General features: G+C 48.6%; 10 protein-coding genes and 1 long non-coding RNA gene across 28 annotated transcripts; 6 read left to right on the top strand and 5 right to left on the bottom strand.

Annotated features, from left to right (window-relative positions):
- Positions 1 to 10,685: 10,685 nt before the first annotated feature.
- ZNF84 (zinc finger protein 84) lies at positions 10,686 to 22,683 on the bottom strand. 2 transcript variants are annotated; one of them, XM_036276486.1, is made up of 4 exons: positions 22,574 to 22,683; positions 18,277 to 18,403; positions 17,508 to 17,657; positions 10,686 to 13,319 (listed from the first exon to the last, which is right to left on the bottom strand). In XM_036276486.1, the coding sequence occupies exons 1-4, from the start codon at positions 22,586 to 22,588 to the stop codon at positions 11,335 to 11,337; spliced, it is 2,277 nt and encodes a 758-aa protein (XP_036132379.1). In that variant the 5' UTR covers positions 22,589 to 22,683; the 3' UTR covers positions 10,686 to 11,334. The 2 variants fall into 2 exon arrangements, with proteins under 2 accessions (XP_036132379.1, XP_036132380.1); XM_036276487.1 differs by having other exon boundaries at positions 17,508 to 17,603.
- LOC118639884 (zinc finger protein 26) lies at positions 22,669 to 43,224 on the bottom strand. Of its 3 annotated transcripts, XM_036276493.1 has the most exons (8): positions 43,138 to 43,215; positions 42,802 to 42,854; positions 38,743 to 38,869; positions 38,386 to 38,481; positions 34,620 to 34,749; positions 30,636 to 30,735; positions 23,837 to 23,945; positions 22,669 to 22,777 (listed from the first exon to the last, which is right to left on the bottom strand). In XM_036276493.1, exons 1-8 carry the CDS (start codon positions 43,166 to 43,168, stop codon positions 22,692 to 22,694), a joined length of 732 nt encoding a protein of 243 aa, XP_036132386.1. In that variant the 5' UTR covers positions 43,169 to 43,215; the 3' UTR covers positions 22,669 to 22,691. The 3 variants fall into 3 exon arrangements, with proteins under 3 accessions (XP_036132386.1, XP_036132384.1, XP_036132385.1); XM_036276491.1 differs by lacking the exons at positions 22,669 to 22,777; positions 23,837 to 23,945; positions 30,636 to 30,735 and having other exon boundaries at positions 32,841 to 34,749; positions 43,138 to 43,224; XM_036276492.1 differs by lacking the exons at positions 22,669 to 22,777; positions 23,837 to 23,945; positions 30,636 to 30,735 and having other exon boundaries at positions 32,841 to 34,749; positions 42,802 to 43,224.
- A 9,682-nt stretch (positions 43,225 to 52,906) lies between these two features.
- Positions 52,907 to 66,385, top strand: LOC118639885 (zinc finger protein 605-like). The gene is made up of 5 exons (XM_036276494.1): positions 52,907 to 53,108; positions 55,382 to 55,502; positions 55,933 to 56,025; positions 63,278 to 63,970; positions 66,239 to 66,385. The coding sequence occupies exons 1-5, from the start codon at positions 53,094 to 53,096 to the stop codon at positions 66,316 to 66,318; spliced, it is 1,002 nt and encodes a 333-aa protein (XP_036132387.1). The 5' UTR covers positions 52,907 to 53,093; the 3' UTR covers positions 66,319 to 66,385.
- Positions 66,386 to 69,716: 3,331 nt separating this feature from the next.
- Positions 69,717 to 97,892, top strand: CHFR (checkpoint with forkhead and ring finger domains). Of its 2 annotated transcripts, XM_036276488.1 has the most exons (19): positions 69,717 to 69,887; positions 73,338 to 73,437; positions 76,327 to 76,436; positions 77,625 to 77,684; positions 77,807 to 78,013; positions 81,285 to 81,452; positions 82,776 to 82,796; positions 82,870 to 82,941; positions 83,894 to 84,053; positions 84,893 to 85,047; positions 85,135 to 85,297; positions 88,163 to 88,305; positions 89,420 to 89,536; positions 90,648 to 90,731; positions 91,252 to 91,322; positions 92,262 to 92,349; positions 94,228 to 94,335; positions 94,733 to 94,805; positions 96,591 to 97,892. In XM_036276488.1, exons 1-19 carry the CDS (start codon positions 69,755 to 69,757, stop codon positions 96,631 to 96,633), a joined length of 2,076 nt encoding a protein of 691 aa, XP_036132381.1. In that variant the 5' UTR covers positions 69,717 to 69,754; the 3' UTR covers positions 96,634 to 97,892. The 2 variants fall into 2 exon arrangements, with proteins under 2 accessions (XP_036132381.1, XP_036132382.1); XM_036276489.1 differs by lacking the exons at positions 82,776 to 82,796; positions 82,870 to 82,941 and having other exon boundaries at positions 96,591 to 97,878.
- A 1,166-nt stretch (positions 97,893 to 99,058) lies between these two features.
- GOLGA3 (golgin A3) lies at positions 99,059 to 134,780 on the top strand. 5 transcript variants are annotated; one of them, XM_036276682.1, is made up of 24 exons: positions 99,059 to 99,097; positions 104,740 to 105,052; positions 107,337 to 107,615; positions 111,790 to 111,902; positions 112,901 to 113,556; positions 113,967 to 114,078; positions 115,033 to 115,339; positions 116,444 to 116,646; positions 119,192 to 119,329; positions 119,908 to 120,069; positions 120,323 to 120,691; positions 121,988 to 122,065; positions 123,490 to 123,753; positions 124,628 to 124,722; positions 125,049 to 125,265; positions 127,340 to 127,483; positions 128,597 to 128,794; positions 129,443 to 129,559; positions 129,826 to 129,965; positions 130,472 to 130,604; positions 130,805 to 130,927; positions 131,654 to 131,818; positions 132,613 to 132,776; positions 133,357 to 134,780. In XM_036276682.1, the coding sequence occupies exons 2-24, from the start codon at positions 104,920 to 104,922 to the stop codon at positions 133,574 to 133,576; spliced, it is 4,530 nt and encodes a 1,509-aa protein (XP_036132575.1). In that variant the 5' UTR covers positions 99,059 to 99,097; positions 104,740 to 104,919; the 3' UTR covers positions 133,577 to 134,780. The 5 variants fall into 5 exon arrangements, with proteins under 5 accessions (XP_036132575.1, XP_036132578.1, XP_036132577.1 ...); XM_036276685.1 differs by having other exon boundaries at positions 99,061 to 99,121; positions 107,337 to 107,495; positions 131,654 to 131,815; XM_036276684.1 differs by having other exon boundaries at positions 99,061 to 99,121; positions 107,337 to 107,495.
- A 5,280-nt stretch (positions 134,781 to 140,060) lies between these two features.
- On the top strand, positions 140,061 to 160,502 carry ANKLE2 (ankyrin repeat and LEM domain containing 2). 3 transcript variants are annotated; one of them, XM_036276357.1, is made up of 13 exons: positions 140,061 to 140,247; positions 143,555 to 144,028; positions 145,218 to 145,406; positions 146,813 to 147,006; positions 147,084 to 147,272; positions 149,192 to 149,314; positions 151,845 to 151,911; positions 153,817 to 153,989; positions 154,860 to 154,966; positions 156,791 to 156,981; positions 157,337 to 157,973; positions 158,518 to 158,649; positions 159,058 to 160,502. In XM_036276357.1, exons 1-13 carry the CDS (start codon positions 140,061 to 140,063, stop codon positions 159,278 to 159,280), a joined length of 2,886 nt encoding a protein of 961 aa, XP_036132250.1. In that variant the 3' UTR covers positions 159,281 to 160,502. The 3 variants fall into 3 exon arrangements, with proteins under 3 accessions (XP_036132250.1, XP_036132249.1, XP_036132251.1); XM_036276356.1 differs by having other exon boundaries at positions 145,218 to 145,418; positions 159,058 to 160,499; XM_036276358.1 differs by lacking the exon at positions 140,061 to 140,247 and having other exon boundaries at positions 143,730 to 143,823; positions 143,922 to 144,028; positions 145,218 to 145,418; positions 159,058 to 160,496.
- Positions 160,503 to 162,789: 2,287 nt separating this feature from the next.
- PGAM5 (PGAM family member 5, mitochondrial serine/threonine protein phosphatase) lies at positions 162,790 to 169,760 on the bottom strand. 2 transcript variants are annotated; one of them, XM_036276359.1, is made up of 6 exons: positions 169,528 to 169,760; positions 167,177 to 167,355; positions 165,833 to 165,958; positions 165,663 to 165,751; positions 165,407 to 165,540; positions 162,790 to 163,821 (listed from the first exon to the last, which is right to left on the bottom strand). In XM_036276359.1, the coding sequence occupies exons 1-6, from the start codon at positions 169,716 to 169,718 to the stop codon at positions 163,671 to 163,673; spliced, it is 870 nt and encodes a 289-aa protein (XP_036132252.1). In that variant the 5' UTR covers positions 169,719 to 169,760; the 3' UTR covers positions 162,790 to 163,670. The 2 variants fall into 2 exon arrangements, with proteins under 2 accessions (XP_036132252.1, XP_036132253.1); XM_036276360.1 differs by having other exon boundaries at positions 165,407 to 165,537; positions 169,528 to 169,718.
- A 134-nt stretch (positions 169,761 to 169,894) lies between these two features.
- LOC118640219 lies at positions 169,895 to 178,762 on the top strand. 2 transcript variants are annotated; one of them, XR_004961339.1, is made up of 3 exons: positions 169,895 to 169,997; positions 170,599 to 171,069; positions 178,579 to 178,762. It is a non-coding gene; the product is annotated as an uncharacterized LOC118640219 (long non-coding RNA). The 2 variants fall into 2 exon arrangements; XR_004961340.1 differs by lacking the exon at positions 178,579 to 178,762 and adding an exon at positions 172,186 to 172,222.
- On the bottom strand, positions 172,432 to 182,085 carry PXMP2 (peroxisomal membrane protein 2). The gene is made up of 5 exons (XM_036277119.1): positions 181,916 to 182,085; positions 180,419 to 180,532; positions 178,757 to 178,919; positions 174,695 to 174,814; positions 172,432 to 172,736 (listed from the first exon to the last, which is right to left on the bottom strand). The coding sequence occupies exons 1-5, from the start codon at positions 182,035 to 182,037 to the stop codon at positions 172,668 to 172,670; spliced, it is 588 nt and encodes a 195-aa protein (XP_036133012.1). The 5' UTR covers positions 182,038 to 182,085; the 3' UTR covers positions 172,432 to 172,667.
- A 338-nt stretch (positions 182,086 to 182,423) lies between these two features.
- POLE (DNA polymerase epsilon, catalytic subunit) lies at positions 182,424 to 227,131 on the top strand. Of its 2 annotated transcripts, none has more exons than XM_036276267.1 (49): positions 182,424 to 182,485; positions 184,741 to 184,882; positions 185,761 to 185,841; positions 186,250 to 186,294; positions 186,449 to 186,541; positions 186,828 to 186,982; positions 188,717 to 188,858; positions 188,971 to 189,051; positions 190,370 to 190,477; positions 191,027 to 191,137; positions 191,395 to 191,480; positions 191,748 to 191,867; positions 193,161 to 193,293; positions 193,385 to 193,498; positions 193,586 to 193,798; positions 194,008 to 194,115; positions 195,663 to 195,791; positions 195,867 to 195,969; positions 196,059 to 196,205; positions 196,543 to 196,688; positions 198,276 to 198,424; positions 199,879 to 199,971; positions 200,128 to 200,272; positions 202,079 to 202,236; positions 202,579 to 202,774; positions 203,579 to 203,793; positions 206,016 to 206,118; positions 206,496 to 206,576; positions 206,682 to 206,804; positions 208,091 to 208,306; positions 208,556 to 208,762; positions 209,017 to 209,160; positions 211,727 to 211,867; positions 212,082 to 212,235; positions 212,310 to 212,416; positions 212,592 to 212,768; positions 212,848 to 213,071; positions 213,234 to 213,454; positions 213,715 to 213,919; positions 214,943 to 215,116; positions 215,874 to 215,999; positions 217,773 to 217,905; positions 219,345 to 219,525; positions 220,882 to 221,013; positions 221,172 to 221,365; positions 224,624 to 224,824; positions 225,120 to 225,245; positions 225,792 to 225,881; positions 226,019 to 227,131. In XM_036276267.1, the coding sequence occupies exons 1-49, from the start codon at positions 182,424 to 182,426 to the stop codon at positions 226,130 to 226,132; spliced, it is 6,849 nt and encodes a 2,282-aa protein (XP_036132160.1). In that variant the 3' UTR covers positions 226,133 to 227,131. The 2 variants fall into 2 exon arrangements, with proteins under 2 accessions (XP_036132160.1, XP_036132159.1); XM_036276266.1 differs by having other exon boundaries at positions 219,315 to 219,525; positions 226,019 to 227,125.
- A 1,495-nt stretch (positions 227,132 to 228,626) lies between these two features.
- On the bottom strand, positions 228,627 to 231,598 carry P2RX2 (purinergic receptor P2X 2). 5 transcript variants are annotated; one of them, XM_036276913.1, is made up of 12 exons: positions 231,417 to 231,598; positions 231,155 to 231,290; positions 230,998 to 231,069; positions 230,830 to 230,905; positions 230,654 to 230,750; positions 230,424 to 230,504; positions 230,193 to 230,331; positions 229,762 to 229,892; positions 229,443 to 229,533; positions 229,278 to 229,343; positions 229,110 to 229,187; positions 228,627 to 228,926 (listed from the first exon to the last, which is right to left on the bottom strand). In XM_036276913.1, the coding sequence occupies exons 1-12, from the start codon at positions 231,596 to 231,598 to the stop codon at positions 228,822 to 228,824; spliced, it is 1,254 nt and encodes a 417-aa protein (XP_036132806.1). In that variant the 3' UTR covers positions 228,627 to 228,821. The 5 variants fall into 5 exon arrangements, with proteins under 5 accessions (XP_036132806.1, XP_036132804.1, XP_036132805.1 ...); XM_036276911.1 differs by having other exon boundaries at positions 228,627 to 229,187; XM_036276912.1 differs by lacking the exon at positions 230,998 to 231,069 and having other exon boundaries at positions 228,627 to 229,187.
- Between the last annotated feature and the right edge of the window lie 2,410 nt (positions 231,599 to 234,008).

Raw genomic sequence — 234,008 nt, 5'->3', positions numbered from 1 at the left:
GACAGATAAATCGAGTCGGGAATGAGGAGGGCATGGTGACCAAGACTCAGGAATGAGAGTCCGGGCCAATCACTTACTTTCCAATCACTTCACAGCCACTGATCCTCTATAAATATCCTGCTCCCCAAACTTCATCTCAATATCTGCTTCCAGAGAACCCAACTCCTGTCTTCTATTATCAATGTTTGGGTTGTAAGTAACAGACACGACTTGAACCAGCTGAAGCAAACAAGGGGATTTATTAGAAATGTATTTGTGAGAGAAGGGGACTCTAGTACACTACTGGTGGGAATGCAGACTGGTGCAGTCACACAATTTTTTTGGTATTTCCTCAAAAAATTTAAAATTGAACTGCCATTTGACCCAGTGATCCCACTTCTAGGAATATACCCTAAGAAGCCTGAAACACCAATCAAAGAATATATGTACCCCCATGTTCATAGCAGCACTATTTACAATTGCTAAGATCTGGAAACAGCCCAAGTGTCCATCAGTAGATGAGTAGATAAAAAAGCTGTGGTACATATACACAATGGAATACTATACAGCTGTAAGAAAGAAAGATCTCTTATCCTTTGAGATGGCATGGAAGGACCTGGAGAGTATTATGCTAAGCGAAACAAGCCAAGCAGAGAAAGACAAATATCACATGATCTCACTTATTTGTGGAATATAATGAACATAACAGTCTGAGGAACAGGGTACTCCCAGAGACGTAGGGTACAGACTGACAACCCTTAGAAGATGGGGGGGGGGAGGGAAGAGATAAACCACAGAACTTATATGCATGTATGCATAACTGATGGACATGGACAACAAAGCTGGGGATGGGGTGGGGGGGTAGGGAGGAGGGTGTCAATGGGGAAAAAAAGGAGAAACATCTGTAACAAAAATAAATTTAAAAAAGAAACATTTGTGATATTTCACAGAAGAATCCATTGATCAAGGCATGAAAAGGACGGAGATGAATATGCATATCCAGACCAAAAGAACCAGATTCTCTCCTTGACTTTGCTTCCACAATGGCTTCGTTTTTCTCTCACTGCAGATTATGTTTCTCCATGCAGTAGAAAACATAGCTACTGGTAAGCTATCACCATTTATATATAAAGCTTCAGTTGCTAAAATTATATAGACACGATTGTCCCAGCTTTCTAATGGAAAAGATAAAACATACAATGATTATAGTATCACAGTGACAAGTACATGTACAGGTTCATATAGTTTGGATAGGAATTAACAAGAAACGAGGGCATAACAGGAGCAGTATATTTGCAAAAAGCATCTAAGAATGTAGACATTTCAAGGAATTGCAAGTAGTTCAAGGAGGCCAAAAAATAGTGTGATAGAGGAAAGGAAAGTATTGAGAAATAATGCATAGGAATGTTAGTGGTCTCATGAGGACATGTATGAGCATATTACACTTTAGGTCCACAATTAGCCACAAAACATTTCAACAAAAGAGTGTATGATCAGAATTGCATCTTAAAATAACTACTATGTATGAGTATGAAAATGGACTAAAAAATAGTGAAAGCAAGGTACAAAAAATGCACAGTTACAAGGGTCAGGGTTGAGTTAATCAGCCCTTAAGCCAGGACTAGGTAATGAACACATGAAAGCTTGGTACCATATTTATAGACTGAAAAGCCCACTGAAATTGCCACACTAGGTATATATTGCTAGAATGAAAAAAATAAATTACTGTGGTCTCAAGTGTAGATATCAAGTGACTATTGATTTATATTCTGCTTTTTGTTAATCCTCACTCAATGATAATTTCTCCCATCCATTTTTAGAGAGAGTGGAAGGGAGGGAGGGAGAAACATCAATGTAAGAGAGACACATGGATTAGTTTCCTCCTGATTGTGCCCAAACTGGGCCAGGGATTAAAACTACAACCCATGCCCTGGCCAGTTTGGCTCAGCAGTTAAAGCATTGGCCTGTGGTCCAGAGAGACCCGGGTTCAGTTCTCGCTAAGGGCACATACCTTGGTTGCAGTTTGTCCCCGGCCCTGGTTGGGTCGTGCGAACAGGCAGCCACTCGATGTGTCCCTTTCACGTCGATGTTTCTCTCTCTCTTCCTCTCTTTCCCTCCCACACTATCTAAACAAAAAAAAGTGGAAAAATGTCCTCGGATGAGGATAAAACAAAACTGCAACCCAGGTATGTGCCCTTGCCTGGGAATTGAACCTGGGACACTTTTGTGTGCGGGGCCCATGCTCTGACCAATGACCCACACTGACCAGGGCAATTCTTTAAAAAAAATTTTTTTTCTTTATTGATTTTAGAGGAAGGGAGAGATAGAAACATCAATGAGAGAACATCAATTGGCTGCCTCCTCCATGCCCCACACTGGGGATTTGGACCACAACCTGAGCATGTCTCCTGACTGGGAATCAAACTGTTGACCTCTTGGTGCATGGGTCGATGCCTCAACCACTGAGCTGCACCAGCCGGGCCAATTCCTTTTTTTTTTTCCCCCTTCATCTGAGAATATTTTTTCTTTCTTTTTTTCTTGGTACATGCCCCTAGCGGGAACCGAACCTGGGACTCTCTGGTCCATAGGCCGATGCTCCAACTGCTGAGCCAAACTGGCCAGGGCAAGAATATTTTTTCCATTTATCTTTTAGATAAAGTGGAAGGGAGGGAGAGTGGGACGAGGGGGAGAGGGAGAAACATGGACATGAGAGAGACACATTGACTGGTGGCCTCCCGCATGACCAGGGCCAGGGCCAAACCGCAACTGAGGTGTGTGCCCTTGGCCAGAATTGAACCAGCAACTCCTTAGTCCGTAGGCCTACGCTCTAATCACTGAGCCAAACCAGCCAGGGCCAATTCTGCTTTTTAATACAGATAAATCTAGCATTGTTTGGGTCCACCTCGGGGTTCTAAAAGTGATGTTCTTTTTTTTTTTTCTATTCTTTTATTTTTATTTTTAAAATCTTTATTGTTGAATGTAGAATGTATTACAGATGTTCCACATTTTTCCCACATTGACCCCCACCTCCCCACTCCCGCCTTTTCCCACACTACTGCCTGTGTCCATTGGTTATGCATGTAAGTTCTTTGGTTTATATCCCCCCCCCCCCAACCCCTTTCCCTTTGAGGTTTGTCATTCTAGCAGTGAATTTGTACTTCTTAATCCCTTCACATTTTTCACCCATTGCCCCAACCCCCCCTCCCATCTGGCAACCAACAAAATGTTCTCTGTATCTATGAAAGTGTTTCTGTTCTACCTGTTCATTTTGTTTGTAGATTCCATTGTTGATAGATATGTATTCATTGCCATTTTGTTTGTTCATATATTTTATCTTTTTCTTCGAAAAGACCCTTCATCATTTCATATAATAACGGTTTGGTGGTGATGAACTCCTTTAACTTTTTCTTGTCTGGGAAAGTCTTTATATGGCCATCGATTCTAAATGATAGCTTTGCAGGATAGAGTAATCTTGGTTGTAGGTTCTTGCTTTTCATCACTCTGAGTATTTCTTGCCACTCCCTTCTGGCCTGCAAAGTTTCTTTTGAGAAATCAGCTGACAGCCTTATGGGAACTCCCTTGTAGGTAACTAGCTACCTTCGTCTTGCTACTTTTAAGATTCTCTCTTTGTCTTGAACCTTTTGCATTTTGATGATGATGTGTCTTGGTGTGAGCCTCTTTGGGGTTCATCTTATTTGGGACTCTCTGTGCTTCTTGGACTTATATGTCTGTTTCCTTCACCAAGTTAGGGAAGTTTTCTGCCATTATTGTTTCAAACAGGTTTTCGATTTGCGAATGTTGGCACGCTTGAAGTTGTCACAGAGGCTCCTTACACTATCCTCATTTTTTTGGATTCTTTTTTCTTTTTGCTGTTCTGATTGGGTGTTTTTTGCTTCCTTATATTCCAAATCGATGGTTTGCTTCTTGGATTTACATACTCTACTATTGAATCTGTGTAAATTATTCTTTATTTCAGTTAATGCCTCCTTCAATTCTGACTGTGCATTGATAATTTCTGACTGGTCCTTTTTTATGCTCTTGAGGCCCTCACTGACTTCATTGAGTATCCTTATAAGCAGTATTTTGAACTCAGCATCTGTTAGGTTGCTTATCTCCATTTCGCTTAGTTCTTTTCTTGGGGTTTTGTTCTGTTCTTTCATTTGGGACCTGTTTCTTTGTCTCCTCATTTTGGCTGCCTCCCTGTGTTTGTTTCTGTGTATTACTTAACGAGCGATATGGGGCTAGCTGAAACCAGATGCTTCTCGTTTCAAAGAATTTAGGAAATACCTGAAGCAGGATCCAAGATAGGCCAATCCTATGGTTAAGCAAGTGGCAACAGCTTGGGTGGGCCTGAAAGTTTGGTGGGGCAGGGCCTCAGGGAGTCACCAGGGCGGGGCTATCAGTGTGAGCCAGGTTGCTGGAGTCCCAGGTATGGCGGCTGTCTGCCACCCCAGGGAAGGGCTCACCAAAGGAACAAAGGCCTCTGACAGCACGTTTGTCCCGGAGAAAGCCCCCTCTCCAGCCCTCGCTCCAGTGCCAAACAGCTCAATTCTTCCCTGTATGTCTGTGGTGCCCTTGGAGCTGCCTCCCCTCCAAGCTTAGAGGGAAAGTCCGATAAGTTCATGCGCGGGCCCTTTAAGGAGCTGCCTGGGGCTCCAGCCGTGTCAGCTTCCCTGAGCCTCAGTTCCTGCTGGTTTTTCCAGCCAGAAGTTATGGGGACTTCTCTTCCTGGCACTAGAACCCTGAGCGGAGCACCTGGTGTGGGGCAGGGACCGCTCAGTCCTCAGGAAGGACCTTCCCAGCCGAGGTCTCCTTATTTTTATCTGCCTTGTGGGTGCGGGACCAGCCCGTCTCACCACGCCCCTCGCGCCTCCGCCCCCTCGCGCCTCCGCCCCCTCGCGCCTCCGCCCCCTCGCGCCTCCGCCCCCTCGCGCCTCCGCCCCCTCGCGCCTCCGCCCCCTCCTACCAGTCTGGATGTGGCTGCTGCTTTAATTCTGTAGTTGTAGGACTTCCATTCAGCTTGATTTAAGGCGGTTTTGAATGATGGTTGTTCTGTAGTTTAGTTGTAACTTTGATGTGGTTGTGGGAGGACGCGATACCACGTTTACATACGCCGCCATCTTGACCGGACTCTAAAAGTGATGTTCTTGAAACCAAAATATCAGGAACTTATGGATCCCTTCTGAGACAACAGTGTCAGAAGATATCACCACCCAGAAAGAAAAGCTGAATAGAAAGCATTCCTGCACATTCCTCAAAATTCATAGACTGGACTTCCAAACGATCCTTTGTTTACTAAAAGAAATACGGGAGGAATTGTCCTCTGTATAACTGTCTCCAGGTCAGTGGAACAAACCGGGTGGTAAAAGAGGAAAGATGATGCTTCCTATTTTGTCTCCCTAAGTATTCTATCTCAATGTAATGTATTGTGCTCCATGAATCTAAGTAAATCAACTCTAACTATAAAACTTCCTTTCTACTTGGCCCTGGATGGGTATCAGTTGGTTAGAGCATTGATCCTATAGGCTAAGGCTACAGCTTTGATCCCTGGTCAGGGCACATACAAGCACCCAATGAACACATAAAGAGGAACAGCAAATGGACATTTCTCTCTCCCTTCCCCTCACTTTAAACTCTATAAATGAAATTAAAAACAAACTAAGAAAATAAAGATTCAAAGTAGTGGTCATTATCAAAAATAACAATAAAACTGCCTTTCTTCTTGAGGGGGGTTTGTGTGGGAACCAATGAGGGGAAATGTAGGGAGAAATGCTTCTTTTATATATATATAATTTACCAAGGTTATTTATAAAACTGAAAATCTCTCATTTCAGAAGCAGAGTCCTCTTGTGAAACCTCAGAGCTATAGACAGCTCTCATTCAGTTCTAAACAACGTGCCTGGGCCTCTGCATCTGATATTTTGATAATCTACACCTTTGTTGTCAGGGTGAGTCCTTGCTATTACCAAGACCTGACCCTTAACCAAAAAAAAAAAAAGTGGCCCGGCCAGTGTGGCTCAGTGGATTGAGCGTTGTCTGTGGACTGAGAGGTCCTGGTTCAATTCCCCGTCAGTGCACATGCCTGGTTTCGGGCTCGATCCCCAGAATGGGGTGTGCAGAAGGCAGCCGATCCATGTTTCTCTCTCTCCTTTCCTCTCTTAAAAAAAGAAAATCTATCAAAACATATTAAATTTTTTTTCCCTGGGTATTCAACCAATAGGCCAGTGCTAAAGTTCCATTATATAGTGAAGAAAGTACTAGGTTTAACTGATTAATATTTAATTAAATCTAGAATTGGAATAAACAACATTGGGAAGTTTTTATACTACAGACTCCTCAGCTCAATCCAAGACCTACTAAATCAATTTCTAAAAGTAGGGAAGAGAATCATGATAAATGAAAAGGAGAAAATGGGGAAAACTACAACATAAAACATAATCCTGCAACTGTTTGTTCATTTACAAAGGGCTGTTTTCCCCTCAAATACCAGGGAGAAAAGTTGGAAGTCAGTAAATTGGATAATGGTAAAAAATTTTGGAAAATGAATGTATTTTTGTTTTTGCTAAAAAAGAATTAGTGGTCTGGCCAGTGTGGCTCACTGGTTCAGCATCGACTCATGTACTAAGAGGTCACCAGTTCAATTCCTGGTTAAGCAAGGCACATACCCAGGTTGTGGGCCCGATCCCCTGTGGGGGGCATGGAAGAGGCAGCCAATCAATGTTCTGTCATCAATGTTTCTCTCCCTTTCCCTTCTTCTCTCTCAAACATCAATAAAGAAAAAAAATTTTTTAAAAAAGAGCGAGAGAATTAGTGCCCTGGCCTGTGGGGCTCAGTGGTTAAAGCACTGACCCACAGACGAAAGGGTCTTAGGTTCAATTCCCAGTCAAGGGCACATGCTTGGGTTGCAGGTTCACAGGTTCAATCCCCCTCCCTGGTTGAGGCATGTATGGGAGGCAACCTATCTATGTGTCTCCCTCATGGAAATGTTTCTCTCTCTCCCTCCCACTCTCTTTAAAAATCAATGGAAAGCCCTGGCCAGTTTGGCTCAGCGGTTAGAGCGTCGGCCTGCGGTCCGGAGAGACCCGGGTTCGGTTCCCGCTAAGGGCACGTACTTCGGTTGCAGTTTGTCCCCGGCCCTGGTTGGTCGTGCGGGTGGCAGCCACTCGATGTGGCCCTTCACATCGATGTTTCTCTCTCTCTCCCCCTCCCACTCTATCTGTACGAAAAATGGAAAAATATCCTCGAGTGAGGATAAAAATAAATAAAAAAAAATCAATGGAAAAAGTATCCTCGGATAAGGATTAAAATAATAATTACTTTTGTTTTATTTATTTATTTTTTAACAATGAGAAAGGGAAAGAGAAACACAGATGGAGAGAAATATCAATTGGTTACTTCCTGAGCATACCCCAACTAGGGATCAAACGCACAACCTGGGTATGTGCCCTGACAGGAATTGAATTTGCAACATTTTGATGTATGGGACACTCCAACCCATCCACACCAGCCAGGGCAACCTGGACATTTTAAAAATTACCAAGTGTAGCCCTGGCCGGTTTGGCTCAGCAGATGGCACATCAGCCTGTGGACCAGAGAGTCACGGGTTCGGTTTCTGCTAGGCCATAGCGGTCAGGGACACATACCAAAAAAAAAAAAAAAGTAAAATTACCAAGTGGGAAGACATGATTATCTGGCTGATGAAAATTCTGATACAATGGTTTAGAAAATTACTTTCTTTTTTTATCCTCACCGGAGAACATTTTTTTGTTCAGACAGAGTGGGAGGAAGAGAGAGAAACATCGTGAAAGGGACACATCGAGTGGCTGCCACCCGCATGACCCAACTAGGACCAGGGACAAACTGCAACCGAGGTATGTGCCTAGTGGGAACTGAACCCGGGTCCCTCTGGATTGCAGGCCGACTCTCTAACCGCTGAGGCAAATTGACCAGGGCATTACTCTCAGTTTTCAACAACAATGTAAAACTGGAAGTTAAAAATGTACTTTTAGAGTAAAAGGTAAAATACACCACGCTGACAAAACAACTTGTGCATAAGAGAAGTCTTGATTTTTCCAGGTTTGAAAACAAGGTCAGTGTTAGACTTTTCTGAATTTTACACCCCCCCAAAAAAAGTTCTCTTGACTTTTTAAAGCAGTATTATACAGATTACTACAAAATTCTAACTGAGCTGAAGAATGGTTCAAACATTTTTCAAAGGGTAGCACACTTATATAGTGGTAAATTCAAAATGGAAAGTTTCCCATGGGGATGATGCAACTCATAAAGGAAAGTGAAACAAATACTTCAGGTGATGATGAAATTCTTGCTTCCTAAGATGACATATCCAGTAATCACAACAATTTATAGGAAAGCAAGTCTTCCTTGGCCCTGGCCGGTTTTGCTTAGCGGTTAAAGCAACAGCCTGCAATCCAGAGGGACCCGGGTTGGGTTCCCGCTAAGGGCACATACCTCGGTTACAGTTGGGCCCCGGCCCTGGTTGGTCGTGCAGCCCGCAGCCACTCGATGTGTCCCTTTCACATCGATGTCTCTCTCCCTCCCACTCTATCGGAACAAAAAATGGAAAATGTCCGTGGGTGAGGGAAAAAAAATAGTCTTCCTTGAATACTTCATGTATATCATTCTCACCACAAAATTCTTTACATTTTCTGAGTCTCTGAAGTAACTCGTTTCTCCACCTAGTTTTTTTTTTTTTTTTTTTTACAGATAGAGTGGGAGGGAGGGAGAGGGGGAGGGAGGGAGAGAGAGAGAGAGAGAGAAACATTGACGTGAAAGGGACACATCGAGTGGCTGCCACCCGCACGACCAACCAGGGCCGGGGACAAACTGCAACCGAAGCACGCGCCCTTAGCGGGAACTGAACCCGGGTCTCTCCGGACCGCAGGCCAACGCTCTAACCGCTGAGCCAAACTGGCCAGGGCTCCACCTAGTTTTTTAAAGAGATATTTCATGGCCCTGGAGGGGCAGCTCAGATGGTTCGAGCATCGTTCCAATATGCCTAGGTTGCGGGTCCAATCTCTGAACAAGGCACATGAAAGAAAGCAATGAATACATAAATAAAATAGGAAAACAGCCCTGGCCGGTTTGGCTCAGCGGTTAGAGCGCCAGCCTGCAGACCAGAGAGTCCCGGGTTCGGTTCCCGCTAAGGGTACATACCTCGGTTGCAGTTTGTCCCCACCCTGGTGGGGTCATATAGGGGGCAACCAGTTGACATGTCTCTCACATCGATGTTTCTCCCTGTCTCTTCCCCCCTCTCCATGTCGCTCTATCTGAAAATAAATGCAATAAAATAAAATGGGACAATAAATCGATCTCTCTCTCTCACTTCTCTCTAAAAATCAATACATTTTAGCCCGGCCGGTGTGGCTCAGTGGATTTAGCATGATCCCATGGACTGAGAAGTTCCAGTTCAATTCCAAGTCCAGACACATGCCTGGGCTGTGGGCTTGATCCTTAGTAGCGGGCATGCAGGAGGCAGCCAATTGATGTCTCTCTCATATCGATGTTATTGTCTGTCTCTAAAAAAATGAATAAAGCCCTGGCCAGTTTGGCTCAGCGGTTATGAGCATCGGCCTGCGGTCCAGAGAGACCCGGGTTTGGTTCCCGCTAAGGGCATGTGCCTTGTTTGCAGTTTGTCCCGGCCCTGGTTGGGTTGTGCGGGAGGCGGCCACTCGATGTGTTCCCTTTCACGTTGATGTTTCTCTCTCTCTTCTTCTCTTTCCCTCCCACTCTATCTGACCAAAAAATGGAAAAATGTCCTCAGGTGAGGATAAAAAAAAAAAAAAAAGGCCCTGGCCGGTTTGGCTTAGCGGTTGGAGCGTCAGCCCGCGGTCCTGAGAGACCCGGGTTCGGTTCCTGCTAAGGGCACATACCTCGGTTGCAGTTTGTCCCCGGCCCTGGTTGGTTGTGCAGGTGGCAGCCACTCGATGTGTTCCTTTCGCATCGATGTTTCTCTCTCTCTCTCTCTGTTCCTCTCTCTCCCTCCCACTCTACCTGAACAAAATATGGAAAGGTGTCCTCGGGTGAGGATAAAAAAAAAAAAGAATTAAAACATATTAAAAATAAGTAAATTTAAAAAATATAATAGCAGCATACAGAATCCACATTTCATCACAGTAAATTAAAATACAACCTTTACTTGGGTTACAAAGCATCTCGGTAAATGAGAAAAAGACTTTGCACAGCTCTACTTCCACTTTGTTTGAATGCTGAGTAATGCAGTCATACACCTTACTTTTGCTCACTCAGTACATTGTGAGTCACTACTACAATTCTTTGGTTCCTGCCTTTGAATACCTATTAACTGGGTTTTATATGAACTGCGTCTCAGATTCTGAGGACACAGAGGACATTATATAAAATGTTGGCTTCTGATACCGAAGAGAAACTTCAGTAACAATAGACCCCCTTTACAGGACAACAAAGCACAGGAAAAACAGATGTGGTGTGATTGCTATTTAGCAGTAAGACATGTTATGTTAGTCTCCATTTTTATAGTGCCACAAAGATAGAAAGCTGGTGGCATGTGATGTCTTGAAGGACATCAGTGGCACCACAAGATGTGCACCTCGTGCTCCAAATTACATTACCATGCCGTTCCAAGATAACAAACATATTAGGTGACAAGAAAGTGAGGTATAAATACCATTAAGAAATGCCATACTTAGATTTTTCAATGATTCCGTTTATTCACATATATTTAAAACTTCACACTTCTAAGTGAAAATCTGTCAAACATTTAGAATTGTGTATTTTTGGTACCCATATCCATAAAGTTATGGCTTCCCTTTATAGCATTACTTCAAGGGGCACATGTTTCAAATGTCTTTAAATTGTTAGGTTTATTCACAAGAGAAATTCTACAAAATACAATATGGTTGCATTACTTGCTAAAGGCTGTCCCGTATTTAATATTTTCATAAAATTTCATTCCTGAGGGCATTTTATTATGTACAATGAGCTATTAATTTCTTTATGAAATCATTACCTCAAGTGCCACATTTATGGGGGTTTCCTTCACTCACTGGACTAGGATTTATGACCGTGGGAATATTTCTAACAGCTAATGAGAAGGCCTCCAGAAGGCTTTCTGATATTCACAGTATTCCTCCTTGCTATATTTTCTACTGTACAAGGCCTGACTACAATATGAAAGGTTTTTAAAACACTCTGCATTTCATAGGCCCATTCCACTCATGAATTATGATACATAAAACTGTTAATCTGATGAAAGTTTCCCCACATAACTTCAATTACAGTTCCTACCCCCAAAGAGCACTCAAACATATAATGTGATATGTGAATATTAACTGTCAAAGAAGAATATTAATTCCATGTCTATGATTTCTTTACTGTGTGAGTTCTCTGATGATTAATGAGCTGTGACTTTTGGGAGAAAGCTTTCCCACATTCATTGCATTGATAAGGCTTTTCTCCAGTATGAATTCTCTGATGATTAACAAGCTGTGACTTCTGAGAGAATGCCTTCCTACATTCAGTACATCCATAGGGTTTCTCTCCTGTGTGTGTCCTCTGATGTGGTATCAGGTGTGACTTCCGAGAGAAGGCTTTGCCACATTCGTTGCATTCAAATGGTTTCTCTCCTGTATGTATTCTGTGATGATTGATGAGACTGGATTTCTCCCTGAAGGTTTTTCTACATTCACTACATTCATAAGGTTTTTCGCCTGTATGAGTTCTCTGATGTCTAATTAGCTCCGACTTCTCAAAGAAAGCTTTCCTACAGAGACTGCATTCATAGGGTTTCTCCCCCGTGTGAATTCTCTGGTGAGTATTGAGCTGTGATTTCTGGGCGAAGGCTTTTTCACAATCCCTGCATTCATACGGTTTTTCTCCTGTATGAGTTCTCTGATGAGTTGCAAGACTTGACTTCTCTCCAAAGGCTTTCCCACATTCAGTGCATTCATAGGGTTTCTCTCCTGTATGTGTCCTTTGATGTGAGATGAGATGGGACTTCTGACAAAAGGCTTTCCCACATTCACTGCACACGTAAGGTTTTTCTCCTGTATGAATTCTCTGGTGATTAGTGAGGCTTAATTTTTCACTGAAAGCTTTCCCACATTCACTGCATTCATACGGTTTTTCTCCTGTGTGTGTTCTCTGGTGTCTAACAAGCTGGGATTTCCTGCTGAAGGCCCTCCCACATTTATTGCATACAAAGGGTTTCTCTCCTGTGTGTGTCATTTGATGTGATATCAAGTGTGACTTCTGGGAGAAGGCTTTTCCACACTGAATGCATCCATGAGGTTTCTCTCCTGTATGGGTTCTCTGATGATTGATGAGACTTGACCTCTCTCTGAATGCTTTCTGACATTCACTGCATTCATAGGGCTTCTCTCCAGTATGAATTGTCTGATGTCTTATGAGCTCTGATTTCTCAAAGAAGGCTTTTCTACAATCGCTACACCCATAAGGTTTTGTTCCTGTGTGTGTTCTGTGATGTGTAACAAGTTGTGACTTCCTGCTAAAAGCTTTCCTACATTCTCTGCATTCAAACGGTTTCTCTCCTGTATGAATTCTCTGATGATTAATGAGATTTGACTTTTCACTAAAGGCCCTCCCACATTCATTGCATACATACGGCTTTTCTCCTGTGTGTGTCCTCCAATGTGATATGAGATGTGACTTCCGGGAGAAGGCTTTCCTACATTCACCACACTCATATGGTTTCTCTCCTGTATGTGTCCTCTGATGGGATCTGAGTTGTGACTTTTGGGAGAAACCTTTCCCACACTGGCTACAATGATAAGGTTTCTCTCCTGTATGAATTCTGTGATGTGTAATAAACTGCGACTTCTGGGGAAAGGTTTTGCCACACTTACCACAGCCATAGGCTATCTCTCTTATATGTCTGGTCTGGAGCTTAATGAGGCTTGATTTTTTACTGAACTGTTTCCTACATTCACTGCATTCATAAAGTTTCTCTCCTAAATGAGTTCTGTGATATATGATAATCTGTGATTTCTTATAGCTAACATTGTCATATTTTTCACAATCATAGTAGTTTAACCTAGTATCAGGTTCCTCAGGCTTGGTATGGAGAAACAATTTATCAAATACATTTAAGTCATCTGGTTCCATTTTTCCACAATCAGCTTTTGGAAGAAGTAAATCTAAATGATGTTTTAAAATTAATCCATATACATCACCTTCATTGTTTGATTTCCTTAAAGGAGCAAAATTTATGCTCAGATTCAAATGTTTTCCAAATGCATCACATTCATGATCTAGTTTTATATTTTTAGGCTTCTCTTGGTTATCCTGGTGCCACATCATGTGACCATTTACTTGCGAGACTTGTTCTGTAAAGCAAAAAAAAAGTCCTATGAATCCTTACATGGTTGTGCTGAATAAAAAAAATTAAAATGCTATTTAAGGGAATTAATGCTTAAAAAAATTTTTTTTTCTTTATTTATTTTAGAGAGATAGGAAGGGGGAGAGAGAGGGAGAAATATCAGTGAGAGAAAACATCAATTGTCCACCTCCTGCACACCGTCCAGGGGAATCTGGCCCACAACCCGGGTACCTGCCCTGACTAGGAATTGAACCGGTGAATGGGACGACGCTCAACCACTAAGCCACACTGGCCAGGGTGATAAATGCTTTTTAAGACTTAGTTTCCTAGTCTGAAATAAGCCCCAAGAATAATGTCTGTACAATAAAAGAAATGTAAACAAGAAACAGATCGTAGATTAAGATATCTTTGGTTGTTATTAAATTTAACTTTATAAAATGGGGAGAGAATGTGAAAAATACATGAAGAACAATGAGGAATAAAGAAAGACGTTGAAAGAAGCATTAATCCCATGTTCTGAAGAATTAATTTACTCAGTACCTGCTTAGTATACACTATGTTCCACGTGGCACTGGAGACACACAAGAACAATCCCCAGCCAAAATGAAACTTACCTTCTGGTGAAAAAGATAATAGTATCTTTTAAAAACACAACTGTAGCCCGGATGGTGTGGCTCAGTGATTGAGCACTGACCCATGTACCAAAAGGTCGCTAGTTTGATTCCCGGTCAGGGCACATACCCAGGTTCTGGGCCCAATCCCCAATTGGGGTCATGTAGAAAGCAGCCAATCGATATTCTCTCTCATCAATGTTTCTCTCTCTCTCTCTCTCTCATTAATAAAGAAAAAAAACTTTAAAAAATGTGTTAAATAAAATAAAAAATAAAAACACACTGTTCAATGTGATAAACACTGCAAAGAAAACTAACAGTTTTGGCCCTGGCCAGTTTTGCTCAGCGGTAAGAGCATAGGCCTATGGAGCAGAGTGCCAGGTTCGATTCTGGTCAAGGGCACGTACCTCGGTTTCAGTTTGTCCCTGGCTCCAGTTGGGGTGGTGCGGGTGGCAACCAATCGATGTGTCTCTCTCTCTTCCTCCCTCCCTCCCTCCCTCCCATTCTGTCTGAAGATAAATGGAAAAATATTCTTGAGGATTAAAAAATAAATAAAATAAAATCTAACAGTTTTGACAGAGTAATGGCCTAGCCATTTCAAACTTCAAGAATGAAAAATATATTATGTACTTTTCCCATTCTCAAATTGTGTGAAATTTTATTATAATTTTTTATCCTCACCCGAGGACATTTTTCCATTTTTTGTTCAGATAGAGTGGGAGGGAGAGAGAGAGAGAAACATCGACGTGAAAGGGACACATCGAGTAGTTGCCAACTGCATGACCCAACCAAGGTCAGGGACAAACTGCAACCGAGGTACGTGCCCTTAGTGGGAACCGAACCCAGGTCTCTCTGGACCGCAGGCTGACGCTCTAACCGCTGAGCCAAACCAGCCAGGGCAAATTGTGTGAAATTTTAATTTAAACTTACCATATACAGTCTTCCCTCATATTTGTGGGTTCCACCTCTGCAGATTCAACAAATCGCAAATTGAAAATATTTGCAAAAAAATATTACGTTGTTGCTGAAGTGTAATATGTAATTAGGCCAAATTGGTTGCATTTATACTGAACATTTACAGACTTTTCCCAATGTCATAATTCCCTAAACAATACAATGACTAATTACGTAGCATTTACAACGCATTAGGTACTATAAATGATTTAGAGATGATTTAAAGTTTATAAGAGGATGTGTGTAGGTTATATGAAAATACTGTGCCATTTTACATAAGGGGCTTGAGCATCCTTGAATTTTGTTATTCAGAGGAGGTCCTAAAACCAATCCCCCACAGATATTGAGGAATGACTGTACCTTTTCAACATTATTACCAAGAAAGCCACCTCATATAACACATTACAAAACATATCTTTCATGTAAACTATTCAAGTGCAAAAGGTTAAAAATCTGCACTGGCCAGTTTGGCTCAGCGGTTGAGCGTCAGCCTGCGGACCAGAGAGAACCAGGTTCGGTTCCTGCTAGGGGCATGTACCACAAAAAAAAAAGGCTAAAATCTATGTGTTCTTTCACTAAAAGTGTCCCAAGACACAAGTTCCCCTACATAAAATATTCTGACAGCCCTGGCTGGTTTGGTTCAGCGGTCGGCCCGCGGACCAGAGTCCCAGGTTTGGTTCCCACTAAGGTCACGTAACTCGGTTGCAGTTTGTCCCTGGCCCTGGTTGGGTCATGTGGGTGGCAATCAATCGATGTGTCCCTATCACATTGATGTTTCTCTCTCTCTCTCTCTCTCTCTCTCTCCCTCCCACTTATCTGAACAAAATATCAAAAAAATAAAAAATAAATAAAAATATGATTATAATGTGTCACATAACTGAAGAACTGAAGATATTAAATTATAAGCCCTTGTGTCTAAGTGTGCAAACAAGGCTCAGGAACCAACCAACTAAAACGTATTACATACAATGTGGTCAAGTCAGGGATGGGAATTCAGAAAAAATAAGAAAACTAGGCTGGAGCAGTCAAGGAACATTTCATGCACTGAAAACAGCTTGCGCAGAAAGGATTGAGAGTTTCTGGATAAAGAAAGCATAGCACAATCGAAAGCTCAGATGCAGAGAAGAAAACACTGAGAAACATTTGAACACAGTTGGAGCTGCCTGAGAGTTTGAAGGAAGGGGGAGCAGTAAACAGACAGCACAGGCTCACACCCAGGAGCTGGACAAAGAGACTACATGCTGTAGCTGTTCTTGTTGCCTCATCTACACCCCTCAGCTACATCCAGCAGACACCTGCAGCTTGGGTGGATGGTGGCACCAACCCAGGCACCCATATCTCTCCACTTGAGAACTTTCCTAGGCTACAAGTGCACACACGGTCTGCAGGCAGGGATGCTGGACTTCCTGAAGACAATGTTCCCTGGAGCAATGCTCAACCAGAGATGGGAGGTGGAGGATGATGGCCAGCTTCTTGGTTCCTCAGAGGGTGCTCAGCAGCACCAAGTGCCCAATGCACACCCTTCACTGATATCCCTCCCACTCCCATCTCACTTCACTTTTTCCCACTACACCACAGGGATCACACCCCCAATGAATTCTTGCCCTCAGATACATATCTCGGGGTCTGCTTCTGAGGGAACCTGAAGTTGGTCAATGTCACGTAGCAGCTAATGAAACAGAAAGGTGTAACCGATCAAAGTAGTGTTGCCTGCTTTAGGAACTTAGAATATAGTGGTATTGTTTAACTTATAATAGAAAATTAGAATCTGGATCTCTCTAGCAATTTGGGAAATTCAGGAATGAGATATCATGGGCCTAGTTTTCAATGGAAGTTGAAGAGGGAAGGCTTCACAAAGATAGTATTTCCAAAGGGGAAAAAACTTAAGAAAGAATGCTTGAGATAATTCAATGTACTCGTTGATATCTGATTTACAGAAAAAGCACAGCAGAACCTGGTCAAAAAGGGAGGAAGAGAACAAACTCTTTGGGAGGAAATGATGACTCCATTCTGTAACATAAAACTGAACAGAGTGGGCTTTCACAGGGTATTTCTGGGCATCAGACACACCCAAAATGAAGAAAAAGATAAAGGCCCGGCTGTTGTGGCTCAGTGGTTAAGCGTTGACCCTGCATCAAGAGGTCGCCAGTTCGATTCCTGGTCAGGGGACACGCCCAAGTCGTGGGCCCAATCTCCATTGGGGGGCATGCAGGAGGCGGCCAATCAATGATCTCTCTCATCGATGTTTCTATCTCTAATCAGTAAAGAAAAAAAAATTGTTTTAATAATAAAAATAAAAAGATAAAAGTTCTTAAATTTACAAGCACAGGTGTCTTTGACCAGAGGGTAAGCGAGGACAGAAGGTGAGTAAATACATCAGAGGCAGAAACCCAAACAAAAAGTCAAAGCCCAAGAGGAGACAGATGGAAGAAGACATCACGGCCCAAACAAGTTGAAACATTTCCCTTTAAGCTGCCACATGTGATGGGATTTACCTGAGTAGCTCATGTCCAAGGTTTGGAGATTGGAAAGAACTTTTCCGTAGCACATTTTAGGGACCCCACCCACTGCCCGCCCAGTTGAGACTGCACTTCCTCCTTCTCCTGCCAGTGTGGTTCTCATTCACTCACCTTCACAGTCTGAACTTGGAATGTGTCCATCTCCTATCCATGGCTCTTCTCCTCGTTCCAACTTGAAGATGACATCAGGTTTCATAAATTCATACCCTGATTTGAGGGAAATCACAAAGGCTTTGGCCCTGAATGCTTGGGCTTTAGGGCCTGAGAAATGGGCAATGTCTGGCATCAGAGTTCATACAGTTAAAAGCTAACCACCTTTATATCAACAAGAGTAAATAATTCTCAAATGATAATGGTCTCCGTGGTGGCTAATAGGGTCTAATAATCTTTGACTTTTATGATTCACATCCAAAACCATCAAACACCTCAGAGGCTTTGGAGCCAAGCTGCCTGGGTTCAAATCCAGGCTCTTCTATTTACTAGCTGTCAGTCCCTGGGGAAATTACTTAAGTTTTCTTCGCTCCAATTTCATTAGAAAACAAAGGAGAATAATCGCACCTGTCACACAGGATCACTCTGATGATCAACGGAGTCCACACTTGAAGAGCATATAGAATACACTGAGTTATCTGCACTAGGTGCTACCACTGCCACCATGACTATGATTCTAACTTTCAGAGTCTGCACAATGAAATTAAGACTTCATCACTGGAAAATGAGATCCAAAAAGTTTCCCTGGTGTCACAGTCTAAAAAAGTTTGATCTCCTATATTTATGTCCAAAATCATTAACAATTTCTGGAGGCCCACAGCTCTCAGCAACTAACACAGAAAAAGCAATGTATTGGGCAAAAATAGGTCCTCCGGGGAGTTCTTCTTACCCAGTGCCACTAGGCTGCTATAGTTCTCCAACATGACATCCTTGTATATGTCCTTCTGACAGGAATCCAGCAGTTGCCATTCCTTTTGGGTGAAGTCCACAAATAAATCCTCAAATGAGACGGACTCCTGTAAAAGCACAGCCGCAATGAATCTGAGCAGTTACCACCATGAAGCAGAAAAGCGGCGTTGGAGTGCAAGCACGTTGTTCTTGCCAGTGATGACGGAGACTGCCTACGGGGCCCTGCCTTTGTGTCACACTGTGGGGTACATGCCATTCTGCCTTCTTCCATCCTTCCGTTTATATAATTCACAGGAACTGAACCACACAACTTAAAATTTTCTGAACCACCAACAAAATACTCTCAAATTTGGCACCAGAAGAGGTGCTGGCAAAATTAAAAAAATAAAACTTCACATATTCTGTTACATTAAAATCTATTGTTTTATCTTGTTCTTTGAATGAATCAGTATTCCATTAATGATTTTACAGCATATGCATTGGGCATGTGGAAAATACTGGTTTCCTGAGTTAAAAATCTCTCTCTCTCTCTCTCACACACACACACACAAACAAAATGGTTTTACCTGTTAATTCTGTAAACATTTAATGCAGAAGTAATTCCAATTTTACTGAACTCTTCCAGAGTATGGAAGAATATAACCCTAAATAATCCCCAATCTCCTGAAACCAGCATAACCCTGGTAACAAGACCCAGTAGGGATACTACAGGAATGAAAAAGCAAAAACCAACTCACACAAAAACTCTCATGGAAATCCTAAACACAGTAGTACCAAACTGTACTGAGCAACAGATAAAGAAGAAAATACATTACAATCAGGTTGATTTACCATTTAAAAAAAAAAAATCAATGACATTCACTACCTTAATAGAGTAAGAAAAAATATATAATCACCTCAATAGACACAGTCACAGGAACTGCAAATAGAGAAAAATCTAAGAGTTTTAAAAAGCACATTTATGTCCGGCCAGTGTGGCTCAGTGGTTGAGCGTGAACCCATGCGCCAAGAGGTGGCCAGTTCGATTCCCAGTCAGGACACATGCCCAGGTTGTGGGCCTGACCCCTGGTGGGGGGCATGCAGGAGGGGGCCAATCGATGTTCTCTCTCGTCAATGTTTCTATCTCTCCCTCCCCTCCCTTCCTCTCTCTCTAAAAATCAATAAAGAAAAATTTTTTTTAAAAAAGCACATTTAAAATTTTCAAAAATAAAGACCAGATTTCATAAAGAAAAAATAGTGTGGAAAAAGAACAAGCAGATAAAAAAAATTAATAAAATAATTAACATTTATGTTATAAAAAATCTTGGCAGCCTGGTATGGCTCAGTGGATTGAGCGTTGTCCCGTGGGACTGAGAGGTCCCAGTTTGATTCTTGGTCAGGGCACATGCCGGGGTTGTGGGCTCGATCCCCTGTGGGAGCCATGCAGGAGGTGGCTGATCGATGTCTCTCTTTCCCTTCCTATTTTTTTTTTTTATTATTATTTAAATGTCTTTTTCTTTATTGATTTTATTTTATTTTTTATCCTCACCTGAGGATATTTTTCCATTTTTTTGTTCCGGTAGAGTGGGAGGGAGAAAGAGGGAGAGAGAGAGAAAAACATCAACATGAAAGGGACACATCATGTGGCTGCCACACGCACGACAAACCAGGGCCGGGGACAAACTGCAACCAAGGTATGTGCCCTTAGCGGAAACCGAACCCGGGTCTCTCTGGACCACAGGCCAACGCTCTAAGCGCTGAGCCAAACCGGCCAGGACTCTTTATTGATTTGAGAGAGGAAGGAAAAGAGAGAGAGACAGAAACATCGATGAGAGAGAGAACATCGATTGGCTGCCTCCTGCATGCCCTCAACTAGGAATTAGGCCCACAACCTGGGCATGTGCCCTGACCAGGAATCAAACCAGCAACCTCTTGGTGCATGGGCTGATGCTCAACCACTGAGCCACACCTGTCAGGTGCTTCCTCTCTCTCTAAGAAATCAATAAAAACATATAAAAGTCTTGCCAAACTAGAAATTCAGTGGAATTTTGTTTCACTAAAAAAAAAAAAAAAAAAAAAAATTATTGCCCTGGCCCATGTGGCTCAGTTGGTTAGAGTGCCATCGTCCCATACACTGGAAGACTGTGGGTTCGATTCCCAGTCAGGACACATACCTACGTTAAGGGTTTGATCCCTGGATGTGGTGCATATGGGAGACAACCAATCAATGTATCTCTCACATCTCTGTGTTTCTCTCCCCGCCCACCTCCCTTCCTCTCCCCCTAAAATCAATTAAAAAAATATATATATATATTGTTGATATTTTTGTGAACAGGGAAAATCTAATAAAGTATAAAAAAAATTATTAGAATTAATAAGTAGACTTAAAAAGTTCCTGGATATTGCCCTGGCGTGTTTGGCTCAGTGGTTAGAGCGTCGGCCTATGGACCAAAGGGTCTTGGGTTCAATCCCAGTCAAAGGCACATACCTGGGTTGCAGATTCAATCCCCAGCCCTGGATGGGGAGGCAACCAATTGATGTGTGTCTCTCACATCAACGTCTCGCTCGCTCTCTCCCTCCCTCCTTCCCTTCTACTCTCTCTAAAAATCAATGGAAAAATATCTTTGGGAGAGGCTTAACAACAAAAACAAAAAGAGAAGTTCCTGAATATAAAGTTAATATGCAAAAATCTGCAATATGACCATGTTTGGCAACAAAAACTTTAAAAAATAGATGAATTTTAAGATGCTACTTACTATAGAAATGGGTAATTGCAGGTCTGGGACACAAAAGTGTACAAACTGAGCCTTGATATACCTTGCCAAGCTAAAAAGCAGTGTTCTAGTTAATAAAAAAGAAATGAGAAAAGTTGGACGTTATCACTTTGCAACTGCTAATGAAAGGCTCCATCCTAAATAATGAAGATCTAAAGCTGGGAGCGTGACAAAAAGAGACAAGCAGACATGATGAGCCTCATGAAGGGACATACCACCACCTCTGTACCAGTCATGCCAAAAACGAATACTTGGATGATCAAGTCTCTATGTCAGATCTGTCCAACTTTCTAAGGTGCTGGAAATATTCTTTATCTGTGCTATCCAATTCCTGGCTCTCTAATTTATGTCTACTGAAAACAAGGCTAGTGTGACTGAGGAATGTAATTAACTTACATTTAAACTATCCACACATAGCCAGCAGCTTTTCTGTACAAGACAGCACAGCTCTAAATGTGCCCACATACAGGAAACACACTCTGGGGATGCAATGAGCAAAATCCAGACAGTGGGAAACTACAGAATAAAGGACATGGCTTCTTAAACAAATAATATGGCTAGAAAATGTAAAAACACCCAACAGATTAAAAGACTTAAGCCCTGGCCAGTTTAGGTCAACGGTTAGAGTGTCATCCTGTGGGCTGAAGAGTTGCAGCTTCAATTTCCAGTCAAGGGCATGTACTTAGGTTGCAGGTTCAATCCCTGATGGTTGTTTGGGAGGCAATCAATCGGAAGGGGTGGGTGGGTGGGTGGGTATGTGTATGTGTATGTGTCTCTCTCTCTCCTTCCCTCTCTTCCATTCCATCTAAAAATCAATGGAAAAATATCTTTGAGTTAGGATTAACAACAACAAAAAAGAGACTTAAGAGATAAATTAACTGATTGCATTGTATAAATTCTATTGCACTGTATAGATTCTAGTTCTAACAAACTAGAAACAGTTTATGAATTTTGAAACCACTGGAAATTTAAACACTGACTGAATTTGGTGACAGATATTAACAAGCTGCCTTATTCTATTTTACATCCTCACCCCAGGATATTTTTTCCATGGATTTTTAGAGAGAGTGGAAGGGAGGAGGGAGGGAGACACAGACAGACAGACATCGACTGCCTTCCGCATGCACCCAGACTGGGGCCAAGGATTGAACCTGCAACCCACGTATGCACCCTTGACCCACAATCGAACGCGAGACCCTTCAGAGCGCAGGCCGACGCTCTAACCACTGAGCCACACTGACCAGTCCCTATTTGTAACAAATGCCAAAATTTGAAAACCAACAGTACAGCGCACATTCAGTAATTATGAATATTATATTCAGTAATTATGGCTTATAAAAATTAAAACCTTAAGATGTCTCAAAGCCCTGTAATTAATGTATTCCTGCTCTAATTTTGTCCCAATCCAGATCTCTTCTGAGGCTATTTTCCAGACTGGTTAGCTATTTATATTTTTCATTTTGCTGGAAGACTTACACACTTCTAATCTCTGGAAAAATAATGAGGAATAAACAATCCACTCACCTGTAACAGGGTCATTTTCTGTTCCCTGCATGAAATGATCAGCAGGTCTGAGATCTTTCTATCCCGTATTTCTTCTGCTTGTGCCCCAGAACGCGGTGTGTGAGGTCCTGGCTAGGTCTTACACTGGGAATGAATTCTTGGCTCCAGGAACTCCCTTTTTATCTTCAAGAGCAGGCTCATTTGTGGGGAAGCAGAACCTGTGGGCTTAGGGACAAACGTACTTCAACTGGTATATTCACACTGCAGCTAAAATCTTTCCCTCTAGCTAAGAACTAGGAATTCATGACAATCTAAGGCTAGAGTATGTTTTCGATATAACTGAAACATCTATTGGGAAGGAATGGGATAGATAAAGTGTAACTGAGCAACAGAAGACTGTCTCTGCAAACAGATAAAGAAATATCAGAAATTAAGTAAGTCTGAGATGCATTTAATGTTCACTGTGGACAGTGAAATATGTCACTTTAAGAAATGCTGTGGCCCCGGCCAGTGTGGCTCAGTCGGTTGGAGCGTTGTCCTGTATACCAAGTGGTGCTGGGTTCAATTCCCAGTCAGGGCACATACCCAGGTTATGGGTTTGATCCCTGGTTGGGCATGTAAAAACCTGTTTGGTTAAAAAATGTCAATCCTAAATCACACATACACACACACACACCTGGTTGGGCATGTAAAAACCTGTTTGGTTAAAAAATGTCAATCCTAAATCTCACACACACACACACACACACACACACCCAAGCCAGGAAAATATTCCCACAACAAATTTGTCATTTCCTTTGAATTATGCTTTTACTTCTCATTTCATGTAATAAAAATCTGGCATTGTAATGAATAAACCTGTGCTTATCATGAAAGCCATTTCATTAAGCATGGAGCCAAATTCATAATGCTGTTTTAAACTTTCCTTTGTAATTCTGTCAGAGTCCTGGTGAAGTTTAGTTTGTTTTCAGTGAGAACTTCTAAAGAGTAGAGAGACTTACATCGAAAGAAGGTAAATGTGCTGCAGATAATATACAGAATTGAGAATTTCAGGTGAACAGATGTGATAAGCCATTAGTATGGCAGTTTGAAAATATTTCTGATGAAATTGAAGATTCTTACTCAGAACAATGAAGACTCACCCTTATTTTACTTTAATTTAAAAAATGTTTTTGGAAGTTGGCCCCTGAGGGAGAGGTTCCGCCCTGAACTATTCTATTTGGCTCTCACATATCTCTCATCAAATGGAAACCTAAGCCCTTCGTTGTTTTGTTTGGTTTTTACCTTGGCAGTTTCCTGCACAACATTGCAGCTTTCCGTGATGGCTCTCAGTTATCCTCAGAAGGAAACGCCAGCCTTCATCATCATTTGTGGTTCCACTCAGCATCAAGTTCTGAAGGAATTTTAGGAGAAAAGTACAGAATAATTAAAAGTAACATTTAGACTTACTACATGTCGATGTCTTATACACCACACTGCTCTTACTGCATTCAGCACACCGGCTCAGCAACTTGCCCATCAATGACACACCTCTGAAGTAGCAGATCTGGGCCACTGCTCACATGCAGTCTACCCCAGAGCCAGTGACTGCAGCACCTCAGCAACAGTGGAAGGAAGGGAGGAAAAGGGCCCAGACTCCCTGTTTATACTGTCAGTGCAGGGGTGCTACAGGACCCGTTCAGAAAAGATGTCTCGGGGCAGACTAAGCATAAGCAAGACGAAGAGCAGGCCGTGTCTCTTTTTTCCAGAGCATGCCCTCCCTCTCCTTCTTTCATTCCTCGAGGTGCATCTCTCTCCCTCTTTTTCTTAAGCTCCAAGGACCCTTCTACTACCTCTATAACTTTCCATAAACTTTCCTTTATTAAAAAAAAGAGAGCCCTGCCGGTTTGGCTCAGCGGTTAGAGCGTCGACCTGCGGTCCTGAGAGACCCGGGTTCGGTTCCCGCTAAGGGCGCATACCTCGGTTGCAGTTTGTCCCTGGCCCTGGTCGGTTGTGCGGGTGGCAGCTACTCGATGTGTTCCTTTCACATCGATGTTTCTCTCTCTCTCTCTCTGTTCCTCTCTCTCCCTCCCGCTCTATCTGAACAAAAAAGGGAAAAATGTCCTCTGGTGAGGATAAAAAAACAAAAAAGAGAAAGAGAGAGAGAAAGAGATGCTCCCACGGGCTAATTGAAAAACTCCTTAGGTAAATTTAAACTCACCACTTGGAACAAAATATTCCAAATTACGAAAAGACATTCATAATATATTGCAATGGTTTTAAGAGGCATATACAGCTATTTTGGTTTTTTAACGTAAATATAAATAAGATGTACTAAAAACATATACACATTTACTGGCTAAAAGAAATGGACCAAATGTTAGTAGTGACTATCTCCTGTTGACGAGATAATAATTTGCATTTGAATCTAATTCTCAAGATGTTCCAAATTGAACACAGTGAACATATTTTTAATTTATAATAGGTGAAAGTATAAATATATATATATATTTTTAATCCTCATCCGAGGATATTTTTCCATTTTTTGTACAGATAGAGTGGGAGGGAGAGAGAGGAAGGGAGAGAGAGTGAGAAACATCGACGTGAAGGGACACATCAAGTGGCTGCCACCCGCACGACCAACCAGGGCCGGGGACAAACTGCAACCGAAGTACGTGCCCTTAGCGGGAACCGAACCCGTGTCTCTCCGGACCGCAGGCCGACGCTCTAACCGCTGAGCCAAACTGGCCAGGGCAAAAGTATAAATGTTTTTAATGTTAGTCCTTCAACCAAGAAAACAACAGGCAAGCTGAGCAGTTTCAGTTTAGCACTACTAAAGTAAGCAATAAATAATAAGTAAAATAAAAAATATGTTTTAATGACAGCAAAAAGGCATGAAAACTAGAGTTGAAAAACGATCATTTCTTTCCACTCCCTCATCTTCATATGAAAACCGTTAAACCCAGAAATCGTGAGGTAAAGACTTCGGGTCAATGGCAAGGTTCCAGCAGCTGTCAAAAGGTTTCTTTCCAGGAATGGGGATGTTTGTTTCCTTTTTTTTCTCTTTCTTTCTTTTTTTTTTTTAAGGAGAGAGGCCCTTTAAAAACCGCTGTTGTCAAATGTAAAGCTGAGCTGGCTGAAGTCAGGTTGGAGGGGGTGAACAGGCCCAACAACCAAGTCACCGCGCACTACACCTGGGCTTGCACACTCACACAGTAAACTCCTGCTGGGCCACGGGGGCCCAGCCCTTGTACGGGACCTGACCAGCGCTCGCAGCTGAACACAACCAGGGATGCACGTGCGGGAGGCAGCGCTTTAAAAATCGACCTGAAAGATAGTATCAAACAAATTAACTTCCCAGGGTCCCAAGGGGGTAAGGCCTCGGGGGAAAGGGATTTCGGGCTTCCCGGAGGCGGCGTGCGGACTCCTCCCGCCCGGCTCGCCGCACGCGCCCTGCGGGCTCCTTCTCTCCCACTCGGAGCCCCGTCAGGACGCGACAGGGTCCCCTACACCTCCGCTATTGGTACCAGTAGGCGCGGGCCCGGGTCCTCACCCCAGCTCCCCACGCCCTCCAGCCAGGCCCATCGGCTCCCGCCGCACCCCACCCGTGCACCCTGGACTCCCCGCCGGCCTAAGCGCGACGCCTACGGCCTCGGGGCCTGCAGCCCGGAGACCCTCGAGTCCCCCATACGTGGACACACCCCACCCAGGGGCCCCACACGCCCCAGCCTCCGGCCCCACACGCACCCCAAGCTCAAACCCGCAACAACGCCGGCACCGACTCCCCAAGTCTCCGACCTCGGACGCGCAGGACCCGGAACCACGTGACCCGATCACCCCCACCCCCAGACTCGCCGCCACCCAGCCCCCGACCAGCACAACGCCCCCGACCCGTCCGCTGGATCCCGACCGGCTGCCCCAGAGTGGGTGGCCGCGCGCTCACCTATCACGCGGCGGCGAAGGACAAAGGAAAGGGGCGCTCCCCGCAAGCGTCGGTGGCCATGCGAGTGCGCGCGCTCGTACGCGAGAGGAAGGCTCCTTCGGACTACATTTCCCAGAAGACTCCGCGGCTCCGGTGCGGCGTCCTGGGAGCGCCGGTGGCCTGCGGACGCGAGAGGGCCGCCAGCGCGGAAGCGAGTTGCGTGAGTACGCTTTGGGGAGACACGCAAAGGCTAGGGTTTTAAGCGATTAGGAATCCAAACTCAAAAGTAGGTTAAAAGAAAAAGCCAAATTAGCTTAAGAATTCAACGGAGGGAAACAGAAAAACATTTGTAATACATTTATGGAAAGTAGATAGGAGTTAATCAGTAGAGAAAGGTAAAGCTGATACGTAATTCCAGTAAGTAATTTTATGAAAGAGAGAGAAAAGGGTAGGAGGAAAAAGGGGAGATAACTATAGACACACAGTAAATTGAATGAGGATCCTTTCAGTGCTGATAAATTCGAAATTTTTATGACACAGATGTATCATATTTGACCCAAGAAACGAGAAAGCGTAATCACGAAGACAATTTCAGAGATTCTCTGCTGAAAAGCATCAGTCATTGAGCCTGGGCCCAGTAGCTCAGGTTGGTTAAAGCACAGTCCCCATGTGCCAGGGTTGTGGCTTTTATCCCTGGTCAGGTGATCAGTGCATCAATATGCAAAATAACAATGAGATATTTCTCTCTATCCCGTTCTCTCTAAAGATCAATCAATCAATGAAAATCGGGGGGGGGGGGGTAAGAGAAAGCATTAATCATTGAGTTTCTGGTGAATTCTTTCAGACATCCAGCAGAGAATTATTATATTTAAATAGTTCCCTGAGGAATTAGAAGAAACCTTTTCTATTTATTAAATAGCGTAGGACACCAAAATCAACAAATGTTATGATGCATAAATAGATGGAACAAATCGGTGTCCCTCTTTCAAATCAATAAATAAAAAGTTTCTAAAACTCTGTGGTGTGTGTATATACTTATACTATCTTCAGCTTGCAGTTAGTTTCTCTACTTTTTGCTGTGAACCCTCCAGTTAGCCATAATTCTACCATCATTTTGTCATTTTTCTTTCTAGTTAAACACTTTCCTATTTCACTGTTTTTGTTAGACACTCATGTTCACTAATTAGCACATCTCCAATCTCAAGTAGTGGAAAATAATCTTGGAAACAGAAGTTGTAATAAAATTTTCTTCAAACTGATTTCCCCCCATATCTGCAACTGGGCTCTTACTGAAAGGCAAACTCCATGCTGACCTCCTTTGGCTACAAGCAGTCATCCACCAGCAAAACTTTCAGTGGGAGAAGTGGCAGTCACATTGCAGAAAGGATGTGAGGTGGGGCATTTGTTAAAGTCATCTTTGGAAAATCAAATCTGCCATGTGTGTCAAAAATGGTTGATTATTGGCAATTTCATACAGGTCAACCTAATACAGAAATTTATAAATATGGAAATAAGAAACTGGGTTCTGTTTCACTCAGAAAATTTTCATCTATTACTCTGACCTAAAATTATTTTTTCTACCATCTCCAGATTTGGTATGAAGGTTATAATGGGATTGAAAAATGAATTTGGGAGTAATCTATCCTTTAAATTTTTTTCTAAGATCTCCCCATTTTTACTTACACTCATTTGTATGTGTGTTGTTATGTGTATGTTGAGTTCTATTCAATTTATCACCTTGTAGGTTTCATGAATCAACAGTCAAGATACTGAATAGTTCTAACACCACAGGATATATATATTTTTATAAGTAGATATATTCTTTATATTTTTATACCTTTGAAAATAGATTCCATTTATTAAACACCACTTAATAAAGTTTTTGTGATGTGTAAAAACAGAATTGATTGGGATATACTGACATGACATCCTAAATTCATTTTTTTCTTTTAACTATTTAGAAATGATTTCATACTACTGAAAATAATAAAAAATAGTACAGAGTTACAGGAGTTACAAAATAGTAAAGAATGCATGTCTTTTACTTATATTCCCCAAATGAGAACATTTTACCACGTCTGCTCTCTTTATAAAAGTACGTATTTTTCTTGTATGATAGGAGCATAAGTTGCAGACATAATTCCTCTACACATTCCTAAACATTTCAGTGCATAGCTCCAACAAGGTCATTCTATAATTTAATCACATCACAGAAAGATAAACTGAGGAAATTAACCTAAATGCAGTGTTATTTATCTAGTACATAGAACTTACTCAAATTCCATCAATTATCCTGATGTTCCCCCAAAACATTGGGGGGTCAGTATCCAATGTCATGTATCTTTAGTTACCATTACACTGGAGAAGTCTTTCAGACTTTGTCTTGTGACCTCAACTTTTTTTTTTAAGTGCATGCCATTTTCATGCTGAATGGCCTCAATTTGGGTTTGTTAGATATTTCCCCATGATTTAAATTTAGGTTATGCATTTTTGGCAGGAATACTACAGAAGTGATGTGTTCTCAGAGAATATCAAATTTCATAATATTTGTACCAATAATGGCAATATTAATTGTGATACCTTTAGGTGGTAAATGCCAGGTTTCTCTTTTGTAAAGTTATTTTTCCAATTTTAGTAAGTATTCTGTGGGCAAATGTTTTGAGACTAATGAAATACTCTCTTATAAAACTTTCACCCACCTAGTTTTAGCATTCACTATTTTTGCTTTTCCTTTTTTATTTATTAAGTGATATTCCATTGTAAGGAATAATTTTCCTTTCTTCCTTACTTGTTTATACATTTATATCAAAAAATGGATGCATGGATTCTTACCTTATTGAGTTATACCTGTTAACATGATTTAGATGTTCAAACTATGTCAGATTTGGTTTGTTTTCAAGCTGGTTTCAGTTTTTTTGACAAGGCCCCAGTACTAAATTTTGAGGCTTTTTCTATGGCCTAGCCTTTGGTCTATACTATGTAACAGTCCATGTGTACTTGAGAATGTACATTCTGGGATAGTTGGATGGAGTACTCATACATATGTTAGGTCTAGTTGGTTCATAATGTTGTTCAAGTTGTCTGTTCCCTTTTATTGCTTATAGGTTGAATTGTATCCCCCAAAAGACATGTTAGAGTCCTGACCCCTACACCTCAGAATGTGACCCTATTTATGCATAGAGTCTTTACAGAGATTATCATGTTAAAATGAGGTCATTGGATGGACCCCAATATGGCTGATATCCTTATAAAAAGGAGAAATTTGGATGGAAAAATAGACACACACAGACGATTGATGTAAAGACACAAAGGGAGAAGATGGATATCTACAAGCCAAAGAGAGGCCTGGAACAGACTCTTCCCTCACAAGCCTCAGAAGAAAACCCTACTGGCACCTTGATTTCAGACCTCAGCCTCCAGAAATGAGACTTTGAGCAAACACTCATTTTGTGGTTCTTTGTACAGAAGCCCTAGCAAAGAGTTTGGTACTGGAAACGGTGCTGCTACAGCAAATGCCTCAAAGTATGGAAGTGGCTTGGAACTGGTAGTAGATGGCAGATTTCTGAGTTACTTGATAGTAAAAGCCTAGAATGCCTTGAGAAGAGTTGGCAGAAATACATGTTAAAGACACCTTTGGTAAGGTGTCAGATAAAAATGAATAATGTTGTCATTAGAAATTGGAGAAAAAGGAGATCTTTGTAATAAAGTGGGAGAGAACTGTGCTGAATTGTGTTGTTTTGCGGAAATTAGAACTTAAAATGAACTGGAATATTTAACTAAATGCTCTGTCCACTTAGCCCATTGGGGTGGTAGACCAGCTCTCTGGAATTGAAATAGCTTCACTTTCTGGAACCCTGGAACTGAGGTGGTCATGCCCTCAGGGTCATCCTCCCGTTTTTTAAAAGGTTAACCCATGTATATAGCTAGATAGCTCTATCAGCTTGTTTCCTGCCTGTAGAATCTCAGAAGTCCAACAACATTCCTTCACTTCAACCCTTCTGTCTCAAGTTGGTAGCATTCCTACTGAGATAACTGGATTCACAAGTCACACACTTAATATCTTTAACAAAGTTGTCCAGCCACATCCTGGGTGTTCTCTCCACAGAATGCTCTCTCATTTTTAGCAATATGAATAAACTGAGACTCTCCGAAATCTTTAAGATCTAATTCCTTTATGCTTACCAATTCATTCTTCAATTTATTTGTCCTCTTGCATCTTACTATTACCCGCAAGCTGCAGTTGGCCTGTGGGCTGTAGCTTGCCAACATGTAGTCGATGTCCCTGAGTGAAGAGCATACAGTGCAAAGTATCAGAGCTTGCTAAGCTGTTCTCAGATATCTCTACTTGAATTATCAGGAGACTTTTTCTAGACCAATGGATGCATGTTTACATAAAGGATTCGTGAACATTTGAGGTGGATGACTTTCTAAATTCAGCAAGCAACTAATGTATGACTTCTACCATCTCAACCCTACAGCTGTAAGTAAGCAATTATTTCAGCAATGTCACAGAGTTGCTGAGTTAATACTCTGCTTTGAGATATTTCAGGGCTTCACGTCTGTTGCAGTTGAATTTAAGAGCTGACATGACCAGAAGGCATTTCATCCCGTCCCAGATTTCCTCATAAATAGGAAATTCTTATACGACAATAGTTCCTCAGAGTTCTCAGAATCTTATCATGGGCCACAAGGTTTTTGGTGTACACAAACACCATTTCACACCAGGGCTAAAAGTTCCCATCTTGGAATATAAACAAGAATCTGAAAGATTATCTTAATTTTAGGAAAAAAATCTAAACCACACACCCCTTTTCTCTGCCCTGGACTAACAACTTAACAAAGCCTTGCAGTTATTGCCTGGATGGTGTGGCTCAGTGGATTGAGCATCATCCCATGGATCAAAAGGTACAAGTTTGATTTGCAGTCAGGATCCATGCCCCCCAAGTTGCAGGATCGATCCCTGGTGAGGGCTGTGCAGGAGGCAGGCGATCGATGTTTCTATCCTTTCTTCTCTAAAAAAATCAATAAAAACATATTTTATAAAGCCCTGCGGTTACAAAAACTCATTCTTCTTAACGTAAACAGAAAAAAAAAATACTTTTATTAAAAATATATGAGGAAGCACCCATAAAGCCAGAAAACCAGGTTAAAAATGGGACAGTATCCAGTTATTCTAGGAAATCAATAAAGCAGGAAGGAATTATCTCAATAGAATTCTGGGATGAGAACATACAAGTTTCCACATTTCCCTTCTGATTCATGTGAAAATGGATTAACTCAAAATCCTGGAAAAGAGGCTACCATTATCCAACTATGAGTATAATACTCACCTGTAGCTAGTGGAAAGGACACCCTGAAAAACACAACCACAAGGATTCCCACTACAGAGAGGGACTTCTCCAGAGAAAACTAGGGTGTACTTATCAGTCAATGGGAATGGACACTGAACTGCTAAAATATACTCACAGTTCATTACAAGTTCTCTTGAGTCACCCTGTAGTAACTGCCAGACCCACTTATGTAGGCTCCTGAATAAGTGAACTCATTTGGAGTGAGAACCATATCCTTTCATTTATTAAAAGCCACATTATATTAGTTATATTGCTAAGAAATAAAAAGACAATACTGATATTTAGCATTTAATGTGGATATATTAGGGGATGTTACTCCACAAACTATTAAATATTTGTGTAACAGGTTACATTAAAAAGTAAAATACCAAAATCTTAAAAAATGCTATTCAGGCCCGGCCAAGGTGGCTCAGTGGACTGAGCATCATCCCATGGACTGAGAGGTCCCGGTTCAATTCCTGGTCAGGGTGCATGCCCGGGGTTGCAGGCTCAATCCCCACTAGGGGGCGTGCGCAGGAGGCAGCTGATCAATGTCTCTCACATCAATGTTTCTATCTCTCTCTCCCTTCCTCTCTCTCTAAAAAAATAAATAAAAACATGTTTTTAAAAAATGCTATTCAGGCCCTGGCCAGTGTGGCTCAGATGGTTGGTCATCATCCCGTGCACTGAAAGGCTGCTGGTTCCATTCCCATTCAGGACACATGCCCAGGAGCACCAGTAGGGAGCCTGCAGGAGGCAGCTGATTGATGTTAAGCTCTCACATCTCTGTTTCTGTCTCTCTCCCTTCCTCTTTCTAAAAATTAATAAAAACAAGCTCTGGCCGGTTTGGCTCAGCGGTTGGAGCGTTGGCCTGCGGTACAGAGAGACCTGGGTTCGGTTCCCGCTAAGGGCACGTACCTTGGTTGCAGTTTGTCCCCGGCCCTGGTTGGTTGTGTGGGTGGCAGCCACTCGATGTGTCCCTTCCCATCAATGTTTCTCTCTCTCTTTCTCCCCCCTGCTCTATCTGAACAAAAAATGGAAAAATGTCCTCGGGTGAGGATAAAAAAAAAAATTAATAAAAACAAAATGCTATTCAGTGTTGTTCAGAAAAGTCACCCTAAATACCCCTTAACCTGCAGAATATGTCCCATTTTCCTGACATTTCATTTACATACTAAAATAAAAACCTTTATACTCCACCATGAAAAAGTCTACCATTTATAATTTTCTTCACTCTAAAACACAGGTTCAAATCTGGAATGTGACTCTTCATGTAACACATTTTCTATGGGAAAATGCTTTCCCAATTTATTAAATTTATAGTATTCTCAGTATGAATTCTCCAAATTAAATCTTCATAATGATGCCACCACATTTGATACAGTTACTGCTCAATTCCTTCAAGTATTCTCTTCTATAAAGTCTGTATACAACTGTTTTCTAAAAATTTTGCACATTCATCCAAAATGATTGGTTTTTCTCCTATATGACTTATTTGATGAGTATATTTTTAGAACTTCCTGCTTATATATCCTGTCTATATTATCACCTGAAGTGTCCTAAGGATCAAGTTTTATTTGAATGCTAACATCAAGAAATTACTTGATTCTAATTTCACTTGTGAGTTTTTCGATGGATACGGAGCCCTGAATTCCAACAGAAGGATTTCCCACATTCAGAACATTTCCATGGTTTCTCTCCTGTATGAACTCTTTGATGTTCACTGAGAGATGACTTCTGAGTGAAGGCTTTTCCACACTCACTGCATTTAAAAGGCTTCTCTCCTGAATGAGTTTTCTGGTGTATCTGGAGAGATGCCTTCCTAGGATAGGCTTTCTCACATTCACTGCACTCATAGGGCTTCTCTGATGAGTGAGTTCTCTGATGTATAATTAGCTGTGACTTCCCACAAAAGGCTCGCTCACAGAAACTGCATTCATAGGGCCTCTCTCCTGTGTGTGTTCTCCTGTGTATAACGAGGTATGATTTGCTGCTGAAAGCCTTCCCACAGTCACTGCATCCATAGGGTTTCTCTCCTGCGTGAGCTCTGAGATGTGCAGTGAGCTGCTCCTTCCTCCCGAAGGCCTTCCCACACTCACTGCATTGGTAAGGATTGTTTCCTGTGTGAATTCCCTGGTGTACAACAAGCTGTGTCTTCATATTGAAGGCTTTCCCACAATCACTGCATTGATAGGGTTTCTCTCCTGTATGCATTCTGATGTGAACAAGGAGGTATGACTTACTCCTAAAGGCTTTCCCACATTCGTTGCATTTATGGGGTTTCACTCCTGTGTGAGTTCTCTGGTGTACAACAAATGGTGACTTCAAACTAAAGGCTTTCCCACATTCACTGCATTCATAGGGTTTCACTCCTGTATGACTTCTCTGGTGTAAAATAAGCTGTGACTTCCAGCTGTAGGCTTTCCCACATTCACTGCAACCATAAGGTTTCCCTCCTGTGTGAATTTCCTGATGGACAATGAGCTGTGACCGGAAAGAGAAGACTTTCCCACATTCACTACATGAGTAGGGTTTTTCTCCTGTATGAACTCTCTGATGAGCATTAAGGTTTGACTTGGCACTGAAGGCTCTTTCACACTTAGTGCATTCATAAGGTCTCTCTCCTGTATGAATTCTGAGATGTACAATGAGCTGCGATTTGCAACGAAAAGCTTTCCCACATTCACCACATACACAATTCTTTTCTATACTGTGAGCTCTTTGATATTTAAGAAAATATGATTGTTCATATCCATGAAACTTATCAGGATTCTTTCTTAGATAGTTTCTGCTTAAACCTGAGTTTTGTGTCAAGCTTTTTCCAAGCGTATTATACTTATGGAGTCTTTGTCTTGAAGAAACATGGGTTTTGCTCAGATGAAGTTTTCCAAATACGTTACAAGCATAGTTTTTCTCAACACTTTCAAGCTCGTCTTGATTCTTCTGGTACCATTCTTTCCAACCTTCTAGAAAGGAAAATAATTTTAATCATAACATGAACCTCATGTGGAATGAAAGCTTTAGAACTGCCACGTAATGAGCCTTTTTCTCTTGATAACAGGACCCTGACAATGATTCAAAACAATACTGGCCAAGGGCACCTGCACCAGAGATCTAAGCACGGGCTTGAAGGGAACTGAATCAAACCAAGCCAAGTCCCATTATGGAAATGGGTAGCGAATTAACAGTGATCAAAAATGGCACTTAAAACTGATAGTAGTTTTGATAACTCCTAGATTTTAGACTTGAGAAACAGGTGGTCCTGCTCTTTGAGATGGAATACACTGAGAGAGAATCATGTTTGGAGGAAAATTAAAGGACTTTGTTTTGGATCTTATTACATTTGAGATCTCGGTTAAGTATCAAAGTGAAGACAGCAAATTGGCAATTAGACCTAAGTGCTCAGTAAAAAAACAGGAGTCAAGAGCATATAAAAGGTATTAAATGACATAAACGATGAGATCCCCTGGAGAATATGTGCAAATTGAGAGATGCCTGAACAGCCCTGGAGCAGACAACATTTAGGGTTGGACAGGAGACACACAGAGAATAGGAAAGCCCATCTGTGAGGCCCAAATAGTAACATGACAATGAGAGTGACTGATGAGTGGACAGAGGCTACAGGAAGTGGCAGCAGGTCTGGGTCTGGACATCTCTCTCACCACAGTATTACTGCAGCGGATCTTTAGCAGCCTCCTGCCCTCAGGACTTCTTGCTAAATACCTTCTTCCCAACAGTGATGGAACAACTGAGGTTACAGTTTGTGCCTGAAAGTGGGGCCACTAAACTCAAGGTTGAAGGGTGAGAACAGTGAGACCAATAGCTAGAAGAAAGGATTTCTCAGGCTAAAGGACTATGTCTAGACAACTTTGGGTTGCTGTTACTGGCTTAACAGAATTAGTCAGAAAAAAAGAAAACCAACTTGAAGCCTGTCAAGTTATGAAGGGAACCCTAAGTCTGGTTTGAAAACAGCCTATGGCCCTGGCCAGTTTGGCTCAGCGGTTAGAGCGTCGACCTGCGGTCCCCAGGGGCCCGGGTTCAGTTCCCACTAAGGATGCGTACCTCAGTTGCAGTTTGTCCCCGGCCCTGGTTGGTCGTGCGGGTGGCAGCCACTCGATGTGTCCCTTTCACATCGATGTTTCTCTCTCTCTTTCTCTTTCTCTCTCTCTGTTCCTGTCTCTCCCTCCCACTCTACCTGAACAAAAAAGGAAAAATATCCTCGGGTGAGGATAAAAAAAAAAAAAAAAAGAAAACAGCCTATGATTCTTTAACCCTATATGCCCCAAAACTTGCACCAATAGAAGTGGGCTATAAGTAACTATAAGTAACCCCCAGAAAGTACATTCTCCCCAAACCTCATCTCATCTGTGGCCTAGGAGGAGAGTAGGAAGACCCTCTCAGAGTGAAGTGCCAGGAGCTGTGAAACTGGTAACAAGGGAATCACACCCATCACACCGAATAGCCCGCCTTCATCTTTTTCTAAACGACAGAAAGTGAGCAGTGGATCAGTGGTGACTGTTTTCTCCTCGCCTCCCCTTCCAGAAGGAGGGGCTATTATTACAGTGCTCTGGTTCCCTCCCCACCTTGTGTTTACCTGCCTGGGACAGATGAACTGTCTACATGTACATGTCATTTTAGATCATGAGGCCAGTGTAACCTGCCTTGATGGTACTGCACACATCCCGAGAGAGCCTAGACTTGTAACTGGATTCGGGTCCAGAAAGAGAACACGTACAGGAAAGACGGATGACCTCTCATGTAAACATTAGCACTTCTGAAGACGTGCAGTGGAGGAGAAGTGTGCTGTGCTGAATGCCTGAAGGTGGAACTGACGCGCACCCTTCAGTGTGTGCCCAGGCACCTCCCTCCTTCTGAGCAGCAGCCCTGATTGGAGAGGGAGAGGTCCAGATGGTCTGGCTGGCGGAGGCAGGGCCCGTCCCCCACACCATGACTGGTTTAGGCTCTGGCATGTCAGTTGTGAGATGTTGTAAGTTGTTTAGACTTCTGGGAAAGATTCTGAGCACCAGTGAAAGGAACATTTTGGCAAAAAATAGTTCTTATTCAGTGGTTCCTGCTGTCTCTGCATGAGATGCCTGGCACCGAGACACCTACCTGACACGCTGGAGAGAAAAGCTAACGTTCAAGGATGAGAAAGGGGAGACAGCTGGAACCTTGGCCCCTATCATCATCAAGCTTCTGAATCAAGACACTGTGGAGCTGTTGCCTAGAGCAGACAACTTGTCAATTGAGACTAAATTCCTGATTGTTTACTTTGGTTGAACCAGGAGTTTAAGTTACTTGTTTATATTCTCAGATGACTGATAGGATGCTTACAAAAATAAATCCAGTAGGAATAGCTAAGGAGAAGATTCAAGTTCTCAAATACAGGTAAGAAGTTGAGTTATCCAAATATGAGAGAATACTGATCTAGTCTGGGTGATAATCAAGGAGACAGGAATTATAAAGCTATTTCAAAGGATTAAATACGAACAGAAACAAAAGCAGTACCAAGATTAGCAAAGGAGACAGGAGTACCTACCCAAGGTGTGCCCCAGAACCAGGACACAAAACTAGAAGTGCAATAACAGTAATCATAACAACAGGAAAACTGAAGGAGAAGAACAATTTGGAAGAAACTACTTCTCACTATGATACAGAGAATGAAGAGTAGAAAGCACAGGGCAGCAATCTTGCAAGCATATCAGACCTGTGACTAGACTGCAGAAGAAAAAGAGGATGAAAATGTGAATTCTGATGTTACAACGCTGAGGATAAAAAGCTTACATTTTCAGAAGAGAAGAGCAGTTTGGGAAATAAAACTCCTCTGGACAACTCAAAAGGGAAAAGGAACCAGACATGTAAGGTGATAAAATCACTTAATAACACAGAGGAGACCAGGATAGGTTACAGAATTCTTTTAAGAAAAGTACCTGCTGGGTCAGTGTGGCTCAGTTGGTTGAGCATCATCCTGTACACTGAAAGGTTGCTGGTTCAATTCCCGGTCAGGGCACGTATGGAAGGCAAATGACCAATGTTTTTCCCTCTCTTTCTCCCCTTCCTTTCTCTACACATTTCCTTGGGTGAGGATTTAAAAAAAAAGTGACCAAGAAAGGAACAGTTATAATTTCAAAGTGATCAGTGTGAAGAAAAGAGACAATAAAATCTCCAAAGACAGTCAAGGTGAGAGAAGGAAGAAAAAGACAGAGGGTAACGTCTGATGTAGTCAACTGTGACAGCAAAGGAGAAGAGATGTCAGGGCAGTGCAGGCATGAGTGACACCAAGTGAGAGGCCTGCAAGCCTGATGTGGTCCATGACCATGGGAAGAAAGGCAGAGAAAGAAGGTGCCAGAAGGAAGGAAACTACCCCAGAAAACAACATTTGAGCAGAGTGCACAGGAAAAGGCCATGCCTACCTCTCAGAGCCAGGGAGGAAAGCCCAAACATGAGCAGAACACAGCCATTTCCTTATCTAAGGAGCTCGAGGGCTCTCCGACCCTCCAAAAAGACCCGGGGACTTCATACAAGTTTCTACACACAATGCTGCCTGAGTGCCACCCCATATACTCCCACGCCTCCTGGCATCCTGGTTCCAAGTCACCCACCTGGACAGCTCTTACGAGAAATTTTGGCATTTATTATCCATGGCTCTTCTCCTTGCTCCAACTTGAAGATTAAATCAGGTTTAGTACCTCGATACCCTGTTAATGGAAAATCACAAAGGATGTGGGCCAAACTGCTAGGGACTGAGGGATCAAGAGCTACAACACAAAACTACTCATTTACACTTGGGGAGAGATTACAACTGGGAGGTGATGGCAAAACAAGAATGAAGAACACTTGGGCTCTAATATTCGAGCCCATGATCATTAACAACTTCAGAGGCCCGAGAGTAGAGCAGGAAAACAACAGGGATGGCAACTAGGACTCACAGTCCGAGTTAACAGAGAAGCTGTACTTACCCACAGACACCAGGTTGTGGTAGTTTTCCAGTATCACGTCCCTGTACAGGTACTTCTGCGCAGAATCCAGTAACTGCCATTCTTCCAAGGTGAAGTCCATAGATATATCCTTGAATGACAATAATCCCTGTAATAATACACACCCTGTTCAATTGAACACAGTTACACGAGGTGATCTGGGAAAGATGCAGAGGAACTGGGGCAGAAGGCATGTTCCTTCACAGACTGCCTCTTCCATGCCAGCATTCATTTTGTGAGAGAATTGTAAAAAAAAAATCATTTCCTTGTACCAGATGATGTTGGGGTCCTGAAGATTTCAGGATGAATAAAACCCACTGCTGCCCTCGAGAGGCTTTCAGTCTTATAAACAGAAACAAACATCTACACATACAAATGAAAGAAGGTGTTTCAAGTCTTTGATAAAAACAAATCCAGTGTATATTTTGCTTGATATAAACAAAAACAAAATACAGCCCTGGCTGGTTTGGCTCAGCAGTTAGAGCGTCGGCCTGCGGTCCGGAGAGACCCGGGTTCGGTTCCCGCTAAGGGCACCTTGGTTGCAGTTTGTCCCCGGCCCTGGTTGGGTCGTGCGGGTGGCAGCCACTTGATGTGTCCCTTCACGTCGATGTTTCTCTCTCTCTCTCTCCCTCTCACTCTATCTGAACAAAATATCGAAAAATGTCCTTGGGTGAGGGAAAACAAAAAACAAAAAACAAAATACAAAGTAACTATTTAAAATTTAATTGGCCAAGCATTATTTGGCTGTCACTATTATGATCAAGATAGGGTCCATAATAAAAATGTATAGAACATTTTGACACACTGGCAGTGCTGCTGTAATGTAACATATGCACCAAAAAATCAGTACCATGCATTCTCTCACAGTGAAAACCACAGGGCTCATGGGAAGAAACCTTTGCAACAACACATAAAAATAAATAAAAGCAGGACCCTAATAAAAATAGTAGCAGTTTTTACACACATTTTATGGTTAAAAAATATATAAATTATACAATAAATATGGCACTTTTCCTTGAAAAAGACCTAATGATCGAGTGTCAGAGGGGCTGAACCTTATTATAGAGTAGTAGAAAGAAGATTGTTTGAAATCAGTTCCCATTGTTCCCTAAGACACCAATTACGTTTAAACAATTCACTTTTAAAAAAATTTGTTTTTCTTTATTGATTTTTAGAGAGAGAGGAAGGAAGAGGTAGAGAGAGATAGAAACATCGATGATAGAGAACATCGACTGGCCGCCTCCTGCATGCCCCCCACTGGAGATTGGGCCCACAACCCAGGCATGAGCCATGACGGGGTATCGAACTGGCGACCTCTTGGTGCATGAGTCGATGCTCAATCTCTGAGCCACACCAGCCAGGCCAAATTCACATTTTTAAAGCAAACATGAGCCCTGGCTGGTGTGGCTCGATTGAGTGTTGACCTGTACACCGAAAGGTCCAGTTTAATTCCTGGTCAGGGCACATTCCTGGGTTGTGGCTTTGTTGCCAAGTGGAGTTGCATACAAGAGGCAACCAACAGAAGTTCCCCGCTCTCTCTCTCTTTCTCATATCAATTTTAATATTTTTTTAAATAAAGCAAACATGGTAGCAGAACTGACCGTATTTATAAATTTATTCCAATGAATTTGAAAACTTAGAAGAAATGGAAAATTTTCTAGTAAAATAAAACTAACCAAAATTGGCCCAGAAAGAATTTAGAAAGGCCAGACTGACTAGTCAATGATCATAAAACAAACTGAAATAGTAATCAAAGGCACTGCAACTCCAGAAAGGTAATGGTCTCACATTATATTTATTTATTTATTTTTATTTAATTTATTTATTTTTGTTATGGATGTTTCTCCTTTTTCCCCCAGATTCCCCTTGTCCCCAGCTTTGTTGTCCACGTACGTTGTTCATGTATACATGCATATAAATTCTGTGGTTTATCTCTCCCCATCACCCCCTCTTCTGGGGATAGTCAGTCTGTACCCCATTTCCACATCTCTGGGCCTACCCCAATTCCTCAGACTGTTATGTTCATTATATTCCACAAATAAGTAAGATCATATGATACTTGTCTTCCTCTGTTTGGCTTGTTTCGCTTAGGATGACACTTTCCAGGTCCCTCCATGTCGTCTCAAAGGGTAAGAGAGCTTTCTTTCTTACAGCTGCTACTCCATTGTGTATATGTACCACAGTTTTTTTATCCATTCGTCTACTGATAGACATTTTGGCTGTTTCCAGATCTTAGCTATTGTAAATAGTGCTGCTACAAACATGGGAGTACATATGTTCTTTCTGATTGGTGTTTCAGGCTTCTTAGGGTATATTCCTAGAAGTGGGATCACTGGGTCAAATGGAAGTTCAATTTTTAATTTTTTGAGGTAACACCATATTGTTTTCCATAGTAGCTGCACCAGTCTGCATTCCCACCAGCAGTGTATTAGAGTCCCCTTTTCTCCACACCCTCGCCAACACTCGTTTGACTCACATTATATTTAAAAGTAAGTTCTATCAATATCCAAGGGACAGAAAGTTCCCATATCTAATCTAATGTAGAGCCAAGAAATGATGTCTATAGCACATCATACAGACTTGCATAACCCCACAGACAATACCAGGCAAGTACAGCACAAACTGTAGTCTAATCTCACTTATTATTAACTCTGATCAATATTCCTAGAGAAAAATACTAGAAAGTAAAATAAATCCTTTGATTCATAGTAAACTGAGACAAGAAAAGTTTTTTTTAATTAGTTTTCTTTGTATTTTTTTAATTTCTTTTTTCCTTTATTGATTTTTAGAGAGAGGAAGAGAGAGAGAGAGAGAGAGAGAGAGAGAGAGAAACAGTGATAAGAGAGAACATCAATTGGCTGCCTCCTGCATGCCCCCAACTGGGGATTTGGTCCACAACCTGGGCATGTGTCCTGACCAGGAATTGAACCGGTAACCTCTTGGTGCATAGGTCGATGCTCAACCACTGAGCCACAACAGCAGGACTGAGACATGGAAAGTTTATCCATAAAATTAAAGGACAGTCCATTATATTAAGTACTCTTTTCTCAAATTTGCAGGGGGAAAAAACACACATTCTCCAAACTTCCACATCTTTTGCCCTCACTCCAGTCCTCCTTCACAGCAACCCTTTCCTTGTCACTGCCCTGAGTTCTCCACTTGGTCCTTTTCAGCACTCTGTTCGGTAATACCCTGAGCTAACACTATCACAGACGACTTCATCGGTTTATTTCCAGTTGAGAATTCCCACTGAACTACAGACTCTACGACAGGCAGTGCCTATTAAACACCTACACCAGTGCCTGGATATTCTTCTAATAATGCTCCCAAGGCTGGAACACACCATGGTGCTGTCCTTGTTTGGTACTGTCTGTGGGGTTATGCAAGCTTGTTTGATGCGCTGTCCCCATCATTCCTGCTCTACATCAGCTCAGCAGTCGCTCTGAGGTCGCCACTCGTGCTCACGTCGTCAGTCCAGGTGGTCCACTGGTCCTTCCCTCCTCCAAAACTGTTCCTTTCTGCTTTATACCCCAACTCCTCTCCCTACCCATTAGCCGCCCACTGTGCCCAACGTTCACTTGATTACCCTCCCTGCTAGACCACAGCTCCTCTAAAACAAGAACCGTACATAATTTCTCTTTGCCAGCATCAACCCCAGGGTCCAGCACACAAAAAAGCAGTAAATAAACATTTGAACAAACAATGAACAAAGAGAAGGTAACTTCCTCGAGGCCCTAAAGGTCTGGATATGAAAACAAGTCAGTACTTGTGAGTGAATAACTTGAAACGACAGAGGGTCCTTATAGAAAGGACCCTCATTTCCCTCGGAGTTCAGGGTCCGCAGCTGGCAAGAAAGTTAACTGATGACGGAGAGGGCCCGGGCACGAAATGCTGGACGACCACGTTTCCGGAGAGCCAGAGCCAGGACCGGGTGGGGTGGGGAGCAGCCCTCGGGTTCGGGCCCTGGATGTGACCGCGCAGGGGCGGATGTGTCCACGCCTGGCGCCGTCAGCTTCAGAAAGTGAGAAAGTCCCTACTTACCCAACACGAAGCTGTCCGGATCCTGGTGGCCATCCCGCGCTGTTCCGTGCAGGCTGCAGGGGAGAGAACCGAGCTGTCAGGGTCTCTCTGCTGCTTCAACTTGCGCCCACCCAGGAGAAGCCCCGCGCCCCACAGAAGGAGGGTCCGGGGCTTGGTCCCTCGCAGGGAGCGGCCTCCGAGCCTGGGCAGAGGGACCCGGGGAGAGGGTTCCTATCGTTCCGCAGCTCTGACGCGGGAGGACCGAGGCCGGGCAGGTTCCGTCCACGCCCCGGACCGACCGCTGAGGGCTCGGATGAACAAGCTTATGGTCTGCAACGGACGCTCCGAGCCGCTCACCTCCGCGCCTCCGCCGGGTCCACGGCCACATAAAACTCAGTACTACCCCCGCCCCCTCGCGTCCACTGACAACAAGCCCGAAACAGCTCCGCCGGCGCGTACCGACAACGGCCTCGGTGCGGCGCACGCGGAAGTACGTCATATGTCCAAGAGCCGGACGGGACGACCCGAGAAAACTACAACTCCCAGAAACCTCTGCGAAGGGCACGCATACCGGCCGGCTTCCAGAGGAGGCGGGAATGGAGAGGGGGCGGGGCCAGGCGGAAAGGCAAGCAGGCGGGGCCAGCGGTCCAGGGCACCTCCACGCACGCCCAGCCGCCGCGCAACCCACGCGGCCCCGGGACTGCTCTGGCCCCAGGCGTGCTCAGGTGTTGATGTCAAACAAGGTCGAGTTCAGACCACGAGGCATAGCGGAGAGGGACACTTGATGAGTCTACAAGCTGCAGCTCAGGGTTGTAAAACAGTTTGATTATCAGTGCGCCAAAGAATACGGTCACCAACTTCATAAAGGAGAACACGAGGAGACGAACAAATAGAAGGACAGTGCCAGGAGACATTAACAAACTTCTCGGTCCCACACAGATCAAGAGACCCACTCTCATAACAATGCTATAAAACTATATATTAGTAGCATAGTTTTAACGGGACTCTCCGAAAACCTTTTTAAAAAGATTTCTATTCAACAAATAGTGGATGAAACGGGAAAATACAAACACAACTGTAAACAACACTATAAAGAATTTATGGGAGAAACTTAAAGCAGTGGTGACAGGAAATTTTATAATCTTGAGTAATTATATCAGTAAAAACAAAGGAAGTGTAGCATGGCTGATGTGGCTCCGTGGTTAAGGGTTGACCCATTCAACACCAACAGGTGGTAGGTTTGATTCCGGTCAGGGCACATGCCCAGGTTTCAGGCCTGGTCCCCAGTAAGGGGCTTGCAGGAGGCGCCCAATCCATTTTTCTCTCTCACATGGATGTTTCTCTCTGTCTAAATATCAATAAAAACATATTTTTTAAAAGTGTATTTAATTATCAAAAAGTTATTAAAGGCCCTAGCCGGTTTGGCTCATCCATAAAGCATCGGCTGCGAACCAATGAGTCGCGGGTTCGAGTTCACGAAGGGCACGAACTTCGATTGCTGTTGGTCCCCGCCCTGGTCAGGGGAGGCAACTAGTCCATGTGTCCCTCTCAGTTCAATGTTTTTCTCTCTCTCCCTTTCTCTCCCCCTCTCTCCCTCTCTATCTAAAGATAAATAGAAAAAATATCCTCAGGTGAGGATTTAAAAAAAAAGTTATTAAAGAACAACAAAGTAAGCCAAAGGAAAGGAATTTTTGTTGCTAATTCTCATCCGAGGATCCTTTTCCACTGAATTTTAGACATAGTGGAAGGGAGGGAGGAGCAAGAAACATCCATGTGCCATCCACTGGTTGCCTACCACATGACCTTGACCAAGTGGGGATCAAACCTACAACCCAGGTTCCTTCCCTTGACCCAAAATCGAACCCGTGACTCTTTGGTCCTCAGGCTGACGCTCTAACCACTGAGCAAAAGTGGCCAGGGCAAGAAAGGCAATTTAAGGATAAAAGCAAACAACTAGACAAAATTAGCAAGAACAGAAAAGACTCAAATAATACTATGAATCCACTCAAAGCAACTGAGAGAGAACATTCTACTAAGAGGCTGTTGAATACGCATAATTTTCATGTGCGCATGGAACATTCTCCAGGATAGGTTCTATAGTGGACCACAATAAATTTAAAAGGATTGAAATCATGTTTTCTGACTACAGTGGGATTAAAATAGAAATAAACCCCAGGAATAAATGTGAATCTCCAGATTTTTGGAAAATAAAAAACACACGTTTAAGTAAGCCCTGACTCTAAGAAAAAAAATCACAAGTAAAATTAGAAAATACTTTTTTTGTTGTTGATATTTTGTTCAGATAGAGTGGGAGGGAGAGAGAGAGAAACATCAATGTGAAAGGAACACATCGAGTGGCTGCCACCCGCACGACCAACCAGGGCCGGGGACAAACTGCAACCGAAGTACTTGCCCTTAGCGGGAACCGAACCCAGGTCTCTCCGGACCGCAGGCCAACGCTCTAACCGCTGAGCCAAACCGTCTAGGGCAGTGTGTGAACTGAATTAAAATGAAAATGTATATATGAGGTCGTACACTATTTGTCTTTCTCTGCCTGACTCATTTCACATAGCATGTCGTGTTCCCATGTTTTGATAAAAATTTAGTTATTTAATATTTTATTTTTAAAAACTGGATTTACCAAGGTTAGTTTTTCCTACTTCAATTCCTTAATATCTGCTTTTATATTGTTTTCTCTTCCCATAATTGCATTTAATTTCTCCCTAAATTGCTCATTTTAGTTATTTTTATTCCATTTGTTAGTACTGTTGGATTGGATATATTGAAACTTAATTACACTACTTTCACTTTGTAAATTAATCTAAGATGAACAAAACGTAAAGGATAGGGGAGTTCCCTTCTGGGGACACATCTATTTGGCTCATACTTTTTTTTAAATGTTTTATTTATTATTATTTTAATTTATTTTTTAGAGAGAGGAAGGGAGAGAGGGAGAGAGCAACACTGACGTGACGGAGAAACATCAATCAGTCGCAGCCCCACCGGGACGGAACCAGAAACCTGGGAATGCGCAGCCACCGAACCGAGTTGACTATCCTTCTTCCACCGCCCGGTACCGCGCAGTCGCGGCAGACAAGCGCTGAGGCGCTTCAAACCTCCAACCCGCAACCCCGCGAGGCACGGCGGAGTGCCCTCTGGGAAGTGTAGTTTTGAAGCGAGCGGAACTCCGGGAAATGTAGTTCTGCGCAGACACTTCCGCCCTCGGGTGGTGTCAGCGCCGTGCTGCGGCCCCAGGGGTAAGGCTCTGTGGGGCGGCGGCGGGACCGTGAGGTTGCGGCGTGGGGCGGCCCCGGTGACCGCCCAGTCCCACGGCGACCCTGGCGCGCACACGAACCAGCCGCAGAGCGGGTGCCAAGCAGGCCCCGAGGACCGCCCCGCAGCTCGGCGGTTCCGGCCCAGGTCGGTGGGGGCCGCGGGGAGGGAGGGAGCAGGGTGCGGCCGCGCTGGGGACCGGCGTCTGTGGGAGTGGGTGCGGTACGGCAGGATCGAGACCTGGGGGTCAGTGACGGTCCATGAGGGACTGAGAGGAGACCGGGAGCTGATTAATCTGGGGACACTTGAGGGTGTAATCTGTGAGCATCAGTAACTTGGGGCTTGGCAGAGATGCATGGTTGTGAAGCCACTGCAGGGAATTCATTGGGTGATGGGGCCCTCGGGATGAATTTCTGGGAGGGGCCGTAAGGGGTCCGTGGACGGAGAGGCAGTTGTGAGGGCGCCGAGGCAGCGGGGTTGGCGGTGCAGTGAGGGGACACCGCGGTGTGTTTGCAGGAGCCGCAGGACCTCATCAATGACTGGGCTGCCTCTAGGGAAGAACGACAAGGCGTTGCGGGGCATTTAGAGGGCTCAGAGTGGTTGGAGGGAGGTTTTCATGGACTGGACGGCCTATTGGTTGTGCAGCTTGGATTTTACTCGAGCCCTGTGCTCCTGGCAAACAGGAAGGTTTAGAAATAAGACCCCCCTTCCCCATGTGGCTGGATAACACTCACACATGCCCCTTTGACCTGTGACAAGGCCAGACACCGAGCCTCCAAATGCTCATTTTTTGCCGACTTATCAGTGATTAGCTGAGCGGTTCATCCCCACTGATCAATGGCAACAAAACGCTTGTTAACCCAACTTTAGTAAAGCTTCTCTCCTTCCCCCAGTTCCCTGAACTTTCGTCCACGCTCAGGGAACATGTCCTGATCACCTGCCCTCCCATCTCCTTTCCCCACATCTGGTTCCTCTAATCTATTTACCCCTTTCTATTAAAAAAAAACAAAAAACTCTCCTTGCTTCCCAAAGATGCTTGCACCTCTAAGGGCCAGCGTGTTCTCTCTATTGCAGTAGGCCTCACCCCAGTAGTTCTTTGGAATAAAGTATCTCTTTACCAAGTTTGCATTTGTTTTTATTTGACCGTTCAATGTTTGTTTTCTGGGTGTAGAGGAATGTCAGGTGGCCTATGTGGTGAATGATCAAGGCCTATATTTGGTGTCTTGTCATTGAGGCATCAGAGATTGGGGCACTGTGTCACTACGAATTGTGTCACTACGAATAGATGGCTGGCCTGGCCGGGGTTGTGAGTGAGCTGACCATGGGGCTAGTGATTAGAGTCCTTGGAATTGGGACTTGTGCAGAGCTGGAGGCCCTTTCAGGGTGGTGATTAGGAGTACCTGTGGGGGTGTCACTGAATGGTGGGTGAGTGTGGGGTGGATTAGAGAATTGTGGATATGATAAGGGATTGGGGACCCTGTGGGGTTTAGTGATGGGAGATAGCAAATTCTGTGAGAGCAATGATTGGGGCACCTGTCAAGGTGAGTGAATATGTACCTGTAACAGGAAATGACTGGAATTCCGAGGGTTTCTCTGGGGCCCAGTGTTTGGGATTTCACTAACTCACTTTCTAGCTAATGAATAGACTCTGTGGAGATTATTGAACTGGGTTAGGGGAGCCTGTGGTAATCAGTGATTAGGGGTTGTGGGGTCATAATCAAACAACGGGCCTGACTGGTAAGACTGGGAATCAAAGGTCCTGTGAGTATCTGATTTGGGGCGGGGCTGTGGAGAGATTTTGATTTCATTGATCCATACACTGTGGATTGGTTTTGTCACTTGGGGTTTGCAGTTGAGGGCTTTTCTAGAGGAGTCATTGGGAACCCACAGTGTGTGTAATTGAAGGTCTTGGAGGGGAGGCCTGTGAAATCAATAGTCAGAGTCCAAGGGGTGGGTGATGGGCTTGTAGGGTAAGTGACAGTGGATATAAGTGGGTATATTATGATTTCCAATATATATTTGGTCATTCAGATGACCAAAATGTATTTCTTTTTTTTTTTCCTCACCCGAGGACTTTTCCATTTTTTATTCAGATAGAGTGGGAGGGAGAGAGAGGAAGAGACAGAGAGAGAGACAGAAACATCGACGTGAAAGGGACACATCGAGGGGTTGCCACCGGCACGACCAACCAGGGCCGGGGATAAACCGCAACCAAGGCACATGCCCTTAGCGGGAACCGAACCTGGGTCTCTCTGTACCGCAGGCCGACGCTCCAACCGCTGAGCCAAACCTGCCAGGACCAAAATGTATTTCTTAGATATATTTGGTCTTCATCCACAGTTTCTGGTTCACAGCTCCCGAAACCCTTGGAATTTCAGGAGCAATAAGAGCATCGGGGGCATCTTTTGTTATAATATTTGGTCTCTCGTTATCAGTTATTGAAAGCATTTTAGAGCCATAAAGATGAAATGGGTGTCTAGCACAGGAATTGAACCCAAGGAGAGGGTCATGGGAATCCCTGATTTATAGCCAGTTGATCAGAAGCCCCAATAACAACCTGGGCTTGAGACTGGTGTCTAAGTAGAAGGCAGTCTTGTGGGGCTGAGCTCTTTACTGGTGGAATCTGATTCTGTCTCGGAGTAGATAGTGCCAGAATTGAGTTGAGTTCTGGAAGAGACTTTGAAGCCAAAAGATAACAAACCTTTATTCACATGCAAATGAAGCACCCAATACATTTGGGTGGGCCAGCCCCCTCCCCCCCCCTATTCCGAGAATGCATGAACACAAGGTTGAGAGTGCTTAACACAAGGTTAAAAAACATCCATCTTCCAACCCCCCAACCCCACAATGGACTGGGTAGCAGTGGGATACATCATGGTCTGTAGGGGTTGGTGTATGATTGAAGCTGTCTTCAGTACCAGTGTTTGAGGGGCCTTTTGGGTGTTGGTGATTGTGGGGCCTCTGAGGGTGAATATTTTGGGCTTTAGTACAATCAGACATTACCTTTTCCCGAGGAGACAGCTGAAGATCTCCTGGAGCTCCAAACTAAATAAAAGTTTCTGGGGCAGGTGGCCCTTGGTCTCAGGGACCCCAGGTTTGGATAGCAGTAAGTCTGGTCTCTTTTTTCACTCAAGGCTCCTCTCGGGGCCTCAAAGACTGTTGAGATCCCCTACCTGGACCCAGGAGCTTCAAGGAGCTCCCTGGGCATTTTGGGAAGAGGGACTTTTCTTTTGCATATTGCTCTCAGCTCTCCCAGGACATTTTTCCTGGAGAGATCCGCCTTCAAGCCCCATACCCTTCACACTGGACTAAAAAGAGCCCAGCCTCACTCAAGGAATCTGCCTTTTTTTTTGTGTGTGGTACGTGTCCCTAGCGGGAACCAAACCCAGGACTCTCTGGTCCGCAGGCTGAGGAATCTGCCTTTTATGTCTACAACCCATAAGTGGGCAAAAACCTGTCAATCTTTCCTTTTCCTGCCTCTGGGAACTCTGCCCTGGATGTCTTTGCTGTCCCCTCTGCCACTATTTCAGGTCAAAGTTCAACATGCAGTCTGTCTTTCTAGACTGACTGTGGTTCTCACCTGCCCCACAAGATCCTCGTTACCTTGTTGACATTGGTACTTGTCCCCCTCTCTGACCTCAATTCTCTTACAGCCCTCAGGAAACGGACCAAGAGTTGGTCCCGTGGTCGGGTGTTTCCTTTCCATTTCTTGCTGTCTGCATGAGTATAGGGTTCCTGAGTGTGTGGTGATGAAGCAGGCCTGTCTAGTCCATATCCAGCCCTTGCCCAACTTCAGGATGGATGGTAACTGCCTCGAAGGAACAGTGTTCTGACTCCACTCTTGGTAGCTGCCCTGGGGCAAAACCTAAAAGTTTGCTAACACCCAGGTGTAACTTTCTCCCCTCATTTACAGCAAATGAGTGGACACTGCCATCTACCTGTCTCTGTACCCACTTATATCTACAGAACATTGAAGACACCTTCCCCATTCTTTAGTAAAACAGTGCCTCAGACAAAGCTCTTGCTGTAAGTCTTCTGCAGGTATAACAGTCTCTCCTTGCTCTGTTTATTTTCTGGAAAGATGCTCACTGACCTGTCCATCATGTTCAGTCTGCCTGGTGAGCTGTCAGGCTGTGGCAAGATACGAAGAATTTGTCTTGTCTGTCCCCAAATTTACCGGGTACTGAGTTTATTGGACATTTCCTTTCAGGTGTATTCTTATGAAGGAAATATCCCTCTGCTACCCATGCCCATGAAGTCCTTCTCTGATCCCAGATCTGGCTGAGTGTAAGTGACTTGGTCCATGAGCAGTGAAGAAAGTTAAAGTGTAAGTATTTTTATGCATCAAATTGTAGTAGCTTTTGTTTATTATGCTTATCTTAAATATTGATTTATCTGCCCCAATATTTCTGCCTAAAGTGATATCTGTTATGTAGTTTGTGATCTTTCAAAAGTGTTAAAAATAGTTATTGTATTCAGTTATGTGGTTATTTGGCTTTTTAGGGAAATAACTAAAACCGTAATCTGGAAACCCAGAAGACTTCTCCACAAAAGAAGAGAAAGAAAAACAGTTTCATTATTGACTAACAATGAAACCAGAATGTGATGAGCACTGCAAGCAGGTCTGCTAAAGATATTGCAGAGATGGGGAGAAAGCTCACCCTTTTCTATAGCCAGGTAGCTACAACCCATCACACACATGGTCTCAGATAAATGATCATTTGTCACACGAAGTCCATCCTAAATTTACCTGGTGAGTGGGGTGGCCATCTGTGTTAGCTAATTGCCTTTATCCAAAGAAAAAAAATCAACCTTTCATATCTTCATGACTGGAGGTAGTTTTACCGCTTGGAGCCTGGTGCCAAAGTCAGGCTGATTAGGCTCCTGTCCTCCCGGAGACTGGGAGATGGCGGAGCCTCCTGGAGGATTTCAAGGAGATGGCTTCCAGGTCTTTAAGAAAGATGTTCTTGTGTTGTTGAACTGGACAAGGCTTATTTCACTTTAGAAAAGATTAACATACATCTCCAAGTGCCAGAGAAAGAATTTACAATTACAGGTTTTCTAAAGTAAATGCTCTTTGTTTTTTATCCTCACCCGAGGACATTTTTCCATTTTTTGTTCAGATAGAGCGGGAGGGAGAGAGAGGAAGAGAGAGAGAGAGAAACATCGATGTGAAGGGACACATCGAGTGGCTGCCACCCGCACGACCAACCAGGGCCGGGGACAAACTGCAACCGAGATACGCGCCCTTAGCGGGAACCGAACCCGGGTCTCTCTGTACCGCAGGCCGACGCTCCAACCGCTGAGCCAAACCGGCCAGGGCAGTAAATGCTCTTTGAATAGGGCTCCAGAAGTCTCTTTCCCTTTTTTTGCATGAGGGAAGATTAGTTTTTCTTGTTTTGTTTTATCCTCACCCAAGGACATTTTTTGCATTTATCTTCAGATATAGCAGGAGGGAGAGAGGGAGGAATAGAGAGAGAGAGAGAGAGAGACATCGAGTGGTTGCCACCCATATGACTCCAACCGGGCCCGGAGACAAACTGCCACTGAGGTATGTGCCCTTAGTGGGAACCCAACCCAGGACTCTCCCGTGGCCAACACTCCAAACTGGCCAGGGCTTGTTTTGTTTTGTTTTTAATTTACATCTGCTCTTACAGGCCTCTGAACTCATGTTACCCTAGAGGTATTAGCTGCTCTCAGTACGAGGTCTGGTAATTTGGCAGCAGGGAAGGGCTGAGGCCAGGCCGTTGAAGGGAGGGGTAGGACCTGTAGAACCACTGGACAGCCTAGTCCCCCACCTCTTCAAGCAGCTCCTCGGGTCAGCAGTCAGGTGCCCTTAGAACGAAGCCCTGGTGGAACATTTTCCCTGGGGAATGGAGGGGAGGTAAGAGATGAGTAAATGCCCAAAGGCAGCTGAGCAGCTCTTGCCATTTCCATGGCTCCTTAATTCAGCAGGGGTTTGATCGGCCTCGATTATCCCTTGAAACCTTTGTCGGGGCTTTTCCTGCTGGTTCCTGAGGGAACAGGCAGGATCTGCCCCAGGATGAGCCCAGAAAGAAGCACCATTACATGTTTCCTTTGGCCCCTGCTGCCTTCTGCTCTAGCTGTCACACATGCAGTGTGCAGTCAACTTCACCACAGTCTGTCTCCCCCTTGGTCTCTCTTCTTGTTGCTATTTCTGTTGGTTCCTCTGATCTATGCTTTCCTTTGGCTCCAGGGCTGAATTTGGAGTAGAGAGCCAGCACCCCAGGCTTCATCACTATCTTTTTTTAAAGCATTAAAAAAATTTTTGTTTCTTTATTGATGTTAGAAAGAGAGGAAGGGAGAGGGAGATAGAAACACCAGTGAGAGAGAACATTGATTGGCCACCTCCTGCATGCCCCCCAGTAGGGATCGGGCCCACAACCTGGGCATGTGCCCTGACCAGGACTCGAACCGGCGGTCATGCTTAACCACTGAGCCACACTGGCTGGGCTTGCCATCTTGATCTAAAAGCCAGTTCTGTTGACCATCCTGCCCAGAAATGAATTGTATTTTACACTGTTGCACCTATGCAAGTAGTTTGATTTAAGTGCCCCCAGGAAATGTTGCTGCAGAATGAGTGAGCCAAGATTGTATGTTCAGACTTTGCTGAGGTCTCTGGAGAGTATTCTGATGTGCTTGGTTGAACCAGGCGAGTGGCTTCAATCTGGCATTTCCAGGTGGGAGTCAGCGCTGCCAAGGGCAGTGTCAGGCTCGGCTGAGACTTGCCGGTGGCTTACATTCCATCCTGTTTCTGATTGGAGTGCAGCAAACAGCTCGTCTGAGTTCCCAGTAAGAGAGAACTGAGATTCAGGTTCCCAGATTAACCGCACCATCTAAACTAAAATTCCCACTGCATCTCTAGGCCATGACTTTCAGAAACAAAGTGACCCAGGTGAGGCAAGGAAGGAGAGGCCTCGGGACTGGAGGTGCAGTTTACAGCTCTTGACCAGAAGCTGTTCCTAGAGCGTCAGGACAGAGAAGGCCCAGAACAGCACAGTCCCCCAAAGCAGCAGAAAATGATCATGTCACAGGTGAGTTATCTGTTTTTTCTCTAGAAGTTTTTTGTGTGGATGTGATGAGGCTTACAGGAGTCTCTACAAGCAGTAGGAGAGGTATGTATACGTTTAGACTATAACCACAGAAAACAGTGTAAACTCGGGAAGGATGTAGTTATGCAAAGAGCTGAAGTTTGAGACGGCCTCCACATATTGCTTACCAGTTTCAAAGAAGTAACCTGGAGGACTGGCTGCGAAAGACCTGAGTTTATTGGAGCTTAAGTGTGCACTGGGGGCAGCCTGCAGGTGAAGTGTCTGCAACACAGGCTTTCAGGGTACGGGGTTATGTAAGGCACAGGAGGCAAGGAAACAGGGCAGCAAATCCCACGTGCAGGCTGGGTGTGCTCACAGGCACAGGACGGCGCCCGGCCCAGTGCCAGGTGTGCCGCCTGCCAGGGTGTTTTCCCAGTTTTTAATGATGGTGTTTTTTAATTTTTGAGTTTTGTGTTCTTTATAGATTCTGAATAGAGATGCTTTCTCATATAAGTGACTTGCAGATGTTTTCTCCTAGTTTGTGCCATGATTTTTGTTTTAAAAAGTCTTTCACAGAGAAAATAATTTTTTAATTTGAAAAAATCCAACTTAGTAATTTTTTTCCTAAATTCACCATGTGTTCAGTGTTGTGCATAGAAACTCATTGCCAAACCCAAGCAGGTTTTCTCCTGCTTTTTCCTAGAAGCTTTATAGTTTTAGGTTTCACCTTTAGGTCTGCGATCCATTTTGAGTTAATCTCTACATAAGGCATGAGGTATGTGTTGAGGTTTATTCTTGTGCTTATGGGTACACAGTTGTTCTAACATTGTTGAAAAGACACCTTTCTCTGTGGAATTGCTTTTGTACCTTTGTCAAAAATTGACTGAAAACAATTAGGTACAAACTCCACAATTTAATTAAAAGGATGATCGTCCCAGCATTATTAATAACAGCAAAAAAATACCACAGAAATAAACTAAATATCCAACAGAAAAAGTCAATTGAGCATATTTGTGGGTATCTATTTCTAGTCTTTCTATTCTGTTCCATTCATCTATGTATTTACTCCTTCAGCAATACCACCTTGTTTGAAGTACTGTGGCTTTATAGGAAGTCTTGAAATCAGGTTTATGTGAATCCTCAACATTTTCTTTTTCCAAATCATTTTTGCTGCTCTAGTTCCTTTGCCTTTTGTCCCCATGCCCTGTACGTCCTTTTTTCATGGCCTCTGTAACATTTTATTGTCTGTGGCCCAAAAAGACGGAAGTATTTGAAAATATGATTTTTTTTTTTTACTCTTTATATTTCTGGCACCTGTTACAGTTTCAGGAACCTTAAGAGTTCAACATCTGTGTTCTGGGAGACATCTAAAGGAGCTAGCAAGTTCCTGCTTGGGAGCAAGACCACCCGTGGGGAGGAGAGTGCTTTAGAAATGCAGATAGGATTTGGGCTTGAAGGTGACTGAGAAATGGTACCAAATGCTACCGTCATTTAGCAGGTAGAGAGGCCAGGCTTGCTGACTGTCTCCCACTACGTGGGGCAGTTGCACTCAGCTAAATTGTTCCCAAATACCCAGTAGCACCTTCCTTGAGTACCACTGCACTTATTTAAAGACAACCTATTTCAGTTTCTTATTCAGTTGATAGATGGGTGGATAGGTGAATTCATGATGATAAATATTTTAATAACATTTTTAAAAATCTCTCTCAAGGTATAATGCAAGATTAGGATGTCATATAAGTTAACCAACCACTGCTGTATAACAAGTTACCCAAAAACTTCGTGGCTGAAACCACAAAACATTTATCTCACACTAGCTGTGGGTTAGGGATCTGCCAGCAGTTTACCCACTTGGTTCTGCATTTGAGCTGTTGAGAAGGTCTGCAGTCATCTCAAGGCATAAGAGGAGCATGATCCCCTTCCAAGCTCACCCGTAGGGGTGTGGTCAGGCCTCAGCCCCTTGCCTCATGGGCTTCTGCATGGGGCTGCCTCTCAGCATGGCAGCTGGATTCCCCAGAGAGAGCAAGAGAGGGTCCCCAGGATGGAAGTGCATTCTTCCATAAGCCAATCTTGGAGGTGACATCCCATCGCTTCTGCCCTATTCTTTTCATTGGCAGTGAGTCAGTAAGTCCAGCCCGTAAGGGTTACACAAAACATGAATACCAGGAGTTAGAGGGCACTGGGGCCAACCTAGAGGCTGCTTACCTCTATAGAGAAGAAAGCCAGTGTTCTACATGAGAATCACTTCAGATTTAACAGGGATTATGCTTTTCTAGATATCATTTGAGGATGTGGCTGTGGATTTCACATTGGAGGAGTGGCGGTTACTAAACCCTACCCAAAAGAACTTGTACAGAGACGTGATGTTGGAGAACTATAGCAATCTAGTGTTTTTGGGTAAGAACATTCTTATGTAAAACTGTGGGGCTGCTAAGATTTTACTGATTTTGTTTTTTTCTTTTTCTTTATTGATTTTTAGAGAGAGGAAGGGAGAGAGAGATAAAAACATCTATGAGAGAGAACACCGATGGGCACCTCCTGCGTACCCCCCACTGGGGATCAGGCCCAAAACTTGTGTATGTGTCCTGACTGGGAATCAAACTGGTGACCTCTTGGTGCATGGGTCGACGCTCAACCACTGAGCCACACCGGCCATACCTGATTTTGGATTTAAGTTTCAGACGTCAACAATTCTTTGATTTATATACCCAATTGAAAGATTTTTATTCACTTTATTTTGTAGCCTTTGTAGTAAAATAGTCTTCACATTTAAGAGTCCCTCAGCCCAAGCAACTGTGTCCAAGTCCTCTGTGTTTCCAACTAACAGGTTATCAAATTATCAAACCTGATGCAGTTTTCAAGCTGGAGCAAGAAGAGCCCTGGAAAATAAAGAAAGAAATGCTAAGTCACAGCTTCTCAGGTGAGAGATGATCCAGTGTATGGTGTACAGTTAAGGTTAAATCTCAGGGTTTTTTTTCTTTATTGATTTTTAGAGAGAGTGGGAGAGGGAGAGCGAGATAGAAACACTAATGAGAGAGAACATCAGTTGGTCACCTCCTGCATGCCCCCCACTGGGGATCAGGCCCACAGCCTGGGCATGTGCCCTGATCGGGAATCAAACCGGCGACCTCTTGGTGCATGGGTCGACGTTCAACCACTGATCCACACCGCCAGGCAAATCTCAGGTTTTTGATGATATGTTGGCACTCTTGAAATGTTATGTACAAAACTGTTTGGAGTCTCTAATTCTTTATTTAGAGTTGACTCGGGACTGGTGACATAGTTCTGCATGACTTTTAAAGTGCTCTAGATCCTGGTCTCCACATCAAGATGTCTTCTTTTCGTGGAGTTGATGAATGCACTCCCACCTCACCCACATCGGTGGCCAGTCAGCTAGGCCCTGGCTCCCTGGATAAGGCTCTTCTTCCAGCTTCCTCCGTCTCCGTTTTCTTCTCTCCTGCCCCAGAGGCAGCTTCTCTCCTCCCCTTTAAGAATTCATAGGTTTTCCTCATTTTATTTATTTATTGTTGCTACTCCTCACCCGAGGATCTTTATTCCATTGATGTTTTAGAGAGTGGTAGGGAGGAAGGGAGGGGGGGATAGAGAAACCTCAATGTGAGAGAGATATATCTGTTGGTTGCCTCCCACATATGCCCTGACGGACTGGGCATCACACCTGCAACCCAGGTCATGTACTAGCCCTTGCCTAGGAATCGAACCTGTGACCCTTCGATGCTCTGACCACTGAGCCACAACGGCCAGGGTGGTTTTCCTCATTTTAGGTGAGACTGATTACCTTTGAGTTTCCTTTAGTATTTCTCTTTTCTCCATCTAGTTTGTCAGATTTCCTTTTATTTACTATTTTTTATCCTCACCCGAGGACATTTTTCCATTTTTTTGGTCAGATAGAGTGGGAGGGAGAGAGAGGAAGAGAAAGACAGAGAAACATTGACGTGAAAGGGACACATCTAGTGGCTGCCTCCCGCACGAACCAACCAGGGCTGGGGACAAACTGCAACCGAGGTACGTGCCCTTAGTGGGAACTGAACCCAGGTTGCTCTGGACCTTAGGCCGACGCTCTAACCGCTGAGCCAAACTAGCCAGGGCTGTCAGATTTCCTTTTAAAAAATGTTTACTTGATTTTTTTGGGGGGAAAGAGAGAGAGAAATAGAAACATCGATGTGAGAAACATCCATTGGCTGCCTCCTGCATGCCCCCTACTGGGAATGGAGCCCACAACTCGGGCATGTGCCCTGACTAGGAATCAAACTGCCGGGACCTCTCAGTCTATGGGACAGTGCTCAATCCACTGAGCCACACCAACTGGACTCAGATTTCCTTTTAAATCCACAGAGGGTAGGTGAATCCTGACTATAGGACAAAATCTGAATACCTAAAACAGTGAGGTTTGACCTTCCTGGCCTCCATGCAGACTCGGACGTGACAGTCAGCTTCTAGGGCATCTGTTTGGTGTATTTGATGTTTATCTTCCCTAAAGCTTCTCATTCATCCTATCAAATAGTCTGCTGGGTGTAAGAACCCATTACCTGTTGTGATATTGTTTTTTTTTATTGATTTTTAGAGAGAGATGAAGGGATGGGGAGAGAAAAACATTGCCTACTGGGGATTGAGCCCACAACCCTGGCATATGCCCTGCCTGGTAATTGAACTGGCAGCCAACTGAGCCACACTGGCCTGGGCTACACACTGTGATATTTTAATTTCATTTATGTTGAAGAACCTCATGATATGGCAACATCTTATCTATCCAGTGTATTTTCTGTGCCCAGAAGTCATGGTTTCCCTCAGTGCCTTTCATACATTTATTCTGCATATGGGCCTTTGATTATAGTGTGTTTTCCCCACTCAGCACCTTTCTCTTCAGTTTGAGCTATTTTTCACCTCCAGTGAATGTTCCTTGTCTCCCAGCCTTTCTGAAATCTCTGCCCATTTAGCATTGTTTTATAGGAACCCAGGCCCGATCACACGTTACTGGGAATTCCTTAACCAATTAGGCCTTACTATGTTTTCCCAAATAGAAAGATGGCAAGTAACGTCTCTGTTCTCTGTGGAATTTATGGAATGTAATTACTCTGTATTTCATTACTTGGGGGTTGTGGGACCAGATAAGGCAGCACATTTTTTATTCATTGAATATTTCTTTAGTACAAAGGTTTTCATCTAAGCAAGTGTTTATCAATACAGAAATGAATGCTTTAGAAGTTCAGTGTTCAGTGCACTGTATTATCCTGCAAGTATTGAGGGTTGTTATGTGACATGTGATGGGGGTACATCAGTGAAAAATACAAACCTGTCCCTTCCCTTAGGGTTTACATTCTAGCAGGAGATACATAAATAAGTAAAGCGATTACCTGTTTGTTAAGTACTATGGAGAAAATAAACAGGATATTTGTTAGTGTACCCTTAAATGATGTTAAGACTTAAATGAGTCAGGCATGTTGGAAGCTGGGAAGACCATGTCAAATAGAAGGAACAGCAAATGCAAAGGTCTTGAGGCAGAAAAGGGATCAAAGGAAAGGGAAGGGATTCAGAATGGCCCAAAAATAGGGAGGCAAATGTGAGGGGAAGTCCGAGAGGTTGGAAGAAGCCAGGTCATGCAAAGGGCGAGGAAGTGATAACATAAAGGTTTGAATTTATCAAAGGTTTTTTGTTTTGTTTTTAACCGAGAGGGTAAAAGACCTGATTACATTTTCTGAAGATCACCGGCTGCTATGTGGAGACTATCATGGGAAGGAGTAAGATTGGAAGTAGGAAAATCAATGTGAAAAATAGGATGAGCCTTGACCATATTTGGTTAGCACGTGTCCCAGTACATCAAGGTTGTGGGTTTGGTCCCTGGTCAGGGCACATAATGAATGAATGCATAAATAAGCAGAACGACAAATCAATGTTTCTCTCTGTCTCTCAAATCAATCAATAAAATTTTTTTAAAAAAGGAAAAATAGGCCCAGCTGGTGTGGCTCAGTGGTTGAGCGTTGACCCATGCACCAAGAGGTTGCTGGTTCGATTCCCGGTCAGGGCACATGCCCAGGTTGTGGGACCGATTCCCAGTGGGGGGCATGCAGGAGGCGGCCAATTGATGTTTCAATCTCTCTCTCTAAAGTCAATAAAGAAAAAATAGGATGGCCTTGGCAGGTTTTCTCAGCAGTTAGAGCATTGGCCCATGGACTGAAGGGTTGTGGGTTTGATTCCAGTCAAGGGCATGAGGCCTGGGTTACAGGTTTCCCCAGCTCGACCGGGGCGATGCAGGAGGGAACCAATCAATGTGTCTCTCTCACATTGATGTTTTTTTCTCTCTCCCTCCCTTCCTTTCACTGTCTCTAAAACATCAATGGGAAAGTATCCTTGGGTGAGGCTTAACACAAAAAGAAGAAAATTAGGATGAAATAAGGACAGTATGTACTACAGGTTGACAGACAGAGAGCACTGGGAAACTACAGCTGTGCCCGCACCTGAGATAACACAGAAAGATAGTCCACGTGTTTCCCAAAATGATAATATTTTATTTTTTAAAGATCTTTTGATACAGTTGAACTACTTCAATATTGTCTGTATCATTTACTTTATCAATTTGGATATACATCTTAATCTTATTTCTTGATTTGATTTTAATTTAAAATTTCTATTTTTCTTTACTCACATTTGATGAAGCAATTTTGTGTAAACTATTCTAGGGGATCTCACACTCAAATATCTACATATGACTCTTTCTTTTAATCTTCATACATTTTTCCACAATCTTTTTCATCTCAGTAAATAGTATTATCATCTCCACTTACTTAAGCTCAAAACATTGAATCCTTTTAGTCTCTTCCATATTAGCAGCTCTGGTTAGTTCTTCCTCTGAAATTCTGATGTCTGAGAAATAGATGAGGCTCCCTCACCCCCCAAAACTCCTCCATAAAAGGGTTAGTTGCCTTTGAGATCTGTTTTTTTCCCAAGCAGCTTTTTAGAAATTATAATTATGAAGACTGATATAGTATAGGAAATTTTTATAATATGAAGTAAAACAATACAAAGTTATACTACAATCAGAACTATGCAAAATTACATGTATACAGTACAGTGAAAATATAGGAAGGTGACAGAAAGACATGATTTGAATGGGGTAGCTGGACCATGATTAAATTTTGTATCTGGTTTTTGTTACAATGTCTGTTCAGTAATATTATTAATATTTTTGAAAAGAAAAATTTAGCACCTCCCTATTCAAAAACCACTCACAGTCAACACCTTATTCATGTAGCAGTTTGCATGTTGAATGTTGACTTTCTTATTCCTTTTTCTCTGCCTACATGTCCGTCCAAGTTTCTTTGCCCAAGTAACTTAAAACTCCCAGAGCCTGAATGTTCTTATCTTTAAATGGGGTATTAACACCTACTCAGAAACCCCTTGGGATCTCAAAGCATAATGATCTTTGCAAACTGAAAGTGAAGGTCCAGTCAACCTCTCCTCAGTGCTGCCTTCCTTCCAACCTGACCCGTGTTCCCCTTCTTTGCATCTTTGTTCTTTACTTTTCTATGTTCAACTCAGTTCCTTTGCCTTCTCTTCCACCTCCTTGTTTTTCCCTTCCTTTCTGGAGGTTGGAATGGGTTTCCTAGGCTTCACACCAAGGTGTGGGTAGGCTGCAGTCCTTTCCAGAGGCTTCAGGGGAAAAATCGTTTTCTTGTCTTTTCCAGATCCAGAGGCGCACTTTTGAGATCTAACCAAATCTTCCATCTTACAGAGTGCTTCCTGGGCATGTGACCTCAACTGCTAATGATGAATGTTACCCTAAAGTAAACACATCTTTAAAAGATCACTTCAGACCTCTCCCTCTGGTCGAGACCACACCTTCTCCCCAGGCACGTTACCTTGCCTTTCCCTTTCTGTCTCCCAAGCTCCAAGGGCCCTTCTTTTGCCTCTGTAACTTGTTTCCTTAGTCTGTTTCCTCTACAGCTTACTTTTACTACCTCTGTAACTTTCTATATAAACCTTCTCTTTGAACTTTGATGTCTAATTAACTTTGATTTCTTAAAGAAGGTTTCTTCACAATCACTGCACTGATAGTTCTTTTAAATCACTTAAAATTATTCAGTACACAGTCTTATTGTGGAAATTACAAACAATGGTACTTATTCTGTTTTAAAGTTATGCAAAGAATTATTGTACTTTGGAATAATTTCCATTGATAGCATTATATAGATTCAATATATAGGTTATAGAGTCAGTTAAAATGTCAAAAAAATCCAAAAAAATGTTGATGCTGAGCTCTGGAGAACTCTTGGATAATTCCATGAAGTAGCTCCAAGGGTGGTGCAGTTAATGAAGTCAGTGATTCAGGTGATGATCTTTAATTAGAATTTTTTTTAAAGGTAACAATAGCCATGGTCAGTTTGGCTCAGCAGTTAGAGTGTTGGCCTGAGGACTAAAGAGTCGTGGGTTCAATTCCGATCAAGGTCACCTAGGTTGCAGTTGGTCCCTGGCCCTGGTATGGGTCCTGAGGGAGGCAACCAATCGATGTTTCTGTCTCACATTGATGTCTCTCTCTCTATCCCCACCCTCCCACCCCCCACTCTCTCTGAAGGTAAATGGAAAAATAACCTCGGGTGAAGATTTTTTTTTAAAAAAAGTAACAGTAATACATATATAATCTTGCTCTTTTGTGGACTTGTCATTCTCAGTCTTCCTGTATGTTGTAAGCCCTCTGATGGTGGAGAGCTTAGCTGTCTTCTTCCTGGATCTTCTGCTACTAACAAGTTTAAGTAGTTAACCACTCTCGTATTTGGTTAGAAATTGCTCCAGTCTTTATCTTATGATCACTATTCCTTGAGTATATTTCTTCTTTGCTTATTTAAAAGTTTGTTTGGTATAAACATTTGTAATTTTTAAAATCTGTTTTCATTTTTGCTAAAAATGTTAATGCCTAGTAAGTAGACATTGTATTTGGAAGAAAGTTTATTTTTGGACTGGGATCCTAGGCTCCATTTCAGAAATTGTATTTAATAAGTATAATCATTGGGGGATTTACACAGTGTGGTTCATTTTTTTCTTTTTAGAAGAACTCTGGCTAGATAATAATCTCAAAATGTGGCACCATGATAATCAAGACAAGCTTAAAAGTATGGAGAGAGGCCATCAATATGTTTTTGGGAAAATATTTCATTCAAGCATTAACTTTGTTCATTTAGGAATGAGACTCCATAAATATGGCACAAGGGGAAAAAATCTGAATCATCCTTTTGATTTTCTTATTCCAAAAAATAACTGTGGAAGAAAGAAACTTGAACTCAGTAAGAAATTGTTGTTCTGTATCAGAACTGACAGAACCTGTGATGGAATAAAATACTGTGATTGTAATAAATGTAGAAAGGCCAGCAGTAAAGAGTCATGGTTCATTACAAACCATATAACACACAGAGGAGTGTATTTATGCATGGAATGTGGCAAAGTTTTTAACAAAAAGTCCCAGCTTGTTATTCACCAGAGGACTCATACAGGAGAGAAGCCCTATGGATGCAGCGAATGTGGGAAAGCCTTCTCCCAGAAGTCACTGCTCACTATTCACCAACGGACTCACTCAGGAGAAAAACCGTATGGATGTTGTGAATGTCCTAAAGCTTTCAGTAGGAAGTCACTGCTCATTTTACATCAGAGAACCCATACAGGAGAGAAGCCTTATGGTTGCAGTGAATGTGGAAAAGCCTTTAGCAGGAAGTCACAGCTTAAAAGACATCAGATAACCCATACAGTAGAGAAACCCTATGGTTGCAGTGACTGTGGGAAATCTTTCTCCCAGAAAGTAAAGCTCATTACACATCAGAGAACACATACAGGAGAGAAACCCTATAAATGCAGTGACTGTGGAAAAGCTTTCTTTTGGAAGTCACAGCTCGTTACTCATCAGAGGACTCATACAGGGAAGAAACCTTATGCATGTAGCGAGTGTAAGAAAGCCTTCAGCAGGAACTCACTTCTCATTAGGCATCAAAGGATTCACACCGGAGAGAAGCCCTATGGGTGCAGCGAATGTGGTGAAGCCTTCATCAGAAAACCACAACTTATTAGACATCAAGTAACTCATACAGGAGAAAAGAACTATCAGTGCAGTGATTGTGAAGAAGCCTTCTTTAAGAAGTCAGAGTTAATTAGACATCAAAAACTTCATTTAGGAGAAAAACCCTATGGATGTATTGAATGTGGAAAAACCTTCTTTGGGAAGTCACAGCTCCTTACACATCAGCGAACTCACACTGGCGAGAAACCTTTTGAATGCAGTGAATGTGGGAAAGCCTTCACCCAGAAGTCAAGCCTAATATCCCATCAGAGAACTCATACAGGTGAGAAACCCTATGAATGCAGTGAATGTGGGAAAACCTTCAGTGAGAAATCAAGTCTCATTCATCATCAGAGAACCCATACTGGAGAAAAACCATTTGAATGTACTGAATGCAATAAAGCTTTTGCCTGGAAGCCACAGCTTCTTAGGCATCAGAGAATTCATACAGGGGAGAAACCCTATGCATGCAATGAATGTGGGAAAGCCTTTGTTCAGAAAGTGCAGCTCATTAAACATCAGAGAAATCATACAGGAGAGAAAACCTATGGATGCAATGATTGTGCAAAAGCTTTTTTTGAGAAGGCACAGCTGATTATACACCAGAGAATTCATACAGGAGAGAGGCCTTACAAATGTGGTGACTGTGGGAAGTCTTTCACTAGGAAGTCACACCTTATGAGGCATCAGAGAATTCACACAGGAGATAAATACTATGGGTGCAACAAATGCGGGACTACCTTCAACAGGAAGTCACAGCTTGTGATCCATCAGAGAAATCATGTAACACAGAAACCACATGAGAGCGGTGAGTATGGAAAGCCTGCTAACAGATGTCATACCTCTTGATACTTCTGAGGACACATACAGGAGAGAAACCCTATCATTGCACTGACTGTTGGAAAAATTTTATTGGAAAGGCAAGTGTCACTAAACAGAATTCAGAAAATTTTTTTCAGTAGACAATATAAGAAAGCCTTCTTCCACAACACACAACTTATTACACACTGATAACTCATCTATCAGTACTGTGACAATATAGAACCTTTTAAAAGTGAAAGCTTGTTAAATATTTGAAAGACCTAAATGGGTCATAGCAAGTAAAAGAGTTAATTAAGTAAGGGTAATATACAGTACACTAAAGAGTGTATACATAAGGGAGATACTGAATATTAGAAATTTCACATGGGATTGTCCTAATAATTCAAAAAAATTGATAAGCATGATCCTATTTAAAGAATTCTATAATAAAGTTATGTTTGTTGTATATAAATTATAAAGGATGGTCATTTTAAAATGGTAGATGTGTTTTAATTGTGAAGACTTCTGTTTTCTGCCCTAGTGGCAGAACAAGGACCAGATTGACTCTCCTGCTTTGAACAGCTAAAAACTGCAATACATATGAAGTAATGGTTGTTAGACACATGACCAGCACAGGTTTGTCATCCCTGCCCAAAGGTGGACAAAATGGTGGCAGCTTCCATTGAGTTCCCTTCCAGGTTTAGGGAAGGGAACACACGTAATCTTGCTGAATTGAACAGAATTGCTGAATTGGCATTTGTGGAGGCCACAGCAGCTAGAACTTGCTAGGAAAAGTACTGGAGAGGAGGAAGCTTCTCAAAGAGCAGACTGCAGAAATCTACAAGTTGCCCCCTGGTGTCTTTTGGCCTAGTACAAATTTGCATACCTGTGAAGAGAAACTGTCTGCCTGAACAATCCTTGGAACTCAGTGCAGGATTAAGAACAGTTCCCACCAGCAACAGTGGAAACTTTTTTCTCTTTTAATCCTCACGGGAGGGAGAGAGGAAGAAACATCTATGTGAAAGAGACACATCAACTGCTTACCTCCCACATGACACCCCCCCCCCCCAGGGCCAGGGACCCACCTGCAGCTGAGGTACATGCCCTTGACCGGAATCAACCCACAAATCTATGGTCGGTGGGCCAACACTCTAACTGCTGAACCAAACCAGCCAGGGCTGTAGTGGAAACAACTTTTTTTAAAAATGTTTCATTGATTTTTTTTTTTTTTTTGAGAGAGACATGGAGAGAAAGAGAGAAATATCTATGGAGAGAGAAACATCGATGGGCTGCCTCTACACCCCCCCTCCCCACTGGGGATTAAGCCCTCAATCTGGGCATGTGCCCTGACCAGGAATCAAACTGGGGCCTCTCCGCCCATGGGATGATGCTCAGTCCACTGAGCCACACCGGCCAGGCAACAGTGGAAACAACTTTTAACACCTGGGGCATCAGGTAGAAGTCCCAGAAGACTTGCCTTAGTAGTGATGGTAATTAACCCTAGATTAAACGTAGTCTGGACCCACAGTGTCTGGCATCCAAAACCTTACAGGCATGCATAAAGCAGGAAAATGTGACTTGTAGCCAGTAGGTAGATAATTAGTGGACAGAGACCTTGAAAAGACTGAAGTGTGGTTAGAACTAGTAGACAAGGATGTTCATATAGCTATTATAAAGTAGAGGAGAACATGAATTGCATTAAATTTAAAGTGGAAGATATATTTTTTAAAGCCCAAATAAACCTTTCAGGATGAGAACATCTTAAAATTGAAACATATGTGAATGGAATGAAGAACAGAGTAGACAGAAGGAAAAATGATGAACCTGAGTAAGAATAGAAACTATCCAAATGATGTACACAGAAAAAAGATGGAGGGAAGAGAATGGGGTACATTACAGGGGTGCAATACACACATGACTGGATTCTAGAAGAGAAGAGGAAAAAGAAAGTATCTGAATAAGTAATGGCTGAAAATTTCCACAAATGCTGAGAAAGTATAACTCCACATATTCAAGAAGTTAAAAGAACCCCAAACAGAAGAAACAAAAACCAATCATGCCAATGGACATCATGTCAAATTGAGGGAAACCAATGAGAGCAACAGTAAAATAACTGAAGAAAAAAAGACACAAAGGAGACAGCAAACTTCTGGTCAGAAACTGTGCAAGCTAGAGACAATGGATACCACCTGTAAGTTCCTGAAAGGGGGCAAAAACCCTGTAACCTAGAGTGTACCCATCAAAACCATCTTTCAAAAATGAAAGCAAAACACAGTTTTTTTCAGAAACAATCAGAATTTATCACCTATCGATCTGCCTTCAAGAAAAAGAAGTTTTTCGGCAGCAGGAAAATAACAGTAGAAATTTGGATCTGCAGGAGGAAAGGAAGAGTACTAGAAATACTGAACATGTGGGTAAATATAAAAGGTATTTTCCTCGTTTTAAAATCTTTTTATAGGTAACAGTCCTGCTCACAGCCAAAGCAATGACAATGTATTTTGGATTATGAGTTAATTAGAAGTAAAGCATATGACAATAGTAGTACGTAAGCATTTAAAGATAGTTCAGTAGACTGCATTCTCTGAGACAGAAACCTGTTTCCCTGGGGCTCAGAATGACTTGTGTTTCTTGCAGCTGCACAGGAGGAGCTGTATGTGTTATGGATCTGTTCATGTGCTGGCTGTTCTGTACGCCTCCACGTCCATTTTCCTTTCTCTGCTCTGTGTCCCCGGGGCTGTCCTCTGTGGACTGCTTGGCTAGGGTTTCTGCTTAGCATGAGCGTGGGAGGTACTTGTGAGAGATGAGCTGGTGGGAGGAGAGGTGGAGTACTCACTTGTTCCTCCTGCAGGACTGAGGTGTGGCAGCGTCTGCCGTGTCACTGCAGCTCCCAGTGGGCAGCCCCAGCTTTAGGTTGACATCCTTCTCTATGCTCTTCATAGTTAAGTGTGATCGCTGCTTCACCTGGTTAGTTTCCTTAATTCTGACCACACATTTGCAAATAGTCCCTTTATGAAATGTTCTTGAGCTAGTATTTTGAGTGGGCCATGTGCTAAATGATGACCATAGTTACTGGGCCTCTGTCACGATTTCACACATTAAACATCAATATCTCTTTTCTGTGTTTTAACAGTGCAGTAGAAATTACAACAGATATAAAGTGTTTTTTGTTTTGTTTTACTGCAAATGTAAATGCCCTGAAGGTTGTTGCCATCTGCTACACATGCCAGTGGTCTTGCAGCTATTACTCACCCTCCTTCAGTAGTGACACCAAAACATTTAGGAAGTCTCATGCTACCTCTGGGCTGGCCAAACAACTTACAAGAAAGCAGTGTCACTATGTTAATTAAGTGGAGGAGAAAAAAAGTGGTAACTCAGTACTAAGTGAAGACAGAAAGGAGTGATGGACCATACATCCCAGTACTCTCATTTTAAAAAATACTGCTGTGCAGTTAAAACGTTCTCATTCCATGTTCTGTTTTTTTAATTATGTATAATTCATGTAATCTGTAACCACAGACAAGAGTTTTCATTTCTGTAATCAGTTACTAGAGAGAACTCTCCAAAGGCTCCACACCAGTTCCCACCACAAACTAAGCCAAAAGATAATCAGCTTTTCTAAGGCCAAACCAGAGATGCTCCACTCACAATCCCACGAAGCAGTGAGTCAGGTTGAAACAGGCCAGATGCAGACAGCACCGTCTCCCCCTTCATAAAAGACCTCGGCAATCTCACCTTCCAGTGCCCTCTCTCACGGGCATGTGGGCCTCACTTGAAGGGAGATTTGCCATCCGGCTCCATCGGTTGCAGTATCTCCTCTTCCACTTGGTTCTGCACGTTGAAGGAGCTGTTCATGCAGGTTTCCCACTCTGTGTAACTCCAAGAGGCACCACTCACAATGTAGTCTGTGCTAATACACTTGTGTATCACTCTGTCTTGACCTGAGGGAATTAGCAAGTGAATGAAATAAGTATTTTGAGACTTTGGCATACTGGAATACGCATGGTGACAGTTCTCTGTAATGGTTTCTCTGTAGCAGTACTGTGTGACCTGAATAATATAATAAAGTGGTTTCTACCATCAGGATTCTCCCTTTACTTGCCACATGGTGAAGAGAAAGGCCATTCTTGGGCGTAAGCGAGTTCTACACATTTATCCTATTGTGTATAATGTTTGTATGAAGCAGAGTGTGTCAAGTGATGATGCCTGAGATCTGGGACCAGCCGTGTTTCCCATATGAGAACGTGGTAAACAGCTAAAAACAAAGGTCAGGCTGCTGCTCTTTGGTGAGACACAATCTCTGTCAGCTGCTGACCTTTGCTCCCACTGCCAGTGCCTTTAGGGGTCCCAGGGCTGTGCCAGCTCAGACCTGTGGCTGACACTTGCCTCTGTGCTGTTTGAAAAGAAAACTTCTGTGCCCATGTTTACTGCGTAAACTTTGATGAGTGGATACGTGTGTGTGAGAGATCATTAGGAACAATAAACTCTGGCTTCCATTCCAGCTTGCTTTCCCAAACCTAATCTGAACTCCCACCAGTTCCCAGAATGTTATGATCAGCTACACCTAAAACAAGTGAAGAGCACCCTACAATGCAGTTGGTGGTGTTGAGGTAATTCACCACCAAGCCTTTCACTCCCCTGGCCGGGGTCTGGTGTCTGCGCAGAGGGAAAACAACTGCTTTTTTGCAAACCAAACTTGGGGACTCACCTAATCCTTTGAGGCTTAACAGAGTAGAATACTGGTAGCTTAGCCATACCAAGAACATAATTTCCAAGAAAAGTACAGATGAGGCATGTTGTGTGAGGGTTGCCCACATCTGCTCTGTGCCTCCTGAAGACAGTCTGGGTAGGGCTGTAGACAGTTGAAAGCTGGATATGCCACTGATGTCACCAAACCAAATCCCGGTTAAACAGGGGCAGTGTCTTGCCAAAGGTCATGTGGTGGCAGTGCCAGGCCTGATTACACAACCCCTTGACCAGTGCTCTGTCTGGGGGGGAACACAGTCGCCCTTGGTTCCTTTCTTGTCTTGCTGTCTTCCACCCCACTATCGTAAGTACAGCCAGGTCCCTGCTTTGATTGGTGCCTGAGTGTGGGTGTTAAACTGCACACTTTTTTTTTTTTTTAATGAGTGAACCATAGGGGTTTCTCTTTTTTTATTTTTTCTTCATTGATTTTAGGAAGGGAGAAGGAGAGAGTAGACAGTACATAGCTATTACTCACAGTAATGGGGTGGAAATGTATCTCAAGTTCTAACACGACTCCTCTTGGGAATCAGGCCCGACCACTGAACCTCTCTGCACTCCCAGCACGGCTTTGGGAAAGTGAGTCGGCCCAGTCCCCAAGGTACCGCGTTCCTTTGCCCGGACTTAGAATGCCGCAGGCGGCAGCGCCTTCCCACCTCTGCGCAGACGCAGTCCTCCGGGCCAGCATCAAAGATGGTGTCCAGGCCCTCAGTCTCCCGTCTGCGCACGCTCCGCTAGCCCTTCACGCCCACTCTCGGTGGCCGCTCCGGGGTCCACTCTAGCCGGGCGCTTGGTGGGCGCCACGGCCAGCCAATCGCAGGGCGCGGGCGTCGCGGACCCCGCCTAGCTGATCAGCTGAGGGATCCGCGATGTCTGTTGACAGCGGCGGCGGCGCGGCCGGTTCCGGGTTCGGCACGGGGCGGGGGCTAAGCCGGGCGGGCGGCACGCGGGAGGCGGTGCGGCGCGGGGCGCTGAGGCCCGGAGGCCGCGGGGAGGAGCCGCGGGCCGCATCCTGTCCCGACGTTTCCGGGTCTCGGCAGATGTGAGTCCGATGGAGCCGTCAGGGGAAGGCGAGCAGCCGCCTCAGCAGCAGCCGTGGGGGAGGCTCCTCCGCCTGGGTGCCGAGGAGGGCGAGCCGCACGTCCTCCTGAGGAAACGCGAGTGGACCATCGGGCGGAGGAGAGGTGCTGGCCGGGGTGGGGACGGAGGGCGGGGACCGGGTGGGGATGGGAGCCGGGGCCGGGGTGAGGGCCCGAGGGCGGGGGCTGGGGTGGGGACGGAGAACGGGGACCCGGGTGGGGACGGGAGCCGAGGACGGGGTGAGGGACCGAGGGCGGGGGCCGGGGTGGAGACGGAGAACGGGAACCCGGGTCCGGGGTGGGGACGGAGGGCGGGGGCCGGAGCCGGGAGGCCCTGGGCGGGGCGCCCTGCGGACCAGTTTTTCCCGTCAGAGCGGCCATTTACTCCCTGGGGTGCGCCCCGCCACTTCCAGTGCCTCCTGCAGATTGTTTAATCCTCGGGACAACTTCCTGCAGGAGGTGCAGGACTTTGTCTCCGGTGCGCAGTCTCCTCAGCTTCATTACTGCACAAAGCATCTCCTCTGACCTCAGTGGAAAGAAATTAGGAGTCAGAAGAGTATAGCCGGGAAATTCAGCCACGTGGACATTTAAAAAACGCGCTCTTAGCCAGTGAGTGGGTCAGAGAAGTCAAAAGGAAATTAGAAAATTAACCCAAGAGGCATAAAATGAAAATATACTAAAATGTATGGGTCGCAGCTAAAGCAGTGCTTACAGGGAAAGTTATAGCTGCAGGCTGTTTATTTGAAAAGATCTCGAGTCCCAGCTCCTACAACCACGAAATATTTGTTAGTCTGGTGAACTGGGAAGCCAAAGTCGGGCAGCTGCTGAGAAGGTCCCCCCTCCCTCCACCTTCTGCCTTCTAGGCCTTAGCCACCATCTGGTAATGGACCTCCCCTGCAGCCTTCCTACAGGGAGAGAAATGCACTGGTCAGGCCAAAAAATACTTGGTTTGTCTGAAAAGAAATGGTCACTCTGTGTATTTTAGAAAATAGAATGAGAAAGATTACTATTTAAAAGCATATGTTTTTGGTTTTATTTTACCCCTTGTGATAGACCTAAAGCTGTTTTTGTTTTGTTTTGTTTTGTTTATTTTTTGATCATCTTAAATCCCAATATCGAGTTAATTTTTTTTTTTACAACTTTGGAAGTGCTTCCATATCATTAGAAAGTTTTGAAAAACTAATTGTAAGTGATGTCATTTGGAAGTTTGGTGAAGAGAGTAGCCCTGGAGACAATCTGCTGGGTTTCCACCTGGCATCACCAAATTATTTGCTTTTTGCTAACAACTTACTGTTTTGTGCTCTGTACTTATTTCATAGTTGCTGGAAAGGTTAAATGAGATCACCCGTGTGAAGTGCTTAGTGGAGGCCTGACTTAGAGTTACCACTTAACATTACCCATTCTTATTATATCACAATATTACAATAATGTCATTTTACATGTCAATACAAGGAGCAAAAACATGTCATTCAGTTAATTTACTTCTTAATAGAAGTCCTTCCCGTGAATACATTAACCTTTCCAGTAAAACCTAAACTTGCCTTATTAGTAATTCTGCCCAGGCTGCTGTAACAAAGCTCCACAGACTAGGAAGCTTAAACAGAAACTTCTCACAGTCAAGTCTGGGAAGTCCAAGGTTAAGTGGCCTGTAGGTTTGTTTCTGGTGAGAGGCTTGTGAGGGGGCACCCTCACCTCCTCACAGGCCCTGTCTCCAATATGAGCACATTGGGATTAGGGCTTCAACACATGAATATTAGGGTTATACAAATATTCCATAAGGGTTGTAGAACTTATTGTATTTTCTGTAAAGCAATGACACACCTGCTATATACAAGGCATTATTTGGGGGAAAAGGGAGACCCAAGTTGATGTGTTGGAAGGGAGATGAAGACTTCGCCCTCCCAAAGAGATCCCCATTCTTGGGGAGTGGTAGAAATGTGCACCAACCATGTGAGACATTTAACCAGCTGAATGACCAGCAGGGGCACATACCAAGAATAGAACTTTAGCACAAGCATTGCAGTTCCAAATTAGAAGGCTGATGTCACTTCTGGTGTGCAGAAGCCTGTTCGAAATCCATTCCAGTGACAGTGTGACCAGTGCTGGGTCTGGGGCTTGAGGAGGTGGTCCTTGAGGCTGTAATACAGTGGGAAGGCCCGGAGCACAGGTGAAATTCACCTGGATAAATGTAATAGCACTTTCCATACTATAGATTATTGCTGCAAATAACATTTCTAATACCTGACATTTATAGAGGCCTAGTCCACATATTGGTAAAATTCACCCTTTTGGTGTTCAGTCAGTTTTGAGAAATGGAACCACTCCTGCAGTCGCGCCAAAAAGTTCCTCGTGTGCTTTGGAGTCACTTCCCTCTCCTCAACCCCAGCTACTGGCAACCACTGATCTGATTTCTGTCCCCACAGTGCTGCTTTTCAGAACGTCATCTACACGAAATCGCACAGTGTTCCACCAGTCTTTTGTGTCTGGCTTCTTTCTCACATAATGCTTTTGAGATTTATCCTTTGCTGTTGTGTGTATCCATTGTTTAGATGTACGGCCATTTGTCTATTAATTCATCACCAGTTGATGGACACTGTATTGCTCCTCACTTTAAATTACTAAAAATAAAGCTTAGTAGCTTAATAGCCATAATATGTACACCTATTACAAGTAGGTTAGTGATTATATATTAAAAACCTCCTGAAAGCGTTTATTCTTTAGATTTAAGGACAGAACAAAATATTTGCAGATTTTCTCCTTGCAATTAATGATAGAAGGATTGTATTTAGCTCTAGTTACATCTCCCTTCTGTTTTAAATTTTCTTAAACATGTATATATGCCTGTGATAATTTTCTAAGTCATATTCTGTGACTCTTTGTCATCACTTCACTTTTGTATGTTTTATGAAATTTAGGTTACACAACAAAGAAATTAAAGACTAAGTTAAGCTCAGACTTTGTGGCTCAGTGGATTGAGCGTTGTCCCGTGGACTGAGAGGTCCTGGTTCGATTCCTGGTCAGGGCACATGCCTGGGTTTTGGGCTCTATCCCCAGGAGGCAGCTAACCAATGTTTCTCTCTCACATCAATGTTTCTCTCTCTCTCTCTCTCCCTAGAAAATCAATAAAAATGTATAAATTTTTAAAAAAACAAACAAAAAACTAAGTTAAGGTAGTGAAGAATTATATAGCTAAACCCCTTAGTATTTTCTTAAGTTTTATAATGTTTATCAGGCTAGCTGAATATGTGTGCATATTGTAAAATTGTCACCCAGGAGCTGTTGCTATTTAGCTGGAGGTGTTGATGAGGTATCCTATACTCTAATGGACAGTCAGGAAGGTTCAAGACATAGTCGTGTCCCTTTACATTGGATTAACACTTAAATCCTTTAAAGATTTTTCTTTGTACTTTCTTGGTTAGGTGTTGGCTCCTTAAGTGTGTACAGCATGGGCCCTGATTTCTAGTCACGTGCAAACATGGTTTCTCTGGTTCAGCAAAGGGCAATATTGTGCAAGGTACCCACAGTCATATTCAGGTGTCCCTCTCTGTGTTTTAGGTTGTGACCTTTCATTTCCTGGCAATAAATTGGTCTCTGGAGATCACTGTAAAATTATAGTGGATGAAAAATCTGGTCAGGTATTGCTGGAAGATACCAGGTAAGCTCTTTCTGAACTTCTTTTCCATTTCCTTTTACAGCTTCAGGAACCTGACTTGAAGCCAGTAACTGTAGAGAAGAAATGAGGGTTGGTTTTCTGTAATGTGGTAGTTAGCCAGGCCCTCTAGGTATCAGGAGGTATAATTCCTGCTCTCCAGGATGGGATGTGCAGAGACCCAGGGTGTCTATGACCCTTCTTGAATGTAGTCAGATTAAAGCAAAAATATCTCAGAAATAAGACTTAAAAGACAGTGATAAGTTTTTGGTTCTTGCAAAAACCTACTTAAGTTAGACTTCTTTTCCCCAAATTAAAAAAATAAAACCTTTCTTTTTTTTTTGTTCTTATACAACATAAATATATGTAAAAGAGGAAAGCTTTTCAGAATTCCACTCACCCATGAAAAATACATATATATTTTTCATTAATGACATTTCACCATGTGTACCGATGTGTCTGCTTTTCTCACTTGTGACGTCTGAGTGCTTGACATGTCTAAGTCCATCTCCTCTTTCTCATTATTAGTATATGACAACTGATGGACATTATGGCAATGATTCTTCAAGACACTTTGCATCCCTCCCGATTATTTTCTTGAGATAAATTTTAGGACGGAATACTGTGTCAGAATGCGCCTGTTTTAACTGGTGCCAGTGGCAGATGGCCTTCAGCAATAATCAGAGAGTATCTTTCCCCCAGATGAGTTTTTTATTTATGCAAAGGTCGGGCACTGTAAGATTCCTTTCTAAGTAACAGATCTATACACAGAAGAGTAGGAATTGGTTTTCATTTGGAAGCACTGGCACTCTTGTCCCTCTTGTCACAGGTGGCAGGTGAGGCTCTGCATCTTGTCACAGGAACCATGCTGCTTCCGTAGCCACTCTCCTATGTCAGGCCCTGGCTCTCCTGCACGGGCTGTGTGATGGCATTAGCCTCCTGTGGCGGCTCTAACAAATGACTAAAGCTCAGTGGCTTAGAGCAACACAAAGTTGTGATCTTATCGTTCTGGAGATTCAAGTCCAACTCAGGTCTCATTGAACTAAAGTCAAGATGTAGGAAGGGCTGGCTCCTGCAGTCTTGACTTTTCCTGTCTTTTCCAGCTCGTAGGGGTCACTGCCATCCTTGGTGAGGTGCTGGTGGGGAAGGAAGGGGGTTTCCAGGCAAATGGAACCACAGTGCTCTGCACGGTCCGAGTGAGTGTCCAGTAGACCAGAGCAGGAAGACCTGATGGCCATGGTCAAGCCTGAGCGATGTGATGCCATCAGAGGGTTAAGCATTAGAGTGAAATCAGATGGTTACCTTGGGAAGAGCATGAGAATGGGTCATGAGGGGAAGCCCAGCAGCTGAAGCCTTGGCAGTATTGTGGCTGTGCCGCCAGCTTTTGTCAGCGAAACTCCTGCAACGCAGCCACGCCCTTCGATGACGTGCTGTTAGTGGTGGTTTTCACTGGACAGTGGCAGAGCTGAGTGGTTGGAATGGAGACTGTGACCACATAGCCTGCACTGTCTGCTGTCTGGCCTGTCAGATCTGCATTCAAGAGCCCTCCTCAAGGAAGCACTTGCTATCAAGTCTGACTCATGTCCCTGTCTGTCCCTGCCATCCTGGCACCCCCCCTCCCCACCCAGCAGTGTGTCCCTGATTGAATGGAGTGACCTAGCTGCCGCTGTCTCTAGTAGATAGCCTGATTTTAGGAGGGATCAGGACTCATATGAGGAATGAACTGACCTGGATCGTGGCTGCTGGAGGGAGGGACAGATCTGTGGACTAAGTGCAGAGGCAGGAAAGAAGCTGGAAATCAAAGCCCAGAGGTGCTGACGCAAGTCCAGGGGTCCACCAGGAGGCAAGTGGAGGAAAACATGGCCCTAGAATATCAGAGATGTTAAAACACTTGACCAGACTGGCTGGTTGCTGGTTTGGCTGCCAGTAGGGACCACACTTTTCCTCAAGAGAATTCTAAGGTGGCACTTATATCTCTGCCTCATTAAATGTTTACATCATTTCTCTGAGTATTTTATCATTTTCAAGGTGCTAATTTTTATTGACATGCAATTGATGTACACTATTTTATTAGTTTCAGGTGTATGTCATAGTGATTCAGTATTTATGTACATTATGAAATGATCTCCGTGATGAGTCTGGTTTGCCATCTGTCACCATACAAAGCTATTAAAATATTATTGACTATATGCCCTATGCTGTACATTATATCACATGACTCATTTATTTTATAACTGGAAGTTTATACTTCTTAATCCCCCTTCACCTATTTCAACCAGCCCCTCAGCCCCTCCCCACACTAGTAACTGTTCTGTTTGTTTTGTTTCTTATTTTTATCTTTATTGATTTTTACAGAGAGAAGTAGAAGGGAGAGAGAGAGATAGAAACATCGATGAGAGAGAACATCGATTGTCCACCACCTGGGCATGTACCCTGACCAGGATTTGAACCAGTGACCTCTTAGTGTATTGGTCAATGCTCAACCACTGAGCCACACCAGCTGGGCTGTTTTATTTTTTTAGATTCTACATATAAGTTAAATTTGGTAGTATTCCAATTTGGTAGAAATGTGGTATTTGTCTTTCTGTCTGACTTGTTTCGCACAGCGCAATACCATGTAGGTCCATCCACATTGTCGCAAATGGCAATATTTTGTTCATTTTTATGGCCAAGTCACATTCCATTATGTATATACACCACTTTTCCTTTATCCAATCATCTATCGATGGGTACTTAGGTTGCTTCCACATATTGGCTATTGTGAATGATGCTGCAATGAACATAGGGTGCATATATCAAAGTGGTGGTATTGAACTGCTTTCCTGGTTGTGGTAGAAAAAAATTTTTAACAAGTGATCTTAAGTAGGATAAATTGCATTTTTGTTGTCTCTGCAGCACCAATGGAACAGTAATTAACAAGCTGAAGGTTGTTAAGAAGCAGACTTGTCCTTTGCAGACAGGGGATGTCATCTACTTGGTGTACAGGAAGAATGAGCCAGAGCACAGTAAGAGGGAGACCCACTGGGTGGACACATGCATACTGTAAGGTGGGAACGTCCTATTGTAACTGGGATGCTTTGTGGAAAGAACGTGTTGAGCCCTGGCTGGTTTGGCTCAGTGGTTGGAGCATCGGCCTGTGGACCAGAGAGTCCTGGGTTCGGTTCCCGCTAGGGGCACGTACCAAAAAAAAAAAAAAAAAACGTGTTGAAGCAGTTTTTTCCTGTAGGAACATCTGTGTTAGCGACATTCTCTTTACTGTTTATGTAGATGCACGGTGTGAGTAGTGTCTAAGAATGGGAGAGTTGTCCTGGCTGTTTTGGCTCAGCAATTAGAGCATTGGCCTGTGGACTAAAGGGTTGCACGTTTGATCCCTGGCCCCTGGTCAGGGTTGTGCAAGAGGCAACCCATTGATGTGTCACTCTCACATCAATGTTTCTTTCTCTCTCATCCTCCCTTCCTCCCATTCTATCTAAAAATCAAGGGGAAAAATACCCTTGGGTGAGGATTAACAAAAAAAAGAATGGGAGAGTTAACCTTACAGTCTGAGCCCCAGCCCTTCTTCAAAATTACCACCGTGGTCATGAGCCGTGAACCTCAAAACAGCAGCTACGAAAAAGTGAATAGGGATGGGTTAGGTATACAGAAGAAATCTGTGTTGTGATGAATAAGACCTAGAATAAAGGACTGGAGGTCACAGATGGTCCTGCCTTAGAGACTTTACAAGAGACAGCAAAGCTTAGACTGGGCTCCATTAGGGCCCTTCCAGCTCCAAATGTCTGCATCCGTGGAAGAAGAATGGTATTGGGCAAGGAGAGTCAGGACAAAACAGGAGAAGGTGCGGTATTTCTTACATTGTCTGCAGCATAATTGCAGCTCCTGGCCACACAGAAGGGGCTTGTGTCCGCACCTTCCGTGAAATGACAGGAAGGCGCAGATTCTTCACCTCGTTGGTGCCTTGCCTCCCCTTCATGTGCCTCCTGATCCCAGACATGTTTTCCTGATGCTTATTTTAAAGTTGATTAAGAGGTTTTGGATCATTTGTTTTAAAATCCTTGAAACTGGTGAATGTTGGTAGTGGCTGATAAGTCAAAATAGTCAACAAAGACACAGGGACTAGAGGTAAGAGAAGAGAAAAATGAGTACTGGCTTGGTGCATAGGCCAGGACTGCTCTGACTGGGTTAATTCCTTCTAGATGTGGCATACCTCTACGAATCGTTAAACAGAAAGCACGGCGTGGCACAGGATCCCTTTGGTAAGTGAGATCACAGCAGAGGACTGTCGATTGTCACAGGCAGCCTCTCCGTCTGCTGGTATGGAGAGCAGTGGTGCTGTGAGCCCTGACTGCTGCTGCTGCTGCTGCTTTTGTGCCTACAGAAGCCAATAAAGAAAACGTGTTCCACGTGACCAAAGATACCTCAGGTGCAGGGCAAGGTGATGAGCCCCAGGTCCTGCCGTCATTGCCCGCCACTCAGGTGTGCTTTGAGGAACCACAGCCATCCACATCGACGTCAGACCTCTTTCCCTCAGCCTCTACCTCTTCTATGGAGTCCCCTGCAGGGCGAGTGCCACCCTTCAGCTCTGGTGAGATGGGGTCTTGGGTGGTAGCTCCATTACTTTCTGTTCACTAATTGTGACCTATGTTGTTCTGAGACAAATAAGCCACTAAGGAATTCAGAGGAGACATCAGGCATCAGGCTCACAGTAGTAAGAGTTCTGTGTAGTTAATATTCTTGTTCCAGCCCCAGGAGAAATGCTGAAGGTCAAAGACTATGGTGCCATAGACTTTTTATAGTTTTATTGGGATATAATTCACATACTATAAAATCACCTGGCAACTACTAGTCTGCTTTCTATCTCTGGATTTGCCTCTTTGGACATGTCATATAAAAGGAATCCTACATTATGTGGCCTTTTGTGTCTGGCTTCTTTCACTGAGCATCATGTTTCGAAGACTTAAGTAGCATATTATTTCAAAACAGCTAATTTTAGTCTTTATAGCATGAATTCTTTGCCTTCCTCCCTGGTTTCTAGAAAAAATTCAGACTATCTCGGTTCAGTATGATGTGAATGTTCCCTGTACTGTTTTTATAACATAGAATATATATGTACACTTATTTCCTAAGTTGGATCACACTATACATATTAATATTTTTAGCTATTCTTTTTCTACATTACCTTTAGAATTACCTTTTCAAGTTTACAAAAAAGTCTTTTTGAGATTTTGATTTGGGGAGAATTGATATTTGTACTATACCCAAGAGAAGTAGTATTTTTCCCTGTTTATTAAGCTCTCTGATATTCTTCAGAAAAGTTTTATATCCTTCTTCATCTAGTTTTGAGATAATTATCCCTGGAATACTTGTTCTCTCATTCTTACATTATAGACCATTTTGCAGATTTTTTATGGATAAAGACTCTCTTAATCTCAATGAGGGTGGTGGGTGTGAGAAACACAAAACCTGGCTTCCAGAACAAAGTCCAGGGATACACAGCCCACCACAGGCTCATCAGCTCAAGATGTCACCACACATTTTCTGTCTGCCACATGTTGCCTTATTGTTCTCTTGCTTTTCATCTTGTGGTTGCAGAGGTGGTTGCAAGATGGCTGCCAGAGCTCCAGTCATTACAACCATATTCCAAGACAGAAACCAGCAGAGCCTCCACATCACTAATAGAGAAATACAAACCAAAACCACAGTGAGATATCACCTCACACTTGTTAGGATGGCCATCATCAAAAAGATGAGATAACAAATGCTGGTGAGGATTTGGAAAAAGAGAACCCTTGTGGGATTGTAAACCGGGACAGCCACTATGGAAAATAGTATGAGGTTCCTCAAAATATTTAAAAATAGATCTACCACATGCCCCAGCAATCCTACTTAATATATGTCTGAAGGAAATGAAATCATATCTTGAAAGATATCTGCACTCCCATGTTCTTTGCAGCATTATTTTCAATAGCCAAGGTATGGAAACAGCCTAAATGTCCATTGATGGATGATTGGATAAAGAAAATGTGGCATTTGTACATATAGACACACACACATACACATGTGGTATATGTATACATGCACACAATAGAATATTATTCTTCAGTAAAAGGGCAATGTATTCATATATCACTTGTGTCATTTTAAAAAATATGTGGGCCCGGCCAGTGTGGCTCAGTGTTTGATTCCTAGTCAGGGCACATGCTCAGGTGGTGGGCCCGATCCCCAGTGAGGGGGATGCAGGAGTTGGCCAGTCTATGTTCTCTATCATTGATGTTTCTCTCTCTCTCTCCCTCTCCCTTCTTCTCTCTCTAAAATCAATAAAGAAAAATGATTTAAATATATATACACATATATATATGCACACACAGATATATACACACACACATAGATAGATACATAGATAGATAGATAGCCAGCCAGCCAGCCCTGGCTGGTTTGGGTCAACGGTTAGCACATCGGCCCGCAGACCAAATTGTCCCAGGTTGGATTCCTGGTCAAGGGCACGTACCTCGGTTGCAGGTTCAATCTCTAGCCATGGTAGGGGTCATGCGGGAGGCAACCATTTGATGTGTCTCTCTCCCCCTCTGCCCAGCTCACCCTATCCCTTTCCTTCCCTCCCTCCCACTGTATCTGAACATCAATGGAAAAATATCCTCAGGTGAAGATTAATAGCAACTATATGTATTGTTATATATTATATTATATTATTATTTTTTTTAATCCTCACCCGAGAACATTTTTTGATATTTTGTTCAGATAGAGTGGGAGGGAGGGAGAGAGAGAGAAACATTGACGTGAAAGGGACACATCAAGTGGTTGCCACCCACACGACCCAACCAGGGCCGGGGACAAACTGCAACCGAGGTACGTGCCCTTAGCGGGAACCAAACCCGGGTCTCTCCAGACCGCAGGCCAACGCTCTACTGCTGAGCCAAACCGGCCAGGGCTATATTATATTATTATTATATATTATTGTAAGATATTATTGTAAGCAGATTGTTCAGATGGAAACTTAGCTCCGTGAGCATCATTGTAATCTTTATTCTGGAGGGAGAAGCCTGACTGAGCATAGAAGGCCCTTGAGACCATAGCGGGACTGAGAATCACAGCCAGAACCCAGCCAGGAAGCTGCCTCTTTTTTTCCCCTTAATATGCAAGATAATTTGTTTCCAAAACAATTCCAACTTTTTTCTTTCGGCTGCAGTAGGCCAATTTTTTTTCAAAATAGCAACATTTAACCATTTGAATATTACATACTAGATATGTATTATAGAATAAACAAGGTCTTTATTAAATAAAGGTTATTGGGAAGTTTTTTTTTAACCTTCCTGTCAAATTCATTTCAATCTATGACTCTGCTTCTTGCTTATGAGGACCAGTACTTTCCCCAGGAGTTACTCTTTCTCCTGCTTCACTTTCTCACCCTTGGAAAACAGTTCACACTTTCAATCCCCACCTGTCTGGTTTTCCTCTTGCAATGAGGCCTTCTACAGCCTCTTCCAAAAGGTCTCTACATAAACTTCTGTGTCAGCAGTGTGTGTTATGTGGTAAATAGCATGTGGATTGGTTAGACTCTGGTTAGACTAAACATTCAAGACTGATCCCCATCACAGATGTCCGTGCATTTCTCCCTGTGCATGTGCTACATGCCCGCAGCTCCTCCGAGCACAGCGATGGGCACAACACATGCAACATATCTCAGAAATGAATGGAGTAGATGAGTGTCTCTAGGAAGCATATGTTCTTCGACATGGCATCTTGGACTACCTGCATCCTGTCTGAATGAGTGGTGCTTCACTCCCACACTCTCTCCTGAGGGGATGGATCAGAACTTCTCTTATATGTCTCTCTCACAGCTGCCAGAGGTGCCGGCATATCCCCGAAAGGGTGTGGTCCACCCGTGACAAACGATGAAACCTCCAGCATCCCTTTAGCTGTCCCCAACAGAGAGGGAGCATCCCTTCCTCCATCGGAACCACAGGATCGAGAGGGTCTGGAGCCTGTTAAGAAGAGAATGAGAGAAGGTCAGAGTCTCACAGTTCCCTGTGCCCTGGACCCCTGTGGTACCTCAGCATTTTCTGAATGGAATTTGAGGCCTTTTCTTTCCTGTTTACGATCAAGAGATGCTCTTGGTCTGGAAACAGTGCATCCAGATTTGTATCTCTGTCCTGATACAGCCAGTTCTTAAGAGTATGTTATCTCTAAGGTAGTCTGAACCTTCACGTCAAAGATGATTTAGAGCTTTTGGAGCGGTTAGAGCATTGGCCTGTGAACCAGAGAGTCCGGGTTCGGTTCCCGCTAAAGACACGTACCTTGGTTGCGGTTTGTCCCGGCCCGTGTAGGTGTCAATGTGTCTCTCACATCTATGTTTCTCTTTCTTCCTCCTCTCTCTCCCTCCCTCTCTATCTGAAGATAAAAATGCAAAAATGTCCTTGGGTGAGGATTTACAAAAAAAGATGATTTAGAGAAAAATCTGTACTTTAAAATACAAAGTTAAGAGTGTAGCCCTGGCCGGTTTGGCTCAGTTGTAGAGCATTAGCCCACAGATCAGTGAGTCTTGGATTGGATTCCGGCCTAGGGCACCAACCTAGGTTGCAGTTTGTCCCCAGCCCTGGTCGAGGTTGTGCAGGAGGCAACCAGTCAATGTGTCCCTCTCACTTTGATGTTTTTCTCTCTCTCCCTCCCACTCTATCTGAAGATAAATAGAAAAACATCCTTGGACGAGGATTCGAAAAATAAAGTGTAGAAAATATCTGGGCACTTGTAGGACAGCTGTGCCTCAGGCCTGGGAGCAGCCCTGGGATTAGAGGGCAGGGCAGGAAGGTTTTGGGTGGGATTAGTTGATATAGATAATCAGTTTAAGGAAGAGATTAACTGATCGGCTTGAGGAGGAATCAGCAACAGGTACATAAAAAAATAAGTAATTGTGAAAATGAAGCCCTTTTTAACCCCAGCAAAGATGAAAAGTTATAGAACGAAGAAAACTGAACGGTAGTTTACTGTTTAGCTCAGCAGTAAATACTTAGGCAAATAACCTGCATACAATATACCAAGCCAACAGCTCTGTTAAAGGAAATTGGGAAAGGTGCCCAGGGGACAGACTCCTTCGATACATTAGTAGGTGCTGAGGTGACGTCTAAATTGACCTCAAGCCCTGGCCAGTTTGGTTCAGCGGTTAGAGCATGGGCCTGTAGACCGGAGAGTCCCAGGTTTGGTTCCCACTAAGGACACGTACCTTGGTTGCAGTTTTTCCCCGGCCCTGGTTGGGTCCTGTGGGTGGTAACCACTCGATGGGTCTCTCTCACATCGATGTCTTTCTCTCTCTCTCCCTCATGCTCTATCTGAAGATAAATGCAAAAATGCCTTGGGTGAGGATTTAAAAAATTATTTTTTTAATTAATAAAAAAATCAAATCAACTTCAACATGGCACCACATTTCAGAAACACAGGGTTCATACCAGGAGAAACAGCTAAACACACGGAAGCAGTTTCTGTGGAGAAGAGAGGCTAAAGGTGAGGAGAGGCTGGGTGGAGGTTGCTGCTTTGTTTTCTTTTAAATGCTTGTAGACTTTTTAACAGCGTGCAAGTATTTATCTAATTAAAAATAAAAATCTATTGGCAACATCCGAGTGTTAGAGGAAAAAACCAGTAGAAGAAAAGAAAAAACTTTAATTTTTATTATTATTATTCTTTTTATCCTCACCCGAGGGCACTTTTTATATTCATCTTCAGATAGAGCAAGAGGGAGAGAGGGAGGAAGAGAGAGAGAGAAACATCAGTGTGAGAGAGACATGTCGACTTGCTGCCACCCACACAACCCCAACCAGGACTGGAGGACAAACTGCAACTGAGATATGTGCCCTTATCAGGAACCGAACCTGGGTCTCTCTGGACTGTAGCCCGACGCTCTTAACTGCTGAGCCAAACCTGCCAGGGCAAAGAAAAAACTTTTAAAGCTCCTGGAAATGTGTGAGGGTCTGTACTTTCTAGCAGTCTTCTGTGTTTATAAGTCAGGTTTTTGTTTGTTTAAAGAAAAACAATAGTAGATACAGTGTCTGTTTTGACAGCCGAACCTTATCTCATAACCATGTCTCCTGAACGTCTTTTTTGTATCATGAACTAATCTTCTGAAACCAAACTTGATGCCCAGCTGGTGTGGCCGAGTGGCTGATCCTCGATTCATACACCAAGAGGTCACTGATTCGATTCCTGGTCAGGGCACATGCCCAGGTTGTGGGCCAAATCCCCAGTGGGGGGCATGCAGGAGGCAGCCAGTCGGTGTTCTCTCTCATCAGTGTTTCTGTCTCTCTCTACCTCTCTCTTCCTCTCTCTCTAAAATCAGTAAAGGAAAAAAATAAAAACACTGGCGAGGACTGTGTTCTATCTGCAGGTTCAAGGTTCAAAAGAGTAAGTGTCTGTTTCCTTCTTGGTTGTGATGGTCACAACATGTCCCTTTCTTTTACAGATGGGGAGCCCAACCTGAATATGCATTTGTTGGTCACAGACCAGTGTAGGGACACCCACAGCACCCTTGAGGAAGTCAGAGCTGTGGCCGAGAAGCCTGACAAGATGGAGGAGACACTGACGTGCATCATTTGCCAGGACCTGCTGCACGACTGTGTGAGGTGTGTGCTCATGGAGGCTGAGGGGCCAGGGATGAAGCAACCCTATGGGTCACATCTGGGGTTGAGTCCACTGATGTTACTACCATTGTCATTTTACTTGAATGGCCAACAAGCCGAAAACCTGGCCTCAGTAATCGAGGCTATGGAAGACCCATGAGACTAATGTGGTGTTGGCTTTGGTTGACTCAGCCACGTGTAACCTAAGTGCTTGGTCCACCTAAGATGTCGACCAAATGAACTGTACCTAGTTAAGGAAATATAATAGTTAACACAGAATGAATGTCTCAGAACCCTCTGTCCTTGCCTTTCTATGGGAAGAGTCAGAGCCTGTTTGAGTTTCAGCTTAAAGGCAGACCTTTTGTGCTTAGTGTGTCCATTCCTCATATTCCTGAAGTCACTGTGCCAGCTTACCGTCCTGGAACACATGGCCTCGGTAATTAACAAGAACTGAGTTAAAGTAGCTTAGGTTGAACGCTGTGTTTTCACATGGGGACATTTCTCAGGTGGGATGTGGGAGTCTGGCAACATTCCCCGTCATTAGCTGAGGATCCAGTTGCTGACAGCTGTGAGCAGCACACAAAAGTACAGGCTCCAGGCCCTGCTTAGGCGAGAGCTTGGGGGCTGGTGGTTTGCTCGCTTTTCTGTTTTGTTACCAACCCTCAGCCTGGGCAAGGCCATGTCCTCCTCTGGGGAAAGAGGCAGCGTGACCCGGAATCCCGGCTTCTAACGCTCCAGGCAGGCCGTGTCCTAGGGACTGGGGGCTGCTGTGGCTTGGTGGGCAGACGCTCCACCTGCAAGTGCTCTGCGGGGGTGTCTGAAGACCAGTCCTCGTGCCTCAGCCTGCAGCCCTGCATGCATACCTTCTGCGCGGCCTGCTACTCGGGCTGGATGGAACGCTCCACGCTGTGCCCCACGTGCCGCTGCCCGGTCGAGCGGATCTGTAAAAACCACATCCTCAACAACCTGGTGGAGGCCTACCTTCTCCAGCACCCAGGCAAGTGGGTGGCTGCCCAGCTCCCGGAGACCACAGTGTGTCCCCAGGGGCCTCCCCACCAGCAGAACTGTGTCCTTTGAATTCCAGACAAGAGTCGCAGTGAGGAAGATGTGCGGAGCATGGCCGCCAGGAACAAGATCACTCAGGACATGCTGCAGCCCAAAGTCAGGAGGTCTTTCTCAGACGAGGAGGGCAGTTCGGAGGACCTGCTGGACCTGTCTGATGTGGACAGCGAATCCTCGGATATTAGGTGAGCCTGCACCTGGCAGGAAATGGGGCTATTCTGCACTGAGCAGTCATCTCCCTGGTGTTCTGGGCTCTCTTCTGATGTGTGACTTTGGATAGTGATGTCCCCTGTGTTGAGTGTTGCAAGGAAGTGTGGGCACCAGCTCCCGTGACTGTGAGGGGTATTGGCTGCCCTGCCTCCTTCAGTATCTTTTTTTTCCCCAAGTATACATGGAGCATTCTATTTTTTGTTGCTCATCTGTATTTGTTTTCAGTCTATTGAAAAGTAATTAACATGCAGCAAGCACTGTGTGAGTCGAAGGTATACAGCATGATGTGACATGTTGTGAGATGGTTGCCACAGTAACTGGTGCCCTTTCACTTGCTGATTTCTCATCACACACCTTGCTTGACTCACTGGTTGTGACAACTGATTTAACATGTTCCTTATCCCACATAAACCCACGTATTCTGTAGGTTATCTAGTGACCATGAAATGCTGAAGCGTAAGTTCCAATATCTATCATTTGTCAGTATGTTAATGCAGGAAAACCATGGTCCCTTGTTGAGAGGATGCAATTCTTTTGTTTTAAAAAAAGTTTATTGATTTTTACAGAGAGAAGAGGGGAGAGGGGGAAAGAAACATCAGTGCCACACCAGCCAGGGCCAGAGGATGCAGTTTTGGAAGACTGTGTTTTTTTTGTTGTTGTTTTTTATCCTCACCCGAGGACATTTTTCCTTTTTTTGTTCAGGTAGAGTGGGAGGGAGAGAGAGGAACAGAGAGAGAGAGAGAAACATCGACGTGAAAGGAACACATCGAGTGGTTGCCACCCGCACGACCGACCAGGGCCGGGGACAAACTGCAAACGAGGCATGCGCCCTTAGCGGGAACCGAACCCGGGTCTCTCAGGACCGCAGGCCGACGCTCTAACCGCTGAGCCAAACCGGCCAGGGCATGGAAGACTGTGTTTTAATGCTGAGGCTCCTGACTCAGAAGTCCAGGGTCTGAATTTTGATTCCATGCCATGATATTATTTATTTATTTTTGTCCTCACTAGAGGACATTTTTACACTTATCCTCAGATAGAGCGGAAGGGGGAGAGGGAGGGAAAGAGAGAGAGAAACGTCGATGTGAGAGACACATCAACTGGCTGCCACCCACACGACCCCAACTGGGGCTGGGGACAAACTGCAACCAGGGTATGTGTCCTTAGCGGGAACCGAGCCTGGGTCTGTCTGGTCCACGGGCCGACACTCTAACCGCTGAGCCAAACCGACCAGGGCCACGATATATTTTTTTTTTTTCCTATTTATCTTCAGACAGAGTGGGAGGGAGAGAGAGAGAAACATGAACGGAAAGGGACACATCAACTGGCTGCCTCCTGCATGGCCCCGCCCAGGGCCGGGGACAAACCGCAACTGAGGTATGTGCCCTTGGTCTGAATCGAACCCGCGATTCATTGGTCTGCTCTACCACTGAGCCAAACCAGCCAGGGCATGCCATGATATTTCAAAACACAACAAAACCCCTAAATTCACCTTTATTTCTTTCATAAAACTTTTTTTTTTCCTTTATTGGTTTTAGAGAGAGAGGAAGGGAGAGGGAGAGAGATAGAAATATCGATGAGAGAGAACATCAATTGGCTGCCTCCTGCATGCCTCCCACTGGGGCTTGGGCCCACAACCTGGGCACGTGCCCTGACCGGGAATTGGACTGGTGACCTCTTGGTGCATGAGTCAACGCTCCACCACTCAGCCACACCAGCCGGGCTCTTTCACAAAACTTTACTGATAACGGTCAAGCAAAACAAAAAATAAAAGTGGCTTCCATGCGAATATCTTGCTGATCCATCCATCATGCACACTTCTTTTTTAACTAAGTAGGATGGACCATACTTGGAAATTATTACAAGCACGTGATTTTGCAGTTTTCTGATGTTTTGGACTCAGAAGCAGTTACAGTGGTTCCTGCATTAGTACTTTCATGCACGTGTCTAGTCATTTCCCATCCAGGAGCAGGAGGAAGGGTCCAGTTAGGTTAGAGAGTCTGAGTGGGAGGAGGTCTCACCAGGCTCTGTGTCCTCAAATGCCCGGCACAAAGGTCCTGGTGATGGCGCTCCCTGTGAATGAGGTTGAGACTCTTCTCACGATTTTTGTTTTTTGCAGTCAGGTCTTATCTGTTGTTCCCTCACTGGTTCTCACCGCTGGTGCAGGCTCAGAAAGGTGTTCTCTGACTGAGATGAGTGGAATCCCTGTACATCTTTCTGTGGGGTTGTTTTCACTGCCTACAGTGTGGGAAAGCTTAGCTGTACTGCAGGAAGCTGGGTGGTACAGGCCTCCTGCTGGGCCCTCGGATAGCTCCTGAGGACAGCAGTGTTCAACCATGGTGCATGTTGCTCTGATTTTAACGACATGCAGACACTTCCTGTGTGGCCAGGGTGATGGTCCTGAGTACTCTGGGTGGCCCGAGTGCACCTTTGGATATAGTACACAGCTTGCCCAGCATCGAACCTTTGATAACGTGTTCTGTTCTGCATGGGAACTGAGTAGCCGTGCCCCAGGGGATATCATGCAAAGTGAGGGGTGAGCAAAAGACACCTCAGGACCCCAGGAGTAGCTGAGCGGCAAGGGCTCTGGAAACTGTACAGGAAAGGGGAGCCTTCTGACTGTTACTGTTCTGGCGTGAGCAAGGATGGATGGAGTGCTCACCCCAGAACACTCACTGGGTGACAGCAGGTGCAGGGCTGAGGCCTGATGTGGAGACGAGGTCCACGAGTAGAGAAGGCATTGCCAGGCTTGGGGATCTGGCCCTTGTCTTGTCACCACCCACATCCCTGAGAGCAGCTGTCACCCACCCCTCTGAATTCAGGTCTGTGTGCTTCCCTTGCAGCCAGCCATACATCGTGTGCAGACAGTGCCCCGAGTACCGGAGGCAGGTGGGGCAGCCCCTTCCCTGCTCAGGGCTTGGCAGCGAGCAGGGGACACCACAGGCTTCAGGGGACACACCATCCACGTCCTCCAGTGTCACAACAGGTGAGACAGCTGTGCCTCTGCTGTGACCACTAGGGATGTGGCTAGCGTTTCTGCTGGCTCCTCTCTGCACTCCTGTCCCCTGCCTCTAGGTCCCACCAGCTTTCATACCGTGTTCCTTCTCATATCTGTTTTGGGATAAGAAACCAGATAATTATGTTCACGGTGGGCCTCTGCTCCTGTACACTCCTGGGGATTCAGTCTTAATTCTTACATTTGGCCCCCATAGCCCAGTACTTCGGGGCAGCTGGTGTTCCCAGCAATGCTTGCCAAAGCCAAAATGACCTTTGCACATAGGCCACTCCAGTGAGAGAGTGGCCTCTTTCCAGCAATGGGCATGGTACTCCCAGAGCCACCCTGAATTCTCTGCCCACTGCCTGCTTCCAGTGGCCAGGTCCTCAGGTGCCATCAAGAAAAGGCGAGTAGACACATGGAATCTGATTTGTGGCCTCACAAGGACTCAGCCTCTTAGCCACAGCCTAAAGCCATCATGAGGTCACTGACCCAGGGTTGCCACCCAGAATCACATTCTTAACCATCTGCCACAACACTGTGCCATGGCTCTGTTGGTGACTTTCTGTAGGTCACGTGGACAGAGATAGGCAGTATAGTGCTTGGTCACCTGCTGACTGCCCCTCACCAGGTGGGCTCTGTCATTTGCAAAGTGTAGACGAATATCCCTGTTGGGATGGGGCCTGAAACAAGTGTGCGTGCTCAGAGCCCTGTGTGGATGGTGAGTGTCCGGGACATGTGTACACAGCACCTGGTTTGGGTCAGCCAGTCTTGCCTGAACTTCATTTATAGTTTCATGGTGTATGCTTTGTAGCCATCCTTTCTTTATAGAAATGGCAGAAAACCTTCATGATTTTTGAAATGGTGGTACAACCACTGAACCAAAAGATAACTTTGGTTGTTTTCAATCTACTTAAACGCCTTCATTTCAATGGTAGATTGTCAGGTGGCTATGGAGGAGAACAGGTCTGAATTCTCCCTAGGTGTTCGTGTAGGTCTGTCTCTCCTCGTGTACTTTGTAGCCATCCCTCCACACGTTTTCTAAGGTTCTGCTTCTGCCAGTGTCTCAACACACACTGGCCTAAACACCCTGTCTGTTCTGCAGCCCAGGATTACGTGTGCACCCTGCAAGGCAGCCATGCCATATGTACCTGCTGCTTCCAGCCCATGCCCGACCGGAGAGCAGAACGTGAGCAGGACCCCCGCATCGCACCCCAGCAGTGTGAGTGAGGGTGTGTGTGCTGTTTGCCTGAGGGACTTCCTGCCACAGAGCTCGCCTGTGTGTCCTTCAGGCTCAGGATTGAAAGTGCGGTCCACACTTGTATGTGGTGGGAAGCAGAGATGCAGTTCTGTCTCCATCGCATGGTCTTTGGTCTCACGTGGCCATGTTAGTTGTCTAGTGTTTTTTAATCCTCACCCGAGGATATTTATTTGTTTATCTTCAGATAGAGTGGGAGGAAGGGAGAGAGAGAGAAACATCCATGTGAGGGAGAAACATCAACTGGTTGCCTCCCACAGAACCCTCACCAGGGCCAGGGATGAACTGCAACCGAGATACATGTTCTTGACCGGAACCGAACCCATTACTCTTTGGTCCTTAGGCCAACGCTCTAAGCGCTAAACCATACCGGCCAGGGCAAGTTGTCCAGCTTTTCCCACCAATTGGTGAGGCCATCCTGGACACAGACCAAGTTTCCATATTTGATTCTCTTTCTGGAGTTTGCATTTCACATCTGTCCCCATGTTGGGGCCACAGTCATTCTATTATGTGTTACTTTTATTTATTTTTTAATTATTTTTTATTGTTGAAAGTATTACAGGTGTCTCCCCATTTTCCCCAATGATCCCCTCCTTCCCACTCCCATCCCCCCACCCATTTTCCCCAAACTAATTCTCTGTCCATTGATTGTGCATAATGTGTCACTTTTAAATCAGGTAGATAGCCCTGGCCGGTTTGGCTCAGCGGTTGGAGCGTCGGCCTGTGGTCCTGAGAGACCCGGATTCGGTTCCCGCTAAGGGCACGTATCTCAGTTGCAGTTTGTCCCCGGCCCTGGTTGGGTCGTGTGGGTGGCAACCACTCGATGTGTCCCTTTCACGTCGATGTTTCTCTCTCTCTCTCTCTCTCTCCCCTCTCTGTCTGAACAAAATATCAAAAAATGTCCTCGGGTGAGGATAAAAATCAATCAATCAATCAATCAATCAGGTAGATAAATGTGATGCTTTAATTTAGAGTTTGGGGGTTTCTATTAAAATCAAGCTTGTCATTTATTTTACTGCCCTTTGACCTGACTCCTTCTGAGGTGTTCCGCCTGGCAATTGTGCTGTTTCCACAGGTGCTGTCTGCCTGCAGCCTTTCTGTCACCTGTACTGGGGCTGCGCCCGGACCGGCTGCCTTGGCTGCCTGGCCCCCTTCTGTGGTAATGCTGCTGTCCAGCCAGTCCCTTCAGCCTCTGCATTTTCTCTTGGTGCACTTGAGGGTGGGATGGGGTGGTGTGGCCTGTTGTGTGCCTGATGAAGGGGATGCCACTGTTGGTCACCACAAATTAACTAACTTTTCCTGGCACACTGCATGGATTTGCGATTTTGTAGTGTTAGCTCAGAACCAAGCAATACAGGATAATTTGGGAGATCCTGAGTTCAAAGTCAGGAGTTTGTTTATGCACAAGGATTATCACCCCTAAAAAAGCGCTGTCTGGCTACAGTCCTCAGACTTGTGGTGACAGACCAGGAGCTGAGGAGACTTGGAGAGCTGGCCATTACAGGAAGGAGGGAACGAAAGTAATTTTGCTTGTTTTCAGTGTAAAGGTTATTTTGTCAAATTTTTTATTCGTTGTAGACTCTGTGGTGAAGGAAATGTGGTTATCTTAGCTGTCGAGTGAACAATGCTTTCATGAAATGCCTATAAAGTGGATAACATTGCTTCTCTCCACCCGACAGAACTCAACCTGGGTGACAGGTGTCTGGACGGAGTGCTGAGCAACAACAACTACGAGTCCGACATCCTGAAGGTACCCGTGTTAGGTCAGGGCTGAGAGAAGGCCTCCCAGAATAACTGCATGTTTTTGATTCATGCCACCACTGATTGTCAGCACCCTGTTGGTATATACCAGGGTTTCCCCATATTCCAAAAACCAGGTGTTTGCTTTATGCCCGTCATGCCATGAATCCACAGGAACTGCTTCCATGGCTCAGCTCTGCTTGCCCAATGCAGAGGGTTTGTGGCTGCGCCAGGACCTTCTCTCTGGCTCTTTTCCTTTCTGACCATTTTCTTCCCATGTCAGGAAGTGAGCCTGGCTCTTAAAGTTTTAGTGTGTTTATTGTGCTCATCAGCCCCTTGCCAAGGACTTTGCCTTCACCTCATTTACGTGTAGCATCACACATAGGATTGAGAGCCTTCTCACCTGCATGGCACGCTCCTGAGCACCCCTGCCCCTGATTGATGTGCACGTGGCACTTTCTTGTAGTTTTGCACTAAAGGAGCCAAGCAGCTGTGTGTGTGAAGGGAAGAGTGCAGATCCAGGCCCTCAGCTTCCTTGTCACATGGTCATGGGCCTGTTGCTGCACTGCGGCTGCTCCGGCCACGGTCGGGTGTCTCATACTCCTGTGCTAGGAATGTCCTTGTAGAGTTTTAGAGCGTTTGTGTGACTTTACACTAAGGTGGTCTGGAGTCAGCCCGCCTGTTGAGGCTTCCAAGAAGCATCTGGACAAGGATCCCTGTGCACTGATTTGTGGACACATTGCCACGTTGGGCTGGGTGGCTTGGTGCATGGGCTCTTCTGGTCGTACTAACCGTAGTCTTGGAAGCAGGTCCCCATAAAGGTGAGTGGCTGCTCTCTGCAAAGACCCACCATGTTTTCTTTGGCTTTACCTACTTTTGAGGGCCTTTCATGAACCGTTTACCCTCTTGTCCAAGCTCAAGTTTTTTCTGTTGCCCTGTACCACGACAGAATTACCTGGCGGCCAGGGGTTTGACATGGAAGAACATGCTGACTGAAAGCCTGGTGGCGCTGCAGAGGGGAGTGTTCCTGCTGTCTGGTGAGCTCATTGCACTTGCTATCATCTGAAGAACAGTGGTGCTGTCCATGGTCTCTTGGCCTCCTGTGAATCAGTCACACCTGCCAGGCCACCTTGGCAGTGCTACCTGTCTACTTTCTCACATCCACAGCTTTGACCTCTGCTCATCCTGACAGAAACAGAAAGAAAGGATTTTTAATTTTTTTTTCTTGATTGATGTTAGAGAGAGAGGGAAAGGGAGTGGGCGAGAGAGATAAAAACATCGATGAGAGAGAACATCGATAGGGCACCTCCTGCATGCCTCCCTTTGGGGATCAGGCCCACACCTGATGGGGAATCGAACCAGCAACCTCTTGGTTCATGGGTTGGCGCTCAACCACTGAGCCACACCAGCTGGATGGGTTTTTTAATTTATTTAAGTGGGGTTTGAGTCCACATGACACATTCCAGGATCTTTTCTCCATGACAGGAGGGAGGGGCACAGCCCAAGATATGTTGGCTCCACTGGTAGTCAGCGTTGAGATACTGGGGCCTGTTATTCCCAAACCCTCAGGTCCTCGTTGGTCTGTTGTTTGGTTTGTTGGTGACTGAAGACCTGCCTCTTCTCCCAGGGCTGTAGGAAATACAACTGATTTTTATGAAAGATGTGAGAGGTTTGCTGGGAATCCTTCTAAGCTATTTTTGTGTCATGGACACACTCCAGGGAGTGTCTAGTGTTTTCTGCTGGGCAGCTCTGTGTGCTTGCCCAAATCTATCAACTGGGGCTTAACTTCTTTCACTTTTTGATAAGAATCACAAGTCTCCCCCCAAAAATCTTAAGTGCACAGGGAAGTAGGAAGTATAAAGTAATAACCATTGGAAATCCCACCACCTAAAAACATACCCAGTGATAAGTTTCTCATGACCACATACGCCCATGTGCACATAACTTTCATAAATAAAATCCTGCTCTGTATGCTGTTTTGTAACCTATTCATTCAGCAGTATATCTTGGACCCTTTCTATGTCAATAGAGAAAGATTTGTACCTTGAATTTTCATTATTACATGTTTTAATATAGTTTATTTACCCAATTCATTAATAAAGGATGTTTAGGTTATTTCCCATTTTTCATTATCAGAAACTACACTGCAGCTGCTGAGTGTGCAGCATGCAGATTTGAAAATGGTCCCCTTGGATAAGTACACAGGGTTGTTGGACGATGGCGGGTGAGATTGTCATGAGAGCTGTGCTCCCCAGAGCTGAGCCTCGGGAAGGGGGCCAGCATCCCCAGAGCTGGCAGCCACATTTGTCTTTCAGGTCTTGTAAATAAGAAAGCGAACAGTGGTTCATCGTTGTTTTATCTGCCCATGTTTGATTACTAACAGAATTGAGGATGTTTTTGTTTTATGGGTCATTTGCTGTCTCTGACATCAGCCCATATTTGTGTTAGAGTCTTTGGATTTGGGGGGTGGATCTGTGTGATGGCTTGTCAGCACGTGTCCTCAGTGTTGCCAGTGTTTCCCACTGTTTCCTTGGCTCTCACCTTCCTTGTACGGTTTCCATTGTCATGTTTACTGTGGGCATTCAGAGTCACAGACCCTTTCTTATGTGCTTTTGGTCTTCATGGCATACTTGGAAGTAGCTCAAGAGAAAAATCATATTCCTTCTTCTCAGTACTTTTTTGGATTTTTAAAAGTATTAAAATATTTTACTTCAGTGGACTTGTTTAGCGGTAAGGAAATTAGTCGGCATCTGGATTGTTTTGTTCTCCTTTCCCAAACATCTAGCCCACTGTCTCCCCCATTTTGGATCAACATTTTAGTTCCCCACCACTTTGCATGGCCACATCTTCTTGCTGTTCTGCACACTGATGTTCCTGATGTCTGGCCATACCCTCATGAGCCTGTGTTATTCCAGATTACAGAGTCACAGGGAGCACCGTGCTGTGTTACTGCTGCGGCCTGCGAAGCTTCAGAGAGCTGACCTACCAGTATCGGCAGAACATTCCCGCCTCTGAGTTGCCAGGTAAGAGAGACCCTCCCCCCCCCTCCCATCTCACTTGTTTGCTGTGGCTTCTATGCTCCTGCATAATAGGTAGACACTCTGTCTTGGCCTTTGTTTCGTGTTCCTAGCAGAGGGCTGCCTCAGGCCCTGGTTGTCAGCTGTGATGTGGGTTTCTGAAACAAGATGCACAAAACATCCTAGAGACAGCTGGAGTAATCTCATTTCCTGAATTGGGTTTTCAGTAAGCAAAGCATTTTATTCCTTTCTTGGAACAGTGGAAGGAAACTAGTTGTAAAGTGTAACAAAGTGCTGTGCGTTTCAGCTGCAGTTTCTCTTTGGGTCCCAAGGCGAAGTCCCTGAGCTGAATTTGGTGAGTATGGGGTACATACTACACATTGTGATCTTTTTTTCTTCCTAGTGGCTGTAACTTCCCGTCCTGACTGCTATTGGGGTCGCAACTGCCGCACTCAGGTGAAGGCCCACCATGCAATGTGAGTGATGCTGTGCTCTGCTGGGCAGGGGCAGAGTGTCAGCCCAGGTCCTCAAGGCTAGGAGGGGGCTAACACAATCCTATGGAAAGGCAGACCCTTGTTCTTCTAAGAGGATTTTTCAAGTGTTTCAGCCAAGTTAATAGCTCAGCTTTTTTTTTTTAAATCCTCACCCGAGGATATTTTTCCATTTATCTTCAGATAGAGTGGGAGGGCGGGAGGGAAAGAGAGAAAGAGAGAGACAGAAACAATGTGAGAGAGACACATCGATTGGTTGCCTCCCACACAACCCCAACCAGGGCCGGACACCGAAGCGCAACCGATGTACGTGCTCCCTGACCAGAATTGAACCCAAGACTCTTTGGTCCGAGGGCCGATGATCTAACTACTGAGCCAAACCGGCCAGGGCAGATATCTCAGCTTTTAAGGAAGTTTATGAACTAGCCAACTAGTATCTACTTACAAATATACTACTTTAGTCATGTAGTATACAAAGTAGCAGTCATTTAGGAACTCTGCTCTCCTGTTACCTCATTTCGTGAAACACTTGCATGGAAATGTTTGCCTTCATCTATCACCTCCATAAACACAGCCATCATTCCCAACTGACTCATTCGAGGATTAGCACTTTCCAGTCAGTGGCCATGGTCCTTCCCGAGCCATGGGCTCATGTGTTTGCCACTGCCTACCTGGGGCTGTCGCTAATGCTGTTGTAAGGTATCTGTGATTGTTCTAAACTGGTCATTCACCAGGTGTTTCCCATAAGATCCTTAAAGGTGTACGCTCACCTGCACTTGTATGCTATAGGTGAGGTGGTCATGTGATCAGTCATATGGAATGATGCTCTGTGGGGCTATTTTGATCCCCAGTCATTCACGGTGCAAATTACAGTACAGTTGAACCTTGAACTGTGTGTTTAAACTGCGTTGGTCAGTTGAAAACCTAAATGTAAATAGATCACACAGTTCTCAATTCTGCGTTGCTCAAGGGTCACCTGTAATTGAGAGTCTCAGTGCAAAGACACGGTGAGAACTCTGGTAAGGGCAGCTCCCTCTGAGGAATGACTGGAATAAAACTCTTGCTTTGTGTTTGAGCAAAAATAGTGTGTGGGGCAGACATTTTATTACAAGAGAATGAATTTCACTAGTAACTGGCTAACCTTTCTTGATAAAAACCTGGGTAAGGATAGCAAAGGTATAACCATCTTCCTCCGGGGATGCCCTGCTCTTCCTGGAGAGGCAAGTGTCCATACTGTCACCAGCAGGCCTGCCCATCAGGGGCCATGGGGTCTGAGGATGCGCAATTTTGAGTCTCTTCTCCAAGAAAAGTAACCTAAAATGTTCAATTTCTATTTTAAAATTTAAAAAGGCGAAAAGAAGGTTGCCTTTGGTTTCTTTGATGGTGTTAAAAGTATGCTGCTGTGAGCCCTGGCCTGTTTGGCTCAGCGGTTAGAGTGTTGGCCTCTGGTCCAGGGAGACCCGGGTTCGGTTCCTGCTAAGGGTGCGTGCCTCGGTTGCAGTTTGTCCCCGGCCCTGGTCGTGCGGGTGGCGGCCACTCAATGTGTCCCTTTCACGTCGATGTTTCTCTCTCTCTTGCTCTTTCTCCCTCCCACTCTATCTGAACAAAAAATGAAGAAATGTCCTCAGATGAGGGGGAAAAAAAAACTTGCTGCTGTAAGTCCCCATACATAGTTTCTCTTGTGATCGTCCAGTGGGCAATTTCAGAATTGGCTTATTTGAATACTTCTCTGGTGTTCTTATGTATAATTTGACTGCTTTCTCCTTGCAGGAAATTCAATCATATCTGTGAACAGACTAGGTTCAAGAACTAAGCATCTGAGGAGGCACCAAGATGGCTTGAGAATATAGGAGTCAATGACGGCGTGTTTCAGGAAATACTAAATATGAACAGTTTAAGGGCATTTTACACTCCCCCTCAGGGCATGCATCTAGCTCTCTGGTGTGAATTTTTCTTCTGTGGAGGAGACAGTCTCAGTGAGGCCCAGCAGCGGCCTAGGTGGCCTGGGGTGCATGACTGACCTCTGAGCTTGGGGTGCCCGAAGCACTTCAGCCAGAACAGCCATCAGCTATCCCCTCCTCCTGAGCAGGTTTGCTCTCTGCACCTTTCACACAGCTATGGTTTTAAAACGCATGTCTCTCTTCAAGAAAAGTTTCATGGAAGAAAAAGGAAAGTTTGTCAGAAACATTCTGTTTAAGGAAAAGATTTACAGCCCACAGGCTGTGCAGTGCCCCCTGGGGAAAGCCACAGCTCTTACATGCTTTTTATTTTAATAGGGTTGGTGCTTATCTTCTAGTAAGATTTAAATACCACAAACTGTAGCACAAATAATATAAATTATAATTTACAAATTGACTAAAATTGAGGATAGTATGGTATTTGAAAGAATAAAGTATGTTTCTCTTTATTAATAAAAACATCAGGTGTCCAGAACTGCTAACCCTGGACACCGACATTGGGTGCAAGGCCCCCTCCCAGGTATGGGTAAGTTGGGTCTCCACCATGCTGAGCCTGCAAGGAAGCAAAACAATGGTCCCTGCTGCTCCTCTGTCAGCATAGCTGCAGCCCCCACCCACTGTCCCCATGTTCTGTATTCCTTCCTGTGGGCGGCCAAGGTGCCAGGTGCAGGTCAGCCCTGGTGGCACCACAACCTTACTGTACCAGCCCCTTCCCACCAGGGGCATAAGGGGCCTTTGCTTCCACTAGTCCTTGACCTTTCCTCCTGCATTGGGTTTGCTGTCATCTGGAATAATACTTGAAATTTTGTTCTTTGTAAAAGAAAAAAATGTTTTTTATCTTTTGTTAAAATCACCTGTTAAGTTTGTTTGCAAAACTGTAACTTTTTGCTTCTTCTCAGGAATACAATTTTCAACTGTTGTCTTGCTCTTGATACAGACTGAGAAGCAGCACCTGTGTGTGAGAGAAGGCCTCCTTCCTGCATCTAATAAACAAGCCGTGTCTGTTTCTCTCTCATGTTTGTTTGTGTGTGGGTTATGGTGTGCCCCTTTCCATCATGGGGACAGGCAGCCGTAGATGTCACTAGTTACTATTTACTACTAAGGAGATTCCACTGAGCTGGCTATTGGGCACAAGTGAGCACCCCAAAGTCACAGGGTTTCCACCAACCCAAAGGAGCCACAACCTATTGGTCCACATTGAAGTGGGTTGTTATGTCTCTGTTGCAAGTGTGTGCTCTTTGCTTGTTTCCCGCCTCTCTGTCCTGTCCCTTGGGAAGTCAGCAAAAGTGAGTGCAGCAGAGATAAGTCCTTTTGGTATCATGCCTAAGAAACCAAAGAAGAGCCAGTATGGAGAGGCGTACCATGTTCATGGATTGAAAGACAAACAGGAAAGTTGCCAATTTTCCCCAAATCAATCTATAGTTCTAATTCCAATGGAAAACCCAGGAAGGATTTTTACAGACAAGTTTATTCTAAAATGTAGATGGATGGGCATGAGTCCTAGAATACCTAGAAGAACAATGAGTAAAATCACCTGGGAGGAATGCCCTTCTGGATGTTAACAGCTTTCTGCAAAGCTCCCAGGATAGGTTGGGAGATCACAACAGAGCCAAGAACCGAGAAACAGACCCACACAAGCAGCCAACTGGTTTCTGACAAATGTGCCAAAGCGAGAATGGGGGAAGGACAGTCTTTAATGAAGTGTGCTTGAACAATTTGATGTCCATAGGCAAAAGAAAAAAACCTAAACCTCATGCTGTATGCCAACGAAGTGTTTTCGTGCTTTTTAGGAAAGGTAAGTCTTTGGTAGGCTCCAGAGCAGGGTTCACTTACGTATGGGCGCGCTGGGAGGCTTGGGGTTCCTAAGGGCTCGAGGATCCTGCCTCCGCGTTTTCTAGCCACTGTCCCCACCGCAGGGGTTGGCCACGCCCATAACCTGGCAGATTGGGCAGGGCCTGAGGCCTGGACACGCCACTTCCGCCGGAAGCTCAAGGGTCCCGCTTCCTGTAGGAGTTAATCCTGCAACTCAGGAAGACGCGTTTCTACACAGAGAAGAGCTGTAAATTCATTTTCTGAAATCTGCCTCTGGCCAGTTGTGAGTGGCCTCGATGCCGGCCCTGCAGCTGGAGAAGCCCCGGCCCGAGGGCGGCTGCTGACGAGAAGAGATCGCTCTCTATCCCGGAACGAAGGCAGCACCCACGGGCTGTTTCCGGAGGGACCGAAGCCGTTGCCGCGCCCCGCTCCGCCCCGCCCCTGGCGCGGCCACGTCTCCGTTGGAGTATCCGGGCCGGGCCGCCGCCGCGGTTCCTCCGCGCCGGGGTGAGGGTCGCGGGAAGCTTCCAGGTCGGGACTCGCCCGGGGTGGGGGCGCAGGGCCGCCGGAGGTCACGGGGAGGCGGGCGGGCGGGCGAGGGGCGGCGGGGCCTGGGCGGGCCCGGAGGGCCGGCCTTGTCTCCTCCTGGAGCGGCGACGCCCCGCTCCACACCGTTGCTCGCCCCGGGGCCCGGAAGCCGGCTTGTGCAGGTGTCAGCGGAACTGGCTTCGTGAACGTCCCTGCCTTCGAGCTCCGGAACGCTGTCTGCGCGTGACGGGGCGGGAGCCGGGCAACGGCGCCGCTGCGGCGGTGGGAGCTGCCCAGGGACCTCGGGCAGCGCATGAGCCCTTTTGCGGACGTGCTGTCAGGATGACAGGCGTGACATGGTGTCGCGCGGTTAGTGTGAGGCCGTGTTTAAAGCATTCGTGTGTCTGCCTCGCGCTCCACTGGGTTCCCTCTCGTTTCCCGGCGCCTAGAGCCGTTTCTCCGGGGCGGTGACACTTTCCAGAGCGAGTGGGCCAGGCGTTGTCACCAGTATGGAGCAGGTGAACAGCTCAGACTTCCTTCAACAGGTATTTGTTGAGAGTCGGCGTGGGCCGGGCGCTGTTCCTTGTAGGTCCTGGGACACGGGTCCCTGCCCTCACCAAGCTCACGTTGTGCTGGAGGGATAGGGACCGTCAGTGAGGGGGTTGCTGAGAGTATTGGCTGGTGCCTGGGTGGGTCTGGGAGGCCTGTGTGGGGAGGTGACTTTGGGGCCCACGTCTCTGTGACAGGAAGCTAGCTGTGCAGAGCGCTGGAATGAGTGTTTCAGGCAGAGTGAGCCTTAAGTGTGAGGACTATGAGAGGAGTCAGTTTGGTGTCCTTAGGTGAAGTGTGGCAAAGGTGTCATGAGAAAGCAAGGAAGTGACAGGGACAGGGATGCAATGGAGGGAGGAGCCAGATGGGGTGCCCTAGTTTATGGTGGGAGGCTTGGATTTTATCGTCAGGGTAACTGAAAGCCACTGGGACATTATTGTAAGCCATATATAGGTGACTCATGGATTTTTAAAAATCTCTTGAATTGTTGCCCTGGCCAGGTGGCTCAGTTGCTTGGAGCATCATCCCATACACCAGAAGTTTTCAGGTTCGATTCCAAGTCAGGGCACATACTTGGGTGTAGATTCAATCTCTGGTTGGGGTGGGTGTGGGAGGCGACCCATCAGTGTTTGTCTCTCTCTCCCTTCCTGTCTCTCAAAAGATGTTTCTGTTTGAATTGTCCCTTTAAACAGGAGTGAGAGCTCTGTCTACCTTGAATAGTGAGAAAAGGAAATAAAAACTATCCAACATAACTAAGATTCAAAGTGGCGCTCTTCCCCCCTTTTTCTCTTGGCTGGTTGCCTTAAGTGGCATTATACTTGAAGTGAGAATATATTCAATTGCCTTGTGCCTATCAATTTTGACAAGCAACAATTGAAAGAGAATAATATAATGATAATAGCAACCATTTTTTGAGGACATTGGAGAGACCCTGTGCCTTGTTGCACTTAATCCTGAAAAATATTTTGTATTATTTTCTTATGCTTTTACTGGTGAGAGTGGTTTAACAGTGTGCCCATGTTCGCAGCTTAGGTGGTAGGGTTGGGGTTTGAAGTCCAGATGTCTCTGCCAGAGCCTGTCCAGCAGGCTTCCTAGGGTTTCACTCTGTGTATTGGTCTCTGTATGTTTTTTGTTTGTTTGTTTGTTTTTTCCTCATCTGAGATTATTTTCCCATTTATCTTCAGATAGAATGGGAGGAAGGGAGGTGGGGAGAGAGAAAGAGAAACATTGATGTGATAGAGCACATTGACTTGTTGCCTCTCGCATGACCCGACCAGGGCCGGGGAAGAATCACAACCGAAGTACGTGCCCTTGACCTTCGGAATCGAACCTGCAACTCATTAGTCCGAGGGCCGACGCTCGAACTGCTGAGCAAAACCGGCCAGGGAGGTTCTGTGCTTTTGTTCATTAGTGTGGCCTCAGCTAGACATTATCTTCTAGGGAAATTCTGTTTTATCTTTGGCTGTGTTCTCTTGTTTCTAATTGCCAACAGGAAAAACTTAAATGAGATGGGATAGAGGGAGCTGTAGCGTGTATATACCAAATTCATGTAGTCTGCTGTGTGGGGGAAGCTGGGAGTCACACAGGTGCTTGAGACTGGTTTTCAGCATGAGGTCCCTTGATGTCAGGCAGGGTTGAACCTGGAGTTAAGAACACTTTTCAAAGTTCTAAGTGATAGCTTTGTCCTGTGTCTTCCCTCTAGGAAACACACAGAATGCAGGTTGCCAGAAATGGTACTGTGAAAAGACCGATCTCTTTATTTTCTTGAAATCACATAATGGAGTGCATGTTACTAATAACAGCTTCCCAGCTGTCTGACCCTACTCCTTCTCCTGGTTTTGTCAGTAGTCTGAGGTCATGAGGCCCTGAATGATTGAGTCACAATAAGTAAAATTCCCACAAGCCTGAGGGTAGACAGAGACTGCCAGTTCACCACCTGCAGGGACTGCTGTGGCAGTCAGCGAACTCTGTCTCTTGTCCGGCTTCAGGAGGAGCTGTGCGTGAACAGGAACCATCTTCATGAGTCACCACAACAAGTCACTGTCGCGGCGTCTCGCATTCTGGAGGGGGTAGAACTGCTTGGGAATCAAAAGGTTTCTTGTTTAGCAAGAAATCCAAATAAAGGGAACTAAAGGATTGGAGTATGTGATGGCATCGGGCTCAGACAGCTGACACATTTGTTTCCATGTTTTTCTAGTAGAAGTAGACTTTTCTTGTATTTGAAAAGGCAGTGATAATGCTCATGGATGCATACACTGTATAATTTTGTTTTGAACCACTGTTGGTCTCGAAGGGGTGGAACTTGGTGGAGCCAGAGATTTAAGTCAGTAGCCTGCCTTGGTCACCAACTCTAGGTAGGGATGTCAAGGCAGACTTGGAGTAGTGGTTTCTACTTCCAAGGATCTAACAGCATGACGGAGGTGACGGGCACACGCGCAGTTGTAGTGTATGTGCACACAGGGGTGTCGTGATGGCGAGGCAGTGGCCAGGCCAGGTGCTGTACCTGAGGCCCAGGAAAGACTTCAGAGCAGCACCTGATGGTACATGGGAGGAATTTGGGAGTTTGCCTGGTGGTCCAGGGGAGAGGGCATCCCAGCAGAGAGACCAGCTTCTGCCTCAAAAGCACTCAGCTGTCGCCATCACTCTTTCTTGTGTCATGGAGAGCACAGAGGTGATGGAATTGTCTTCACCCACATTTCAAAGCAAAGTACAAACGCTTCCTCTTGGTAGAAAACTTGTCGGGATGACCAGCACATAGAATATGCTGCATGCTGTTGAGTGTTGATTCCATATTGGTTCTTACACATCATCTGGAATCATCTGTCCCTGTGATGAAGGGGCCAGTCTGGCCGTCCTGTGCTTGTGTGCCTCACCTGGCTCTGGTTTCTTCTCGGCAGCGTCTCATCATGGCCTGGCCGGCGTACCAGCAGCCACCCCAGGGAGTCCCTGGGATTGAGTCTGTGGGGCAGGCTTGATGGGCATTGGTGAGGTTTTCTGTGGAGCCTGACCATGTGGATTGGTGATTTTCAGAGGGGCCCGTGGGACTTGCAAGTTCCCTGGTGCCTCCAAGGGCCTGTTTGTCTGTCCCACCCACCACTGGAAAGTCTGGGGATGAAAGAGGTTACTGGTTACTGTAGACACAAGAATGAGATGGACAACATACTGCACTCAGGGTCACGTTTTCTCCACCCTCTGCACCTCCCTTTCTCTGATTCAGATGCTGTTTCATTCTGGTACCAGTGCTTTTTGATGAGCTCCAGCGGATTGTAGTCGTGTTCACACATTTCTGTCAATTGTCCTTTCTAGTACAAACCCTTAGTGCAGTGGTTCTCAACCTTCCTAATGCTGCAACCCTTTAATACAGTTCCTCATGTTGTATGTGGGCGGAGAGAGATGGAGGAGCAGTGTCTCAGTTCCTCAGACTATCAGAAAATTTCCAATGGTCTTAGGCGACCCCTGTGAAAGGGTCCTTTGACCCCCAAAGGGGTCGTGACCCACAGGTTGAGAACTGCTGCCTTAGTGCTAGTGTTACGCTTAGTAGTACATAGAACCTTTCATATTGGGTGGGGCAAAAGTAGCTTTGCAGTTGTTCGTATGGAAAATAATACAAGTAATAGATAGTAATACAAAAATAAACTGTGTTTCCAGTACTCACCAGTATAGACCTACTCTGGCCCCACCCTGTGTTGTGAACACCACTTTTGTTTTCTTTTTGGTGGTGTGGTGGTGGTGACCATCACTGCTCTTAACCCACAATGTCTTTGGCCTGTACGGTGCCAGATAGCAGGAAGGAACGTGTAGGTTATTAGAGCTTCGAGCCAACTGCAGAGAGACACTCCCATCACTAGTCATTGGTTGCATGGGTGCCATTCACGGGACAGATAAGAAGATGTTCAGAGTAGATGTCCCTGGAAGAGTGGGCACAGCTCTGTCAGCCCTCCTGGTGAGGACCACTGCCCAGCTCCTGCCCAAATGTCTGGGATTTGTGAGCTGGAGAGGAAGGTCTTGTAAAGTTTTGTCCCGAAACATGAAACACAGAATAGTACACACAATAACGTGAAACATATTTTAAAGGAAGTAAGTGCCAATGTTGCCACAGAGTGAGTAACAGCTAACACAGCGGTTCTCAACCTGTGGGTCGCGACCCCTTTGGGGGTTGAACGACCCTTTCACAGGGGTCGCCTAAGACCATTGGAAAACACATATTTCCGATGGCAATTCATAACATTAGCAAAATTACAGTTATGAAGTAGTAACGAAAATAATTTTATGATTGAGGGTCACCACAACATGAAGAACTGTATTAAAGGGTCGCAGCATTAGGAAGGTTGAGAACCACTGAGCTAACACCTTGTCTGTTGTCAAGGAAATGAGGTGATAATATTCTCAGCCACTTTACAAGCCATAACCAGTTGCCAAACTGGGCAAAGTTTTGTTTCCTTAAACTTAGCCTCGTAGAATGGGCTAAACGACACTGGTCACCTCCTGTGAGATGCTCTCTCTGCTCCCTTTCCATAGGGGTTGCTTTTCTGTGTCCTCGATTCCTGTGCTTTCCCATCACAGTGGACAGTGACCATGTTCCCACAGCTGGTTCTGAGCAGTGGCCTCGGCACCTTCACTTCTGGAAGGGAGCCCTGTGAGGCCTCTGAGTGCTTAGGCCTGTGTGTCCTACATGGAAGTCCCTGGCCACAGGTGGCTATTTACCCCCAAGTTTAGTTAATAAGTAAAAACTCAGTTCCTCAGTTGCCCAAACCCCCACCCTGAGCTCAGTGGCCACCTGTGACAGTTACAGTGCCGGTTGCAGGGCTGCTTTGTCCTGGCAGGATGGTCTTTGGCCAGCAGCGATAACAGCAGTAAGCACCTTCAGGAACAGGCCTCGGTGTGGCTGGTTCAGCACTTTATCCTCAAAACCAAGGATATTGTAGGTGCTCAAGGATTTTTGTTGAATGAAAAGGCTGTATTTGTTTCTTAGACCCATGCAAATTGGGAAGCAAATGCTAATCATGGAGCTGTTACTTAAAATCTGACAATGAAGTTTCAGAATATTTTCTTCTTATTTTCCATTTTATCAGGTATCATGATATTACTTGGTTTGAGTTCAAGCCATTTATGAGACCTTAAATCTCTCGAAAATGGAAAACCTAGTGCCGCCCTTCCTGGAGGATCCTGCCTGCTGGTGATGGCAGAACTGAGCCTGCCAGCAGCCGAGCAGCCCCCGGGTGTCAGTCGGCCCAGTCCAAGTCGTCCTGGCCATGGACGGAGCGCCAGCCATGCAGGGCAGCCTCTTGGAGGATGGGTCCTGCAGTGACACTTCAGCCTGTCTTGACACTCTCCCAAAGCCCCCGGGCCCACGGACACCACCTGACCAGTGGGAGGAAGCCCAGCGTAAGTCACCAGGTGCTCTGTGTGCTGCTGACACTTTGCCTTCAAACAGGAGGACATGAATCAGCTGCATTTTGGGGGAAGACTGTGGTATTTAAGATGATAATGAACTTTCATTCAAAGTGTGTTCCTAATAATCAGATGTGTGTCTTTTCTTAGTTGATGCCAACTTCAAATCAAGTGCCATGTGTGTGAAACATTAGGAACTGCCCCACTTTCTGCCTCCTAAGGTGTCTATGGACTGTTCTTACACACTGTTGTTCCTGGGCTAATATTCTACCTTTCTGGTGGGTTGGCTGCCAGAATTTTACCACCTGGTATCCAGAATGGCCCAGTAGTGATCTAAGGATTATCGGATCACAATTGCATGTTAGCTTATGGGTCATGTGTTCATGAGAAGTACAGAGTGAACTACTCACAGACTCTTTATGCCCCACTCCGCGCTCAGTGCCGTGAGTGCTTGGAAATCGCAGTGCGAACATACCGACTCACCAGGGGATCACGTTCTGGTTCTTAGAAACGATGTTCAGGCACCTAAAATGGCTCTGCTGTTCACTGCTCCCACATCAGGTGAAGCTGGCGACAGCATGGGTGGGCCTGAGACCACAGATCCACAGGGGCGGATGGGAGCCAGCCCATAGATCCTCCCCACAGTGCTGGGAGTCCTTCAGAGGGTTCGTAATTCATCTCGGCCTCACCGTCCTATTGTGTGAAATGAAAGATTAATGGAACCTGCCTCTCAGGGTCATCGTGGAGGCTGGAGGAAATAGCCCACATAAAACATAGCCCGGCCAGTATGGCTCAGGGCTTGAGCGTCAACCCTTGCATCAGGAGGTTGCCGGTTCGATTCCCAGTCAGGGCACATGCCAGGTTGTGGGCCCAATTCCCAGTGGGGGACATGCAAGAAGTGGCCAGTCAATGTTCTCTCATTGATGTTTCTCTCTCTCTTCCTCTCTCTGTCTAAAATCAATAAAGAAAAAAAAATTTTTTTTTTTAAACCCACAAATACAAGCATGTGGGAAGCATTGTCATCATTGTTATTTGTTTATCCATTATTAGGCCTGTGTTTGGAAACAAAGTCTTGTTTATTGGGCTTTCTCATTTTTAGATACTTTTAAAGTATAATATGATGCTCCGTGATTACTTTGTTATATAAACAGTAAGGTTTTTGAGACTCTCCCAGATCTATAAACTCATCAGAAAGTGGTATTCATCTGATTGACTTGTATCTGAAATGCAGAACTGTCCCCTCCCACAGACAGAGACACACACACACACACACACACACACACACACACAGAGTGGAGCTGATGGGGTCTTTTGTGTGGGAGCAGACATTGGTCTTTTGTTGTCAGGGCCATGGGTGGGTCCCCTTGCTCTGGTTTGTGTCTGTGACGCTCGTTTGTATTCTGGTTTTTCTTTTAGGGAGGCTAGAGTGGAAGTAGCTGTATTAGTTGGGACTCACATTTAAAGTCCCACTTTAAATTTACTTGAGCAGAAGGGTACGTCACGGGCCCCTCCCTTCCACACACTATGTTGATTCTTCAACCTTTGACGGGCTGGCCCACCAACATGAAGGGCAGGGAAAAGACTAACAGTCATTTAATTGTAGGAAGTCTCTTCCCTTTTCCCTTTGGACAAGGAAATAGGTTTAAGTTAATATGTAAGGAAGTGTACATGTGACACTATTTGTGGGTGAAACTGAGCTTGATACATTGGTGTATTGTCATCTTTATATAAACTTGGGCTTCTACCTGACAGGTGTTCCTCGAAAAGCACAGACTTGGGGCTCAACTGTGCCGAAATCATTCTGATCAGCTAATCCACCTCTTTGCCTTTGATTTCTCACTTTGGAGGATGACTCTATACTTTGAAATGACTGAGGCCATGGCTCTGATTAGCACTGTGGTTCCCGGCGCCCATTGGAAACATGGTCACCTCTGTTTTAAGCATTTGTTTTCTTTTGCTGTCTTGTTAACGCAGACTTTCACAGGATTTCTCATGGGTCCTGTTTAAATAAAAAGGACGCGATACTTAAATTCTTTAACCAGAGGGTGAGGGCATTCTGCAGATGAGGATGGGGGGCTCGGGGTGGCGCAGCATCCTGTCCCACATCCCGCCCACGGCAGGGCAGCCAGGGCCTGCTCTCCTTCTAGAATGAGCAGATACAGAGATTGCTCATGCTTACATTACTAGCTTCTCTTTCCCCCTGTTTTAGCTGCATATCTGCAAAATGACATGATTGGGTTATTGTCATTGTGATGGCCCAGCATGCCCTCTCTTCCAGGTGCCAGCGTTGGGGTGAACAGAGCTATGGATGAAGGAGAAAGCCCAGATGTGCCCAACGAGGGAGACACCTATCAGAACGGACCAGTGCCACAGCTCCCAGGCCCGCTGTCAGCTCTTGGTCCCACCAAGAGCCCTGTGGGTCCTGATGCCCCTCCAGGTGTGGCTGGTTTCCATGACAACCTAAGGAAGTCTCAGGGGACTAGTGCTGAGGGCAGTGTTAGAAAAGAAGCTTTGCAGTCTCTCAGACTCAGTCTTCCTATGCAAGAAACGCAACTGTGTAAGCATCTGCCCCCACCCTGACTTCCCTGACCCCCCCCCCCCTTTCCTGTGTCCCATCCGTCACCACCTTCAGAGGCATTCTTTTTGGTCAGCATGGTGGACTGTGCATTTATCAGACAGCTCCATTTTAGAGAGAGAGCCAATGGTTCAATATTAATGGCGGTGCACCAGGTCCAGGTGTGTGTATGTTGTCATCCTGGACTGTGAACAGGCAGCCCATGGGAGATTAGTCTCAACAGTTACACTTTGAAAGCTTTCTTTTATGATTTATTTATTTATTTATCCGAACCCGAGGACACTTTTCCATTTTTTTATTCAGATAGAGCAGGAGGAAGAGAGAGAAACATCGTGTGGCCACCACCCGCACGACCCAACCAGGGCCAGGGACAAACTGCAGCCAAGGTACATGCCCTTAGCGGGAACCGAACCCGGGTCTCTGTGGACCGCAGGCCGACGCTCTAACTGCTGAGCCAAACTGGCCAGGGCTCTTTTATGAATTCTTTTAATCAGCGTTGATTTGTGCTGATCCCTGGGATTCAGGGATGAACAAGTCACAAACTGGCAGCCGCTGAGCCCAAGAAGCCTCCAGGCCATTGCCAAGCACTTCTTTCTCATACCCACACATATACTTTTACTCAGTGGGGTCATATCGTCCCTCCTGGTCCGCCACATTCTCACATGACCTTACATAGGCCTCTGTAAACAGAAAGGGTTGGGGTCATTGTTTCTTTGTTTTTGTTAATCCTCACCCAAGGTTATTTTTTCATTGATTTTAGATAGAGTGGAAGGGAAGAAGGGAGAGAGAGACATGATGTGAGAAAGACGCATTGATTGGTTGCCTCCTGCACCACCCCAAGGCCAGGATCAAACCCTTCGGTCCACGTGCTGACCCTCTAACCACTGAGAAAACTGTCTAGGGCATCATTGCTTGTTTGTTTATTTGTTTATTTATTTTTAAATATGTTTTTATTGATTGTTTAGAGAGGGGAAGGGAGATAGAGATAGAAACATCAATGTGAGAGAGAAACATCCATCGGCTGCCTCCTGCAGGCCCCCAACTGGGGATTGAGCCCACAACCCAGGCACATGCCCTGACCAGAAATCAAACTGGGACCTCTCAGTCCATGGGACAATGCTCCATCCACTGAGCCACACTGCCAGGTGCATCATTGCTGTTTTAATTAATATCTGCTATGACGAAGTAACCGCTTGAGCTAAAGCCAACCCCATCATTGCTGTTTTAAATGTGACTGTGGCCCTGGCCGGTTTGGCTCAGCGGTTGGAGCATCGGCCTACGGACCAGAGAGTCCCTGGTTTGGTTCCTGCTAGGGGCACATACCAAAAAAAAAAAATTTTTTTTAAATAAATAAATAAATGTGACTCTGCTGTTCCCATTATCACATTTGCTCCCTCAGCAGTCACGTGGACTGCCCCAGGTCGTCTGCTGCAGTGCACAGCTCGTGCTCACGCCGAAACATCTCCACTTCAGCTCCTAGGGATGCATCCCAGGAGCAGGCTTCTTGGTCCAAAGCAACCAGCAGTTTTGTTTATTTCCATCTCACGTGGTCATGTGGCTGCACCACTGATGACCCGTGCAGACATGCTGCCGCCTACCCCTGCTGTGCCCAGACACTTCCTCTCCAGCTCCCACAAGCCTGCTGGGTTCGCCCCGACATCGCGCTTCAGAGGCTTCAGTGTGCAGCTTGCACTTCCCTGATCCCTGGGGTGTCTGTCAGCCCTCTGGTTGTGTGTCTCTGAGAACAGTCTTTTGTTTAGCCCATCTTTCTTTCTTTTTTCTTTCTTTATTGATGTTAGAGAGAGAGAGGAAGGGAGAGGGAGAGAGATAGAAACATTGATGAGAGAACATCGACTGGCCACCTCCTGCACGCCCCTCACTGGGGATTTGGCCCACAACCTGGGCATGTGCCCTGACCGGGAATCAAACCGGTCCACGTGCCAACCCAACACCAGAGACACAGCTTGAGAGCCAGGGCCATGAGAAAACACTGCCCAGAGAGCAGAAGGCAGCACAGTGCATAGGTTGACACTCAACCACTGAGTCACACCAGCCAGTTAGCCTGGTATTTCTTTTGGATTGTTTGCCTTTTTCTTCACAGGCATTATTTTGTTAAGGTGGTGGTATGTTTCAAAGATTTCCGGAAACTGCCCTGGCCGGTTTGGCTCAGCGGTTAAGAGCCTCGGCCTGTGGTCCAGAGAGACCAAGGTTCAGTTTCCGCTAAGGGCATGTGCTTCGGTTGCAGTTTGTCCCCGGCCCTGGTTGGGTCGTGCGGGTGGCAGCCACTTGGTGTGTCCCTTTCACACTGATGTTTCTCTCTTCCTCTCTCTCCCTTCCGCTCTGTCTGAATAAAAATATGGAAAAATGTCCTCAGGTGAGGATAAAAAAAAAAGAATTAAAAAAAAAAGATTTCTGGAAACGCAGTGTCAATGTTGAAGCCAAGAGGCACCGTGTACAAGCCTGCGTCCCTGCTCTGAGAGCCATGTGAGCTGCGGCCTCAGATGCCGGGTGCCGTGGCCTGTGCTGCCTTCTGCTCTCCGGGCAGTGTTTTCTCATGGCCCTGGCTCTCAAGCTGTGTCTCTGGTGTTGGGTTGGCAGATTTAGGTTCCCTACCTGCAGCCACAGGCCTCTGGGTTTCTGCCATCTGGACCACTTAGCCTTGAGAAAAGTACTAGAGGTCTGATAGCACAAATCAGTAATGATGTTGGTGAATTTCTAGTGAAATTAATGGAATTCCAGTGCTCAGGTCTTAGGGTTATTTAAAACAACAGCTGCTTGCCCTGGCCAGTTTGGCTCCACGATTAGAGTGTCGACCCTCGGACCAATGAGTCACGGGTTCAGTTCACATCAAGGGCACGGCATGTACCTCGGTTGCAGTTTGTCCTGGGCCCTAGTCAGGGTTGTACGGGAGGCAACCAATGTGTCTCTCTCACATCAATGTTTCTCTCCCTCCCTCCCAACTCTATCTGAAGATAAATAGAAAAATGTCCTCGGGTGAGGATTAAAAATAATAATAAAATAAAACAACAGCTGCTTGCCCAGGCTGCTTTGACTCAGTGGTTAGAGTGTTGGCCACAGGGTCTCAGGTTCAGTCCCTGGTCAAGGGCGCGTGCCTAGGTTTCAGGTTTGGTCTCAGCCCTAGTCAAAGATGTGCAGGAGGCAACCAGTCGATGTGTCTCTCTCACATTGATATTTCTCTTTCCCTCCCTCTGTCTCTATCTAAAATAATCAATGGAAAAATATTCTCAGGTGAGGATTAACTAACTAAATAAACAAAACAGCTGCTTATCTTCTCAGAAGCCACATCTGAATGTGGTTTTGTCTGTGAAGTGGTTAAATTAGGACATTGATCTGTTCTTGTCAGCGTATTTTCCTCAGCGGCATCCAACACGCACGTTTGCTGTATAAGGCAGAACTCACAACTTGTACCATTGCGGGCACTGTTCCCCTTCAGTTACCCAAAGTAAAGCACGTTGGGTGTGACATGCTTACGTGACTGGGCGTCATTCCATTAAGGCTGCTTTTCACTGGTCCCTCCGACCTCAGAGGTTGGACACGGTGAGGGCTCACCACAGGCACCACTTGAATTCAGTTCTTTTGTTACCAAGGGGCAAGTTGCCCTTGTCCTGTTATACCCACTGAATGCTGTAGAGAGCCCGAGCCCTGGGCATGACCAGGGTTTCTTTGACCAGATTGGTCCTGTCAGTGGCTAGTGTCGTGGGCCCACAGTCTTTCTCCACCTGGAAGTAGGCCTTGCAAACTAGCCACACCTATTGTTTATTTTTTATTATTTTTTTTTTATCCTTACCCGAGGATATTTTTCCATTTTTGTACAGATAGAGTGGGAGGGAGAGAGAGGAAGGGAGAAAGAGAGAGAAACATCGACGTGAAGGGACACATCGAGTGGCTGCCACCCGCACGACCAACCAGGTCCGGGGACAAACTGCAACCGAAGTACGTGCCCTTAGCGGGAACCGAACCCGGGTCTCTCCAGACCGCAGGCCGACGCTCTAACCGCTGAGCCAAACTGGCCAGGGCATGTTTAGAAGCTAAGTCATTTTGGTAATTAGATGCAGAACAGCCGAGCTGCAGTTCTGGTTTGTCTTTTGTGTCCTGATGCTTTCTGAGCTTCTAAGTGGCCACTTCCCCACTGCAGGCTCAACGGAGGCTTCCCTGCCCCTGGAGAAGGAGGAACAGATCCGACTTCAGGCTCGGAGGCGGCTGGAGGAGCAGCTCAAACAGTACAGGGTGAAGCGCCAGCAGGAACGAGTGAGTTGCTCTCAACAAACTGATGGCGAGCTTGCCTGTAACAAGCCGTGGTTAGTCAGACGTCATCCTAGGACCTGCTGTTCACTTCTCTGTGCTTCTCTGGAAAGGTCGCTTCTCTCATTTGGTTCCCACCATTTGTGGAATTTCCAGCAGAGCTCTGGTCCTGCCCTCTCCAGTTCTTCCCTTGAAACAAACACATTTCGGCCTTAAATCTGCCATTTGGAAAGCAGAGACAGACAGTGCTTGGGTATCGTTGCTGTCTGTGCTTGAGCAGCTAGCAGTCCTAGTCTTCAGAGGAGAAATGGTATTATTTACACGTGTTGGTGATGCCTCGGAAAACTCTAGAGACTCAACTAAAAGTGATTATACATTTATAAAAATATAAAATTAGTAAAATAATTAGAACTCAGAAATTTGGTTTAAAAATATAAATATTATAAGTCAAGTTATCTTAATAAGACAAATTACAATATTAGTGGGAAAAGATAGTACTTATAATTAAAAAGAAAAACTGTCTACGCATTAGATTAAAATGGCAGTAAAATCATTAGATTAGAATCTAGATGAACACTGTGACTTCCTTTGCAAGCACTTATGAATAAGTGAAGGGAAAACTTGTTCATTATCCTCTAATTATAGACTTAAAATATTACTCATTCAACAGGACCTTTTTTTATAATTTGAAAATTTCAAAGTGCATCTAAAAGTACAAACATGGGAATGCAGCAGGAAAATGTAAAGGAGGTGTGAGGAGGCAGGACTTGCTGACAGCTGTTTTTCATTATAATCTAGTCACGTCGTTGACGTGTGCTTGGATGGTCCCTGGGTGGGACTCGGGGCAGTGAGACCACAGAGCCCAGTGGGCCAGGTGGCGGGGCCCACGCAGGGGGTGCTTGCTTGTCCAGGGAGGGAAATGTCACCTGTGCAGCCTTGCTGGGCGGCACATCTTGAATGCTGCTGTCACGTCCAACATAATCGTGCTTCTCTTTCCTGCTCAGTCCAGCCAACCTGCAGCTAAAACGAGACCTTTCAGCACACTTGATCCTGAACTCATGTTGAACCCAGAAGCCTTACCAAGGGCCAGCACCGTGGCTATGACAAAGGAATATTCCTTCCTGCGTACCAGTGTGCCTCGGGGGCCAAAGGTGGGCAGCTTAGGGCTCCTGGCACATTCTAAGGAGAAAAAAAGTTCCAAATCAAGCAAAATTCGGTCCCTGGCTGATTATAGAACTGAAGACTCAGACACTGGGAATTTGGGTGGAAATGTTCTGGCCACAGACTCCACCAGGGGCTCCTTGAAACAGAACCAAAGCAGTGTGACGTCAGTGGTGTCTGAGGTCAGCCTGTGCCCTGAGGCCGATGACCTGGAGAACTCATCCCTGACTGGAGACAATGTATCTGAGGCCGATGGGAATGAGAGCGACAGCTCTTCCTACAGCAGCAGCTCCCTCCGGGGGATGCGCAGCCTCGTGGTGAACAGTGCAGGCACGCGTGAAGCCTCCTACGTGGTCAACGGCCAGGAGATTGCTGCCAGTTCCCTGGGCCAGTTCCCATCCATCAAGGATGTCCTCCAGGCCGCTGCAGCTGAGCACCGAGACCGGGGCCCAGAGGTCAATGGGGAGACGCGGAGCCGGACAGACAGCATCTGCAGCAGGTGGGCACTGCATGCGGGACCCGCTCACCAGTGCGGTGGCCAAAACACCTTAGTCCTTAACGTTTCATCTGCACACGAATCTGTTGCTTTGTAAAAATGGAATTCGAGTCGCTCAGCTCGTCTACAATAACAGAACGCCTGCCTTTCAGCATTTATGCAGACCTGTCTCTGAAAGGGCACAGTGCTCTCCTTGGCTCCCATCTCCATTCGGCATCTAACCACATGCGCTGACATGCCGACCGTGGGTGGCAGTGTTTCCTGGCAGTTCTGTCCTGGCATCTTCTTACTTATTTATTTTAAACCCTTAGGGGAGAGGAGCAGGGGTGTGTGAGGTTTGGAGAGTATGGGCAAATGTAAAGGGAACGATCACACGTGTTCCTATTGACTGACCATTGTGCCTTTTCCTCCAGCGTGTCCATGGAAGGTTCTGTGGCTGAAACTCACGATGAGATGTTGCAGGTTCTTAAAGAAAAAATGAGACTTGAAGGACAGCTGGAAGCCTTATCCCAGGAGGCTGGTCAGGTGAGGGCTGTGGAGGGCAGCTCCTGTGCTGCGAGCTTCCTGGTCACTGGGTGGAGTTTCTTGTTGTCGTGAAGAAGCTGCAGCGGCAGTGCTGGCAGCAGCCGCCTCTGCCTGCGTCCTGTCGGCCTGGTTTGTCTGCTCAGACGAGGCCTGTGAGCTCCCCCTGCCGTTCCCCTCGGCCTCTGCTTGCTCTGTGCGGGTCCGCCTACAGAACTGGCTCGCTCTGATGTCAGATACTCAGTCATGCTTCAGAATCAGATTGTTTTGGTGGATCTCATCTTTTCCTGCAGTAGTAAAATTGTCAACTTTGCCCTTTAATGCTTTTTGCTGTGGGTTCTGGTTTTTCTGATATGAACTTTGCTTCATGTGCTTAGCATATTCCTGAAAAATTATTTTCCATTTCTTAATTTCCAGCTTTCCTATCAGCAGCTAGAGTAAATCAGTTCAGTTGAATTTGACTCCATATACTTGGCGTGGGGAGCGGGAGACACGGGCACTGGGTACCATCACAACACAAGGTTGTCTCGGATGGCTCTCTGGTGGGTCCTTGTGTTCCAGGAATGGGTGCCCAGCCAGTGCCCTGCTCAGGACAGACCCACCACTTTGGGTACATAAACTGCCCACTGAAGAGGTGGCTGCCAGAATCTCGGTTAATTTTGTGCTACACAGTTTCCGCTTTCTGTCCTACTTAGAGTGTAGCTCCTCGAGTATGTTTCCACTTCTGCGCAGCCAACATGTCTGCCCCTGCCCCCTGGGTCTGTCTGGAGAATCTGCCTTCTTGGGGGGTAATTGTCATGTTAGGCAACCGGATAGTTTGGAAAACCTAGTGCATCCTGGAAAACTCACCTGTCAACACCTTTCTTTGTCTCGCGGGTTGGTGTGGAAGACTTCGTAGTGCACAGGGTGGAAGTGACTTAATTTCTTGACAGTGTGGCTGTTTGCCGATCTTTCCAGGCACTTAAGGAAAAGGCGGAGCTGCAGGCACAGCTGGCCGCCCTGAACACACGGCTGCAAGCACAGGAGGAACACAGCCACAGCAGCCAGCGGAAGCAGGACGCGCTCACTTCGGAGGTGGACACCTTGAAGCAGTCCTGTTGGGACCTGGAGCGGGCAATGAGCGACCTGCAGAACACGCTGGAGGCCAAGAATGCCAGCCTGGCGTCCTCCCACCATGACCTGCAGGTGGCAGAGGAGCAGTACCAGCGACTCCTGGCCAAAGTGGGGGAGATGCAGAGCAGCATGCTCAGCAAGGACAGCACAGGTACATGCACCACTGGTCTGTGGTCTGGCCCAGTTGTGTTCCCTTCTGGTGTGTGCACTAGGTGGCCTGAGTCCTAGAAGTGGCTCTGACCCAGTCAGTCGTCATTTCCACTCTCTCCACCCGCAGAGTCCATCAGTGGTGGGGCTAGAGCTGCTGCTTGTTCCACAGAGTTGCAGGTCCATTTGAAAATATGTAAACACTCACTTTAAGATCAGCTGTGGTCTAGGTGGATGCCTGTGGGATCACCTGTGGAATGACATGGGAATAGTGGAGTCCAGGGAACTGGGCAGCAGGCCATGCACAGAGCACCTGGGGGTGTGCCACATCCAGCCAGGTGCTGAGAAGACTGGCTGCCAGTCTGGGGCATCTCGGCTGTTGGCCCAGTGTCAGACCCTCCAGTGGATGAGCGTCTGCTAGCCGAGCGGCCATCTCAGAGCTGGGTTAGCTAGTGGTCCTGCTATGAAGGACCACGTCTCAGCATGGAGTCTTGGCCATAAGACTTGTGACACTAGGTATTAGGTCTGGTAACATGGAAGGAAAAGTGACAGACTGCCATCACAAAGGCTTTATCCTGATGCTTGAAAAAAGAGCAGGCCAATTGAGAAACAACACCGTAGACTGGTTTAGTGTGTGAGCTCTGTGACACTTAGTCCCTTCCAGAAAGTTCTGCACACAGAAGTAATTTTATAATTCTGAGTTGCAAGGCCTGACCTGCTGGAGCTCATTGGGCAGCAAACAGACCTGTACTCACATGAGCCTCTGTGACATGTTTCTTGCATTTTTGTATTTTTTTGGGTGGTTTGCTATTTAAAAAGAACCTGGAACACTGTGGTGTTCCTTAGTGCGAAGAGACTGTGATGTGTTTTGTGGAGAAAATACATGTTGTGATTCATTCCATATGAGTCGTGGTGCTAATGGACCATGTAGGTGACGGAATGTTGTGACCAGAACCTGACCCTGTGCCCCCAGGAGCCGTGGCTCCGCACCAAGTCTTGGACAGGCTGGGTCCCTGCTGTGCAGAGAGATGGCCTGACCTGGATGTCTGAGCGGAACTGCGGGCTCTTGCTGTGGGCTGGTCTGAGCACTGTGCTTTCTTGCTTCCAGTGCACGACCTGCGACAGCAGATGGCAGCCTTGCAGAGCCAGCTGCGGCAGGTGCAGCTGGAGCGCACAACGCTCACCAGCAGGCTGAAGGCGTCCCAGGCGGAAATCGCGTCTTTGCAGAGCGTCAGGCAGTGGTACCAACAGCAGCTTGCCCTGGCCCAGGAGGCCCGGGTCAGGCTGCAGGGTGAGATGGCCCACATCCAGGTATGGCCCCAACAGTGCTGGGCAGCTTATGCTTCATGTCCCATGTGGAGTAACTGAAAAGACTTCTGCTTTTTGAGTTCACAGATGCACTTTTTAAAAATCTGCTAACCACTCACGTATCCCACATCCACCCTATGACTGGGGGTCTCACAACCCCTAAAAATGCCCTTCTCTGGAACATCCTGTGTTCCTAGTCTGACTGCTAAGACTCATTGCCCTATGAGTACCCCTTCCCTCCTGTGACTCCAGCTCTCAGCTCCACGTAAGCCTGGTCTCTGCCCTCCTGTGATGTTGTTTCTGAGGCACAGAGCATGGCACTCGGTCTCCCTTCCCAGGTGTAGCTCTTCCCTTCTTTAGCTGCTTGATCACCAGATCCCCCTCCCTTCCGTTTGGTAGGGAGCTGGCACAGGTGCACAGACATGCTGTGGCTGCTCCCTCTGGGCTGCGCTTTCTCTGGAGGACTCTCAAGTGGCTAAAATGTGCTTTGCTGAGAACCTCAGTGCTTTGGACTGATTGGGTTGATTATAAGTTGCCAAGTTGCGCCTCCATCAGCCTCGGGTTTCTTTTTTAATTTAGCTGTGGGTTTTGTCCCTCTTTTTTTGTCCAGATAAAATACCGTACATTAATTAAAACTTTACATCTGATCTTCTTAATAGAGGATATTTGGCCCACAACCTGGGCATGTGTCCTGACCGGGAATTGAACCGGTGACCTCTTGGTGCATGGGTCGACACTCAACCACTGAGCAACACTGGCCGGGTACTCCTTTTTTAAAAACACTAACATCTACACATGTACAAATAGAAATTTTCTTAAGTTTATAGCACATCTTTTTTTTATTTTTTTTGGTGGAACATGCCCCTAGCAGGAACTGAACCCGGGACTCTCTGGTCCACAGGTCGACACTCAACTGCTGAGCCAAAATGGCCAGAGCTATAGCATACCTTTAAGCTAAAGGATCACACAGACAAGCCTTGGTTCTGTTTACAGCATACTTAGATAATTTTATAAGTTAATGTAATTTTGAAGCTATGGTGTATTTATGTGAAGCATAAAGTATTTAAAGAAGCCAGACTTATGTAAATGACAAAAGTCAACAGGAAGAGTCCAGGGAGTGGCAGTTTGAGAAATGTAACTGGCCCTGGCTGGTTTGGCTCAGCGGTTAGAGCGTCGGCCTGCGGTCCGGAGAAATGTAACTGCTTTTTTCCAAACACACCCCATTCCCCAGGACCCAGGTTCAGCATTCCTTAATTAGGGTGTTCACTGCATTTCCCCCTTGTCCCAGTAGCAGACGTGTTTTCAGGGCCGCCCAGCAGGGAGGAGACTGTCAGGGTGGTCTTTATTCTGCCGTTGCCTCAAGACACAGTCCCAGCAAGTGGTGTCTCCCTGCTCCAACGCTTCCATTGAGACCCTGGAATTCGTGTCCTTTTAGGGGTGTTCCCATCGGATCTTGAAGGGATGTGCTCGAAGGTCCAGTTGCAGACCCATGTGTCCTCTAGACTTCCTTTTTTTTTTAAATCCTAGCCCAAGGACATTTTGTGCATTTATCTTCAGATAGAGCGGGAGGGAGAGAGAGAGAAACATCAAAGTGAGAGAGACACATCAAGTGGTTGCCACCCACAGGACCCCAACTGGGGCCGGGGATAACTGCAACCGAGGTACGTGCCCTTACCAGGAACCGAACCCGGGACTCTCCGATCCCTGGGCTGACACTCTAACCGCTGAGCCAAACCGGTCAGGGCTAGACTTCTCTTTACTGACCCCTCTGGGCACAAGTGTGTTTAAAGCTGGGCTCCTTTTTCTCTAGGAGACAGTGGTCAGAGGCCTGACTGATGGCCTGTGTCAGACCCTGGGCAGGACTGCCAGTGTTATTCCCTGGGAATGGCTGGGATCAGCCTGGTGTGTCCAGGACAGCCAGGCATGAAATGTGTCTGGTCATAGCTGGTCAGTTCACCTGAGGGGCAGAGCTCCAGCTCCAGCTGCACCTGCCATCCATATGAGGCCGCTCACCTTGGGGGCTCACATATACACCTTCATGGGAATTTCTGTGTTGGTCTCACCACAAACTATGCATTGTCAGGGGGATGATCACTGGCTTCTGGGCTTCCAGCCTGCTCCTCTTAGGTACACAGAACCCACTGGCCCTAGTGTCAAGGAAGCTGGCAGGAGGGTGGGCAGTGAGGCCCTATGTGGTGGTCTCCTAGGGAGTAGCCCCTTGGGGGCCATTGCTGGGCAGACACCCTCACCTTGGCGGCCTCAGGGACAGGTTGATCTGCACTTGCACTTGAAATCGAGCAACTTGTCCAGCCCGTGTGGCTCACTGAGCGTTGATCCTGCACCAAGAGGTCGCCAGTTTAGTTCCCGATCAGGACACATACCCAGGTTGTGGGCCCGATCACAGTGGGGAGCATGCAGGAGGCGACCAATCGATGTTCTCTCTCATTGATGTTTCTGTCGCTCTCTCCCTGTCACTTCCTCTCTCTCTAAAATGTCAATAAAGAAAAAAAAATCGAGCAACTTTCCACCCCTTTTTTTCTTTTTGCAGGTGGGACAGATGACCCAGACGGGCCTCCTGGAGCACCTGAAACTTGAGAACGTGTCCCTATCACAGCAGCTGACGGAAACGCAGCATAGATCCATCAAGGAGAAGGAACGCATCGCCCTGCAGCTCCAGGGCATCGAGGTGAGGGCCGCATCATTGCGCTGGCGGGTGTTTGTTTTCGGTGTTTTTTTTTATTGGGCTTTTTTTTTTGGCTACTGGTCAAGGATAGGAAAAAGACACGAATACATGTATGTACGTAAACGTTAACACTGTACGCGTACATTTGTGCAGTGGCAAGGTGTGGGGATTCAGTTCCTTGTGCTTTCTCTCACTGAGTGGTCATCAATAACTCGTCTCCTCTGACCCTCAGTGGGCCTGTGTCCCAGCACTCAGCTTAGTGGTGGGTGGTGCTGGGCAGAGAATGGGCAGGGAGGAAGGAATTTAGTGCTGTGCATGTCTGACAGCATTTTAGAGTCTAGCAGTGATAAGCGTTTTCTTGTCTCCGAACACTCAGCTTACGCTGCTTTGTAGTCCTCCAGCATGTGCAGAGGTTCGGGTTAGGGCCGCCTTCCACCCCAGTGGCCTTGGCTCCTCTGTTTGCAGGTCACGGAGACGGCAATGTAGTTGAGGGTTCCTTACACCTGGCGGGTTTTCTTGCTCAGTCTGCTGCAGTCATCAGGTTATCTTGCTTTTTAAAATATACTCTCTTCCGGGCCTAGGCTGACATGCTGGACCAAGAAGCTGCCTTTGTGCAGATTCAAGAGGCAAAGACGATGGTGGAGGAGGACCTGCAGAGGAGGCTGGAAGAGTTCGAGGAAGAGAAGGAGCAGCTGCAGAAAATGGCAGCCTCAGCAGCAGCCCTCGAGCAGCAGCTAGAGCAGGCAAGCACCCGCATGGCCGTCCTCATCGTGTGCACTGTGCTGGCTGTGTGTCAAGTCCACTTCAGTGTCACGTCATCAGGCCTGGCGGCCTTCACAGACCAGCTGCACACCTGCTTCCACAAGTGTTCTTGTACACCAGGCCTTCACACACAGGAGGCTGCCGCAGTGTCTGCGCACGTATTCCAAAACCTGAACAGGGAAGCAGTGTACTTTCTGGGACGGGAGGCCATACTGAGTCTAGTCCCTTTTCCAGGTGAAGTTAACGCTACACCAGCGAGACCAGCAGCTTGAGGCCTTGCAGCAGGAGCACCTAGACGTGCTAAAGCAGTTCACCACGACACAGGAGACGTTGCAGAGCCGGGAGCAGGCGCTCGGCGACCTGCAGGTGCGCTACGATGAGCTGCAGGCCCGGCTGGAGGAGCTGCAGGGCGAGGCCACCTCCAGGGACGACACCATCCGCTTCCTGCAGAACGAGAAGATTGTCTTGGAGGTGGCTCTGCAGGCAGCCCGGAGCTGTGAGGAGGAACTTGACAGAGGAGCCAGACGCTTGGAAGAAGGTGCAGAGGAAACATCAGAAATGTTGGAGCAGTTGAGACAGGAACTAGCCGTCAAGTCCAGCCAGGTAATGCCGTTTGCTCTCATTTTGTACAAGTCGCAGTCACCCATGTGAGTATCGATGCTGATGGTTTGGTTCTTTCTTTGAACCCCTTGTTTAGTAAACATGAAAGTATGTCTAGGACTGGGCACAGGGCTCAGCTGTGGAAGGACTCACTCTTGCTGGTATGTGGGCTTCCAGCCCACTTTATTAATTTATTTTTTGGTAAGTGCCCCTAGCGGGAACCGAACCCAGGACTCTCTGGTCCATAGGCTGACGCTTCAACCGCTGAGCCAAACCGGCAAGGGCCTTCCAGCCCGCTTTAGCCACGGGTCACGTCTACAGGCAGAGAGCCGGGAAACAGTTCTGTTTGGACTTTGAAACTAATCTGCCAAGAAACACAGTTTCTGTCCACAGATGACGTGGAGCTCAGATGGGGAAAGCTGTGTGAAACTTTTGTCTTTTCCTTGTTGTGTGCTTGAGTGGTGGGACCCACGGGACACAGCAGCAGGACAGACTGGTGTCAGCAGGCAAGGCGGGCAGACAGCCTGAGTGTATGGGTTTGTGGGTGTGACCACACCCACACCTGGGAGCCGTTATGCTGACAGCTGATGTGACTCGACTCAGGGGCACGTCAAAGACAGAACAGGGAAGCTGCAGGGTGTGCAGGAGGTAGAATTGGTGTCAGGGAATCATCTTGTCTCTGGATCCCACCCATAAGCAACAGGATGAGAGAAAAATCAATGACTTTCCCATTAGGAAGTAAAACCGAGGGGGGGCTGTGTTTTCACTGCAGACGTCAGCTGAGCTCAGTTACTTTCTAGGACAGACACAGAGCAGCTTGTCGAACCAGAGAGGGCATAGTTACAGGAACTGTGCAAATTCTTTTGACAGATTTGAACTTGATTTACTGACAGTAGGAGGAGCAAAAGCTCATACTTGGAAAGCTCCAGAAGAGACATTTGCTCGGTACTAGGCATTACTGATCACGTTTAAGGTTTACCTGTGTTGTCATTATTGACCACGTCATTGGTAGTTACACCTTGGATCAAAGTCATTATCCTAAAAATAGTGGATACAAAGTGGTGGTGGTGTTACTGCCTCACTGGGAGGCTATCTTTCCAACCCCAACTCAGGGGCTAGAGTGCACACATGTCCCTGCAGGCCCTGGGCCCCCTGGAGCCATGAGTAAGGTCTGTGCACACGTGTCCCTGCAGGCCCTGGGCCCCCTGGAGCCATGAGTAAGGTCTGTGCACACGTGTCCCTGCAGGCCCTGGGCCCCCTGGAGCCATGAGTAAGGTCTGTGCACACGTGTCCCTGCAGGTGGAGCACCTGGAGGAAGACGCTACCTCTCTGAAAAAACAGATGCAGAAAATAAAGGAACAGTTTCTTCAACAGAAGGTAAAGTTGAGTTGTTGGTGTTCTTTGTATGAAACGAGTGTGTGGAAAGAGTCTTGTAATCACTTCATTAGCACAAGTTGATCAAGATCAAGGTGATGTCTAAATGCCTTTGTGGTTGTTGTTTTTTAATCCTCACTGGAGGATACACTTACTAATTTTAGAGAGAAGAGAAGGGGGAGAGAGAGACAGAGACAGAGAGAGAAACATTAATCAGCTGCCTCTTGTACGTGTCCCAACTGGGGATTGAACCCATGACCTTATGGTGCATGGGACAACTCTCTAACCAACTGAGCCATACCAGCCAGGGCTAGACGCCTTCAGTTTTTTGTTTTTTGGTTGTTGTTTTTTTTATCCTCACTCAAGGGTATTTTTTCCATTGATTAAAAAAAAATTTTTTTTTTCTTTATTGATTTTAGAGAAAGAGGAAAAGAGAGGGAGAGAGAGATGGAAACATCAATGAGAGAGAACATCGATTGGCCGCCTCCTGCATGCCCCCCACTGGGGATTTAGCCCACAGCCTGGGCATGTGCCTTGACCAGGAATCGAACCGGTGACCTCTTGGTGCATGCGTCGATGCTCAATCACTGAGCCACACAGGCTATTCATTCATTGATATTTTAGAGAGGGTAGGGACAGAAACATCAACTTGAGAGAGACACATCAATTGGTTGCCTCCTGCATGACCCCAATTAGAGCCTGGGATCAAACCTGCAACCCAAGTACATGCACTTAACCAGGAATCAAATCCCAAGACCCTTTGGTGCTCGGGCTGATACTCTAATCACTGAGCCACACCAGCCAGAGTGACACCTTCAGTTACTAAAGGTACTTGTTTGACTTCAACACATGCCCCTCGCCCTTCCATTTTACTGTCTCCAGAGTCAGGTGGGTCCACAGTGGGCTTGGTGTCTGACTGCGAGCATCATGCCCTGTGGTCACAGCAGAGAGTGTGCATCACCACCACACAGGCTAAGTCTCTATTTAACACGCTTGAAAAAATGATACCATGATCTAGCATTGACATAGGTCATGGTGCACGTGTGGTGTGTGTTTATGTTTGTGAAGCCCATTTGTGTGGGAGGAAGGAGAATGTCGCCAGCCCAGGGTCTCAGGAGGGATGGCCCCTGAGGGAGCGTGCTAAGTGGTGTGGGCTTTATTACAAGGGGACAGCCTGTCAGCCAGGAGTGCAGCTCAGAGAAGGAATTGCCAGAATCCCAGCGAAGACAGACGATTGAGGTGCATGACAGTTCATGCTTTGCCCAGACTTGTTCAGGAGCGAAATAACAGGGTGTCTCAGTTGGTGGTGTCTTGGGTTTGGTGAATTCTGTTATCTTTAGCCCCAGGTAAGTGGTGAGCATTTGTATGTAAGCCGAGTGTGCCCTGTGCGGCCCTGCCCGCACTGGCTGCAGCTTCTGTCTTGGCAGGTGATGGTGGAGGCCTACCGACGGGACACCGCCTCCAAAGACCAGCTCATCAGCGAGCTCAAGGCCACGAAGAAGAGGCTGGACTCGGAGGTGAAGGAGCTGAGGCAAGAGCTGATTCAGCTTCAAGGGGACAAGAAATCCGTGGAGGTGGAGCAGTCGCGCTTGCAGAAGGAGGTGTCCAGGGTCCAGCAGCAGATGGCGGCTCTCGAAGGGCATCTGGAGTCGGTGCAGAAGGAGCGCGATGAGATGGAGACGCACCTGCAGGTCTGGGGATGTGCTGATGGTGTGGGGCTCCTGTGGTGGGTGGGGCACCTGGAGTTTATACAGATGGCTGCAGCAGGTGGACACAGAGCAGTGAGGGTGACAGGCACCTGCGGGGGTGGCGTTGATCTGAGCGCCGGAGGAGGGCGTCAGCACCATGTGGAGAGCAGGGACAGCGTGGGGTCCCAGGCTGCAACAGCTGTTTCAAGCTCTGGGTAGTGGGAGCTGGCGAGCGATGTGGATCAGGGCTGGGACTGAGGCTGGGGGGAGGCTGGCATGAGGTGGGAGCCTGGTGGAGATGGCAGTGACAGCAAGGCTGAGGAGGCCTGAGGGGACAGGGAGAGCGAGACCTCCGTCCACAGGCCTGTTGGGTCTGAGGGGTATTTCCTGAGATGAGAAATGAGGGGACATGTCAGACCAAGGCTGTTTGACATGTGAGGTCTTTGAAGTGCAGGAGAGGGCCAGGCAGGATGCAGGAGGCAGATTGGCTGGAGGCTGCAAGCTAAGAGGTTTGAAAACAGTGTTGGAGCATGTGGTGCAGGTGGAGCTGCAGGAGCTGGGGCTCTGTGGGACACCTGCAGCCACTAGAGTGTGTGTTCTCATGGACGTGCTCAGGGCAGCGAGTGGGGCCAGGAGGAGGCTGAGGCCCCTGAACTGGTTCACAGTCACTCCTGTGGGTGCTGGGGCACCCAGGAAGAGGGTGGTCCTTTCCAGTGTTCCTCCATTGCTCTGACACAGGCAGCTCAGGACACTGGAGCCCTCTGAAGTGGTCATTTGTAAGAGGGCAAAGCTTTCTGTTAGGACCTTCAAAACCCATGTGCAGGCAGCCCTGAAACTACCTGGGTGTGTGCTCACTGGTCTTCTACCTCCTGTGCAGTCTCTGCAGTTTGACAAACAGCAGGTGGCCGCATTGACAGAGGCCAACGAGGCGCTGCAGGCACAGGTGGAGGAGCTGCGGCAGGGAGCTGCCAGGTGAGCACTGGCTTTCCCTTCCCCTGCGTTTTCCCTTGGACCGTTTCCTATGCTTGTTGGACCCCCACCCCCACCTCAGCATGCTGCATGTGCACACGCTGTGCTCGTGTCAGCCCGTGACCCACTCGTGAGCTCTTGTTGTGAGTAGGAGCACATGAGCAGCTCCAGGAGTGTGGGGCAGGTTTGAGCACAGTGCTGGGCGCTGTAGTGCCACCGATACTGGCCACGTCCAGGGGTCTTGAATCTGGGGTCACAGAACCAGGAGAGGTGGAGCTGGGGGCCAGTAAGGGGACTCGAGATGTCCTGTTTCCTCCACCATACCCCAGAGCCCTCACTGAACAGAAGCAGAGGATGACGCGGCTGGGCTCGGACCTGAGCACCGCGCAGAAGGAGATGAAGAGCAAGCACAAGGCCTATGAGAGCGCCGTGAGCATCCTGAGCCGCCGCTTGCAGGAGGCCCTCACAGCCAAGGAGGCGGCCGAGGCTGAGCTGAGCCAGCTGAGGGCCCAGGCAGCCGATGGTGCCAGCAACCTCACGCTGAATGTGCGTACCTCGTCTGCTCTGGCCCGTCGCAGCTTCCAGTGGGAACATGAGGGCTACGAGCATGTCCCCAACACCCTCATAGGATGCCAGGAAAGGGGCCGAATGAGCGTGTGCAGCATTTCTGTAAAATTCTGCATGGTGTCAACATGACAAGGGACATGAACCGCACGCAGGTCCTCTTGATGAGTCCCTGTGAACCTGTGGGGTATGTGAGTTGGCTCGGACACTCGGTCCTCAGGCAGGGTTCATGGTGCCCTCGCTGTGCTAGCTCCTTCTCCACACCCCTTCAGTGTCTGAGGGGAATTTCTGTGAGCAGCGTGAATGGGGACGGCGAGGGTTCCAGTGAGTGTGGGACAATTCAGAAAAGCTTTTAGAGGAGGCAGCATTTGACTGGTCTTGAATAAATGAGGCATTGGGGTGGACAGGTTGAGCATCTCAGCTGAGGGTCCTGGAAGGGCCTTCGAGAGGTAGGTGGGGGTCAGGGCATGTATCAGATGCAGACTGACAGCTCAGGTGGGGTGACACCTGCAGCTTACCTGTTGAAGGACAGGGAGACCAGGAGAGGCTGTGTTGGGGAGAGGACTGGATGCACGCAGGTGGCAGGATAGAAGAGGGTGTGGCTCGGGTTCACGCGGCTGTGTGCGAGCACAGAAGGGCCCAGCGTCCAGGTTCAGGTGGTGGCAGGTGGCTCTGCTGACAGGTTGCTTCATCCTGGAGGAATCGCAGAAGGAGGTTAGTGTCAAAAGCCCAAAGCCTTTTGCTTGTGGGTTATTTTTAAGGCAACAGGAGTCTGGCGTCCCTGAGCAGCATGGAGGATGGGCAGCAGGAGGGAGCTCCTGGCTGGGGGGTGGGTAGTTCATGACACGAGACTCTTGGACTTGCTCAGGGCCCTGCCGGCTTTGGGGCTGACCGTTTCCTTTCACTTTTGATACTCAGAGTAAAATTCTACCTAAGCCAGTTAATCTTCATTTTTATTTATTACTCTCCAATTTGAATTGTTTCACTTATGTCTAGTAATTGTGTTTCTTGTGAAGTTTGTTTCTGTCCCCTGCATTTATTATAGCATGGTGTTTTCTTGCCAAATTAAATTAAATGCTTTTTCTCACCTGCTTACTTTATAAAACGTTAGGAGGGGAAAATTTATTCAATTACAATTTCCCTTCTGTAAAATACTTGTTTTGTTTTTTTAGTCCCTTGGCTTATGTGGTAGGTAAGAGGGTATAAAGCCTGTAGAGTCTGCCCTCCACTTGCTGCAGTAGCCCAGCCACAAGCTGCTTAGTCTGCTCGTAGCAGGTGCAGGGTGGACCTCGGGCACATCACTCACCTTCCTGATCCGCAGTGTTAGATGGGGTGAGGCAGGTAGTCAGACCCTTCATCAGGAGCTCAGTGGAGAGACAGGTATGAAGTGCTCAGAACAGTACCACACCCCGATGGCAGCAAGAGTGTGTTCACATTCATAGGTGCACACCTGTGGTGCTGGTTACATCATACCTGCTATGGGTATGGGGCTTACTTGCCCCAGATGGTTATTTATTTATTTATTTATTTTATCCTCACCTGAGGACATTTTTTCGTTTTTTGTTCAGATAGAGTGGGAGGGGGAGAGAGGAAGAGAGAGAGAGAGAGAGAGAGAAACATCAACGTGAAAGGGACACATGGGGTGGTTACCACCCGCACGACCCAACCAGGGCTGGTGACAAACTCCAACCGAGATACATGCCCTTAGTGGGAACCAAACCTGGGTCTCTCTGGACTGCAGGCCAATGCTCTAACTGCTGAGCCATACCGGCCAGGGCCAGAGAGTAATTCATAATGCTTACCTGCAAGTCAGAATTTTCTGCATTTTTAGAGCATTTAACTGAAGATTATTTTGTTCGTGAGTCACCACTGTGTACATACAGTGTTAATTAAGTCCACTTAAGGGAAGAGAAGTGCTGTGAGCAGCATTCACCTATCGGTGTGGTCAGCAGCCTCTCAGGGTCAGGTGACCTGGGGCCACACGGGAGGAAGGTCAGCACCTGACATGGCCGTATTGAAGCCTGTGACTCAGTTTACCTTTCTGTTCTGCTGTTAGGAGAGAATCCAGGCTCTGGAGTTGGAGCTGAAGACTGTGGGTCACAGCAAGGTGATGCTGGAGAAAGAGCTGCAGGAGGTCATCGCACTGACCAGCCAGGAGCTGGAGGAGTACCGGGAGAAGGTGCTGGAGCTGGAGGATGAGGTAGGCAAGCTCCTGGTCGCATGGCAAAGTGGACAGGCCATGCCACTCCAGGGGTAGCTCTGGAGCAGAGAGAAGGGCCTTGGGGCATTAGAGCCTGACCACACTGCACACTGTCCTGTCTACACTGCACACTGTCCTGACCTGATCACACTGCACACTGTCCTGACCACACTGCACACTGTCCTGACCTGACCACACTGCACACTGTCCTGACCACACTGCACACTGCCCTGTCCTGACCACACTTCACACTGTCCTGACCTGACCACACTGCACACTGTCCTGACCTGACCACACTATACACTGTCCTGACCTGACCACACTGCACTCTGTCCTGACCACACTGCACACTGTCCTGTCCTGACCACACTGCACACTGTCCTGACCTGACCACACTGCCCTGACCTGACCACACTGCACACTGCCCTGTCCTGACCACACTACACACTGTCCTGACCTGACCACACTGCACACTGTCCTGACCACACTGCTCACTGTCCTTACCTGACCACACTACACACTGTCCTTACCTGACCACACTGCACACTGTCCTGACCACACTGCACACTGCCCTGACCTGACCACACTGCCCTTACCTGACCACACTACACACTGTCCTGTCCTGACCACACTGCACACTGTCCTGACCTGACCACACTGCACACTGTCCTGACCTGACCACACTGCACACTGTCCTGTCCTGACCACACTGCACACTGTCCTGACCTGACCACACTGCACACTGTCCTGACCACACTGCACTCCGCGCACTGCCCTGACCTGACCATGATCACCCAAGGGCTAGACTCCCCCCATGCAAGGTAACACCAGCCTCTGTCAAGGATGCGTGTCCACTGCCTCCTGTGTGGTGGACGTCGGAGGTCTTGTGGCAGCTATTCTCCTGACTAGCGTTGCAAATACCAAGAAACCTATTTCAGATGGGCTGGACCTTTAAAGATCCCACGTGACTGTCAGGCTCTGAGACAGGTGCTGCCTCCGCCCGGTGTGGTACAAGGGTGTCTGTCTCTGTGTGCTATGTTGCTGTTCCCATTTTTAGTGGGCGGTGGTTCCTCTGACCAAACATGTTACTGACTTCCCTGGGATTTGTTTCAGCTTCAGGAATCCAGAGGCTTTAGGAAGAAGATAAAGCGTCTTGAGGAGTCAAATAAGAAGTTGGCTCTAGAGTTGGAACATGAGCGAGGGAAGCTCACTGGCCTTGGGCAGTCCAGCGCAGCTCTGCGGGAGCACAACAGTGTGTTGGAGACGGCGTTAGCCAAGAGGGAGGCCGACCTCGTGGAGCTGAACCTTCAGGTACTCAGATTTAATGCGCTGTGCGGAACAGGCCAGGTGGCGCTCCGGTCTTGCTTTGTGTGTCGTCATCACAGCTCCTGCAGGAAACTGCACACCCAGTCGGCCCACAGCTGAGTCCCAGAGAGCTTGGGATGGCAACTCTGCTGGGCCAGATGGGCCCTCCCCAGCTCAAGGCAGTCACCCTGTATGTAAGGGACTATTCTCAGCCAGGGTCTCAGTCCAGACCCTGTTCTCAGCTCAGGCTCTGCAGCCTCTGGTGACTCGGGGTATTGGGCATTTTAGGATGTCCTCCTATGGCCATCGAAGGCCTTGGATTTTTCAGCCATCAGCTCACAGACCCATTCCTGCTGCCTCACCATGTGCATCACTTGCCTCACCATGGGGGTGTTGCGTTTATAACCCTGATTCATGTGCATGTTGGTGTCACATGCTTGAGTATGATCGTATGATTACACTCCTTCAGTTTCAGTTGTGTTTGTTACCGCATCTCCAGAAATGAAGTCTCTCTACTTCCTGTCTCCTATGCTTGGTGGTCACATGTGAAGCCTGTGCCACCCGTGTGGTGCCAATCACAGTGGCCCGTGCTTTGTCCCGGGCTCTGCAGGCTGTGGCATCATTGTCCTTCCTGACTGGTCCCCTGCGCTGCAGGTTCAGGCCATTATGCAGCGCAAGCAGGAGGAGGACCGCCAGATGAGGCAGCTTGTGCAGACCTTACAGTCCGCTCTGGAGAGAGAGAAGCTGGAAGTGCACAGCCTCCGGGAACAGGTGTGTGGCCAGCGTGAGGACAAGTCCCCAGTGCGGCTGTGTGTGGGCTTTGCAGGGCACGTTTACAGGGTCTAGAACTGGGCTCGAGCACCTTGACACAGCCTTTTCCTCCAGGAACTCACTGTACAAATCCCAGGCACAGAGGTGTCACCAGGGCATGGGTGACCTTGGGGGCTGGAGAGCCCTGATGACCATCAGGACAAGAGAGGGCAAAGGGAACACTGCTTCTACCATGGCCCCTGCTGAGGCTGGTGTCCTCCTTCTAGGTGGCTGCAGCCAAAGCAGAAACAGGGCACAGTCGCCGCCACTTCAAGGCCGCCACCTTGGAGCTGAGCGAGGTGAAGAAGGAGCTGCAGGCCCAGGAGCTCCTGGTGCAGACGCTGCAGGCAGCAGCTGAGCATCTGCAGTGAGTGCCACGGCAGAGGGCTGGCTGCCAGGGGTCCTCGACAGGGCTCCCGAGGTCCAGGGAGCACACTGCTCGCTGTGGGGTCACGTGTGAGCAGGTCTGGGAAGAGGAAGACATCCAGCCCAGTCTCAAGAAGCTTGCATGTAACCCCACATTTCAGCCCTGATGCTGCTGTACTCTCCCGGTTTCCCACTGAGAACAGTGTCCAGTGGCCCCGAGGGCTATGCCCACCCCCAAGGCACACGTTGGCTCTGATGAGGGCAGCCTCAGTTGCATGTGTGCAGAGATGTGTGCATTGATCCCTGTGCATTGATACTGGCCCTCCCACTGTAATCCCAGGGGTTTTGTGAGGCCTAGTGCTTGGAACGCCCCTAGGCACTCCCCGCCCAGGGTGAGCAGCCTGTGAGTCTCACCCAGGACGGTCACGTCAAGCTGACACCATTTGGGCTGTGGGGTGTTAGAGAGGAAGAAAGCTGTTGGTGCATCTGCCTTATTTTTTGTGCCAGGCTTCAGGAGGGCAGACATGCCCAGGAAGTAGCACAGTTCCAGGCAGAGCTTGCGGAGACACGGATGCAGTTGCAGCTCCTGCAGAAGCAGCTGGACGAGCAGCTGAGCAAACAGCCCGTGGGAAACCAAGAGGTGATGTTGGGGGCGGCTTTGCGTCTCAGCTAACTGGACCTGCAGGGCTGGGCTCTGCTGCTTGTCGACTGAACCCGTTTACTCCCTGTCCGCTTGCACAGGGATAGTTACTTGTTCTAAGCATGACATTAAACAAGACACGGAGAGATAGAGCACTTTTTGTGACATTCTTTTGCTCATGTGACTTTTCCCTCCTGTAGATGGAAAACCTGAAGTGGGAGGTGGATCAGAAGGAGAGAGAAATCCAGTCGCTGAAGCAGCAGCTGGGCCTGACTGAGCAGCAGAGCAGGCGGGAGCTAGACGGGGTCGAGCGGTCTCTGCAGGTACTGGTGCACAGACTAGGGGCGTCGGGCAGATTTCACCTTAGATAAATGTGACTTGAGCCATTACTGCACCTGCTGTGTCAGAGGTAACAGTGAACTGGGAGCCATGTTACCCCATTTCACAAGGATGTCTGGAGTCTCTGTACTTCCTGTCTCCTACACTTGGTGGTAACATGTGAAGCCTGTGCCACCCGTGTGGTGCCGATCACAGTGGCCTGTGCTTTGTCCTGGGCTCACAGCAGCTGACGGAGGCCAAGGACACCAGAGCCTTTTGCCACACCTGGGCCGAGCTGAGCTGTGGCCGTGACTGTCACAGCACCTGTGACGGGTGGTGCAAGGCCACCCGTTGGTGACGCTATCTGCAAGCAGGCATCTGGGACAGTCCTGGCTGCTGAGGGAGGGTCAGGAGTGGGACCTATGCACAATGGTTTGACTGACCGCTGGACTCGACTCTTTCTCAGGCACTGACGTGGGGCTCACACGGGGTTTCTGGGGTTTGTTGTAGCTGAGGTCAGGGCAATGTCACTGACTTCTGACAGTAATACCTGGGGGACATGAGTTCAACTTCTAGCGTCATACAGTCTCGACTGCTGGAACTGTAGCCAGGAAGGGCCTCCACGGCCGTCAGTGCTTTACTGCATCCCCTTAGACTTGCGACACACAAATGGGGTCCTAACAGCGTGTTTGAGGTCTTTTAGCTAAACTCTGTGATTTGACTTCCCTTAGAATATCAAGTCTGAGCTGGAGATGGTACGGGAAGACCTGTCTGTGACCCAGAAAGACAAGTTTGTACTTCAGGCTAAAGTGTCGGAGCTGAAGAACAACATGAAAACTCTGCTCCAGCAGAACCAGCAGCTCAAGCTGGACCTGCGACGCAGCGCGGCTAAGGTGGTGAGCAGCTGCACCATCAGAGGAGCAGGGTCTGCAGGCCTGTGGGCGGGGCAGCGGGTTGTCAGACATAAGGTTCTGTTTGACCCACATTTAGCAACTGTGAAAATAAGTGGTGGAGAATTCTGCTTGGACAACAGGCCAAGTCATTTTATGTTGGTGCCTTTTCCAATAGATTGTTCACTTCTTTTCATGAGTTCAGGTACCATTTTATTGGTTTGGCTTTATAAATCCAGTGTAGCCCTGGTATGCTGTGTTAACAAGATCCCTGGCAAACCCGGCTGGGACAGAACTTGGTCCCAGGGACTCTGGAACCCGAGGCTGCGGTCGTCCGTCCAGCTCCGATGGTCTGCCTGCTGGCATGTGTCTCTCCTTAGTGCTTTTCCCGGTCAGGGAAATAGCACTGATTTGGAGCTTTATCAGCATCAATTGTCTATCTGTGCAAAAAGTTTGAAGTGATACCAAGGGGAGTTGTCTGAGTTGAAAAATTGACTTAATTTCTTAGGGAAACTTGTAGTCAGGGTAGTGGTCTCTCATGGAAAGTCCTGCGTGGAGCTTGAGTTTAGGGCTCAGCTCCGTCCTGAGGCAGGTCTGTGGTTTGTTCTGTCGTGTGCGGTAGGAAGGTTTTCTACTAGGCCAGCATTTCTTGAGCCCCAGTGGCTGCCAGCTCAGTGGGTACAGGTAGTCGGATGTGCCTTCCCAGGGCTGCATGGAGCTGAAGGCAGGTCTGCAAGCATCTGCGATGGCAGAACCATGGGGCAGGCAGCTGAGAGCTAACCACACTCTTTCATGAACAGAGAAAGGAACGGAGAGGAGAGGCCAGCCCTTCCAGCCCTGTGACGCCAGTGAAGGTCCCCGACTGCCCAGTCCCAGCCTCACTGCTGGAGGAGCTTCTGAGGCCCCCGCCAGCTGTGAGCAAGGAGCCCCTGAGGAATCTCAACAGCTGTCTCCAGCAACTGAAGTACGGCAGGCTCTGTCTCATGTCGTTTATTCTCTCAGTCCCATGTTTAACTTGGCAGAGTCTCTGCTGCAGCACTGCATGCCCAGCCAGGGCTGAGCAGGTCTCTCTTAAGTGGGTCACATTGTAAGGTGAGAACTGCCTGCAGTTAAATGACACTCTGAAACCCAAACCCTAAGTCACCAGGACCTGAGCCCCTAAACCTGTGAGCATCAGGCCATTGTTTGGAGGGTGTGGCCATGTGGGGACATATTTTTTGACCCTGTGAGGGTAACCACATCAGTTCCTCAACTCTGTCTTCCTCACATTGTCCCTGAGAAGCAGTCTGTGTATGCGGAGCCTTGCGGGCTATTGGCCTCCACGTGACACTGAGAAGTGTTGAGTCATTCAGTTCTGTGACCACCATCGGTGTTGCTGGTGCAAGTAGGCAGGTTCCTTTAGTCCCTGAAGGTGCCACAGATGTGGAGCGAATGGCCATTCAGGTGAAGCTTGCTGGGCTTCACATCCATCTTGGGGAAGCAGTGGCATCTGTCTTGGCTGTCCTCTGACTGGCCTTCCTACCTCTGCCCTCTTGTGTCCCCAGGCAGGAGATGGACAGCCTGCAGCGCCAGATGGAGGCACACACCATCACTGTGCATGAGTCGCTGACCTCATGGACTCAGGGGGACCCTGCCACCAGCCCCACTTCTGTAGGCAACCATGCCAACCCCGCAGGAGACACAGAGCCACCCAGGCCCAGCAGCGATTCCAGAGATGGGCTGGGAACAGCGACTGCTGAGCATCCCCAGCCTGAGTGTGTGTAGCTGCCTGGACGTCCCCTCAAAGGTCACATGTTTCCCTCAGCAGTGGAATTTAAGTTTTGTGTTTGCCTCTACCAGGAATAAAATAACACGGGAGCCACCTGCAGATCACGACCAGCTTCCCCGCAAAGTGACCAAATCTTAAAATCCTAGTTGAGCTCTCAGTGACAGTGTTGGAAGGTGTCTGATGGTCATTTGCAGGAGGCAGAGCCTCATGAGCCAGGCAGGCGCTGCTCTGTGGCTGCTGGTCCTGGGAACTGGGTCCAGGGCCCACTCCCTCACTTTCCTGTGGGCCCAGTGTGAGCTCCGCCTCCCCAAGGAAGTGAAGCTTTATTTGCACCTTCGGTTTTATTTTATTTTATTTTATTTTATGTTCATAGTCGTCCCACCACAGGGTGTGTGTGTAAATACTGAGACTCATAACCTAATCTTTAAAAAGTCTATCCTCGTGTTATTTAAAAATGACCTGAATTGTCTGCTTTTTGATTGCCTTTTGAAAATCTGCTGTCAGGAAATTATGTACATGTAGGATTAAGGGATGTCAGTCAGAAAATTATATTTTAAGAAATATAATTATTTTATTTACTCTACCTTCTAAAACCAAATACTCTTAGAGCGTTCTTTCTTATTTTTTTTCACCTTATTTTTGAGGGTCTTTTCCTTGTCTATGTGCACGATACCTACTGTCCAACCCGCATTGCTTGGCCTGCCCTGGACCACCCCAGGCAACATGGCTTCCCCAGGCCCCACCTTCTGTGCCTGAAGTGGCAGTGTCCACCAGACCTGTGGTCATCAGAGACATGCTGGGCTCAGTGGTGACGGGCGTCAGAGGTCGAGGTCCTGAACAACCAGGCACCTCAATGTGTGAGGTTTTCCTGTGCGTCTGTCCCCGAGTTTGCCAAGAAAACCTAAAATAATATTTATTGTAAAAGTTGGAGGACAGCGAGGTGGGTGCATGTGCACCCTGTGCAGACCTGCTGCTGGGGGAAGGGGTCCGCGCGCATCGCAAGCCCATGTGCTGTGACTGTCACGTTTGTGGAGAAAACTGGCATTTTTAAGCTATCTGTGTTCTCTTATGATGTCAGAAGGTTCATTGATAAAGTGGCGTTAACTACAAAGATGTTTAGTGTTTAAAAAGGTTCCCTAGCTCCCTGGCGGACCAGAGTCTCAGGTTTGATTCCAGTCAAGGGCACATACCTAGGTTCTGGTTGGGGTCATGTGGGAGGCAATCAATCGATGTGTCTCTCACGTCAGTGTTTCTCTTTTTCTCTCCCACTCTATCGAAGATAAATGGAAAAAACGTATCCTTGGGTGAGGATTTAAAAAAAAAGGTTCCCTAGCAAGTATTGGGACTTCTAAATATGTGTCTCATTTGTACAGGGTCAATCTTGAAACAGTACTTGAAAACTCATTATGTGTCCTACTTTTCATGATCGGTTGGAAACCATTTTTGACAAACTTATTTTTGTACCATTAGAAGAGAAAGATGACAGTTTATGTTCTTAGTTGTTTGGGCTGCATCATCCTTGTTTTAATTTTAAAACCAAGAAATGGCACTCAGCCCCATGCCTCGGCAGCTGTCAGGCTCCATGGAAGACCTGCCACTTGTCACCGTGTCCTCTCTGTTGGGAAAAATGAATTCTGATTGCACCCATCGAGGGGAGGCCAGCCTCTGCCTTCATTTGCCCACTCTCCACATGCTCAGATGCTGTCTTGCTTCCTGTCGTTGCCCTGTGCCACCTTCGCCTCCATCCCCATCCTTCCGCTCAACCAGTGGCCAACCCTCTTCGGTCTAGGCTTTGCGTATTCACGTGGTATTTTCTGTAGCTCCTGCTTTCTTATCTCCACGGGACATACTGTCACTGCTGCCTCCCAACCTGGGAAACGTACTTCTGTTGTGGGCAGAAGTGGGAATTAGGAATTTACACGTGAGAAACAGCTGTCAAGTATGGGGTATGTGTAATACCCGGTTCACCATTGCATTGTATGTGTGTATCTTTCATCCTGGGTGATGAATACTCTCGTCCTCAGACAATGTTGGTTTGGGCACCTTATGATGTCATTTCTTATTTTTCTCATGTTTCAAAAAAAAAAACTTATTGCAATGTGATTATCATTGATTTCTCCACAATGCACATCATGATGGTAGACGCCATGGATGTGATAGGTTTAGTTTTACAGGGTGGGGCAAAAGTAGGTTTTCAGTTGTTTATATGGAAAATAATACAATAAATAATATATAAGAATAAACTGTTTTGTAAGCTGTCACAAGAGAGTAAGAATACACATACTTTTGCCCCTCTCAATTTGGAGGGATAAGAGGCATTTTCGGTTAGGGTGTGAAACTGACTCTTGTCCCAGGGTCCAGGCAGCAGCAGAGAAGTCGGCTTGTGGCCAGAGTGTTAGGAAGTCACACTAAGCCCCTCACAGCTTAGACCTTTCTTGGTCTAGGTTACTGCAAGTCACCGAAACATACATTTCTACTTCATGAGTGTCTTTCTTAACAACAATTAAGTGTGGTGTGTAAAGATTTCTGGCCATGAGAGGGACCTGTGTGTCTGAAGAGAAATCTCCCTTCTTTAGGGACCCCCACGACATGACAACACTGTGACGTATGAGACACAGCCTTTATTCACATAATGACTACGTTCCAGGCGAGTCCCGTGTGTGGTGGTCTCAGGTTATAAGGTCCTTGGGGTAATGTTTTCGAGAGTCTAGAAAGCTTGGTGGTTTTAAGTTATTCAAATTTGTTAAAAATTTCCTCATAAAAGGGAGTCCTCAGGTTGGGGCTGTTCAGGGGAAAGGTGTTACTGTGTACAACAAATTGTAACTTTAAAAAGCATGTTGATTTTTTACAAATTTAAGCGTGCTTGGGAATTCCTTACATTTTGTGCAATAAACTATTTTTTGTTAAAGATTTTCCTATTTCATTGCAGGGGTGGGTTTCACATATTTATTTTATGTTGCTACTCTTCAAATGCTTGTCTTCAAAGAATTTTACTTTTTTGCCAAAGTTTCAGACAGGCTGTGAAATCCAGCTTCTCAAGGTACCTGGACCACAGCAGCACAGCAGTGCTCACCCACCCTGTTCCCTCTCTGTGTCTAGGGAACCACAGCACCACAGCAGTGCTCACCCACACTGTTCCCTCTGTGTCCATGCCACCTGCTGTTACGTGCACGTCAGTATCAGGAGAGGCCTTTAACAGGGAAGGGGGATGCTCCAAGTGATCCAGAGGAAAGGCTGGTAGCCACTTTGAGTTGCAGAGGGTTCACATGTGCGTCCTGTACTGGGGTGTTGTGAGCTGGCCCTTGGCCCTGATGACACTCATTCTGATGATAACAGGATCGTAACTCTGAATCTGTTTTTCTTTTCCCTTTTTTTTTTTTAGTATTTTTAATTGATTTTTTGAGAGAGAGGAAACATGGATGTGAGAGAGATACATGGATTAGCTGCCTCCTGCATGCCCCCTACTGGGGATTGAGCTCAAAACCCAGGCATGTGCCCTAACCTGGAATTGAACTGGGACCTGTCAGTGAATGACTTTGCTCAGTCCACTGAGCCACACCAGCGGGTCTGAGTCTCTGTTTGTTTGATTTTTTAGAGAGCAAGAGAGAGATAAACATCTACTGGTTGCCTCTTACGTGAGCCTCAACTGGGGATCAAACCTGAAACCTGGGTATGTGTAGACTTAGATTTGAACCCGCCACCTTTGGTGTACAGGATGACACTCCAACCCCTGAGCCACGCTGGCCAGGTCTGAGTCTCAGTTTTGAGGCCACCCGGTCTCACCTCTTTCATACTTTATTCTATTTATCATCAGATAGTGTGGGAGGGAGGGAGAGACATTGGTGGGAGAGAGGCACATCTCCTGGTTGCCTTCTGCACAACCCAACCAGGGCCTGGGATGAACCACAACCAAGATACGTGCCCTTGACCAGAATCGAACCCTCATTGGTCTGCAGGCCAACGCTCTAACCGCTGAGCAAAACCAGCCAGGGCTCATACTTTATTCTTGACCGAGAAGTGATCCAGATCCAGACGCAGAGTCTTGTGTGAAATATGCAGAGGAGAACCAGTGATCAGAGCATGATTGTGGGTGGGAGGCACTGGGTTTTTCCTGTGACTATTCCTCTTACCCTCTGTAACCAGGAGTCAGGTAACACACAGGTATGAGTGAGACTCCCCGACTACCTCCTTTGTGGCCTTAACTTAGTGAAACACTGAGGATGTTTCTTCTCCTACCATGACCATAAAGGGCATGGTCACATATCAGAACTTTTACTTATAAAATTTCTTAACCTGTGCAAACCCGGACCACCTTCCTTGACTCCTGCTCTGGCCATCAGCTGCCTCAGACATTCACAGCGCATTGAGCATCTTGTTCTCGATGCAGGATCTTTTCCGATTACCTTTTTTACACTTGGATGAATTCTGTGTCTTCTTCATCTAAATTGTGCTGATGCCATAAGACATTTATGCATGCTTCTGAGACAGAAAGCGCTGTTTTGAGAAATGGGCACCCTCTCCTTGGAACCTGTCACGGGAATGAGTGAAGTGTTTAAAAGCTTCACAAGACAGCCCTGGCCAGTTTGCTCACCGGTTAGAGCATTGGCCTGCGGTCCTGAGAGACCCGGGTTTGGTTTCCGCTAAGGGCACATACCTTGGTTGCAGTTTGTCTCCGGCCCTGGTTGGTCATGCGGGTGGCAGCCACTCGATGTGTCCCTTTCACATGGATGTTTCTCTCTCATCTTCCTCGCTCTCCCTCCCACTCTATCTGAACAAAAAATAAAAAAAAAGGAAAAATGTCCTCGGGTGAGGATAGAAAAAAAAAAGCTTCACAAGACAGTGAGACTCGTGTGGCAGCCACTAGGAGAGCACGTTCAAGGGGAGATGTCCCAACAGAATTACACCAAAGTATATTTTCAGGATGAAGTTCTTCTACCATCTTTTGGCATATGTCCTTTTCCTGCTTTCTGAAGCAACAGAAACAAAACCAAACCGCCATCCCTCATGCTAAAACCACAGGATATCTAGATGCAGGTTCAGCCACCCCAGAAACAGACTCATCATCAGCTCTCGGCAATTTTCGGTCCGGCCATGAGGTCATCCTCACCTAGGACCTCCCCACTCGCCCGGGCCCCAAGAAGAGCCCAAGCTGCATGATGAAACCCTTGCCCTTCCCCTCTCGCAAGGCAAGGTGCCTGGGCCCAGAATCATCCTTTTGTTCTTGTGTACGTAGCTCGCTGGCCCCGCCGTTCGTTCTTGTTTTGTTTTGTTTTTTATCCCCACCCGAGAACATTTTTCCATTTTTTGTTTAGATAGAGTGGGAGGGAGACAGAGGAAGAGACAGAGAGAGAAACACCGACGTGAAAGGGACACATCGAGTGGCCACCCGCACGACCAACCAGGGCCGGGGACAAACCGCAATCGAGGTACGTGCCCCTAGCGGGAACCGAACCGGGTCTCTCTGGACCGCAGCTCCAATCGCTGAGCCAAACCGGCCAGGGCGGCCCCTCCGTTCTTACAAAAACTTGACATTTTGTACAAACCCTCGGCGCTGCCTGACTCATGAATCACTTAACACAGCCAATCTTCACATTTACTCAGTTGAATTTATTATTTTTAACAGTTTGAGGCCCTAACGAATGCAAGTGCCGAACACCCCGCGGACGTGCGCTCACCCCGGGGCTGCACAGAGCGCTCGCATCCCGGCCTCGGACCCTCGGACCCGCGCCGGTCCGCTGTGGTCCCAGCCGGTCCGCCGGTTTTCCTTCCTTTTTTTAACCATAAATGGCAGTTATACTTCTTTAGGTTCTTTTCTGCATTTTAAAAAGGGCCGTCTAAGTCACACAGCCAAGTTCGGCCTTTTGTTGTTTGACCGGCGCCACCTCAGCACAGCTGTCCGCCTGGCCGCCCCCACAGCCTTCCCGCCTGCAGGGGAGCCGCCACCCGGGCGCGGAGGCGCACCGACGGGGGCAGAGAAGAGACCGATCCGGCCGCACGGAGCCGCTGCGCTGGGAACCGAAAGCGCGGTCCCGAAGACTCGCTGCAGCGGGAGGTCTCGGCCTCCTTCGCTCGGAGAAGCGGCTCCGCCGACGAAGCCGCAGAAAACGGCGCTGTCAGTAGGTCGTTTCCAGGGAAACCGGAGCCGCCCTACCCGCCTCTCCGCCGCGGGACACGCCCCCCGGCCCGGGACTCGGCCCCGGCCAGCGCCCACTTCAGGACCCCGTGTCCCGGGCTGCCCGCTCCATTGCCTGACAGCGCGCTCGCCCGCCCTGCGCTGTCAGATTTCGAGGCCAGGGCCGCGCTCCTTCCCTGGGCCGCCGGACGCGGGTTCGAGCGCTCTGGCCCACGCGTGTAGCCCGGGCCCCGCGCCGACCGACCCCGGGAGCGGCGCTGTCAGGCAGTGGCGCGGGCAGCGCAGGACGTGGGGTCCTGAGCGACGCGGTCTCAGCGGCGGCGGCGGCGGCCGGGAGGGCGGTGGCGATGCTGTGGCCGCGGCTGGTGGTTGCCGAGTGGGCAGCGCTGGCCTGGGAGCTGCTGGGCGCCTCGGTGCTGCTGTTCGCGGTGCGCTGGCTGGTGCGGTGGCTGGAGAAGCGGCCGCGGGGTCTGGGCCGGAGCGCGCCCCCCGCCGCGCCGCCCCGCGCGGCCGTGGACCCAGCCCCTGACCCAGGTAAGGCTCCTCCCGGCCCGGGCCCAGCCGGGCCTGAGGGTGCTGTTCCGGGAAAGGCCGCGAGGAACACCCCGGGGTCCTGCCGCGCCGAGGCCGGGGCCCGCGCCGCGTCTGTGGGCCGTGGTGTCTGTCTGTCCTGGCTGTCGGAGCCCCTCGCGTCTTGCCGCCTGCGCTCCCCTTCGCCCACCCGTGTCCCCGCGCGGCCTGCGCCCTGCCCGCCTCGCGCACCCACCTCGTTCCCTCGTTCTCCGCCCCTGTTTCCGCGGGACACGTTTCTGGGTGCCCCGCTGGGAGGGCGATGTTTTCTGAGTGGGAAGCGAGGTCGATGGTCCCGCCGGGAACCTCGGGGCTGAAGGGCTGGCGGGGGGAAGTGGCCCCGGAGGCCGGCTGCGCGCCGAGGTCCCCGCCGCGCGTCCTCCCCGCGCAGCGGTCGGAGGGCACCGGTCGGGCAGGCTCCGCCCGCTCTCGCCCCCCTGGCGACTCTCGAGGTGGCCCCGCCGGTGGCACCGGACAGCAGCGCCTGGAAACTCGGTGCCGACAGACCCGAGACACTTGTGTTTCGGCATTCGAGGTTCTTCTTAACTTTTAAGTTTGGGAGTCGTTTTAAACTTATAAGAAATGAGCAAAAACAGTACAAAGTCAGGAAACACATGCGGAAAGATGTCCGACACCACCAGCCACTAGCCAGATGGAAATGAAACGTCCCGGGCGGTAGCCACACTCCATCAGAAGGACTGACGTGAAAAGACCCACGTTCCAGGCCCAGAGAAACGGGGTCCCGTTTGCTGTGCGCGTGTTCAACGTGCAGGCGCAAAACAGGCGGTTTCTCCAGGAATTGAACCGGGGCATTTCTCCTAGAGAACTGATTCTCACTCACAATATAAACTCATATTTGACTTTATAACTTTATTCACGATTGCCAGAAACTGGAATCAGCCCAAATAGCTCAGGAGGGTGTGGTTAAACAGACCGGCAGGTTCATACTTGGGGTGCCACCCAGCAGTGAAGCAGTTGTGGGTCCCCACAGCAGCGTGCGTAGATCTCAGGGGCATTGTGCGCAGTGACAGAGCCATCCTCAGGAGGTTGGCAGCCTGTGAATCCTTCGATATAACATTTAAAAAATGACAGTGGCGCCCTGGCCGGTTTGCTCAGCGGTTAGAGCGTCGGTCGGCCTGCGGTCCGGAGAGACCCAGGTTTGATTCCCGCTAAGGGCATGTACTTCGGTTGCAGTTTGTCCCCGGCTCTGGTTGGTCGTGTGGGTGGCAGCCACTCGATGTGTCCCTTTCACGTCGATGTTTCGCTCTCCCTCTCTCTCTCCCCCTCTCTCTCCCTCCCACTCTATCTGTAAAAAAATGGAAAAATGTCCTCGGGTGAGGATAAAAAAAAAAAATGACAGTAGCAATGGAGAACAGATAATGTTGCCCAGGGTTAGGAACAGTGGAGAGGAGGTTGGATGTGACTAAAGGTGCAGCAGGAGGGAGGTCTTCGTGGTGATGGGGCAGTTCGGGAACCATTCTGGATCTACAGGGTGACAGACAGTGGGGAATTACATAGAGACACACAGAAGAGTGACCACAGACACTGGCGAGGCCCACTGGCTGTTCGTGAGTCATTTCCTGGTTTGGATTGCACACTACAGTGTGGAGGGTGTCACCGCTGAGGAAAGCAGGGTAATGGGCCCACCTGCCCTATATTATTTTTCAACTTCTTGTGTTTACAAAAAAGAGTCAAAGAAATCTGTAGACCATTCGCTTAGATTCCCTAATGTTAGTATCTTACATGATCACACTACAGATGGGGAGACCAGGGAAGTGTCATTCAGTCCTCATAACCACTAACCTGTACCACTGGAAACACCCTCCAGTTCGAGTCAGTGTTCCTGGCCCTTCATTTGTCTTTGTCCTTAGTTTTATTTATTTTTTTTAAAGAACAAGACAACACCTGGCTGGTTTTCTCAGTGGTTAGAGCGTCGGCCTGTGGTCCAGAGAGACCCGGGTTTGGTTCCCACTAAGGACATGTACCTCAGTTGCAGTTTGTCCCTGGCCCTGGTTGGGTCGTGTGGGTGGCAACAACTCCATGTGTCTCTTTCATGTCAATATTTCTCTCTCTCTCTCTCTCTCTCTCTCTCTCTCTCTCTCTCCCTTTCTCCCTCCCACTCTATCTGAACAAAAAATGGGAAAACATCCTTGAATGAGGATAAAAAAATTAAAAATAAATAAAATAAAAAAAACAAGACAACATTTATTTATTTATTTGTTTGTTTATTTATTTATTTTTGGTACGTGCCCCTAGCGGGAACCAAACCTGGGACTGTCTGGTCCGTAGGCTGATGCTCCAACCGCTAAGCCAAACTGGCCAGGGCAATCCTTAGTTTATAGTTACATGCAGCTGCTTTTCAGTTAATAGGTAGTTCTTCCTAATTACTGTTACTGCTTTGTAATACAGTTGAACTCATTTGTTTTGGTTTGTATTCCATTTGGGGGGGCCTCCCCCCATCTTTTTGTTTATTTACTTAATTTTTGAGCCCAGCCGGTGTGGCTCAGTGGTTGAGCATCAACCCTGCACCAAGAGGTCGCCAGTTCCATTCCCGGTCAGGGCACATGCCCAGGTTGTGGGCCTAATCCCCAGTTAGGGGCATGCGGGAGGTGGCCAGTCGTTGTTCTCTCAACAGTGTTTTTATCTCTCTCCCCCTCTACCTTCTTCTCTCTCTAAAAATCAATTAAAAAAAAATTTAGAAAAACTTTATTTTTTAGTATGAATCACAGACATGTTTCTATTTTTTTTTTTTTTTAATCCTCACCCGAGGACATTTTTTCCATTTTTTGTACAGACAGAGTGGGAGGGAGAGAGAGGAAGAGAGAGAGAGGGAAACATCGATGTGAAAGGGACACATTGAGTGGCTGCCACCCGCACGACCAACCAGGGCCGGGGACAAACTGCAACCGAGGTACATGCCCTTAGCGGGAACCGAACCCGGGTCTATCTGGACCGCAGGCGGACGCTCTAACCGCTGAGCCAAACTGGCCAGGGCACAGACATGTTTCTAGAAGTCAGAACATAAAATCATATTCTGAGGTGATACTCTTCCTGCCTGGGCTCAGTCTGCTCTTCTTGTCTAGTCCCACCTGCCCCACAAGTAACCAGTCCCATTAATTTCTGATTCATCTTCTGTTTCATTTGCACAGGTGAGCACGTATTTTTATGTTGTGTTAATATTAGTAACAGAGTATACTTTTTTGCTTTTTTTTTTTAATAAGAAAATACATACTTAGAGCCATCTAATTGATTTGTTTTGGTTTGGGTCCAGGTGTGATGACAATGGATGCCATCTTAGCTAGACTGAAACTCCTGGATCAAGATGACCTCAGAAAAGAAATTATCAAAGCCGGATTGAAATGTGGACCCATTACTTCAACCACAAGGTTCATTTTTGAGAAAAAATTGGCTCAGGCTTTGTTAGAGCACGGAAGAACCCTGTCTTCACACCCTCCTGAGCAGGCCGCCCCAGGCACCACAGCTCTCAGCCAGGACACACAGAGGATTTTGAAGTCTGCCGTAGGGAGCCTGCCTGAGCAGGTCTGCTTTTCTGAAGACAGAGATTTGGGTTATAGCATGGGCTTGACTCCTCTGAAGGAAGAAGACCTGAAGTCTAAGACCTGTTCTGTGCCTTTCAGTGCTATGGCTGGGGTTGATGGTCCCAAAACAGTGGTAAGGGCCTCCAGTGAGCAGCCTCTATACTACGGGGTGTGCCCAGCCTACGAGGATGCCCCAGCAAAAAACGGTAATGTGACAAGCATGATGTTTCTAACATAAAGAGGGGGTGCTTGAACAGCGGCAGTAAGGTGATCTTAAAAATCCCAACAGCAGAGAAGAAAAAAGAATAAGTTAGTCACCATAATCTCGTCAACCTAATTAACCACTCTTGGCATTTTGTTGTTGTTAATCCTTACCCGAGGATATTTGTCCATTGGTTATTTTAGATAGAATGGAACAGAAGGAGGGAGGGAGGGAGAAAGTGAAACATTGATGTGAGAGAGACACATTGATTGGTTGCCTCCCACACCACAGGGCCAGGGATCAAACCTGCAGTCCAGGTACGTGTCCTTGACTGGGAATCAAACCCGTGACCCTTTAGTCCTTGGTCTGATACACTAACCGCTGAGCCAAACCAGCCAGGGCTTTTGGCTTTTTTTTTTTTTTTAGTTCTCACTTGATATTTTTCCATTTATCTTCAGATAGAGTGGGAGGGGGAGAGAGAGGTGGGGGAACATCGATTGGTCGCCTCCTGTACAATCCCGACCAGGGCCAGGCTGCAACCAAGGTACGTGCCCTTGACTGGAATTGAACCCTCGTCTCTTTGGTCCATGGGCCAGTGTTCTAACCGCTGATCAGTGGGCAATACCATTCTTCTGTTATATTGGTTAAAACTTTCTCTTCCAATTTGTATTTGGATTTTATGTATTTTTGAGAATCTCATACGGAACTTGATTATGATAGTTCCCCTGCAGAACTTTAATATTTTTATATAATCAGAACTTTCTTTCCTTTAGGTAGTTTAGGTTTCTTGCCATGCTTAAAAAGGCATCCTCCACCTAAAATTATGTTTCAAATTCTCTTACGTTGTTTTGCTAATATATTTTATTTTATTATTATTTTACTTACGTGATTAACCTATGACTTTTATTTTTTAATATGAAGCGTATTCTTGGATATAGAGTTACATATATGCATAAAATACGTATCATGTTATTTATATCCACACACACACAGGTGATCAAGCTTATAGTGTTTTTTTGGCTAGCTAAGACCCTTTTTCTTCAGGATTAAAAATATGAAATGTTCATATAAAAGAAAAGTCTGCCAACTGGGTAATAACTGTTTACTTTTAAACACAGGGTCTTCAGGTGTGATTACATAACAGAGCTCTAGTTACTCATCTTCATTTTCTGTCTGTTACTTTTCCCACACAGAAAGGGTGCATGTTTATGAAGATAAAAAGGAAGCATTGCAAGCTGCCAAAATGATCAAAGGATCCCGATTTAAAGCATTTTCAAGCAGAGAAGACGCTGAGAAATTTGCTAGAGGAGTTTATTATTTCTCTTCTCCGAACAGAACGTCACGACTTTCTCCTATGAAAATAGTGTCACTCTCTAGCAACGGTGGGTTAAAAGGTAAATTGTATTGCAGTTCACAACTTGGCATTGCTATCACATTGGCCCACACGTACTTTGTGCTCTCTTTCCTTATAAACGGGATTCGCTTTCTCTGCCTTTGAGAGAAGTCTAGTTTGCCAGGATGTGGGAGCCCAGCTTTGGAGCAGCTGGAAGAGAATGGGTCTTTGGGCTTCTGGGGTCCAGGGACCATGAGAGGAGAGGCAGATGGGGGCTGAGTGGGCCGAGACTCTAATCTCCAAGGCTGACAAGCTGTTGGAGAAGCAGCAAAAGGACCACCATTGACCCTTTTGTCCTCTTCCCTCTGTTTTCCTCTCTTCCTGCTGCCTGTTGGATTCAGGTGCATTTTTTGATGCCGAGACCAGTCTATTTTCTACCTAAAGCTACACCTGCTTCTAGGACTGTGGGACCAGCTTTGACCAGATGATCTGTTCAGTCAGAAACCTGATCACACCCCTCCCAACTCAGAACCTGGTCTTGTGCGGAGGCCTTTGTCATTAGCATCGTGCAAAGATCGGCCTCAGTCTTGTCCCCTCTTAGAGCTCACAGTTGTCCTGCCACCTAGGCTGGCTGGGGTTTCAGAGGAAGGCCCTCCCCTAGCAGACACTGGGCCATTGGTCAAGAGTTCTATTTGCTTCCTTTCCTCTATTTCCTTTCTTGGCCTTACGCAAATGGAAACCAGACTGATATCAAACACTCACAGGTTTTCCTTTGCACAGTTTGTGAAAATGTCCCTCAAGAAGATCTCTTTCAGACTTCTTCAGGTGTTATAATTAAGCCAGTAAAAATTACTTTGGCTCACTGCCTTTATGGGAATGCTTCATGCGCTTCGAAGATCTGGGGGAAATGGTGGTGACCATGTGCCCCTATCCTCCTCCAGCTGCTAAGCTCGATGCCCCTTCACAGAGCTTTCCCTGCTGGAGTCCAGTGGGTTTTTGCTCCTCACTCGCATGCTGCTGCCATGTGTGTGTGTGCCCCTGCTGTCGACTAGGACATGTCCTTCTGCTGTGGACTGTCATTGTTTCTTACCTGTTGTTCCCAACTAGATCATAGGCCTATGTGGGACCTATTTTTATCATCCTCCACGTAACACATGGGGTGCTGAGGAAATGTTTGTGAAATTAAATGTTCTTTTTTTGTTTCTTTTTCTTTTAATTGTATTTACCAGGGGATTATATGTTATAGATCTCATCAACTAACTGGTGTTTGGGTTTCATTTACATGTTCTGTTTCATTGTTGCTGTTACTGTTTTCTGTTTAATTATTTTAACCTTTATCTTTAGTAATTTCTTCTATCTCTTTTAGTTTATTCTTAGTTCCTTTTCACATCTGCATTAATTGTATATGTAATTTATTGAAATTAAATGTTCTTAAATTCTGTCTCTTAACATCAGATGGCTTGTGCTTATCTGAGTCAGAAACTGTAAACAAAGAGCGAGCAAACAGCTATAAAAATCCCCGCACGCAAGACCTCACTTTCAATCTGCGCAAAGCTGTGGAGCTGGGAGACGAAGACACCTTCTCTAAGCTTATCTGGAGTAACCCCCGGTACCTGATTGGTTCAGGGGACAACCCCACCATCGTGCAGGTAAGCCTGGGTCCAGAATCGTTAGCTTCAAGACTGGGTGACAGAAATGAAGCTTATGGTCTGCACTTTTCCTTCAGGAGGGATGTAGGTACAATGTCATGCATGTTGCTGCCAGAGAGGATCGGGCTTCCATCTGCCAGATGACTCTCGAGACACTGGAGAACCCCGAGTTTATGCTGCTCATGTACCCAGACGATGCCCCGGACATGCTACAGAAGCGCATTTGTTACATCCTCGACCTGTACCTGAACACACCTGACAAGGGGGTAAGTGCGCCGCCTTCTCTTTCTTCAGAGACATCACAGCCAGGGAGCCTGAGGAAGGGACCAACGTCACATCGGGCTTGAGAAGCATTGTGGACTGGTGTGGAACGTTGTTTGAACTTTTTAAAAAAATATTTTCTTGCCCTGGCCGGTTTGGCTCAGCGGTTAGAGTGTCGGCCCACAGACCAGAGAGACCCGGGTTTGGTTCCCACTAACGGCACATACCTCAATTGCAGTTTGTCTCCGGCCCCAGTTAGGGTCGTGTGAGTGGCAACCACTCGATGTGTCTCTGTCACATCGATGTTTCTCTCTTTCTCCCTCTCTCCCCTTCTCTATCTGAAGATAAATGCAAAAATGTCCTCAGGTGAGGATTAAAATATATATTTTGTTCTCTTTAAAATAATTTTTGTCTTTTTTAATTTTATTTTTCAATAACAGTTTATATTTTGTTGTTTTTGTATCAGTTTAAGTTGTACAGCATAGTGATTAGGTGATCATATACTTTACAAAGTGGTCCCCCGATATTTCTAATTTTTTCATTTTTCAATTACAGTTGACATACAGTATTAATCAGTTTCAGGTGTACATAGTGACTAGACATTTATGTACCTTACAAAGTGATCCCCTGGTAAGTCTAGTGTCGTCATCTGACACTACACATCTGAGACAGTATTACTGACTATATTCCCTGTGCTATACTTTATATCCACATGACTATTTTATAACTGGTAGTTTGTACATCGTAATCCCTTCATTTTTTTCATCTAGCTCCCCAACCCACTTTCATTTGGCAACCTTAAGTTTGTTTTCCGTACCTATGAGTCTCTTTCTGTTTTCCTTGTTCACTTATTTTGTTTTTTAGATTCCACGTAAAAGTTAAAACACACAGCATTTATCTTTCTCTGACTTACTTCACTCAGCATAATACCCTCTCGATCCATCCATGTTGTCGTAAATGGCAAGGTTTTATTTTTTGTTTTTTATTGCTGAGTTATATTCCATAGTACACATGTACCACATCTTTTTATCCACTCCTCTATTGACGGACACTTAGATTGTTTCTGTGCCTTGGCTATTGTAAGTAATGCTGCAGTGAACATAGGGGTGCATGTATCTTTTCGAATTAGTGATTTGGGTTTCTTCAGATAAATACCCAGAATTGCTGAGTCACCGGTAGTTCTATTTTTACTTTTTTGAGGAACCGGGAGTGGGAAGTTTAGTTTACGATGATATTAGCTGTTAGAGAGTTTTCTTTGAGTACAGACCAATTTTATAGACTGTTTGTTCCGGATGTTACCTTCATCTGTTTATTTCATAGTTTGAGTATTGATTATAAGACATTGTACTGGGTCCTAAATTACTTTTTTTTTTTTATTCCTCACCTGAGGACATTTTTTTATTTTTTGTTCAGATAGAGCGGGAGGGAGAGCGAGGAAGAGAGAGAGAGAAAGAGAAACATCGACGTGAAAGGTACACATCGAGTGGCTGCCACCCGCATGACCCAACCAGGGCCAGGGACAAACTGCAACCGAGGCACATGCCCTTAGTGGGAACCAAACCCGGGTCTGTCTGGACCACAGGCTGACGCTCTAATCGCCGAGCCAAACCAGCCAGGGCTGGGTCCTAAATTATTAAAGGTTCTGTTTACTGGGCAGGTGTCACACCCCAGCTTCATTGTCAGCTCCCCACTGAACCTGGGCACCCAGGCTCTAGATACATAGTGGCTAGGGCACTGTGCTGAGCTCAAGCCTTGGCATAAAGTGGATATATGGTAGCTGCCAGTATTCTTCAGTTATGAAAACGATGTCGTTTGTTTTTGAGGATTTTGTTTCTTGTGCTGAATAGGTATTTTCATCATAAAGCAACCTTATGAAACAAAGAGTGTGAATAAATAAATACATGTTCTTCCTCTCACCTCTCAGGGCAACGACACACCGCTGCATTTTGCTTGTAAGTTTGGGAATGCAGATGTGGTCAACGTGCTGGCTTCACACCCTTTGACTGTAAAATGCCCACGGAATAAATATGGTAAAACACCTGAAGATGTAAGTACCTGTTAAAATGCTGTTACTGTGTAGCGTTAGAAATGAAAATACATAAAATCACTGTTTACGATCATAGCCACTGTGAAGCAGGAGTAACTCTGACTGTGTGCATGCCCCGGGCACACCGTGGAGCCTGACTGCCAGGGAGGGTACGTCTCCAGAGCCGGGAGGGCGTGGACAGCCCAGTGTGCCAACTTCACCTTCCTGGAACAGGTGGCCAGTTCTCAACAGCTCAGTCATTTTTGTTAATCCTCACCCAAGGATTTTTTTCTTTCTTTACTTTTAGAGAGAGAGGAATGGAGAGGGAAAGAGAGAGAGAAACATCAATGAGAGAGAACATAGATTGGCCGCCTCCTGCGTGCCCTGGGGATATGGCCCACAGCCTGAGCACGTGCCCTGAACAGGAATTGAACCAGCAATCTTTTGGTGCATGGGTCGATGCTCAACCATCGAGCCACACTGGTGGGGCTCCAAGGATATTTTTTCTATTGATTTTTATTGAGAGTGAAAGGGAATGAAGGAGGGAGAGAGGGAGAGAAACGTCAGTGAGAGAGACATCAGCTGCCTTCTGCATGCGCTTCACCCACTGCAGCCCAGGTACGTGCCCTGACTGGGGATCACCCAGGACTTTGCTGCAAGGCTGATACTAACCACTGAACCACACTGGCCAGGGTGTTCATGGTCTTTTATCAGATTCCCCCTGTAACTACCCCAGTTGACCAGGGTCAGAGAATAGAGGAGGTGGTAGTGCTAGTCATAATGATGGTGATAATGGTGATGATGACAGTGGTGGTGGTAGTGTTTGTGATGATGGTGATGAAGACTGGTGGTAGGGCTGAGAATGATGGGATGATGAGGATCTAGTAATGGTGATGATGACATTGACAGTATAGTAAGGATGATGGTGATGGTGATGGTAATTGGTGAGGATGATGCTGATGCAAACAGCTGATATGTACAGCTCAGGGTGCACCAGGCCTTGTCCTAAGCCCCCACTCATGTATTATTCCCACCTGACCCATATGAGCCTGACAAAGCAGGCCTTGTCATGATCAACATATTGGCAATTGAGCAAAATGTGTCTTAGAGGGGGTAGAGGTGGCCTGTGCCTGTGGAATGGAAAGGGAAGTGGACCTGACCGTGGATGAGAGCTGTTAACTGACTTGGACCTGCCAGCACTTGGGAAATAGAACCTGTAAAGACCCTGTTCTGGTAGTGAACAGCTTCTTTGTAATTGCTGTGGTTGCATAGTAGTGCCCAATTTCTGGAGAAAGTTTAGAATACACATAATAAAATTCAGACAATTCTACAACTCAGAAATTAACATAATTTTGCATAGATTTGATATTACATTTTGTGCATATATATGTATGTATGTTTTTTCAGTGTAAAATGCTGTTAACACATTTTAAAAGCATTTGACATCTCTCACAATTAGTTACAGACTTAAAAACATACTTAGTTGCACGAATCTCAGTGTACACTGTACAGTTAGTACTGTAGATTGATTCCCAAAGGCTGGCAGGAGATGGTAATTCTGTGGTTCCTTTCTCATGTGAAGGTTATTAGTTTTTTATGGTTTTCTAGCAAAAATGTTCTCGTCACTACAGTTCTCCAAGAACTGACAAATTTGATTCCTGTAGTTGCAAAAAACAAACATTTGTGTTCACGCTACGTAGGTTCCCAGGCAGCAGGACTCAAATAACTGAAGATCACGAGCCTGTCTGCGCGTCTCTGCTCTCACCTGATAGTGCACTTTAAGATTTCTTTTCCATGCAAAAAATTAGCAAATGTAGAGCAGCATGAAGAAGGGAAATAATAATACTTTAAAAAATAAAGATAAATTAAACCTAAAAAAAAAAACAGCAGGGGGGATAAAATTCAGATGTTGCCTGGCCGGTGTGGCTCAGTGGTTGAATGTCAACCCCTACACCAAGAGGTTGCCGATTGATTCCTGGTCAGGGTACATGCCCGGGTTGTGGGCCCAGTCCCCAGTGGGGGGCATGCAGGAGGCAGCCAGTTGATGTTCTCTCTCATTGATGTTTCTATCTCTGTCTCCTCCCTTCCTCTCTTTCTAAAATCAATTTTAAAAAAAATCAGCCCTGGTCGGTTTGGCTCAGCTGTTAGAGCATCGGCCTGCAGTCCAGAGAGACCCGGGTTCGGTTCCCGCTAAGGGCATGTATTCCGGTTGCAGTTTGTCCCCGGCCCTGCTTGGGTTGTGTGGGAGGCAGCCACTCGATGTGTCCCTTTCACGTCGATGTTTCTTTCTTTCTCTCCTGCTCTATCTGAACAAAAAAATGAAAAAATGTCCTCTGGTGAGGATTAAAAAAAAAATCAAGTCTTCTGAAAGTAAGATTGTACTGTTCAACATGTTTTTTTGGTTGCAGGCTTTATGAAATATTGAGCATAAGATACTATTATTTTGTTGATTTAAAAACTTGCTTTTATAAAACTAATTATAAGAAAACAAGATAAATTAAGATTTAAAGTGAATTTCACATAATTCTTTTTTTTTTTTTTTTTTTGATAGGTTATTTGTGAAAGAAGGAAAAATAAATCTGTGGGACTGGAAGAGCAGATTAGAGAATATTTAAAGGGTAAGGAGGGGCATTGGTGCTGGAGTGCAAGGCCCATTGTTGGGCAGGACCTGGACAGCATCTGAGCCTGGCTGTGTTTGGAGAGTGAAGCAGGAGTTGCACGTGAGCTCCACTTGGCAGCCCTCATCATGGTTACCCTGTTTCCTGAACTCCCCAGCTCGAGTTCACCTCTGTCTCCATGTAATCCTCCTTGGATGCCTTGAGCTGTTCTGAGAGATGAAGTTGTTGGTCATTTGCCTATTGTTCATGGCCTCACCCTTACCTTCTGCAGGCTGCTCAGATGTATATAACCTTTCTCAGGTAGATGCGAGCAGGATAGGCTGTGCCACAGCTCCCTGGTCCTTCAGTTATTTGTCAGGAGCTTCTTGTCATTCATTTCTGCACAGACCCTGCCCCTCCTTGGCAAAGCAGGGATGCTCTGCTCTTTGCTCTCCAGGCAGTCTCCACTCTTGTGGCAGAGCCGGCCTTGGATCTCATCACTGTGGACTGAGTGGCATTGCCTGCTCAGCTTCTGAAGGCATGACCTGTCGGGTCTGCGAAGCTCCAACTCCGCTCGGGAGCCTTGCTCCTCTGGTCAGGAGCTTGTGGGACTTGGCCTCTGTGCCTCCTAGCTTGCAGGCTTCCAGAGTGTGAAGATGTCTGGTTTCAGAAAGGAACCTTTCCCACTGTCTTCCTCTGTTGTTTCCAGTGAATTGCAGGCGACACAGCAGAAGTGCCTTTTCTTGTCATCTTTAGGCACAGGTCTTTGACCTCCACTGGTTGTGTCTCTCCTCCTCGCTGGTTTCAATTCTCATCCAAATCCCCATCCATTGTCTTCATTTAGCAGAGGCTGCTGCCACCTGCTGCTTTTTTTTTTTTTAATCAAGTTCCGCCCTGGCGGGTTTGGCTCAATGGTAGAGCATTGGCTCACAGACCAATGAATTGTGGGTTCGATTCTGGTCAAGGACACGAACCTTGGTTGCGGTTTCCCCGGCTCTGTTCCGGGCTGTGAGGAAGGCAACTAGTTGATGTGTCCCTCTCACGGCGATGTTTCTCTCTCTCTCTCTCTCTCTCTCCCCCCCTCCCAATCTATCTGAAGATAAACAGGAAAATATCCTCAGGTGAGAATTAAAAATAAATAAGTTCCAATTTCTTTTTTTTAACTTTATTGATTTTAGAGAAAGGGAAAGGGAGAGAGAGATGGAAACATCAATGAGAGAGAACATCGATTGGCTGCCTCCTGCACGCCCCCACTGGGGATTAGGCCCACACCCTGTGCATGTGCCCTGACCAGGAATCAAACCAGCAACCTCCTGGTGCATGGGTTGGCGCTCAACCACTGAGCCAACCAGCCAGGCACCTCTTGCTTTTTAAATAAGGTTCACTGGCACATGGCAGCCAGTTATCTGTGAATGTGTCTTTGGGAGCTTTCCTGCTGTACCTCACTCTGCTCTCCCTTTGCTCTTTTCAGATCTCACATTGAAGTGTCTTGTGATTCCATCTCTGTTCAGAAATGTGTAGTCAGTGATACAAAATTGTAACATACAAGAAGGATCGGGAATTGGAAGGGAGAGAGCAGAAAATGTACCTTCTTTTTAACTTTTCTCCACTGCGCACTTACGCTATGTTCTTCACACCGTCCCGCCTCTCAGTCCCTTTAATTACCTGGAGTGAGGGGTTGTTTGTGCTCCCCCTTTTTCCCTTTTTATTTCCCCAGCAGAGGAAGAATGTGGGGCTCATTAAGTGAGTCTGGCACAAACTGACCTCTTGCCCAGGTCCTTCAGCTCCAGAGATCTGCAGCCTTTTTATTGTTGTTATCATGGAATCACTTGCCTTGTTTCTCGGGCTGTTTCTTGGATGCTGCACATGTGCACTGAGTGAGGCGCCATCTGAGCAGATGTGATTAGCCCTGTTGTCTCCCCACAGGTCCCTACTACGTGCCACTCCTGAGAGCAGAGGATATGTCGTCTCCGGTGATTGGGGAGCTGTGGTCCCCAGACCAGACAGCTGAGGCTTCTCACTTTAGCCATGGTGGAGGCAGCCCCAGAGACCCTGTTCTGACCTTGAGAGCCTTCGCGGGGCCCATTAGTCCAGCCAAGGTGAGCTGCTATGGAAGCTTCTGGAACGAGCTCTTGGCTGTCCTCGCCTGAAGTGCTGGGTATCCCAGCCTCTTTCATTGTGGTTGGTCTTAGAGAGCAGGTCACGTGGAAACTCAGTGAATTAGTGACGAGGCTTCAGAAAATTTGCTGGAGAAACAAGAGTGTCTTGATCCTGTTCCTCACTGGCTGGCCAGGGTGGGTTTGGTGGAGAGCCTGCAAGTCAGAGAAGTGACATTTACCTGCGCCAACCCTTCCCGTGCCATTGTCACTGGATTCTCCCATCATTGTTGATGGCCCTTCTCGCAGGGCATTGCCAGTCTAGCTCGGCTGTCCTTTTCAACGTCCTTAGACTGGTATTGTCACAAGGACAGTTCCATTTGCAGACTTTCTATTTCACCTTCTGGACTGAGGTATTTTATACAGTGGCCTATGGAATCTTTCCTCTTGTTGAAGAAATTCTGAACAGTTACCTACAACTATAAAACATCTCCAGAAACAAGTCGTCAGTTGAGATTAGATTCAGCTGTATAACACATAAAACTGTAGTGGGTTAAAAACATAATCATTTATTTTTCTCTCATGTGGTGGAAAAATGGAAGGCTGGAGGCCTCTGGCTGGCAGCTCTGTGCTGTGGTCCTCGGGGCGAGGCTTCTCCCTCGGGCTTCCAGGTGCAGCTCCGACCCCACAGCCTCTCATTCCTCCTGACCTTGGTCTCTTAGCTACAAGACAGGAGGGCATGTTGCCCAGGGTGTGTTGGGAGGAGAGGGAGGGATGCTGAGAGTATACATTTGGTCTGCAATGCTGGTGGTTCTTTACATTTCCCTGGCAACCTAGACACATAGCACAGCTCCACACATTTTCTCTTCATAGGCAGAAGATTTTCGAAGACTCTGGAAAACCCCGCCTCGAGAGAAAGCAGACTTCTTTCACAATGTCAGGAAATCAGATCCAGAAAGAGGCATGGAGAGAACAGGAAGGTACTTAAAGGTGTCGCAGGAGTGACAGCAGAGGGGTGAGGTGGTTGCGTGCTGTGTGCTTGTGTGTTGGCGGCGGATGGAAACTCTCAGAGTCTTAGGAAGCATTTTTTCCAGAAGCTCTGATTTCTTGCAGACCCTAAACTTGCTGCAGTCTCTCCCCAAAGGGATGCAGCCTATTTGTGGGGGGGTTAGAATGTTTGGGATGAGTTCCCCTATGTTGGGTGCTTCCTTGGCAATGAAGGAGAAAATAGAACATAAGACTCAGGGTGGCTAGAAACTACCAGTAAGAATCAGGAAGCTAAATTACAGTGTAATCAGTTTGACTGGTGTGGCTCTGGTTGAGCGTCGACCTTGCACCAAAAGGTCACCAGTTTGATTTCGTCGGGACACATGCCCAGGTTGTGGGCCTGATTCCCAGAGGCGAGCATGCAGGAGGCGGCCAATCGTTGTTCTCTCTCATCAGTATTTCTGTCTCTCTCTCTTACGGCCTCTTTCTCTAAAATCAATAAAGGAAAAAGAATTTTTTCAATTACAATGTAATCAAAAAAAGTATCATTGAATCATAGAACTTTTTCTCAAAATATGAGGCCAGTTTTAGGTTTACAGCTTGCACCTGAAAAGGACTTCTTTCTTTTTCTTTCTTTCTTTCTTTCTTTCTTTCTTTCTTTCTTTCTTTATTTATTTATTTATTTATTTATTTATTTTAATCCTCACCCAAGGACATTTTTTTGTTCTTTGTTCAGACAGAGCAGGAGGGAGAGAGAGGGAGAGAGAGAGAGAGAAACAGTGACCTGAAAGGGACACATCGAGTGGCTACCACCCACACGACCCAACCAGGGCCAGGGACAAATTGCATCCGAGGTACACGCCCCTAGCGGGATCCAAACCCGGGTCTCTCTGGACCACAGGCCAACGCTTTAACCACTGAGCCAAACAGGCCAGGGCTAAAAAGGACTTCTACATTTTTACGTGCTTGGCCAAAACCAGCATCATATTCACCCCCCTCCCCCCCTCCCCTTTATTGATTCAAGAGAGAGTGGAAGTGAGAGAGAGAGAGAGAAACATCGATGAGAGAGAACATTGGCCACTCCTGCATGACACCCACTGGGTATCTGGCACACAACCTGGGCATGTGTCCACCAGGAATCTAACCAGCGACCTCCTGGTGCAGGGTCAACACTCAACCACTGAACCACACGGGCTGGACCCAACTTTTTTTTTTTTTTATCCTCACCCGAGGACATTTTTTGATATTTTGTTCAGATAGAGTGGGAGGGAGGGAGGGAGGGAGAGGGAGAGAGAGAGAGAGAGAGAGAGAAACATCGACGTGAAAGGGACACATCGAGTGGTTGCCGCCCACACGAACCAACCAGGGCCGGGGACAAACTGCAACTGAGGTACGTGCCCTTAGCAGGAACCGAACTCGGGTCTCTCCGGACTGCAGGCCGACGCTCTAACCACTGAGCAAAACCGGCCAGGGCCGGACCCAACTTGAATCTTTTACTAAAACTAAAGGCCTATCTGTTGGTGTTTTGCTGTTTCGCCTTTTACCTCTGCTGGTTGGAGAAGGTGTGTTTTGGTTGTGGTCTTCTTCCTTTCCCAGTGACTGGTTCATCATGCCACCACTCCAAGAGTGAAACTGCCCTGTCTCACCGTTAGGGGAGCACTGCTTTACAGGATGCCAAGTACTATCTTAGCCCCAAATTTAGGATAAAATAAAGTTGTAACCAAGAGTCTAGCTTTACCTGGCTGTTTACTGTGTAACCAGTTCTGGGAGTTTTTGTTCTGGTTTCACAACTGATCACTTGTGCTTTATTCTCACAGGGAGCTGGCTCACGAACTAGGGTATCCCTGGCTTGAGTACTGGGACTTTCTGGGCTGTTTTGTTGACCTGTCTTCCCAGGACGGCCTGCAGAAACTGGAGGAATATCTCACACAGCAGGAAGTAGGCCGAAAGGCCCCAAAAAACATGGGAGAAAATGAAGCTTGTCTTCAGGAGAACGCTTCTGCCTTTGGTAAGAACATGCAAGGCATTTCTGTGTTCTCAGAACCTGGACCCCATCCTGTGGCCATGTACCAAGAGTGTGTCCCAGCGAATGTGTGAATGCCTGTAGCTCCTCTCTGACCGTCATGTTCTCAGTGCCCTGGTGTCCTCATAGATTAGAGGGAGGCCCAGGCACTGGTCCACCCCTACCTGTCTCTGCCGTTGGCCTTGGCTTCCTTTTCCTGGAGCATGGCGGTGGCTTTGTCTTACGTCTTTGGAGAGGGTCTCAGTGAGGGAGTGGTGGGTCATTGGGTCTGTGCTGTGCTGAGTGCGCGTCGCGCAGACTCAGTTAACCACACCTGAGGGTCTGCTTTGTCTCCCTACAGTCTGTCGTGGGAATTGCAGCAGTTCTGTCTCTGTGAGGGACTTTCTGGACGAAGACAATGACATGAGCTTGGAAGAGATTAAAAATCGGCAGAACACAGCTCGAAACAACAGCCAGACCACAGTCGGGGCTTTCAGAGACTCGGGGTGCGACACCCTTCTCTTGGAGCAGAGGACAAACCTTATAGAAGACTCAGTGCAGACCTGTCCCCACAGCAGCAAGAATGGGTTCTCTAGCCCCCCGAGTGCCAGAAAGACCCAGGGTGGGAAGAGGACCAAGGCTGCGAGCCAAGAGGAAGCCCTCCCGTCACATGTCTCCGGCTTGGCTGTTGAGTTCAGTAAGCTCAATCTGCAGAATCTAGGAAGTGGGTTTTCTGAGACAAGTATGAAAACGAGAGATGAGAAGATCCTGACATCAAGAGTGGATGCAGTGGACGTTGACATGCTAGAGCCTCCTGCGGCCAACAGCCTCGGAAGCAGCCAAGCAAGGACAGAAAGCGAGATGTCAGCAGGGATTGCTAACATGTGCCTGGGTCCCCACAGTCCCAGACATGAGACCCAGCATGGCTTCCCTTTGTCCTCGGAGCCCTTGGAGGTCCATGCCACAAAGGAGCCTGTCCGGAGGCTCTTCCTTTTTGGGTGCGTGAGTACACAGATGATGCTACAGTCAGGTCTGAGTGCAAGGTGGTGTGGAGTAGGGGGTGTGAGCCTGTGTGACACTGACCGATTGTTGTAAAGCTTTCCTCTGCCCATGACCTCACTGCACGTGCCCCTCTAGTTCCCATGGGCCGTGTGTGTAGCTTCCTGAGACGTCCATCTGTCTCTGCTGGGTCAGTCGGTGGGAGATGCATCCTTTCCAGCCCATCCTCATGTGCTGTTCCTCCTGGGGAAGCAGTTACCCCAGACCAACTGGGACTGTCCTAGGAAGGTCATTTGTTTTAGGGAGAAACACCTTCTGGGGGTCATTCTTTGTCTCCCACGTAATGGCCCATGGTCCTCAGAAGTGCATTTCACAGTGGGGTGGGTCTTGGGGCTTCTCTTACCTGGATCAGCATGTCCTTTCTGCCAGCTTAGTCTCGGCTCCTCCGCAGCTCAGGTTGTGGCCTGACAGCTGGTGTCTTGGGGGCGGCAGTGGCCCAGGTTGGTGTGAGTCACATATGTTCTCTTCTCTGATGCCGTCCAGGGAGGAGCCGTCCAAACTGGATCGCGATGTCTTGACAGCCCTGGATGGTGCAGATGTGGACCCTCAGCGGTACCCCGCTGTGTGCAGGTGGAAGAGCGCTGTCCTGAGCTACCCGTCCTCCGATAGACAGAGGTACATGGGCCCCAGGAGTTGCTGGTACTAGCAGCTGGAACCTCTCGATTCTGACCCATGTGCACATGGTGGTTCCCTCAGGACACTGGCCAGGCTGGTATGTGGCTCTTAATGTGCGGCTGTGGCTGGGGCACCACAGAGGAGAGGTCTGCAGTGGCTGCAAAGCGGGTGCTGGTGAGGGATCGGGGAGGGGCACTTAGGGTTCCTGGTCATGGTCATGAGGGATTTGTGTGGACAATCAAATGAGCTTTTAATCTTCAGGGTCTGTATTCTGAGGTTCTAAGAGCCTCTTATCAGAGCCACAGTGGTCCCTCAGGCTCAGGTGCAGGAGCCCAGGTTCTGTCGTGGCCTCTGCTTTCCCCGCACCCCAGCCACCTGTGCTGACAGACCTTTTCTTGGTTTCCTCAGTTGGCCAAGCCCCGCGATAAAAGGGAAGTTGACGTCTCAGCTGCCGGATCTCGGTTGCCCTCGCAGCTTCAGCCCAGGGAGAAGTAGGCCTTCAGGGGGCAGCCCCAGGAAGCCTGGCCCCATCCCTCTCTCCCCCCGTATGGGCAGCCCTGGGCGCTACAGCCCTGCCAACAGGGGCCACCTGCACAGGATGGTGCGCCTGGCCCAGCTCGCAGCCTTGTAGGGCTGGAGCGCTGCTGCGCTCGTGCTTCATTAAAGAAGGGTAATGTGTTTATTGCTAAAATTCACAAAAGTTATATTCTGATTAATTTATTAATCCTCATTTTGAGAGTCAAAGAATTTTAGAAAATGCAAATGTTCCATATAAAATTTAGATTTCTGGCATTTTGGGACTTAATGAAAGCAAACTCAGATACCAGTTTTCTGAACACTGATGTGATAATGCAGACCATGGTCACCGCCCTGGCTGCCTGTGCAGCATACGGCAGTCAAGGCTGCTGTGCCCCCAGGAGTCCCAGCTGGTGCCCAGAGGCAGCGTTGGCTGTGCTGGAGCCATGCTCACTTCAGCTCAGTTCTGAAAACTAAGGTGAATTTTGTTCACCTTCCTTTTCGGGGACGGGAGGTGGGGTTCACTCTCGGGCTCTCCTTGGTTAGATGAAGATAAAGCTTTTCTCTTGGACACAGTCTGTGGCCCTGGGAGGGCATGAGTGTCATGCAGGATGCGACAGCCAGCACAGTCACAGTGTCTTTGCTGCCTGTGCAGTGGGGCAGGGTGATCTGTGTGCATCCCTGGCTCTGAGATCACCCCGTAGTTGAGGGCTCCTTTCTGCTGGAATTCCTTTATAAAAGTGTCACGCTTTAGTACAGAAACTCAAGGTTAACTTTTGACGGGTTTGAGCCTGGTTTAGTTACTAGAGTGTGGTTTACTTTAGCCCCCAGCCCCCACTCCAGGTCTTTGTGCAGAGGTTGGGGGTCGCCACAGCTCCCTGTGCCACACTGGACACCCAAGGATGGACATGGGTGACACGGCTGCTCACACACGAGCAGGATGCCGTGAACGTCCAGGGTGGGATCCAGCTGGAGACTCTGCTAGTGGTTCTGCTGACTTCAGTGCCTTTTGTAAAGCATTTTTTATTTTCCTGAACTAGTTATTTGAGAATTTATAGTGGTACTAAGTTGGTGTAAGATTCTTTTTCATTCACAAAAATTGTTACTTCTGTCACATAACAAGAGAACAGGTCAGGAATATTAGAATTTAGATTTTAAAATTCTAATAGCTGTTACACAAGGTGTTTTCACATGTAGTATGGCCAACAATCTACATGTAACACAAAATACAATTCTATTGTAAAAAAACGATGGCATTTAGAAAGGCATCTTTGTTCTCAAATATCAGAACACCAATATATTCAGTGCTGATCTGGTTTTTTTTTTTCTAGAATCTTACCTTACTGTCCTGTATATTGCTGTAAATATTCAGATGAAATTAAAAGTGTTTTTGCCATAATTTTGCTGACTGCCTGCTGTTCCTGTTCTGTGAAGTTTTGGTCTTGGTCCCCATTTGTTTCTCTCAGGTGGCCCAGTCCCAGTGATCGCATCACAGAACCTGTGGTGATGATCCTCTTTGTGAAACCACTTAGTAGCCCTGGCTGGTTTGGCTCAGCAGTTAGAGTGGCGGCCTGCGGTCCAGAGAGACCCGGGTTTGGTTCCCGCTAAGGTTAAGTACCTCAGTTGCGATTTGTCCCCAGCCCTGATTGGGGTCGCGCAGGCGGCAAGCCATTCAATGTGTCCCTTTCACGTCCGTGTTTCTCTCTCTCTCTCTCTCTCTCTCTCTCTCTCTCTTCCTCTCTCCCTCCCACTCTATCTGAACAAAAAATGGGAAAAACAATGTCCTTGGGTGAAGATAAAAAGACAAAAAAACACCACTTAATGAAATGAGGGTTTTTTTGCTCATTATTTATTTTTAATTTTTTATCTTCATTGTTGAATGTATTACAGATGTTCCTCATTTTTCTCCCATTGACCCCCTCCTCCCCATGCCCATCCCCCTCCCGCCTTTTCCCACACTGTTGTCTGTGTCCATTGGTTATGCATATATACATACAAGTTCTTTATTTTTTTAAATCCTCACCCGAGGACATTTTTTTATTTTTTGTTCAGATAGAGTGGGAGGGAGAGAGAGGAAGAGAGAGAGAAAAACACTGACGTGAAAGGGATACATCGAGTGGCTGCCACCCACACAACCCAACCAGGGCCGGGGACAAACTGCAACCAAGATATGCCCTTAGCGGGAACCGAACCCGGGTCTCTCTGGACCACAGGCCGATACTCTAACCGCTAAGCCAAACCGGCCAGGGCTGCATATAAGTTCTTTGGTTTATTTCTTCCCACTCCCCAACCGCTTTCCTTTTGAGGTTTGTTAGTCTAGCAATGAATTTATACTTCTTAATCCCTTCACCTTTTTCACCCATTCCCCCAAACCCCTCCTATCTGGCAACCAACTAAATGTTCTCTGGATCTATGAGAATGTTTCTGTTCTGCCTGTTCATTTTGTTTGTAGATTCAATTGTTGATAGATATGTATTCATTGCCATTTTGTTTGTTCGTATCTTTTATCTTTTTCTTCAAAAAGACCCTTCATCACTTCATATAAAAATAGTTTGGTGGTGATGAACTCCTTTAACTTTTTCTTATCTGGGAAACTTTATATGGCCATCAATTCTAAATGACAACTTTGCAGGATAGAGTAACCTTGGTTGTAGGTTCTTGCTTTTCATCACTCTGAATATTTCTTGCCACTTCCTTCTGGCCTGCAAAGTTTCTTTTGAGAAATCAGTTGACAGCCTATGGGAACTCCCTTGTAGATAACTAACTGCTTTTCTCTTGCTGCTTTTAAGATTCTCTCTTTGTCTTGAACCTTTTGCATTTTGATGATGATGTGTCTTGGTGTGGGCCTCTTGGGGTTCATCTTGTTTGGGGCTCTCTGTGCTTCCTGGACTTGTATGTCTGTTTCCTTCACCAAGTTAGGGAAGTTTTCTGCCATTATTGTTTCAAACAGGTTTTCAATTTCTTGTTCTCTCTCTTCTCCTTTTGGCACCCCCAAGATGCGAATGTTGGCACGCCTGAAGGTGTCCCAGAGGCTCCTTACACTATCCTCATTTTTTTGGATTCTTTTTTCTTTTTGCTGTTCTGATTGGGTGTTTTTTGCTTCCTTATATTCCAAATTGATGGTTTGCTTCTTGGCTTTACCTACTCTACTATTGAATCTGTGTAGATTATACCTTATTTCAGTTAGTGCTTCCTTCATTTCTGACTGTGCCTCCTTCATTTCTGACTGGTCCTTTTTTATGCTCTTGAGGCCCTCACTAAGTTCACTGAGGTTCTTACTAAGTTCATTGAGCATCCTTATAAGCATCTATTAGGTTGCTTATCTCTATTTCATTTAGTTCTTTTCCTGGGGTTTTGTTCTGTTCTTTCATTTGGGACTTGTTTCTTTGTCTCCTCATTTTGGCTGCCTCCGTGTGTTTGTTTCAGTGTATTACTTAACGAGAGGTATGGGACTATCTGAGACCAGATGCTGCTTGTTTGAAAGAATTTAGGAAAACCTTAAGCAGGATCCAAGACAGGCCAATCCTATGGTAAAGCAACTGGCAACAGCTTGGGTGGGCCTGAAAGCTGGGTGGCTTCCTGTTTTCCTTAAAACACCAAAATTAGTACTTTGAAAACCAGTAAAATAAAATTTTATTTTGTAGTTGTTTCCAAAGTTGACAGAGAAATAGATCAAATATCCCATTTAGTTGCACTGACTGCAGAAAATGTTCATAACCACTTGATAGAAATTGTACTGTTTTTATAAAAAGATAATTTGGGATGGATACATCATGTCCAAACATTCTAATCCATAAGCATCAAGGTTTGACAGCCAGAAGCAAACACAGAACGAGCTGTCAGATATTTTACTTAAACAGGACTCTCCTGGGCTGTCCACCTGGCCCCTCCCCCATGAGACCAGCAGGTTTCATCCCCTCCCTCACCTGCCCAGGTGCTCCTGTGTGTCAGGAGAGGCCTAATAACACAGGTGAGTTCAGATTCAACAGTGTCAGGGGTGCATGACTTTGGAGTGAGACACTGGTTTTCTATGTGAGAACCCAGCAGAAAATCTCTAATTGACAGACAAATATTGAAGTGACAAAGGGTTTTAAGAAATGAAAAGACTATGCCAAGAAAAATAAGTTATGAATGGAAGTGCTGGACCCTCCTCCAAGTCCCTGTTGCCCAACAGGCTTTGCTGAGAGAGACTCAAGGGGTCGTGTGGCCAGCTGTGGATCTGCAGTGGTCCCCGCAGTGGCAGCCGAGGCCTCCCTGAACCCCACAGGCTCGTCCCAGTGGACGAGACTGAAGCAGGGAACTGGGTGAAAGGGCCAGGCTGGTCTGGCCTGGACGTGCCTTTTCCATCCTGGGCCAGAAGGAAGGACTGGAAAGCGGCGTTTTAGACACTTCAGTGCCCGTCACCTGGTCCTGAAGAAAGGAAGTGATCCCAGTGCAGCCTGTGGAGGGGACGGAGGCAAGGCGTCTGTGTCTGTGTTCTTGGCAGCTCCCATGCCAGGGGGGCCTCAGGAGCGGGAGATCTTGTCAGGAGGCATGAACCCGGTGTCCCCAAGGGCCCTGAGCGCCACGCGACCATCAGGCCGGACCACCAGGTGGGTGATGCTGCCATTGTTGAGGGAGAGGCGGAGCCAGCCTTCTGGAGGGAACTGCAGTGCCCTGGGGGGTTAGAAAGAACGTGCTGGAGGGGACTTGAAGAGCTACCAGCCCCCAATCTGCAGACCAGACAGACCCTAGGCCGACAGGCCGATGCCCAGCTGACGCCATCTATGGGACAGGGTTAGCCTGCACAGGTGTCAGAGACACCCCAGTTCCCTCTAAGAGCACACAATCTGTTTCCAGTGAGACAAAGACGGGCTGGGGCAGCCCCCAATACAGCAAAACACACGCAGAGCCTCCCCCAGGGGCCACAGGGCAGTGACAGCCCACAACCCTGTAGCATTTCCATGCTCAAAGGAACGCTGCTAAGCAGTCCAGCATTACTGGTCATCAGCATCCTCTATGCCCAGATCTCGGTGGGGACAAGAAGCATTGCCTGGCTTACGTGCCATGCATTTTGTCAACATAAAGGAATAACCTTCATGCTCCTTAAACTCTGTCGCCCTCACTGTCCTCAGAGCGTCTGTCCTAAGTTAGCCAGCAAAGTGCCCTCAGTCACGATGGAGAGGCTTTGGTTCTGGCCCTGGAGGTAACACAGGTCAGCTCCACTCCAAGCCCCTGAGCACTCCTCGTGCACTTTCAGCAGGGAGTCACCTAGCAGCAACAGCTTAGGTCAACCCTGTCCCAGGATATGGAATGATGCTGTGTCTACACAGTACAGCAGCCACCCAGGCGCTACCCTCAGGTGCCCGGAGCAGCAGTGGGGTGCCCCAAGGAATACACACGCGCCAGCATAGGAGCTTCGAGGCTGCGCCTCCCGAGCATTTGAGCTGGAGTACGGAGCCCAGGGGCCCTCCCGTCCCCAGCAGCACTGGTCTAGCTGGGAGCCCCGAGTGAGCCAGGGTTCCTGGGCCTCTCACTAGGGCTGTGCATATGGCATCGGAGGGGTGATGGTCCCTTAGAGCCCCTGCCACAGGCCTAGGGGTCAAGCATGGTGAGTGGAGGCCTCAGGCAGCTAGCTGTGCTGTGTCCTGTCCTGCCAGACTCGTCACGAGAAGGGGAACCCCTCAGCGATGGGAGTGACTGACAGACACTTTCTAATGGATTGTGGGCGGGGGTGCCAGTTACTTTAAATACTCAAGCACCCAGCTGGCATCCCCAACTCTAGGCCCTGTGACAGGCAGCGGCAGCTCAGGGCTGGTGTCACAAGAGCTCTGGAACTTCCTGTGGAGCCAGGAAGGACACCGAGGCCCGGAAGGAGCTCTCGATGACCAGTGCTGGAGCAATGGAGCAGCAAGATGACCAACAAGGTGGATGAGATCCAGCATAAAACAAAGATCCAAGAGCTCACCTGATACAAGCACACGGAGCAGTCAGCTCCTGCTCTGAACTAAGTTACTGGAGCCCTGTGGCAGGGATGCAGGCACTGCTGTCACCGGGGAAAGGACGACTGTGCAGTGACGAGCCCAGCGCACATAGCGCCTTCACCCAGGGACCATGCTCGCATTGCCTGGGACCTGTGCTACTGCTGCAAGAACACGACCACAGGAATCTCCAATGAAACATGTTCCAGCAGACACGGGGCCTCCAGGACATGACGGCCAAAGAGGCAGGGGAGGAGGCTAAAGGCGCCAAGGACCCTCACCGGCACACGATGTAGCGGATCACGTTGGCATGGCAGATGAAGATCTCATAACTGTCCTCCTGCTGCTTGGCATCTGCCCGGTGGATGTAGTTCCGGAAGGCGGCCTCGATCCTGGCTCCGTCTTCGTAATACTGCTGGGGGCAGAGTGAGGCATCTAAGCCTGGAGACAGCCAGCCCGAGTACAGGGAGCAGGGGGAACTGCCCAGGGTAGAGGGTCAGCAAGAGACAAGGAGGAGACCATCGTGGGGAGTTTTACCACAGCCTCTGGCTTCCAGTGAGACACAGGTGGGTCAGGCTCGATGGGGGCGCCTTCCCTCAACAGGTCTGTGCTGACCGTGGATACACCTGTGGAGCAGCAGGGACTCAGCCTACTAACTCCGTGTGTCCCTTCAGGCTGCCGAGGGACCCGGGGATGCCCGCACTCACCTGGCAGGTGTTTGCTGATGATGTCCGTGGTTTCTACTGCGCGGGTCATGGAGGAATGCACAATTTTATTAAACTTCAACCCCAAGCTTGCAAGTCGGAGACCAGTTAGCTCAGCCTGTTCACGACCTTGAAGGTAAAACACGGAGAATTACATGCTGCTGGAGTCCCCTCTGTTTACCCCACAAATACTTCAGTCCTTACCAAGTACCCTTGCGGTCAGGGGACAAGGACAGACCCTCCTGGTGGCCAGGTATCGAAGAGATAAAACAACGAGACTATCTAGTTCCCTTCAGCCCCGTGCAGAAAAAACATTAAAAACAATGACAAAAGTACAGGATCTCCAATGTCTGGGTGGGGTCCGGCCTACCGTTGCTGAGTCCCTCACATCACTCACTCAACTTTGTATAAAGATTGAGTCTCGAACACCTGTGACCTGTTGGCTGTGCGAGCACCACAGAGGTGAACACGGAGAGCCGATGACCCCAGCATCACAAGCACAGACTGTGCAGAAGCAAGTGCCTATTTTAAACACATCCAGTGGAAGCACCCCCAGGACATGTTTCAGCGGCACAGTGACACCCGTGGATGCGGCTTCACATCCCACTTCTGTACCGGGAACCAGAGCAAGGAGAGGGGCACAGTGGTTGGAGAGGCCGCCAACCCTTCTACTACCTGAATTTTTAATACGTGCACCAACGGGGAATATCCCATTCAACAAAAAAATATCTAAAATGTAAACACTACCTCAGAGCACCCTGCACATGCCTTCCCAGGAATCTCTGCGGGTGCGCCAGCTCAGGGCACAAGGTCCAGGGGGGACACAAGGTCCAGGGGGGGCGCACCCACCGCACTGTCACTTGGCAAGAGCATCCCTCTGCCAGGCGGGTGGCTGGAGCTGCCATCACTCAATTGCATCAGTTTACCCTTGCGAAGCAAACTCTGAACACAGATTTACACATGCGGTGCCCCCCTGCAGGCCTCTGGGAGACACTGAGCCCCTGCTGAGGTCTGTAGATGTCATCACCTGCGGCAAGACACACTGCGCAGACAACCTTGTTTACTTGCCCTGCAGACACTGCATTTTTTACAAGTTGAAGGCAAGACCCTCCACCAGCAAAAAAATTACAACTGGCTTTACTGCTGTGGTCTGGAACCACACCCACAGTATCTCCAAGGTCTGCCTGTAATATATTTTTTTAAGTTGAGTACGTTTCAAAGTCTGTCTTGTGTTGGAGGCTGATAATTACCAATAATGACATTGCTTGAAACTGGGCCAAGGGTCCCTGACACAGGTCCAAGGAGAGCAGTCTTAGGAGTCATTTGGGACTGGGCCCAGCCACATACCCAGGGGTGTCAGGGTGCGGTCCTTGTCCCGGGAGGCGTCCACGTGGTACTGGGAGTGCCTGATGAGGAAGATGTGCCGCGTGGCCTTGGCTTTGCAGTGGTCTATCCTGGACGTCACATCGTCGTCTCCAGAGTCCAGGTTCCTCTTCCGCAGGTTGACCAGGGAGAGTGGTTCCCGCCTGGTGATGAAATAGGGGACAGTATGTCCTTGTGACCCTTCTTCACATGTCACCCTTGACGGTCTTTCTGCCCTGGGAAAGCACAGGAAGGAGCCAATGCCTTCGTCCACCCCAGAGCTGAGTGCCAGGCCTACTGTGGGTGACCAGACTGGGAGCAGGATACGTGAAGCCCTTGTGCAACTGTTCCCAGGGACAGACAGCAAACAGCAGGGTGACCAGGGGCAGAAACAAAGCCAGGTAACAGGAAGGCATGGCTGTGGGAGGGCAGCCAGAACTACCCCATGAAGAGAACACTGAGGCTGAGTCTGGACCTGAGCTTGCTGTCCATGTGGCTACTTAAATTCAAAATAATAAAAATGAAATAAAATTGAAGTTCCACTTCCCTAGTCACACCGAACACATTTTATTTCCTCACCCAAGGACATTTTCTTTTTTCTTTTTGCCTTTATCTTCACATAGAGCGAGAGAGAGGGAGAGAGAGAAACACCGATTTGAGAGGGACATCGAGTGGCTACCACCAGCACAACCCCAACCAGGGCTGGGGACAAACTGCAACCGAGGTACATGCCCTTAACGAGAACTGAACCTGGGACCCTCTGGTCCATGGGCCGACGCTCTAACCGCTTTGCCAAATCGACCAGGGCCTGAGCACATTTTAAATGCTCAGTAGCACATGGGACTGTGGAAAGGAAACAGTCCCGTGGTCATGGAACACACTGGATGGCACCTTGGAATGTTACAAAATGATGGGAAAAGCAGGGACGCAGCAGCAAAGCCGCAAAGAAGCAAGGTGTGATGGCCGGCATGCCTGGTGCCTCAGAGCCGAGTCCATGGAAACTGAACGTCTGTGATACTGGCAGTGCAGGGCCACATACTCAGCTGGGAAGGGCTCTGGGGCAGCAGTGGTGACTGTAGGGCTCTGCCTGGGCCGGGTGAGCCCATGGTGCCTGGAACAGCCAGGCTGTGATGCTGCAGTGGCAGGTGAGTGGGAGCTTCAGGCACAGACCAGGAGCCCGCCCTGGACCAGGTTCCCAGGAAGAGGCTGCAGATGTGGAATTTTCCAGCACGGACAGCCCCCCTTCCATGAATCTAGGCTTCAACCTCAGAGTGGACCTGTTTTCTCAAAAAGCCCCAAGACATTCAGAAGATTGTTCTGATGTCTAAAAAAGAGAAGATAGCTCCGGTCTAATCATGAGAAACAGACAAATCTCAACTGAGGAACATCTACAGACTGTCAAGGTCATCAAAACAAAAAAGTAAGAATCTGTCCCAGCCAAGAGGAGTCCGAGGGAACTGTCCCATGGGACTCTAGAAGAAAAGTTGACCTGGGTTGTTGTGACCAATGTGCCACACTGATGTAAGATGTTAGTAACAGAAAAAATCAGGTGTGGAGTACACAGGAACTGTCATCTCTGCAATTTTCCTGCAAATCTAATACTATTAAAAAATAAGTTTATCGTTTAAAAATTAAAGGTTAAAATAAAGAATCTTTATTTCATTCCTGATATAATCAGGCTAAGAATAAACGTGTTTTGTGCCCCTCACCCAGCAAAGTGTCCAACGGGAGCCGGGACCGTTTGTCCAGGGGAAACACAACACCAGCAACCTCGTAATTGTAAACGTCTAAGCAGGCACATGGGAAAGGTAGGAAAACACGGGTGACGTTTCAGTGTCTCACTTTATTTAACCCGATGTATCACAAATACTCTCGGCACACAAGTACCCACACGTCCGCACTGCTTTGGTTTTCAACCAACAGGAAAGGAAACTGAACATGGTCTGCTCACAGGAGCACCTTTCAAGCGCTCAATGGGACACGTGGCTGGGGCCGGGGCCGGACCCAAGGTCCCAGGGGCGGCTGCTGGTCGCGTCCCTGCGCGTCGTCCGGCAGCGCCCCCGAGGCCGCTCCCGCACCCACGCGCCTCCGCTCAGCGCTGGGACGGCCGACGGGCTCCAATCGGAGTCGGAGCCGAGGGGGAAACCGCAGGGACCGCCCACCGCGAGGGCCAAGCCCTCTGCCCAGAACCGAAAATGCCCACTGTCCCGCTTCCACGTACGCGTTCCTCAACACGACCCCGGGGACGAGCGCCCCACGTCACAGCCGGGGACGCCGCGCGGGGCTCGCGCGCCCTGCCGAGCCGACCGCGGCAGACCGAGCACAGCGGCACGCACCTGTCCCAGTTGGGGTCCCAGACGCCGGGCCCGGGGCGCCCGGCCCCCGCCCACGCCGGCTGCTCGACCACGCGCGGCTCCGCGTCCCCGCCCGCACGGGGCTTTCCCACCGCCACGGCCGAGAAGAGCACGGCGGCCGAGCCCCCCGCCAGGCCACAGGCGGCCAGCTGCAGCGCCTGCCGGAACGCCATGCCTGCGGGTCCCGCGCCGCTCCGCGCACGCGCAGACGGGCGCGGACGGCGCGCCGCGAGGAGCACGCTACCTCGGACGTGCGCTTTCGGCGGGCCGGCCGTGCCGCGGAGCGGAAGTCCCGCCTCCTGGGACGCCCGGGCCGCGGGGGCCGCCGGGACCTCTGCCTTCCGGAACTAGGCGCAGCTCCGCGGTGAGCGACGGTTCTGCGACCCTCCCTCCCCGCACTGTCGGCCGAAGGTCCGAGTGCCAGTCACTCCCGCCCTGGAGCGCGAGTGGAGGTGAGAACTGGGGCTCTGTTTAGCGAACTGTGAAACCCCGCGGGGCCTGCCTCGCTTCTGCCGGAGTGAGGTTCACGCAGGAGCCGTCCTCGACCACCCACGTGCGAGCGCGGGGCGGGAAGCGGCCTCGCTCTCGGCTGGCGCCGCCCCGCCCCGCCCCGCGCCGCCCCGCGCCGCCCCGCGCAGTCCCGCGCAGTCCCGCGCGGGCTCCGTCGGCCCGCTCAGTTCACTCGCCCGGCGGCCCCCGCGTGCAGACCGCGTCTTGAGCCCTCGTCCAGGGCCCAGGGCTGTTTCTCTCTTGGCGGTGGTGACTGATGCTGTGAACACGGTGTCAGTCTCGTGAGCCCCTGCTTTGTTTCCTTTGGGTGCATCCCCGGAAGTGGGGTTCCCGGTCATTGCAGGTTTTAAGTTAAGAAGCGACCTGATCAGCCCTGGCTGGGCGGTTAGAGCGTCGGCCGCGGAAGAAGCGGGTTCAGCTCCGGCCCAGGGGACCTACCTTGGCTGCAGTTTGTCCCCGGCCAGGTGGGCTCGTGTGGGTGGCAGCCACTCCGTGTCTCACATCGAGGTTTCTCTCTCTCTCTCCCTCCCACTCTATCTGAAGATGCAAAAATGTCCTTTGGTAAAGATAAAAGATTTGAAAAGAAAAAAATGATAAATACACAAGGACGTATCCGAGCCCACTACAAAGAGTAAATCAGTTGACAACATTTTGGAAGCTGGGAATCAAATCTTTATTGATCTGGGAAGACATCACCCGTGGCCTGTACTGAGGGAAGCCAAGAAGGAGCTCACTTAGTGGGTCTAGGAAGGTCTGGGAGGTACCGCAGCCTCGCCTCTGAGAAAGGATGGTGGGTGGGAATGAACCGGAGGCTCCCCTCTACCTCCTGCCATCGCCTGCACATGCCGTACTTCGCCTCCGTGGTGGCGGGAGAACAGAGAAACTTCCTTCCAGGGGATCTGAACCAGGCCTGGTTTGAGACACCAGGCAGCTAAGACTGGGACGCAGCGAGCCACGAGAACGCTGGCCCGTAGGCTTGTGCCTGCTCCACTGCAAACACCATCCTTCCCCCAGGTAAGAAATGAAAGGATTCCTCTGGGGAAACGCCAGCCCAAGAGCAAAGGCCTCAGTCACTGCCAACGGGCAGTTCTCAACAAAACCAAGTCCTGCCCTGGCGGGTTTGGCTCGGCGGTTAGAGCCTCGGCCTGTGGTCCAGAGAGACCTGGGTTCGGTTCCCACTAAGGGCACGTACCTCGGTTGCAGTTTCTCCCCTGTGCTGGTTGGGTCGTGCAGGTGGCAGCCACTCGATGTGTCCCTTTCATGTCGATGTTTCTTTCTCTCTCTCTCTTCCTCTCTCTCCCTCCCACTTTATCTGAACAAAAAATGGAAAAATGTCCTCGAGTGAGGATAAAAACAAAACAAAACCAAGTCCTGCTCGCTGAGCCACAGAGGGAGCCACTTGATAAGTGCAGCCCGTTCACACTGAGCTTCCAAAGATTTCCTGAGTGGCTTTCACTCAAACTGATGCACAACCAGGGATCACAGACATGTGAGGAAATCCTGACTGGGAAAGACAAAGCTCAAAAAAAGGGAAAAACGCCCTGGCCGGTTTGGCTCAGCGGTTAGAGCGTTGGCCTGCGGTCGGGAGAGACCCAGGTTCGGTTCCCGCTAGGGGCGCGTACCTCGGTTGCAGTTTGTCCCCGGCCCTGACTGGGTTGTGCGGGTGGCAGCCACTCGATGTGTCCCTTTCACGTCGATGTTTCTCTCTCTCTCCCTCTCTTTCCCTCCCACTCTATCTGAACAAAAAAAAATGGAAAAATGTCCTCCAGTGAGGATTAAAAAAAAAAAAAGGGAAAAACAAGCTCTGGTTAAATTAAAACAGCACATGGGACAAAAGAAAATTTAAAAAAATACCTAATTGAGATTCCCAGGGAAGCTGTATCCAGGACGCTAGGTGGGTACTTCCAGGAAGGAATGTTCAGAGAGTGAGAAAAGGGGTGGGAGGGTAACGGTACCTGAGCAGTGGGGGAAGAGCAGATCCGCTGAAGGTTGGCGTATACCTATCATATGGCCTCCCACACTATCAGGGTCAAGTCCTGGCCTAGAAGGGCCTTTTCCTATGGCACAGTAGTATGTAATGTGTATTTTACCATGATACTTTTTTAAATGTGTTTTGATTTTTTTTTACAGAGAAACATCAATTGGCTGCCTCCTGCACGCCCCCTACTGGAGATCGAGCCCGAAACCGGGACATGGGCCCTGACTGGGAATCAAACCGGGACCTCTCAGTCCATGGGACAAGGCTCAGTCCACTGAGCCACGCCGGCTGGACACCATGATTTATTTTTAAAGTAAAAAAAGATGTGAAGGCAGCCCTCTGATCATGCATTTCTTCCAAAGCCACAGTAGTCATTCTGAGAAAGTCACCCCCAAAAAGGCTACATTATAGTTTATTGTGACCCTTCTTTACGTATTTTAAGTTTCTGGGCAGCACCACCCAAATTCAACTACTGCCTTTTAAAAATACAAGTTTCTGACACTAAGAGATTGCTGTTTCTCCACCAGTCACATGGTCTAGAGTCAGATTAGTCCTGTTAGTGCTCGCCCTGGGCAGGTGAGTGTCCCCCCTGATGCAGCTCAGCAGTGTGCATGACGTTCCCTCCAGATCATGCTCACTTCTCCAGGGAGGCCAGGTAGGCATACCAGAAGAGAGCTACCAGGTTTGCAAACAGCACCCGGAACTGCAGAGAAAACACAAGCTGAAGTAAGTGCAAGGCCCTGACAGCGCTTACCAGACACCAGTCCCTGGGGCAGGGTTCATCCACTGGTGGGTCCAGCGCCCACTATCATGTTCACAGTAACAGTCACCTCCTCTCATCTCATCATAAAGCCCTTCTCTGCTGACACCTGAGCCCCTACCTCCCATTAGGGCAGCAGTGCCCATCTCCTTAAGATCGGACTGTGCTAACTTCATATCCTCCTCCTGCCCTCTCCCAACTATCATTTCTCCCCACTTCTTCACCTACCCACCGCTCAGTTCACAGCAATCTGGTTTTAGCCCCAAAGAGCTACTGAAATTGCTCCTGAAAAGGTCACCCATAAGGTCATTGTTTTAGCAGATGGAAACTAACTGCCTTTCATTCCAACATAGCGCTGGTTGTCGTGGTCTCCGCAGGGGCTTCTGCTAAGGAATGGGGGTGGGGGGTGCGGGTCACAGAGTCTGTTCCTCCCTCCACCTACCATCCTTTCAATGTAGCTGTTTCCCAAGGGGCTTCTGCCGTAGTCTCCCTCCTCTCTCTAAAATGGGTGTATCCCTGGCAGGGTGGGTCAGTTGGTTAGTGTTGTCCTGTGCACAGAAGGGTCTCGGGTTCAATTCCCTGTTGGGATACCCACAATCCCTGGTGGGGTATGTAAGGGAAGCAACCAACTGATCAATGTTTCTCTCTGCATCTCCCTTTCTCTCCCTAGAAGCAAAGAAAAACATATCCTTGGGTGAGGATTAAAAAAAATTTAAACAGGTGGAAACCAGCCTTCACAAGCTATCGACTCAAATGGCGTGCAAAAAAGTGTTAGCAAGGCAGGCCTCAGACTGCTGTCCTGGAAGGCCTGATAATATCAGGGGTCCCACCTTTGCCCACTTGATAAGAATGGCTCCTGGTCTGCCGGCCAGTGTGGCTCAGTGATTGTTGTCCTATGCACTGAGGTCAGTGGTTTGATTCCTAGTCAGGGCACATGCTCTGGTTGCAGCTCGATCCCCAGTATGGGGCGTGCAGGAGGCAGCCCATCGATGTTTCTCATCCATGTTTATCTCTCTCCCCTTCTCCCTTCCTGTCTAAAAAAAATCAGTGATAATAAGAGAACGGCTCCCAGTGCCTAGCCTGCTTGCAAACCGCCTGCTCTCCTCTGCAGCCTGGCATTTTGGTCCGCGCAGGCAGAGTTACCTACTTGACCAGCCCCCAGTTTTAACCCTGGACACTGGGCGTATGATGGGCTTTCCTGGGCAGAAACATGGCCTCCATGTTGCTGCATTTTGTTGGTGGGCAATAGCTTGCTATGCGGCCGTCACAGCAGGAAAGGAGGTAGGAAACCTGCAGTGGATTTCTAGGACCCAGCTGTAGATCCTTGTTTGCTGCGTGGCTGTTATCAACCTGGGCCGAGCCGTGCTAGCAGATTTTCTTCCAGAAAGTGGCCCTGGGAGTTTGCTAGCAAATTTTCTTCCAGAAAGTGGCCCTGGGAGTTGGACGCACAAGGACTGTACTTGGGCAGACAGTAGATGAGGCTGGGTCTGACCAGCAGGTGTTCTCATCAGCATTGGTGCAACCAATCCGCACCAAGCCCCGCCCCACGCTCAGGTGTAGCTGTAAGGTCACTTAAGTGACGCCTCCCTGCTGCTGCTCTGCACCTGCGTGCGCGCTCGGCCGCAACTCGGGAACGCCTCATCCCAAGGAAACCCGCGTGATGTCCCCGGACTAGGCCTTTCTATAGATGTTGCGGGACAAATTCATGAATATGAACACTCGTTCGGGAGCCCCGCTGCTGTGCTTTGGCCCCGGATCCAGACCTTAAGCATTCCGGAACCTGGGTGACACCCAGGCACGAGAAAACAAAGATTGTTGCAAGGGGGAAAACTGGGCTGATGGGAAACGGCCTTTGGTGGAGGCTGACACCCTGTGGTCCTGCGCCCTGCGGGCGGCCTCACCTGCAAGGGGACGTAGTTGACATTAATGAACTGCACTGGGGTCCAGACGCGCCAGTTCATCTGCAGCGCCGGCCAGAACGCGCTCCTCACCTTGGCGGCGCCGGCGGCCGCGTCTCCACCCTGAAAAGGAGGGAAACGCAGACAGTGAGCGAGCCCCACCGCCCTCAGGCTGCGATTGGAGCACCAAGACCAGGGGGCCCCCAAACCTAACGCAGTGGGGCTTTTTCAGCTGTAGACTGTTTCCTTTAAACGTGGACGGCACACGTGTGCGCTATGAGCGGTGCATCTGTAAGGAGCTCACCATCCAGTTAGGAGATCCCCCCAAAAGTGAGCACAGCTCACACTGGGTGACATTTGTCCACGCCCCTTGTCCAGAGCCGACCTGATGGCTCTACCCACCTGAACTGCTACTATGGCTCAGCTGTCAGTTCTTTCCGAAATAATCTCCAAACCCTGGAGGGGTAACTCAGTTGGTTAGAGCATCCTCCTCATATGCCAGGGTTTCTGGTATGATCTCCCATTAGGGCACATACAAAAGGCAACCAGTGAATGCACGAGTAAGTGGGACAACAAATCAATGTCTGTCTTTCCCTCCCCTTTCCTCTCTCAAAAGCAATTTTAAAAATAAAAATTTGGCCTGGTGGTGTGGCTCTGTGGTTGAGCGTCCTGGGTTCAGTTCCCAGTCAGGGCACAGGCCCAGGCTGTGGGCCAAAATCCCCAGTGGCGGGCATGTAGAAGGCGGCCAATCAGTGTTCTCTCTCTCTCATTGTTTCTGTCTCTCTCAAATTAAGAAAGAAAATTTTTAATTCAAAACAATCTCCAAAGTTGATGCATTTCATACCAAACCTTGTCAATTTTTTAAAAATGGACCCCAATAAATTGATTTAAAATATCCCCTAGAAGAATAAATGCGTAACAGCCGCCTTGAAAAGGATAACGAGGGAGACCTACCTTACCACAGATTTAAAATACTATAAAATATGATGATGAAGAGTCTGTAGCAACAGCCAAAGAAAGAATAGAAATGAATAGAATCAATCAGAAGAACAGAGTCCAGATAATGGCCTATATATATGGGAATATAATTAGTCAGTGATTCAAAATACAGGGAATTGTTAAATCAGTGGTCATGAGACAATTTGTATTTAAGTGGAAAAGAGAAGTATGTATCCCACTAGAAATAAGAATGAAACCATGAGAACACTAGAGGAAAGTGCAGAATATTTCTTTTATCTTTCAGTTTACCAAAATGTACAGAATAAAATCCCAAGAGTAGAAGATAGAATATTCCCAATGTCTTCCGTTAAGGAAGCCCACAAAGGAAACAATAATAGATCTGAATACCTGCATTTTAGACACTCCTATATGGAGAAAGGCTTTAAAAAGCTTCATTTATAGAACTTAAAATTTTTAACTATATGATGTTAAAAGACAAAGGCCTAAAAAATGGGGAAAATATCTGTAACTTGTAGTTGGTACAGGATTGATATCCTTAATATAAACAAATGTACAAATTAGTAAGGAGAAAGCAAGCACTGTAATAGAAAATGAGCAAAGTTCACCAAAGAAATAGATAAGCATATAAAAAGGTGTTCACCTTCATAGATAGATATAAAACATTTTTCATCTATCAGATTGCAAACGATGTAAAAGAAAAACAATCAGCCCAGCTAATGTGGCTCAGTGGTTGAGCATCAACCCTGCACTAAGAAGTCGCAGGTTTGGTTCCTGGTCAGGGCACATGCCCAGGTTGTGGGCCTGATCCCCAGTGAGGGGCATGCAGGAGGCGGCCAATCGATGTTCTCTCTCATCAATGTTTCTATCTCTCTCTCCCTTCCTCTCTCTCTAAAAATCAATGAAGGGGAAATTTTTTTTAAAAAGAAAAACACAATCACAAGTGTCAAGAGTGTGAGAAGTGAACTTCACAAGAAAAAAGCCATAAGGGCGGAGAGCACTGAGGTCACAAAGCCTGGCTCCGGACTCACATCGCAGGAACCACACTAGGCCAGTGACCACCCCTGTGCCTCAGCTTCCTCAGCGTGTAATGGGGTAGACAGGAGGCCAAAGTGACAGGAAGCGCTCCAGGCAGGGCTCAGGGCAAGGAAGGTGCTCAGTGAATGTCAGCTGCTGTTCTGCATCACAAATGAGGGTGACCTTTTTGGACAATGGTTTTAGGAATTAACCAAACAGGAATTCTTACACAAAAGGGACAGGCACATGGTGGAATGCTATAACATGAGGTCTGTGATAAAAAATGCGGGATGTGGCTGGTGTTGCTCAGTGGTTGAGTGTTGACCCTGCACCAAGAGGTCGCTGGTTTGATTCCCGGTCAGGGCACATGCCCAGGTTGTGGGTCCAGTCCCCAGTGGGGGTCATGCAGGAAACAGCCAATCAATGTTCTTTCTCATCGATGTTTCTATTAATAAAGAAAAACATTTTTTTTAAACGCGAGCTGCAGCAGCCGCTGGAATGTGTGACTGAGTGTGAGGTCTAGTGCGGTCTCACGTATTTTTTTTTAATTTATTTTTTTAAGCCTCATTCGAGGATATTTTCCTCTTTATTTTCAGGTAGAGAGAGAGGGAGAGAAAGGGAGAGAGCAAGAAACATCAACATGAGAGAGACACATCGACTGGCTGCCTCCGGCACAACCCTGGCCAGGGCCAGGGGACGAACCTCAACCTAGGTACTTGCCCTTGGCTGGAATCGAACCTGGGGCTCATTGGTCCACAGGCTGATGTTCTACTGCTGAGCCAAACTGGCCAGGGCTCACATATATCATTTATGTGTTGGGTATTTTATGCACTTTGGTAACACTTTACATATATGTACAGGATTTTTGCTATTTTTTAAAAATCCTCACCTGAGGATATTTTTCCATTTATCTTCAGGAAGAGTGGGAGAGAGGGATGGAGGGAAAGAGAAACATCAATGTGAGAGAAACACATTGATTGGTTGCCTCCTGCAGGACCCCGACCAGGGCTAGGGACCAAACCGCAAATAAGGTACGTGCCCTTGACCGGAATTGAACCCACAACTCTTTGGTCTGAGGGCCAACACTCTAACTGCTGAGCCAAACTGACCAGGGCAAGGGTTTTTGCTTTTTAATGAAAATATATTCCCTTCATATTTGGAAGGAAATATAAACAGCCATGGTACCCTCACTTCTGATGTGAACACCTTTTGCTTCCTCCTGCCTTAGATTTCCCAAGGACTCCCCAAACATTTCTTTTTACTATCAGGGATTTATTAGCAATCAGTTAAGTCTAAACATCTTCCCTACTTATCCCCAGGGTCACTTTACACAAGGATATTCTCCTTAATATCAAGGATATTCAACTTGAGATGTTTCAAAATAAAACCTGAGTGAGAAGCCTTTATCTGCTGTGGTTGTTTGAAACAAATTTTAAGACAGAACATGACACTTTGGGCACAGAGCAGATGGACAGAGAGCTGGTGGTGAAGGGGTGCAGGTGCGTGAACTGGGAAGGCCTTGCGCTGGGCACATCGCAGCAGACCTGTCCCACCATGGGCTCCAACGTTAAGTCTAGTCAGTCTCTTCAGAGCCCTTAGAGTGTCCAGGCACTGAGTTAGCTCGGGCTTCTGCAACATCACTGGGGTCTGAAACTCTGGGCCACAGACCTCTTGGGCAGTCTGGAGAAGCATGTGGACCCTCTTTTCAGAATCATGTTTTATAATGTATAAAATAAACAGGACTACAGAGGAAACAATTATACTGAATACAGCTATCAAAGTCTTCAGAGAAATTTTACGACGGACTAGTGTATGTGCTTTATTAACACATTCAGTGACAAGACCTAGCAGCAAGTGCAAGGAGGGGCATAAAGGACACTCAGGGACACTAACTGATGTGATTTCCATTGCAGACCCACAGGCACGGCGAATACCACTGCTTTGCTTCCCGACGTTCATCAAGGAAAATGTGAACCTTCTATCTGAGTGTCATGAAAAGTTTGCAGACCCTCTGAATTCCATCCCCTGGTGCCGGGTTAAGAACCCCTTTGCCCAGCGAGGAGCTGTGGTAGTGCTGCAGCAGAGACCAACCTCCAGGAAGCTCATGACGACGAAGAACAACAACAGGAAGGCCGGTGCAAAGAGGAGGCGGTCCAGGAGGAGCCTCTTGACCCCTGCCCAGGGGACCTCGGGAGGGATCCAGTGCTCCATGAATAGGTAGAAGAAGTGACTCAGCGGCCCTGTGAAGAAGAACCTGAGGCCCACAGGGGTTGAGCTGGACAGCCCTTCTCAGGTCTAGGCTCACCCCCAAACACCAGGTCCCAAACCCTGCCTCGAGGCCTCAGCACTGACCACACTGGCCTGTAGTCTGACTAGAAAGCATGCTTCCTTTGAATCTGCTCCAAGCATTCTTTTGCCTCTGACAGACCAGACTCATGCCTGCCTTCAATCCGCACCATCTTCACATGGCTGACTCCTCGACACTGTTGGCTTGGAGAGGTCTTTCCTGGTTGTTCTGGATAGCGAACCCTGCTCTCTTGGCCAGTCTCTGTTCCAGGCCCCATCTGTTTTTTCTTTCAGAGCATTTATCACTACATGTCCTGATCTCATCTATGTATTATACAGTGCCCACTCTGTGCCCTGAGAAGGTAAAACCACCCCAGGACAGGATTGTGTCTGTCTGTTCACTGCTCTGTCTACAGAGCCTGAGCAGGGCCTGGATCAGAAGATGCTCAGTAATAAATAAGTGGACCCCCCAGCCCCCGGTGTTAGAGCTTCTCATCAAACCCTCTTGGGTAGTTAGCCAGGGTAGACCTGGGGCTGTGCACTGGCTGGCCCGCCCTGCTGCTCTTCATGCCAAAGTGCGCAGAGAACCAGCCCAGCCACCACATCCACTGGGACAACAGACCTGCAGCTCCTGACAATTCAGCAATAAAACAATGGGCAGGGACCCAGCAGTCTCCCAGCTTCTGACACTGAAAGTCTTTAAACAACTGGTTCTCAGTTGTCCTCTCCCACCCTGCCAGAGGACAAGAGGCCTAGAGCAGGGTGCTCAGTGGGAAAACAGAAGTCTTGAGGATGGAAACCGGCTGGTTGGGCCTCTCAGCCGATTCTGATACACTTTCCCTCTCTGGAGGGGGATGGAATTACAGCTTTAAATACATCATGGAAAAAGCTGTGATGAACGAAATTAACAATACTTACAAAAATGGTGTCTGTGAATTTTGAATTGAAAAAAAAAATCAGTTGTTGCAAAAGACTTCAAAACAATCCATCTATACAAACGCTAATGTGGGCCAGAGAACTCAGGGTGGATTTAATTGGTAAGACTCCTGAAATCTCTGTGCTTTTGCAATTCAATAAGTGGTTCAGAAACTGGACATTTTTCTAGACACCTAAGTATTTCTTTTCTGGATGTTTATGCTATGAAAATAACAAACTGGCCATGTGTGAGTCTGTTTCCCCCTTTCAGGGGTCTCTGGGTCTTGAGGTAGGATGTTAGGTTCAGGTGAGTTATCTGCTCTTAGTTCTCTCAGCCCAATGAAGAGGCCACTCCCACCCATGAAACTGAAAATAATTGTAAAACTAGAAAATAAGTGACGTTAATGTTATCCACTGTTCTGATTTTCCCCATGATTACTTCAATACTTTTTAAAATTATTTCTCCAAATCAGATTATTCCAGAAACTTGATACCTTAGTTTTGTTGTACTTAGTCTGCGGCTGGGTAAACCAGCCCCATTGTGGAACTCACCCATAAATGGCATATCTGAGAGGCCCACTGACATCTAGCTTTTGAGAGCTGTTTTCTTTTTTCCGCTTCTTAATCATCTGGGCCAGGAAGTTCCCAAGTGCTGACAAAATGCCACTGTGGACAGAGAGGTAAGAAGTAAACAGGAGCACAGCAGGGCTCTGTTCCTGCAAGGAGTTAGCAGGGTTGTTCTTAGAGCATGCTGGGGATGGGTGGAGACCAAGTCTCATCAAAGGAGCTGCAATGCAAGGTCCCTGAATCAAGGGGAGGATACTACAGAACACACACACACACACACACACAAGAGCACAGCAAGACTCCAACTTGTGGTGATACTATTCTGTAATTTTGCAAAAGATTACCAGTTGTGGGAGGGAGGTAATGGATGGGGCCCTTACCATGAAAATTTTCTGTATTTTGACTCCGGTGGTGGATAAAACCTGTCCTTGTGATAAAACTACAGAACTAAACACAAATACAGACGTGGCAAGTACAAGACAAGCTGGGAAAATCTGAACATGATCTGTGGACTGTGCCCATGCCAGTGTTCTGGTTGTGATTTTGTATTAGTTTTACAAATGTTGCCGATGGGAGAAACTGGGCAAGTGTACAAGGGATCTTCCTGTATTACTTCTTGTAACTGCATGTGAATTGACAAGTATCCCAATAAAAATGTCAGTGAAAAGATGGAGACAGGCCCAGGTGCTCCAAGGCTTGGTCTACAGCTGCCTTCCAGAAGCTGTCTCAGTGTGAGTGATAAAGACCTTGGCCTGATCCCTGGCTACTTCCTCATCCTCTCCCTTACTCACTGTTCACTTTTTCGGCGACAAGACCTTTCCACCCCATCATGGGCTGGCTCCTCCCTCAGGACCTTTGCTGTGCTGCGTCCTCTGCCAAAGAGCACTGGCTTCCCTCTGCCTCCCTCCATTCGGGACTCTGTTCAAATGTCACCTCGGTGGATGAGTTCCCCGTCTCACATGTTCACCTGCCTTTGGTCGAGTTCCTCACCAGAACGCAAGCTCCAGGAGGGTCAGGGCCTTGCCCTACCTAAGGCCCGGCACACAGGAACACGCTGTGCACACTGACGAAAGGCTGAGCGGAGCACAGCGAACGACCTCGTCCAATTAGTTCAGTGCAAGTCAAGAAGGGAGAGCGGTCTCAGAAAAGGTTCTGCGCTCGCGATCAAAGGGCGGAGCCAGCCGGCAGCCCCGCGGCGCTGGGCGGGGAAGAGAACCCGCCCCCGACCCCCGGTGCTCAGACCCCCGCCCTGGCCCTGCGCCCGGCCGCCTCGTCGGCGAGTCCTCCCGGCCCCGTGCTGCCCTGCGTCCGGCTCCCGGGCGCTCAGCTCAAGAGCCTACGAACTGCGGCTCCGAGCCGTGCACGAGCCAGCAGGTGCTGCGCTTCAGGCCCCGGGGGCTCGCTCGACGCGGAACCCCGGGGGGCGTCTCCTGCGAGGGGTGTCCGGCCGCCCCCGCCCGGCCCCGCCCGCACCGCGCCGACCTGGTGGCCGCCTTGGTGAGCACCGGGTAGAGCCGCAGGAGGCGCAGGTACTGGGCGAGCGCGCGCCGCGGCAGCGCCCCGAGCCCGGCCTCGGCCCGCAGCCTGGACGCCGCCGGCGCCATCGCCTTCGCGCACTCCGGGCGCCCACCCCGCCCCAAGTCCGCCGGGGGCTGGGCGTGGGGACCGCCAGACAGTTCCCGCCCAGCCGTGGCCCGCAGCGCTGCCCGGCACAGAGCCCGCGGTGCGCGACCCGCGCCTCCGGACACTTTTCCTCGGGTCCCTAACGGGCCGCCTCCCCTCGGGCGCCGGCGGCTATTGGAGCTCGACGCGCCTGCGCACTCCTCACCTGAGTCCCGGGAGAGCCACCTCCCCTCGGGCGCCAGCGTCCACTGGAGCTTGGCGGGGTGGGGCGCGAGGAGCCTCCTGATTGGGCAGCTGGGTGCTTCCGGTTTCTCGCGAGAGGTGGTGGGAGCGCGCCAAATTTCTCTGGGACAGCGGTGGCGGCGCGATGGTGCTGAGGAACAGCGGGCGGCGGCAGGCGGAGCCGGGCGCGGACGGCGAGGCCAGCCGGTGAGGGGCGTCCAGGGCGGGCGGCGGGCCCGAGCCCTTCCTCCCTGCGGGGCTCCGGGCTCACGCCGCTCTCGGCGGCCGGAGCTTCAGGGAGGACGGGGCGGGGGCGTGCGGGGTAGGTGGCGCTGCCGGGAGCAGACGTGCGGGAGCCACGGCGTCTCCTGCAGTCTCCTCGCAGCTGCGGCGGGTCCTGCACCCACGTTCATGCTGCAGGTCGAGGTGACCCGGCCTCACGGTGCGCGCGGCTGAGTCTGCGGCGGGCTCCGAGGGGCGGGGGCGGGGCGGGGGGCGCGGCGGGCTCCGCGGGTGGGGGCGGGGCGGGGGGCGCGACGGGCTCCGCGGGGCGGGGGCGGGGCGGGGGGCGCGGCGGGCTCCGCGGGGCGGGGCGGGGGGCGCGGCGGGCTCCGCGGGGCGGGGGCGGGGCGGGGGGCGCGACGGGCTCCGCGGGGTGGGGGCGGGGCGGGGGGCGCGGCGGGCTCCGAGGGGCGGGGGCGGGGCGGGGGGCGCGGCGGGCTCCGCGGGGTGGGGGCGGGGCGGGGGGCGCGGCGGGCTCCGCGGGGCGGGGCGGGGGGCGCGGCGGGCTCCGCGGGGCGGGGGCGGGGCGGGGGGCGCGACGGGCTCCGCGGGGTGGGGGCGGGGCGGGGGGCGCGGCGGGCTCCGAGGGGCGGGGGCGGGGCGGGGGGCGCGGCGGGCTCCGCGGGGTGGGGGCGGGGCGGGGGGCGCGGCGGGCTCCGCGGGTGGGGGCGGGGCGGGGCGGGGGGCGCGGCGGGCTCCGCGGGGTGGGGGCGGGACGGGGGGCGCAGTCCCCCCAGTGTCTGACGGCTCAGAGTTGAATCTTGCCGGAGCGAAAGGCACACGTGCCGCCACATTCCTGTTCACCTCCACTAAGTGTCACCAACACTGTTTCCTGAGCACCCGCTGAACACAAGAGCCCCGTCTGCGCACCCTGCGCACCGCGGGACCCACCGCCTCGGCTTGGTTTTGGTAGAAGGAGAATTCAGCCCAACTTGGTCCTCAAGATCCATGCTTTTTTTTACCTTGTACTGTGCTGCCAACTTGGCGATTTTCTTTATTTTCTTAAAATCCGATCACGTCTCTGCTACTAACCTGAGTGAACCTACCCCCTGGAGAAGCAGTGGGCCTCCTGCCAGGTACCCCGACATCGCTAGTGGCTGGAGATCCCAAAGGCTGGCGGGCCCAAAGGAGAAGGGTGCCCAGGCCCCGTGGTGTGTGCCGACTCTGCACCTTTCAAACTGCTTTTACCGTCTGTGTTCCCGAGAATATGCAAAAAAAGTTTTGCAGAGTAGATAGTAATTCCATTTTACCAAAAAACAAAGTAATTATACGTTTGGGAACTAATGTTTTAAAAATAAAATTTAAAAAACTTATTTTGAGCTCATTGTGGATTCTCATGCAGTAAGAATTATACAGAGATAATCCCCCGCTCTCCCCCAGTAGTAACATCATACATAACTGCAGCACATTGCGGCAACCAAGGAGCTTGACAGTGATACAGTGCATGCAGGCTCGTGGGCGCGCACGTCTGTGTGTGTTTTCTGTTTGCTGTTATCCCACTGTGTATTGGTGACCACCATAATCAAAACAGTTCTGCCCCCAGGGTCCCTCGTGCTTCCATTTTATAGCCACAGCTGCCTTCCATGGTATCCACATCTGTTCACCATCTCTAGTTTTGGTCCTTCAAGAATGCTATCTAAGTGCAATCAAAATGTGTAATGAGGGGTTGGCTTTTTTTGTTCAGCATAATTCCCTTGAGATCCACCCAAGTTACTGAAGTATCACTAAGTCTGTTCCTTTTTATTGATGAGTAGTGTCCACAGGATGGATGTAACACAGGTTCGCTGTTCCCCTGCTGAGGAATATCTGGGTTGTTTCACTTTCTGGCTAGGATGAATAAAGCCCCTGTGAACACTCGCTCACCGGTGTTTGGATGAATGTGCGTTCCTTTCTCTAGGACGGGTGCCCAGGCGTGCCGTGCTGGGCTCTGTGCCTTATTGCAGGAGGCAGCAAGTCCCGTCACGATCGTTGTTCTTAGTGTTCTACTTACAGAGATGAACAGATGTTGGGGGTCCTGCCCCACTCATATTTCCCCCATTGCTCCTGATATTTTAATGAATTGTTTCTCTAAACATGCGGTTTTTCAGAGTTGCATCTACTGTGTCACATTCCAAACACTCAAACTAGGGGGTTGAGAGTTTCACGGTGAGTGAAGGCTGGATATCCCTCCTTTCATTCAGGGATGATGGCCCCTCTTCCTCTGTCTCCGCACTCAAGCGCCTGGAGCGCAGTCAGTGGACGGATAAGATGGATTCTCGGTTCGGATTTGAGAGGCTCAAGGAGCCGGGGGAGAAGACAGGCTGGCTCATCAATATGCACCCTGTAAGCACCTGGGCTACCACCCCCTGCACCCCTTTTTGGTGGCAATAGCCCTTGTCTGAGGAGTGAGTACACTGGCCCAGGAACCTGCTGTCTGGGTGACACAGGTGGACATGGGCTTGTTCACATAGAAGACATTGCAAAGATTAAGGTGGGGGGTGTCTCTTACCTATAAGAGTATAGCTTTCTAGAGAGGGAGAAATGGAGAGAAATCCCCATCTGGAGGCTGTTACAATGGGATTCTGGTGAATGGGGCTGGTGGTCTTGATGCAGGGGTTTTTGTTGTCTTGTTAATTTTCACCCAAGGATATTTTTTTCTGTTGATTTTTAGAGAGAGTGGAAGGGAGGGGTGGGGGGAGATAGAGAGAAAAGTAGATAAGGGAGAGACACATTGGTTGCTTCCCACATGTGTCCTGACCGTGGCTGGGGATCAGACCTACAACCCAGGCACGCACTCTTGACTGGGAATCAAACCCGTGACCCCTTGGTGCATGGGCCAATGCCGTAACCACTGAGCCACACCAACCAGGTGGAAAGGTTTTGTTTGTAAAGAGTACGAGGAGCCCTGGCCGGTTTGGTTTAGCGGTTGGAGCATCGGCCTGTGGTCCAGAGAGATCCGGGTTCAGTTCTCACTAAGGGCATGTACCTTGGTTGCAGTTTGTCCCCCAACCCCAGTTGGGGTTGTGCAGGAGGCAGCCACTCAATGTGTCTCTTTCACGTCGATGTTTCTCTCTCTCTCCCTCTTCCTCTCTCTCCCTCCCACTCTATCTGAACAGAAATGGAAAATGTCCTTGGGATTAGGAGGGAAAAAAAATTAGGAGGAAGGGGCTCTTGTACTGTGTAGAAGATAATCTCACGCCTGTGTTGACTGCCTCTTATAGACTGAGATTTTAGATGAAGATAAACGCCTAGTCAGTGCAGTGGATTACTACTTTATTCAAGACGATGGGAGCAGATTTAAGGTAAGCCTCTGAACCCCTAGAAGATAAAACCCACTTAGTGACAAGGCACAGCTGAGCCCAGAATGGTGAGTGTTCATTTAGTTCTGCCGCTGTGAGGAGACCTTGGGAGGCTTCCAATGTGTAGCTGCCAGGAGTCCACCGGGAACATGGGCCTTGGAGTGAATCAGTTGCCACTTAAGGTGTGCAAAGAGCAGCTGGCTGGGAAAGTCTGAAAGATGGGCAGAGTCGTGTCCCTTAGACCCTTGCCCTGCAGTGTGTGTACCCTAAATCCGTATTGCCCCACCTCTCTCAAGGTATATCTGGGTCAAGGGTGCATTGGATCTGGGCTGCTCACGAATATGAGCAGCCTGTCTTCACCATTCTCCCTTTTGCTTTCTCATCACCCTTGAATGGGTTGGTGACTTGCAGGTGGCGTTGCCCTACAAACCATATTTCTACATTGCAACCAGAAAGGTAAGTCTGTGGTTCATAGAATGAGTTCAGATGAATTGTGCCTCCTGCTTCTGAGGAGAGCATCAGAACTGGAAATAAAGAGGCCTCTAGAGAAATAGCAGGGAAGGAAATAGATTTTGCTAATGAAAGTTTTTTCATTCTGATCCTGATTTAGGGTTGTGAACGAGAAGTTTCATCTTTTCTCTCCAAGAAGTTTCAGGGTAAAATTGCTAAAGTAGAGACTGTCCCCAAAGAAGATCTAGACTTGGTGAGTGTCACTCATACCTTCCAGGGTATGTGAAGCTGGGTCCACTCTTGCCAGGAGTGACATGGCAAGAGGCCAGACTTGGCACCTGAGGGTGTGGGGAGGCACGGAGGATGGGGCCTTGGTGGACTGGACGTCCTCAGAGAACTCCAGTGGCATAGTTGGTGCAACATGATGGTTGGACAAGGTGCTTTGGAGGTGCCAGCTCTTTGACAAGTATATTTACCTTTGCGTCATTCTGCCCTTATTTCTCTCCCCAATAAAATTCTTTTTCTCTTGAATTCTGTAGCCAAATCACTTGGTGGGCTTGAAGCGAAATTACATTAAGCTGTCTTTCCACACCGTGGAGGACCTTGTCAGAGTGAGGAGGGAGATTTCCCCTGCTGTGAGAAAGAACCAAGAGCAGGGCCATGCCAGCGATACCTACACGGCTATGCTCTCCAGGTAGGCTTCGTTCTCATAGGCAGAGAAGCCAGTCAGCCCAGAGGGCCATTTCCCATTTTTCCTAAGCTGACAACGTGGGTAGGAGGTGGGAAAAGTCAGCGATGAAGTTGTCTTCACAGTTGGCTTTGCTCAGTGTGGAAACACATGTGAGCAATCAGGTGGAACTTCTTATATGCTCCATTGTGTTAAATAAATGGTTTCCCATGTTGAGTTTTATTTTATATTTTAGCTGTCCCTGATTTGCAGCTCTAAAGTTGAGTTGCTGCAACAGTAAAGACATGGTAGATTCCAATCCCACCCCCTTAACAGAGTCTGTTTTCATGGCTTATGGTAAGTGTTAAACTATCTACACATTTTTTTGAATGCCTGGATTTACATAATATATTTTGTCCAGAGGATCTCAGAAATTGTACAGATAAGTTTAAGACATAAAACACTGTTCACAAGAGTTTAGACAACAGTGATAGGGAGCAGGGTAAGAGACTAAGAAGAGGGAATCTTGGCAAATTAAAAATCATGTTGGCCCTGGCCAGTTCGGCTCAGCGGTTAGAGCATCGGCCTGTGGTCCAGAGACCCAGGTTCGGTTCCCGCTAAGGGCGCGTACCTCGGTTGCAGTTTGTCCCTGGCCCTGGTTGGTTGTGCGGGTGGCAGCCACTCGATGTGTCCCTTTCACGTCGATGTTTCTCTCTCTCACTCTTCCTCTCTCTCCCTCTCACTCTATCTGAACAAAAAATGGAAAAATGTCCTCAGGTGAGGATAAAAAAAATAAAATAAAAATCATGATGACGTCCCAAGAAGTAATAGTATTTTCTGACTAAAGAAGGTTAATTTGGGCCCTGGCCGGTTTGGCTCAGCGGTTAGAGCGTTGGCCTGCGGTCCGGAGAGACCCGGGTTCGGTTCCCGCTAAGGGCACGTACTTCGGTTGCAGTTTGTCCCCGGCCCTGGTTGGTCGTGCGGGTGGCAGCCACTTGATGTGTCCCTTTCACATCGATGTTTCCCTCTCTCTCTCTTCCTCTCTCTCCCTCCCACTCTGTCTGTACAAAAAATGCCAAAATGTCCTCGGATGAGGATAAAAAAAAAAAAAAAAAAGAAGGTTAATTTGGGACCCCGAAGATTTGTGTGAACACCCCCTCCCCAACCCCTTAGTGGCCCATAAATTGCTTTTTGGAATATTGCAAGGTGTGACCAGAAACCAACTTCCCAGAGGCCTAAGCCTTCTCTGAAACTCATTGTCTCTTTTTTCCCCTTAATAGTTCATTCAGTATTTCAAAGCTCAGTGGGCTAATATTGGAGTGAATGTCCTACTGACAATGATTTCCCAATTGAATACAGTAGGAATAGCTATAATGCAGAAATAGTTACCATATACCTATCACTTGACCTTGCTGAGAGCCTTGTGACTGTTCCTTCATGACACTCCTGCAGTTTTCTTGATGAAGAAACAGGCTCAGTGAGGATGGTCCCACTTGTAACAGTTTCCTTTTTTTCTTTATTCTTTTGATTGGGATGTAACCTATGTCCTATAAAGTTCAAGTGTCCTAAGCCTGCACTGAACTTGTGTCTGTGGCCTACTGCTCAGCTAGGGTGTCATCCATGGTCACCCTGAAGAAGGGCATGTCCTGGTCCTCTCACCCACCTTGGTTTAACTTTTGTGTTTTCCCTGTGTGGACTCTGGTCCCCCCATTCCAGCCCTCATGGAGTGCAGTTAAGTAAGCTGCTCTCTTTATTTTGCAGTGTTCTGCAAGGCAGCAGTGTAATTGTGGATGAAGAGGAAACCTCTAAGAAAATTGCTGACCAACTGGACAACATTGTGGACATGCGAGAGTATGATGTGCCCTATCATATCCGCCTCTCCATCGACCTGAAGATCCATGTGGTGAGTGGCCGTGGCTCAGAGCTGTCGCCTGACAGCCCAAGGTGAGGCTGAAGGGAAAATCCACAGAGAAACAGACGAGCTCCCTAGTTAATGGCTGCTACCCACCCTGCAGGCACACTGGTACAATGTCAGGCACCGAGGAAGCGCCTCGCCGGTGGAGATCACCCGTCGAGATGACCTTGTTGAACGACCCGTAAGTGCTACTTGCGTTTTCTACATCCCAAGTTTCCCACTGGTTTTTGGAGAGGTTAGTGCTGAAAGGGGAATTTGATTCAAAGGTTTGTTTGCTTCTTTTTTCTGAATACTTTCTGAAAAGAATTATGGAGTAATCATTTTTCTGATCAGCTTCTGACTCAGGAGTATAATTTCACTTGGGCCTGTGCCTCCCCAGCTTGTGTTGTGTTTGAGCTAGGCTGGATCTGAGCATTTGAGGGAGAGCCCCGACTTTCATTTGGGAAGTTGTTGGCCAGTGATATGAAAAATGGATTCATAACTGGAAAGCCTTGGTTCAGGGACAGCTTCACAATCATGTCTTCTCATTTCTAAGATTGAGATGTTGCTTTGAACTACAGTCTTTTTTTTTTTAATCTTCACCCGAGGATATTTTTTTTGCATTTATCTTCAGATAGAGCAGGAGGGAGAGAAGGGGGAAGAGAGAGAGAGAAACATTGACATGAGAGAGACACATCAACTGGTCGCCACCCACATGACCCCAACCAGGGCCTGGGACAAACCGCAGCCGAGATACGTGCCCTTAGCGCAGTGGTTCTCAACCTCTCTGATGCAGTGATCCTTTCATACAATTCCTCACACTGTGTGTGGGCGTATCTGCACGTGGGCGGACCTGCCTGGAGACAGATAGAGGAGCGGTGTCTCAGTTCCTAAGACCATCAGAAATATATGTTTGGGAAACACTGTGAAAGGGTTGTTCGACCCCCTAAGGGGTTGCAACCCACAGGTTGAGAACCGTTGCCTTAGCGGAACCAAACCCAAGACTCTGGTCTGTGGGCCAACACTCTAACCGCTGAGCCAAACCAGCCAGGGCTGAACTACAGTCTTCTGTCAAGTTTGTCACAAAGGCCAAAATGAGGTCATGTTTGTTTGTTTATTTTTAGAGAGAGAAACACCGATTTGTTGTTCTATTTATTCACATATTCATTGGCTGATACTTGTATGTGCCCTGACCAGGGATCATACCCACAACCTTGGTGTATTGGGATGATGCTCTAACCAACTGAGCAACTCAACCAGGGCAAGGTCATGCATTTTATGGAGCCTGAGACTCGGGCGTTGCACAGTTCTAGGCTTTCCCGACGGTCTAGCCTTTTCTCATATGTGTTGCACTGTCGCTCTACCAGTTTTAAATGGGGTGTTCTTAATGTGGACCAGTCAGCCCCAAGATGCCTGTCCTTCGTTTTGGGAACCTTTCCCTGTGGCAACTCGACTCGTGGGTTTAGCAGCTAAAGGTGGGTGTGGTTTGTGGCTGATTCAGGCTGCGCATTGTTCCCCAGGACCCTGTGGTTTTGGCATTTGACATTGAGACAACCAAACTGCCCCTCAAGTTCCCTGATGCTGAGACTGACCAGATTATGATGATTTCCTATATGATTGATGGCCAGGTAAGCAGTGCCTTCAGGGGTGTGAGCATCCTGGGAACCAGGGACCTTGTGTGCTCTCCAGACCAGAACAGTGTCCACCCCATGACTCATTTTTTGGAGTAAATAATAAGTGAGTGAAATCTAAGAAAGTAAGCAAGCAAGCTATTTCGACACCCAGCCACACTCCCACCTTCCCACTTCTGAGGGAAGTCTGAGATACTCGGGACGTGGGAAAGCTGGGCACCTTCCAGTTGCTGCTCAGGTTGTTGTAGTTGTGAGATTTTTTGTTGTTTTTTTTAAAATTTTTTTCTTTTAGCCAGAGGAAGGGAGAGAGAGAAACATCAATGAGAAAACATCGATTGGCCGCCTCCTGCATGCCCCCCACTGGGGATCGGACCCGCGGGCATGTGCCCTGACCGGGAATCGAACCAGCGACCTCTTGATGCATGGGTCGACGCTCAACCACTGAGCCACACCGGCCAGGCTGTAGTCTTGAGTTTTGGGGCTGAATGCCGAGAGGCGTGCCTCAGCTTTGTGTCTAACCCACGCGATTGCTGGTGAACTTCCCAGGGCTACCTCATCACCAACAGGGAGATCGTCTCAGAGGACATTGAGGATTTTGAGTTCACCCCCAAGCCGGAGTATGAAGGGCCCTTCTGTGTCTTCAATGAACCCGACGAGGTAAAGAGGAGTCACCCGAAGCTTCCAGTACTCTGGTGAGATGGAAAAGAGGCAGGTGACCCTTCTAAGGCCTCATTGTGCCTACGGTCAGAATGGCTTCTGGACCCTGATGTGGTCCTTGTTCAGGTGCAGGCTCTGGAGGGGGCAGAAGTAAGGGCTGCAGTGAGGCTCTTTTCCAGAGCTTTGGAGAGGCACCTGGAAGCCGTTGGGAGAAGAGGAGAAGCAGCCCTCTGAGGCTGCAATATGTTGCATTTTAGGTCCATCTGATCCAAAGATGGTTTGAACACGTCCAGGAGACCAAGCCTACCATCATGGTCACCTACAACGGGGACTTTTTTGACTGGTGAGTCTAATGTCTAATTTGTGAGTAACTCCAAAGTCTTCGGGAGGGCATGTTACATGACATTTTGAATATACTTAATGCTACTGAACTGTATACTAAGAAATGGTTACGATGGAAAAGTGGGAGGGGAGGGGGAGAAGGGGCTGTTCCACTTGAGGAGTCAGTGTAAGGAGCTCCTGTGGTGGCATGGCATCCCTGCGGCAGGCTTCCTGGTCCTGAGGGGATTGGGACTAACTGCCCATGTGCTTTCCGCCCTCTCATCCCTAGGCCGTTTGTGGAGGCCAGAGCAGCTGTGCACGGACTGAGCATGTACCAGGAGATTGGGTTCCAGAAGGACAGCCAGGGGGAGTACAAGGCGCCCCAGTGCATCCACATGGACTGCCTCCGGTAGGCCCCACAGCTCCCTTGGCAGCTCGTTCGTGTTTCAGGAGGGCTTTCCGTGAGTGCAGTCCTGTCGGCACCTTTGAGGGAGGAAGGTGGCCTTGGAGAAGCAGCTTCTTCACCGAGGACAGTGGCTTCAGGCTCGGCTGGGTCCTGGGATGTGCTGTCTTTCATCATGTAATGTCAAATGCCTGTGGCACACACATGCTGAGTGTTGGCCTTGGGGTCGGGAAGCCAGGCTAGAATGAAAGACCTGGTAATGAGGTCAGGATGTAGCACCCCAGCTGTTTCTCGAAGGACAAGCACTTTGACAGGCTGGTGTCCAGGCCAAGGATAAGCATGCGAGGTGTCCCAGAGTGCCAAGAGGGAAGCCAGACAGGACTACAGTCTCTTGGGGCTTTGGTGCCCTGTGGGGAGGTGGATTTCATTGTGGCCGTCATGGGGAACCATCGGCACATTTAGAACTTGGTCCATTTCTTCTTTAGCCTTAGTGTTATGGCACATGGATTGGAAGGAGCAGGCCTAGTCGTGTGAATGGGAGTGAAGAGAGGGGTTGACTTTGGGAGGCAGGAGAATGCTGCTTCTCAGGTTTGGCATTCGGGGGAACGGGGCAAAGCTCAGGTCACAGATAGAAGCAAACCTAGGATCCCTATCTATGTGGAAACTGGGGCATGGTGATGTGAGCACTGGGAGTGGGTGGACTCAAGAAGACAAGTGAGAGGACAGGTAGGGGCCTCGGGGTATTCCCAAGGATGAGGCTGAGGGAGTTGAGACTGGAAAGGAGCAGTAAGAGCTGTGGGTCCCAGGGAGACAGTGATACAGTCATGGGGAGGGAGCAAAGACAGGCATGGGGTCGAGGGGCACTGCGTGTTTCCTTGTTAATGGCACCGTGTGCAAAGGGGTAGGGAGTTTGGCAAAGGGATTGAGGGGTGAGGAGAGCAGAGCAGACCTAAGCAGTACTGACAGAATAAGCTGCAGGGGTGTCTGGGGGAGTCCTGGGGTGTGACTTCTTATCTGCCCACCTTCTGTTTCTTCATGAGGATGAGGGAAGGCCTGGGGGCCTGGGGGCCTGGGGCCCTGATCTGGCCATCTTCTGTGTTTGCAGGTGAGTATGTGAAACTAACCGGATCCAGGGGAATGGTTTTCATGAGGGGCCTATGCCGTGTGGAGTCCTGATGCAGATCTTGGGAGTACCCATTAGGACTCTGCATCTTGCTGTGTGTGTCCAGCTTGTGCCTTTCATGAATTCCTAGACTTTTTCTCAGAATCACCTCTGGCCTTTGCTGCTCTCCTTTCCAGGTGGGTGAAGAGGGACAGCTACCTTCCCGTGGGCAGTCACAACCTGAAGGCAGCTGCCAAAGCCAAGCTGGGCTATGACCCTGTGGAGCTGGACCCCGAGGATATGTGCCAGATGGCCACTGAGCAACCCCAGGTCCGTGTGCCATACGGACTCGGAGTCTGGGTGTCGGGGGGATCAGCACCTCTGGATATGGCATCGCCCTTATGTGATGTTCTCTCCTCAGACCCTGGCCACGTATTCAGTGTCGGACGCAGTGGCCACGTACTACCTGTACATGAAGTATGTTCACCCCTTCATATTTGCCCTGTGCACCATTATCCCCATGGAGCCTGATGAGGTCAGTGCCTCTCCTGGTTCTGGGCGGCCGATGGGGACATGGCCATGGCTTTCGGTGTGGGTTTGAAGCCTGGCATTTCTCCCGTAGGTGTTGCGGAAGGGCTCCGGGACACTGTGCGAGGCCTTGCTGATGGTGCAGGCCTTCCACGCCAACATCGTCTTCCCCAACAAGCAGGAGCAGGAGTTCAACAAGCTGACAGATGATGGCCATGTGCTGGACTCAGAGACTTATGTGGGAGGCCATGTGGAGGCCCTAGAGTCGGGCGTGTTCCGAAGTGACATCCCCTGCCGGTTCAAGATGGTGCGCCCCTTCTGGGTCTCCCAAGACTTAGAGACACCCAGAAGCCACAAGGGCGGAAGTAAAGCTCTTGCCCCTTCTCACAGTGAAGCCCTCATCAGGCATCTTTTGTGTGGCCTCCCCTGGTCCAGGACAGTGCAGTGTCCCGTCTGAGGTAGGTTGGTTGATGTCTTCCTGTTCTCATCTGTGTCCCTCTTGGTCATTTGTGATAGAATCCCGCCGCCTATGACTTCCTGCTGCAGCGGGTCGAGAATACCATGCGTCACGCCATTGAGGAAGAGGAGAAGGTGCCCATGGAGCAGGTCACCAACTTCCAAGAGGTAACGCTTGGGAGGAAGAAGAAAGTGTTCATACACTCTGCTTTTACACTGGGTTTTTTCAATAGTGCGCTTATTGCCTGGCCGGTGTGGCTCAGTGGTGCAGTGTCCACCCATGCACCAAGATTCACCAGTTCCATTCCCGGTCCAGGCACATGCCCTGGTTATGAGCCAAATCCCCAGTGGGGGCATGCAGAAGGCGGCCAGTCAATGTTCTCTCTCATCAATGCTTCTCTCTCTCTCTCCCTCTCCCTTCCTCTCTCTCTCTCTCAAAAAAACTTTTAAATAGTGTACTTGTTGTATACCTACTGTGTGCTGGTGCTTGGGCACTGAGACATATGACGGTGTCTTCTGGTCTGTGGGACACGACAGTGTTGTCACAGTCAGAGAGTGACCTGGCTTAGTGGGGTGGGAGAGTTTCGAGGCTCCGGGAACATGGTGGTGCATCTCATGCCCAGCTCACTTGGACTCTGTAGGCAGCAAGGATCCACTGGAGGCTTTCAGTTTATTTCCTTGTTGTTAAGGAAACTTTAAAATGACAACAATAGCCCAGCCACAGTACCTCAGTTGGTTGAGTGTCATCTCATGCATTGAAGGGTTGCTGGTTTCATTCTAGTCAGGACACATACCTGGGTAGCGGGCTTGATCCCCAGTATGGGAGCGGAAGGAAGGCAACTGATCAATGTTTCTCACATTGATGTCTGTCTCTCTCTTTTTCTTTTTCTTTCTCATTCCCCCAACCCCCGTAAGCATGTCCTTGGGTGAGGATTAAAAACAAAAATAAAATTATATAAATCCCTAGAAATGACAGAGTAGGATATAGTGACTGTAAAACCCACCAAATGCAGATAGAAGGGGTCACTTGCAGTGTGTCACCTGGCAAGGCCCCAGGCACCACTCCTGTGCTGGTTCTGGTTCCTCAGACGCAGCAGGTCCCAGGTTTGAGTCAGGCTCTGCTCAGCACTGCAGCTTGCTGCCCTCCACGGGGGTTTGCACCAGTTTCAGGATTGGTTTCAAGAAACACCTTGTAACAGATTCAGCAGGCAAAATTGAAACAAGGATGTGAGCAGATTCTCTGCGAACTGTGAAGTGTGGGGCCCAGTGTGGGGCCCCGGCTGTCAGGCTGTCAGCTGCCGTGCACTGGGAGACTCTCAGTGGGAAGGAGAGAGTCTATGTGCAATGACGGTGTGTTAAAAACACCTCAGTAGGGACAAAGCTGCCCCCTTCGAGTCTGGGCAACCAGGAAGTGAGTGAGGAGAGCTAGTTAGCGGGATGCCAGCCACCTTAGCCAATTAATTATCTAGTAAATATTACTGGGTTAACTCTTTAATGGAGTTCACAAATTTTTATTGTATTTCTTACTACAGAATGAACTTATCAAACACACATTTCCCTGATGTTCTGATTTAACTATAGATTATGTTTTGGGAAATAAATGGAAGTATGTGACCATAAGAAGCCTGTTTTGCTTGGTTTCCATATACTTTTATTCCCCAGTTTTCATCTTGGTCTCCAGCCTCCACCTCCTGCCCCTCTCTCTCTCTCTGTAGGTGTGTGATCAGATTAAGGCCAAGCTCATCTCCCTGAAAGATGTTCCTAACCGGATTGAGTGTCCCCTTATCTACCATCTGGACGTGGGGGCCATGTACCCGAACATCATCCTGACAAACCGCCTGCAGGTAAGACAGACTCCTGCATCAGGACGGAGTTCTTTCTGCCTGATCCCTCATTACTCCCTCCTGTCCCCTCCGCAGCCCTCTGCCATGGTGGATGAGGCCACCTGTGCAGCCTGTGACTTCAACAAGCCGGGAGCAAACTGCCAGAGGAAGATGGCCTGGCAGTGGAGGGGCGAGTTCAGTGAGTGCCTGCCCAGGTAGGGGAGGCTCAGCAAGAAGCAGGGGGGCTGATCTCTCACAGGCTCTTCTCCCACCTGTCACCCCTCCTAGTGCCGGCCAGTCGCAGCGAGTACCATCGGATCCAGCATCAGCTGGAGTCGGAGAAGTTCCCTGCCTTAACCCCCAATGGCCCAGCCAGGGCCTTTCATGAGCTGTCCCGAGAGGAGCAGGCTAAATATGAGAAGAGGAGGCTGGCAGGTGAGGGACCTGGACTTTGGGGCCTTCATTGGGCTGTGTTGACACTGCATGGCTTGAGGTCTGTTAAACCAGTCATTGAAGCAGATTAGGTCACAGTGACCTAGCTCCTCCTGTAGGGACCCCTTCATTTCTCTTTCAGCAAGTGCTCAGGTGCTCAACTCTCCTTCCAGTGGTCTCAGCATGTTTGGCCCATTCATACTGGGGCTGCCCTTTCTTTGATGTGATGAAGTAGCTGCAGAGAAAGACCTTTTGTTAGCCTCTGTTGCATCCTGGCTTCCTTTGGCTGTCTCCCCTGTGGAGTCTCAATGCCCACCCCCCACTCCCCATTGTGCCTCAGATTACTGCCGAAAGGCGTACAAGAAGATCCACGTGACCAAGGTGGAGGAGCGAGTCACCACCATCTGCCAGAGGGAGAACTCCTTTTATGTGGACACTGTGCGCGCATTCCGGGACAGGCGCTATGAGTTCAAAGGTCTCCACAAGGTGGGTCTCCCTTTTCTCAGATGTGGACCCTTGCTGGGTGCTGTTGGACGGCCGTGGGTGTACAAACATCTCAAGTTCCTGCTTTTGATCCTTTTGTTTTCATTCCCAGGAGTGCATTGCTAGGTCAGAAGTGATGGTGGTTTATTTATTTATTTTTAAACTCATCTGTATTGTTGAATGTATTACAGGTGTCACCCCTTTTTCCCCTGTTGACCTCCCCACTCCCACCTCCTCCTGCCTTCCCCACACTATTGTCAGTGTCCATTGGTTATGCATATAAGTTCTTTGGTTTATCTCTTCCCACCCCCTCCCCCGTCCCTTTGAAGTTCTTCAGTCTAAAGACCAATTTGTACTTAATCCCTTCACCTTTCTTACCCATCCCCCCAACTCCCTTTCGTCTGGCAACCAACAAAACATTCTCTATATCTATGCGTCTGTTTCTGTTCTGCTTGCTCATTTTGTTTGTAGGTTCATGTTAATAGAAATGTATTTATTGCCACTTTATCAATCATATTTGTGTTCTTCAAGAAGATTCATCAACATTTCATATAATACTGGTTTGGTGGTGATAAACTCCTCTAGCTTTTTTTGTCTGGGAAACTCTTTATATGGTCATTGATTCTAAATGATAGCTTTGTAGGATAGAGTAGTCTTGGTTGTAGATCCTTGCTTTTCATCATTTTAAATATCTCTTGCCATTCCCTCAGCCTCAGTTCTGCTGGTTTTTACAGCCAGTTATGGGGACTTTTCTTCCTGGCACTGGAACCCTGAACTGGGGCCCTGGTGTAGGTCTGGGACCCCTCACTCCTCAGGGAGGACCTTCCCAGCCAAGGTAGCCCTCCTGATTTTTATCCTCCACACATGGGTGTGGGACCAGCTCATCCACACCTCTGCCCTCCTCCCATAGTTGTAGGACTTTGTTCAGCTTGATTTCAGGTGGTTCTGAATGATGGTGGTTCTGTAGTGTAGCTGTAATTTTGATGTGGTTGGGGGCGGAGGCAAGTACCGTGTTTACCCTAAACCATCATCTTGACCGGAAGTCCTCAATGATGGTGTTTTTAATCTGGGAACAACCAGACTGTCTTAAGTTAATAGTTTATTTCTCTTCCTCATCAGACAAGCACTGACAGGGTAGTGACTGCCTCGTTCTTCAGTCTAGTGAGTAACCTGCACAGAGTGGGCACTCAGCAAGTGCTGTAGTTTTCTGTTCTTTAGATACCAAACCTTTAAACATTTCTTTCTCACATTAGGTTGAGAATTTGCTTAAATACTTTTGTCCTCTTTATATCTTTTTTTGTTAATCCTCATCCAAGGCTATTTTTTCCATTGATTTTTAGAGAGAGTGGAAGGGAAGGAGGGGAAGAGAGACAGAGACATCAGTGTGAGAGACACGTCTACGTGAGCAGCAGTGCTGAGAGGGGGAGGGCGGGATGAAGGAAGTTCAGTGCAGATCCTCAGTGCTCTCCAGGATGAACGCCTGCGGTTCATTCTGTTTGCTGCGGAATTCTCTGTATATTTAAAAGTTTCAGAACATAAGAGAGCCATGACTGGAATGTGAGCTGTAACCTAGGAGGTGTGTGTTCCCAGGTGTGGAAAAAGAAGCTCAGTGCGGCCGTGGAGGCAGGCGACGCGGCCGAGGTCAAGCGCTGCAAGAACATGGAGGTGCTATACGACTCTCTGCAGCTGGCGCACAAGTGCATCCTCAACTCCTTCTACGGCTACGTCATGCGCAAAGGGTATGCTCCTGCCCGGGTGCTTGCTGCGCCGTTGGGCGCATGAGAGGATGGGAGAAGGGCTGTGGGCCCCGTGGGCCTCTGTCAGACAAAGTGTGGTGGGAAGCAGGGTGGAGGTGAGGGCCACATTGACTCATGGGTCTGGCTTGGGTGACAAGGGGCATCAGGACCACTAGGTGTATTTCTCAGAACATCCTGGGCAGGAGACAAAGATTTGATCATTTCTGTCCTATAGATGGGATGACATCACTGGGGCTGTGGAGATGGTCCCAGCAAGTCAGTAGTTGCTAAGCAGTGCTGTGGGATTAACGAAGGGTATAAAATTGATTGAGAGGTTGAACGTGGCGGGGGGGGGCCCAAAGTGCAGGCTGTTCCTGGGGTCGGATTCCGGAGATGGGCCTGAATGTGTCCATTAGACATAACCAGGTGGGTGGGACCTCAGGGAGGGTCAACAGGGCAGCTCTGGAGAGAGAAGGGCAGTGGGTAGCATAGGGCCTGGGTTTGAGAGAGGATCATTTTGTTTATTTGTATTGCTCTTTATTTTTAATTTTTAAAATTTTTGTTTATTGATTTTATTTATTTATTTATTTATTTATTTATTATCCTCACCCAAGGACATTTTTCCATATTTTGTTCAGATAGAGTGGGAGGGAGGAAGGGAGAGAAACATCGACATGAAAGGGACACATCGATTGGTTGCCACCCGCACAACCCATTCAGGGCCGGGGACAAACTGCAACCAAGGTACATGCCCTTAGTGGGAACCAAACACTCTAACCGCTGAGCCAAACCATCCAGGGCATTGTTTATTGATTTTAGAGGGAGAGGAAGAGAAAAGGAGAAAGACAGAGATAGTGATGCCTCCTGCATTCCCCCACTGGGAATTGGGCCCACACCTGGGCAGTGCCCTGACCCAGAATCGAACGGGCGACCTCTTGGTGTGCGGGTGGACGCTCCACCACGGAGCCACATCAGCTGGCTATGTTTCTTTTTAATGGCAGAGGGGGCTGGGCAGAGAGCAGGGTTAGAGCTCGAGCCGAGTTTCAGGGGCTGGAGGCACCTCTAGCTGAGACGAGGTTTGGGAACTGTGAGCTGGGTGGGCTGGTGGGATACTGATGGTGCCTGCAAGCATGTCTCCCTGAAAGTTGAGGGGTGCACATGGGTTTGGGAGAGTGGAGGAAGCTCATGGGGACACTGACCATCTGGGCTGGTGTGGAGAGTCTCCTGAGGCTGAGGTTGTGGCCCATTGTGCTGCCTCCTTCTACAACCATGCCCCACACCCTGAAGTAGGGACAGAGAAAGGTCCTTAGCACAGAGCAAATTCCCCCTCAGTCTTCCTGCCCTGCTTCAGAGGACCTACCTCGGTGTCCTTCCCTCCCTCCCTCACCTCTCTGACCTCTCTAATGACCCTCTGGAGGGAGCTCCAGCCACCCACAGGCTGTGACTGTCTTTCCCAGGGCCCGCTGGTACTCCATGGAGATGGCCGGCATCGTCTGCTTCACAGGGGCCAATATCATCACCCAGGCGCGGGAGCTGATAGAACAGATCGGGTGAGTCCTCTGTCCACTGCCAGGGAGGATTGAGGTGGGAGGAAACAGGCCAGTGAAGGTGAGCTGGGAAGTGGGAGGGCTTCGTCTACACTGACTTCTTGCTGCATGGGGCCACAGTCCAGCGTCCTGCAGCCTCAATTCTCTGTTCCTCTGAAGGAGGCCCTTAGAACTGGACACAGATGGAATATGGTGTGTCCTGCCCAACAGTTTCCCTGAAAACTTTGTCATCAAGACAACTAGTGTGAAAAAGCCCAAGGTGACCATCTCCTACCCTGGGGCCATGCTGAACATCATGGTCAAGGTGAGCCTGGGTTTCTAGTGCTACCACTTTGATGTGGTTTGGGAGAGGGACTGCGTGGGCTCTCACCTCTTCCTAATCTCAGGCACACACCCCTCCTTCAGACTTTCTCTGGAGCCTGAGGATATAGTCTGTCTTGACAGTCGCTTGAGTGTGTCTGCATTCTACTTCAGCACAGCACCCAAAGTGTTCTGCTTTCAGCTTTTTATTTTGGAATAATTTTAGACTTACAGGAAAATTAAACATAGAACAGAGAATTCCTATGTACCCTTCAGCCCGCTTGCCCTAATGTTAACATGTTCTGTAAACCACGGCATCCTTGTCAGAATGGAGGAATTCAGGCTGACACAGCACTGTAACTAAACTATAGTCTTTATTTGGATTTTCTTGTTTTTCCCAGACTCTGCGTTCAGTCATCCATCTCCTTAGTCCCCTCCAGCCTGCCAGTCCTTCTGTCTTTCCAGTCTGTCCTGACTAGGATCCTTTGATGAGTACTGGTCAGGGATCCTGTTGACTGCCACTCAATTTAAATTTGTCTGATTTTCCTGTTTATTAGACTGAGGGTATTGGGTTTTTGGAGGAATGCCACAGGTAACATGTGGTACGGCACTGTCGGTGTGTGGTGTTGGGATCTGACTTCAGGTCATCAGGCAGGGCTGCCCACTTTCCTTTGGCCTTGTTTGAACCAAGTTCCTCCCCTTCCCAGAGGGCAGTGTCCACATCCGGCATCGAAGCTCTGCGGTCACAGTTACTGAGCAGCAGATGTTGCAGGACTGCGCATGTCCACTGGTTCAGCCCCTTCTCAGGCTCCTCGTGGCTGTTGTCACTGGCATTCTCTCTACTGGTTTTCCCTCTGTGCTGAGTCCAGCTCCCTCCTTCCTGTGCATTACTAATTGGGCTTCTTTTGTAGGAAGAGTTGTCACCCTCCCTTCCCACTTGCTCCCTTGCTCGCTGATCACCTAGTTGTGTGTTTATGTCCGTGTGGGCTGGTGGACATGGTAATCCTGGGCTCCTTCACGTTTGTCCCTGTGTTCCCAAGACACGCCCATTCTAGGGTGTGGGTGTGGGTTTGAGATGTTTTGGAGCACTTCCTGGGACTACAAGACATGAGCCTCACCTTGTTTTCCTGTCCCAGCCCTGGAATCAGCATTTCTCCAAGGCCCAGGTTTGTTTTCCTGGGATGGTGTAGCAGTGTCTGTACACCTCTGCTTTTGTCCTCAGCCTCACACTGTCTGCTCAGAGCAGGGTCTGTCCATTACTTAACTCAGCTCTTTTTTTCCCAACCCATCAGCAGGGTTCTGTCACCTGTCGATAATACCATTGGGTTCTTCTGTCCCAGTCTGCAGTCCCTCTTGGGGTCACCCAACAGCCTGGTTGAATGTTTTTTAATTTGCTTACAGTACCGTTCACTCTTTATAGACCAGTTCTGTGGAGTCTGTGGAGTCGGTGTCCCCACCACAGCCACACAACAGCTCCATACCCCAAAGTTCCCGAGTGCTGCCCCCTACCCTAGTCATCAGCCCCTCTCCCACCCCTACACCTGGTGCACCATTGTATCCTTGTGCAGTCATTTTGCCTTTTTCAGAATGTCCTGTGCATGGAAACGTGTAAGTGTCCGGACTCAGTGAGTGCACTCTGGTTCATCCATGTTGGATGTGTGTCAGAACTTGGTCTCTTTCTCTTGCCCAGTGGTGTCCATTGTACGGAAGACCCCATTTGCTGACCTGTCTGCTGCTTGAAGGGCAGCTGGTCATGTCCGGGCTTGGACAGTGGCGAATAAGGCTGTCCTTCTTTGTTCTGGTTTTGCAGGAAGGCTTCACCAACGATCAGTACCAGGAACTGGCTGAGCCTTCCTCGCTCACCTATGTCACCCGCTCAGAGAACAGCATCTTTTTTGAGGTTGATGGACCTTACCTTGCCATGATCCTTCCAGCCTCCAAGGAAGAAGGCAAGAAACTGAAGAAGAGGTAAGAATTTCACAACCTCTGTGCTTGGGAAAGGAAATGATGGATTAGATTTAACAACCTGTCCAGGAAATGGGCCAGGAGCCAGGATGGGGATAGACCTCAGTTCTGTCTTGTGGCTTTTTTGATTCAATTTGGAAAGCTGTCAGTGACACCGATGCCACCAGTGTGCTCTCCAGCTGTTAGGTTCTGATTCCACAGGCTGCAGGCCCTTAGTCATTTTTATGTTGGAGAGAAACCTCAGGATAGAGAGGCATTTGCTGCCAGGTGGACGCGAGTGGGGTTCAGAAGGCTGAGGAGCAGCCAGCATCGCAGGCCACGTCAGGCTGTGCCCACTGCTTCTAGGTACGCCGTGTTCAATGAGGACGGCTCCCTGGCTGAGCTCAAGGGCTTCGAGGTGAAGCGCCGTGGGGAGCTGCAGCTCATCAAGATCTTCCAGTCGTCCGTGTTCGAAGCCTTCCTCAGGGGCAGCTCTCTGGAGGAAGTGTATGGCTCTGTTGCCAAGGTGGCTGACTACTGGCTGGATGTGCTGTACAGCAAGGTGAGGTCACCCTCTCCACCTGGCTCTGCGGGATCCTACAGGCAGAGGAACCTGGTGACAGATGAACTCGGGCTAACGCTGATGAAACCCCAGAACACTGAGTGGCAGCACCTCCTGAATCCCCCTCACTTCTATACCCAGTGATAGGGTCAGTGAAGGACATAGATAGCATGACAAGAATGGGATCTAAGAAATGACAGTGTCGGCTTAGCCTTAACACACCTTCTTGTGGGATTTGTCACTGTTTGTAGTGTTCCTATGTCATCGAGTTTGCATGGGTTAGTTTGCAGAGCTAGTCCTCTGCTGTTGGGTATCAGGCAGGCTTCAGGTTTCCATTGTGATAAATAATGTTGCATCAAATATCTTTGCATAGATGCCTTTCCCTCTCCTGCACTGTTGGCCAGGAAGAGGCTTTGTGAGTGAAAGGAATAGTGGAATATTCTGGAACATTGGCTGGCTCCGTTTTCTTTGTGGGCATCTGATTCTTGGCATGCCTTGTTCTGTGCAGAGTTGGCTCTCATGAGCATGTGCACCAAGAGGGAAACACGCGGTCTCGTGAGCTGGGCAGATCTTACAGGCTGTCGAGGGTGGGAGATCAGGGACATGTGCACAGGAGCACAAACGAATGTTAAGGCTTCGTGTGTGGTTTTTAAGTCTTGCTGTGCCTGGTACGAGGCAGCCCTTAGAATTATATTGCTCCTTCAGCTTGTCCACTAGGGAAACGTGATTCCGCAGGAGGAAGTCCTGGTTGAGCTGGGGACGCTGCTTTACCTCTGCACGATATTCTGCCCATTCTCTCTCCAGGCAGCTAACATGCCTGATTCTGAGCTGTTCGAGTTGATCTCCGAGAACCGTTCCATGTCTCGGAAGCTGGAAGATTATGGGGAACAGAAGTCTACATCCATCAGCACGGCCAAGCGCCTGGCCGAGTTCCTGGGAGACCAGATGGTGAAAGATGCAGGGCTGAGCTGCCGCTACATCATCTCCCGGAAGCCCGAGGGCTCGCCCGTCACAGAGAGGTGAGGGCTTCCAGGGTTAGCAGGGCCTGGGCCTGGGACACCCTGCAGATGAGATGACAGGAAGGCCTTGCTGGGTCCTGGCGGGATCCCAGAGGAGGCATGGAGAGTTTCACCACCCAGAGCTCCAGAGAACCTGGGTTCACGGAGGGTCAACTACTATGCGCCCAGTCTCAAGGTCCAGCCACACCCTGAGGACACTAGTTGCCCTCGCTGGAGAGTGGCGGAGGAAAACCTCAGAGGATGCTCTAGCACTGAGGCTTTGCCCTCTGCCACTGCCACAGCTCCCAGCCCGTTGTGACAGGAGAATGTCCTCTAGCTTCTGAAGTGCGTCCAGGGTGACAGCAAAGGACTCCATCCCAGAGCAGCTCCCAGTCCCAGTTGGAGACTTCGGCGTCACGGGGCAGTTCTCCGTCACCTTGTGCTCTTTGGGCTCTGGGAGCTGAGCAGGCTGCACAAAGGAAAAGGAAAAGGCAGTGGCTCCAGGGCATGTGTTTCCCTGGGGGTGGCACAGAGACAGAAAGGAAGGACCACCCCTGCTTGTCATGCAACCATGGGCACCTTGGGGACATGCTGAACACCACCATACAAGCTATTTCAGTGACATCTGCCGCAGCACCTCTGTGACGAGGTGTCTTGTCTGGAGTCTGAGAGGCCGTGTGACTTGCTATGACAAATGGAATGTGGCAGAAATGACATGTGACTTCTGGGCCTTGGTCACAGGAGGCCCTGTGGTTCTGCTCTGCCCCCTCGTTTGCTGGTGTGCCCAGAGAGTCCCAGAACACGGAGCCTGAGAGGCCTTGTGCAGAGAGGTGACAGCTGTAGGGAGGACACACAGCTGCACAGTGGGCCAAGACAGGACCAACCACATTACACACTTATAAGCAAAAAAGTGATTGCAAGTCATCAGTGATAAAACTGGGACTTCAGTAGTGTTCTCACCTATTGTAGTAAGACCTATGCTAATAAAAATGAATTAAATACAGCAAATGTTTTCTTAAAAAGAAACCTCTGTCTTAAAAAACAGAATTTGATAAAAGAATAAGGTAGATTGTGTACAGAGTAAAATAAAGAATTCCTATCTATCAGTAAGGAAAAGACAACCCAGAGAAAAAACAGACTACAGATAGGAATAGCAGTTCACAAATGACGGAGTGAGTGGCCAGCACATGTGAAGAAATTCAAGTGCAATCGTCAGGAAATGCACCTGTTGGAAATGAAGGGTCGGTGGTGCAGTTGTCAGTGACCATGTAGACCAGCACTCAGTGCACATGGGACTGGGGGTGACAGTCACTTTGGAGAGAAGAAAGTGCATGGTGAGGGAGAGGACGCCTGATGCATTGCACCGTTGAGCACTGCTGGGGACATGCCCTGCACAACTGTTTACATTGTGTTGAGCAGCAAAATTTGGGAACACCATAAGTGTCCTTCAAGCAGAAAATGAGTAAATGTATCTTTTATGCAGTGAGATACTGTACAGGAGTTGGAGTGACTTACTGCAAGAACAGCAAGTGGGTGGGGGAGGTGCCCAGTGCAGCGCCTCTGTGATGTCCACAAACATGGAAACACTGAGGATGCGTACACATGGGAGTGCTATAGACACATGTAGGACCCCGTAGTGAGGACTGAGAGCCAGCAGGGCTGTGCGGAGGCCTTCCTCCTGGGTCCTGCTTTTCCACACGTGAAGTGTGGCAGGGCTTGAAGTCGAGGACGAGGTGATGGGTGCACAGGTGTTTGTTGTCTTCCTGCGTTTCTTACGTTCAGAATATTTCACAGTAACAAATGCTGCCTCCAGGGAGAAAAAGGGGGGTGTTGACAGCTGCCCTCTGATTTCGCTAGTGACAATCAAAGTGGCTCATTCTTCCAGGAGAGCAGAGGACTCTTCTGCATGTTACCCACCGGGGAGCCCTTCAGAAGTGGCTAACTGTGCACGTGTGTCCCTTGTGTGAGGACACTGGTCATCGGTTCTGTTCCGGTGGCCAAATCAGACCACATGGCCACCATGGTGGTTATCAAACCATGATATTTTATACAATGAAGTATTGTTTAGTTATCAGATATGGTGAACATTAGGGATTAGGTATAGTTTACACAAAATGACAACATTAGATGCAAACGAGTTACAAAGTAGGCATCGAGTCCTTATTTCCATGTAAAACACTGTACATCAATTACTGTCCGGGCTTAGGAGACGTTCCGCTGTGAGCTCTGTGCCTCTCGTCTAGGGCCATCCCACTCGCCATTTTCCAGGCAGAGCCCACTGTGAGGAGGCACTTTCTCCGGAAGTGGCTGAAGAGCTCTTCCCTCCAGGACTTTGACATTCGGACGGTGAGTGCTGATTTCTTCCTACTCTCAGAAGGTCAGGAGGGAAACCAGACAGAGCAGCATCCCTGACTCATTAGCCTTTTGCCTGGAGTCTTCACTCTGGCACCCTCCTTTCTGCCGAGGGCTGTGTGAGGACGTAGTCGACCATTGACGCAAAGCTGGAGAGGCTCGGCGCAGGGCGGCCTTTCACTGTCGTGTCAAATGCACCGAAGCTTGGTTCCGGCACAGGGTCCTGGTGCGGCTGTGCACCTCAGCGTCCTCTGGGACATGGGCACTTTTGTCAAAGAATTTGTAAGGGGAAGACGCAGGGAAGCACAGTGCTGCTGCTGATGCCGCTGCTGCCACCACTGCTTTCCTCACACATCCTGTTGTCCCTGCAGATCCTGGACTGGGACTACTACATCGAGCGGCTGGGCAGTGCCATACAGAAGATCATCACAATCCCCGCGGCTTTGCAGCAGGTGAGGTCAAGGGTCATGGGAGCAGGGCCTCTTGTGGCTTCAAAGCCACAGGCACCTACATGGGTGTGGCCTGAACTTGCAAGAGTGATTAGCCTCGCCTTGTAGGTGAAGAACCCAGTGCCACGTGTCAAACACCCCGACTGGCTGCACAAGAAACTGCTGGAGAAGAATGATGTCTACAAGCAGAAAAAGATCAGCGAGCTTTTCGTCCTTGAGGGCAAGAGACAGGTAATGGGGCCTGGTCTGGGGCAGCAGAGTCTGTGCTGGGGTGGGCTGGTCCCATGGGCATACAGTGCCAGAGTCCCCATGCTGGTCCTCGAAGCTAGACACTTCCATTCAAGTGTCTGGAATTTGTTTTCTTTCTAAAAATGTACCCCTTGATAAGGAAGCACTGCACACTCGGGCTGGGTGAGCCATCTTACCATAACGTAGAGTATGCCTGCAGACTGAGTGCCTCGGAGCAAAGCTTCCAAACTGCAAAATAAAAATGTGTTAGAAGCACTAAAAAGTACTGAAGACAGTAGAATGAAAGGTGTGAGGCTGAGAGGGAGGGAGAAGGATGCTTACCTGTTCTTTGCAATATATTTTTTATGAAAGAGTTCTGGAGCAAACACAGAATGGTGGCACTCCAGTGACATTTTTGTTTGACCTCACTATTAAAAGTTGAGAACAGTTTAGTTTGGCCCTGGCCGGTTTGGCTCAGTGGTTAGAGCGTCGGCTCGTGGACTGATTAGTAGCGGGTCTGGTCAAGGGCAAGTACCTCAGTTGCGATTCGTCCCTAGCCCTGATAGGGGTCGTGCAGGAGGCAGCCACTTGATGTGTCCCTTTCACTTAGATCTTTCTCTTTCTCTCTCTCTCTCTCCCTCCATCTCTCTCCCACTCTATCTAAATGGAGCCTGGCTGGTGTGGTTCAGTGGTTGAGCGTTGAGCCATGCACCAAGAGGTCGCCGGTTCCCAGTCAGGGCACATGCCCAGTTTGTGGGCCAGATCCCCAGTGGGGAGTATGCAGGATGTGCCGATTGATGTTCTCTCTCATCATGTTTCTATCTCTCTCTCCCTGTCTCTTTCTCTCTCTCTCAAAATCAATAAAGAAGAAAAATTATTTAAAACGGAAAAATGTCCTCGGGTGAGGATTAAAAAGAAAAAGGGGGGAAAAATAGTTTAGCCTGACCCTGGCCAGGTGGCACAGTTGTTTGCAGCACCGTCCTATACACCAAAAGGTTATGGGTTTGATTCCCAGGCAGGGCATGTACCTGGGTTATGGGTTCAATCCCTGGTCAGGGTGCATATGGGAGGTAACCGATTGATGTTTCTCTCTCACATCAGTAATTCTCTCTTTCCCTTCCTATCTAAAAGAATAAGAACACATCCTCAGGTGAGGATTTTTTTTAAAAGTTAAAATAGTCTACAAAGAGTAACTTTGCGTGTAAGTACTTGATTCCATTCAGATGGATTTCTAAAATTGAAATTTGTGGAGAGAGCCCGTGTTTAAAGTCCACTTTGGGTGGTTGCAGGTGGGCTTGGCCCAGGCTCCAGATAGCACACAGAGCCTGGGTGCTCCCGACATGGAGGACTTCGGCCTTGTGAAGTCGCCCCACACAGCCATCCCCGTCGCTACAAAGAGGAAGCGGGTCCTCTGGGACAGCCAGGAGGATTCCCAGGACCTGGGGCTGACGGTGCCCCCCTGGCAGGAGATCTTGGGGCAGCCTCCAGCCCTCGGAACCACTCAGGTAAGAAGACTTCAGGGTGTTTGGACTGGCTGGTAGGTAGAGGGGCAGGTGCCAGGCAGGTCCACACTGAGGTGTGCTGTCTCTATGGGATCCACTGAGCAGTGCGGGGACCCTGAGGTGGGTCTTGATCCTGAGAAGGTTGGCGAGATGCCCAGAGCGTTTGGAAGCTGCGGTTTTGTTGCCATGGAAGGGTGTTCCTGCTTTACTGTGTCTCCACCTCCTCTTGACCTGCCCCACCATCTGTCCCAGGAAGAGTGGCTGGTCTGGCTCCAGTTCCACAAGAAGAAGTGGCAGCTGCAGGCCCGACAGCGCCTGGCTCGCAAGAAAAGGCAGCGCCTGGAGGCAGAAGGAGTGCTGCATCCTGGGGCCATGCGGAACAGGCCCGCCACAGGGCTGGGGGGCTTCCTGCAGAGAACAGCCCGCAGCATTCTGGACCTTCCATGGCAGATCGTGCAGGTGTGGGCAGGTGTCCCCAGGAGGGCAGGAAACCCCAAGGCAGCAGTGTAGCTGATAGGAAGGGGTGTCTGGCCAGCTTGTCGTCCTGGGGACCATCCTGAGGTCTGGGATGGAGGAGAAAGGGCAGACCTTGACCTTTGTGCCTCCATAATTGCAGCTGATGCTGGAGGCCACCTGAGAGGCAGCCTGTCCACGGGTGTTGGGTGCTTCCTGTGACAGACTGACATGCCCTGCTGTGCACCGTTTCCTTCCAGATCAGCGAGACCAGCCGAGCTGGCACGTTCCGGCTGTGGGCCCTCATTGGCAGCGACTTGCACTGCATCAAGCTGAACATCCCTCGTGTGTTCTACGTGAACCAGCGGGTCCCCAAAGCGGAGGAGGGACCTGCGTATCGCAAGGTACCGTGCAGGGCTGGTGCTTCTGAGATTGTCCCCACAGCGATGAGGCTGCAGAAGGAATCGGGCGTTGCAGATGCAGAGACTGATGGGCCATGCGACCCTGAGTGAGGTGTTCTGGAGCCCCCGTCTCCTAACAGCCTCTTAGATGCTGCAGTAATTGTTGAAACTGTCTCTGAAGGGCTATGCTGCTGGTGTCCTTGTCCTCTGTGTCTGACGTCCATGTAGCAGGGAGGGAGGGGGTGGCAGTTGTCAGATATCAAGCTTTGTCTCCATAGGCTCTTCTGACATTAAAGCATTACCAGGCCCTGGCTGGTTTGGCTCAGCGGTTAGAGCGTCGGCCTGCAGACAGGAGAGTCCCGGGTTCGGTTTCCGCTAAGGGCACGTACCTCGGTTGCAGTTAGTCCCCGGCCCCGGTTGGGGTCATGTGGGTGGCAACCACTCAATGTGTCTCTCTCACATCGATGGTTCTCTCACTCTCTCTGAAAGAAAAAAAGGAGAGGACATTATTGAGATATGATCCACACGCCATGCAGCCCACTCATTTAAAGTTTAGTTCAGCCCTGGCCGGTTAGGCTCAGCGGTTAGAGCATCAGCTTACGGTTCAGAGAGTTCCCACTAAGGGCATGTACCTCAGTTGCAGTTTGTCCCCGGCCCTGGTTGGGTCATGCCGGTGGCAATCACTCGATGTGTCCCTTTCACATGAATGTTTCTCTCTCTCTCTCCCTCCCACTCTATCTGAACAAAAAATGGAAAAATGTCCTCGGGTGAGGATAAAAAAAAAGTTCAGTCCGTTGCTGATGGTACATCAGAGCTGTGCAGCCATCACCAAGTCGATCTTAGAACATCTCTATCGTCTCCAGAAGGCAACAGGGGCCCTTTACAGTCTCTCCTCCCCCAGCCCTCAGTAGTCACCAGCCTGCATTCTGCCTCAGTGAGCCCAGTGTGGACATTTCATATAAGTGGGATCGTACGGTGGGTGGGTCTCTGCCTCATTCTCCTTAGTCAGGTCTTCACCTGGTATCTCCAGGCACCTAGCCAGCCCCACACAGAGCATGGTCATGCAGGCTGCCCTCCTGCATGTCTCAGTCGGGGGCTGGGAATCGTAGGACAAGCTGACATGTAGTTGAGATGAGACCGTGCTAGGAGCTGGAGGGAGTGAGAAGGCTTCCCAGAGGAGGGGAGCTCCGTCTCAGGTACAGCAGAGTGGACGTGGAGAGGCAGGGAGGGTGTGTGCAGCAGAGTGGACATGGAGAGGCAGGGAGGGTGTGTGCAGCAGAGTGGACGTGGAGAGGCGGGGAGGGTGCAGTGCAGCAGAGTGGACGTGGAGAGGCGGGGAGGGTGCGGTGCAGCAGTGTGGACGTGGAGAGGCGGGGAGGGTGCAGTGCAGCAGAGTGGACGTGGAGAGGCGGGGAGGGTGCGGTGCAGCAGAGTGGACGTGGAGATAGGCGGGAGGGGCGGTGCAGCAGTGTGGACGTGGAGAGGCGGGAGGGTGCGTGCAGCAGAGTGGACGTGGAGAGGCGGGGAGGGTGCAGTGCAGGCAGAGTGGACGTGGAGAGGCGGGGAGGGTGCGGTGCAGCAGAGTGGACGTGGAGAGGCGGGGAGGGTATGTGCAGCAGAGTGGACGTGGAGAGGCGGGGAGGGTGTGTGCAACAGAGTGGACGTGGAGAGGCGGGGAGGGTGCAGTGCAGCAGAGTGGACGTGGAGAGGCGGGGAGGGTGCAGTGCAGCAGAGTGGACGTGGAGAGGCGGGGAGGGTGCAGTGCAGCAGAGTGGACGTGGAGAGGCGGGGAGGGTGTGTGCAGCAGAGTGGACGTGGAGAGGCGGGGAGGGTGCGGTGCAGCAGAGTGGACGTGGAGAGGCGGGGAGGGTGCGGTGCAGCAGAGTGGACGTGGAGAGGCGGGGAGGGTGCGGTGCAGCAGAGTGGACGTGGAGAGGCGGGGAGGGTGCGGTGCAGCAGTGTGGACGTGGAGAGGCGGGGAGGGTGCAGTGCAGCAGAGTGGACGTGGAGAGGCGGGGAGGGTGTGTGCAGCAGAGTGGACGTGGAGAGGCGGGGAGGGTGCGTGCAGCGGAAACGGGCCTGGAGCTCCTGGAGCCTTCTCGGACGTGACAGCGGGACTTTGTGGGAGAAAGTCCTTCCTTCCAGGATGTTCTACCCTTGGGTGCCTCCTGCTTCCTCCTCACCAGGACTGCCCCATTCTATGTCCCATAGGGGCTCCTCTCCCCATCCTCTGACCAGAAAAATGGAGTTACTCGTGGTTTTTTGCAGCCTGCACCCTCATAAACCCAGGAGAGGACAGGGGAAAGTAAACTGGGAACACCTGTCCCACCCAGTCTGTGAGCTTGTTGCTTTTCAGAGACCTCAGGTTGCTTCTGAGTTATGCCCCGAGCTTTTAGTTTTACTCATTGGAGAGTGAAACGGAGTGTACCCCACTGTTGTGGACACTGGAAGTGTTAGGACTGTTTGAACAATGCGTATGTGTGTACACGTGCCTGTGCGTAATCTGTGTGTAACAAACATCACCACGTACCTTGGCTGTGTGATGAGGTCATCTCTGTGTTGTCCCCAGGTAAATCGAGTCCTTCCTCGCTCCAACACTGTCTTCAATCTCTATGAGTATTCAGTGCCGGAGGACATGTACCAAGAACACATTAACGAGATCAATACTGAGCTGTCAGCCCCAGACATCGAGGGCGTGTATGAGACTCAGGTAACTGCCTTCCCAGCTGAGTTGAGCAGGAATCTAGCTGGATGGAATAGAGGAAGGAAAACCCACATAGGGCGCGGACGGGCTAGTAGCAGCTATGATTCTGACCCCAGAGACAGAATTTCAGCAGCGTGTCTCCCAAAGATGGCCTGGAGCAGAGGGCTATGCCCCAACTGCAGCCTCCTGGTCAGCCCCTTCCCATCCTGACCTCTTCCAGGTGCCATTACTGTTTCGGGCCCTGGTGCACCTGGGCTGTGTGTGTGTAGTCAATAAACAGCTGATGAGACATCTGTCAGGCTGGGAAGCAGAAACCTTTACTCTTGAGCACCTGGAGATGCGCTCTTTGGCCCAGTTCAGCTACTTGGAACCAGGTAAGGCGCATGCCAGCTGCCCCACTGGGCCCTGTCTCCCACACCTCTCGGGTGACCTGTGTGACCTCCTGCAGGGAGCATCCGCCACATCTACCTGTACCATCGCACACAAGGCCACAAGGCCCTCTTTGGCATCTTCGTGCCCTCACAGCGCAGGGCGTCCGTGTTTGTGTTGGACACCGTGAGTTCCTGGTGCAGGGTGTGGGAGGGACAGACCCTGGGCAGGGAAATCCCAGTCCCTGGCCTCAGTTCCGGAAGGCTTCGCCCACAAGCGCCTATGCAATGATTAGAAGCAGAACCAGAGGCAGCTGTCAACCGTGCCTCCTTCCAGGGGGACTGACGAGGCTCTTGTTCAGGTGCGAAGCAACCAGATGCCCAGCCTCAGTGCCCTGTACTCAGCCGAGCACAGCCTCCTGCTAGAGAAAGTGGGCCCTGAACTCCTGCCTCCCCCCAAACACACATTTGAAGTACGGGCTGAGACCGACTTAAAGACCATCTGCAGAGCCATCCAGCGCTTCCTGCTGGCCTACAAGGTGAGTGAGGTAGGGGGGCTGCTGTGCGAGCCCCTCCCCCCGGCCGGGTACCCCCAGCTGCTTTCTTCCCTGTACCCAGGAAGAGCGCCGTGGGCCCACCCTCATCGCTGTGCAATCCAACTGGGAGCTGAAGAGGCTGGCTGGAGAGATTCCTGTCCTGGAGGAGTTCCCACTGGTACCTGTCCGAGTAGCTGACAAGATCAGCTATGGAGTCTTGGACTGGCAGCGCCATGGAGCCCGCCGCATGATCCGCCACTACCTCAACCTAGACACCTGTCTGTCACAGGCCTTTGAGATGAGCAGGTGAGCAGAGCACAGGGCTGTTTCTTGGCATTTCTGTGGCTCTGCCCACGTTGGTTGTTTCTGGCCCATCAGTCTCTGACAGCAAGTTGGTCTTCTCTGGTTTGCACCCCTCATGGGACCAACCTGGGTCTCACCTGTGACTGTGGCCCTGACCCTGTGCAGGTACTTTCACATCCCCATTGGGAATCTGCCTGAGGACATCTCCACCTTTGGCTCCGACCTCTTCTTTGCCCGCCACCTCCAGCGCCACAACCACCTGCTCTGGCTGTCCCCCACGTGGCGCCCTGATCTGGGCGGGAAGGAGGCTGACGACAACCGCCTCGTCATGGAGTTCGAGGACCAAGCAACTGTGGAGATCAACAGTTCAGGCTGTTACTCCACAGGTGGGTGAGCGAGGCCCACAGACATCTCGCTGCTGATGTTTCTGCCATTTGTTGCCATTCTTTTGTGGAGAGAGCACCCAGCGCTGACTCTAAGAGCTAGGTCAGGCTGGTGTGGGATGAGTGCAGGGTGGGCTCTAATCAGCCCGAGCTGAGTGCTTATCGCGGCCCTGGGCCAAGTAATGTTTCTGTGGCAGTGGTTGCTGAGGTTGGGCGCTACACCCGGGGGTGGTCGGTGCACAAGTGTATATCTTTGTGTGCAGTGTGCGTGGAGCTGGACATTCAGAACCTGGCCGTCAACACCATCCTGCAGTCTCACCACGTCAACGACATGGAAGGGGCCGACAGCATGGGCATCAGCTTCGACGTAATCCAGCAGGCTTCCCTGGAGGACATGATCACTGGCAACCAGGCCGCCAGCGCCCCGGCCAGCTATGACGAGACAGCCCTCTGCTCCAGCACCTTCAGGTGCCCAGGGCCTTCGTCCCAGAACATCTGACCTTTTGTTCTTACGCTCTCTCCTCTCCAAAGGCAAAATAACAGTTTGGGGTCTAGAAGGAACAGTAAAAATCCTTTTATTACCTGCCTTTGTTTTGGGAAACTAAGAGCTAAGACTAGTGTCCCTGGGGCTTTTCTCCATCCACTCAGTAGAATCAGAAGACACCTCAGGTACAGATGACAGTTCCCCGTGCTGTGTTGTGGGCTCCTGTGTCCAGAGGCATGCCCGCGGAAAACCCCCAGTTAACTCGGGGTGTGGGGCGCACAGCAGGATATGAACATGGATTTGGCCAGCAGAAAGTGGTGCAAGTTACAGAATTTGGGTATCAGGAGCGTTGCTGTGATGGCAACTCTGTGGCAGGGAGCACACAACCCCAGGAGGGTGTGGCCGTTACCTATGGCAGAAATGAGACAGCACAGGGGCGGACAGCGTGCTTGTGGTCACACTGCGGCTGAGCGGCAAGGTGGGCGTCCAAGAGCATGTGCTGTGATTCTAGAACCCGGTTCTTCCGCCGGCAGTCCTGGAAAAGGCCAGGAGGGCAGCAGAAACGCTCAGGGGCAAATGTGTATGGTGCAGCGGGGCCAAGGGCTGTTGTGAGAGAGGACGATTCAGTCCTAAAAGCAGGGTTGGACCTCAGATGACGGAACCGTCCCCTGAGGGAATGACTTTGTGATGCTGTGCGCAGTCATCCAGGCAGTGTAGTGGGGTGGATATGGTGAGGCAGACAGTGAGGGTGAGACTGCCTCTCGAGAGAGGAGGCCTGATGGTCTCCATTGTCTGTTCTGGTTCTCCTGGCAAGTGAGGTACCTGACGCCCCCACCGACTCTGGTCTGATCTGTCACTGAGGGTGGTGTTGGAGGCAGGTTGTTGAGAAATGTATGGGAAGGTGGTGGGGCCTGGCCTCATCCAAGGGGTGCAGGGAACTGTAGAGCTGAGCTGTGGGGTTTGGACAGAGAGAGAGACTGTGGGGGACACATCCCTACCCCTTCCAGGATCCTGAAGAGCATGGTGGTGGGCTGGGTGAGGGAGATCACACAGTACCACAACGTCTACGCCGACAACCAGGTGATGCACTTTTACCGCTGGCTGCGCTCCCCGTCGTCGCTGCTCCACGATCCTGCCCTGCACCGCACACTGCACAACATGATGAAGAAGCTCTTCCTGCAGTGAGTGTGCCCACCCACGTGTCCCCGGACCCAGGGGTCATAGCACTTCATCAGAGATTCAGTGTCCTTCCAGAGAGGGGCTATGACGCAGTCTTTCATTACTGTATTTTCGCACAAGCGGCTATGTGCTATTGATTCTGCACCTCCTTGCTGCAGTTCTGTTGGGGGGGGGTGGTGCTATTCACATCAGTCAACAGTAGGCTGTTACAGATAACCAAGGAATGGCCTTGTGCGTAAGGTCATGCAGATATACCTGTACAATGATCTCTAGGCAGCAGCACTGCGGGAGGTCTGGTGGATCTTAGGACTGGGAGAGATGCTGATTGGGTGTCTTGCCCAAGAGCTCTCCGCCCATCCTTCTACCAACTCAGCCCTCCAGCATGGTGGACTTCTGTCCGACTGTCTCTTGGGCTCCTGATTTGCAATCTTGGTTGTGAATGAAGTTGGACTTTCTCTTCATATTCTCTATCCACTTTTCCCTAGTTTTGTTTTGTTTTTTTCCTCATTGATTTGTATGAGTTCTTGCTATCTAATTGACTGTTTTAAATGATACGAGTTGCATGTTTTTTCCTAACTTTGATTCTGTTTGGCTTTGTTATTGGTAGGTTTTTCATGCAGAAATCTTCACTCTTTGTTGCTCCTGGGTTCTAAATATATTTAGAATGATTGTCCTGCTTCAGATTATCAGCTTTTTCTCACGTTGTCTTCTGGGATTCTCTGCAGTGTCTTGACTGTTGATTCTGCACTTGGTCCTCAGGCTCATCACTGAGTTCAAGCGCCTGGGGTCGTCGGTCGTCTATGCCAACTTCAACCGCATTGTCCTGTGCACGAAGAAGCGGCGGATCGAGGATGCCCTCGCCTACGTGGAGTACATCACCACCAGGTGTCGCCACCGCCTCCCCCACAGTCAGCTCCTCAGCTGTGCTGTGCTCTCCGCTCACAGCTCTTGTAACATCTGTGGCTGGGTCTGTGGCAGCCAGTCCTCCTGCCCTTAGATATCAGAGACAGCTTTTATTGATCCTTTGAATTGTTTTTTTGGTTTCTATGTCATTTATTTCTGCTCTGATCTTTACTATTTCCTTCCTTCTACTTGCTCTGGGGTTTTCTTTTTGTTTGCTCTCTAGTCTTTAAGTTGTGAGGTTAGATAATCTATTAGAGATTTTTCTTCTTTTTTGAGGTAGGCCTGTAGTGCTATGAACTTCCCTCTCAGAACTGCTTTCGCTGCATCCCATAGATTTTGTGTTGTTGTGTCTTCATTTTCATTGGTTTCCAGGAAGTTTTTGCATTTTATTTATGTGGTGTATCACGTTTATTGATTTGCGAATATTGTACCAGCCTTGCATCCCTTGAATCCCACTTGGTCATGGTGGATAATTTTTTTGATGTATTGCTGGATCCGATTTGCTAGTATTTTGTTCAGAATTTTGGCATCTATGTTCATCAGGGATATTGGCCTGTAGTTTTCTTGAGACAGCTTTTATTTCACTACATTTCTAGAGATTTTTTTTTTTTTTTTTAACATATCCCTAGTGGAAACCAAACCCCAGACTCTACTCTGCAGGCCGATGCTCCAGCCGCTGAGCCAAACTGGCCAGGGCTAGGTGGATCTTACTTGAGTCTTTTTTCTTTTCTGTGTTTCTTTCTAGATAATTTCTGTTATGACTAAATTTACCAGTCTTTGGCAGTGTTTAATCTGCCCTTAATCCATGTCGGATGTGGTGCTGTCTTCTCCAGAAGCTTGATTTGGGTCTTCCCTTCTCCAGGGCCTACCTAATATGTTCAGTCTTTCCTTTGGCTGTTTGAGCACATGATACAGTCACAGTAAGTGCTCTCGTGTCCTCTCCTTCTATATCAGGGCCAGCGCTAACGTGCTGCCATCGGGAGGCTTGTCCCCTCACTCTGTGCTATGTCTCTGCTTTTCTACAAATTGGGGACATTCAGTTGATGCCAGACATTGAATCTCACCTGGGTGCTGGGTGCTTTTGCATCCCTGTAACTGTTCTGGGGCTTTATGTTCTGTTACTTGGAAACAGTTTGACCTTTAGGGCATTTTTGAAATTTGTAGGCGAAGCCAGAGTAGCGTTTAGTCCAGAGCTCACCAGTCCCCACCCCTGAAGAGGACTCCCGTGAGCACAGCCTGGTGCCTGTGAGCTGTGAGGCTCTCCAGCAGCAATGACATCGGGCTCTGGGGAGAGCTCAAGGGACCAGCCTGGCAGGGCTTGTCTTCTCTGCAGTGGTCACCTCCTGCCCTCCACACGGGCCCTGTTGCTCCCACCCAGATGCAGAATCTCCTTACTATTGTTTGTCATTCCATAGGAAGTTTGAGGGTTTTGGATTAGTGGAGATTAAAAAGGAAAGGGGAGCCTTGGCCGGTTTGGCTCAGCGGTTAGAGCATCGGCCTGTGGACCAGAGTCCCGGGTTCATTTCCCACTAAGGGCACGTACCTTGGTTGCAGTTTGTTCCTGGCCCCAGTTGGGGTCATGTGGGTGGCAACCACTTGATGTGTCTCTCTCACATGGATGTTTCTCCCCCCCCCCCCCCGCTCTATCTGAGGATGAATGCAAAAATGTTCTCGGGTAAGGATAAAAAAAGGAAAGGGGAGAAAAGAGGGAAAACTTGATTTCATTTAAGCAATCTCTGTTTTGCTTCTTTTTAGCATTCATTCTAAAGAGATCTTCCATTCCTTGACAATTTCTTTCTCCCGATGTTGGGAGTTTCTTCTCTGGATGGATCCCTCTAACTATGGTGGCATCAAAGGAAACGTTCCATCTAGTATCCATTGTGGACAGGTGAGGTGACCAGTCCTGGAGACTGAAATGACTTTGGGGTCTGCATCTGCCCGTTCGACACACACTGTGGTCACAGGCTGGGTGCCAGGAGCAGCTCTAGGTCTGGGTCGTGCAGCAGCAAACATGCGAGTCCCCGCTGTCACACAACTAAAGGAGAGGTCGCAAGCAAGCAGTGAGGTGCAAGATCAGAGTCAGCCATGGTCAGGGCTCAGGATCAGCGGCTGGGGGCAGGGGCCGACTGAGACAGGAGGTCCCGGAGGTCTCTGAGGACATGATGGGAAAGTGGAGCTTGAAGGGAGCAAGGCTCAGCGACTGGTATGAGGCAGCTGAGTCCTGGGGTACGGTGGGTGCCATGGTCACAGGCGTGGCCGAGAGCTGACAGGGGCAGGCCACTTGCACCCATAGTTGTGACGGAGACTTGGCTTTTAATGACGGAATTCTGAGCAGAGGCATGTCAGGCCCTGACTTGCACTTGGGCCCCGTGTGGACAACACTGTAGGAACCCAGTTAATGTCATCCCAGGGGAGAGTTTGGAGCAGCACAGAGTCAGGGAGGACTCAGTGGGTACTGAAGGTAGAGGGGACAGGCCACTGGGATAAGTGTGGGCTGTGCCCAGGCGTGTGAACCTAGGTGTCTGTTACAGAGTGGACAGGACAGTGCAAATTGGAGTGATGAGTGCCATGCTGTGGGGACAGGTGGTGTTTCCCACACCTGACGTCTGCTCAACGTGCACAGGGTGTAATCACAAGCCTGGCAGTGGCAGGAGCGCTTGGGGAGGGGTTGGGAATGGGAGCTTGGGGTCGTTCATGAGCGTGGCAGCTGGGGCTGATGAGATCACTTGGGAGGTGTGGGTTGCGAGGACTGAGCCCTCCCTGGGCAGTTCTCCATGGAGGAAGCACCAGCAGGCGGGGAGCTTAAGGATGGGAACCTGCTGCTGAGAGCTGACCGGAGAAGGCTGCCCTTGGATGCTGTGCTGGGGTGGGGGTTCGGGGGGACCTGGACAGGAGGTGCAAGCGGTGTAGAGGGGTGGTTGTTGCTCTGAGGGCGGCGGGCATCAGAGTTGACACATTGGAATGGAAGGAGCTGTCGAGAGGGAACCTGGTCAGGCAGGGGCATCACAGCAGGGCGCTGACCCAGGAGATCTGGACCCTAGAACCAGTTGCAGGGGCACCGTCAGCGTTTCCCTTCCTGGGCAGTGGGAGGTGATTGCAGAGCAAACCCTCGGAAAGGGCGGGTGAGAGCAGCATCTCTATTCACTGAGTGCTGCCGAGCACCGGATGTGTCCCCAGGCGGTCCTGTTCGTGCCCTGTGGGGGTCTTACGGGCTCGGGGCTGAGTGGCTGGGCCAGGTGGCATCAGGTAAACCAGATTCAGCATGACTCAACTGGGGCGCACTTCCCGCTGCTACAGGCAGACAGGGCTGGGACTGTGTCACAGCAGGACTCCCAGGAAGAGGGCAGAGCGGAGGAGGAGGAGGAGGAGGAGGAGGAGGAAGAAGGCGAGGAGGACGACTGTGTGCAGGAGCCAGACGTGGAGGACTTGCTGGAAAACAACTGGAACATTGTGCAGTTCCTGCCACAGGCCGCCTCCTGCCAGAGCTACTTCCTCATGATAGTCTCAGGTGAGCTGTGCATCTGCGCGGTCCGTGGAACAGTGTGGTCCTGGTTCGTTTGCACACAAGAAGGTAAACAGTTGGGAGATCTGGGCTGCTGGGCACACATCCCGTGTCGGGGTTCCTGGGAGGGGACACCCTCGCTCTCTCGTTGTACCTGGTGAGGGGCTTCCTCAGGCTGTCCCTAAGGGGCTTGCTGCTCTGTCCTGAGATTTGTGTGCGCCTGTGGTAGCTGAATATAAACCCCAGGTGGAAAGCCGGGACACTTCCTGAATCGGCTGGGCTTTGAGGCTGCGCTTCTGCTGTTGGGAACTTTTGTCACTAGTTTGGGTCTAAATGGTCTAAGGCAGTGGTTCTCAACCTTCCTGATGCCGCGACCCTTTAATACGGTTTCTCATGTTGTGGTGACCCCCAGCCATAAAATTATTATTATTATTATTTTTTTTTTTTTTATCCTCACCCGAGGACATTTATTGTTCAGGTAGAGTGGGAGGGAGAGAGAGGAAGAGAGAGAGAGAGAAACATCGATGTGAAAGGGACACATCGAGTGGCTGCCACCCGCACGACCGACCAGGGCCGGGGACAAACTGCAACCAAGGTACATGCCCTTAGCGGGAACCGAACCCGGGTCTCTCAGGACCGCAGGCCGACGCTCTAACCGCTGAGCCAAACTGGCCAGGGCTAAATTATTTGTGTTGCTACTTCATAACTGTAATTTTGCTACTGTTATGAAGCGCCATCGGAAATATGTGTTCTCTGATGGTCTTAGGCGACCCCTGTGAAAGGGTCGTTTGACCCCCAAAGAGGACGTGACCCACAGGTTGGGAACCGCTGGTCTAAGGGTCAGTGTTTGCAGACCAAGTTATCCTGTTTGCTATGCAAATGAAGCACATCGCTGAAACACCTGTCGTGATTCAGGCCAGTCGTAGAACAGAACAGTTCACAAAGAGCCCTGAAAACTCAGCACTCAGACATAGTTACTTAAGTGTATAGGTGGTTTCATTTGTGATTATTTTATATTTTTGTCTACTTGTCCCGAGCCTTACTTTCTCAAAATTTTTTGAAACACATGGGTCCAGTGTGCTGCCCTGAGTTGAGCCTTTGTTTTTGTCACTGTCTAGTGTGAAGGTTGATGGCAGTTGCCTTATTTAGATGGTCTTTCTAAGCATGAACTTGGGCATCAGCATGCCTAGCTTGTTTCCATTTGTGTAATAGACTCTGGCTCATCTAAATGCAGCAACTAGAATCATCGCCAGGAACATTTCAGCCCAGGCCAGCCAGCGGTCTGCCCAGCCACAGGGTCTCCCTAGACTCGGAGTGTTCCGGGCACCACCCACTCTCAAGGCCTATGCCTCCCCTCTGCAGCGTACATCGTGGCCGTGTACCATAGCATGAAGGAGGAGCTGAGGCGCAGCGCCCCAGGCAGCACCCCTGTGAGGAGGCGGGTGGCCAGCCAGCAGTCGCAGGAGGCCCAGGGGGCAGCTGGAGCCCTTCCCGGTGAGTACAACCTTGCTGCATGAGGCCACCACTGCACCTGTGACCTGACCTCCTTGTGCTTCTTAGGGTCCCCCACCTCCAGCACGAGGTCCCACCTTTCTTCCCTCGCGTCTTCATCGCTGTGGGAATGGGAACAGCGCCTCCTCTTTCCTTCCCAGGAACGATCACCTTCTCTCAAGATTACGTGGCAAATGAACTCACTCAGAACTTCTTCACCATCACTCAGAAGATTCAGAAGAAAGTCACGGGCTCTCGGAACTCAGCTGAGCTCTCAGAAATGTTTCCTGTCCTGCCTGGTTCTCACTTGCTACTTAATAACCCTGCTCTGGAGTTCATCAAGTATGTGTGCAAGGTGAGGGTGCCCACTCATCTGTGTGAGGACATTAACACGTGTGTGCGAGGTGAGGGACCAGGCGTAAGCTGCTTATTTAGTCCACACTCACCGCCTGCCTGCCATTCTGTGCAGCCACTGTGTGAGCTGTTTGGGGCTCATGGAGCCTGTGCTCCAGGGACGGGGACGGCAAATCAGTGAGAAACAGGTGAGTTCAGGGAGTACAAGTGCTGTGAGCTGGGCCCGGGGAGGCGGACACGTGAGGGGGCCTGTGATGGGCCTTGGGGCTGAGAGAACAGTGAACAGGAGGGTCTGGCCATATACAGATTCCAAAAAAGAATGGTGTCTGGGCAGCAGGGGTGCAAAGGCCCTGGAGTGGGGTAATCTGGGGGAGCTGGTGAGACGTCAGGCTAGGGTCACATGGGGCAGGTGGGCAGATGACTCGGGGATCGCACTGAGTTCCCAAAACATTCAGGCTTCTGTGGGGCCTCAGGAGAGCTTGGATGCCAAGTGCCTTTCTGGGAAGGGAGGCTGAATCAAACGTGGGGTAGTGTTACCAGGCAGGGACAAGCAGGCGCCTCACAGTCCATTAAGTCACCTCCCGGCACACTGCATATCACAGTGACGGACAGGCCAGGATCGAGTGGCTCTGGTTGTGGTGGACTGGTTTCGTGGACCATATTTAATTTATTCTGTTAAGGTACAACTTACATACAGTAGGAAAGGTTTGGCACAGGCATGCAATCGGCGTACGGAACGTTCCACTACTCCCCGCAGTTGCCGCCCCTGGTTCATGCTGCTCTGTCTGTCCCTGTTTACTTTTTAACATTTACACGTAGCGAGGGCCACTCTCTGGAGCGCAGTTGTTGTGTTTCCACAGAGGAACAGAGCTGTGCCACCAGCAGTGAGGTACAGAGCAGTGACCCCCAGGATATCCTCGTGCTGCTCTGTGGGGCTCACCCCTCCGCTCACCTCTGTTCCTGCATGGTGACCCCTTTCAGAATACCACTGATGGAATTGTGACCCTGGCTTCTGTCACTTAGCACAGAGTACAGGACAGTGTGAGAACGCTCATCCCTTCCCGGGTGAGCAGAGGTCCACTGCAGGAACCTCCTGTCACTCCCTCCCTGATGGGACGTCCAGGTTGTTCTCACAGTGTTAGTGAAGCTGCTGTAAGCATTCTCGGTTGTGTGGACATAAGTTTTGGTTCTTTTGGGTAAAAGCCTAGGAGGGAACTGCTGGACTGTCTTCTGTTCGTGTTCCACAGCGGCTGCTCCACTTTGCTTTCCCCTCGGGTTTGCTGCTGCACCCCGCCAGGACCTGGGCTTGTTCATGCTCACAGCTTCAGCTGTCCACACAGCTGTGTGGTGGCATCTCGTAATTTAACTTGCATTTCCTGATACTAATGATGTGTTTCTTCATGCACTTGTTTGCTGTCTATATGTCTTTGATGGAATTTCTGAGTCTTTTGCCCATAATGAAAAATTGGACTATTTTTCTTGTTGAACTTGGAGAGTTCTTCACATGTTCTGGATGCACATCCTGTGTCAGACATGTGATCTCTGCACATGTTCTCCCAAACTTGGGCTTCCTTTTCAGTTGTCCTGACAGTGTTTTTCAATGAGCAGAGGATCTTTGATCTAATTTATCATTTTCTTATGGGTTAGCTTTTGCTGTCATCTTAGAAATCTTTAACCAAGATCACAAAGATTTTCTCTTGTTTTCTTCTAGAAGTTTTAGGTATTGCAGTTAGTCTGTGATCCATTTTGAGTTCATTCTTGTGTGATGCACGTGTCAGAGGTTGAGGCTCGTATTTCTGCCCCAGCACATCCCGTTACTCCAACGCTGCTGTTGAAACTTCCTCCACTGAATCGTCTTCACGCCTTTTTCAAAACATAACTGGTGGTGTGGGTCTGTTCCTGGATCTCCGTCAGTCTGGACATGTGTCTGTCTTGATCTCTAACTTGATCAGCAAGTCCTGAAGCAGGAGTGTGACTGCTCAGCTGCATGCTTGTCAAATTGCTCTGCTGCTCTGCTCCTTTGCTCCCTGCACATTCTCTGCTCAGGACGTCAGCTTCTGCAGCGTGTCGCTCTGGGGCGCTGGCCACAGTCCTGGAGCTACATCAGCTCATGGGTTCTCAGTCCAGTTCTTCAGGGCTTTGATTACTTTGTGTTTGGGGTTTTCAGCATGTAAGTATTGCACATATTTGCAATGTTTTCATGTTTTTGGTGCTATTGTAATGGTGTTGTTTTTTCTTTATTGATTTTTAGAGAGAGAGGAAGGGAGAGGTAGAGATAGATAGGAACATTGATGAGAGAGAACATCGATTGGCTGCCTCCTGCATGCCCCCCCACTGGGGATTGGGCCCACAACCTGGGCATGTGCCCTGACCGGGAATTGAACCGGCGACCTCTTGGTACAGGCTTGACGCTCAACCACTGAGCCACACCAGCCAGGCAGCACTCTTGTTTTTTGTTTTTTGTTTTTTTTTTTATCCTCACCCGAGGATATTTTTCCATTTTTTGTACAGATAGGGTGGGAGGGAGAGAGAGGAAGGAGAGAGAGAGAAACATCGACGTGAAGGGACACATCGAGTGGCTGCCACCCACACGACCAACCAGGGCCGGGGACAAACTGCAACCAAGGTACATGCCCTTAGTGGGAACCGAACCCGGGTCTCTCCGGACCGCAGGCGGGCGCTCTAACCGCTGAGCCAAACCGGCCAGGGCCATGGGAGTCTTTTATATTGAACCTGTATCTTGCAACCTGGCTACATGTTAGTTCTAGTAGCCATTTTGTAGATTCTTTGGGAATCTACAAGCTGTTCAGAGCTTTGGGGGTGGAAGAAGCTTCTTACAGACAGAAGGGTTAGGTGACTCCCCCTCAGCTCTGTAGGCCCTTAGGCTGATCCCTCACCATGGAAGGTGGACATCAGCCGCTTTGCACATGAGGTTGGAAAGCCCTAGTACATTTAGGCTGCCTGTCACTCAGGGAACAGAAGCTAGTGGGGATAACAGGCAGAGCAAACTTTGGTGTGTACCTGAGTCCCTGGAGCCGAGGAGCCCTGTGAGACCCGGGGCAGGGCCGGGCCTCTGCTCATAGGGCCATATTGGGGAACCACTGATGCAGAGGCAGCTCTGCCCTTGGATGCTCTGCTGGGGTCGGAAGGTATGGGGTGATGCTGAAGCTGCTCTCATAGTCAGCCACAGGTACTCCAGTCCAGACAGCCGCAGGGAGGCCCCAGGAGCTGGCCCTCACCTGCACTCTGTTCTCTGCAGGTCCTGTCTCTGGATACAAACATCACAAACCAGGTGAACAAACTGAACCGGGACCTACTCCGCCTGGTGGATGTCGGCGAGTTCTCGGAGGAGGCCCAGTTTCGAGATCCCTGCCGCTCCTACGTGCTCCCAGAGGTCATCTGCCACAGCTGTAACTTCTGCCAGGACCTGGACCTGTGCAAAGACCCCTCCTTCTCTCAGGTAGGCAAGTGCCCTCTCGAGTGACCCATGTCCAATGGGTTGCATCTGCTAGCTTTGACGTGAATTAGAAAGAGGTACGTTCTTAAAGCAGTTCACTCCCACATGCTAAACCACTGTCCCAGTAAACGCGAGGACGAGGACGATGTCAGTGAGGCGCATGCCCTGGAGCTGAGAGAACTGCCGCGTGTGGGCACACCTCTCGCGGGAGTGCTCCCCACCAGGCTTCTCCGCCTGGTGTGGGACGCTGCCAAGGAAGACTGGGCAGAGGGTGACCTCCTCCCTCTCCTCCACCCAGGACGGGGCTGTGCTGCCCCAGTGGCTCTGCTCCAACTGCCAGGCCGCTTATGACTCGTCAGCGATCGAGATGGCCCTGGTGGAAGCCCTGCAGAAGAAACTGATGGCCTTCACCCTGCAGGACCTGGTGAGCCGTGGCCTGGCACAGGCTCCCCTCCACCCAGACTGCCCCCCTAGGGTTTCCCAGTCAGCAGTCAGCACCCATGGGAAGCCAGGGCTGTGTGCAGGTCTCAAGTCATGACCTGGTCCTTGGAGATGACCACCACTTGGCTCAGACCTCGTCCACGAGCCAGCGAGCCAGTCTCACGGCCTCTGTTGGCACCTGCAGTGGCCACGTGCTGCTTCAGGGGCCTTTCATTCCAGCGGAGAGACAGCCGACGAGAAAGTGTGTGAGTGGAGTGAGTGTCAAGAGCCAATAGGGTGTGTCTGTGTGACACGGGGTGTTCAGCATTAGACGCAGGGACCTCTCAGCAAAGACACAAGGGAGGCATGGGGTCTGGGTAGGAACAACCGCGCCCTGTATGCCCTGGAGTGGGTGGGTGCCCACAGCAAGGGTGCTGAGAAGCAGCTGGCTGTTTGGATGAAACCTGCTATGAAGTCTCGATTTTGTCCACTGTTGAGGTGCAGGCTGTGGGGGGCAGGAGGCTCTTGACTGGGCTTCTCCTCGTTTCAGGTCTGCTTGAAGTGCCGGGGCGTGAAGGAGACCAACATGTCTGTGTACTGCAGCTGTGCGGGCGACTTCGCCCTCACCATCCACACCAAGGTCAGGGCTGCTGTCCTGTAGCCACTGCCCTGTCTGGCCCTCGCCCACACCCACACTCTCCCTCCGCTCCCAGGACTAGACTTGCATCCCTGCCCCTCCTCTGGGACTGGATCTCACGGTGACTGGTTCTTTCACAGGTATTCATGGAGCAGATCAGAATCTTCCGGAACATTGCCCAGCACTACGGCATGTCGTACCTCATGGAGACTCTGGAGAGGCTGCTGCAGAAGAGCCCCCAGCTGGGTCCTTAGCAAGGTGGCCCGTCCCCTCTCTGCCCCAGCGTCCCAGCTCTCAGCCATGTCCAGGACTCCACCAAAGACAACAACCTCAGGGAGCTTTCAGGGAGTGGGTCCCTTGGCCCAAACCAGCCTACCAGGCAGCGCAGGGAGTGACCCACCTCCTGGTTTCCAGTCCCAGCCTTGGTCAGGGCAGCAGTGGGCCCCGGGGGGCCCTTTCTCACTGTGTACATGTGTGGCCCTTGCTGTTGCTGCCTGGTCCTGCCCTTCTTGCCCACCTCTGCACCAGCTGCCCTTGGAGTCCCTGCTTGAGCCGAGGCCTGAGGGTGGCTGAAGGCCAAACCCAGGGCCAGATGACAACTGAGGGGGAGTGCAGCCCTGCCGTCCAGCCTCTTGTTAGCTTGGAGAAGTGCCACCCCAGTTTCACCCCAAGAGGATGGCCAGTTCCAGGAATCAGGACCTGAACCCTTGGGGACCTGGGCGTCTTGTACAGTGGGTTCCCTGGACTTGGGCTTCTCTGTGGAGACTTTCTGGTCAGAGCAGGGGCTATGGGGTGCATGTCAAGCACAGTCACCTTGCTGGGGCCACAGCCACCTGCCGTCAGAACCCGCGTGTGCCCAGAGGGCTTGATCATGGACTTCACAGTGTATGTTACCGCCTGGATTTTAGAAATGTAATTTTTCACCCACGAGATTTTAGGTTCTTCCCCCCATGGCGGGGGAGGAAATGGAAGCACCAACTTTGTCAGGTGGAGGTGGGTGCTGTTCCTGCTCACAGAGCCAGGGGTGCAGACTGGGGCTGCTTCAGTACCCAGAGCCTTTGCTGAGTGCCAGCTCCCCCTTCTGTCCTCAGCTCCAGATGTGAGGCAAGCTCTGTGCATCTCATTCTAACAGTGACGAGCAGGACAACGACCGCCAGCAGGCAAGGTGGCACTCAGACACCTCGGCCGGGGGCTCGTGGGGCCTGGGGCCTCAGGGAGCCTGGTTGGGATCCCCTCACTAGCTAATTTCTGAGCGTCACTCGATTACACATTGAACTTTCGTCTGAACTCCGCATTTCTTAAAAGGTATGCGTGTTTGCGCACAGCGTCTCAGTCTGGGAGGAGGGGAGGCGGAGCAGCTAACAGTTGTCTACACGGCTGCATTGGCCCCTGGTGCTGCCCGGCAGGCCCAGTGGCCGAGAGAAACCTGACTCTGGCTGGAAGGTGGATGGAGTCCAAGGCAGCCCCAGATGGAGATCAAATCAAATTAGGGCTGGGTGTGGGGGGGCTAACTGGGTTTCCTGGTAGTGATGCCGGAGCTGCGTGGGGCTGGCCCTCAGCCTTACCCTGGATGCTGTACTCCTTGTGTCTGCTGCAGGAGGGGACCCTGGGTACCCTGGCCTCTGCAGTTCCCAGTGGTTACCCAGAGGCCAGCTTGAGTGGGGGCATTTGGGGTGCAAAGCCCTGGTCACTCATGCTGGGGAAACCTGAGCCCCTGGCCCTGGTTCTCGAGCATGCAGCCCAGCCCAACTGGACAAGCCAGTTTCTCTGAAACCAGAGCTGGTCATCTGTGAGCCACAGGATGTCACAGCAGGGGGTTACCTGTGAAGTCACTGTCCCAAGTACGGGAGGGTCTGTGGAGGTGGGTAGGTGGGGCTTCTGGAAAGTTTGTTGGCTGCAGCAAGCGGGGCAAGCCTGGCTGTCAGGTGTGAGCAGGTGGGAAGGTCCTTCAGACTTGGGAACCCCAGGGCTGGTGTGGTCTGAACCCTCCCCTTGAGCTTGGGAGTGATGAGATCACAGGTGAGATCTGCAAGGTTCACGCCGCCTCATACCTGCACACAGCATCACTTGCTAGAGAAACCACTGGCCGGCCAAGTCCTGCTGTCCCCCAGAGCAGGGTCTGGGGGCAGGCCAGCCAGGCCGCTAACTGCAATGACAGTTGCAGCATCTGAGGATGCAATAACCAAGTTACCCACAGGCCTGGCCAGGCTAGTGCCGGCTCCCCACACTCGGGCCCCCCCTGCCCTGTCTGCCCCATTCTTCAGCACTGAATTCCTGCTTGGCAGTGTCCCCGGGAACCCAGAAGGCATGTGGCTTGAAAGCCAGTGGAACCTAAGCTGTCACTTTCCTCGGGTGTAACTCATCACCTCCCTCCTGGCTCCCATCCTTGTCACCATCCTTTTCCCTTATGTTGAGGCTTGTGGTCTGGGGTGAGCCCTGCAGGATTTGGCGGTCTTCAGGCTCTTGGCCTCTGTCTCTGCCCCCCACTGGCCCCTGGTCAGATGTGATGGGGACCTGGCAGACCTAGAGAGGGCAGCAGGGTAGCTGCACCGGGCTGGCTAAAGCCCCCGACCCTGCACAGGGGCCTACTGTTGCACATCTGTCTTCAGGGCTTCAAGATGTTTTTCCCAAAACGAGGCAAGATGGTTCTGATCACAGGTTTATTGGATTCTGGATGTGATTCCTTGGCTCGGAGGCCAGCAAGAGGTCTGGGCAAGTGACCCCGGCTGTGTGGGCAGGGAGGGGCAAGGAGCCTTTGGGGGGAGCTGGGAGCGGGTGCTGTCCCCTTTCTGTCAGCCCGCTGCCCAGGTGCACGGGGGTCCTTTGGTTCCCAGTGGTGAGGAGGCATGTGTGGGGCAGGACCTGGATTCTTCACATTGGTCCCAACCGTGCTTCAGGGCAGACACAGCCTTTGTCAGAGTGTGAGGAGAGGTGGAGATGGGCTCAGAGCTGGGCTAAACCTCGGGGGTCTGTGAGCGTGGAGTCCTGCTGGGAAGGCTCGGAGGCCCAAGGCCCTGGCTCTGCACCCCGATCGGGAATGTCCACCATCTGCTCAGGTGGGGCAGAGGTGGGACAAGGCTGTGGTGGTGGGACGGCCTGGGCCTGGCTCTGCCCCTCTTCCTGTGGTCTGCCTGGGTCTGTGGAGCAGCAGCGGGGGGGTGGGGGGGCCTGGCCTAAAACAAGAGCTAGGGTCACAGGCCAGCTACCTGGGGAATGCCTTGGTGTACACACCTTGTCGAATTTCTTATGGCTGTAGACTTTGTTTTTGTTCATGAATGTTAGCAAGATCCAGTCACACAGGAAAGAGCCCTGGCACCAGCAAGACAGATGTGAGAGCTTGACATGGCCCCACCCTCATGCACACTCACGCGTGCCCAGGCCCCAGTGCGTGTGACTTACCACCCCGATGGAGGTCAGCGCTGTGGCCACGTTGATGATAGTGGGAATCAGGCTGAACTTGCCTGCCTGGGGAGACGAGGCTGCCTTAGACGTTCAGGGTGGGGTCATGTGGTGGGGAACATGGAGCTGGATCAGCTCAACCCTGGGCCAGCCCACCTGACTTACCTGTCCGTGTACGATGACATCAATTCGGATCCCATAGGCTTTGATGAGTGTGCGGGTGGTGCTGCCGTTGATCTTGTAATACTTGGCGAACCTGGGATGGGGTGACCCAGAAGTACATCAGACCTTGGGATGGAAGACTGGATTCTGAGCCCTGGCTACCTGACCCTGAGGGACTGGTGGTGGCTGCTTGTCGCCAGATGGGGCAGCTCCAAGACTCCCCGATCACTGGCGCCCCTGGGCCTTTGAGCACCTGCCTTGTTTGCTCCTGTGCCACCACAGCCAGATGGATGAGGATCCAGGTGTCCTAAGGCCAAAGTACCTGAAGTTGTAGCCAGATGAGGCTGGTACGTGCTTGGGGTCGAGTCTCCGGAAGGAGTACTTGGGGTTGCAGTTTGACGCTGACAGGTCCAGGTCACAGTCCCAGTTGATAATGACCCCAATGACACCACCCTGCCCAGAAGTGAGCACAGAGATTGGGGTCAGGGCAGGCACACAGGACCCTTAAGAGCCTTGGGGTCCCGTCTGAGGCTGTGAGTGGGGTGTACATCATGGGGCACCCCAGGCAGCTTAGGGCTGAGATTCAGGGGGCTTGGTGAGCAGCACCCCACTTATGAGGGATGAGGGGACAGTGGGCTAGGCTGGCTGTGTGACCAGGAGTCAGTAAATGGCAGGAGCCATGCACAGTCCCCTCTTGGAGCAGGGCCAGGCTGGCCAAGACTGCGAAGGGACTGAGCAGGGCAGGGCCCTCACCTTGAGTGCCAGCTCCGTGAAGTTCTCCCCTGCCTGCTCCACAATGAAGCCCAGCCTGAAAATGGGGCAGTACAGGTGGGACACCTCATCAAACGTGCATTGTTTCAGGTAGTTGTCCTTCCGGTTCTCGATGTTGCCCCTGAGGACGCCAGGGCATCAGGTGGGAGGGGCGTTCTCAGGACACAGCTTCCACCCCAGTGGGTGTCCCATCACCCACCCTAAGGCTCTTACTTGGAGAACCGGAACTTGGGGTAGTGGATGCTGTTCTTGATGAGGATGGTGAAATTTGGGGCCATCTTACCAAGAAATTGGCTGAGGAGGCAAAGACTGGGTGTGTTTAGTCTCCCGTCCCTCCAAGCCTCTCCAGCTTCACTGACCCCCCCCCCCCCACCGCCACTGAGGAGGGAGGAGCAGAGGACAGTCGCTGGGGCGGACCTGGCTCCCAGGGGTTGGAGGCGTACCTGACGGAGGCCCCATCTTCCACGGGGCACCAGCCAGACACCTCGCAGGTCTTGAAGGCCCCGTGGTAATAGGGTACGCAGCGCCCTGTCCGCACACCTGCAGGCACAGTGCTCCAGTGGGAAGGGGCATGCCCCACCTCTGCCCCCACCCTGCCGCCCCCAGTGGCCACACTGACCATTTCCCAGCATGTCCAGCTGCCCAGCCACGCAGTCCTCATCGGAGTCACAGGTGGCGTTGGTGACCCTCACACTCTAGGGAGAAAATGGCTGGGTCAGGGGCTGGCCAGCCTCTGTGCCCAGGCACAGCCCCGCTCTTCCCCGCTCCGCCCTTGACCCTGCCTCACCTCGGGGCAGGTTCCCTGGGCCTGGGAGGGCGTGACCTCGATCCTGGTGATGATGCTGAACGCGCTGCCTCCCTGGGCTCAGAAAGAGGGCGGTTGGCCGGTGGGCAGCTCGGCCACCATCAGCCCCACCCTCCGGGGCACAGGGGACAGCGCGCACCTCGGGGGGCTTCACATACTCCTCTACGTCCCACACTTTGTGCTCCGACGAGGTGATGCCCTTGACCTTGGTGATGACGGAGCTCTCCGGGCCCGTCTCCCGGTCCTGGTAGCTCTTCTGCACGATGAACACGTACCTGTGGGGACACGGCCAGCTCTGGAGGCGACCAGGGTCCCGCTCTGGAGACCCCGAGTCCGTGGCGCCCCCTCCGCCCGGCGCCCTGCGTTCCCCCGGCCCGTTCGGGGCCCCTGCGCGCACCCACCACACGAAGTAGAGCAGGATGAGCAGCTGCACCACCCGGTACACGACGCCCAGTTGCCGGTTCTTCACCACGATCACCTTGGGGGTCTCGTAGTCCCAGAAGGCCGACCAGCAGCCCCGGGCCAGTCTCCGGGCCGCAGCCGCCGCCGCGCCCGCCGGGGGCTTGGGCTCTGCGGCCGCCATGGCCCCGCCGCCCCGGGAGCCGCGGCCCCGAGCTACTGTCGGACTGCGCGGTGGGGGCGGGGCCGAGGCTCGGAGGGGCCGGCTCGGGGGCGGGGCCTCGCCTGCCCGCCCCGCCCACCTCGGGGCGGGGTCCTCTGCCGGTTCGGGCACCGGGGGACACCCAGCGCACCTGGCAGGTGTCACCAGGGGGGGCCTACAGCGGGGCCTAGTGGGGGCGGGCCCTGGGGAGGGCGTTCCGGGGAAGGGCGCTGGGCGTCGGGGGGCACTTTCTCGGGGTGGGGCCAAGAAGTGGCACAGCGCCCCGCCGCCTCGCGTCTCCACCCACGTCTGCTGAGCCGCGCGCCCTGAATTCGAAGGACGATTCTTTAAACATAAACGACGTTATGGGATTGCACCCCCGTAAAGCTGGAAATATATGAATTAAGGTGTGACGACGTGATTTCCCACGGGGCAGCCCGTGATGCCGGCCCGGTGCAGACGGACCCCGAGGCCTCGCCTGCAGCCTGGAGCCTCGGGTCGTCCCCCAGCTCCTCCCCGCACGGGCTCCACTTGCGTCCGCTTCCCAGCCTCTTCTTTCTGGTACCTGCCCCTAGCGGAAGCCGAACCGGGACTCTGGTCCGCAGGCCAACGCTCCAACCGCTGAGCCAAACCGGCCAGGGCCCCAGCCCATTCTTGGAGAACCAAAGGTTTGTTTGTGTTTAACTTTTTACATTTCTACCCCCACCTCATTATTTTGGTGCAAATCCCAGACATCATAGTATTTCACAAAATGATAAATTTTGCTTTTGTTAGGTGACATTTTCCATAGCATCTAATTAACCTTTTGTTCTTGTTAATCCTCACTCAAGGATCCACCCCCCCCCCCCAATGATTTAGAGAGAGTGGGAGGGAAGGAAGGAGAGAGACAGAAACATCATGGATCAGTTTCCTTCCACACCTGCTCAGACCCGGCTGGGGCTCAGCCTGCAACCCCGGTACCTGCCCTTGACCAGGAATCGAACCCGTGACCCCTCAGTGCTCAGGTGACGCTCTAACCACTGAACACACCGGCCAGGGCTAACTAGCCACTTTAACGAGCAGCATTTAGTGAACGTTCAGCAGGATTTAATGTGTTCTCAATGTTGTGCGGCCACTGCCATCTACTCCCAAACATTTCCCCGTCCCCAGTAAAACCCACATCCACTGCGTGGCCAGATAGTGGCAACGCCAGTCCCCGTCTGTGGGTATTTCATGTAATGGAATCGTACAGTACTTGTCATTTGGCGTCTGACTTGTTTCCCTTACCACATGTTTTCAAGATCTGCCGGGGTTGTAGCGTATCCTGTGATCCGTCTGTTCATTCATCGATGGACATTTGGGTTGTGTCCACCCACTGGCTATTGTGACTGGTGCTGCTGTGAGCATTGGTGCACAAGTATTTGCTTCAACACCTAGTTTTCATTCTTTGGAGCACATGCCTAGGAGTGGAATTTCTGGGTGGTATGGTAATTCTGTATTTAACTTTTCGAGGAAATGTCAAATGGTTTTCCAAGAAGCTAAGCCACCCAGCTGGTGTGGCTCAGTGGTTGAGCGTTAATCCTGCACTGAGAGGTCACCAGTTCGATTCCAGGTCAGGACACATGTCCAGGTTGTGGGCCCGATCCCCAGTGGGGGGCATGCAGGAGGCGGCCAATCGATGTTCTCTCTCATCAATGTTTCTATCTCTGCCTCTCACTTCCTCTCTCTCTAAAATCAATTTTAAAAATTAAAAAAAAAAAAGAAGCTAAGCCATTTGGCGTTCCAGTCAACAGAGCACAAGGGTTCCCTACACTACACCTCCTTACCAACACTGGTTATTTTCCACTCATTTATTTATTGCCATCCTAGAGGGTGAAAGGATATAATTTCTTTGGATAAATGTCTATTCACGTCGTTTGCCCATTTTAAAATTGGGTTGTTTGTCCTTTTGTTGTTCAGTTATAAGAATTCTCTATATGTTCTGGACACTAGATCCTTATCAGATACATGATTTGCAAATATTTTCTCCCATTGCAGGTTGTCTTTTCACTTTCTTTTGTTGTTGTTGTTGATTTTAGAGGGAGAGAGAGAGAAACATCAATGAGAGAGAACATCGACTGGCTGCCTCCTGCATGCCCCCCACTGGGGATCAAGCTGAAACCTGGGCATGTGCCCTGACCGGGAATCAAACCAACGACCTCTTGGTGCATGGGTCGACGCTCAACCACTGAGCCACACCAGGTGGGGTCTTTTCACTTTCCTGACTGTGTCCTTTAATGCACAGAAATCTTTTATTTTGATGAAGTTTGATTTAGCTGTTTTTGTCTTTTGTTGCTTGGACTTCTGATGTCAATTCTTAGAATCCATTGCCAAATCCAAGGTCATGAAGATGTATGCCTATCTTCTTCTAAGA

The sequence above is a fragment of the Molossus molossus genome, unplaced genomic scaffold, assembly GCF_014108415.1.
Source record: "Molossus molossus isolate mMolMol1 unplaced genomic scaffold, mMolMol1.p scaffold_m16_p_22, whole genome shotgun sequence".
Classification (NCBI taxonomy): Eukaryota; Metazoa; Chordata; class Mammalia; order Chiroptera; family Molossidae; genus Molossus; species Molossus molossus.
This window is presented reverse-complemented; position numbering and strand designations above follow the sequence as displayed.

What these genes read in the sequence shown, in the direction of transcription:
- PGAM5 (XM_036276359.1), bottom strand. Translation starts at nt 169,718, where the DNA reads ATGGCGTTCCGGCAGGCGCTGCAGCTGGCCGCCTGTGGCCTGGCGGGG. An exon ending in TGGGACCCCAACTGGGACAG is followed by an intron (nt 167,356 to 169,527) that starts GTGCGTGCCGCT and finishes TTTCATCACCAG; the next exon opens with GCGGGAACCACTCTCCCTGG. An exon ending in CATCAGCAAACACCTGCCAG is followed by an intron (nt 165,752 to 165,832) that starts GTGAGTGCGGGC and finishes GCTGCTCCACAG; the next exon opens with GTGTATCCACGGTCAGCACA.
- LOC118639885 (XM_036276494.1), top strand. An exon ending in TAGCAATCTAGTGTTTTTGG is followed by an intron (nt 55,503 to 55,932) that starts GTAAGAACATTC and finishes TCCAACTAACAG; the next exon opens with GTTATCAAATTATCAAACCT. An exon ending in GCTAAGTCACAGCTTCTCAG is followed by an intron (nt 56,026 to 63,277) that starts GTGAGAGATGAT and finishes AACTTCATTTAG; the next exon opens with GAGAAAAACCCTATGGATGT.
- ZNF84 (XM_036276486.1), bottom strand. An exon ending in TAGCAGCCTAGTGGCACTGG is followed by an intron (nt 17,658 to 18,276) that starts GTAAGAAGAACT and finishes CCCATTTCTCAG; the next exon opens with GCCCTAAAGCCCAAGCATTC. An exon ending in TCCAAGTTCAGACTGTGAAG is followed by an intron (nt 13,320 to 17,507) that starts GTGAGTGAATGA and finishes TTTGCTTTACAG; the next exon opens with AACAAGTCTCGCAAGTAAAT.
- POLE (XM_036276266.1), top strand. Translation starts at nt 182,424, where the DNA reads ATGGTGCTGAGGAACAGCGGGCGGCGGCAGGCGGAGCCGGGCGCGGAC. An exon ending in AGTTCAAAGGTCTCCACAAG is followed by an intron (nt 196,689 to 198,275) that starts GTGGGTCTCCCT and finishes GTGTGTTCCCAG; the next exon opens with GTGTGGAAAAAGAAGCTCAG. An exon ending in CTCTGCTCCAGCACCTTCAG is followed by an intron (nt 213,920 to 214,942) that starts GTGCCCAGGGCC and finishes TACCCCTTCCAG; the next exon opens with GATCCTGAAGAGCATGGTGG.
- CHFR (XM_036276488.1), top strand. Translation starts at nt 69,755, where the DNA reads ATGGAGCCGTCAGGGGAAGGCGAGCAGCCGCCTCAGCAGCAGCCGTGG. An exon ending in TAAGAAGAGAATGAGAGAAG is followed by an intron (nt 81,453 to 82,775) that starts GTCAGAGTCTCA and finishes CTCTATCTGAAG; the next exon opens with ATAAATGCAAAAATGCCTTG. An exon ending in CTGCCTGGCCCCCTTCTGTG is followed by an intron (nt 90,732 to 91,251) that starts GTAATGCTGCTG and finishes TCCACCCGACAG; the next exon opens with AACTCAACCTGGGTGACAGG.
- ANKLE2 (XM_036276356.1), top strand. Translation starts at nt 140,061, where the DNA reads ATGCTGTGGCCGCGGCTGGTGGTTGCCGAGTGGGCAGCGCTGGCCTGG. An exon ending in GATTAGAGAATATTTAAAGG is followed by an intron (nt 151,912 to 153,816) that starts GTAAGGAGGGGC and finishes GTCTCCCCACAG; the next exon opens with GTCCCTACTACGTGCCACTC. An exon ending in CGGAGGCTCTTCCTTTTTGG is followed by an intron (nt 157,974 to 158,517) that starts GTGCGTGAGTAC and finishes GATGCCGTCCAG; the next exon opens with GGAGGAGCCGTCCAAACTGG.
- PXMP2 (XM_036277119.1), bottom strand. Translation starts at nt 182,037, where the DNA reads ATGGCGCCGGCGGCGTCCAGGCTGCGGGCCGAGGCCGGGCTCGGGGCG. An exon ending in CTCACCAAGGCGGCCACCAG is followed by an intron (nt 180,533 to 181,915) that starts GTCGGCGCGGTG and finishes CTCTGTCCACAG; the next exon opens with TGGCATTTTGTCAGCACTTG. An exon ending in TCAACTACGTCCCCTTGCAG is followed by an intron (nt 172,737 to 174,694) that starts GTGAGGCCGCCC and finishes TTTTCTCTGCAG; the next exon opens with TTCCGGGTGCTGTTTGCAAA.
- P2RX2 (XM_036276911.1), bottom strand. Translation starts at nt 231,598, where the DNA reads ATGGCGGCCGCAGAGCCCAAGCCCCCGGCGGGCGCGGCGGCGGCTGCG. An exon ending in CCCAGGGAACCTGCCCCGAG is followed by an intron (nt 230,906 to 230,997) that starts GTGAGGCAGGGT and finishes TTTTCTCCCTAG; the next exon opens with AGTGTGAGGGTCACCAACGC. An exon ending in GCTGGACATGCTGGGAAATG is followed by an intron (nt 230,751 to 230,829) that starts GTCAGTGTGGCC and finishes CTGTGCCTGCAG; the next exon opens with GTGTGCGGACAGGGCGCTGC.
- GOLGA3 (XM_036276682.1), top strand. Translation starts at nt 104,920, where the DNA reads ATGGACGGAGCGCCAGCCATGCAGGGCAGCCTCTTGGAGGATGGGTCC. An exon ending in TAGCCGTCAAGTCCAGCCAG is followed by an intron (nt 120,692 to 121,987) that starts GTAATGCCGTTT and finishes GTGTCCCTGCAG; the next exon opens with GTGGAGCACCTGGAGGAAGA. An exon ending in GGGTCGAGCGGTCTCTGCAG is followed by an intron (nt 130,928 to 131,653) that starts GTACTGGTGCAC and finishes GACTTCCCTTAG; the next exon opens with AATATCAAGTCTGAGCTGGA.
- LOC118639884 (XM_036276491.1), bottom strand. Translation starts at nt 43,168, where the DNA reads ATGTGGCCGTGGACCCGGCGGAGGCGCGGAG. An exon ending in CCACAACCTGGTGTCTGTGG is followed by an intron (nt 38,482 to 38,742) that starts GTAAGTACAGCT and finishes TTCCATTAACAG; the next exon opens with GGTATCGAGGTACTAAACCT. An exon ending in TTCTCGTAAGAGCTGTCCAG is followed by an intron (nt 34,750 to 38,385) that starts GTGGGTGACTTG and finishes TTTCCTTTCTAG; the next exon opens with AAGGTTGGAAAGAATGGTAC.